General features: G+C 37.3%; 2 protein-coding genes and 2 pseudogenes across 5 annotated transcripts; 2 read left to right on the top strand and 2 right to left on the bottom strand.

Annotated features, from left to right (window-relative positions):
* Positions 1-23,881: 23,881 nt before the first annotated feature.
* LOC131821858 (RNA-binding motif protein, X chromosome-like) lies at positions 23,882-25,913 on the bottom strand. Its single transcript, XM_059158202.1, is given in 3 exon segments — positions 23,882-25,042; positions 25,045-25,752; positions 25,755-25,913. Coding segments are annotated over 3 exon segments (1,185 nt in total). The 5' UTR covers positions 25,792-25,913; the 3' UTR covers positions 23,882-24,602.
* Positions 25,914-60,269: 34,356 nt separating this feature from the next.
* ABCB7 (ATP binding cassette subfamily B member 7) lies at positions 60,270-216,159 on the top strand. Of its 4 annotated transcripts, XM_059156560.1 has the most exons (17): positions 60,270-60,490; positions 149,451-149,528; positions 151,673-151,759; positions 160,982-161,101; positions 173,836-173,968; positions 174,826-175,094; positions 175,712-175,800; positions 175,893-175,980; positions 178,440-178,614; positions 179,534-179,691; positions 180,252-180,415; positions 180,577-180,706; positions 184,273-184,444; positions 187,536-187,639; positions 191,308-191,415; positions 211,338-211,446; positions 214,882-215,016. In XM_059156560.1, exons 1-17 carry the CDS (start codon positions 60,323-60,325, stop codon positions 214,884-214,886), a joined length of 2,157 nt encoding a protein of 718 aa, XP_059012543.1. In that variant the 5' UTR covers positions 60,270-60,322; the 3' UTR covers positions 214,887-215,016. The 4 variants fall into 4 exon arrangements, with proteins under 4 accessions (XP_059012543.1, XP_059012541.1, XP_059012542.1 ...); XM_059156558.1 differs by lacking the exon at positions 211,338-211,446 and having other exon boundaries at positions 60,273-60,490; positions 214,882-216,159; XM_059156559.1 differs by lacking the exons at positions 149,451-149,528; positions 211,338-211,446 and having other exon boundaries at positions 60,273-60,490; positions 214,882-216,159.
* Positions 211,493-213,623, top strand: LOC131820803 (actin-related protein 2/3 complex subunit 3-like; annotated as a pseudogene).
* Positions 216,160-221,098: 4,939 nt separating the features above from the next.
* On the bottom strand, positions 221,099-222,328 carry LOC131820983 (large ribosomal subunit protein uL3-like; annotated as a pseudogene).
* Positions 222,329-263,906: the final 41,578 nt, after the last annotated feature.

Genomic DNA, 263,906 nt, shown 5'->3' with positions numbered 1-263,906 from the left:
TTTAGACTTTGTGTGTTGGCCGAGAGATTATACTTCAAAAAACGGCATCTTCACTTAGCTTGTCTGTGTAACCAAAAGGAAACGTAAAAAGCGAAAAGCTGCCGAAGAGCCCGCCTTCTACTAGACTGTTCTACAAACTGCAGCTTCCCAAGTGTGCTTGACCATTAGAGTTTTCCTTATCTTTATTCCTTGGGACCTACATTGAACTGTTACTATGGGGATTCCGACAGTATATCAGATCCACGACCACTTTGTTTATTGTAAGTACGTGGAAAGACACTTTTTTGAATCTTTTGGATAAGAAGGTCCAGGCAGCACTACTTCTCAACACCAGTGTGTATTAGAACAACTGGAGAGCTTGTTAAAAATACAGGTTCTCATGGCCTGCCTTTGAGATTCTGATCCAGTAGATCTGAGAAAGGATCAAAGAATCCTTGTTTTTAACAAGCAACCCAGCAATTATGATCTTTTTTTAAAAAGAGCACACTGGGGGCTCCTGGGTGGCTCAGTGGGTTAAAGCCTCGCCTTCGGCTCAGGTTTTGATCCCAGCATCCTGGGATCGAGCCCCACATCTGGGCTTTTTGCTCAGCGGGGAGCCTGCTTTCTCCTCTCTCTCTGCGTGCCTCTCTGCCTACTTGTGATCTCTGTCTGTTAAATAAATAAAATCTTTTATAAAAAAAGCACGCTGTAAGAAAATAATTTACAGGCTTCCTTTTTAAAGAGCTATAATGTGAAAGTCAGACACCTGCTAATTCTGCTAAAGAAAACTATTGAGCGACATTTAACAAGTCCCTTTCCCTTTCTGGACTTGCCTCTCCCCATCTATAAATGAGATGCATTAACTATTTGACTCCTAAATGTTCTTCCAATTTTGACATTCTGTAATTCTATTTTGCCTCCCAAAAAACCAATTCTTAAAATTCCCTTTTCCACAGAGTCACATAAGCCACTTACGAGAGATCAGAGTAACATTAGTAACAGATAACAACACTATCCAGGCCTTTCCTTGGTGGGACTTGAGCCTTGATCTGGCACTCTGTTTCCAATTTTTTGTTTATTGTTTTGGTATTCATATTAATGGTATTTTTATCCCTTTGTTTCACTCCTATTTTCTCTGCTTTGTTCCTGACTCTCTAGGTCAGTACACTATTAGCTGTAATTATAGAGAGTTTAAATTTGATTGGATGAAAGGCATTGCAGCCTAAAACTGTAATCCAGTCACTTTTGAAAGCTTATGTATTTGTCCACCTAGCACTGCATATAGTTCAAAGGGCCTCTGGGTTTAAAGACAAATCTGGCGGGGCACCTGGGTGGCTCAGTGGATTAAAGCCTCTGCCCTTGGCTCGGGTCATGATCCCAGGGTCCTGGGATCAAGCCCTGCATCCAGGTCTCTGTTCAGCAGGCAGCCTGCTTCCTCCTTTCTCTCTGCCTGCTTCTCTGCCTACTTGTGATCTCTGTCTGTCAAATAAATAAATAAAATCTTTTTTAAAAAAAAGACAAATCTGGCTACTTTGCCAATGGATGCTCTAAAGGAAAACACTGCAGTACAGTATTGTTTCACTATCAGTAATTTAAATGAACTAATGAATCTAAAATGGTATCGTGAGATATTCCAGGACTAAAACTGTACTGTAGTCATTTTTGTCTAGTTTTTTATCAGGCAAATGGCTTGTTCTCAAGGCCACAGAATATGAGTTAAGACTGTACTTAACTCATGTTGCTAGTATGTCTTCTGTTGCTAGTGTGTCTTCTGTTTTCACTCTTATAGGAAATATCCATACATACACTTACCTATGTTAACCAGTAATCATTAGAAAATCTATGTATGTAGTTATTTAAGAAGCTATTAAAGCACAATTCACTAATGAGTAGATAATGACACCTAAAGTTTGGTACTTTGTAATTTAGGAAACACTTTTATACACTCTCTCACTTAATTTTAAAAAAAAAAAAAAAGCTGGAGGTTTACCAAGCCCCATTTAGAGATCTTATCTGTGCGATTCTTTATCTTCAAGTGACTTGTCCAAAGTCACAATCCCAAAAGTAGCAGACCAAGACAGAAACCCCAGTCTTTTGACTTCAGATGCAACCTTCTTCACACATACTGATAGAACCATGAAATCATTCGGTTAACAAATACTAGCTGAGCCCTTAACTATTTGCCAGGAATGTTGCTATGTGCTGGAACAGATAGAAAAATGAGTGATGATCTTAAAATTCTCCATGGTGGTAGAGGTCAGGGATAGTATGGATCTTTGAAAACCAAAGGACAAAATTAAGCAGCATGGAAACCTAAACCAAAAATGCTAATAACAGAATTGACAAATTTGAATTTAGCTCTCTTGCTCACTTTTTTAATGAACGCATGAAGCCAAATAAAGCAAAAGCTGGAAAATTCTCCTGTAGTATTTGAGATGACTGTAAACTTCATTTTAGATTGTGAGCTCCAAATTTGATATATCCCAAAAAATTATGGGAATCAACAAACCAATTGCTTGTGTCAATAGAAATCCTTTACGTACATCTACATAGTACTTTTAGAAAGCACTTTATATAGAAGTTATCTCATTCAACATTGTGGAGTAGTGAGGCTCAGTATTATAATTTCTGTTTTACAGGTGAGAAAATTAAGACTTAGGAAACTAATTTATAGTTACATCATGAGTAGTAGAGTTGGAAGAAGGCAAAAGAGAATTCATATTAATATAATCTCTATTTTCTATGCAGTATGTTTTAGTTAACCTCATTTAAATCTTTCAATAACCTTAGACGGAAGGCTGTATTTGTTATCTATTTGTTATCTGATATTTACTGATAACAAAACAAATGTATTGAGATTAACGACTCTGTCACACAGGTAGAAAGTGCAGGAGCAGAGATTTTTTTTTAAAGATTTTATTTATTTGTTGGAGAAAGAGAGAGAGAAAGTACGCACAAGCCAGGGGAGCGGCAGGCAGAGGGAGACTCAGGCTCTCTGCTGAGCAAGGAGCCTGATGCAGTACTCGAGCCCAGGATCCTGAGCCAAAGGCAGACACTCAAATGACTGAGCCACCTGGGTGCCCCAGGAGCAGAGATTTGAACGAAAAGTCAATTTGACTGTTCCTATAACGCAGGTCCTCAAATTTGTCCAAGTTATCTTCCTCTACTATAGACCAAGATTATGCTTGTACTAGATAGTATCTCACCTGAAATACCAGATTAAACCTATGAACCAAAAACTGTACTATATGACTGAGCTGGGGGATCCTGATATAATTATGTTAATACATAGTTCTCAGATGAACTCTTTGACAATCCCTTTGTGCCCTAAGCTCCAAGAATTCTTTAATTCAATTGACTTTGGTCATGCTTAAGCTATTGCATTATTTTCCTTTTTTAAAAAGATTTTATTTATTTGACAGAGAGATAGAGAGAGCACAGGTAGGCAGAATGGCAGGCAGAGGGGAGAGGGAGAAGCAGACTCCCGGCTGAGCCAGAAGCCCTATACAGGGTTTGATCCCGGGACACTGAGATCATGACCTGAGCCAAAGGCAACTGCTTAACTAACTGAGCCATCCAGCTGCCCCTGCATTGTTATTTTAAATGTCTTATGAACAAAAATTTTAATTAAAAGATTAGCCAGTGTTCTGAACAAATACTGTGGTTTGTTTCTCTCCAAATAGCTACAACTTTTAGATGTATGCCTTGGTTCTATGGCTTCCAGTAGTCTCAAAATCTCTATTTGGATATCTTTTTTTTTTGTAATTTACTCCTCCTCCTTTCAAAATTTTTGAATCACTTTTAAAATACATATTTACCTGATGATTCACAGACCTGTACCCCTGGGGCAAATAATACATTATATGTTAATAAAATAATTTTAAAAAGAGTACTTAGTACTCTAATTTGGAATAATAAGAAAGTACATATTTACAGCCTTTTGCAGTTAGTTTACTTGTTAAGTACAAAGACCCTCCTGTGGAGCTTTAAACAATTTCTGGTAAGGTGTATGGGGCAGGGCAGGCATATCTTTTATAAAGAATTATTCCCTGTTCTAAGAAAGAAAATACCTTGTATAAGAGGTATAAAATAGAACTTGTTAATATGATGTATTAATAACTGAGGTGTCTTGTTTTTTTAAGTTTTTTTTTTTGAGAGAGAGAGGAGAGGGAACATGAGCAAGTGGTGGGGGTCTGCAGGGGAGGAGAAGCAGACTCCTGCCTGAGCAGGAAGCCTGAAGTGAGGCTCCATCCCAGTTCCCTGGGATCATGATCAGAACCAAAGGCAGATGCTTCACCGACTGAGCAATCTAGGCACCTCCTGAGGTGTCTTTTTTTGTGTTTTGTTGATTTTTTATATTGTATACTTTGAAATGTTTCTATTTTTCTTTTGTGTAAATTCTAAAGGTATTTTTTTCTAGTTACCTTGGGACTTATATAACACATTTTCTAACAGTATAGTTTAAATTGATAACAACTTTAATTTTAATCACATATAAAAATTCTACACTTTAACTTCTCCTGTCCCACTTTAAGTTATTGTCACAACTTACATTTATTCCTATTACGTATCATTAAACATGTTTTACTTATAGTTATTTATAATAATCTTCTTTTTTTAAGTAAGATCTATGCCCAGTGTGGGGTTGAACTCATGATCCTGATATCAAGAGTCACATGCTCTACTGACTGAGCCAGCCCGGCACTTCTATAATAATTTTCTTTTAACTTTTATATTTGAATTTAAATTTATTTACTCACCACCATTATACTAATGCAGTGTTCTTTCCTTTGTCTATATATTTACCTTTACCAACGAGTTCCATATTTTTTTACTAGTGTTGAGTAGCTGCTTAGTGTCCCTTTGTTTCAACTTGAAGAACTCCCTTCAGCATTTCTTAAAAAGCAGGTCAAGTGGTGATTAAGTCCCTCAGATTTTGTTTGTATGGTCTTTATCTCTCTTTCATTTTTTTCCTTCCAAGTTTGTATTTAAATTCCAGTTAATAACATACAGTGTAATACTAGTTTCAAGTGTCAGATTCAGTGATGCATCATTTACATACAACACCCATTGCTCATCACAAGTGCCCTCCTGAATAGCCATCACATTTAACACATCCCCCCACCCATCTCCCCTCTGGCAGCATTCAGTTTGTTTCCAAGAGCTAATGCGTTCCTCTCTCTATTTCCCCCCGTGTGTATCTGTTTTGTTTCTTAACTTCCACATATGAGTGAAATCCCGTTATTGGTCTTAATTTGACTGACTGATTCTGCTTAGCAGAATATTCTCTAGATCTATCCACATTGTTACAAATGACAAGATTTCATTCTTTTTTGTGGCTGAGTAATAGTCCATTGAATATATATATCACTCCTTCTTTATCCGTTCATTAGGCCATGGACACTGGGACTCCTTCCATAATTTCCCTGTTGTTGATGATGCTGCTATAAACATAAGGGTGCATGTATCCCTTCAAATCAGTACTTCTGTGTCCTTTGGGTAAAATACATAGGAGTGCAACTGCTGGATCTTAGGGAGGCTACATATTTAACTTTTTGAGGAACCCCCATGCTGTTTTCCAGAGTGACTGCACCAGTCTACATTCCCATCAACAGTGTAAGAGGGCTCCCCTTTCTCTGAATCATTGCCAACGTCTGTTGTTTCCTGACTTGTCAGTTTTAGCCGTTCTGACAGGTGTGGGGTGATACCTCATTGTAGTCCTGATTTGTATTTCCCTGGTGATGAGTGATGTTGTGCATCTTTTCATGTGTCCATTGGCTATCTGGATGTCATCTTCAGAAAAATGTCTATTCATGTCTTCTACCCATTTTTTTTAAACTGGATTATTTGGGTTTGGGGTGTTGAGTTTTATAAGTTCTTTATATATTTTGGATGCTAACCCTTTATCAGATATGTCATTACAAATATCTTCTCCCATTCCACTGGTTGTCTTTTAGTTTTGTTGATTGTTTCCTTCACTGTGCAAAAGTTTTTTTATCTTGATGAAGTCCCAATACTTTATTTCTGTTTTTATTTCCCTTGCCTCAGGAATGTTGGTAATGAGAAGGTGCAACAGCTGATGTCAAAGTGGTTACTACCTGTGTTCTCCTCTATATTTTGATTATTTCCATCTCACATTTATATCTTTCATCCATTTTGAATTGATTTTTGTGTATGGTGTGAGAAAGTGGTCTGGTTTCAGACTTCTGCATGTTGTTCCCCAGTTTTCCCAAAACCATTATGTGAAGAGATAGTCTTTTACCCCTGAATATTCTTTCCTGCTTTGTTGAAGATTAGTTGACAATATAGTTGTGGATCCATTGCTGGATTTTATATTCTCTTCTGTTGACCTATGTATCTATTACTGTGACAGTATCATACTGTTTGGATCATTACAGCTGAAGGAGCAGGAGGCTGGCTGAGGACAAAGCAAAAGCTGGCGCCTTGCACCCCCCCTTCACCCGCTCCCCTCCGTATGTGTGGCATTCCTCAGGCACCCCTGACTGCCATAAAATGATAAATGGTTAACTTGCTGAGATTGCGATCCTGCAAGACAGGAGTCTCCCTTGGTTTGCAAGTGTCCTTGAGATTTACAAAGAAGTTACCTTATCAATAGCCCAATTTCCAGGGACACAGGACTCAGTTCCTCAAGCCCTAATGTCACCCTCCCCTCCATGAAAAACGGAAGGAGGCGGAGGTAGAAGGAAAAGTAAATAAAGTTAAATTTCTTTTAAACCTAAATCTCATTAACAAGGATGCTTGATAGCAGGAATGTAACATTCCACCAGGAGACTCCCAATTGTCTTTACTTGGTAGTAACCAGGCCTTCAATATCCTGATAGTGCTTTTTTCTGCATGCGTGGGCTAACCGGCCAGTTCTGCTTCTGTAAGATTGCTTTGTCTGATTTCACGCGGGGTCCCTTGACCCAATTCACTGACGCCAAGTATGCCTGTTCAAACTGTCAATCAATCAGCTCAGCCCCACCCGAAACTTGTTTGTACCTGTCTATAAAAACCCTGCACCAACCCAGCTCTGGACCTCTCGGCGTTATCGGCAACGAGCGGCGCAGAGGTCCAGGTTCGAACCTGCAATAAACGACCCTTGCTGATTGGCTTTGACTCACGTCTCTGGTGGTTTTTTAAGGTGGGGGTAATATTCAATTGGCATTTCACAGCTTTGTAATAAAACTTTAAGTCTGGAATCATGATGGCTCCAGGTTTGCTTTTCTTCTTCAAAATTGCTTTGGCTATTTAGGGTCTTTCGTGGTTCCATACAAATTATAAGATTGTTTGTGCTAGCTCTATGAAAAATGCTGTTGGTATTTTGATAGCAATTGCATTGAATACCTTTAGTAAGTAGTATAGACATTTTAACAATGTTTATTTTTTCCAACCCATGAACATGGAATGTCTTTCCATTACTTTGTGTCATCTTCAGTTTATTTCATCAGTGTTTTCTAGTTTCAAGAGTACAGATCTTTTGCCTCTTTGGTTAAGTTTATTCCTAGATATCTTATGGTTTTGCTTCAGTTGTAAATGGGATGGATTCCTTGATTTCTTATTCTGCTGCTTCTTTATTGGTATATAGAAATACAACAGATTTCTGCACGTTGATTTTGTATCCTATGACTTGACTGAATTTGTGTATCAGTTCTAGCAATTTTTTGGTGGAGTCTCTTGGGTTTTCTACATAGAGTGCCATGTTATCTGCAAACAGTGAAAATTTCACTTCTTTCTTGCCAATTTGGATGCCTTCTATTTCATTTTGTTTTCTGTTTGCTGAGGCTAGGATTTCCAGTACTATGTTAAAATAACAAAGGTCAGAGTGATCATCCCTGTCTTGTTCCTGACTATAGAGGAAAAACTCTCAGTTTTTCTCCATTGAGGATGATATTAGCTGTGGGTTTTTTGTATGTGACCTTTATGATTCTTCTATTCCTAAATGGTGGAGGGTTTTTATCATAAATGGATGTTGTACTTTATCAAATATTATTTCCAAATTGATTGAAAGGATCATATGGTTCTTATCCTTTCTTTTATTAATGTGGTGTATCACATTCATTGATCTGTAAATATTGAATCATCCTTGCAATTCAGGAATAAATCCCTCCTGATCATGGTGAAAGATTCTATTAATGTACTGTTGCATTCAATTTGCTAGTATTTTATTGAGAATTTTGTATCCACGTTCATCAGGGATATTGGTGTGTAGTTCTCTTTCTTAGCGAAGTCTTGTCTGGTTTTGGAATCAGGGTAATGCTGGCCTTGTAGAATGAGTTTGGAAGTTTTCCTTCCATTTCTATTTTTTTGGAATAGTTTAAGAAGAATAGGTATTATCTCTTCTTTAAATGCTTGGTAGAATTCCCCTGGGAAGCCATCTTGCCCTGGACTTTGGTTTGTTAGGAGACATTTGATTACTGATTCAATTTCTTTGGTGCTTATGGGTCTGTTCAAATTTTCTATTTCTTCTTGTTTCAGTTTTGGTAGTTTATATGTTTCTAGGAATTATTTCATTTCTTTTAGATTCCCCTATTTGTTCACATACGATTTTTCATAATATTCTCTTATATTGTTTGTATTTCCATATTGTTGCTTATGATTTTTTCCTCTCTCATTTGTGATTTGATGATTAGGTCATTTCTCTTTTCTTTTTGATAAGTATGGCCAGGAATTTATCAATGCTATTAATTTTTTTAAGAACCAGCTCATGATTTCATTGATCTGTTATATTGGGGTGTTTTTTTTTGTTTATATCATTTATTTCTAGTCCAATCTTTCTTATTTCCCTTCTTCTGATGGCTTTGGACTTCATTTGTTGTTCTTTGTCTATCTCCTTTAGGCTTAAGTTTACATTTCTTCTTTGAGATTTTTCTTGCTTCTTGAGGTAGGCCTGAATTTGTGGTCTTTCTACATTTTTTCTTGTGGTTGACTTCAAGCTTCCTAGATTTGTGGTTGGAAAAGATGTATGGTATGAACTCAATCTTTTTATATTTGTTGATGCCTGATTTGTGACCTTGTATGGGACCTATTCTGGAGAATGTCCCATGTGCACTTGAGAGGAACGTGTATTCTGCTCCTTTAGGATGAAATATTCTGAATATATCTGTTAAGTCCATCTGGTCCATTTGTCATGCAAAGCCATTGTTTCCTTGTTGATTTTCTGCTTAGGTGATCTGTCCATTGCTGTAAGTGGGGTGTTAAAGTTCCTTACTATTATTGTATTATTATCAATAATATGTTTGTTAGTATGTGTTCCTTTATGTTTGTTATTAAGTGTTACTAAGGATGCTCCCCTTTGGGGTGCATAAACATTAACAATTATTAGATCTTCTTATTGGATGGACCCCTTTACTATGATAGAGAGCCCTTCTTCATCTCTTGTTACAGTCTTTGGATTAAAATCTATTTTGTGTGATAGAAGTATTGCTACTCTGGCTTTCTTTTGACTTCCATACGCATGGTAAACTTTTCTCCATCCCCTCACTTTTAATCTGCAGGTGTCATAAGGTCTAAAATGAGTCCTTGTAGGCAGCAGATAGATGGATCTCATTTTTATCCATTCTGACACCTTATGTCTTTTGATTGAAGCATTCAGTCCATTTGCATTCAGAGTAATCTCTGTTACAGATGAATTTAGTGCCATTTTATTACTTGTTTTGTCATTGTTTCTGGAGATTTTCTGTGTTCCTTTCTAGTCTTTGTGTTCCTTCTAGTCTTTAGTCCATTCTAGTCTTCTAGTCTAGTTACTTTCTAGTTCCTTTCTAGTCTTTCTAGTCTATTTCCTTTTCTACTCCTTTCTAGACTAGACTTAGTCTCTAGTCTAGTTCCTTTCTGGTTCCTTTCTAGTCTAGTCTAGTCTAATCTTTTGGTCTTTCCCACTCAAAAAGTTCCCTTTGATATTTCTTTCAGGGCTAGTTGAGTGGTCACAAACTCCTTTAGTGTTTGTCTGGAAAACTCTTTATCTCTCCTATTCTGAATGACAGCCTTGTTGGATAGAGTATTCTTGACTGCATATTTTTCCCATTCAGTACATTGAATATATCATGCCACTCTCTTCTGGCCTGCCAGGTTTTTGTGGAGAGATCTGCTGCTAATCATGTTCATCTTCCCCTGTAAGTTAGGGACTTCGTTTGTCTTGCTGCTTTTAGGATTTTTTTTTCTTTATCTCTATATATTGCAAATTTAACTGCAATACCTCTTGGGTGTTGGCCTGCTTTTGTTGATTTTGATGAGATTTCTCTGTGCCTCCTGGATTTGGAAGTCTGTTTCCTTCCCCAGATTGGGGAATTTCTCAGTTATAATTTCCTCAAATAAAGCTTTTCTCCCTTTTCTCTCTTCTTCTTCTTCTCCTTATGGGATTCCTATTATAAGAATCTTACTGTATTTCATGAGTCACTCTGTTCGCTAAGCCTACTTTCCAGATTCAACATTTTTCTTCCCCTCCTCCTTTCAGTTTCATCATTTTCCATAATTGCATCTTCTGTATCACTTATTAATTCCCCTGTTTCTTCCATCTTTGAGATCATTACATTCAGTTTTTATCTTACTCATTGTATTTTTTTTTTCATTTTTGGCCTGATTGGTTATAAGCTTTTTCATCTCTGTAGTAAGGGTATCCCTGATGTCTTCAATCTTTTTCTCAAGCACAACTAGTATCCTTAAGATTGTTGCTTTAAGTTCTGGCTCAAGTGTATTACCTATATCTGTTTCCATTAGATCCTTGGCCCTGACCATTTTTTTGTTCTTTCTGATCAATTCCTCCATCTTGACATTTGGTTTAAGTCTCTGTCTTCTCTGTGTTAGGAAAACCTATATGTTTCCTGCTCCTGAGAGTTGCCTGTCTGAAGCAGTGCAGTGCACTTTGGGCTTTATCTCACCCAGCAAGCTGTTTTAAAACTCACAACTTTAGGGACCTAGTAAGTCAGGCACCTATGCTGGTCTTCTGGGTAGGGTTTTGCCATACTGGAACTGATACAGGTTTGACCCAGAGGGCAGTCTTACTAGATTGCAGGACCATGGGATTTGAAGCAAAGCACACTAAAGAGCTAGTATTCATTTTAGCCAGCCTCAGCAGGTGTCTCTTCACCTATGCTGATGTGTGGGGAGGGATATGGCACCCTCCAGCACTTTCCTCCCTGGAGGAGCAATGCCACCACACTCAGATGTACTCCAAAAAGAGAACAGTCTCCCCCAACAATATGTCATAAGCAAATATCACACCACACCCTCTGCCCTCTCCCCTATCCCCCAGCTATCCTGGGATACCCTCTCCAGGAATACTGTAGTGCCCTCTAGGCTCTATACCAACCGTGCTGTAGACTTGTAAAACTCTAGTCTTTGAGCTCTGCTGTTTGTAAAAACTCAAGACAACCAGACCTTTCACTTTTCCCAGTCAATGGCTTTGGGAAGATGTTCTTGTGTGATCTTCTCTCTCTCCAAATACAAGCTGTATTTTAAAAAGGAATTCTCAAAACTCAATGACAAGAAAATAAACAACCCAACTAAGAGTGGTACAAGACTTTAGACACTTCACAGAAAAGGATGTATTGATTGCAAATAATCATATAACAGATTCAACATCATTAGTTATGAGGGAAATGCAAATTAATGCCATAATGATATACTCTAATACAATTATTAAAATCATATACAAATATATAAATATAAATATACTGACTATACCACATGCTGGCCAGAATGCAGAACAACTGGATCTTTCATATATTACTGTTTCAGAATGTAAAATTATGCAGCAATTCTGAAAAAATCAGTTTGAAAAGGCAGGTTTGTTAACATATATACAAACTATTGCTATGTACACATATGCCCTAAAGAAATGGATGCCTGTATTTCCATAAAAATTTCTACCCATATACCTATTATAGCTCTACTTATAATTGCCCCCAAGACTGGACCAAAAATATCCTTAAATTGGTTAATGAATAAACAAACAGTGGTATACCCATTCATTGGAATACCATTTAGCAATAAAAAGGAGTACCTATTATCTTATATAACAATTTGGTTGAATCTGCAAGGCACTTTTACAGAAAAATGGCATTTTTTACAGAAAAATTGGTTTGGAAAACATTTCCTAACCAATTTTATGATGCCAGCATTACCCTGATACCAAAACCAGACACAGTGAGAACAAACAAAAACACCAAACCTTAAAGACCGATGTCCCTCATGAATATAGATGCAAAAAGATCTTTTTTTTTTAATTTTTTTCAATTTATTTCTTTTCAGAAAAACAGTATTCATTATTTTTTCACCACACCCAGTGCTCCATGCAATCCGTGCCCTCTATAATACCCACCACCTGGTACCCCAACCTCCGACCCCCCCCCCGCCACTTCAAACCCCTCAGATTGTTTTTCAGAGTCCATAGTCTCTCATGATTCACCTCCCCTTCCAATTTACCCCAACTCCCTTCTCCTCTCTAACACCCCTTGTCCTCCATGATATTTGTTATGCTCCACAAATAAGTGCAACCATATGATAATTGACTCTCTCTGCTTCACTTATTTCACTCAGCATAATCTCTTGCAGTCCAGTCCATGTTGCTACAAAAGTTGGGTATTCATCCTTTCTGCTGGAGGCATAATACTCCATAGTGTATATGGACCATATCTTCCTTATCCATTCGTCCGTTGAAGGGCATCTTGGTTCTTTCCATAGTTTGGCAACCGTGGCCATTGCTGCTATAAACATTGGGGTACAGATGGCCCTTCTTTTCACGACATCTGTATCTTTGGGGTAAATACCCAGGAGTGCAATGGCCCGGTCATAGGGAAGTTCTATTTTTAATTTCTTGAGGAATCTCCACACTGTTCTCCAAAGAGGCTGCACCAACTTGCATTCCCACCAACAGTGGAAGAGGGTTCCCCTTTTTCCACATCCTCTCCAACACATGTTGTTCCCTGTTTTGTTAATTTTGGCCATTCTAAGTGCTGTAAGGTGATATCTCAATGTGGTTTTAATTTGAATCTCCCTGATGGCTAGTGATGATGAACATTTTTTCATGTGTCTGATAGCCATTTCTATGTCTTCATTGGAGAAGTGTCTGTTCATATCTTCTGCCCATTTTTTGATATGTTTGCTTGCTTCGTGTGTGTTGAGTTTGAGGAGTTCATTATAGATCCTGGATATCAACCTTTTGCCTGTACTGTCATTTGCAAATATCTTCTACCATTCCGTGGGCTGCCTCTTTGTTTTTTTGACTTTTTCCTTTGCTGTGCAGAAGCTTTTGATTTTGATGAAGTCCCAAAAGTTTATTTTCACTTTTGTTTCCTTTGCCTTTGGAGACGTATCTTGAAAGAAGTTGCTGTGGCTGATATTGAAGAGATTACTGCCTATGTTCTCCTCTAGGATTCTGATGGATTCCTGTCTCACGTTGAGGTCTTTTATCCATTATGAGTTTATCTTTGTGTACGGTGTAAGAGAATAGTCGAGTTTCATTCTTACTTATAGCTGTCCAGTTACAGCATGACCAAGGAAGGTCTTTTTCTAGGAATTCAAGGCTGCTTCAATATTTCAAAATCAATCAATGTAATTCATCATATTAAGATCTTACAGAAGAATTATGTAATATTATAATTTAATGTAGAAAAAACATTTGGCCAAATCCAACACTCATTTAAGATAAAAATTCCCCACTCTAGGAATAGAAGGTAACCTCCTCAACCCAATTAAGGGAATCTGTAAAAAGCCTACATCTAACATTATATTTAGTGGTGAAAAACTGATTATTTTCCCCCAATATTAAATAGAAAACAAGTGTGTTTTCTCTCATCTCTTCCATCCAGTGCAGGAATGGAATTCCTACTCTGTGCATTAAGGCTAAAATAAAGGAAATTTAAAACATACAAATTTCAAAGGAGGAAATACAACTGCACTCATTGGCATATGACATGCTTTTCTTTTTAGAAAATCTCAAAGAATCTACTGGGGAAAAAAACCTCCTAGAACTAGTAAGTGAGCATAGCAAAGTTGCAAAACATATGGTCAATGTACAAAAATCAATAATATTTCCACATACTTGCAATGAACAATTGTAACCTGAAATTTAAAACACCGTAGTATTTATAATAGCTTCATTAACAAATTAAATATTAAGCATAAGTCTAACAGAGACCCAAATAAGAGATTAATGATATTAGTTTTTTATTATAGGATGGAAAGCTGAATAGAACAGTATCCCATATATTATAGAATTTGAAATTTAGTAGGGGACAAATATATGTTTTCAAATAGGTACTGGGTAGTTTTTGACTAATGTCACAAGTAAGGTATTATCAAGGGTTTGTATGAACTTTGAAGAGGAAGAGATTGTACCAAAATAGATTAGGAACCAGAAATTTCATTGCACCTGGAAGGATGGGCAGGATTCAGGTAGATGGAGGGGCAGAAATTGTGATAGGAAGAAGGAATGTTATAAACTCAATACATAAATGGGAAAATTCATATTTTATGTGGGGGAATAGTAAGTAGGTCTTACAGAAGCATGAAGTTCTAGTAAGGAGTTCTAAAATATAAACTAGAAAGATAGCTTTGTGGAGATTTAATGTGCTTCGAATATCAGCTTGTACAATTTGGATTGCATTCAGTTTAGAATAGAGAACCAATCAAAAAAAGCATGTGTTTATAATTGTACTCTTACCAAAGTAACAGGAAATAATGTAAATATGCTAAGAGGAAATTCTAGGCTTGCATGGGTAGTAGGCATTTGTAGAAGAGTTGCCTAGATAAGAGGTTTATAGTGTAGTTGTTACAGTGTCTGTCTCTATGGAAATAGGAGTTGGGGACTCAGCTTGCCAGGGTATTAATACACTACATTTAGAAATTATAAACCCAGAGATAAGCATTTAACTGATGAAAAACCAGAGGGCAAAGCTGGGTGAAGCAGGCATGGAGAGAGAAACTCACTGAAGCAAATTTGGAGAGTTAGTTTGATCTAAGAAACAGAGCGGTAGATAGGTGAACAAATGGGCAAAACAGTCATGAATTGGAGCAGAAAGGGAGCAGTGGTCAGGCAAGATAAGCTTGCCTGAGAGCCAAAAAATCTTTTATAACTGAATTCCAATGTATGTGGACATACTCATATCCTGTAACTCACCCCAAAACATTACACATTTCAGACATAGGATTCTGTTCAACATCCCCAATCTCATCATTCATTTCAGGCCTTCATGCATTTGCACATGCATTTTCCAGCTTCCCTTAATGTTTGTCCCTCCTTCAGCCATCTTTTTCATCCCTTTTTCACCTGGCATACACTCCTCCTTTAAAGCCTAGTTCAAATGTCAAATCCTTGGTGAAGGTTTAGGCACAGTTAGAGGCCCCCTTCCTTGTTCAAATCTCTGCTAAAGCATGTTGCATTGTAGCTATCTTCCTCCTCTCATTAAACCTTGACCTCTTTATGAACTGAGATTCTATCTTATCTATTCTGTATCCATAGTACTTGATATAATGCCTGGAACATAGTATGTAGGAAATTGAATTAATTAATCAATTAACTAGTTCATTTTTAAGAAACCATGGGCTTTAATCTGCCTTATTTGAAAGGGGTCTTACTCTAGTCATTGATATTAACTCTCACTATGGAAGTTCCCCTGGCAGTGGAGTATGTTATACTCTGTAATCACATTGACTATGAATCATATTGGTTGGTGAAAAATACCAGTGTCTCTAATTTATCAGTTGTAGGGATCAGATAAGAAATATTTATTTCTTTACTTTGTTGCTCTGGTGAACTCTCAGAAAGTTTAGTTGAAAAATCAGTGGTGGGTTATTTGTAGAAAAACAGTAACTCTGAACTGGTGTACATAGTTATGGGCATTCAGTTCCCAGGGCTTCATTTTAGTTCTGTAACTGTTCCATACAGGTCCTTGAGATAACTATGTTGACGTAGGAATTCCAAATGATCCAAACCACGAATAACTTCTTTCTTTAATCAGAGATATGGGTGACTACAGTGGTAATGATTACCACAGATGCTGAGCTTGGCAGGATAATTCCCTGAAGTCTACATGGAGGTTGTGGCATGAGTCTTAGGGGCCAGGAAATATTCAGGATAAAAGTGATATTGCATGGAATGGTATCTTCTGCATTGCAGAGGAAAGATTTGTTTTTAATATAAAACCATACATTGGAAGAGATATTCATTTTTGAAGGTTTTTGAGTAATACTTAGGGACTAGTTTAGATATAAATTTTAATGTATTCTGTCTGACCATCTGAGAACAATCTACTGAGGTTAAATTTCACCTAGAGGGGAAGAAATAGAGATTTTCAAAATAGAATTAGTAGATGGTGACCTTGGCCTATAAGGACCTGATTCCAAAGCCAGTGGAGAGTTTGAGAGACATTTTTTTTTAAAGATTTTATTTATTTATTTGACAGAGAGAAATCACAAGTAGATGGAGAGGTAGGCAGAGAGAGAGGGAAGCAGGCTCCCCGCCGAGCAGAGAGCCTGACGCGGGACTCGATCCCAGGACCCTGAGACCATGACCTGAGCCGAAGGCAGTGGCTTAACCCACTGAGCCACCCAGACGCCCCTTGAGAGACATTTTTGAAAGCTATTAGTGGTGTCTTATAAACTTATGGTTAAGGTATTGAGCACCACAAAAAAGGGAGTCTTATTACAAAATAGAGTTCTCAATAAAGCCCTAGATATTATGGCATAAGAGGTTGAAGTTTAACCAAAGAGTTTTTGAAAGGCCTTTCTGCCTTCTAGTTGATTCCTCTACCAAAGAGTCCATTTCATTTGCCTCTAAATGGATTCCATATTAATTATATTGGAAAAGCTGAAGCCAGGGTTTCATAGCATAGACATGGAATGTAGATTTGTTTCCTGAGGGTGAAATATAAGAAGTGCAGAGGTATGACTTCAGTATTGTATTAGGTCAAGTGCAGAAACAGAAAATGTGTCTACATATGCAAGAGTCTTTGTTATATAAGGAAGATAATCTTATGTTCTTATGTTCTTACATTAGTCTTATATTCAACAGTTCTTTGTTGCAGCCCTAAGTTTATGAAATAACTTATTCCAAAGCATAAAAATTATAACAAATAAATATGAAGATTCAGGTCTTCATTATTTCTGCTGAGAAGTTAGCTGTTAATCTTATTGGAGTTTTCCTATAAGTGACAGGTGGTTTTCCTCTTGCTGATTTCAAGATTTTCTCTTTGTCTTTAATTTTTAGCATTTTTACTATGATATATCTGTTTGTGGGTTTTGTTCAATTTCTCCTACTTAGAATTTGTTGAGTTTTCTGGATGTGTGGATTATTGTTTTTTTTCTTTTTAGTAAATTTGAATTTTCAGCCATTCTTTAAATATTTTTCCTTCTGTCTCTCCTCTCCTTGCATTCTCATTATGTGTATATCGGTGTGCTTAATGGTGTCCCATGCTACTCTGAGGTTCTGTTCCTTTTTCTTCTTTTTTTCTCTTTCTGTTGTTCAGCATGCACAGTCTCTATCAACATCTCTTCAAGTTCATTAATTCCTTTTTTCTTCTAGTTTGAATGTACTGTTGAACCTTTATAATGATTATAAATTTTCAGTTATTGCACTTTCAACCTCAGAATTTTTATTTGGTTCTTTAAAGAAATTTTCTTTTTTAAAAGACCTGAACCAGAGGCAGACACTTAACTGACTGAGCCACCCAGGTGTCCCAGAAATTTTCTCTTTATTGACATTCTCTGTTTGATGGAACACAATCACCATATTCTTCTTTATTTAATCAAATTTTAGTTCAGATCAGGCAACCTTACTCATCTTTACATATCTGCTACCTAGCACAGACCCTGAAACTTAATGAGGATGTAATAGCTTGCAATAAATTTATGTTGAGCAAATAAAAAATAATTAGTTTGGTTCTGCGCATATGTTTATAATGGCTATTTATAGCTCTTATCTGTTTAATCTAATATCTGGTCACTCTCACAGGCAGCTTTTGTTGCCCTTTTTCCCCTCTAATGTTTAGGTCATATTTTCCTTTTTTTTTCCTTTCTTTTTTTAGTACATGCCTTATAACTTTTTTTGTTAGAAAATGGACATTTTAGATAGTATATTGTAGCAACTCTGGGTACTGTTACCCCTTCCCTGACTTATTACTGTTATTTCCTTATTTCCTTGTTTAGAGACTGGCTGAGTTGTTTTTAGTGAAGTATGATTCCTCCTCCAGACTCCACAGTGTTAAGTCTCTGATTGTGCTCCTTAAGAGAACACAGCTTTGGGTACATCACAGTCATCTTAGGATAACAGTAGTTCAGTAGAGTTCTCAGCCACTTATTCCCTGACCACATCCAGCTGTTATGCTTCTATTGTTTACAACAATGCCTGTGGCATCAATTCTACCACAAACTAATTTAATCAAATTGTGGCTTTTTTTAAGGAACAGTTTCTGAGGTCAGGGTTTGATTTTTTTTTTTTCTTAAACCCAGAAGAGCTCCTACAAGCTGTTTTATTCCCCACTTCTCTCCAGCATACTTGCCAGCCTATATTCTATACTGTATATTCATCAGATCCACACATTTCCTCCCAAATCCCCTTACTACAATCTCTGCTTTTTTGGAGAGCATTCTTAGGTTTAAACATCTGCATGCTCTGTTGCAAATGAAGTCAATTCCTTTGGGAAAAGACTGAGAACTGTTTTACAGCCTGCTTCTGCTCCTCTCTGCCCAAGACAAAATCTCTGAGCTGGGGCTGTGAAGCCAGTCGTGAGGACAATGTGGAGATTCTCTGAGTGACACACTCACTCGAGGAGCTGATGCTCAGTGGATGGGTGTCAGTAGTCTGACAGTAGTTAGCTTACCTCTCTTGATGTCAGAGGAAGAGCTGTCAGAGCTCCAGAACTCTGTGCCATACCCATGCCCAAGCTAGAGCTTCTATTTAATGATGAATATTATACAGAAGGGACTCCCTACCTCTTGACTACAGTTGTCTAAGACTTGGCCCTAACAATTGGTAGGTGGAGGAAGGATGGGAAATCCTACTTCTGAGGAAAATGCCTTCCAGTTAGGAACTGGGGTGAGAGGGAGTCATGTATTCTCAGCTGCAGCAGTGTGGAGTGAAGTGCCCAGTTTGCTGAGCTGGGAAGTGGAGAGAGAAAAAGCCGTCCTGATTCACACCACAAACTCTTGCCTTTGTTTCTTAATTTTGAAGATTTTCTTGGTTAGACATTTATTTGCTGTTTGCTCTTAGGAACATTTCCAGAGGCTTAAACATTTTTTAAAATAATTTTTACTGGAGAGCAGGTTAGCAGAGCAGCTCACACTGTCATGCCACAAGTAAAATTTTCAGAGTTTTGACTAAACCTCTTCCTTTCTTTTTCTGTCTATATCCACTCCCTTGATTTCACGCAGTCTCATGGCTTTAAATATCAACTATACATTGATGACTCTCAAATTTACATCTCCTGCAATAGTCTTTTCCTCTAAATTTGTTTCATATATCCAACTTCCTAGCTAATATCTCCACTTGGATATCTAATAGGCATCTCAAACTTAACATGTCCAAAATTGAACTATTGATGTGTGTCTCATCCTAAAACCTGCTTTTTCACAGCCTTCACTGTCTTAATAAATACAAATTCTTATCTCCCTTTTGCTCTAGTCAGAAATCTTGGAGTCATTCTTTTTTTTTTTTTCCTTAAAGATTTTTATTTATTTATTTATTTATTTGGCAGAGATCACAAGTAGGCAAAGAGGCAGGTGGCAGGGGAGGGGGCAGCAGGTTCCCTGCTGAGCAGAAAGCCTGAAGTGGGGCTTGATCTCAGGACCCTGGGATCATGACCTGAGCCAAAGGCAGAGGCTTAACCCCCTGAACCACCTAGGTGCCCCTCTTGGAGTCATTCTTGACTTCTTTCTTTCTCAATCCACATCCAATCTACTGGCTAATATCATAGGCTTTATTCCTTTTTATTTTTATTACCATATAATGTATTTATTTGTTTTAGGGGTACAGGTCTGTGATTCATCAGTCTTATACAAATTACAGTCCTCACCATAGCACATACCCTCCCCAATGTCCATCACCAAGCCACCCCATCCCTCCCACCCCCCTCCACTCCAGCAATGCTTAGTATCCTGAGATTAAGAGTCTCTTATGGTTTGTCACCCTCTTTGGTTTTATCTTCTTTCATTTTTTCCCTCTCTTCCCCTATGATTCTCTGTTTTTTTTTTCTCTTAAATTTCACCTATCAGTGAGATCATATATAATTTTCTTTCTCTGATTGACTTATTTCACTTAAGATAATACCCTCTAGTTCCATTCATTTCATTGGAAATGGCAAGATTTCATTTTTTGATAGCTGTGTAATATTCCACTGTCTGTGTGTGTGTGTGTGTGTGTGTGTATCCATTCATCTGTGCTCTTTCCATAGTGTGGCTATTGTAGACATTGCTGCTATAAACATTGGGGTGCATGTGCCCCTTTGGATCATTATGTTAGTATCTTTGAGGTAAAAACCCAGTAGTGCAATTTCTGGGTCATAGGGTAGCTTTACTTTCAATTTTTTTAGGGACTTCTAAACTGTTTTCCAGAGTGGCTGTGCCAGCTTGCATTCCCACCAACAGTGGAGGAAGTTTCCCCTTTCTCTGCCTCCTCACCAATATCTGTCATTTGCTGCACTGTTGATTTTAGCCATTCTGACTGGTGTGAGGTGGTATCTCACTGTGGTTTTAATTTGTATTTCCCTGATGCCAAGTGATGTGGAGTACTTTTCATGTGTCTGTTGGCCATTTTATATGTGTTCTTTGGAGAAATGTCTGTTCATGTCTTCTGCCCATTTGTTGATTGGATTATTTGCCCTTTGGGTGTTCAGTTTGATAAGTTCTTTATAGATTTTGGATACTAGCCCTTTATCTGGTATGTCATTTGCAAATATCTTCTCCCATTCTGTCAGTTGTCTTTTGGCTTTGTTGACTGTTTCCTTTCATGTGCAAAATCTTTTGATCTTGATGAAGTCTCAAGATTTCATTTTTGCCCTTGCTTCCCTTGCCTTTGGTGATGTCTTAGGAAGAAGTTGCTGCAGCTGAGGTTGAAGAGGTAGCTGTCTGTGTTCTCCTCTAGGATTTTGATGGATTTCTGTCTCACATTGAGGTCTTTCATCCATTTTGAGTCTATTTTTGTGTGTTGTGTAAGGAAGTGGTCCAGTTTCATTCTTCTACATGTGGCTGTCCAATTTTCCCAACACCATTTGTTGAAGACACTGTCTTTTTTCCACTGGACATTCTTTCCTACTTTGTTGAAGATTATTTGACCATGGAGTTGAGGGTCCACTGCTGGGCTCTGTATTCTGTTCCATTGATCTATATGTCTCTTATTGTGCCAGTACCATACTGTCTTGATGATTGCAGCTTTGTAATACAGCTTGAAGTCCAAAATTGTGATGCCACCAGCTTTGGTTTTCTTTTTTAACATTCCTCTGGAATCTTGGGGGCTTTTCTGGTTACATACAAATTTTAGGATTATTTGTTCCATTTCTGTGGAAAAAGTTGCCATTTTGATAGGGATTGTATTAAATGTGTAGATTGCTTTAGGCAGCATAGACATTTTCACAATATTTGTTCTGCCAATCCATGAGCATGGAACTTTTTTACATTTCACTGTGTCTTCCTCAATTTCTTTCATGAGTATTTTACAGTTTTCTGAGTGCAGATTCTTTGCCTGTTTGGTTAGATTTGTTCCTAAGTATCTTATGGCTTTGGGTGCAATTGTAAATGGGATCAACTCCTTAATTTCTCTTTCTTCTGTCTTGTTGGTGTATAGAAATGCAACTGATTTCTGTGCATTGCTTTTATATCCTTTCACTTTACTGAATTCCTTTATGAGTTCTAGCAGTTTTGGGGTAGAGTCTTTTGGGTTTTCCACATAAGTATTATTATATCATCTGCATAGGCTTTATTCATAACATATTTCATGATTTGCCCTCTTCTCAAACCCTCCAGCCAGGTCCAAGCTACTATTTATCTCTTCCCTGGATTGTTGCAGTACCTTCCTAATTGGTCTCATTTAATCTAGACTTCATATGGTTCTTCTCCTTTCTATCTCCTAACATGCCAGAGTGATCCTGTTAAAACTTAAATCATCACATCACGTCTCTGCTTAAAACCATCTGATATCTTCTCAACTCAGAGAAAAAGTTTATGCTCTTACAATGGCCAAAAAGGCTCCGTAAGATCTGCATATCCCATTCTCAGTTTACTCTGACCTCATCTGAGATTACTGCTGCCCCTCACTCTGCTCCATACTTACTCTCCTCTTTAACACACCGACTTCACTTGCACCTTGGAATCTTTGCACTTGTTATTCCCTCTGCCAGGAACACTTCTCTTAGTTATTTACATAGATTCCTTCCTTTTCACCTTCAAGTCTTTGTTCTTAAAACTCAGGAGGGCTTTCATGGGACACCTGGATGGCTCAGTCACTTAAGCATCTGCCTTCAACTCAGGTCATGATCTCAGGGTTCTGGGATTGAGTCCCACATCTAGCTCCTTGCTCAGCAGGGAGCCTGCTTCTCTCTCTGCCTGCCACTCCTCCTGCTTGTACTCTCTCTCTCTCTCTGACAAATAAATAAACATCTTTTAAAAATTGCTGTCATTACTCCTTGTCCCCCTTCCCTGCTTGCCACCATCCAACATAATGTATATTTCAATTATTTATTTTATATATTGTCTGTCTCTCTGCTAATAGGTTGTAACACTCATGAAAACAGGAATATTTTTGTTTACCACCCAACACATAAGAATAGTGTCTGACACAAAATTTATTCTAAATAAATATTTAGAATATTTATGAATGAATGAATAGATTTCAATGGAGAGAGGGAGTATAAGGGAACTTTCTTGGATGGGAAAATGAGATATAAGAAGTGAAGTCATGAGACCTTATTTGCCTCACAAATTGATCACAAGCCATCTTTGGGTATTGCTGTGTGTTGAATGCTTGGATTTTCCCATAATTCATATGTTAATGTCCTAATCCCCAATGTGGTGGTATTAGGAGGTGGGGCCTTTGGGAGATAATTGTCATGAGAGTGGAGCCCTTATAAATGGGATTAGTGCCCTTACATGAAGAAATATGAGAGAGATGATATCTCCTATCCCTGCCATATGAGGACACAGTAAGAAGGCAGACATCTTCAAACCAAGAAGACGGCTCTCACCAGAACCCACCCATGCCAGCACTTTGATATTGGACTTTCAGCCTCTAGAACTGCAGGAAATAAATGTATGGTCTTTGAACCACCCAGTCTGTGGATCTTGTTATAGCAGCCCAAACTAACTGGGGAAGACATGTATGTGAGCTCAGATGTGCCTCAGTGCCCAGTACTACTTCTCTTCCACCCATAATCCAGTCAAGTCATTAGGTATTTGATCTGTAAATCATGACTTGGACCATGGCATTGCTTCTCAATGGCCATGGGCCCAGTACCCTCTCACAAGACCTAGACACACTGGTGGATTTACCGTCCTTTCCATATTCTGCTAACTATTGTAGTCACATGACTTTGAACACACAGACACACAGTGTCTGTTTCTATGTGTATAGTTAAGGGGAAAATGATGAGAGTGTTGAGGGTGGTGTTTGAAATATAACTATTGTAGTCCTGGAGTCAGAGCCATAGTTCAGCCCCAGTCATTACTTTGCTCAGAACTTCAGTATCCCACTCAAGGATCTTCCACAGATACACCATTGTGAAAATACCTTATTAATATAATGAGATTTTCAAGGGACTCTGAAGCCCTATTTCCATATTTAATAAATGAAGAATCTGGGCCCCAGAAAGGGGAAGAAACTTGCTCAACTTCCTATAAATAAAAAATAAGAGAAACTAAAATCCTTTCCTCTTGCCTCCTTGTCTGATGTTCTTTTAAGCAGTAGGTGTTAAATTCCTTTTTTTTTTTTTTTTTTTTGTTTTGGCCAAACTTTTTATTTAGTATTCTGTAGTTGCTTAACACACACTTAAGTGGTCTTATTGGGGGGAGGGAAAAGGGGAGGTTCTTGTAGATTCCCAAGGAAATGTCAGAAAGGCAAAATATGGCCAGCATTATCCATTTGGTTTTTTGGGTTTACTGGGTGAATAGCACTTTCCTTCCATAAGCATCTGATCTCAGGTTTTTCATACGGAGAACATTGAGATTTCAGTTTGAAGACCCTCTGAAATCCTACGAGTAGCATACCCCGACCACCCTCTAACAGCTAGCTTGTTTGTATAGGCAGAAGGATTCACCTCTCCATTTTAGATGGCTAGATGTTTGTGGAAGGTCTTAGAATTGCCTTGCCTCACTTACTGGGAAAAATCTGATATAGGAAGTGGCCTTTAGGGACACTTTTAACTTGAAAAATTACAATACTAGTACACAAGTCAAGTCTTAACACATTTAACATTTGCTTATTGAAAGCAATGTCATAAAGTCAAATAAGATTAAACAGGTTTTACTTTTTTTCCCTCACAAGAACATAAAAATTATGGAAGGGGAACTTAAACAGGAAATTAAAAATAAGGTAACACAGTTTTTCCTTTTAGTAGTCCTTGGGTAGTTATGACAGAAAAGGTTCCACTTTTTTGTTTGTTTCTTTGAACAGGGATTTTGGTCCAAAGTTTTGTTTGTTTTTAGTATCTGCTTCTGCATCCCCCTCTATCAGATCGGCTTCCTCGGCCACCACCTCTTGGTGCTCCGCGGCTTGAACTGCTGTAGGAATCACGTGGAGGAGGGTACCCCCTTTCCATAGAAGGGGGAAGCCCTCTTTCTTGTCTGCCAAACCGATCACGACCACTTGAGTAGAGATCACTTCGGCTGCTTGAGTAACTGTCTCGACTTCCACCATATCCGTCACGTGAGCTGCTGTAACCATCATAGCGACTGCTTCCACCATAAGATGGCGGGGGCCCTCGTGTAGGTGGAGCACTACGTGAGTTACCATAACTCTCATATGAATCTCTGTAGGAGCCTCCACTTGGATGATCTGAATAGTCACGATCACGACCATAGCCATCTCTATCACTATAGCCTCTTGACGAGTAGTCATCACGTGAACTGGAATGACCATAACACGGTAAGTATAATCTCTCGGCGGTGGTGCATAATCTCTTGTATCACGAGAATTTGGGTAATCTCTGCTTGAATAGCTGTCTTTAGTGGAGTATCCATCATCTCTTGGGGACAAATAAACATCTCTACGAGAGGGCAGGGGTTCCCTTCGAGGTGGGCCTCCATAACTATCTCTTCCACGTGACGCAGGAGCTCTTCCTCCCATTCCACTGCTGCTGCGAACTGGTCCTGAAGGGGGAGATCTTTTAGGAGGAGGACCACCACTTCGTGGTGCTTGAGTAACTGCACTTCGTGGTGGTGGTCCTCTTTTTACTGGAAGTGGTCGCCTGGAAGAACTCATGTTAAAATTCATGGAATAGCCACCATCATCCATGTGCCCTCCACGTGAGGGAGGTCCCCTGGTTCCTCCACTTCCTCCTCTTCCGCCTCTAAGAGCTCTTGGAGGACCTCTGCTTCTTGGAGGTGGCGGTGGTCCACGTCTACCACTTTCAAATGATGGCTTAGTGGCTTGTTCTACTTTGATGGCTTTTCCATCGAAGGACTTTCCATTCGTGTCTCTGGCTGCATCCTTAGCATCTGCTGGGCTCTCAAAGGTGACAACAGCAAATCCTCTTGATTTGCTGGTTTCACGATCTTTCATCAATAGAACTTCCACTATTCGTCCATATTTGCCAAATACTGCTTCAAGGGCTTTTTCATTTGTTTCTGTACACCAATGAAAAGCTTTCCTGGGCGATCTGCTTCAACCATTTTTTCCCCCTGGTGAGAGTCGGAGGGGTGACAACGGTTTCAAGCTCCTACGAGCTTGCCGGCAGGGGCTTCGTAGCAGCTCAGCACGAGGGAGTGCCGCCGGATCCGAGAACGGAAGAGGGAAGCCCTGTTAAATTCCTTCTTATGGGATGCTCCAGTTGCATAGAACTTTAACAGTCAACAGAAGCATGGTAACAGAAGCTGAATGCAATGCATACATGCTACCAGGGTGTTTTATCTCAGCAATAATTAATGGATATGTCAGGACTTTTGCAAGCAGGTGCATATTAATTTATAGACTTCTAACTTCCTTTTAATTAATCAGAGTCAGAGCACATTTAATTAATATTGTCAGTCTAATTCACTGATAACCAGGTTTGATATTGCAATTTGCAAGGTAGGAGTTTAATCAGCTACGGCATTGCTTCTTTCCTTTTAATTTTTTTTTTTGACAGTTTGAAGTATCAAGTTCACATGGACACTTTGATAGTGGGGTTATTTGGAATTATATTTCTTTCTGTCATAGGTTAGATGCCTTTGTAAACAAGCTCCAAAGTCAATATTTGTGTACAATAAGTTTAACAGGGAGTGCACTTGAGAATAACATTTGAGAAGGAATAAAGGAAGTAGGATTGTAGAGGAAGAAATTACAATAGAAGACTCAGCCAACTTCTTGAGGAAGTCTGAGGTTGGGAGGTCTTTCAGAGATGTTTCAAAGTAAAGCAAGAGGGCTGAATCTTTGTACCCTACAGGGAGTTATCAATAGATGCAGGCTATCCTGGAGAGGAGAAGTGGGATGTGTGGTATTGAGTTGGGCAGATCCCTTTGCACAGGACATTTACTGGAGAGGGAATAAGTTGTGAGGCTGAACAGGCAACATTCTATGCAGCTGCAGGAATGAGTAGTTTGGTTCTTCATGGGGGGTAGGGATGGAACACCACAGTATTATGTACTACATTTTCCTTCCTTTAGATTTGGTACTCTCCCACTCCCCCATATTATCACCTCCAAATGGTTTCTTTCATTCATTCCTTGTCTAACTCTTTGCACCACTAACTCTTTAGCAGGGTTGGGCAGAATTGAACTCTTTCTCTTTGGTTCTGAAATATGGCTTTGGTTCATTACTTAAGATCTGCAGGTAGGGGGTTCCCTGGGTGGCTCAATCAGTTGAATCTGCCTTCTGCTCAGGTCATGACCCCAGATCCTGGGATTGAGCCCCACATTAGCTCCCTGCTCAGCAGGGAGTCTGCTTCTCCTTCTCTCTCTGCTCTTCCCCCCAGCTTGTTCTCTCTCTCTCTCTCTTTCTCAAATAAATAAGTAATTTAAAGAAAAAGATCTGCAGGGAGGAGGAAGTGAGAGAGACTGACTAGCAGCCAGAAGCCAGGAACCATAATACTCCTGTTCTTTTTAAAAATTTTATTTTGACTCAAACACTTAACATAAAATCTATCCTTTTAAAAAATTTAAGTGTATAATACACTATTATTGACTATGGGCACAGTGTTATACAACAGATCTCTGATGCATAGTCATCTTACTTAACTCAAAATTGATGCCTGTTGATTAATATTTTCCAATTTCCCCTTGAATCTCAGTCCACAGTAACTACCATCCCCATTTTTTTATTTTATGAATTTGACTACCATACAAGTGGAATTACACAGTATTTGTCTTTCTGTGTCTGGCTTATTTCATTTAGCATAATGCCCTCAAGTTGTATCCATATTTTCACATATTGCAGAATTTCCTTCTTTTTTTAAAAGCTGAATAACACTTCAGAGTGTGTGTGTGTTTGTGTGTGTGTATGTAATCACACTTTCTTTATCCATTCATTTCATCCATCAATAGACACAGGTTGTTTCCATATCTTGGCTACTATAACTAATACTACAATGAACATGGGAGTGTTGTTATCAATTTGGGATCCTGATTTTAATTATTTTAGATATATACCCAGGGTGGGGTAGCTGAATTATATAGTAGTTCTATTTTGAATTTATTCAGGAACATCCATACTGTTTTCAATAGTGGCTATACCATTATTCATTCCCACCAACAGTGTGCAAGAGTTCCACTTTCTCCACATCCTCATCAACACTTTTTTTTTTCTTTTTGTTTATAATAGCCATACTGGCAAGTGAGAGATTACTGCTCGTGGTTTTGATTTGCATTTCCTGATGATTAGTGCCAATGATTACTTTTTCATGCACCTGCTGACCATTTATAGTCTTTTCTTTTAAGTACAAACAATTTTTATTGATCAGTTATACCTCAATGAAGCGGAAAAAATGCAGATTCTGATTGGATAGGTTTTGCAGTTGGCCCAGAGTTCTGCATTTCTGAGAAGTGCCCATGTCCTCTCAATGGAGCTGGCTGGCCAACTCTGCCTTGAGTAGCAAGCTTCTAAGTGGCCTTCCTGTGTCTAATTTATCCTCTTCCAAAACATCCTTCATGTTGCATTTGGATTAATTTCTCTGAAGTTGAATTTTATGAAATGTGACCCTAGAGTTTTCTATAGCAGAACCAGATCCTGTTTCAGACCTGATTCGTCATAACTTCTTACAGTGACAACCCCAAATCTGCTTTTTTTCAATTTAATTTTATTTTTTTCAGTGTTCCAAAAGTCATTGTTTGTGCACCACACCCAGTGCTCCATGCAATACGTGCCTTCCACAATACCCACCACCAGGCTCACCCAACCCACCACTCCCTCCCTCAAAAACCTTCAGTTTGTCTCTGAGAGTCCACAGTCTCTCATGGTTCATCTCCTCCTCCAGTTTTCCCCAACTCACTTCTCCTCTCCATCTCCCAATGTCTTCCATGTTATTCCTTATGCTCCACAAGTAAGTGAAACCATATGACAATTGACTCTCTTTGCTTGACTTATTACACTCAGCATAATCTCTTCCAGTCCCGTCCATGTAATACAAAAGTTGGGTATTCATCCTTTCTGACAGAGGCATAATACTCCATTGTATATATGGGCCATATCTTCTTTATCCATTTATCTGTTGAAGGGCCTCTTGGTTTTTTCCACAGTTTGGCGACTGTGGCCATTGCTGCTATGAACATTGGGGTACAGATGGCCCTTCTTTTCACTACATCTGTATCTTTGGGATAAATATCCAGTAGTGCAATTGCAGGGTCATAAGGTAGCTCTATTTTTAATTTCTTAAGGAATCTCCACACTGTTTTCCAAAATGGCTGCACCAACTTGCATTGCCACCAACAGTGTAAGAAGGTTCCCTTTTCTCCACATACTCTCCAACATTTGTTGTTTACTGTCTTACTGATTTTGGCCGTTCTATTTGTAGTCTTTTTTGGAGAAATATCTATTTAAGTTCATTGCCCATTTTTAAATTGTGTTACAGTTTTTGTTGTTGTTACTAAGTTGTAGTAATTCCTTACATATTTTGGAGATTGAGTCCTTATCAGCTATATGGTTCATAAATGTTTTCTTCTATTCCATAGATTGCCTTCATTCTGCTGATTGTTTCCTTTGTTGTGCAGAAGCTTTTTAATTTGATGTAGCCTGAAATATTTTTTGCTTTTGTTGCCTGTGCTTTTGGTGTCATATCCATGAAATAACTGCCAAAACCAATGTCATGAAGATTTTCCTCTATTTTTCCTTCCGAGAGTTTTACAGTTTCGGGTCTTACATTTAAGCTTTTAATCCATTTTGAGCTGACTTTTTTTTTAAGATTTTATTTATTTACTTGACAGACAGAGATCACAAGTAGGCAGAGTGGCAGGCAGAGAGAGAGAGAGATGAGAGGAAGCAGGCTCTCTGCTGAGCAGAGAGCCCGATGCAGGGCTGGATTCCAGGACCATGGGATCATGACCTAAGCTGAAGGCAGAGACTTAACCCACTGAGCCATCCTGGTGCCCCTTTGAGCTGACTTTTATGCATGATGTAAGATAAGTGTCCAATTTCACTCTGCTACATGTAGATATCTAGTTTTCCCAACAGCATTTGTCAAAGAGACCACCCCATGGTGTATTCTTTGCATCCTTGACAAATATTTGCAGACATATAAGTGTGAGTTTATTTCTGTGTAGTTAACATACAGTGCAATATTGGTTTCTGGAGCAGAATTCAGTGATTTGTGACTTACAGACAACACTCAGTGCCCATCATAAATGCCGTCCTTAATACCTACCACCCATCTAGCCCATCCCCCACCCACCTCTCTCCATCAACCCTCAATTTGTTCTATATCATCAAAAGTGTCTTATTCCTTGTTTCTCTCTCTCCTTTTTTTCTTTCCCTCATTTTCATAGGTTCATCTGTTTTGTTTCTTAAATTCCACATGAGCAAGATCATATGGTACTTGTCTTTCTCTGACTAACTTATTTCATTTAGCATAATACACTGTAGCCCCATCCACATCATTCCAAAAGGCAAGATTTCATTTTTTTGGTGGCTGAGTAATATTCCATTGTATGTATATACCACAACTTCTTTATCCATTCACCACTCCATGAACATTGGGACTCTCTCCATAGTTTGGCTATTGTTGATAATGCTGCTATAAACATTGGAATGTATGTATCCATTTGAATCTGTATTTTTGTGTCCTTTGGGTAGATACCTGGGAGTGCAATTGCTGCATTCTAGGGTAGTTCTATTTTTAAATTTTTGAGGAACCTCCATACTGTTCTCCAGAGTGGCTGCACCACTTTGCATTCTTGCCAACAGTACAAGAGGTTTCCCATTTATCTGCATCCTCACCGACACCCGTTTTTTCCGTTATTATTTTTAGCCATTCTGACAGGTATGAGGTGGTATCTTATTGTAGATTTCATTTGTAGTTCCTGATGATGAGTGACGTTAAACATCTTTTCATGTGTCTATTAGCTATCTGGATATCTTCTTTGGAAAAATATCTATGAATGTCTTCTGCCCATTTTTTAACTGGATTATTTGTGTTTTGATTGTGGAGTTTTGTAAGTTCTTTACAGATTTTGGTTACTAACCTTTTATCAGATATGTCATTTGCAAATATGTTCTCTCCCTCCATAGGCTGCCTTTTAGTTTTGTTGATTGCTTCCTTTTCTGTGTGGAAGATTTTTTCTTGATGTAGCCCCAACAGTTCATTTTTGCTTTTGTTTTCCTTGCCTGTGGTGCCATGTCTAGTAAGAAGCTGTTATGGCCGAGGTAAAAGGTTTCTGCCTGTGTTCTCCTCTAGGAATTTGATGGTTTCATGTCTCACATTTTGGTCTTTCATCCATTTTGAATTTGTTTTTGTGTATGGTACAATAAAATGGTCCAATTTCATTCTACATGTGGCTGTCCAGTTTTCCCAACACCATGATTTGAAGAGATTGTCTTTTTTCCATTGGATAGTCTTTCCTGCTTTGTCAAGTATTAGCTGACCAGATAGTTGTGGTTCCAATTCTGCATTGTCTATTCTGTTTCACTGATTTGTGTGTATATTTTTCTGCCCATACCATACTATCTTGATGACTACAGCTTTGTGCTATAGCTTGAAATATGCAGTCATGATGCCTCCATTTCTTTTCTTTTTTAGAATTTCTTTGGCTATTTAGGGTTTTTGTGGTTTTATACAAATTTTGGAATTGTTCTAGCTTTGTGAAAAATGCTCGTGGTATTTTGATAGAGATTGCATTAAATGTGTTGATCTATGAGTCTGTATTTGTGCCAGTACCATACTGTTTTGATTACTGCAGCTTTGTGGTATATCTTGATAATCTGGGATTGTGATATCTCCAGCTTTGTTTTTCTTTCTCAAGATTGCTTTGGCTATTCAGGGTCTTCTACTAAAATATAAATTTTAGGATTATTTGTCCTAGTTCTGTGAAAAAATGTTTTTGGCATTTTTGATAGGAATTTCATTAAATCTGTATATTGCTTTAGATAGCGTGGACAGTTTAACAATATTAAATCTTCCAATTCATTAGCATGGAATAACTTTCCATTTGTTTGTGTCATCTTCAATTTTTTTCAATCAGTATTTTATGGTTTTCAGAGAACCAGTGTTTCACCTCCATGGTTAAGTTTATTCCTAGATATTTTATTCTCTTTGGTGCAGTTGTAAATGGGTTTACTTTCTTAATTTCTCTTTCTGCTACTTAATTATTAGTGTATAGCAATGCAATAGATTTTTGTACATTAATTTTGTATTCTGTGACTTTACTGTATCCATTTATCAGTTCTAGTAATTTTAGGATGGAGTCTTTCAGGTTTTCTATATACAGTATCACATTATCTGTAGATAGGACAGTTTTACTTCTTCCTTACCAATCTGGATGCCTTTTATTTCCTTTTTTGTCAGAATGTTTTGCTTGGATTTGCTTGGATTTGTTTTGCAATATCATGTTGAATGAAAATGGTGTGAGTGGACATTCTTATTTCACTCCTGATCTTAGGGAAAAAGCTCTCAGTTTTTCACCATTGAGTATAATGTTAGCTGTGAGTTTTTCATATATGGCTTTTATCATGTTGTGGTATGTTCCCTTTAAACCTACTTTGTTGAGAGTTTATCATGAATAGTTGTTGTATTTTGTCAAATGCCTTTTCTGTGTCCTTGGAGATATCCACTTTATAAGTATCGGTATGGCTAAAATAAAAAGGACAAGAAAATAACAAGTGTTGATATGGATGTGGAAACAAAGGAACCCTTGAGCATTCTTGGTGGGAATGCAAATTGGTAAAGCCAGTGTGGAAAACAATATAGAGGTTCCTCCAAAAATTAAATTAGTAGAATTACTGTATGATTTATTAATTCCACCACTGAGTATTTACCCAAGGAAAATGAAAACAGTAATTTGAAAAGTTATATGCACCCCTATGTTGATTGCAACATCATTTACAATAACCAAATTGTGAAAGCACCCCATGTGTCCATCCATAGATAAATGGATAAAGAAGATGTTGTATACACACACACACACACACACACACACACGCAGGAATATTACTCAGCCATAAAAAGAATAAAATCTTGCCATTTGCATTAGCAGGGATAGATTTAGAGAGTAAAATGTTAAGTGAAATAAGTCAGTCAGAGAAAGACAAATACCATATGATTTCACTCATATGTGGAATTTAAGAAACAGAAAAATAAACATGAAAAAAAGAGAAAATAAAGGACAGACTCACCTACAGAGAACAATCTGATAGTTACCAGAGGGGAGGTGGATGAGAAGATGGGTGAAATAGGTGATGGGGTTTATCATGATGAGCAATGAGTAATGTATAGAATTGTTGAGTCACTGTATTGTACACCTAAAACTAAGATAACACTGTATGTTATCTATATTGGAATAGAAAAATTTAACCCCAAACTAAGAGTTAAACACAGAAATGATGTTCTTGGTTGGCCTATCTTCCCCCTTTTCTCTTTCTCTGCAAACTGGCCTCTATATGAAGTTCTTCAATATCTACAACATATTCCACAAACTCAAGCACTTAATTTTTACTCAATGTGTTCAATAACAATTTGTTGAGCACCTACTATTTTGCTGGGTTTATTACCATTGTTACAGCCTACACAGCATAAGAGGATTTTAGATATGACCAAGTCTAACTTATTCCTTTTGCAGATTTTGCATGTTGTGTTCTCTAACCCTGTGTGCTCTATGTGCTTGTTTTTCTCAATTCTTACTCTTTTTAAAATCCATCTTTACTACAATGGGAGAGAATAAGTATAAACGGCTTTAATTAAATCATATTTATAGAAGGGGGGACAAGATGGTGGGGGAGTAGGAGGAGGTGCCTTTTCAGCTGGTACCCCAAAGTGAGCTGATTACCTAGCAAAAAACTCCATTCACCCATGAAATCAGCCTGAGATCAGAATCATACACGTCTGGATCTCTACAGGGGCAGAAGACGCCACTGGGCAGGTAAAGCGGAGTGGGAACGGTGGACTGATATCGGAAGATAAACAAAAGGGGGAGGGAGCCACCAGAGGCGACCTGTTGGAAAGTAATATCCCAATATGAGCGAGAGTGCCCTGCGTCTGGGGACCAGTATTAACTTGGAGACTGGTTGCAAGCACTCCAAAAGAGCAAAGGATCTCAGGGGGAAATTGTGGGAATCGGGGCGGCTAGGGACAGGGGCTTAAAGTCCCCAGTCCCAGGACAGCCTCCCCGGCACTGAGGCAGAGAGAGTGCGGCGGAGAAATTAGGTCTTGGTCCCTAAGCCGCCAGCACGCCCAAGAATGCCTGGGTTCTGGCTCCTGGGAGGGGCTGGGAACCACGTAGGTCGGAAGACCGCGAGAGCCCTACTACAAAGCCTGAGATACGCGCGCACGTCCCTCATGCTCCCCTGAGACAGTCACAAAGGCCCGGCCAGCGCTCTTTGACCCGCGCCATTGTTTCAGAGCCTAAGCCGCGTGCCCCAAACTCTCCCCTGACAGAGGTGCGCAAAATCCCAGCCTGGTGCTCTCGGACCTGCGCCCCGTTCTCAGTGCCTGAGATGTGCGCGCGACCCATAGCCGCCCCTGAAAGAGGTGCGTACAAGCTGGGCACTCTTAGACCCAGCAAGACCAGGCACTCCCAGCCCAGGCCAGCGGGAAAATCTCAGTGTGCAATTGCTGCTTGGAACCTCTCTGGTGGTCCGGAGCTCCAAGACAGCTGCCACTGCCTTGGCTTTGGGTACAACAAGCAAAAGATCCTGCGTCCCCAGAGTCTGCAACTTGGAACCTGCTCTGCCAGTGGCCAAGGGGGAACTTATTTTGGCTCTGCACCCAGACTGAGGCCTCTCTCTGAGAGGGAGATCAGGGTGTGATTAGTATTCCTCTAAAACTACAAAAACCATCAAAGGCGGTCAAGGTGAGAGAAAAAAAAGTGAACAAACATAAAAACCGCCAGAGAACAAAAGCCTGAAAAAAACAAGTTTCCTCAGAGCCGACCCCCTTGAGGGGGGCGGGAGGACTTAACTCAGGAAACTTCATTGACTGACAACCCACGTGGCAGGCCCCTCCCCCAGAAAACAAACCAAGAAAGAAAAAAAAGAGAGAGAGAGAAAAAAAGGACTACAAGAGAACAGCCACTACTTCATAGGAAAAGGTTTACTGTTCACTCGTTCCCACTATTCTGGTTCATTTTTTTTTTTTTTTTTTTACACATAGGTAATTCTTTTAACCTATTTACCATCACAGCAAGCTGTACAGTACATCAAATTCCATAATACCCTTCTAACCTGAACTTTTTCATACATACACCTATGTTTTTCTTTTGCATTTTTATTTTTTGAATTCCTTTTTTAAAATTTTAGTTTAGTTTAGTCTAGTTTATTCCTTTTTATTTTTATCCTCTAATATTCATATAGAGTTAAACTTCAAAGTAATCCCCTTTCCCCAATCAATACTACCCCTATAAGTAAACCAATTTTTAATCCCCTTTATCTTAGGAAAGTTGAGTCCTTTAACAAAGATATCAAGATACATCCAGGAAGAATCAAAACAAACTTCCTCGCACACACTGAGAATTTATAAAAACTCTCCCAACTTCTTCTTCCACCAGTGTTTCTGTGTTTTTGTGATTGTCCTGATACCATATAAATCTTACACGTGGGGTTCTTTTTGATGAGGTTCTTCCTTTATTTGCATATATATTTTTTTCTCTTGTCATATACTTGTATCAGCCTTCTTGTCTCTTTTTGTTGTCTACTTCATAAATCTTACCTTGGGGCCCATCTGGGATGATCCTTCTCTTTCATCTTCCCTTTCTTTCCTGTCTCTCTCTCTCTCTTCTTTTTCTTTCTTTTCTTTCTTTTTTTTTTTTTCATTTTCTTTTCTTTTGACTCTCGTTTGGGTGGGGAATCCTGATTGCTCAAAAGTGTTCCAGGGTGCACCTTGACTGCACCACAGTTGATACATCCAGCTACATCTGTTTAGTCATCTCCCACCAAATGACTAGGAGGAGGAATGCCCAAAAGAAGAAAAATACAGAGGATGGACCTGCAACAGAGCTAACAGCTATCAACATAGACAGTAGGTCGGAAAGAGAATTCAGGCTAACCATTATCCAGGCAATAGCTAGGTTGGAGAAAGCCATGGATGACCAAATGGAATTCATTAGGGCCGAACTGAAAGCGACCAGACAGGATGTTCACAATGTTAGGGCAGAGCTTAAAGCTACCAGGGAGGAGGTTCACAATGCTCTCAATCAGTTCCAATCTAATCTAAACTCTCTCAAAGCTAGGGTAACTGAGACAGAAGATAGAATTAGTGATCTGGAGGACAAACAGATGGAGAGAAAGGATCAGGAGGAAGCCTGGAACAAACAGCTTAGAAACCATGAAAACAGAATCAGGGAAATAAATGATGCCATGAAGTGTTCCAACGTCAGAATTATTGGAATCCCTGAAGGGGAGGAGAAAGAAAGAAGTCTAGAATATATAGTGGAACGAGACCTTCATGAAAATTTTCCCAATCTCGCGAATGGAACCAGCGTTCATGTAATAGAGGCTGAACGGTCTCCACCCAAGATTATACATTCCAAAAAAACATCACGACACCTGATAGTCAAATTGAGGAATCATAATTATAGGTATAATCTCTTGAAAGCTGCCAGGGCAAAGAGGCTCCTTACTTACAGAGGGAAGCCCATCAGAATAACGTCAGACCTGTCCACAGAGACCTGGCAAGCCAGAAGAGGCTGGAAAGATATATTCAGGGCACTAAATGAGAAGAACATGCAGCCAAGAATACTTTATCCAGCAAGACTGACATTCAAAATGGATGGAGAGATAAAGAGTTTTCAAGACAGGCAAAGCTTAAAAGACTATGCAACCACCAAGCCGACACTGCAGGAAATATTAAGGGGGGTTCTATAAAAGAGGAAAAATCCCAAGAATAGCATTGAACAGAAATATAGAGACAGTCTACAGAAAGAAAGGCTTCAAAGGTAACTCGATGGCAATAAAAACGTATCTATCAATAATCACTCTCAATGTGAAGGGCCTAAATGCGCCCATAAAATGGCACAGGGTTGCAGATTGGATAAAACGACAGGACTCATCCATATGTTGTCTACAAGAGACCCATTTTGAACCTAGAGATACACGCAGACTGAAAGTGAAGGGATGGAGAAGCATCTTTCATGCCAATGGGCCTCAAAAGAAGGCTGGGGTAGCGATTCTCATATCAGATAAATTAGACTTTAAACTAAAGACTGTAGTCAGAGATACAGAAGGACACTAAATAATCCTTAAAGGGACTATCCACCAAGATGATCTAACAATTGTAAATATCTATGCTCCCAATATGGGAGCAGCCAATTACTTAAGAAAACTGTTAATCAAGATAAAGAGTCATATTGATATGAATACGCTAATCGTAGGAGATCTTAACACGCCTCTCTCAGAAATAGACAGATCATCGAAACAGAAAATCAGTAAAGAAACAAGAGCATTGAATGACACATTGGACCAGATAGACCTCATAGATATATACAGAACATTCCACACTAAGACAGCAGAATACTCATTCTTCTCAAGTGCAACGGAACCTTCTCCAGAATAGACAACATACTGGGTCACAAATCAGGACTCAACCGATACCAAAAGACTGAGATTATTCCCTGCATATTCTCAGATCACAATGCTTTGAAACTGAAGCTCAATCACAAGAAAAAGTTCAGAAGGAACTCAAACACCTGGAAGCTAAAGACTACCTTGCTTAAGAAGCTTGGATCAACCAGGAGATCAAAGAGGAACTGAAAGAATTCATGGAAACAAATGAGAATGAAGACACTTCTGTCCACAACCTATGGGATACAGCAAAGGCGGTTGTAAGGGGGAAATACATAGCCATCCAAGCCTCCCTCAAAAAAACTAGAAAAATTCAGAATACACCAGCTGTCTCTAAACCTTAAGGAACTGGAGAATCAACAACAAATCAAACCAACTCCAAACATAAGAAGGGAAATCATCAAGATTAAAGCTGAGATCAATGAGGTAGAAACCAAAGATACAGTAGAACGTATCAATGAAACTAGAAGCTGGTTTTTTGAAAGAATCAATAAGATCGATAAACCATTGGCCACACTAATCCAAAAGAAAAGAGAGAAAGCCCCAGTGCATATAATTTTGAATGAAAAGGGAGAGATCACAACGAACACCAAGGAAGGAGAAACAATCATCAGAAGTTATTATCAACAGTTATATGCCAATAAGCTTAGCAATCTAGATGAAATGGATGCATTCCTGGAAAAATATAAACTCCCAAAATTGAACCAGGATGAAATAAACAACCTGAATAGACTGATATCTAATAACGAGATTGAAGCAGTGATCTAAAACCTCCCAAAAAACAAGAGCCCAGGACCTGACCGATTCCCTGGGGAATTCTATCAAAGAAATAACACCTATTCTCCTGAAGCTGTTTCAAAAAATTGAAGCAGAAGGAAAACTTGCTGACTCTTTCTATGAAGCCAGCATTACCCTGATCCCCAAACCAGGCAAAGACCCTACCAAAAGGAGAATTTCAGACCAATATCACTGATGAATATGGATGCTAAGATTCTCAACAAGATCCTAGCCAACAGGATCCAACAGCACATTAAAAAGATTATCCACCATGATCAGGTGGGATTCATCCCTAGGCTACAAGGATGGTTCAACATTCTCAAATCAATCAATGTGATACAACAAATTAATATGAGAAGAGAGAAGAACCACATGGTCCTCTCAATTGGTGCAGAAAAAGCATTTGACAAAATCCAGCATCCGTTCCTGATTAAAACACTTCAAAGTATAGGGATGGAGGGAACATTCCTGAACTTCATCAAATCTAACTATGAAAGACCCACAGCAAATATCATCCTCAATGGGAAAAAGCTTGCAGCCTTCCCGTTGAGATCAGGAAGAAGACACGGATGCCCACTTTCACCACTCTTGTACAACATAGTATTAGACGTCCTAGCAACAGCAATCAGACAACAAAGAGAAATAAAAGGTATCCAAATTGGCACTGAAGAAGTCAAACTGTCTCTCTTCGCAGATGACATGGTTCTTTATATGGAAAACCCAAAAGACTCCAACCCAAACTACTAGAACTCATACAGCAATTCAGCAACGTGACTGGATACAAAGTCAATGTGCAGAAATCAGTGGCTTTCTTATACACTAACAATGAAAATACAGAAAGGGCAATTAGAAAATCGATTCCATTTACTATAGCACCAAGAACGATAAGATACCTGGGAATAAACCTAACCAAAGAGGTAAAGGATCTGTACTTGAACAACTACAGAACACTCATGAAAGAAATTGAAGAAGACACAAAGAGATGGAAGACCATTCCATGCTCTTGGATCGGAAGAATAAACATTGTTAAAATGTCTATACTGCCTAGAGCAGTCTATACTTTTAATTTCATTCCGATCAAAACTCCATCGGTATTTTTCAAAGAGCTGGAGCAAATAATCCAAAAATTTGTATGGAATCAGAAGAGACCCTGAATTACTAAGGAGATGTTGAAAAACAAAAATAAAGCTGGGGGCATCATGTTACCTGATTTCAAGCTTTATTACAAAGCTGTGATCACCAAGACAGCATGGTACTGGCATAAAAACAGACACATAGACCAGAGTAGAGAGCCCAGATATGGACCCTCAACAATATGGTCAAATAATCTTCGACAAAACAGGAAAAAATATGCAGTGGAAAGAAGGCAGTCTCTTCAATAAATGGTGCTGGGAAAACTGGACAGCTATAAGTAAGAATGAAACTCGACCATTCTCTTACACCGTACACAAAGATAAACTCATAATGGATAAAAGACCTCAACGTGAGACAGGAATCCATCAGAATCCTAGAGGAGAACATAGGCAGTAATCTCTTCAATATCAGCCACAGCAACTTCTTTCAAGATACGTCTCCAAAGGCAAAGGAAACAAAAGTGAAAATAAACTTTTGGGACTTCATCAAAATCAAAAGCTTCTGCACAGCAAAGGAAAAAGTCAAAAAAACAAAGAGGCAGCCCACGGAATGGTAGAAGATATTTGCAAATGACAGTACAGGCAAAAGGTTGATATCCAGGATCTATAATGAACTCCTCAAACTCAACACACACGAAGCAAGCAAACATATCAAAAAATGGGCAGAAGATATGAACAGACACTTCTCCAATGAAGACAGAAATGGCTATCAGACACATGAAAAAATGTTCATCATCACTAGCCATCAGGGAGATTCAAATTAAAACCACATTGAGATATCACCTTACAGCACTTAGAATGGCCAAAATTAACAAAACAGGAAACAACATGTGTTGGAGAGGATGTGGAAAAAGGGGAACCCTCTTCCACTGTTGGTGGGAATGCAAGTTGGTGCAGCCTCTTTGGAGAACAGTGTGGAGATTCCTCAAGAAATTAAAAATAGAACTTCCCTATGACTGGGCCATTGCACTCCTGGGTATTTACCCCAAAGATACAGATGTCGTGAAAAGAAGGGCCATCTGTACCCCAATGTTTATAGCAGCAATGGCCACAGTCGCCAAACTATGGAAAGAACCAAGATGCCCTTCAACGGACGAATGGATAAGGAAGATGTGGTCCATATACACTATGGAGTATTATGCCTCCATCAGAAAAAATGAATACCCAACTTTTGTAGCAACATGGACGGGACTGCAAGAGATTATGCTGAGTGAAATAAGTCCAGCAGAGAGAGTCAATTATCATATGGTTTCACTTATTTGTGGAGCATAACAAATATCATGGAGGAGAAGGGGTCTTAGAGAGGAGAAGGGAGTTGGGGTAAATTGGAAGGGGAGGTGAATCATGAGAGACTATGGACTCTGAAAAACAACTGAGGGGTTTGAAGTGGCCGGAGGGTGGGAGGTTGGGGTACCAGGTGGTGGGTATTATAGAGGGCACGGATTGCATGGAGCACTGGGTGTGGTGAAAAAATAATGAATACTGTTTTTCTGAAAATAAATAAATTAATTAAAAATAAAAAGGAATACAGTCCATCCTTTGGACATGACCTAAGCAAAAGTTTTTAATCTCTTTCTCAACAGTTAAAATACAAGTTAGAAAATTTGTTGGCAGTTTATTTTATTGGACGATACCAGATATATATCATCTCTTGATGCATTCCCAACACACAGACATCAAGGGATCAGGCACACAGAAGTACAATGAACAGAATGTCTACTAGACAGGACCAAAACCTCAGGAGTGTCCCAGTGAACAGTGCTGACTGTGAAGAGCTGCCGATTTGTTGTATTTACGTCATATAGAAACCTACCATGTAGTTAGTACTTGAAAATCAACAAACCCAGACTTTAAAAATGCCACAGACTATTGAAAGCCTAATTCTGTCTTTTGAGAATTATCAACACCTATTACTATGCCTTATTCTTCAATGAGTGTGTTTTAAATTCTGGATAACGTTTTTAGAAACATAATTGGTTGTTCAGCTTAATACTAGAAGTCTAATATAGTTCATCCTCAGCCTTCTTAAAGAAACAAGAAAGTGAGGTTCATAATTAGGGCTGCCTTTTGGGAGGAGAAAGCTAAGTGTTGCTATTGCCAAATGATATTTTTGACAATGTGAGGAAACACAAGGACCACTAATCCATTTTTGTTTGTTTTAAGGTGTGAAAGATTGACTTAGTTCCTTTTGGCACACTCTTGATTGTAGAGGATATATGGTGTCAGCATCAACAAATCACAGAGATACAAGGAACTCTAGATTATGACAATAACAATGGTTTATCCTGATTCTGCAGAACAGCTTTTTAAAAGATATCTGTGGACCCAGCAGGTAGGGGTGGAGGGCTCAGAGCAGCACATTTCAGATAGAAATTCTCCACAGGTTGAAATGCCAAAAACCTAAAACCTATTGTGCTGCCTCCCATATTTTATTACATTTTAGCAGAGCTCTCCCTATTAAATCCAGAGACTGAGTATTACACATGCACCTCCCCTGGTTGTGCTGCTCCCTCACCAGATGATCCTGGGCTCCCCGTGGGCCAGGTCAGAGCAGGTAAGATCTGTCAACACCCCTGTTCCACAGGCTGTTCATAGTCTTAGACCAGCCCTACAGTCACAGTGGTACTGGAAGGACAAAAGAGGAATGGCTTTTTCCCCAGTGTGGAAACAGGGAGGGGAAAGTAGGTTGCAAGCAAAATGTGAATCAGTGTGATAAAAGACACCTGTGTCAGCAGGGCCTTTATGGAACAGTTTGATCTTTTAATGGCTTTATGGAGATACAATTCACAGATCATAAAATTAACCTATTTAAGGTATACAATTCAATACTATTTTGTTTTTGCTTATTTTTTTTATTCAACACGTGCTTACTTTTTATTTATTTTTATTTTCCCAGTGTTCCCAGATTCACTGTTTATGCATTTTAGTTTATTTATAGAGCTGTGCAGCCATAATCAATTTTAGAATAGTTTATCACCCCAGTAAGGAAACCATATTCCCATTAGCATCCACTCCACCATTTACCCCTAAACTTCCCAGTTCTATGCAAAATCTGCATTCCATCTTTCTAAATGTCCTTATTCTGGGCATTTGACATAAATAGAACCATATAACGTATGTTCTTTGGGATTTTTTCACTTAGCATAACGTTTTCAAGGCCCAACCATATTGTGTTATGTATCAATACTTCATATCTTTTTATAGACAAATAATATTCTATTGTATGGATATGAATATTTTGTTTATCCTATCATCAGTTCATGGACATATGACACTCATGGACTTTTTTGGCTACTTTGGCTATTAGAAATAGATTAAAATCTAATAAATGCTGTAAATGCTGCTATGGACATTCATGTACATGATTTTGTGTGACACATGTCTTCATTCACAATTTGGTCTTCAATCTATTTTTTTTATCAGAGGCAAGTTTCTAAGATGATTCTCAATACCTCCATGTATTTGTAGTCTTTCCAGATTTTTTCTTGTGGTCGACTTCAAGTTTTGTGCCATTGTAGCTGGAAAAGATGCATGGTATAATCTCAGTCTTGTTGTACTTGTTAAGGCATGATTTGTCACCTAGTATGGGACCTATTCTGGAGAATGTCCCATGTGCACTTGAGAGAAATGTGTATTCTTCTGCTCCTTTAGGATGAAATTACTACCCCATACTTTACATGCCCTATATAATCACTTCCCTTTGAGTGTGAGCAGAATTTGTGAATATAATGGTATATCACTCTCTTGATTTGGGTAGGTTTTATGACAAAGGTGAGGGAAACTGCAAATGTATTAAGGTCCTTAATAAATTGACTTTAAATTAATCAAAAGGGAGATTATTCGGAGTGAGCCTCACTTAACCAAGCAAACCCTTTATAAGAGGATCCAGGCTTTTCCTAAAAGAAAGATTCAAAGTAAAAGGATATCCAAGGTTACAAACACTGCAAGAAATATTAAAGGGAGGAGAAAGACGAAAAGTGACAAAGACTAGAAAGGAACACAGAAAATCTCCAGAAACAATGACAAAACAAGTAATAAAATGGCACTAAATTCATCTGTAACAGGGATTACTCTGAATGCAAATGGACTGAATGCTTCAATCAAAATACATAAGGTGTCAGAATGGATAAAAACGAGATCCATCTCTCTGCTGCCTACAAGAGACTCATTTTAGACCTAATGACACCTGCAGATGAAAAGTGAGGGGATGGAGAAAAGTTTACCATGCGTATGGAAGTCAAAAGAAAGCCGGAGTAGCAATACTTTTATCACACAAACTAGATTTTAATCCAAAGACTGTAACAAGAGATGAAGAAAGGCACTCTATCATAGTAAAGGGGTCCATCCAATAAGAAGATTTAATAATTGTTAATGTTTATGCACCCCAAAGGGGAGCATCCTTAGTAACACTTAACAACAAACATAAAGGAACACATACTAACAAACATATTATTGATAATAATACAATAATAATAAGGGACTTTAACACCCCACTTACAGCAATGGACAGATAATCTACGCAGAAAATCAACAAGGAAACAATGGCTTTGCATGACAACTGGACCAGATGGACTTAACAGATATATTCAGAATATTTCATCCTAAAGGAGCAGAATACACGTTTCTCTCAAGTGCACATGGGACATTCTCCAGAATAGGTCTCATACTAGGTGACAAATCATGCCTTAACAAGTACAAAAAGACTGAGATTATACCATGCATCTTTTCCAGCTACAATGGCACAAAACTTGAAGTCGACCACGAGAAAAAATCTGGAAAGACTACAAATACATGGAGGTTAAACACAATGAGTGGGTCAACCAGGAAATCAAAGAGGAAATTAAAAAAATGCATGGGGACAGATGAAAATGAAAACACGATGACCCAAAACTTTTGGGATACGGTAAAAGCAGTCCCAGGAGGAAAGTATATAGCAAAACAGGCCTACCTCAAGAAGCAAGAAAAGTCTCAAATAAAAAAATCTAGCCTTACTCCAAAAGGAGTAAGCAAAATAACAATAAATGAAACCTAAATCCAGCAAAGGAAGGGAAAATAATAAAGATTAGAGCAGAAATAAATGATACAGAAAGAAAAAAGAAAGAAAGAAAGAAAGAACAAAACCCAACAGAACAAATCAAAGACCAGGTGGTAGTTCTTTAAAACATTAATAATGTTGGTAAACCTCTAGCAAGATTTGTCAAAAAGAAAAATGACCCAAATAAATAAAATCAGAAATGAAGGAGCTCACAACCACACCACAGAAAAATAAACAAGTACAAGAGAATATTATGAAAAATTATATGCCAACAAACTGGGCAATCTGGGAGAAGTGGATAAATTCCTAGAAAATATAAACTATCAAAACTGCAACAGAAAGGAATAGAAAACTTGGACCAACCCATAATCTGCAAAAACAAATGAATCAGGAATCAAAAAAAATCTCCATAAAAGTCCATGGCCAGATGGCTTCCCAGGGGAATTATACCATACATTTACAGAACAGTTAATACCTATTCTTAAACTATTCCAAGAAATAGAAAAGGAAGGGAAACTTCCAGACTCATTCAATGAGGCCCACATTACCCTGATTCCAAAACCAGACAATGACTCCACTAAAACAACAACAACAACAACAAACTATAGGCCAATATCCCTGAAGAACATGGTTGCAAAAATTCTCAATAAAATACTAGTGAACCGGGCATGTGGCTGGCTCAGTGGGTTAAAGCCTCTGCCTTTGGCTCAGGTCATGATCTCAGGGTCCTGGGATTGAGCTGCGCATTGGGCTCCCCACTCAGTGGGGAGCCTGCTTCCTTCTCTCTCTCTCTGTGCCTGCCTCTCTGCCTACTTGTGATCTCTGTCAAATAAATAAAATCTTTAAAAAAAAATACTAGCAAATCAAGTCCAACAATACATTAAAGGAATCATTCACGAAGATCAAGTGGAATTTATTCCTGGGCTGCAGGTTTGGTTAACATGTATTAATAAAAGAAAAGAACCACATTATTCTTCCAATAGATGCAGAAAAAGCATTTGACAATGTACAACACTATTTCGTGACAAAAGCACTCTACAAAGTAGAGTTATGGGGACATATCTCAATATCATGAATGCCAAATACAAAAGACCCACAGCTAATACCATACTCAATGGGGAAACAACTGAGAGCGTCTCCTCTATAGTCAGGAATAAGAGAGAGATGTCCACTTTCACCACTTTTATTTAACATAGTGCTCAAAGTCCTAGTCTCAGCCATTGGACAACAGAAGGAAATAAAAAACATCCAGATCTGGAAAGAAGATGTCAAGCTCTCACTATTTGCAGATGACATCATACTTTATGTAGAAAACCTGAAAGACTCCACCCAAAAATTACTAGAACTGATATATGAGTTCAGTAGTCACAGAATACAAAATCAATGTAGAGAAATCTGTTGCATTTCTCTACACCAGTAATGAATCAGCAGAAAGAGAAATCAAGGAATTGATCCTATTTACAATTGCAGCAAAACCCGTAAGATACCTGAAAATAAACCTAACCAAAGAGATAAAAGATCTTTATTCTGAAAACTAAAAAACACTGATGAAGTAAATTGAAGATGACACAAAGGAAGGGAAAAACATTACATGCTCATGGATTGGAAAAACAAATAGTGTTAAAATGTCTATACTACCGAAAGTCATCTACGCATTCAATGCAATCCCTTTCAAAGTACCACCAGCATTTTTCACAGAGCTAGAACAAACAGTTCTAAAATTTGTATGGAACTACAAAAGACCCCTAATAGCCAAAGCAATCTTGAAAAAGAAAAGCAGAGCTAGAGGCATCACAATTCCAGACTTCAAGTTATATTACAGAGCTGTAGTCATCAAGACAATTAGAATGTCACAAAAACAAACACATGGGCAAATAGAACAGAATAGAAAACCCAGAAATGGACCCATAATTATATGGTCAACTAATTTTCACCAAAGCAGCAACAATATCCAATGGTTAAAGACAGTCTCTTCAACTAATAGTGTTGGAAAAACTGGAGAGCAATAGAAAAAGAATGAAACTGGATCACTTTGTTATACCATACACAAAAATGAATCAAAATGGATGAAAGACCTAAATTTGAGACAGGAAACCATCAAAATCCTAGAGGAGAACACAGGCAGTAACCTCTTTGACATTGACTATAGCAACTTCTTAGTAGTTATGTCTTCTGAGGCAAGGGAAACAAAAGCAAAAATAAACTATTGGGACTTTATAAAAATAAAAATCTTTTCTGCATAGAGAAGGAAACAATCAACAAAACTAAATGACAACATTTTGAATGTGAAAAGATATTTGCAAATGATATAGCTGATAAAAGGTTAGTATCCAAAATATATAAAGATACTATAAAACTCAACACTAAGGAAACAAATAATCCAGTTGCAAAATGGGGAGAATACATGAATAGACATTTTTCCAAAAAAAGACATCCAGATGGCTAACAGACACATGAGAAGATGCTCAACATCACTCATCATCAGGGAAATATAAATCAAAACTAAATGAGATATTACTTCACACCAATTAGAATGGCTTAATTTAACAACCCAGGGCATAACAGGTGTTGGCAAGGATGTGGAGAATGGGGATCTCTTTTATACAGTTGGTGAGAAAGCAAACCGGTGCAGCCACAATAGAGAACATTATGGAGATTCTTCAAAAGGTTAAATATAGAACTACCCTGTGATCCAGCAATTGCATTCCTAGGTGTTTACACAAAGGATACAAAAATACTGATGTGAAGAGAAACAGGCATCCTGATGCTTATGGCAACATTATCAACTATAGCCAAAGTATGGAATGAGCCCCAATATCCATTGACTGATGAATGGATGAAGAAGATGTAGTTTACATACACAATGGAATATAACTGAGCCATCAAAAGAATGAAATCTTGCCACTTGAAACGTGGATGAAGCTAGAGAGTAAAATCCTAAGTGAAATCAGAGTAAGACAAACACCATATAATTTCACCCATGTGTGCAATTTTAGAAATATAACAAATGAACATAAGGAAAAAGATAGGAGCAAAGCACAAAACAGACTGAAGTCTTAGAAATCTGTGTTTCTTGGAGGGATGTGAGCATGGGGATGGGTTCAATAGGTGATGGGTATGGAAGAGAGCAGTGGTGATGAGCACTGGGTGTCGTATGTAAGTGATGAATCACTAAATTCTACACCTGATACTAATACTACATTGTATGTTAACTAACTGAATTTAAATAAAAATTTTGGGGAAAATAATCCTTTACATGAGTTAAAAAAATTTAAACTATCAGAAAACTATAATTAAAACACTACATTATATAGTAATAAGGAGCATGAACTTTTGAATCAGACGCTCTGGATTTGGATACAAGCTCTACCACTTCCAAGCTGTGTATCCTTGAGCAATCCCTAAGCTTCCTTTCCCTCATTTGAAAAGTAAGTGTTATATTAGCACCTGCTCTGTATGGGCTTTAAAGAGTACAGAATTAGATGATATGAGTTAAAGCACCCAGTTCAGTGCTTAGAAAAAAATGCTCTATAAACATTCCCCTCAAAAGAAGGGGGGGGAAAGTGATAAGTGTAACTTTATTATTTCAACTACTTATTTTATACTGTATTCTTTTGAAATCCTAATAGTGATAAATGTGGATATGTGTGAGTGTGTGTATACATATATATAAAGAAACTATAAAACTGTAAAACATATTATTGATCATTTTTTATTTGAATGCAAATGCAGGAGCATCTTTTCATGTATCTGTTAGCCATCTGGATGTCTTCTTTGGAAAAATGTCTATTCATGTCTTCTGCACATTTTGTAACTGGATTACTTGCTTTTTGTGTGTTGAGTTTAATATTTTCAATTATATTGGTGAGAATGCAAACTGGCACTGTCACTGTGGAGAATATTATGGAGGTTCCTCCAAAAGTTAAATATAGCACTACCCTATAATCCAGCAATTTTTACTTGAAAAAATCATCATACATACATACATACTCCAAATACATAGACAAGTGGGATAAAAATTACAAAAACAACAACAACAAATTACAACACCCTCCCCGCCTAGTTTTGAGATTGCGTGGTCAAGTATGAAGTCCAACAAAGAAACTCTCTAGGGTCTTAAACAAAGAGGAAACTCAAAGCCAGAAAAGTAAATAGCATTGAAGCCACATGACCCATAGAAGAATCAGATATAGATGTAAGACAAAATCTGGGGTATATTTTTAAAAGATTTTATTTGTTTATCTGAGAAAGAGAGAGAGCAAGTGAGCAAGCAAGGGCAATGGCAGAGAAGTAGGGAGAAGGACAAGAAGGCTCACTGCTGAGCATGGAGCCCAACACAGGGCTTGATCCCACAACCCTGAGATCATGACCTGATTTGAAATCAAGAGTTGGAGGTTTAAATGGCTGTGCCACCCAGGTACCCCTTTTTCTTTTCTTTTTAAAATTAAGATATAAAGTAAAATCATCATTTTGGTGTATAGTTCAAGTTTTAATACATGCATGTAGTAGTTGTAGTCAAACCCTTCCTCCATCTCCATTTGGATGAAGTTTTAATACCCTGCTGAAATGGGTGGTAAGTTACATACCCAGTTTTTGTAGTAAGCTGGAATTGGGCTTCCTGAAATAAGAAATACTCCAAGAACTCTGACTGGTGGCCTACAAATGTGTACTTATAAACAGTAAACCCATCCTCAGCTGTGGGGTCTCCATGAAAGAAATGCACTGGAAAACAAAAGCTAAAAAACAAAGACTTGTCCCAAACTGGAAAATTCTACAGGGATGCTACAGAAGCGAACACGAACTGTTCCACAGTGACACCTCTACAACTTAGCATATATGCAGAACTCATGGGGAAGACAACTCTCTCTAAAAAAGAGATCATAACAAAAAATGACAAAGAAGGAATCTCACTACCATAACCAAAACCAAATAAAACAACCCAGAATATGTAAAAACAGGAAAATTTTGTCCCAAAGGAAATCTAATTGAATAATATATTGACTTACAACCTGACAATCACTTGAAGTATTATACAGAAATTAGAATGAAATAAAAATATTTTCAGGCATCCCAAGTCTCAAAGTTTACTACACATTGAACTTCAGTAAAGGGACCACAAAGGATGCATTCTAACAAGCCTGAATTGAAACCAGTTAAAGAGTGTGATGTAATTAAGCACTGTTGAGCAAAGAAATCAGTAAATAATGTTGAAAAATTCAAGTACATACTGACTGTGAAAAATATCATGACAATAATTAGTTTGAACAAGTTTATAGAATTCAATTCTAAACTACTACAACATGGAAGATAGAAAGGGAAAGGTGAGAACACTAACATTCTTGTCATTTTGGGAAGAAGGCTAGACATGTTAACTTTATATTGTTAGAAAAATGTTTAGTAACATATATCTTTAAAATTGTGTGATGTTGAGCGCCTGGGGGCCTCAGTGGGTTAAGCGTCTGCCTTCGGCTCAGGTCATAATCTCAGGGTCCTGGGATTGAGCCCTGCATCAGACTCTCTGCTCAGCAGGGAGCCTGCTTCCCTGCTCTCTCTGCCTACTTATGATCTCTCTATCAAATAAATAAAATCTTTTTTAAAAATTGTGTAATCTATGAACAAATATAAATAACAAACATAACTTCCAAACTGGTAGGGGGAAAAGCTCAATCAGTTTATCTGAAGGAAGAAAAGAAGGGAAAAAGTAGTAAACAAAAACGATAGCAAAATAAAATACAAAATAATATAATAGAAAGAATCCCAAATTAGTTATAATTAATATATAAATGTAAATTAACCATAAATGTCTATTAAAGGAGACTCTCAGATCGGATATAAAAACAAAATCTAGGTATATGTTGCTTACAGAAGACAAACTAAAACAGAATCATACAAAAAGCTAACAATAATGGGGTAAAAAAAAAGATACACTAGGCAAAGATATGGCAATATTTATATCAAACAAAAGAGAATTCATGGTGAAAATCATTAATATAAATAAAAAGGAAATGACTTAATTTTTTATCAGCCACCAATAAAGTGTAACAATTATGAACTTGTATGCATCTCATAATCTCAGTTTGATTATAAAGCAATCGTTGAGCAAATTATAAAAAGAGATTGACTTTCTTAATGGGACATTTTAACACAGATGTAACAAGGCACATGAATAAGCAGTACATATTTAGAAAATCTGACAATTAAAAAATTTTTATCTTCTCTACAGGATACTAATTATTTTTGTTGACTTCCTACTTAACAGCCTTATATAAATCTCTTGGTTTTTTTTTTTAAAGATTTTATTTATTTATTTGACAGAGAGAGATCACAAGTAGGCAGAGAGGCAGGCAGAGAGAGAGGAGGAAGCAGGCTCCCCGCTGAGCAGAGAGCCTGATGCGGGACTCGATCCCAGGACCCTGAGATCATGACCTGAGCCGAAGGCAGCGGCTTAACCCACTGAGCCACCCAGGCACCCTAAATCTCTTGTTTTAATTAGCTTATATAAGGATCTTCTTCTCTGGAAAATGATATAATCTATAATTTACTACTATTTTCTCTCTTTCAATCCTTGTATATCTTCTTGCATTGACCATTACCACCCAATACAAAGTCAAATAGTAGTTGTGTAAGTGGGTATCTTTGACATATTCCCATCTTTAAGGAGAACACTACAAATGTGTCCACATTAAGTAAAATGTTTGAAATAGATTTTTGTATGGTGGCAAATTGTTTTTTATCAGTTTAGAGAAGATCCTTTCTATTCCTAGTTAACTGAGAGTTTCTTTTTCAAGATTTTTATTTACTTACTATTTATTTAAGATTTTATTTATTTATTTGAGAGAATGAGCAAGAAAATGAGCAAGGGAGAAAAAGTAGGGTTAACTGCAGAGGGAGTGGGAGAATGCAGGCTCCCTGCTCAGCGGGAGGGAATGACATGGAATGTCATGTCATTCAGCCACAAAAAGAATGAAATCTTGTCATTTGCAACAACATGTTTAGAGCTAGAGTGTATAAAACTGAGTGAAGGAAGTCAGTCATAAAAGCCAAATACCATATGATGTCATTCATATGGAATTTAAGAAACAAATGAGCAAAGGGAAAAAAATGAGAGAGACCAATCGAGAAACATTCTTTAACTATACAGAACAGGTGGTTACTTGAGGAGAGGTAGGTGGGGGAGTGGGTGAAATAGGTAATGGGGATTAAAGAGTACACTTATTATGATGAGCACTGAGTAATGTATAGAATTGTTGAATCACTATATTGTATACCTGAAGCTAATGTAACACTGTATATTCATTATACTGGAGTTAAAACAAAATCTTAAAAAATAGAGCCTCTAATACTTAGGACACAAGGAAAAGCTTATATAAATATGTAACTTTAAAGCAATTAATTAAAATTGCCCTAGAATTAACTAGGAACTGGGTTATAAGAAGTGTTTAATGAGATAGAAACACATGAGTGCAGGGGAACCCTCCTACACTGTTGGTGGGAATGCAAGCTGGTGGAGCCACTCTGGAAAACAGCATGGAGGTTCCTTAAAATGTTGAAAATAGAACTGCCCTATGACCCAGCAATTGCACTATTGGGTATTTACCCTAAAGATACAAACGTAGTGATCCAAAGGGGCACATGCACCCGAATGTTTATAGCAGCAATGTCCACAATAGCCAAACTATGGAAAGAACCTAGATGTCCATCAACAGATGAATGGATCAAGAAGAGGTGGTCTATATACACAATGGAATACTATGAAGCCATCAAAAGAAATGAAATCTTGCCATTTGCGACAACATGGATGGAACTAGAGTGTATCATGCTTAGCAAAATAAGTCAAGCAGAGAAAGACAACTATCATATGATCTCCCTGATATGAGGAAGTGGTGATGCAACATGGGGGCTTAAGTAGGTAGGAGAAGAATCAATGAAACAAGATGGGATTGGGAGGGAGACAAACCATAATCGACTCTTAATCTCACAAAACAAACTGAGGGTTGCTGGGGGGAGGGGGTTTGGGAGAAGGGGGTGGGATTATGGACATTGGGGAGGGTATGTGCTTTGGTGAGTGCTGTGAAGTGTGTAAACCTGGTGATTCACAGACCTGTACCCCTGGGGATAAAAATATATGTTTATAAAAAATTAAAAAATTAAAAAAAAATAAACACATGAGTGGTGATCAAGAAAGTGAAGAGACAAAATAGTGACTCCATAACTAGTGGCCTATGGTGGATCTAGAAGGAAAAAAGGGTTGTCAGACATTGAGGGAGATCTAATACCAATTTCTGCCATTTTTCCTTAAATTCTAAAGGAAATCACTGAAATATATGATATCCTCTGTGGGGCAGAGTGAAATCAAGAAACATATTAAGAGGCTTTAACTAAAATTGAATTTGAGGGTTGCCCTGGGTGGCTCAGTTGGTTAAACATCCGACTCCTGATTTCAGCTCAGGTCATGAGATCAACTCTTGCGTTAGGCTCTGTGTGGAGTCTGCTTGGGTTTTTCTCTACTTCTCCTTCACCCCCTTTCCCCACTCATGTGTTCTCTCTCTTTATCAAATAAATCTTTAAAAATAATAAAATTAAATTTGAAGCTAATAAATATGAGAGTTATAAAGAAAACCAACTGGGTTTGGGGAGTTCTTTAAAAGTAGACTATTTGGTATGAAGCAACAATCCTCATTGGCCTGTTGAGGAAGAGACAGAAAGGTAGTGTACATATACTGAACTTTGAGAGCTGATTCTATAACTATTTATGTTCCATGGAGAAGCTGAAGAAAAAACATTTGAGGGTGAAGGTTATGGTCCCTTTGGGTTTGGGGTATGGGTATTTGAAATACCCAAAGGAGCAAATTTGACAGAATCATGAAATAAACTAAGAAATTGTTTGATCATAGTGAAAAATGTCAACTGGCCTTCTGTGATTATTGTTCAGTAAAGCAGATGAAATTTATTAAGGATTCAAAAATTTTAATAATACAATAAACAAGTTTGACCTGATTAAAGTATATTGCACTATACTGAACCTAAGCTTTACATATGAAACTAAAATAAATTAATCTCAAAGAAAGTTTTAACAAATATGAAACATTTTAATCAATTAAATCTGATGCCTAGTAAGGAATAATACTTTTGAAAAGGTACATTAAATAATTTAAAAATTTTACAAAGTGGGAAATATTTCTAATGAATAATTAGAATTTTTTAGACAGGGGAAAAAAGATAACTGCAAATTCTCATACTAGAGGAGAAAATGCCTGACAGTATGTATGCTAGATGTCAAACTCTGGAATTTATAAAAATAAACATTTGAGCAATGTAGCTAATATATAATAATAAAATGTAATAAAATTTAGAACTGATATTAAATGTAATATAATAAAAATAATGGAATTAATAATAAAATAGTATTAGTGCAATGTTGAGAAAAAATGTTTAGACACTTAAACAATAGTAAGAATAAATAGTATAAACTAAAATCTTGAATGAGTGTCGAATTTTGTTGAATACATTTTCTGAATTACATATTTTTATGTTGTAAAATTGTGTAGTTTTTAAAAATTTTAAAATTTTATTATGTTACCCTAATCATCATTCAGTACATCATTAGTTTTTGATGTAGTGTTCCATAATTCATTGTTTGTGTATAACACCTAGTGCTCTGTGCAATACGTGCATGCCCTCCTTAATACCCATCACTGGGCTAACCCATCCCCCCACCCTCTTCCCCTCTGAAACCCTCAATTTGTTTCCTATAGTCCATGGTCTCTCATGGTTCATCTCCCCCTCTGATTCCCCCCTCTTTGTTTTTCCCTTTCTTCTCCTAATCTCCTCCATACTATTCCTCATGTTCCACATATAAGTGAAACCATCTGATAATTGTCTTTCTCTGCTTGTCTTACTTCACTTGGCCTAATCCCCTCCAGTTCCATCCAGGTCAATGCAAATGGTGGTATTCGTCCTTTCTGATGGCTGAGTAATATTCCATTGTATGTATGGACCACATCTTCCTTTTTTTTTAAATTTATTTTTTATTTTCAGCATAACAGTATTCATTATTTTTGCACCACACCCAGTGCTCCATGCAATCTGTGCCCTCTATAATACCCACCACCTGGTACCCCGACCTCCCACCCCCCCCCCCCGCCCCTTCAAAACCCTCAGATTGTTTTTCAGAGTCCATAGTCTCTCATGATTCACCTCCCCTTCCAATTTTCGCCAACTCCCTTCTCCTCTCTAACACCCCTTGTCCTCCATGTTATTTGTTATGCTCCACAAATAAGTGAAACCATATGATAATTGACTCTCTCTGCTTGACTGATTTCACTCAGCATAATCTCTTCCAGTCCCGTCCATGTTGCTACAAAAGTTGGGTATTTGTCCTTTCTGATGGAGGCATAACACTTCATAGTGTATATGGAACATTTTCCTTACCCATTCATCCATTGAAGGGCATCTTGGTTCTTTCCACAGTTTGGCGACCGTGGCCATTGCTGCTATAAACATTGGGGTACAGATGGCCCTTCTTTTCACTACATCTGTATCTTTGGGGGTAAATACCCAGGCGTGCAATTGCTGGGTCATAGGTTAGCTCTATTTTTAACTTTTTGAGGATCATCCATATTGTTTTCCAAAGTGGCTGCACCAACTTGCATTCCCACCAATGGTGTAAGAATGTTCTCCTTTCTCCACATTCTCTCCAACATTTGTTGTTTGTTGCCTTGTCAATCAATTTTTGCCATTCTAACTGGTGTAAGGTGGTATCTCAATGTGGTTTTGATTTGAATTTCCCTGATGGCTAATGATGATGAACATTTTTTCATGTGTCTGTTAGCCATTTGTATTTCTTCATTGGGGAAGTGTCTTTTCATGTCTTCTGCCCACTTTTTGACTTGATTATTTATTTTTTGGGTATTGAGTTTGAGAAATTCTTTATAGATCGTAGATACCAGCCCTTTATCTGTAGTGTCATTTGCAAATATCTTCTCCCATTCCTTGGGTTGCCTCTTTGTTTTGTTGACTGTTTCCTTTGCTGTGCAGAAGCTTTTGATTTTGATGAAGTCCCAACAGTTCATTTTCCTTTTGTTTCCCTTTTCTTTGGAGACATGTCTTGAAAGAAGTTGCTGTGGCTGATGTCAAAGAAATTACTGCCTTGTTCTTCTCTAGGATTTTGATGGATTCCTATCTCACATTGAGGTCATTCATCCATTTTGAGTTTTTCTTTGTGTGTGGTGTAGTAGAATGGTCGAGTTTCATTCTTCTATGTATAGCTGTCCAATTTTCCCAGCACCATTTATTGAAGAGATTGTCTTTTTTTCCATTGGATATTCTTTCCTGCTTTGTCAAAAATTAGTTGACTGTGGAGTTGAGGGTCCATATCTGGGCTCTCTATTCTGTTCCATTGATCTATGTGTCTATTTTTGTGCCAGTACCAAGCTGTCTTGGTGATCACAGCTTTATAACATGTTTCTTCTATATGATATTTTCTCTTTAAAATTTGTCTATTATATAAATAATTTTAATGTAAGGGACATATAGGTAAACTACTCCCAGCAGCTAAAGAATACATATTAGTATATATACATATATTCAGCCATCTTTGCATTTCTGGGATAAAACCTACTTGGTCTTGATGCATTTTTTTAAAGATTTTGATTTATTTGAGAGTGAGAAAGAGAGAGTGAGAATGAGCATGAGCAGGGGGGGATGCAGGGAGAGAGAGAAGCAGATTCCCACTGAGCTGGAAGCCAGATGAGGGGCTTGATCCTGGGATCCTGGGATCATGACCTGAGAGGCAGATACTTAACCGACTGAGCCACCTAGGCACCATTTGATGTATTTTTTTAAAAATTTATTTATTTTAGAGAGAGAGAGAGAGAGAGAATAATTGGGAGGGGCAGAGGGAGCAGGAGGTAGAGTGAGAGAGTCTCAAGTGGACTCTGCACTCAGTGTGGAGCTTGATATGTGGCTTAATCCCATGACCCTGAGATCATGACCTGAGCTGAAACCAAGAGTTGGATGCCCAGCTGACAGCATGACCCAGGCGCCCCGATGTATTTTTTATACATCAGTTCTGGATTGAGTTCACTATTTTATTTTTCTAGTTTTTCATTTATGTCCATAAGTAAGATTGACATATAATTTTCTTGTATAATTCTTGTCCATGTTTGGTATGGAGCTTGTATTAGCCTCATAAAATATATAGGACATTCAGATTATTGCAGTGGTTTAATTAAGTTTATTTATTCCCTCCTCTTTTCAAACTCCACCAAAATAATATAAAAAATTAACAGAAATACACCTACAAGGACAGAATATAGGATTAGAGAGGGGTAATACAGGGGCCTTTGCTGAAGTATTTTTAAGATCTAAAGCAAATACAATAAAATGTTAAGCTATGACTAAGCTGGGTTGTAGGTATATGGGTATCCATTATCTTTTCCTTCATAATTTTTAGTTATGAGGAAATATTTATTAATGATAAAATTAAACAAAAAATAAAGAAGTTAGTTTCAGAAAGTTATATGTGCTCTATAAGTACTTCTCAAATTTTGATGTGCATATGAATAACCTAAGGAATTTTATTAAAATTCAGGTACCAAATCCTTGGGTCTGGAATCATTAGGTCCTGAGTTTCTGCATATCTTATAAGCTCCCAAGTGATGTCAATGCCGGTGGTCCATGGACCACTCTTTGAGTAGCAAGATTTTAAGGGAAATTAAACAAGGCAATGTGATAGAGAGTGGCAGGGACAGGAAATAGTTTCTTTAATGAAGGTACTCTTGAACAGCTTCTCTGAACAGTGATATTTGAGTCATTAAAAAGTCTCTAGGAAGGATGTTCTAAGTAGTGCAAAAAGTAAGTACAAAAGCAGTCAGGTGGAAATAACTTCTGGCATTTTCCAGAAACTGAAAAGGCCACTGTGGCCTTCTTCTTTTTCTTTTTTTAAAGATTTTATTTATTTATTCGACAGAGAGAGATCACAAGTAGGCAGAGAGGTAGGCAAAGAGAGAGAGGAGGAAGCAGGCTTCCCACCAAGGAGAGAGCCCAATGCGGGGTTCGATCCCAGGACCCTGGGATCGTGACCTAAGCCGAAGGCAGAATCTTTAACCCTCTGAGCCACCCAGGTGCCCCCCCCCAATGTGGCCTTCTTGAAGGACTTAAGTGTTTGTTCCACAATTCACGTGTAATTAAGTGAAAATATCACATATTTGGAGTCATAAAAACTAGGTTTGGTTTTCATCCCATTAGCTCTGGGACCTCTGTCAAGCCACATAAATATGTATGTTTCTTCATAAATATGTGAATATATTTTTAAAAACTTTATTTATTTATTTGACAGAGAGAGGGAGAACAAGCGGGGAGGGGTGTGGGAGAGGAGATGCAGACTCCCTGCTGACCAGGAAGCCCGATGTGGGGCTTGATCCCAGGATCCTGGGATCAGGACCTGAGCTGAAGGCAGATGCCTAATGGACTGAGTCACCCAGGCACACCTAAATATGTAAATGTTAATGAATAATGCATACTCTCCAGTGTTGATGTGGGAATTAAATACGATAAGGTATTAAAAAGCACTTTGTAAATTGCAAAATGCTGTACACATATGAGTACAATTATTGCATAATTAAAGTGCTGTCATGTGATCTGAGTCTGCAACAGCTATTTATAGTGGCTTTTATTTTGTGCTCCTATGTTTCTTTTATTATTTTAGACACATGTCAAGTTGCTATAGTCCAACTTGGCCTGTCTGTTGCTGCAGTTCTCTAACAGCACACTACTCTCACTATGCTTCATGTTCTATTTCTGGGTGCACTGGAAATTTTCTTTGACTCATTTGGCTCCTGTTTAACCTACTTTAGCTCATCACAGAGTAACTACTTGGATATTTCAGTGTGATTCACATTTCCTAATCAGAATAGTTGACTTATAGTCAATACTATTTCAGTAAAAACATGTTGACTCCATTCAAAGAGTTGATCCATGCCAATAATGCCTTTAGATAATTCTAACGAAACTTCTCAAGAATCCTGAGAAATCCTCTATAGGGTTAGGTGTTTCAGAATTCTGAGGTCTTAACTCATTTAAAATCTTACAATTCTATATGGCCCCTACAGATTTTCAATAATCGTGTCTTTGAGTATAGAAAACATCTTTAGTGTAAAGAACAGTGGAATAGGAGCCAGGATACCTCTGTTATAATTCTGACTCTAATACTACATGGCCCTGGTCTTTTTTATCTATTAGGAATGAGGAATACCCCCCCCCCCAAATTATTGTTAAGAATGAGCAAAATAATGTGTGAGTGTTTCTGCAAGTATAAAAATTCAAAATATTATTTTGCCACCTTAAATGTAACAATCTCTCACAAAATATAATGGTACATAGATTAGTATATATATATATTTTAAAATTAGAGCATTATTGGACAATGCTTTACCTGGATAGAAAGATTCAGTGGCAACACAATTATTTGCCTGTCTTATGTAAAAAGTTTGAATACGCGGCTGTGAATATAAAATTGCAACTGCATCACAGCCTATAGGGTTTTAAACAATGCTGAGAGATGCAGTCTTCCAGAAAACTGGAAGCATTTAAATATTTTGTTCAATGACAGTAGTGATGTAGGAAAAGACATTAGGGTTTGATGCCAATGGCCAAAAAGTAATTCTAGAGACATTGTTGGTACAAGGTGATTTTATTAAAGCACGGGGACAGGACCCATGGGCAGAAAGAGCTGTACCGGGGTAATGAGGACTGGCCCATTATATACTTTCAAGTTGGAAGGGAGTTAGGGATAGTGTAAGCCTCCAAGGTATTTTGGAAACAAGATTTCCAGGATCCAGAGGGGGCTAGCTATTGTTGGAAAGGTCTTTTATTACTGTTTAGTAAAAACTCAGTCACCAGACTCTACAGATGTGTATCTGTGGGTTATATGCTTGAAGCATGATTGCCAACATATATTTGGGGGTGGTGGGGGTAGAGATAAAGGAAGTTTCCAAAGGAATTTTTATATGTTAAAGCAGACTTACAGGATCTTGGGGGTGGGCAGTTCAGATGCCTCTTGCCCTAGCAAAGTATTAACAGGGATGCCACTGAGTTTCTAGAGGAATTTCACTCTGCCTGTTTCAAGGATTTGTTAATGGGTTGTTGATAGTAAGGAAATTTAATAATTTTCTTCTGCCTTTGTTTCTCACATCAGCGAGAAAAGAATAAAAACCTGGGTCCTGTCCCTGTGCTTTGATAAAATCACCTTGTACCAACGATGTCTCTAGAATTACTTTTTGGCCGTTGGCATCAAACTCCAATGTCTTTTCCTACATCACTACTGTCATCAATAAAAACTATGGGCTTCTCTACATACATCTTCATTTTACTATCTGTCAGCCAATCTAGCTGCTTTGCAATAATTCGGGATGCTGCAGAAATCAAATGGAAGAGCTAGAAAGTGAGGCAAATTAGCAAAGATATGTGTGTGTTTGTGCGTGTGTGTGTAAAGACCAACAGACCAAAGGAAAAGTGCCCCCAAGGTTTGCGCAAAAGTTAACTATCAGCCTGAAACTCAACCATCAGCCTGAAACCCAGTGTATCTCACGGTTCATTAAGTCTCCACCCTGGGTAAATTAATATCTATAGTTCAATCTACCCTAAGAGTTAGTGCTAAGGAGAGTGAAGAATATGCAAAGGGAGGATGGAGTGAAGCGTTGCACTGAGTTGGAAGCCGTAAGAGAAAAGTGGAATGCTTGGACAAGATAGGGTTGGCAGATTTAGCAGTATTTGGGACATAATTATACTAAAAAAATGATTCGTTTATTTCAAGTGCAAATTTAAGTGCGCATCCTGTATTTTATGTGGCAAATCTAGGAAAACAGAGAAAGACAACGTTATTCTTACATTACCGATTGCGTAAAACCCTCAAAGAACCTCCCTGGAAGATAAAAGGGGTGGAGCCCAAGCGTCTGACTCTCCGCTAAGTTATTTCCGGTCTGGGGCCCTGAGAAAAAGAGAGGGAGGTGAGAGATTAAGGTTGCTGAGTTGGGTCCGCCAGCGTCCCACAATCCTTTGCCCTCGGTTCCTCTTTCCTCGCTCAAGATGGCGCTGCTCGCGATACAATCTTCACGCTGGGCAGCCGCCGGGGCCGCTTTCGAAAAACGCCGGCATGCCGTGTTTCTGATCCGACATCTAGTCTCTGTCCGTGGCGCAGGTTCTCAGTGGAGATCACGGCAGCTCGGCGTTTCGGGAACCGCTCGAATTTCCCAGGTGAGATGCCATCACATGGTAGAGTAGGGTGAAGGACAAAGGGACCTACAGGGAAAAGTTTGCCCTCGTGGCCTTGGGTCAGAGAGAACTCCAAGAGGAAAGGTTGTCAGTGCTAACTCGGAAGTGAAGGAAATTGGGGTTAGTAATTTGAGGAAAGGGTGAAGAAAACCTTTTTGGCATAGCCCACGGGAATGAAACGGAAGGTTTTGGTCAGAGGGCACCTAAGCGCTAGTGACTCTCGCAGGATTTACATTTTTTTTTCTTCTGAGTTTAAGAGATGTGGTAGACAGGATTCCCAGATTGCTTATCCTTCTAAATGTAAGGAAAACTGAGCTGCTTCCCAGAGTTAGTAATGGAATTTGTGACCAGTATGCCCATGGTTCAGATTTTACTCATTTGGTTGAAAGTAGCAGTTAGGGGAACACTGTAAGATGACAGCAAAGCTACGTGTAAACAAGAGGCAAATTGATTTGGCAGCAGTTAACTCTCCGCTGACAGTGGTTCCTGATAAGCCGAAACTGTAACTGTCTTTCTCTCCAAAACATTGACCGCCTTAAATTCATATGTAAACACAATTGTCCTTTGATCTGAGAAGAGTGTTCTGTTCTTTGGAAATCATAAAGCTGGTTATCTTTAATGTAGTTTTTGTGATAGTGCCTCTTAATATCTGTCTGTTGTTATCCCTCACTCAGCAGTTTCAAATAAATTATTTGTACTTTAGTGTATCATTCATTTACTATATGTTGGCAAAAAGTTTAATTCCCATTCAGTGATACTTGTTCATCAGTATCACTGAAGTATTTTCAGTTTTGTATGGGAAGCACCCTCATAAATTTTGATTCTGCGTGAACATATATTTAATATCTACTGTGTACATAGGGCTACGCTCAATAATGGAGGTACCAAGAGAAACATAAATTAATGCCTACAAGATTGATCAATTTAGTTAGGGAGAGGCAATCTATGCATTATAAGGATAACTAAAAAACAGTGTAGGTTAAATATCAAATGAACAGTATAAACAATAAGAACAATAAACATATAGAGGAAATGGTGGTAATTAAGGACCAGATCACAGAGAGGATCTCATGCTGGTGATAGAAATGGGGAGAACATTTTAAGCAGGGAGACTATTGAATGACACTAGGCATGTGGAGTGCTGGAGAAATTGTATCTATTTTTTCTTCCAGTAATTACTGAACACCTTTACAGCAGTGAACAGAATAAAATACAGGCCAGCTCTTAAAGAGTTTAAAATCTAGTAAGGGAAAAAGGTAAATAAACAGGCAAATATAATTCAGTAGTGCAATGATGGGGAGGGTAGAGAGTACTGGAAGAGTGTATGGGAAAGGCATCAAGTCTAATTTTGAGGTGGGAAAAATGCCTTGAATAACTGATATCTAAACTAAGCCAAGACCTTAAAAATGAAGAGAAATTAGCTAAAGAGGGAATAGTGTGTGCAGAGGCCCACAGGGAAGAGAGAACATGGACTTTTTGTAGAACTACATATAGTTTTAGGTTACTGAGGAGTTTAGGATAAAAGTGGCACCTTAGGCTAGGGGAGCAATCCAGATCATTTTAATAAAGTTTTAAAAACACTTTATAGTTGAAACTTTGGAACACATGATTTCTTGGGAACCATTCTTGTTCTGTAGTCCTCTAAAAAGTCTGATGAAGTTAAGATAAAATTTGTAGGACTTTGTCAGGCCGGGAGGGTGAGGGGGCTGGAGAAGTTACTGTATTTTCAGAAGAAGTAATGGAAATAAAAAATTAGCCTTCTCTGTTTTCATGAACACTGTCCCCAAAACTTTCTTCCTTATTGTCTTTGTACATTTTACCATTCCTTTTGGTTACCATTTCCAAAGTGAAAAACAAGGGAAAGATGTTACTTTTGTTTTCTACTTCTTAAAGGCATGGAACTCTTGCCATAATTAAAAAAAAAGATTTAATGGAAAGATGAAGGAATGGTTATAAGGCTTTTAGCAGAACCTGATATAGCCTAAGGCATCTTCATATAGTGATCTGTGATTAAGATTACAAAATAGAGGCTTCTGGTAGTGTAGTCAGTTGAGCATTTGACTTTTGGTTTTTGCTCAGGTCATGATCACCGGGTCCAGAGACTGAGCCCTGCTTTGGACTCTGTTTGGCATCTGCTTGGGTTTCTATCTGCCTCTCCCTCTGCCCTTCCCCTCTCAAATAAAGAAATAAATATTTAAGGAAAGATTACAAAATAAATATTAATATATTTTTAGGATAGTCGTTAGTAAATAGCATAATATTTTAGAGCTGAAAAGAACCTTAGTGCAGTGTTAATGAAATCATGTTAATAGTTTGGATAAGCACTTTTAAAATATGAAATTCAGTGGAATAAGAAAGAAAATATCAGTGCTTTATACATATTAGGGGAAGTAATGCTTTAGGTAACTGTTGTTTATATGTGTATATATACACTCCTGCATGTATGTGATTACTGGGATGTATTATAAAATGTGTTTTTCATACAGGGATGATACTCTAGAACTAAGCTGTGCAGTATGGTAGTCACTAGCTTCGTGTGGCTGTTTAAATTTAAATTAAATTAAAAATGTAATTCCTTGGTTGCATTAGCTGCATTTCAAGGGCTAAAATGGCACATAGGTATGGGACATTTCCATCATTGCAGAAAGTTCTGTTCAGTGTTACTTTAGAGAAGATCATATCTAGCCTTTGGATTTTACAGATGAGGTAACTAAATCCTAGTATAGATAAATGACAGTCTTTAAGGCCACTCATTCATTTATGGCCTTCTGTGTGTCAGGTTATTTATATGAAGGTAAATAAGATTCTGGCAGACATTAAGCATACAATAAATGTTGAATTGTAAAGATATACTTTTTAAAGATTCTATTTATTTGAGAGAGAGAGTGAGGGAGGAGGGTCCCGCTGAGCTGGGAGCCCATCACAGAGACTCCAGGATCATGACCTGAGCTGAAGGAAGATGCTTAATAGACTGAACCACTCATGTGCCCTGTAAATATACTTCTACTGGAGCACTGTTAATAGAGGGAAATAACCTTAAACATAAAAGTTTTTTAAATTAAAATGGTTAGTATGATAAGATTTAAATTGTAATGATTTATTATGCAGTTGCCTCTTTACTACATTAGTTAATATTAAAAAGACATGAATTTTGAGTGATACAATTTTTTCATCAATATTTATGTGGTAGAAACTGAGGTATCATACAGTTAGTCCACAGCACTTTTTATCTAAGTTTAAAAAATTCTTAATTCTTGATCCTGACACTGATCATATATTTTTCTTCTTTTGTTCTTTTAAAACATCTTTTTTGAGATTAATTCACATACTGTATAATTCACCCATTTAAAGTGTGCAATTCAGTAGAGTGTGAAGTGTTCTCTAATTTTTGGTTTTGATTCGTGTTTCCCTGTTGACAAAAGACACTGAACATCTATCCATGTGCTTATTGGCCATTTAAATCTCTTTTTGAGGAATGTCTCTTCAGATCTTTTGCCCATTTTTTAATTGGGTCTTTTTATTATTGAGATGTCAGAGTTCTTTATATATTACAGATTCAGGTTCTTTATCGTACATGTGATTTGCAAATATTTTCTCCCATTCTGTGAGTTATCTTTTGACTTCCTCGATAATGTCCTTTGAAGCGCAAAAGCTTTTCATTTTGATAAAGTCAAATTTATCTGTTTTTTTTCTTTTGTTGGTCATACTTTTTTGTGTTATAGCTAAGAATCCATTGCCAAATCTGAGGTCATGAAGATTTACTATGTTTTCTTCTAAGAATTTTATAATGTAATCCTAGTGAGATATAGAAACATCGCTCTTGTTTAGTTCTAGTTGCATTTCCCCACTTTGTTTTAATATATATTACACTTAAAAATGTTACAGTCCTAACAATATGGATATATAATTTATGACTTTAAAAGAAGCTGAAAGAAGAAAGGAAGGCAAGTAAATATTTATGTTGTTACACTAGCCTTTGTATTTATCATTTCTAGTTCTCTTCGTTTCTTCTCTTGTTTGATTTACCATCTTGAGTCATTTTCTTATCCCACTATAGCTGTGCTCCCACCTATCTCCTGTGTGATATTATTGGCAAGTATATTGCATCTCTATATGTCATAGGCTCAACAATTAATTTTATCCATACTATTTTATACAGTTGCTTTTTAAATTGGTTCAAAGAAGAAGCTAAAAAAACTGTGCATTTATACATTCTGGTGCTCTTTGTTTTGGAGTGTGTGTGTGTGTGTGTGTGTATGTACATGTGTGCATGCATATTTGGGCTATAGTCTGAGATCACTTGTTTTCAGCCTAAAGAACTTCTTTTAGTATTTCTTGTAAGGCGTGTGTAAACACATTTTCCCAGTTTTCGTTTATCTGCAAATGTTTTTGTTTTGTCTTCATTTTTGAACAGTATATTTTCTGGATATAGGATTCTTGCTTGACAATTTTTTTTTGAGTGCTTTGAATATTATCCAACTGCCTTCCGGACTACACATTGTTTTGCTAAGAAATCAGCTGTTAATCTTATTGGGGTCCTCTTGTAGGGAAGGAGTCTTTTTTCCTCTTGCTACTTTCAAGATGTTCCCCTTGTTTTGGCTTTTAATGTTTTTACTATAATGTGTCTGTGGATCTCTTTATATGTTTCTTCCTTGGAGTTTGTTGCACTTTCTGGATGTGTAAGTTGCATTTTAATATGTAAGTTCTTTTTAATAAGCTTTGGAAATTTTCAGCCATTATTTCATCAAGTAGTTTTTCTTTCCCTTTATCGTTCTCCTTTTCTTCTGAAACAGTCATTATCCATATGTTCGTTTGCTTAATAATGGCCCTCATTTCTCTGAAGCTGTGTTCATTTTTCTTCAGTCTTTTTTTTATCTTTGTTCTTCATATTGGATAATCCCTATTGTTCTGTCTTCAAGTTTACTAATTATTTCTTCTGCCAATTCACATCTGCTGTCAGTCCCCTCTAGTGAATAGTTCATTTTAGTTACTATAACTTTCAACTCTAGAATTTCCATTTAGTTTCATTAAAATAATTCTTACTTGTTTATTGATATTCTCTATGTAATGTTACATTGTCATCACACCTTTTATTTCTTTAACATGGTTTCCTTGAGTCTTTGGACATATTTATAATGATTACTTTGAAGGCTTTTTCTTTGCAGTCTGACATTTGGTCAAAACCACAGGCAGTTTCTCTTGCCTGCTTTTTCCCAGGGTATAGGTTATACTTCCTTGTTTCTTTGCATGTCTTGCAATTTTTTGGGAAACTGGACATTTTAGATAATGTAGTAACGTGGGGTACCAGTCCCCTTCTTCCCAGAGCTTGTTATTGTTATTTACTTGATTTTATATTTTGTTAAGGACTAGCTGGACTATTTTAGTGATGTCTTTCTTCACTCTCCTCCTTGCTGCCTACTTTGCCTCTAATGTTGCTCCTTAAGGGGTGTAACCTTGAGTATGTCCATAGTTACCTTGGGATGACAGTGGTTTTGCTGGGGATTTCTGTCTCTTTCCCAGTTATGTTCCATTAGTTGCTGGCAGATTGTACTGCTGTTTTCAAAAGTGCCCTGGGGCAAAAATTGTTCCACAGACTAAATCAATCAAATTGGTGTTGCTTTGAAGTGATAGTTCCTGAGGACAACGTTTGAGACTTTATCTGATTCCAGGCGGGCTCTTCCAAGCTACCTGCCTTCTTGCTTTTCTGGTTCTCGGGCAAACCAGCTGACCCACAGTTTAGCTTCTGTGGCTGATGATTCCATCAGTTTTTTTCCCACTTGGCCTTTCACAAGAAACCTCCACTGTTTTTGAGAGCAAACTGAGGCATGGACTTCTCCACATTAAGTCAATTCCTGTGGGAAGAGATGAGGAGCTATATGTTTTAGGGTCTTCTCCTGCCAAGCAGAAATCTGCCAGCCACGGGTCTGAAGCTGGGGGTGGGGACAGTGGTGGCCTCTCTCTGAGTGATACTCCCACCTTAGGAGTTGAGTGCTAGTGGGGAGTAAGAGGAGTTCTTTTTGGCATGCTTCTCCTGATATGGAACCAGCCTCTTAGAAGTCAGGGTTAGGGCGATTGGGCCTTCAACAATCAAGTATTTTCAGTGGCACCACACTCAAGGTGAAGCTTTGTCCCTTCTGTGGGGATATGTGGAAGAAGGGAGCCCCTCCTTCTTGACCACATTAGCCCAGAAGCTAGTTTCAGCAGTAGGTCACTGGGGGAAAGATGAGAGAAATGCTGATGTCCTGTCATTCCCAGGAAGATAGTCTTCTGACTTGGAGCTCATGTTATTTCATTTTGCTGTATGCCCCAGGACCATTTCTAGGGGTGGTAAATGGTGGTCCTTTTGTAACTTGCCGGTTTTGCTGAGAAATGGGTCTAAGGAGATCTTATGTTGTATGCTAGAAGTGAAACTCTCTTCATTTGATTCTGACTGGCTTGTGTTCTTTGGTTTATACTCCATGCAGCAGAATGGTCTGTCCTTTCTGTTTGATTTTTAGAAGATATTCCCATTGAGGACTATCTGCCATACCTTTTACTTTAGTGTAGTTACCTTGTGTATTCTATTTAGTAGTTCTTTTGGATAGGTACTTTTTTTTTTTCATTTGTCGGTTCACATTTCATTTGTTTTCATCATGGACAAAGGATGAGAGCTTTAATATTTCCCGGTAGTAAATTTCCCCTTCTTGCAGTCCCACTGCTCACTGGCTGCTGCTAAGAGACTTTACTTCTGGCCTTCCTATTAATTGAAGTAGATTATAACAACAGTAGTGAAACAATCCTCCTACTTTGCTTTTTAGAGATCCTGGTTTTAAGATACAGGTTTTATATTATAAGATGCATATCAAGAAATGACAGTGATTACTGAGAAGACATAAAATGTAACCAGAAAATCAAGAACAGAACTTAAGAGGAGAAAATTAAGGGTACTTTTAAGGGGATGTTGCGTGGAACTTAAAAGAGGGCGAGAGGTGATTCAGTGACATTTAAAGTACCTGAAGGGCATTTTTTTTAAATTAAAGGTTTTCCTTCTAGTAGTTCAGTGATACCTGAATTTACCTGGAATATTAGTTTATAAAAAGAGACATAGACTTCAGTTGTAAGAAGAGGGATTTAATGTGCATATAAAAAAGAATTTCTTAAATTAATAATCTTTTTATTGGAAGAGCAAGGAAGACTTTAACCTAAGGGGCAGAATGAATAACCATTAATTATAATTTAGATATCTTCTTGAAGATAGAACTGACTTAAATTTATATCATTCAGGATCAAAACTGACTTTAATAGGGGTGATTTGGCAGAAAGAACATTGGTAAACAGAAGAGTTGGATTCTAGTCTTAACTTTGGTGTTAGGAGAACTAGAACAAATCATTAAACAATAATTTGCAGTCATTAGAAGAATATAAGTTATTAAGAAACAATGGCCTAGTTTTGAGAAAAGAAAGACCTACCAAACCAGTTCAGTTCTTCATATGAGAGAATGATAAGGTACTTAGAAGCATAGTCTGTCTTGATTTCAGTAAGGCTTTCAGTTATTTTCCTCTATATCATTCTCACCCAATAAGCCAGGAAGGAATGATGTTGTATAATGTTAAGAGGTCTGGAGGTAGTAGTATAGTAGTAAGTAAATCTTACTGGAGAAAATACAGATAATTTGAAGGATTTTGATTTATAAGTATTAAAGAAGATGAACAACTGATATACGAAGGACATAGCATGATATAGTGGAATGAACATTGTCATCAGGACACCTGCCTACCTGAGCTCTATTTCTACTCTTGATTATCTTGGACAGATCACTTGTTCCTTTGGACTTGGTTTCTCTAAAATAAGATTCAGCTACTTGATCTCTAAAGTTTGTCAATTCTTTAGTTTCCTGACTCTAATCTTCTGGGAGTAATCCTTTGTATAAGTAGAACCTCTATGTTACGAGCCTAGTTTATTACTATTACAGGAGCAACATAGGCTACATTTAAATTCATGTAGGTTTTTAATGGAGCAGATTTATATGGTTCTGCCTCTTATAGTACTTGTTGATCTAAGAACAGGAGTAGAAAAAATGAGATTGGTGATGAGTTCAGTATTTGCTAGTGTTGGGGAGATAGAATTAGAGGGGAAGAGTGAGCTAGGTTCTAAAATTATCTGTGAAGATAGAAACAGGTTCTAAGGAGGTAGTGGAGAATGGCAGCAGTGCTGTAAAAGTTGTAAATAAAGATGAAGCATACCTGGACTGTAAATGATAAAGAATGGAAGTATAAAGGTCTTAGTCTGAAGTGGCACTGGGAATTGAGAAGAGGAATTCAGGGTGCCTGGGTGGCTCAGTGGGTTGGGCCTCTGCCTTCGGCTTAGGTCATTATCTCAGGGTCCTGAGATCGAGCCCTGCATTGGGCTCTCTGCTCAGTGGAAAGCCTGCTTCCCCCTCTCTCTATACTTGCCTTTCTGCCTACTTGTGATCTCTGTCAAATAAATAAATAAAATCCTTTGAGAAAAGGAGAAGAATAATTCAGAGGATCCCTTATTTGAAAATAGTCAAATAACTAACATTCTTTAAGTCATTGACATAGTTATTTGAATTGGCTATTAAGACTAAAAGGAGGGGGAAGAAAAGTGAAGATTATTTCTAAATTTTCTTTTAGAATACTAGGCCCTTCAAGAATCTGGTAAAAGCCATGAACCTTCTCCCTAGGAAAATGGGCATACACACATACTTCATTCTGCTTGGCAATCCGAGAATCCCTGATAAATATAGTATTTCAGGCTGGGGTTCTCTAATGGAGTTCCTGAGTATCCAGTGGTGGAGTAAAGGGCACTTGTCATTGGGCAGTGGGGGTAGAAGTGGAAGGGAAACTTATTTTGCTTGTATTAAAATTTTGATTAAATGGAAAATATAGTAATACACTGATACTCAGTGTTTATCTGAAAGTTTCCGGTTTTTCAAATAGGAGTATGTTCTTCCCATGTTATAAAGTAGAGTTTAAAATAGAAGCGAAGTTGCCTGTTCTGTATATGAACCTTATAGTTTTCCCTCTTTATTTTATTTATAAATTTCCCTTTTTAATTGTACAAAACTGCATCTAATAAAAGCATGAGAAAAATAACCCACAACTTGCCTCTTAAGTAATTTTCCATTTCCCCCTTGAGTTGTAGTTGTTATATGGTTGTAATTTTTACAATGCTGAGATAATTTTAAATTGGTTCTTTTTATTTATAAGCATTATTTTTCTTTGTTCTCAGTGTTTATGAAAATTAGGTCTTTTAATTATTTAATATTTTAGTAGGTATATTTAGTTGTGTGCAAAAGGAGACATTTTTGTTCTTTTGGTTTTCTTCCTTTTCCAGAATTTGTCTACCTAAAGTCCTCATTTATGCTCTCAAGACACCCTTGTAGATTTTAGTACTAGTGAGTAAATATACTTTTCAAGTCTGTTATATTATTATGTCATTTTATCTTCACAGTAACTCTGTGAGGTGGGTGTACATTTCATTGCAATAACTGCAACCTGTCCTGTCCTTTTCATTCTCTCAATTTCTGTTATAGTTTTAGGCCCTTGTAACTTTATGCATGACTTCCTCATTGCTTACAGTTATTTACTACCCTTCCAATCCATCCCATACAACACCTCAAGATTGTTTTTCCTAAAGAACAACTCTAGTTAAGTGTCACTCTTTACTTATGGACTCCAGTGTTCTCTGTATCTTAGCCTAGTCTTCAAAGCCCTTAAGGATCCCCCACATAACTAGCTTGCTAGACACATTGTTAAATATTTTCCTATAAATACCCTGCTTTTCCAGTTACTCTGGATTGCTCCCTGTTCCTTGGACCTTGTGTTTTTCTGTTTTCCTTCATTTATGCCATACTCTCTGTTTGAAATGCCCTCTCTCTAACTCCTCCCAGTTTTTCAGAACTTAGCTCAAGGGCCAGTTTATTCTATAGAACCATTTGTTCTTTTTTTAAAGATTTTTAAAATTTATTTGGGGGCAGGAGAGGGAGAAAGAATCTTAAGTAGACTCCACACTGAGTGCAGAGTCTGACTTGGGGCTCGATCTCATGACCCTGATAGGACGACCTGAGCCATAACCAAGAGTCAGACACTAAACCAACTTGGCCACCCAGCTGCCCCAACAACCATTCTTTATAAGCTTGAAAGACATTGATTTCTTCCTCTTTTGAACTCCTGTAACATCTTCTTCTACAAGTAGTTATCATATGTGTCCTGTTAAAGAGATAAGATTTTAGATGCTTAAAAGGCAGATACATTCCAATCATCTCTTTTATCTTCTACAGAGCCAGGAATGGTCTTTTTCATGTAGTAGGCAATCAGAAAATATTTGTGAAATGAATGATTAAACCCTATAACCAAAATAACAACTAAATTTAACATAAAAATAAATAATATTTGTTTTGTTGCTACACATTTGGAATCAAAGCCTCACTTTCTACATAAAATGTTTATTTCAGCAAAATCATAATCAGACTATGGAGTTACTAAGTTTGAGGATAATCTCTTTTTGAGGGAGAGAGAGAGAATGCACTAAAGTCATGGGTAGAAGAAGATAGAAGAATCCCAAGCAGGCTCCACGAGCTCAGTACAAAGCCCCATGCAGGACTCGATCTCATGACTCTGAGATCATGACCTAAGTCGAAATCAAGAGTTGGACGCTTAACCGACTGAGCAACCCAGGCACTCTTGAGGATAACCTCTTAAGTTCATCCATTACATTTCTGTCATTAGGTGGTACTGTGGTAGGGTAGCACTGAATATCAGTTTTTAGTTTGATAACCAAAGCACACATGTTTTTTTATTGCAAAATTTTGGGTTACTTTATTAGTAGGCATCTTTTGCTAAGAAAAAAATAACTCAAGGGACACCTAAGGTGCTCAGTCATTTGAACATCCAACTCCCTGTTTCAACTCAGGTCGTGATCTCAGGGTTGTGAGATTGAGCCCTGTGTCACCCTCCACACTTAGCACAGAATCTGCTTGAGGTTCTGTCTCTCCCTCCCCCCAACTTCACACGTGCTCTCTCTTTCTCTCTCTAAAATGAATAAATAAGTCTTTAAAAAGAGTGACTTACAAGGTGAAGTTCTTTAAAGAATAAGGTAGGGTGCCTGGGTGGCTCAGTGGGTTAAAGCCTCTGCCTTTAGCTCAGATCATGATCCCAGGGTCCTGGGATCGAGTCCTGTGTCAGGCTCCTTACGCAGCAGGGAGCCTGCTTCTCCCTCTCCCTCTGCCTGCTACTCCGCCTGCTCATGCTTGCTCACTCTCTGTCAAATAAGTAAATAAAATTTTTTTAAAAAAGAATAAGATAAAAAATTTTACTCTTTCTAGAAATTTTAAATTTTTTTTAAAAGATTTTATTTATTTATTTGACAGACAGAGATCACAAGTAGGCAGAGAAGCAGGTAGAGAGAGAGGGGGAAGCAGGTTCCCTGCTGCGCAGAGAGCCCAGTGCGATCCGAGGACCCTGGGATAATGACCTGAGTTGAAGGCAGAGGCTTTAACCCATTGAGCCACCCAGGCGCCCCACTCTTTCTAGAAATTTTAACTGCAGGTTATATTTTGGCTCATTTGGTAGTTTTCCAATTAAATTTTCTTTTCCACATCCAGAAGGCAAAGAGATGTTAGAGTGGAGAAACTGCATCCTATAGGGGTATTTTCTTAGATATTGACATTTTAGGAAAGTAGGTTTTTAAACTGCTATCATGCTTTTCAAAGCATAATAAGGAAGTGAAGTTAAGGTTTCTGTTTTGGTTTATTTATCAAATTATTTTTATTGATCTTGAGTAACTTATATTATGACGTCATTGTAATATAGTCATGTTTTTCACTGTGTGAATATTCGCCACGTATGAACTTCATCTACTCTTAACTATGTTGATTTAACAGCTCTGTGTGTGTACATGAATGTTAGTTTTCTAGGGCTTCCATAACAAAGTACCACAGCATGGGTGACTTAAACAACAAATTTTCTCACAGTTCTGGAGGTTAGAATTATGAGATCAGGGTGTTGGTAGGGTTGATTTCTTCTGTGATCTCTCTCTTTGACTTGCAGATGATTGGCTTCTCTGCTTTGACACAGTCTTTCCTCTGTGCTTGTCTGTGTTTTAATTTCTACTAAATACACCAGGGAGATTAGGGCCTACTCTAATGACCTCATTTAACATTAATTACCTCTTTAAAGGCCTGATCATCAAATATAGTCACATTTGAGGTTTTTTGGAGTTAGGATTTAAACAAGAAATTTTGGGAGAGAAAAAGTTCAGTCCATAACTCTGTGTGTGTGTGTGTGTGTCTTTGTGTCCGTCCACATGCTCACAAATACATAGGAAAGTGGAAGGATAAACTTAAACAAAGCTCTGAAGAGCGGATGGGTAGGGAAGCTAAAAGACAGTAAAAAGGACCTTTCACTTGATATTATAGATACATTGTTTGTTATGCTTGTATTTATTTACTCATTTATTACAGAGTGCAAGAGAGAGAGTGCACACGCATGCACATGACCCGATGGGGAGGGTTAAAGGGAGAGGGAGCCCTGATATAGGGCTTGAGCTCAGTCCCTGAGATAATGACCTGAGCTGAAATCAAGTTGGATACTTAACCAACTGAGCCACCCAGACATCCTGATGTGCTTGTTGTTAAAATGAAAAAATCTTACATGTAAACTTTTCAATTGATGATCTGACCTTGTTTGTTTTATTTTTTCTTTCAAGATTTTATTTAAATTCAAATTACTCAATACATAATGTAATATTAGTTTCAGGAGGAGAAGCCAGTGATTCATTGCGTACATAAAATACCTGGAGCTCATCCATCACAAGTGCCTTTCTTAATGCCCTTTGACCTGATCCCCCCCCACTACCTCCCCTCCAGCAACCCCCAGTTTGTTCTATGTAGTTAAGAGTCTCTTATAGTTTCCCTCCTTCTCTGTTTTTATCTTATTTTTCCTTTCTTTCCTCTATGTTCTTCTGTTTTGTTTCTTAAATTCCACATGAGTGAAATCATACAGTATTTGTCTTTCTCTCAGTGACTTATTTCGCTTAGCATAATACACTCTAGTTCCATTCTTTTTCATTGCAAATGGCAAGATTTCATTGTTTTTGATAGCTCAGTAATATTCCATTGTGTGTATATACCACATCTTCTTTATCCATTCATAAGCTGATGAGCATTTGGACTCTTTCCATACTTTGGCTATTGTTGATAGGGCTCCTATAAGCATTGGGGAGCATGTGCCCCTTCAGGTCAGTATTTTATAGCCTTTGGATAAATACCCAGTAGTACAATTGCTGGATCATAGGGTATTTCTCTTTTTAACTTTTTGAGGAACCACTGTACTGTTTTCCAGAATGGCTTCATCAGTTTGCATTCCCACCAACGGTGTAAGAGGGTTCCCTTTTCTTTGCATCCTCACAAAATCTGTCATTTCCTAGGTTGTTGACTTTAGCCATTCTGACTGGTGCGAGGTGGTACCTCATTGTGGTTTTTGATTTATATTTCCCTGATGATGAATGATGTTGAGCATTTTTTTGTGTGTCTGTTTTGGAGAAATGTCTATTCATGTCTTCTGCTCATTTCTTGACTGGATTATTATTTTTTTGGGGGGGTTTGAGTTATAATAAGTTCTTTATAGATTTTGGATTTTAGCCCTTTATCTAATATGTCATTTGCAAATACCTTTGCCCATTCTGTCAGTTGTTTTTTAGTTTTGTTGGTTGTTTCCTTTACTGTGCAGAAGCTTTTCATTGTCATGTAGTCCCAATAGTTCATTTTTGCTTTTGTGTCTCTTGCATTTGGAGGCATTTCTATTAAGTAAGAAGTTGCTACCACCAAGATCAAAGAGGTTGCTGCCTATGTTCTTCTCTAGGATTTTAATGTTTTCCTGTCTCACATTTAGGTCTTTCATCCATTCTAGTCTATTTCTGTGTATGGTGTAAGAAAGTGATCCAGTTTCATTCTTCTGCATGTTGCTGTCCAATTTTCCCAGTATGATTTGTTGAAGAGACCATCTTTTTTCCATTGGATATTCTTTCCTGCTTTGTTGAAGATGAGTTGATCATATAGTAGTGGGTCCATTTATGGGTTCTCTGTTCTGTTCCAGTCACTGGTGTGTCTATTTTTGTGACAATATCATACTGTCTTGATGATTACAGCTTTGTAATGCAAGCTTGAAGACTAGAATTGTGATACCTCCAGCTTTGGTTTTTTTTTCAACATTACTTTGGCTATTTAGGTCTTTCTTGGTTCCATACAAATTTTAGAATTGTTTGTTCTTGCTCTGTGAAAAATACTGGTGTAATTTGATCAGGATTGCATTTTATTTGTAGATTGCTTTGGATAGTATAGACATTTTAAGAATATTTGGAATATTTTTGTTTTTTTGTGTCTTCCTCTATTTCTTTTGTAAGTGGTCTGTAGTTTTCAGTTTTCTTACCTCTTTGGTAAGGTTTATTCCTAAGTAGTTTACAGTTTTTGGTGCAGTTGTAAATGGGATTGATTACTTGATTCCTCTTTCTACTGCTTCATTATTGGTGTAGAGAAATGCAACAGATTTCTGTATGTTGATTTTATATCCTGTGACTTTGCTGAATTCAGGTATCAGCACCAGCAGTTTTTTTTGTTGTTTTGTTTTTGTTTTTTTATTTTGGTGGCATCTCTCAGGTTTTCTGCACAGAGTATCAAGTCATCTGTTAAGAGTGAAAGTTTGAGGGGTGCCTGGTGGCTCAATGGGTTAAGCCACTACCTTTGACTCAGGTCATGATCTCAGGGTACTGGGATCGAGCCCCGTATCAGGCTCTCTGCCCAGTATGGAAACTGCTTTCCGCTCTCTCTCTGCCTGCCTCTCTGTCTACTTGTGATCTCTCTCTCTCTCTCAAATAAATAAATAAAATCTTAAAAAAAAAAAGAGTGAAAGTTTGGGGGCAGCCGAGTGGCTCAGTTGTTAGGCGTCTGCCTTCAGCTTGGATGGTGATCCCAGGGTCCAGGGATCAAGTCCCACACTGGGCTTCCTGCTCAGCAGGGAGCCTGGTTCTCCCTCTCCCACTCCTCCCTGCTTGTGTTACCTCTCTGGCTGTCTCTCTCTGGCAAATAATAAAGAAAATAACAAAAAAAGTGAAAGTTTGACTTCTTCTTTGCAGATTTGGATGCCTTTTATTTCTTTGTGTTGTCTGATTGCTGAGGCTAGGACTTCCAAATATGTGGGACAGCAGTGGTGAGAGTGGACATCCCTGTCTTGTCCTGACCTTAGGAGAAAAGCTCTCGGTTTTTACCCCCTTGAGGATGATTTTAGCTGTGGGTCTTTCATATATGGCCTTTATGATGTTGGGGTGTGTTCCTTCTATCCCTACCTGGTGGAGGGTTTTTATCAAGAAAGGAGGCTGTACTTTGTCATATGCTTTTTCTGAATCGATTAAAGGATTGTATGGTTCCTGTTCTTTATTTTATTAATGTGGTGTATCACATTAATTGATTTGTGGAAGTTGAACCACCCCCTGAAGCCCAGGAATAAATCCCACTTGATTGTGAAGAATAATCCTTTTTTTTAAAATTTTTTAAGACTTTATTTATTTATTTGACAGAGAGAGATCACAAGTAGGCAGAGAGGCAGGCAGAGAGAGAGAGAGAAGGAAGCAGGCTCCCCGCTGAGCAGAGAGCCGAATGCGGGACTCGATCCCAGGACCCGAGATCATGACCCGAGCCGAAGGCAGCGGCCCAACCCATCGAGCCACCCAGGTGCCCAAGAATAATCCTTTTAATGTACTGTTAGATCCTATTAGCTAGTTAGTATCTTGGTGAGAATTTTTATATCCATGTTCATCAGGGATATTGGTCTATACTTTTCTTTTTTGGTGGAGTCTTTACCTGATTTTGGGATCAAGGCAATGCTGGCCCGTGGAATGTGTTTGTAAGTTTTGCTTCAATTTCTATTTTTTGAAATAGCTTCAGAAGAATAGTTGTGAATTTTTCTTTAAATGTTTGGTAAAATTCCCCTGGGAAGCCATCTGGCCCTGGACTCTTGTTTGTTGGGAGATTTTTTATGACTTATTCAATTTCTTTGCTGGTTATAGGTCTGTTCAGATTTTCTATTTCATCCTGTTTCAGTTTTGGTAGTTTATTTCTTTCTAGGAATTTAGCTGTTTCTTCCAGATTGCCTAAGTTGTTGGCATATAATTGCTCATAATATTTTCTTTTAATTGTTTGTATTTCTTCACTGTTGATTGTAATCTCTTTTCTTTCTTTCATGACTTTATGTATTTGGGTCCTTTTTTTCCCTTTTGATAAGGCTGGCTAGGGGTTTATCTATCTTATTAATTATTTCAAAGAACCAGCTACTAGTTTTGTTGATATAGTTTTAAAAAAAATTTCTGTATCATTTTTTTTCTCCTTTGATTTTTATTATTTCCAACCCTCTGCTGGACTTAGCTTTTATTTGCTGTTCTTTTTCAAGCTCTTTTAGGTGTAAGGTTAGCTTATGCATTTGAGACTTTTCTTTCTCGAGGAATTTCTGTATAGCTATATACCTCATCCTTATGACCACATTTGCTACATCCCAAAGCTTTTGGACTGCTGTGTTTACATTTTCACTTGTTTCCTTGTATTTTTAATTTCTTCTCTCATTTCCTGGTTGACCTATCCATTCTTTTAGTAGGATGTTCTTTAACCTCCATGTATTTGCATTCTTCCAAAATTTTTTTCTTGTGGTTGACGTCAAGCTTCATAGTCTTGTGGTCTGTAAATATGCATGGTGATCACAGTCTTTTTGTATCTGTTGAGACTGGTTTGTGACCCATTATGTGATGTTTTCTGGATAATGTTCCATGTTTCTTCAAAAAGAATGTGTATTCTCCTGCTTTAGGATGAAATGCTCTAAAAGTATCTGTTAAGTCCATCGGGTCCAGTGTGTCATTTAAAGCCATTGTTTGCTTGTTGATCTTCGGCCATTGCTGTGAATGGGGTGTTAAAAGTCCCTTACTATTGTATTATTATCAATGAGTTTCTTTAAGTTTTTTAGTAATTTAATTTATATATTTGGGTGCTCCCAGGTTGAGGCATAAATATTTACAGTTCTTAGGTCTTCCTATTGGAAGACCCTTTTATTATGATAATAGTGTCCTTCTTCTCTTATTACTGTGTTTGGTTTAAAAATTATTTTTTCTGATAACAAGGATGGCTACTCCAGCTTTCTTTTGATGTCCATTAACATGATAAATGGCTCTCTACCCCCTCACTTTGTTTCTGGAGGTGTCTTTAGGTTCAAAATGAGTGTTTTCTAAGCATGTTGATAGGTATTGTTTTTTTTTTTAATCCCTTCTAATACCCTGTGTCTTTGCATTGTGTCATTGAGTCCATTTATATTCAGAGTAATTATTGGTAGATATGAATTATTGGCCATTGTATTAGCTGTAAAATCACTGTTCCTGTTTCTCTGTTCCTTACTAGTCTTTATTGCTTTTGGTCTCTCTTTGCTGTTCAAAGGATCCCCTTTAGTATTTCTATTTTTAATTTTTGTTTTTAAATTTTTAAATAAACATATAATGTGTTTTTATCTCCAGGGGTACAGGTCTGTGACTTGCCAGGTTTACACATTTCACAGTACTCATCATAGCACATACCCTCCCCAATGTCCATATCCCCACCACCCTATCCCGACTCCACTCCCCCCAGAAACCCTCAGTCTGTTTTTTGAGATTGAATCTTTTATGGTTTGTCTCCCTCCCAATCCCATCTTCTTTCATTTATTATTTTCCTACCCCCCAAGCCCCCCATGTTGCCTTTCCACTTCCTCATATCAGGGAGATCATAGGATAGTTGTCTTTCTCCGACTTACTCACTTTGCTAAGCATAATACCCTCTAGTTCCATCCACGTTATCACAAATGGCAAGATTTCATTTCTTTTGATGGCTGCATAATATTCCATTGTATATATATATACCACCTCTTCTTTATTCATTCCTCTGTTGATGGACTTCTAGGTTCTTTCCATAGTTTGGCTATTGTGGACATTGCTGCCATAAATATTCGGGTGCACGTGCCCCTTTGGAGCACCACGTTTGTATCTTTAGGATATATACCCAGCAATGCAATCGCTGGATCATAGGGTAGCTCTATTTTCAGGTTTTCGAGGAACCTCCACACTGTTTTCCAGAGTGGTTGCACCAGCTTGCATTCCCACCAGCAGTGTAGGAGGGTTCCCTTTTCTCTGCATCCTCGCCAGCATCTGTCATTTCCTGACTTGTTAATTTTAGCCATTCTGACTAGTGTGAGGTGGAATCTTATTGTGGTTTTGATTTGTATTTCCCTGATGCCGAGAGACGTGGAAAATTTTTTAATGTGTCTGTTGGCCATGTGGATGTCTTCTTTGCAGAAATGTCTGTTCATATCCTCTGCCCATTTCTTGATTGGATTACCCCATTAGTATTTCTTGCAGGACTGGTTTAGTGTTCATGAACTCATTTAGGTTTTGCTTATCTTGGAAACTCTCTCTTTGCTCTTCTGAATGACACCATTTCTGACTATAGTATTCTTGGCTGCATTTTTCCCCCCTTTGAGCATGTTGAACATGCTCAACATGCTCGTGCTACTGCTTTCTGCCCTGCTAACTTTCTGTCTATAGGTTTGCTACTAATCTTATGTGTCTAGCATTTTGGGTTAAGAACCTTTTGTCCCTAGTAGCCACTTTCAGAATTCTATGTATTTTGCAGGTTTTGCTCTGATATGACTTAGTGTTTTTATAGGTCACAAAATTCTTTAACATTTCAGTTCTTTTTCCTATTTTATGTGTTATTTTTCATGAAGACCCCAAAAATAAAGGCTTCCTGTTGCTTAGTGGTATGCTGCCTGGTACAGTAGACATTAGCCCCATGTAGGTACTTAAATTTCAATTAAAATTAGTTAAAAATTAAATAAACTTAGTAACTTAGTCACACTAGACATATTTTAAGTGCTCAAAAGCCACATGTGACTGAATGGTTATTGTATTTGACCACACAGATATAGAACATTTCTGTTATCATAGAAAGTTCTGTTGGACACGGCTGACCAGAAAATAACTTTATGTAGGTGATTGTATTATCAGATTTGTTTTAGGAATATTATTCTGGCTACCGTTTGAAGGATAGTTGGAAAATAAGTTGTAATTGGTGATATGGACATCATTTGGGAGGATATTGAAGTATAGGAGAGAAGTTGTAAGTGCCTGTACTGCCTGTCATGAGAAAGCATTATCAGGATTTTCCACCAATCATTCTTATATCATGACATGATTTTGAAATATTTTTAAATATGATGAAAGGTTCTGAGGAAGAGGAGTAACATTTTGTCTTAGCTACTTTCCTCAGTCTCAGGATCTTTAAGCTAAAAATGGGCTTGTGAAGTGTAAAGGGCTTAAATTTTGCCATTACAATTTTAGTTAATGCTTCTGTAGAAAACACTATCTCTTGTAATTAGTTTTGTTGGGACTGCCTATAGAACTCATGTGGGTAAGCTACTATCACTTCTATTTCGAATTCCTCTCAAGCAGTCCAGTGACATCCTAACTAATTAGTGACAGAATTGACACTGCAACCCAAGGCTTTTCATTCATCTCTTTCCCTTTCATCTTATCAGCTCTATTTTCACAACTCAAATGGATGCATTTTTCCTCTTATTTGAGATTTATCTAGAATAAATCCTTAGATAAAACTAGATAAAACTATCTTTTAAATGAATTATTTTTTTAAAGATTTTATTTATTTTTGAGAGAGCATGCATGGGAGCATGAATGCGGTGAGGGGCAGAGGGAGTATCAGACTGCCTGCTGAGCAGGGAGCCCAATGCAGGGCTCAATCCCAGGACCCTGGGATCATGACCTGAGATGAAGGCAGACATTTAACCAGCTGAGCCACCAAGGCACCCTTATATGAATTCTTATATATCATTAGCTTAGAGTATTGTAGTACATGCAAAAGTAGCAAAATTATACCACACTAATGTTTGTAGATTTTAGGACCACTTAACACAGCTCTACATTTACAGAAAAGAATATGCTACCATTGTTAGGGTCCGTGATCAAAGGAGAGAGACTGATACAAAGCGAAGGTCAAGCAAAGCTTTATTTCGCGCCAAGCATCAAGAATCAAACTGATGGGTCAGGGCCGTCTCTTGCAAAGAGGCGACCCCTCCCTGCCTCACAGACTAACTTTTATAGAGTAAAGGCCATGTGGTTGAGCCTGGCTACACACAGGTGGCCAATGAGATTACAGTCCACAGAGAAAACTGCATAGTCATGTTAGGTCACACACAGGCGGCCAGTTGAATTACAGTTCACCCTAGTAGATATATGTGTGTCCCACTGATTGGATGTCTCTACCTGGCCTGACCTGCCCTTGTATCTGGGCTTTGCTACCTGGGACTGGTAGCTAGGGAGACAGTATGCACTATGCACACCCCACTGATTGGCTGTCTCTACCTGGCCTGTCCTACCCTGTATCTGGGCTTTGCAAGTAAGTTCCTCTGGGAGGGGCAGGGTCAATCTAAGTTTACTGCATAGACAACAAAATGGCTCCCTCTGATTAAGTAGGCCCTTACAACCATCATCTTCAGACAGTCCTTTAACAAACACACTGGAGCTACAACCATGAGTGAGGCATAAGTCTTTGCTCTCCAGGAAATCACAGTTTAGAGTAGAAAACAGGTAGCCAACTATTCAAATAAGATATGGTAAATGTTTTCATAGGGGTAATTGCAGGATTATATGGGAGCCCAGAGGTGGAGAACCATCTTCAGCCTGGAGAGGTGAGGGAAGACTTTCCACAGGATTTATAGATGAGTACTGAAGGACTTGTAGGTAGATATTCACTTGATGGATGAATGAGGAAAAAGGGACATTTTAGGCAAAAATATTAAATGACATGTTTTCTTTGGAAAAGCTGTAGTTTGGAGGGTGGATTGGAGGTGGACAAAATTGGAAGTAGAGAGACATTTAGTTTGGATGGAATGTTTAGAGGGTTTAATGGTATGGTGTTTATTCATGCAAATGTACAGTGAATAAAGGAATGTGTCAGTAAATCAAAGGGTATTGGGGAATATTCAGATATTGCATCTGATGATTCTTCATGCATTGCATGAAGCAAGGATTCCAAAACGTTGCCATACATTAGAATCACATGGGTGGCTTTTTAAACTCTCAGTATACATTTTAATTCTTTACACCTATTGTAACCGTTGGCGTTGAGAGCTGAAAATCAGCAGTCTTTATTTTTAAATTTTTACATTTTTTACACTTAATTTTTTAAGTTTTTATTTTAATTTCTGTTAGTTTACCTACACTATTATATTAAATTTTTTTAAACATTATGTACATTACGGTGTACATTATGGTCATTCAGCACTTCCATACAACACCTGGTGCTCATCAAAACAATTGCAATCCTTAATCCCCATCACGTATTTAACCCATCCCCCAACACCTCTCCCCTCTGCTAACCATCAGACTGTTCTCTTGCTTTGTCTCATTTCTTCCCCCTTGGCTTGTTTTGTTTTTTAAATTTGACATATGAGTGAAATCATATGGTATTTGTTTTTTTTCTGACTTATTTTGCTTAGCATTATACACTCTAGCTCCATCTGTGTCATTGCAGATGGCAAGATTTCATTTTTTTATGGCTGAGTAATAGTCTGTTACATGTGTATACCACTGCTTCCATATCTTGGCTGTTGTAAATAATGCTTCTATAAACATAGAGGTACATGTATCCCTTTGAATTAGTGTTCTTGTGTTCTTTAGGTAAATACCCAGCAGTGTGATTGCTCGATCATAACATAGTTGTGTTTTTAACTTTATGAAAAACCTCCATATTGTTTTCCACAGTGGTTGTACCAGTTTGCATTCCCACCAGCAGTGAATAAGTATTCCATTTTCTCCACATCCTCACCATTGCCTTTTGTTTATTGTGTTGTTGATTTTAGCCATTCTGAAAGGTGTGCAGTGATATCTCCTTTTGGTTTTGATTTGGATTTTCTTGATGATGAGTGATTTTTTCATCTTCCGTTTCTTTGGATTTGAATTTTGCATTTTTTGATTTGGATTTTCTTGATGATGAGTGATCTTTTCATCTTTTCCATTTCTTTGTGTGGTCTTGGGTTTTTTCATAATTGTTCTACAGTTTTCACAGTACAGGTCTTTATATAGTTTTCACAGTACGGGTCTTTTACCTCCTTGGTTAGTTTTATTACTAGGTATCTTATTATTTTTGTGGCAGTTGTAAATGGGATTGATTCCTCAGTTTCTGTGTATGCCCTTTCATTATGGATGTATAGAAATACAACAGATTTCTGTAGATTGATTTTGTATCCTGTGACTTTACTGAATTCATATTATCAGTTGTAGCAGTTTTTTGGTGGAGTCTCTAGGATTTTGTATAAATGATATTTAGTCATCTGCAAATACTGAAAGTTTTACTTCTTCCTTAACAGTTTGGATTCCTTTTATTTTGTTGTCTGATTGCTGTGGCTCAGACTTCCAGTAATGTGTTGAATAAGAGTAGTGAGAATGGACATCCTTGTCTTGTTCCTAACCTGAGAGGAAAAGCTCTCAATTTTTCCCCATTGAGAATAATGTTGGCTGTGGGTACTTCATATGTGACCTTTGTTATGTGGAGGTATGTTCTATCTCACCCTGCTATGTTGACGGTTCTTATTATGAATGGATGTTGTACTTTTGTCAAATGCTTTTTCTGCATCAGTTGATTGATCATATGGTCTTTATCCTTTACCTTATTGATATAATGTCTCACACTGATGATTTGTGAATGTTGAACCCCCTCCACTTACATCCCGGGAGTAAATCCGATTTGACCTTGGTGAATGAATTTTTTAATGTACTGGGTTTGCTGGTATCTTATGGAGAAATTTTTGCATGTGTTTATCAGGGATATTGGCCTCAAGTTTTCTTTTTTAGTGGAGTCTTACCTAGTTTTTATATAAGCATAATGCTGACCTTATAGAATGAATTTGGAAGTTTTTCTTCCTTTTTTATTTTTTTGGAATAGTTTGTGAAGAATAGGTATTCTTTTTTAAATGTTTGGTGGAATTTGCCTGTGAAACTGTTTGGCCCTGGACTTTTGTTTTTTGATTACTAACTCAACTTATGTGCTGGTTTTTGGTGTGTTCAAATTTTCTTCTGTCTTTAGTTTCACTTTCAGTAGTTTATATGTTATAGGAATTTATTTCTTTTAGGTTAGCTAGTTTGTTGGCATATACTTATTCATAATATTCTCTTATGATTTTATTACTGTAGTATTGGTTGTTATTTATCCTCTCTCATCTGTGATTTTATTTGAGTCCTTTCTCTTTTTTCTTCAAGTTTGTCTAGAGGTTTATCTTTTTTTTTCTTCTTTTTCTAAGAAACAGCTCCTGGTTTTATTTATCTGTTCTATTGTGAGTTTGTTTTTTAGTTTCGTTATCATTTATTTTTGTTCTCTTTTATTTATTATTTCCACCCTTCTGCTGTTTTTAGGTTTTGGTTGTTCTTTTTCTAGCTCCTTTAGGTGCAAGTTTAGGCTGTTTATTTGAAATTTTTCTTGTTTCTTTTAGTAGAATTGTACTGGAATAAACTTTCCTCTTAGAACTGCTTTTGCTACATTCCAGAGGTTTTGTATTGTTGTGTTTTCCTTTTCATTTGTTACCATGTATTTTTAACTTTCTTCATTGATTTCTTGGTTGACCCATCACTGTTTAGTAGCATGTTATTTAACCTCCATGTATTTGGTCTTTCTAGATTTTTTATTGTGGTTGATTTCAGATTTCATAGTTGTGGTCAGAAAACATGTGCAGTATGATTTTGATCTTCTGAATTCTTGAGATTTGTTCTGTGGGCTATCATGTGATCTGTTCTAGAGAATGTTCCCTGTGCACCTGAACAGAATGTTTGTTTTGCTGTCTTAGGTTGGAATGTTGTGAATGTATCTGCTAAGTCCATCTTTTCCAGTGTGTTATTCCAAGCCATTGTTTCCTTGTTGATGTTCTATTCAGGGGTGCCTGGGTGACTCGGTTGGGCATCTGACTCTTGGTATTGGCTCAGGTCATGATTTTATGAGTCACAAGATTGAGCCCTGCATCAGGTTCCATGCTCAGTGAGAGTCTGCTTGGATATTTTATCCCTCTACCCCTTCTTCCACTCTTTCTCACTCTCTTTCTCCCAGATAAATGATAAATCTTTAAAAGGAAAGGTGTTCTTTTCATATTGTCTGTTCATTGATGTAAGTGGGGTGTTAAATTTCTCTACTGTTACTATCAGTTAGATCTTTTATGTTTGTTATTAACTGTTTTTATGGATTTGGGTGCTCCTGTGTTGGGTACATAAATGTCTACAGTTGTTATACTTTCTTGTTGGATTGTTCCCTTTATTATCAAGTGATGCCTTTCTTGCTTTGGTTCTTGTTACAACTGATGAATAGATAAAGACGTGGTATGTACACACACACACACACATACACACAGGACTATTACTCAGCCATAAAAAAGAATAAAATCTTATCATTTGCAGCAGGTGGGTGGAGCTAGAGAGTATTATCTTAAGCAAAATATCTCAGAGAAAGACAAATAGTATATGATTTCACTCATATGTGGAATTTCAGGAAAAAAAATCAGATGAACATAAGTGAAAAAAAAGAGAGAGTCAAACCATACAACAGACTCTTAACTATAGAGAACAAACTGAAGGTTGCTGTAGGGGAGGAAGGCAGGGGCATAGGTTAAATGGGTGATGGGTATTAAGGAGAGTAGTTGTGATATGCACTGGGTGTTGTATGTAAGTGATAAATCACTAAATTCTACACCTGAAACTGATGTTACACTATATATTAACTATCTGGAACTTAAGAACTTGGGGAAAAAAACTATTCTGGGAAGCCTAATAAAAATTTTAAGTTGCTATGCAGTAAAAATGAATGAATGAATGAATGAATGAATGAGTAAGTGAATGAATGAGTGAAATAATGTGTCTGTTTTGTCAGACTACTCCAGCGTTTTTTTCTATCCATTTTCATAATAGATGTTTCTCTGTCCTTTCAGTTTCAATCTGCAAATGGCTGTAGGTCTAAAATTGGTATCTTTAGTAGGCATATAGATGGGTCCTGTTTTTTAATCCATTCTTCCACCCTGTGTCTTTTGATTTGATCATTCAGTCCATTTACATTCAAAGTAATCATTGGTAGATACTTACTTATTGCCATTTTATTACTATTTTCATCATTGTTTCTGAAAATATTCTTCTCATCTTTTCTTGTTTTTCATTTTTTGCTGATTTCCTTTAGTGATTTATTTGGATTTCTTTCTCTTTATTCTTTGCATATTTATTAGTGGGTTTTGATATATGGATACCATTAGGTTTGTATATAACCTTTTTTGCATTTCAGAGTTCTATATTAAGTTAATGGTTGCTTATGTTTGAACTATTCTTTTTTCCTCTTGTCCCCACATTTTTGGTATGTATTATATTTTATATCCTTTATTGTGAGTTCCTTGCATATTTATTTTTACTGCTTTTGTTTTTACTTCCTTTGTACTATCACTTTTGGTGTTTCCTTTCCACTCAAAGAGTCCTTTTTAGTATTTCTTGCATAGCTGGTTTAGTGATCACAAATTGCTTTAGTGTTGGTCTGGGAAACTTGATCTCCCCTTCTATTCTGAATGATATCCTTGCTGGATAGAGTATTCTTGGCTGATTTTTCCCATTCAGCACTTTGAATATATCATGACACTCTTTTCTGACTTGCAGTGTTTCTATTCAAAAATATACTGCTAGTAGTCTCTTGCTTTTCCCTTGTGAGTTACTGACATCTTTTCCTTGCAGCTTTGAAGATTTTGGTTTTAATCATTCTGTTTTGCCAACTTAATTACAATATCTCTTGGTTTGGGTCTCCTTTTGTTGATTTTGTTGGGGTTTCTCATCCTTTTGCATCTGGATATCTGTTTCATTTCCCATATTAGGGAAGTTTTCAGCTATTATTTCTTCGAATACATTTTCCCTCTTTTTTTTTTCTGTTCTGGGAGTTCTATAATATGAATGTTATTATGTTTGATGGAGTCAGAAATTCACATTCTGGTTTTGTTTTGTCTGATTTTTTCTTTTTTGTTCTTTTTGATTGCTTTCTTTTAGTTTGTCTTCTAAGTCACTAATTTGTTTCTCTGCTTCCATCTTGCTGTTAATTACATCAAGTGTGTTTCTCATTTCATTTATCATGCCCTTTATCTGTCCTCTGTTATTTCTTGTTTTTTTTTTCCTCTGTTATTTCTTATCTGTGTCTCATTCATGTCTTCTATTCTCTTCTCAAGTCTAGTGAGTATCCTGATCATTGCTTCAAATTCTCTATCAGGCCTGTTACTTGTATCTGTTTTGCTTAGTTCTCTGACTGTCCATTGCCCTGTTGTTTTATTTGGGATAAATTTCACTGTCTCAACATTTTGGTTGCCTCTCTGCGTCTGTTGCTATGTAGTAAAAAACTCAGCTTGTCTTCTGCTATTAAAAGTAGTGATTATATGAGGAAGAGGTCTTGGTGTCACTTGCAGAACCTGGCACTTGGGGAGGGTATCCTTTGCGTGTGGTTTATATCCTGGTGTTGTACCTGCATCATTTTTATTTTTTATGTGCACTGACTCTCTGCCTTTTGTGTTCTCGGCTTCCTCTCTGTGGTGTTAGTGGGACCCAAACAGCCCTACTTTTAGGATGCATGCCTGCCAGGAAACTTGGGATTGGGGCCACAGTGTTACCAAATCTGCTCTGGTCCACTAGTCATTTCCCAGATTCCCTGAAATGCTATGGTATTTGGGCAACTGGGGACATGAGGCTGGGTGTGGGGCATGATGGTTCCTAGGGGCACAAGGTTGGGCATGGTGAGGTGAATGGGTACAGCACTCAACAAGTGCTGTGCACCTGGTGGCTGGGCTTTAACAAAATTTGCTCTGAGCCTACGCTTGAGGTTAGCAGGCTTGGAGTGGGTCAGTAGTCAGAAGAACTTGTGGGTGGGACCCACTGCTAGCAGGTTAGGTAGCAAGAGTCTGTGAAGCTCTTGTCTCCTTCAGGTGTCTGTATTAATGCTGGGGGGCAGTGGAGGAAAACGGCACATGCCAACCTCCTCATTTTGGGGGTTAATGCCCAATGCACACTGAAATTAGTTTCCACAGATCTGTCTCCTGTTTGCCTGCAGCACTGTGGAAATTGGTCTTTTTATATTATCTATTATCTCTCCTCCCAGGCTGCTTTTTTTTTTTTAAGATTTTATTTATTTATTTGACAGAGAGAGATCACCAGTAGTCAGATAGGCAGGCAGAGAGAGAGGGGGAAGCAGGCTCCTGCTGAGCAGAGAGCCCGATGTGGGACCCGATCCCAGGACCCTGAGATCATGACCTGAGCCAAAGGCAGCCGCTTAACCTGCTGAGCCAGCCAGGTGCCCCCAGGCTGCTGTCTCTTTTAGGACAGTGACCCAGCTATCACTTGCCCTTCTGGTTTGGAGTGCTGAGTTAGCTGACCTCTAAAGTTCCAGGGGCCGAGATCATTTGGTTTTACAAACTCACAGAATTCAGCCCCTCTGTTTTTGTTTTTTTTTTTTAATTAAATTTATTTATTTATTTTCAGAAAAACAGTATTCATTATTTTTTCACCACACCCAGTGCTCCATGCAATCCGTGCCCTCTATAATACCTACCACCTGGTACCCCAACCTCCCAGCCCCTCTGGTTTTAAAGCCAAATACTGTGGAGGTTAGTCTTCCCAGTATGAGTTTGCTGGTGCATAGTCCCATTTCTCTGTCTTCTCTGTGTGCACGGCTCCCTCCCTCTGTTCTTCTGACCTTCATAATGTTTCACATGCAGCATCTTTTCTGTGTGTAGTTGCGGAGATTGTTCTGCCAGTCTTTGAATCACTTTATGGTTCATTTCCTTGGATGTAAATGATATATACTTGAAAATGTGGGACAGAGTGAACTCAGGGTCTTCCTACTCTGCCTTCTTCCCACATTCCTACCCAGCTGATAGTATGAGTTGTTGTATTGGTTTTATAATTGCTGCAATTATATTGCACCACTGTGGTTTTTCTGGGATGAATCCCACCTGGTCATGATGTATAATACTTTTAAAATGTTTCTTAATTCAGTTTGTTAGTTGTTTGTTAAGGCTTTTACATCTATAATAAGGAATTTTGGTGTGTAGTTTTTTCTATTCTTTTAAAAATATTTTATTTATTTATTTGACAGACAGCGATCACAAGTAGGCAGAGAGGCAGGCAGGGAGAGAGAGAGAGGAGGAAGCAGGCTCCCTGCTGAGCAGAGAGCCCGACGTGGGGCTCGATCCCAGGACCCTGAGATCATGACCTGAGCCGAAGGCAGAGGCTTTAACCCACTAAGCCACCCAGGCGCCCCGGTGTGTAGTTTTTTCTAATGTCTTTTTCTGGCTTTAATATCCAGGTAATGGAGCTTCATGGAATTGGATAGGAAGTATTCACTCAAGATTTAAGTTATTTTTTTCTTTAAATACTTGTAGAAGTCACAGTGAAGCCATATGATCTTAGACTTTTTATTGGGATTCTTTCATTACTGATTTAGTGTCTTTATTTGTTAGGGGTCTGTTCACAGATTTTCTATTTCTTGAAGTAACTTGACTTTAGTAATATATATTTTAATAGGAATTTGTTCTTATTATCTAGTTTATCTTATTTGTTAACATATGGTTTTTTATCCTTGTTATTTCTGTAAGATCGATAATAATGTTTCCTCTTTCATTTTTTATTTTAATTGTGTGCATCTTTTTCTTTTTTTTCATTGTCATTCTAACTAAAAGTTTGTTTCTTTTGTTGATACTTTCAAGAGAATGAACTTTTAAAAATTTTTACTTAGTTAACATACAGTGCAATATTGATTTCTGGAGTAGAATTCAGAGATTGATCACCTACATTCAGCACTCAAGTGCCCTACTTAATACCCTTCATCCATCTGTCCTATACCCCCTCCAGCCTCCCTCCATCAGCCCTCAATTTGTTCTCTATTGTTAAGAGTCTATTATGGTCATTGGGGAGGGTATGTGTTGTAATGAACACTGGGTATTATATAAGATTAATGACACAGACCTGTGCCCCTGAAGCAAATAATACATTATGTTAATTAGCTGAATTTAAATTAAAAAAATAAAAACCTCAAATAAGTAAAAAAAAAAAAGACTCTCTTATGGTTTATTTCCCTTTCACTCTTACCCCTTTCCCATATGTTCTTCTGTTTTCTTTATTAAATTTCACATGGTATTTGTCTTTCTTGGACTTACTTATTTCATTTAGCATAATACATTATAGCTCCATCTGTAGAGTTGACAGCAAGATTTCTTTTTTTTTTTTATCTCTGAGTCATATTCCATTGTTTATATATGTACTACAACTTCTTTATCCATTCATCAGTTAATGAACATTGGGGTTCTCTCCATAGTTTGGCTATTCTTGATAATGCTAATATATAAACATCGGGGTGCATGTATACCTTTGAATCTGTATTTTTTTTTAAAGATTTTATTTATTTGTCAGGGAGAAGGAGAGAGAGCAAGCACAGGCAGACAGAATGGCAGGCAGAGGCAGAGGGAGAAGCAGGCTCCCTGCCGAGCAAGGAACCCGACGTGGGACTCTATCCCAGGATGCTGGGATCATGACCTGAGCTGAAGGCAGCTGCTTAACCAACTGAGCCACCCAGGCGTCCCTGAATCTGTATTTTTGTATCATTTGGGTAAATACCTAGTAGCGCAATTGCAGACCATATGGTAGTTCTATTTTTAACTTTTTGAGGAACCTCCATACTGTTTTCCAGAGTAGCCGCTTTGCGTTCTTATCAACAGTGGGAGAGAGTTCCCCTTTCTCTGCATCCTTGCCAACACCTGCTGTTTCTTTTGTTATTAATTTTAGGCATCTAATAAGGTAATACCTCATTGTAGTTTTGATTTGTATTTCCCTGGTGATGAGTGATTTTGAGCATTTTTTCATGTGTCTGTTTTGCCATCTGGATATCTTCTTTGGAAAAGTGTCTGTTCACATTTTCTGCCCATTTCTTAACTGGATTTGTTTTTTGGGTCTTGAGTTTGATAAGTTCTTTATAGATTTGGGGTGCTAACCTTTTATCAGATTTTTCATTTGAAAATATATTCTCTCCCTCCATAAGCTGCCTTTTAGTTTTGTTGATTGCTTTCTTTGCTATGCAGAAGCTTTTTATCTTGATGAAGTCCTAATAGTTCATTTATTTTGTTTCCCTTGCCTTCGCCAAAATGTCTAATAAGAAGTTGCTACAGCTGAGGTCAAAGAGGTTGCTGCCTCTGTTCCTTAGGATTTTGGTGGTTCCTTGTCTTATATTTAGGTCTTTCATCCATTTTTAATTTACCCTTGTGTATGGTGTAACAGAGTGGTCCAGTTTCATTCTTCTGCATGTTGTTGTCCAGTTTTCTTAACACCATTTGTTGAAGAGACTGTCTTTTTTCCATTGGATATACTTTCCTGCTTTATTAAAAATTAGTTGACCATATGGTAGTGGTTCCAATTCTCAGTTCTCTGTTCTGTTCCATTGATGTATGTGTGTACTTTTATGCCACTACCATACTGTCTTGATGACTATGGCTTTGTAATATAGCTTGAAATCCAGAATCATGATGCCTCAGGTTTTTTTTTCTTTTTTTTTTCTTTTCAGCATTGCTTTGGCTATTTGGGGTCTTTTGTGGTTCCATACAAATTTTAGAATTGTTTGTTCTAGCTCTGTGAAAAATGCTGGTGGTATTTTGATAGGCATTGGATTACATGTGTGGATTACATTGGTAATATAGATATTTTAACCATATATGTTCTTCCAGTCCATGAGCTTGGGATGTTTTTCCATTTTTCCTTTGTGTGCTCTTCAATTTCTTTTATAAGTGTTTTATACTGTTCAGAGTAAATATCTTTTACTTTTTTAAGTTAGGTTTATTGCTAGGTATCTTACTATTTTTGGTACAGTTGTAAATGGGATCAGTTCTTGATTTCTCTTTCTGCTGCTTCATTATTGGTATAGAGAAGTGCAACAGATTTCTGCACATTGCTTTTATATCCTGGAACTTTGCCTGATTCATGTATTAGTTGTGGCAATTTGTTGGAGTCTTTTAGGTTTTCTACATAGTGTCATGTTATCTGCAAATAGTGAAAGTTTGACTATTTCCTTGCCATTTTGGATGCCTTTTTATTTTTTTGTGTTGTCTGATTGCTGATCCTAAGGCCGCTATTAGTGTGTTAAATAGTAATGGTGAGAGGGGACATCCCTGTCTTGTTCCTGACTGTAGGGTAAAGCCTCTCAGTTTTTCCCCAATGAGGATATGAGCTGTGAGTCTTCCATACATGGCCTTTATGATCTTGAGGTATGTTCCACATATCCATCTACTTGTTGAGGTTCCATGTATTTGAGGTCTTTCCAAATTTTTTCTTCTGTTTGACTTCAGGTTTCAATGTTGTGGTCTAAAGATATGCATGGTATGAGATCTGTCTTTTTGTATATGTTGAGAGCTGATTTGTGACCCAGTATGCAATCTGTTCTGGAGAATGCTCCATGTACATTCACAAAGAATGTGTACTGTGTTGCTTTACAATGAAATGTTCTGAATTTATCTGTTAAGTCCATCTGGTCTAGTGTGTCATTTAATGCCATTGTTTCCTTGTTGATTTTCTGTTTATATGATGTGTCTATTGTTCTAAGTGGGGTGTTAAAGTTCCCTACTATTATTGTATTATTATCAATAAGTTTCTTTATTATTTATGGATTTATATATTTGGGTACTACCAAATTAGGTGTATAAATATTTGGAGTTGTTAGTTCGTCTTGATGTATAGACTTCTTAATTATATATTATACCCTTCTTCATTTCTTGTTGCTGTCTTTGTTTTAAAGTCTGGTTTAGCTGATATATGGATGGCTACTCCAGCTTTCTTTTGATGTCCATTTGCATGATAGATAGTTCTCCATTCACTCACTTTCAACTTTCATATGCTTTAGGTCTAAAACATGTCTCTTGTAAAGAAAGCATGTAGATCTTTTTTTCCTATATATTCTGATACCCTATGTCTTTTGATTGGAGCATTTAGCCTGTTTACATTCAGAGTGATTATTGAAAGATAAGAATTTCAATAATTGTCATTGTGTTATCTTAGAGTGGGTATTTCTGATGATGTTCTCTGGTCCTTTCTAATCTTTCTTGCTTTCGTCCTTTTTCCCCCGCTCACAGAATTTTCTTGCAGGGATGGTTTAGTGGTCACAAACTTTAGTTTTTGTTTGTCTGGGAAACACTTTATCTCCCCTATTCTAAATGACAGCCTTGCTGGATAAGGAATTCTTTGTTGTGTATTTTTCCGATTCAGCAATTTGAATGTATCCTTCCATTCTCTTCTGGCTTACCAAGTTTCTGTGGAGAGATCTGCTGTTGATCTGTCTTCCCTTTTAGGTTAAGGGTTTTTTTTTTCCCCTTAGTGCTTTCAGGATCCTTTACTTGTCTGTGTATTTTGTGAATTTTATTATGATATGCCTTGGTGATCATTGATTTTTCTTTAATTTAATGGGAGTTCTCTGTGCTTCATGGATTTTAATGGCAGTATCCTTCCCCAGATTAGGGGAATTTTCAGGTACACTTTGTTCAAATAAACCTGCCCCTTTTTCTCTCTCTTCATCTTCTGGGACTCCTATGATACAGACGTTATTCTGTTTTAATAAGTTGTTGAAGGGGCGCCTGGGTGGCTCAGTCATTAAGCAGTTGCCTTCGGCTCAGGTCATGATCCCAGAGTCCTGGGATCGAGCCCCACATTGGACTCTCCACTCATCAGGAGGCCTGCTTCTTCCTCTCCCATTCCCCCTGCTTTTGTTCCTTCTCTTGCTGTTTCTCTGTCAAATAATAAATAAAACCTTAAAAAAAGATAATTTCAATGATTGAAGTCCCTAAGTCTCCCTTTGTGATCCATTACCATTGTTTCTCTCTTCTTTTCAGCTTCATTATTTTCCATAATTTTATCTTCTGTATCACTGATTTGTTTCTCTGCTTCATCCATTTTCATTTTTGTGGCCTCCATTTGGGCTTGCATCTCAGTTATAGCAATTTTAATTTTGGCCTGATTAGATTTTAGTTCTTTTATCTCTGCAGCAAGGGAGTCTCTAGTGTCTTCTGTGCTTTTCCAAAGCCCACATAGTATCCATATAATTACTTTAAATTCTGTTTCAGATATCTTACTTGTATCTGCATTGATTAAATCTCTGGCCATCATGTCTTCCTGTTTCTTTTGGGGTGAATTCCTTTGTCTTGTCATTTTGGAGAAAAGAAATTTTAAAAAAGCAACTTTTGTAGCAACATGGACGAGACTGGAATAGATTATGCTGAGTGAAATAAGTCAAGCAGAGAGAGTCAATTATCATATGGTTTCACTTATTTGTGGAGCATAACAAATATCATGGAGGACAAGGGGTGTTAGAGAGGAGAAGGGAGTTGGGGTAAATTGGAAGGGGAGGTGAATCATGAGAGACTATGGACTCTGAAAAACAATCTGAGGGGTTTGAAGTGGTGGGGGTGTGGGAGGTTGAGGTACCAGGTGGTGGGTATAGAGGGCACGGATTGCATGGAGCACTGGGTGTGGTGAAAAAATAATGAATACTGTTTTTCTGAAAATAAATTTAAAAAATTAAAAAAATAAAACAAAAAAAAGTAAGAATAGTAATTTTTTTAAAAAAGAAAATAAGATAAAATAGAATTCATTAAAGGAAACTAGATCCTAGGTGTTTTGGTGTGCTTGTTATGGAAACCTTGTTACAAAAAAGGTAGAAAGAAAAGAAAAAGAAACAAAGAAAAGCAACAAATTCAAATAATAAAAAACGTTATTTGTGTTTAAAAAAGGAAACAAAAAAAAAGCAGACAAAAACAAAAAAAACCAGAAAAGGAAACAAATATCAAACAACAACAAAATACCCAGAAGAAATTAAATCCTGTTTCTCGTAGAGCTGAAGCTTTGTAGCACTGTGTAATCAGCAGACTTGGTGTGGATAAGGGGATTGTGCTGGTTTTTTTTAGGGGAGGGACCTGTTGGTCGGATTCTCAGGTCGGATTCCTTTAGTAGAGTTGTGCCTTCATGGCAGGGGGACAGGGCATGCTAGGTATAGTGGCCTGTTACTTGCTTGGCAATATTTAGCTCATTCAGGTTGTTACAGGGAGAGAAAGGTTTAACAGTGTTATCTTGTCTCTGAAGTGGGAAAATCGGCAGCACACCTCTTTAATGAGCCCTCAGAGACATGTAAACAGTGACCTCTCCTGCATTCCTGGATTCTGTCTGATCCGTGCCTTCACCCTGTCTGTTTTGGAGCTGTCTGCCTGACGAATGGCATAGCCCTCCTATGCTTTTGTTTTGTTTTGTTTTTTGTCAGGCGGAACTGTGTTTCAAAACCCACTTAGTGACCCCTGAGGTGCAGATCTGCACTGATGCTCTCGGGGAGGGTTTCCCTGCGTTGTGGCCAGTGCTGGCTTGTAGCAAAAGACAGTGGATGGATGGTGCTGCAGTTCAGATTCATGGTGAATTGTAACATACAACCAGTTGCAGGTTTTGTAGACCCCAGCCAGGTCTTTTTCCCTATATTGGTGGGCAGGGCAGCTCAGTGTCACCCACAGGGTCCTTTGCCTTTGCCTACAGAGAGGTCATATCACCACTCCCAAATGCCCTCAAGATGTTCCTGGTGCTGGCTTGTCCCGGAAGATATTTGGGAGACCATGCAGCCCTTTGGTGTTTATGGAAATTGTAACACACCCTGTGCCTGGGTTTGTAGTCCTCAGCTGGAGTCTTTGTTCCTGTACTGGTGGGCAGGAAAGCTGAATGTCCCCACAGGGTCTTTTGCCCTCAGAGATGCCATAACACCTCTCCCAAATGCATTTCAAGCAGAGGAACCACTTCTCCCCATCTGACCTTGGGGATCTGGAGGCTGCTGGGGCTTAGCTCTGCTCCCCCATTGGAGCATCACTTAGGTTCGCAGGTGCGAACCTGGGTATGTCACAAACTTCTGAAACTTCAGAATATGCACTTTGCTGTTTATAGAAAACTAGCAGTATTGTAACCTTCTTTTCTTCTGTCAGTTGATTTGAGCAGTAGTTTTCTTGTATAGTCGTCTGCATGAGTTTTCATTTTTTTCTCCCATACTTTGTCTCTCTCTCCTCTCTTGCTACTCCGTCTTCGGTCAGTGCTCCCTCACCTGGGGAGTACCCACCACTCTTCTCCTACGTATCAACTTTCCACAGTGCCACTTTCAACACGTGGTTTTTCTGGTTTATAGAAGTGCAGCATTATTCATTAAGACTTCTGATTGATTTCTTGGGTATTTAGAATGATTTAATATTTATCTAGCTGTGTTCAAGTGAGGAGTCAGACTTACAGTCACCTTACTCTGGATGAAGTTTTACTTTCATTGCTGTCTTGTTCTTTTTTCCTTCTTTATCTTCTATTATATCTTTATTGTTTCCTTTCTTCTACTGTGTTTGAATTTAGTTTACTCTTCCTTTCCAGCTTAAGGTGTAAAGTTAGGTTATTTATTGTAAATATGTCTTTGTTTTTCACGTAGGCTTTTAGTGCTATAATTTTCCCTCTGAACACTGCTTTCATTGCATCCCATATGTTCTGATATGTTGGTTTCGTTTTAAAATTTGAGTCATTTTTTTTTATAGTTAAATGTATATAACATTTTCCACTCCCACCATTTTGAGGTGTACAGCTCTGTAGCATTAAGTATATTCATCTTATTGTGCAGTGATCACTATCATCTCTCTCCATAACTTTTTATCTTTCCCAACTGATACTCTGTACCCGTTAAATACTACTTAATTCTCTTCCCTTCTTTTTCTTGTCTCTGGCAGATACCATTTGACTTTCTGTCTCTATAAATTTGATTATTCTAGGTACTTCATATAAGTGGAATCATAAAATATTTATATTGTCTTTTTTGTGATAGTATTTTTACTTAGAATAATGTTATCAGGGTTCATCCATGTAGCATGTGTCTGAATTTGTTTCCTTTTTAAGGCTGTATAGTATTCCATTTTATGCATTTACTGCATTTTGTGGATGATGTGAAATAATGTGAATGTGGATGTACAAGTGTCCGAGTTCCTGCTTTGAATTATTTTGATTATATACCCCCAAAGTGGTACATCTAGATCATATGGTAATCCTGTTTTTAATATTTTGAGGAACCGCTGTTGTGTTTTTCACAATGACTACACCATTTACATCCTCACCAGCAGAGCACAAGAGTCAGTTTCTTATTATTCCTGACAACACTGGTTATTTTCTGTTTGTGGGTTTTTTTGTGTGTGTGTGTGTGTTGTTTTAATCATAGCCATCCTAAAGAGTGTGAAGTGGTATCTCATTGTGATTTTGATATGCAGTCCTCGCACGATTCATACATAATTCATAATGTTGAGCATCTCTTCATAAGGTTATTGTCCGTTTTTATGTCTTCTTTGCGGAAATGTATATTGAAATCTTTTCACTCAATTTTTGAGCTTTTCTTTGTTGTTGCCTGCTATAGGAGTTTATAGTGATATAAATGCTTATCAGATACATGATGTGTAAATATTTTCTCCCCTTCCATGGATTGCCTGTTACTCTATTGACAGTATCCTTTTATATGCAAATTTTGAATTGCGATGAAATGCGTAGTTTGTCTCTTTTTCTTTTGTTGCCTGTGTGTTTGGTGTCACATTTAGGAAATCATTGCTTAATCCAATGTGATAAAACCTCCCATTATAATTTCTCCTAAGAGCTTTATAATTTTGGTTGTTATATTTAGGTCTTTGGTCCATTTAAGTTTATTTTTGTATTTGGTATTAGGTAAGGGTCCAGCTTCATTTCTTAAATGTGGACATTTACTTTTGCCATCATAATTTGTTGAAGAGACTGCCCTTTCCCCATTGTATGAATGGTTTTGACACTATTGTCAAAGATCATATGACTATAGATACATAGCTTTATTTCTGGGCCATCTTATGTTCCATTGGTCTATATGTTTATTTTTATGATAGCACCATACTATTTTGGTTATTGAAGCTTTGTAACATATTTTGAAATCAGGAAATATGATACTTCTAGTCTTGTTCTTCTTGCTAAAGATTGCCTTGACTCTTCAGGGCCTTTTGTGGTTCCTTATGAACTCCAGGATTTTATTCTGTGAAAAATGCCATTGGAATTTTAATAGGAATTGCACTGACTCTATAGAAGATTTTGGGTGGTATGGGCATTTTAATAGTATTGGTTTTTCTGAACCATGAACATGATGTCTTTCCATTCATGTCTTCTTTGATTTTTTTCATCAATATTTTAAAGTTTTTAGTATGTAAATTTTTACATATTTGGATCAGTTTATTTGTATTTTAATTTTTTTGTTCCAATTGTGAATTATTTTCTTAATTAACTACTTGGATAGTTTGATTTTTATTTATGGAAGCATGACTGATTTTTGTGTATTGACTTTGCATCCTGCAACTTTACTCAGTTTGTTTTTTCTAACAGTATTTTTGTTGACCTTTTAGGGTTTTCTATATATCTGATCTTGTCATCTGTAAACAAAGATGATTTTATTTTTTCCTTTCTGATTTGGTTGCCTAATATTATTTCTTTTTCTTGTTTAATTACTCTGGCTAGGACTCCTAGTACTGTGTTGAGAAGAAGTGGCCAGAGTGGGAATCCTTGCCTTGTATTGAATCTTAAAGGGAAAGCTTTCAGTTTTTCTCCATTGGGTGTGATGTTAGCTGTGAGCTTTTCATATATGGCTTTGTTATGTTAAGTTTCTCCTATGTTTATTTTGTTGAGAAGTTTAATTGTGAGTAGTTGCTGAACTTTGTTAAATTTTTTTTCTGCTTCTACTAAGATGATCATTCTTTTCCCTTCATTTGGTTAATGTGGTCTATCACATTGATTGATTTACTTATACTGAACCATGCTTGTGTCACAGGGATAAATCCCACTTGGTCGAGGTGTATAATCTTTTTACTGTGCTGTTGAATTTGGTTTACTAGTATTTTATTGAGGAATTTTACATCTGTATTCACCAGGAATATTGGCCTGTAGTTTTCTTTCCTTGTAGTATCTTTGGTTTTGGTATCAGTATGATGCTGGCCTCATAGAATAGGTTTGGAAATACTCCTTCAGCTAGTTTTTGGACGAGTTTAAGGATTAGTATGAATTCTTTGCATGCTTGTAAAGTTTATCGTTGTAGCCATCTTGTCTTGGGCTTTTCTTTGTGGGAAGTTTTTGATTCAATAATCAAATTCTATCTCTTATTTGTCATTTCTTTTTAACTTGGTATTGGTATTTTGTATGTTTCTAGGAATTTAGCCATTTTTTCTAGGCTTTTGTTTTCTGACAGTTCCCAATAGTCTCTTTTATGTTCCTTTTTATTTGTGAAGGAAATGTAGTATTGTCTATTTTTCTCTTTTTTAGCAAGATTTTATTTATTTATTTAACGGATATATAGAGAGAATACAAATAGGCAAAGTGGCAGGCAGAGGGGGAGGGAGAAGCAGGCTCCCCATCGAGCAAGGAGCCAGATACGGGGCTTGATTCCAGGACCCTGGGATCATAACCTGAGTTGAAGATAGATGCTCAACCAACTGAGCCACCCAGGCGCTCCTGTTTTTCTTATCTTATTTGAGTCTTTTTTCCCCCCTTATTCTAGCCAAGGGTTTTTTAATTTTGTTTTCAAAAAATTAACTGTTTGTTGGGTTTTTTTTTTCCTCTGCTTCACAATGCTCTATTTGTTTCATTTATGTTCTAGTCATTCCACTGTCTTCAGGTTGGTTTGTTCTTCTTTATCTACCTTGAGGTGTAAAGTAAGGTTGTTTGTTTGAGACTCAGTTCAGGCTGCTCTAACAAAATATCATACATTGGTGGCTTATAAACACCAGACTTTATTTTTCATAGTTCTGAAGCCTGGAAGGTCCAAGATCAAGGTGTTAGGAGATTCAGTGTCTCACCTTCTGGCCCACCTTCTGGTTCATAGATGACTGTGCTCTTCCTTATATGGTGGAATAGCCTAAGGATTGCTCTCATATCTCCTTCATATATGGGAACTAATCCCATTAATGAGGCTGTACTTTCATGACCTAGTCATCTTTTATTTTTATTTTTTTAAAAGATTTTATTTATTTGACAGACAGAGATCACAAGTAGGCAGACAGGCAGGCAGAGAGAGAGAGAGGAGGAAGCAGGCTCCCCGCAGAGCGGAGAGCCCGATGTGGGACTCGATCCCAGGACCCTGAGATCATGACTCGAGTCGAAGGCAGTGGCTTAACCCACTGAGCCACCCAGGCGCCCCGACCTAGTCATCTTTTAAAGGCCCTACCTGCAAATATCATTGTATTGTGGATTAGGGTTTTTTTTTTAAAGATTTTATTTATTCATTTGATAGAGAACACAAACAGCACAGCAGACAGAGCAAGAGGGAGAAGCAGCCTTCCCTTGAGCAGGGAGCTTGATCCCAGGATGCTGGGATCATGAGCTGAGCCAAAGGCAGACACTTAACCAAGTGAACCACCCAGGTGCCCTTGGAGTAGGGTTTTTTTTTTTTTTTAAAGATTTTATTTATTTATTTGACAGAGAGAGATCACAAGTAAGCAGAGAGGCAGGCAGAGAGACAGAAGAAGAAGCAGGCTCCCCGCTGAACAGAGAGCCTGATGCGGGGCTCGATCCCAGGACCCCGGGATCATGACCTGAGCCAAAGGCAGAGGCTCAACCCACTGAGCCACCCAGGCGCCCCTTTGGAGTAGGTTTTAACATGCATTTGGGTAGGGGGCACAAAAATGCACTCTGTTGCAGAGATCTTCTCTCTTTTTTAATGTTAGGTAAACACTATTAGTCTATATGTTTATTTTTATGATAGGACCATACTTTATGCAACTTTATAGTTGCATCTAACTACTGCTTTTGTTGCGTTGTGTTTTCCTATTTGTTTCAAGGTACTTTCTTTTAAAGCTTTATTTATGTATTGGGGGGACAACTGCACACATGAGTGGGGGGAGGGACAGAGGGAGAGAATCTTCAAGCAGACTCCCTGCTGGGTACAGAGCTGGATAAGGGGCTCCATCTCCTGACCTATGAGATGATGACCTCAGCCAAAACCAAGAGTTGGATGCTTAACTGACTGAGCCCTCCAGGTGCCCCATCTCAGAATGCTTTTTATTTTTTCTTTCCCTGTTTCTTTCCCTCCTTCCTTCCTACCTACCTTCCTTCCTTCCCCACCCTCCTTCTTTTCGCTTCCTTTCCTTCCTTCCTTCCTCTTTTTTTCTTTCTTTCTTTGTAATTGGCATTGTTATGTTAGTTTCAGGTGTATAACATAGAAATCAGCAAGTTTATACATTATGCTCTGTTCATCACAAGTATAGTTACCATTTGTCACAGTACATTGGTATTACAATATCATTGAGTATATTCCTTATGCTGTGTCTTTTATTTTCATGATTTATGCAATACATAACTGGCAGTCTATGTCTCCCACTTCTCTTTACCTCCATCCCCTCTGGAAACCATCAGTTTATTCACTGTATTTATGGGTCTGATTCTGGTTTTGTTTGCTTATTTGTTTGTTGTTCTTTTTTTTGATCCCACTTATGAGTAAAATCATATGATATTTATCTTTCTCTGTCCGACTTGCTTAGCATAGTACCTTCTGGGCCCATCCATGTTGTCTCATGTTGCCCAATGTCATCCTTTATTATGGCCCTGTAATAATATGGTGTGTGTGTGTGTGTGTGTGGTTTTTTTTTTACAGGTAATTTTTTATTTTATTTTATTTTTATAAATACAACAGGTATTTACAGAGAACTCTACAGACGAAGCTCTTCCATGCTGTTCAAAGAAGGCCTTAAGTTAGGAAAACACTTTATGCAAGATCATTCCTAGGTTTGGATTGCCACTAATAATTCAGAGCGACAACGGAGATGCATTTGTGGCAAAAGTCACATAAGCAGTGTCCAAAGCCTTGGGCATTAATGGAAATTAAACTCCTTCCTGAAGACCCAAATAAACTGGAAAAACAGAATAAATGAACATCAAAAAAATGCTGGTTGGACCAGCAAGCCTCTGGTCCAGAGAAGTCCGTGGACAAGTACAAAAGAAATCCGTGGACAAGTACAATAATTTGTTGGTTATAACAGACCTCCCCTAAGGCCCTAGATAAAATAGCATAAGAACAACAAACCAAAGTACAAAAATCCTGGTAACATAGACTATTGGGTTTCAACTTGGAGCTAAAGTTTTCTTTCTTTTTTTTTTTTAATATTTTATTAATTTGACACAGAGAGAGAAATCACAAGTAAGCAGAGAGGCAGGCAGAGAGAGGGGAGAAAGCAGGTTTCTTGCGGAGCAGAGAGCCCGACGTGGGGCTCTATCCCAAGACCCTGGGATCATGACCTGAGCTGAAGGCAGAGGCTTTAACCCACTGAGCCACCCAGGTGCCCCGCAGCTAAAGTTTTCTAAATGAATGCAAAGAGTTTCCATTCCTTTAATTCTGCTCTTTGCCCCATTTTTTTGTTTATTTGTTTTTTGTTTTTTCTTTGTATTTTTCCTTAAATTAATTTATTTATTTTCAGAAGAACAGTATTCATTATTTTTTCACCACACCCAGTGCTCCATGCAATCCGTGCCCACTATAATACCCAGCACCTGGTACCCCAACCTTCCACCCCCCCCACACCTTCAAACCCCTCAGATTGTTTTTCAGAGTCCATAGTCTCTCATGATTCACCTCCCCTTCCAATTTACCCCAACTCCCTTCTGCTCATTAATACCCCTTGTCCTCCATGCTTTTTGTTATGCTCCACAAATCAGTGAAACCATATGATAGTTGACTCTCTCTGCTTCACTTATTTCACTCAGCATGATCTCTTCCAGTCCTGTCCATGTTTCTACAAAAGTTGGGTATTCATCCTTTCTGATGGAGGCATAATACTCCATAGTGTATATGGACCACATCTTCCTTATTCAGCGTCCGTTGAAGGACATCTTGGTTCTTTCCATAGTTTGGTGACCGTGGCCATTGCTGCTATAAACATTGGGGTACAGATGGCCCTTCTTTTCACGACATCTGTATTTTTGGGGTAAATGCCCAAGAGTTCAATTGCAGGGTCATAGGAAGTTCTATTTTTAATTTCTTTTTTTTAAAAAATATTTTATTTATTTATTTGACAGACAGATTACAAGTAGGCAGAGAGGCAGTCAGAGAGAAGAGGAAGCAGGCTCCCCGCTGAGCAGAGAGCCCGACGCGGGGCTTGATCCCAGGACCCTGGGATCACGACCCGAGCTGAAGGCAGAGGCTTTAACTCACTGAGCCACCCAGGCGCCCCTATTTTTAATTTCTTGAGGAATCTCCACACTGTTCTCCAAAGAGGCTGCACCAACTTGCATTCCCACCAACAGTGGAAGAGGGTTCCCCTTTCTCCACATCCTCTCCAACACATGTTGTTTCCTGTTTTGTTAATTTTGGCCATTCTAACTGGAGTAAGGTGATATCTCGATGTGGTTTTAATTTGAATCTCCCTGAGGGCTAGTGATGATGAACATTTTTTCCTGTATCTGATAGCCATTTGTATGTCTTCATTGGAAAAGTGTCTGTTCATATCTTCTGCCCATTTTTTGATATGTTTGCCTGTTTCGTGTGTGTTTAGTTTGAGGAGCTCATTATAGATCCTGGATATCAACCTTTTGTCTGTACTGTCATTTGCAAATATCTTCTCCCATTCCGTGGGTTGCCTCTTTGTTTTTTTGACTGTTTCCTTTGCTGTGCAGAAGCTTTTGATGAAGTCCCAAAAGTTTATTTTCGCTTTTGTTTCCTTTGCCTTTGGAGACATAACTTGAAAGAAGTTGCTGTGGCTATACCACATTTTCTTATTCAGTTATCTATTGATGGACACTTAGGTTGCTTCGGTATCTTGGCTAATATAAATAAAGCTGCTATTAACATAGGAGTGTATTAATCTTTTCAGATTAATGGTTTCATTTGCACTGTGTAAATGCCCAGTAGTAGAATTATTGGGTCAAATGGTATATATAGTTAATTTTTTGAAAAACCTCCATATTGTATTCCACAGTGGCTGTACCAACTCACTTTTCCATCAGCAAACAGTTCAGTTTTCTCCACATCCTCATCAGCACTTATTTCTTCTATTCTTGGTTATATTTTTTTATTATTATTTTTTAAAATTTTTTATTTTTTATAAACATATATTTTTATCCCCAGGGGTACAGGTCTGTGAATCGCCAGGTTTACACACTTCACAGCACTCACCAAAGCACATACCCTCCCCAATGTCCATAACTCCACCCCCCTTCTCCCAACCCCCCTCCCCCCAGCAACCCTCAGTTTGTTTTGTGAGATTAAGAGTCACTTATGGTTTGTCTCCCTCCCAATCCCATCTTGTTCCATTGATTCTTCTCCTACCCACTTAAGCCGCCATGTTGCATCACCAGTTCCTCATATCAGGGAGATCATATGATAGTTGTCTTTCTCTGCTTGACTTATTTCGCTAAGCATGATACGCTCTAGTTCCATCCATGTTGTCGCAAATGGCAAGATTTCATTTCTTTTGATGGCTGCATAGTATTCCATTGTGTATATAGACCACATCTTCTTGATCCATTCATCTGTTGATGGACATCTAGGTTCTTTCCATAGTTTGGCTATTGTGGATATTGCTGCTATAAACATTCGGGTGCACGTACCCCTTCAGAGCACCACGTTTTTATCTTTAGGGTAAATATCCAGTAGTGCTATTGCTGGGTCATAGGGCAGTTCTATTTTCAACATTTTGAGGAGTGGTTGCTGTTTTCCAGAGGGGTTGCACCCGCTTGCATTCCCACCAACAGTGTAGGAAGGTTCCCCTTTCTCTGCATCCTCGCTAGCATCTGTCATTTCCTGATTTGTTGATTTTAGCCATTCTGACTGGTGTAAGGTAATATCTCATTGTGGTTTTGATTTCTATTTCCCTGATGCCGAGTGATATGGAGCACTTTTTCATGTGTCTGTTGGCCATCTGGATGTCTTCTTTGCAGAAATGTCTGTTCATGTCCTCTGCCCCTTTCTTGATTGGATTATTTATTCTTTAGGTGTTGAGTTTGCTTAGTTCTTTATAGATTCTGGACATTAGGCCTTTATCTGATCTGTCCTTTGCAAATACCTTCTCCCATTCTGTCAGTTGTCCTTTGATTTTGTTAACTGTTTCCTTTGCTGTGCAAAAGCTTGTGATCTTGATAAAATCCCAATAGTTCATTTTTGCCCTTGTTTCCCTCGCCTTTGGCGATGTTCCTAGGAAGATGTTGCTGCGGCTGAGGTCGAAGAGGTTGCTACCTGTGTTCTCCTCAAGGATTTTGATGGATTGCATTCTCACATTGAGGTCCTTCATCCATTTTAAGTCTATTTTTGTGTGTGGTGTTAGGAAATGGCCCAATTTCATTTTTCTGCATGTGGCTGTCCAATTTTCCCAATACCATTTATTGAAGAGGCTGTATTTTTTCCATTGGACATTCTTTCCTGCTTTGTCGAAGATTAGTTGGCTGTAGAGTTGAGGGTCTATTTCTGGGCTCTCTATTCTGTTCCATTGATCTATGTGTCTGTTTTTGTGCCAGTACCATGATGTCTTGATGATGACAGCTTTGTAATAGAGCTTGAAGTCCGGAATTGTGAAGCCACCAACTTTGGCTTTCTTTTTCAATATTCTTTTGGCTATTCGAGGTCTTTCTGGTTCCATATAAATTTTAGAATTATTTGTTCCATTTCTTTAAAAAGATGGATGGTACTTTGATAGGAATTGCATTAAATGTGTAGATTGGTTTAGGTAGCATAGACATTTTCACTGTATTTATTCTTCCAATCCAGGAGCATGGAACATTTTTCCATTTCTTTGTGTCTTCCTCAATTTCTTTCATGAGTACTTTACAGTTTTCTGAGTATAGATTCTGTGCCTCTTTGGTTAGGTTTATTTCTAGGTATCTTATGGTTTGGGGTACAATTGTAAATGGGATTGACTCCTTAATTTTTCTTTCTTCTGTCTTGTTGTTGGTGTAGAGAAATGCAGCTGATTTCTGTGCATTGATTTTATATCCCGACACTTTACTGAATTCCTGTACAATTTCTAGCAGTTATGGAGTGAAGTCTTTTGAATTTTCCACATATAGGATCATATCATTTGTGGAAAGTGATAGTTTGACTTCTTTGCTGATTTGGATGCCTTTATTCTCCTTTTGTTGTCTGATTTCTGAGGCTAGGACTTCTAGTACTATGTTGAATAGCAGTGGTGATAATGGACATCCCTGCCGTGTTCCTGACCTTAGCGGAAAAGCTTTCAGTTTTTCCCCATTGAGAATAATATTTGCGGTGGGTTTTTCATATTTGGCTTTGATGATATTGAGGTATGTGCCCTCTATCCCTAGACTTTGAAGAGTTTTTATCAGGAAGGGATGCTGTACTTTGTTAAATGCTTTTTCAGCATGTATTGAGAGTATCATATGGTTTTTGTCCTTTCTTTTATTGATGTGTTGTATCACATTGACTGATTTGCGGATGTTGAACCAACCTTGCAGCTATCGAATAAATCCCACTTGGTCATGGTGAATAATCCTTTTAATGTACTGTTGAACCCTATTGGCTAGTATTTTGGTGAGAATTTTTGCATCTGTGTTCATCAAGGATATTGGTCCATAGTTCTCTTTTTTTGATGGGATCTTTGTCTGGTTTTGGGATCAAGGTGATGCTGGTCTCATAAAATGAGTTTGGAAGTTTTCCTTCCATTTCTATTTTTTTGGAACAGTTTCAGGAAAATAGGAATTAGTTCTTTTTTAAATGTTTGGTAGAATTCCCACGGGAAGACATCTGGCCCTGGGCTTTTGTTTGTTTGGAGATTTTTAATGACTGTTTCAATCTCCTTACCAGTTATGGGTCTGTTCCGGCTTTCTGTTTCTTCCTGGTTCAGTTGTGGTAGTTTATATGTTTCTAGGAATGCATCTATTTCTTCCAGATTGTTAAATTTGTTGGCGTAGAGTTACTCATAGTATGTTCTTATAATAGTTTGTATTTCTTTGGTGTTAGTTGTGATCTCTACTCTTTCATTCATGATTTTATTTATTTGGGTCCTTTCTCTTTTCTTTTTGATAAGTCTGGGCACGGGTTTATCAATTTTATTAATTCTTTGAAAGAACCAGCTCCTAGTTTTGTTGATTTGCTCTATTGTTTTTTTGGTTTCTATTTCATTGATTTCTGCTCTGATTTTTATGATTTCTCTTCTCCTGCTGGGCTTAGGGTTTCTTTCTTGTTCTTTCTCCAGCTCCTTTAGGTGTAGGGTTGGGTTGTGTACCTGAGACCTTTCTTGTTTCTTGAGAATCGCTTGTACCGCTATATATTTTCCTCTCAGGACTGCCTTTGTTGCGTCCCACAGATTTTGAACCATTGTATTTTCATTATCATTTGTTTCCATGATTTTTTTCAATTTTTCTTTAATTTCCTGGTTGACCCATTCATTCTTTAGAAGGATGCTGTTAGTCTCCATGTATTTGGGTTCTTTCCAAACTTCCTCTTGTGGTTGAGTTCTAGCTTCAGAGCATTGTGGTCTGAAAATATGCAGGGAATGATCCCAATCTTTTGATACCGGTTGAGTCCTGATTTAGGACCGAGGATGTGATCTATTCTGGAGAATGTTCCATGTGCACTGGAGAATAATGTGTATTCTGCTGCTTTGGGAGGAAATGTTCTGAATATATCTGTGATGTCCATCTGGTCCAGTATGTCGTTTAAGGCCTTTATTTCCTTGCTGATCTTTTGCTTGGATGATCTGTCCATTTCAGTGAGGGGAGTGTTAAAGTCCCCTACTATTATTGTATTACTGTTGATGTGTTTCTTTGATTTTGTTGTTAATTGGTTTATATAGTTGGCTGCTCCCACGTTTGGGGCATAGATATTTAAAATTGTTAGATCTTCTTGTTGGACAGTCCCTTTGAGTATGATATAGTATCCCTCCTCATCTCTTATTATAGTCTTTGGCTTAAAATCTAATTGATCTGTTATAAGGATTGCCACTCCTGCTTTCTTCTGATGTCCATTAGGTAAATTCTTCCCCCCCCCCTCACTTTAAATCTGGATGTGTCTTCGGGCTTAAAATGAGTTTCTTGGAGGCAACATAGAGATGGGTTTTGTTTTTTTCTCCATTCTGATTCCCTGTGTCTTTTGATTGGGGCATTTAGCCCATTAACATTCAGGGTAACCATTGGGACATATGAATTTAGTGCCATTGTATTGTCTGTAAGGTGCCTGTTACTGTATATTGTCTCTGTTCCTTACTCTTCTATTACTTCTAGGCTCTCTGTTTGCTTAGAGGACCCCTTTCAATATTTCCTATGGAGCTGGTTTGGTGTTTGCAAATTCTTTCAGTTTTTGTTTGTCCTGGAAGCTTTTAATCTCTCCTCCTATTTTCAATGATACACCAGGTGGATATAGTATTCTTGGTTGCATGTTTTTCTCGTTTAGTGCTCTGAAAATATCATGCCAGCTCTTTCTGGCCTGCTAGGTCTCTGTGGATAAGTCAGCTGCCAATCTAATATTTTTACCTTGTATGTTACAGACTTCTTTTTCTGGGCTGCTTTCATGATTTTCTCTTTGTCATTAAGACTTGTAAATTTTACTATTAGGTGACGGGGTGTGGGCCTATTCTTAATGATTTTGAGGGGCGTTCTCTAAACCTCCTTAATTTTGATGCTCGTTCCCTTTGCCATATTGGGGAAATTCTCCCCAATAATTCTCTTCATTATACCTTCTGCTCCCCTCTCTCTTTCTTCTTTTTCTGGAATCCCAATTATTCTAATGTTGTTTCGTCTTATGGTGTCACTTATCTCTCGAATTCTCCCCTCATGGTCCAGTGGCTATTTGTCCCTCTTTTGCTCATCTTCTTCATTCTCTGTCATTTGGTCTTCTATATCACGAATTCTTTCTTCTGCCTCATTTATCCTAGCAGTGAGAGCCTTCATTTTTGATTGCACCTCATTAATAGCTTTTTTGATTTCAACTTGGTCAGATTTTAGTTCTTTTATTTCTCCAGAAGGTGCTTTTATAGCTCCCGAGAGGGTTTCTCTAATATCTTCCATGCCTTTTTCGAGCCTGGCTAGAATCTTGAGAATTGTCATTCTGAAGTCTAGATCTGACATATTACCAATGTCTGTATTGATTAGGTCCCTAGCCTTCGGTACTGCCTCTTGTTTTTTTTTTTTTTTTTTTGTGGTGAATTTTTCCGCCTTGTCATTTTGTCCAGATAAGAGTATATGAAGGAGCAAGGAATACTAAAAGGGTGGCAACAACCCCAGGAAAATATGCTTTAACCAAATCAGAAGAGATCCCAAATCATGAGCGGGGAGAAAGGGGATAAAAAGAGGTTCAAAAAGAAAGAAAGAAAAAAAAAAGAAAAGAATTTTAAAAAAGAATAAAGCAAAATATAAAAAGAAAAAGTATATATATTAGATAAACTAGTTAAAAAACGTTTAAAAAAGGGTAAAAGTTAAAAAAAATTTTAGCAGAAGAAGAGAAAGAAAAATGAAAAAGAAAACAATTAAATTAACTGCAATACTAAAAAAATCACAGGGAGAAAGCCATGAGTTCCATGCTTTGCTTTCTCCTCCTCTGGAATACTGCTGCTCTCCTTGGTATTGAAACTGCACTCCTAGGTAGGTGAACATGGTCCTGGCTGGATTTCTTGTTGATCTTCTGGGGGAAGGGCCTGGTGTAGTGATTCTCAAGTGTCTTTGCCCCAGGCGGAATTGCACCGCCCTTTCCAGGGGCCTGGCTGAGTAATCCGCTCGGGTTTGCTTTCAGAAGGTTTTGTTCCCTGAGCACTTTCCCTAAAATTCTGGAGGACGGAAATACAAACGGCAGCCTCCTGGTCTCCGGCCTGGAGGAGCCGAGAGCCCGGGGCCCCATTCCTCAGTGTGTCCTCAGAGAACAGCGCCCAGTTACTCCCGTCTGCCTGACTTCCGGCAGTGCTCCGAACTCACCGAGCCTGCTACTGCTTCAAGCAACCCCGAGCTGTGATCTTACTGTCGGCTCTGTCTCTGTAGCCGGTCTTCCCGTTCCAATACCTGCAAGCTCTGCTACACTCAGACACCCCCGATCCTTCTATGACCCTGCGGGACCTGAGGCCACGTGGGCTTCGCCACGGTTTAGCCTCTGGAGCGATGTCCCTCAGCGGAACAGACTTTTAAAAGTCCTGATTTTGTGCTCCGTTGCTCCGCCGCTTGCCGTGAGCCGGCCCCTTCCCCCAGGGTCTATCTTCCTGTCGCTTTGGATTCACTTCTCCGCAGGTCCTCCCTTTCAGAAAGTGGTTGTTTTTCTGTTTCCACAATTGCTGTTCTTCTTCTCTTCGATCTGTTGATGGATTTTCAGGTGTTTGCAATCTTTAGTTAAGTTAGCTAGCTGATCTCCTGCTAGCTGATCTAGTTTCAGCCTGCTACTTCTCTGCCATCTTCGTATCTCTATCTTGATTTTAGCCATTCCACTGTATGTGGGGTGATTTCTCATTGTGATTTTGATTTGCATTTCTGTTATGATTAATGATATTGAGTACATTTTCATGCACCTATTATCCACTTCTCTGGAGAAATGTCTGTTTAGTTACTCTGTGTGTTTTGAAATTGCAGCATTTGTTATTTTGGTACTTAATTACATGCGTTCCAGATACACATTTTAGATACCAGCCCCTTATGAGTTATATGGTTTGCAAGTAATTTCTCCCATTCCATAGGTTGCATTTTCTCTATGTTGATTGTTTTCTTTGATGTGCAGAAGTTTTATAGTTTTAAGTACTCTTATTTGTGTATTTTTACTCTTCTTGCCTGTGCTTTTGATGTCACATCCAAGAAAACTTTCAGATCCAATGTCACTATGTTTTCCTGTTGACGTCTTACAAATTATAGGGAAGATATGAGATATTTTATATTTAGGTATTTTATTTTGAGTTGATTTTTGTGTATGGTATTACGTAAGAGTCCAACTTTAGTAATTTGTTATTATTATTATATATTTTATTATTATTATATACCCTTATTATTTAAGAGACTGTACTCTCTAGTTGTTCGGTCTTTGCACTCATAGAAGACCATTTTAACATATGGGCAAGATAATATTTCTGGACTCTCTGTTCTCTTTTCTTGATTTATATGTTTGTTGTTATGCCATTCCCAGATGTTTTATTTACTGTTGCACTGTGATGTGTTTTGAAGTCCATAATCGTGAGGACTCCAACTTTTTCCCGTCAAGATTGTTGTGGCTTTTCAGGGACTCTTGAGATTCCATATGAATTTTTGGACTTTTTTTCTATTTCTGCAAAAAAAATGATACTGAGATTTTGATTAGAATCACATTGATTGTATAAATTGCTATGGGTAATATGTGAGTGTTTTAGAAGTACTGAATCTTCCAATCCATGATTATAGGGTATCTTATCATTTATTTGTGTCTTTTTTCTATTGGCAGTATTTTATAATTTTTCGAGTAGAAGTCATTTGACCTCTTAATTAGGTTTATTTCTAATTACTATACTACTTATGATACTGTTATAAAGGGATTATTGTTATAATCTTCATATTTAGTTTATAGAGATATATCTGTTTTTCATTTTTATTTTGCATTGTGTAACTTAGCTGAAGTTTTTTTAATGTGTTAATAGTTTTTTCTTTTTTTTTTTTTTAGGAATCTGTAGGATTTTCTTACATGAGATTATGTCATAGGTGAATAGAGATAATTTTACTTCTTACCCATTTTGGATGCCCTTCCTTCTTTTCTCCCCCACCCCTTATTTTGCTCTAATTACTGTAGCTAGGATGTCCACTATCATATTGACTAGAAATGGTGAAAGTGAATGCCTTGTCTTGCTCTGGATCTTAAAAAATTCAGGCTTTCCCTGTTACATATGATGTTAGCTGTTTTTTTTTTTTCCTTTATGAACTTTATTATGTTGAGGTTGTTTCCCTCTTTTCCTCGTTTCTAGTGTTTCATCATGAAAGGTTATTGAATATTATCACATGCTTTTTCTGTCTCAAATAATATGATAATGTGGGTTTTTAAAAAAAGATATTTATTTATTTGTTTGACACAGAGAGAGAGCACTAGTAGGCAGAGAGTCAGGTAGAGAGGGGGAAGCAGGCTCTCCGTTGAGCAGAGAGCCCAATGCGGGACTTGATCCCAGGACCCTGAGATGAGACCATGACCTGAGCAGAAGGCAGAGGCTTAACCCACTGAGCCACCCAGGCACCCCGATAATGTGGTTTTTATCCTTTATTCCATTAATGTGGTGTATATTACATTAATTTTTAGATGTTGAACTATCCTTGGTCATGGTGAATACTCATGTTAATGTGCTATTGAATTAGATTTCTTGATATGTTGTTTAACATATTTGCATCCATATTTCTTAGGGAATATTCCTCTATTTTTAGTGTCTTTGTCTTTGTCTTTGTCTATTCCTCTTTTTTAGTGTCTTTGTCTGCTTTTGTTTACAGGGTATAAATTTCAAAATGTTTTCTTCTCTTTGGCATTTTGAAGAGTTTAAGGAGGATTGATAAACTTTTAAAATACGTGGTACAATGCTCACATGAAGCCATCTCATCCTGGGCTTTTCTTCCTATTTTTGGAGAGAGATTTTTTACTTATTCAGTCTACTTAGTTACAGGTCTATTAATATTTTTTATCTTTTTTTTATCATTCAGTCTTGATAGGTTTGTATGTTTATAAGAATTTATCCATTCTTGTAGGTTATTGGATTTGTTGGCATATTGTTTTAAATAATATTCTTTTGTAATCCTTTTTATTTCTGTGCCATCAGTTGTAATGTACTCTTGTTCATTCCTGATATTAATTGAGTCATTTTTTCCTACCAGTCTACCTAAGGGTTTTTCAGGTTTGTTAATGTTTTTTAGACTCCAGCTCAATTTCTTTTTCTCTATTGTTTTACTCTTCTTAGTTTTTAAATCTCTGCTCCAGTATTTATTTCCATACTTTTATTAATCTTGGTGGCAGTTATTCTCTTTACAGTTCTTTGGGATATAAAGTTAGGTGGATGATTTGAGTCCTTTCTTCTTTTTTAATATTAGTGCTTATAGCTACAATTTTTTTTAGTCCTGATTTTGTTGTATTTCTTTACCTTTCATATGTTGTGCTTTTGTTTTATTTCTCTCAAGATATGCTCTAATTTCCCTTCTAATTTCTTCTTTGAGCCATTGGTTAACAGTATATAGTATATATGGTTTAATTTCCTCATTTTGTGGATTTTCATTTTTCTTCTGTTGATTGCTACTTTCATTCCATTTTGATGGTAAAAAAGCATTTCATAAAAGTTAAGTCTTCTTAAGTTTGTTGTGCTTTGTGATCACGCATGTGGTCTATCTTGGGTAATGTTCCATGTACACTTCGAAAGACTATGTATTTCACTTTTGTTGGGTGGAGTGTTCCATATTATTGCTCTATAGTGTTGTTTAAATCTTTTGTTTCCTTACTGATTTTCTGTCTGGTTGATTTGGATTCACCCATTTACCAATGTATAAGATCTTCATTGTACCTCTTAGTACAATTGCTAGTATGTATGGTAGCTCTAATTTTAACTTTTTGAGGAATCTCTATACTGTTTTTCAGAGTATCTGTACCAGTTTTCATTCTCACCAACAGTTGGAGAGTATTCATTTCTTTTTCTCTGAATCCTTGCCAACATCTGTTGTTTCCTGTATTGTTAATTTTAGCCATTCTGACTGGTGTGAGGTGGTATATCGTAATTTTGATTTGTATTTCCCTCATGATGAGTGATGTTGAAGATCTTTTCATATGTCTTTTAGCCATCTGGATGTTTTCTTTGGAAATACTTCTATTCATGTCTTCTGTCCATTTCTTAACTGTATTTCTTGTTTTTTGGGTATTGAGTTTTATAATTTCTTTTTTTAAAAGATTTTATTTATTTATTTGACAGATATCACAAGTAGGCAGAGACGCAGGCAGAGAGAGAGAGGAGGAAGCAGGCTCCCTGCTGAGCAGAAAGCCCGATGTGGGGCTCGATCCCAGGACTCTGCGATCATGACTGGAGCCAAAGGCAGAGGCTTTAACCCACTGAGCCACCCAGGCGCCCCGAGTTTTATAATGTCTTTATATATTTTGGATACGAACCCTTTATCAAGTATATCATTTGTAAATATCTTCTCCTCTTCCATAGGTTGGCTTTTAGTTTTGTTGATCGTTTCTTTTAGTGTGCAGAAGTTTTGTACCTTGAAGAAGCACCAGTAGTTCACTTTTTCTTTTGTTTCCTTTGCCTCCAGAGGCATGTCTAGTAAGAAGTTTCTATAGTTGAGGTCAAAAGTTTGCTGCCTGTGTTCTCTAGGATTTTGATGGTTTCCGCTCTCACATTTAGGTCTTTAATCCATTTTGAATTTATTTTTGTATATGGAAGGAAAGTGGTTCAGTTTTTCATTCTTCTGCAATTGCTGTCCAGTTTTCTCAATGCCAATTGTTGAAGAGACTGTCTTTTTTTTCATTGGATATTCTTTCCTGCTTTGTTAAAGACTACTGGGCCATATAATTTTGGGTCCATTTCTGGATTTTCTTTTCTGTTCTGTTGCTTTGTGTGTCTTTTTTTTTTTTTTTTTTGTGCCTGTACCACATTTTCTTGATAACTGCAGCTTTATAATATAGCTCAAAGTCTGGAATTGTGATGCCTCCAGCTTTGCTTTTTTTTTTTTTTTCTTTTCTTTTCAAGGTTACTTTGGCAATTCAGCATCTTTTATCGTTCCATACAAATTTTAGGATTGTTTGTTCCACCTCTAAAAATTGCTACTGGTATTTTGATAGGGATGGCATTAAGTGTGTATTATGCTTTCGGTACCAAACACACTTTACTTGTATTTATTCTTCCAATCTCTGAGCATAGACTAGCTCTGTATTTCGTTGTGTCTTCAATTCTTTTATAAGTATTCTGTAGTTTTCAGTGAATAGATCTTTTGCCTCTTTGGTTAGGTTTGTCCTAGGTATCTTATGGTTTTGGGTGCTATTGTACATCACATCAATTCTTTGATTTCTCTTTCTGCTGCTTCATTTTGGTGGAGTCTTTTTGCTTTTCTACATTGAGTTTCATGTCATCTGTGAATAGCGAAAGTTTTACATCTTCCTTGCAGATTTGCATGCTTTTTTAAATTTCTTCTTCTTGTCTGATTGCTGAGGCTAGGATTTCCAGTACTGTGTTAAATAAGAGTGGTGAGAATGGACATCCCTATCTTATTCCTGACCACAGAGGAAAAGCTCTGTTATTCCCCACTGAGGTAGATACTAGCTGTGGGTCTTGCATATATGGCTTTTATGATGTTGAAGTATGTTCCATCTATACCTTCTTTGTTGAGGGTTTTTATCAAGAATGGATAGTCAACTGTTAATTCTTTCCTGCATCTGTTGAGGGGATCATATGGTTTCTTCATGTTTCAGTCTTTGTAGTTTATATGATTCTAGGAATTTATCCATTTTTTTCCAGATTGCCCAATTTGTTGGCACATAATTTCTCATAATATACTTTTATATTTGTATTTTTGTGTTGTTGTGATCTCTCCTCTCTCATTTATAATTTTATTTATTTGGGTCCTTTCCCTTCTTTTTCATAAGCCTGGCTAGAGTTTATCCATTTTAATAATTTTTTCAAGGAACCATCTCCTCGTTCCAGTGATATGTTCTCTTGGTTTTTTTTTTTCTTCAGTTTCTTTATTAATTATTCCTGCTCAAATCTTTATTATTTCCTTTGTTCTGCAGGCTTTAGGCTTCATTTATTGTTCTTTTCCTAGGTCCTTTAGATATAAGGTTAGGTTTTTGAGATTTTTCTTATTTATTTATTTATTTTTAAGATTTTATTTATTTGACAGAGAGAGAAATCACAAGTAGGCAGAGAGGCAGGCAGAGAGAGAGAGAGAGAGAGAGAGGAGGAAGCAGGCTCCCCGCAGAGCAGAGAGCCCGATGTGGGGCTTGATCCCAGGACCCTGGGATCATGATCTGAGCCGAAGGCAGAGGCTCTAACCCACTGAGCCACCCAGGCACCCCAGATTTTTCTTATTTCTTAAGGTAGATCTGTATTGTGTTAAATATTTATATATATCTCTTAGGGCTGGCTTTGGATCATTGTGTTTTCATTTTAAATTATTTGTATACTTCTTCTTTTCCCTTGATTTCCTTATTGACCCATTCATTGTTTAGTACCATGTTGCTTAACCTCCATGTATTTGTGGTCTTTCCAATTTTTTTCTTGTATTATGGTATGCATGGTATGGTTTGAGTCTGTTTTTACTTGTTGAAGCCGGATGTATGACCCATTATATGATTTATTCTGGAAAAGTGCTATGTGCTCTTGAAAAGAAAGTGTATTCTTCTGTTTTAGGATTAAATGGTCTGAACATATCTGTTAAGTCCATCTGGTCCATTGTGTCATTCAATGCCATTGTTCCCTTCTTGATTTTCTGTGTAGATGATTTGTCTTCTTGATGTAATTAAAGTGTTAAAGTCTCCTACAATTATTGTATTATTATTAATCAGTTCCTTTATGTTATTTTTAGTAAGTGATATATACATTTGTGTGTTTCCATTTTGGGGACATAAGCCTTGTTGGATAGACCCCTTTATTATGAAATAGTGCCCTCCCTCATTTCTTGTTAGTCTTTGGTTTAAAATTTTGTTTGTCTGATGTAGGTATTCCTACTCTGGTTCTTTTGATGTCCTTTAGAATGATAAATGTTTTTCCATTCTATCACTTTTAGTCTGCAAGTGATTTTAGGTCTAAAATGAGTCTCTTGTATGCAGCATATAGATGAGTCTTGCCTTTTAATCCATTCTTATACTCTGTTTTTTGACTGGTACATTTAGTCTATTTATATTTAGTAATTATTTTTTTTAAAGATTTTATTTATTTATTTGACAGAGAGAGATCACAAGTAGGCAGAGAGGCAGGCAGAGAGAGAGAGGAGGAAGCAGGCTCCCTGCTGAGCAGAGAGCCCGATGCGGGACTCGATCCCAGGACCCTGAGATCATGACCTGAGCTGAAGGCAGCGGCTTAACCCACTGAGCTACCCAGGCGCCTCTTGAGTAATTATTTTTAGATATGAATTTATTTCCTTTTTTTTTTTACTAGTTTTGTCATTGTTTCTGGAGATTTTCTCTGTTCCATTCTAGTTTTTCTTGCTTTTGGTGTTTTTTCCCACATAAAGGGTCCCATTTAATATATCCTGTAGGACTGGCTTAGTGGTTGCAAAATCTTGTAGATTTTGTTTGTCTGGGAAACTCTTATTTCTTCTTCTATTCTATATGATAGCCTTGCTGGATAAAGTATTCCTGACTGAAGATTTTTCCCACTCAGTGCCTTGAATATATCATGCCACTCACTTCTGGCCTGCCAATTTTTGTGGATAGGTATGTTGCTAACCTTATTTGTCTTACCTTGTAAGTTAAGGATTTCTCTTTCCTTGCTACTTTAAGGATTTTTTCCCCTTATCTCTGCATTTTGCATATTTCACTACAATATGTCAGTGTTGGCCTGCTTTGATTGATTTTGACTGGAGTCTGTGCCTCTTGGATTTCGATGTCTGTTTCCTTCCCCAAATTAGGAATGTTTTAAGCTATAATTGGTCAAATAAACCTTCTGCTCTTTTTTACCTCTCTTCTTCTTCTGGGACTATGATACGCATATTATTATGCTTAATGGACTCACTGAGTTCCTTAAATCTATAGTCATGATCCAATATTAATTTGTATCTCTATGATTTCATTATTTTCCTTACTTTTGTCTTTTATATCAGTTATTTTTTCTCTGCTTCTCCCATCCTTGTGGTTATTATAACCAGTCAGTTTCATGTCTCAGTTATAGCATTTTTTAATTTTGATCTGAGTGGTTTTTCGGTCTTTTTATCCCTACTGTGTGGGACTTCTATTTTTTCCTCAAGCCCAGTTAGTATCCCTATGTTTGTTGCTTTAAATTTTGGATCAGGCATGTTACTTATTTTTGTTTCGATTAGATCCCTGGTTGTGTCCTTTTCTTGTTCTTTCTTTTGGCTTGAATCCCTCTGTCTTTGCATTTTGTCTTTGTCTCTGTCTTCTGTGTGTTAGGAAATCCTGCTGTTTCCTGCCCCTGAGAGTAATGATTCTAGGAAGAAGAGATCTTATAATGCCCAGGGCTTGGGTCTTCAGGGAGTGATTCTGGTGTATGCCTTGTGCAGTTTGCTTCTGTGTTTTGGCTGCTTTTTCTTTCAGGTCATTGTTCTGCAGAGTTTCTCCTTGCCTGTGGGGAAGTGTTTGGACCTTTTCAAGAGTATGGTGAATTTTAACTAGGTGTGCTCTGGTCTGCTTGTTAAAGGAGGCCATTTCCTGTTTCCATTAGAGCTGAAGCTTTGCTGCATTCTACTGTCAGACTTGGTGCATATGGGGGGTTTGTGCTGGTCTTCTGCAGGGAGGAGACCCTGCTCTGGTTCTTAGGCACACTTGCCTTAGTACAGAAGCACCTGCAGAGCACAGGATGGTGAGCCTTGGTGTAAGTTACTAGGGCCTTCACTGTTGGTGCTGTTCTGCTTAGTGAAGTCAGTCTGAGCTGAAATTTGGAGGAGAAAAATGGTGCTAGTCCTCGTCCTCCTGCTAAGAGAGGGGAGTTCTCACTGCTGCTGTCCGAGAAGGCCTCACAGAAGAGTGAACAATCTCCCCTTGTGAGTTGCAGGCATCCCTCAGATCCCCACCTTCAGTCTGCTTATGCCTGGGACATCTGCCTGCCCAGCAGTGAAATGTACTTATGTTTTATTTTAGTAATGCCAGCTGAGTTTCAAAACTCCAAACTTTAGGAAACTGGCACAGCTTGGACCCATGCTGGTCCTCTGTGGGTGGGTGTTACAGCAGTAGGACTGGTGCTGGATTGTCTCAGAAGGATAGGTACACCAATGCATAGGAGCTTGGAGTTTATATATAGTAGAATGGTGGAAAAAGGCATCGTCCAAGTTTGCTGACCTCACCAGGTGTTTCTGCTCCCATGCTAAGGAATCAGATAGCTCAGTGGCTCACTGGTTCTTTGTCCCCTGACTGGTAATGCCACCTCCCCAGATGCATTCCAGCAAAGGTTAACTGTTTCTCCTAGTGTGTCCCAGGGGTTCCTCAGATTGTGCCATGCACTCCTGGGCCTCTGCTCTCCTTCTCCACAGAAGCACTGCTGTATCTGCTAGGCTCTACACTGACTGTGGTGTGGACTTCTAAAACTCCAGTTTTTTAGTTCCACTGTTTGCAAAAACTCACAATAATTAGCCCCTCTCCTTTTCTCAGTCAGTAGTTTTGGGGAAGTGTCTTCCTTGTGTGATCCCATGTGTGCTGCTCTCTATCTCTCTTCTGTGATCAGGGCTCCTTCCCCTCTCCAGCACTTACAGTCATCTATTCCCCCAAATCATGTCTCCACACTCTTACCTTCCAGGATGTGCCCTGTTCTCAATCTCTATTTGTACAGTTTTTTCTCTCAGTTCTCAGATTGATTTCTTGTGTGTTCAGAATGATTTGATATTTATCTGATTGTGTTTAAGGCACAAGTCAAGCATAGTATCCTCCTATACTCCACCATCCTGAGCCCCATTCTGCTTTTATTCTGTTTAATTTCACTGTGTTTCTGTACCATTTTTGTCCCTCATATCTTGCCTTTCTGAGGTTTAATTGATTATTTTGGCATCTCATAGTGATACACTTCTCATTTCATTGTGTGTGTGTGTGTGTGTGTGTGTGTGTATTTAAAAATTAGTGTTTACTATAGGGATTCCAACTTACTGAAATTTATAACAATCAATTTTGAATTGATTCTGGTTTAACTTCAATAATATAAAGAAAATGCTGCTTCTAGACCTCAATGTGAGACAGGAATCCATCAGAATAATAGTAACCTCTTCAACATCGGTCACAGCAACTTCTTTCAAGATATGTCTCTAAAGGCAAAGAAAACAAAAGCAAAAATGAATTCTTGAGACTTCATCCAGATCAAAAGCTTCTGCACAGCAAAGGAAACAGTCAACAAAACAAAGAGGCAACCCACAGAATGGGAGAAGATATTTGCAAATGACAGTACAGACAAAAGGCTGATATCCAGGATCTATAAAGAACTCCTCAAACTCAACACACAGAGAACAGATTATCATGTCAAAAAATGGGCAGAAGCCATGAACAGACACTTCTCCAATGAAGACATACAAATGGCTATCAGACACATGAAAAAATGTTCATCATCACTAGTCATCAGGGAGATTCAGATCAAAACCAGATTGAAATACCACCTTACACCAGTTAGAATGGCCAAAATTAACAAGACAGTAAACAATGTGTGTTGGAGAGGGTGTGTGTTGGAGAGGATGTGGAGAAAGGGGAACCACTGTTGGTGGGAATGCACCTTGGTACAGCCACTTTGGAAAACATTGAAGAGATTGCTTAGGAAATTAGAAATAGAGCTTCCCTATAATCCCGCAATTGCAGTACTGGGTATTTACCCCAAAGATACAGATGTAGTGAAAAGAAGGGCCGTCTGTACCCCAATGTTCATAGCAGCAGTGGCTACAGTTGCCAAACTATGGAAAGAACCAAGATGCCCTTCAATGGACAAATGCATAAGGAAGATGTGGTCCATATACACTATGGAGTATTATGCCTCCGTCAGAAAGATGAATACCCAACTTTTGTAGCAACATGGACGGGACTAAAAGAGATTATGATGAGTGAAATAAGTCAAGCAGAGAGAATCAAATATCACATGGTTTCACTTACTTGTGGAGCATAAGGAATAACACAGAGGACATGGGGAGCTGGAGAGGAGAAGGGAGTTGGGGGAAATTGGAGGGGGAGATGAACCATGAGAGACTGTGGATTCTGAAAAATAATCTGAGGGTTTTGGAGGGGCAGGGGGTGGGAGGTTGGGTGAGCCTGGTGGTGATTATTATGGAGGGCACACACTGGGTGTTCCATGCAATATGTCAGAGAAGGACAAATATGTGATTTCACTCATATGTGGCATTTAAGAAGCAAAACAAATGAACAAAGAATCAAAAGGAAGCAAACAGCAACAACAACAGAGTATGACTCTTACATTCGTAGAACAAATTGGTGGTTGCCAGAGGGGAGGTGGTTTGGGACATAGGTTAAATATGTAAATGGGATTAAGACTGTAGGTATCTCGAGGAGCAGTAAGTAATGCATAGAACAGTTTCATTCTTTTAAGATTTTGTTAATTTGTCAGAGAGAGAAGCAGATTCCCTGCTGGGCAAGAAGTCCAAAGCAGGACTCAGTTCCAGGACCCAGGGATCATGATCTGAGCCAAAGGCAGCTGCTTAACTGACCGAGCCACCCAAGTGTCCCAGATTGTTCAATTTTTATATTGTGCACCTAAGGCTGATATAACATTGTATGCTAATTATGCTTCAATTATACATTTATATCTTGACAAAAAATAAGTCATGGGGTAGGGCATAAGGAATATAATTAATGGTATTGGAATAGCATCGTATGATGAGTGATGATAGCTACACTTGTGGTGAGCGCAGCATAACATACAGACTTGCAGGAGTCATTGTTGTACACCAGAAAGTAGGTTGGCACATATGATAGAACACTGAATAGCAAGTGAGAACATTGTTTTAGAGCTAGTGTGATTTTAAAGTGATAAGTCATAGGACACACTATCTTTATTATATATTTAATTTTATTAAATTGGCTGAGAACATGAAGAATTACATTATTTATCTGTCTTTTAGTAAGTTTACTTATAATTTTTGATTTATTTAGTTCTGAAACTACATAAGAACTTCATTTAAGAGTTTTACTTTATAAAATAAAATTGTGAATAATGGACAGATTTCAGTAATAGTCATATGGGAAGGACAGATATTATATTCTATCAAATTTTCATTTATGTAAGCTTTATTTACTTTTGGGTGACATTTGAATTTGTACTTAACTAATGTTTTAATTGCCAGCAAAGGCAGTTGCTTTTTAAGTACACAAAGCAATTACATATGAGTCATAGTGTCATCGGATGTTAGCATTTAAATAGATTCTGGGGGTGAAATACTCTATTTTCCTAATTTACAAATGAGAAACTGAAGCATGATATGTCCAGTAGCAAAGAGATGCTGAATGAATCACAGAGCCAAGATCTCCTAACTTCTGGTACATTGTTTGTCCTGGTACATTTTTTAAAAAATTCAGTTCATTTCAGATTACTTTTATTTTGTATAATTAATCCTTGCTCAGTACTTCCTGGGATTTTGATAGAACTATTGATAGAGGAAAATTCATAGAGAAATCTGGGTATTGATGAAGCTGTCTTTCTCTTTTTTCCGTTGCACTTCTATATCATCAGGACTTTCAAAACTAACTGAAAAGTTAAGCCAATTTTGAATGAGAGTTGCTAGTAACACAAATTGAATTACCTCAAATTCACGATTTGTTCTCTTAACTTTATTTGGAAATTACTCATAGAAAGACTATATTGAATGCCAGGAAGTGTGGTAGATTGAGGGTCACAGCAGGAAATAGACATGGGCCTTATATTTGTGAACAAAATGGAAATGATGCAAATACAAACATTAAATAATGACAGAAAATTTAAATGCGAATTTGGAAATGTAACAAGTGCTATACTCAGAGATGTGTGCCGCCATGATATTCTTTGTTATGTATACTTTGACCTAATCAGAGAAGTTAAGGAAGGCTTTCCTGATATAGTCATGCCTAAGCTGGGTTCTGAAGAATGAATAGGATATAAGTAGGCAAAGAAAGAAAAGGAAGAGAGTTCTAGGCTGAGGGAAACACATGTCTAAAAGCTCTCTGGTGATAAGTGTGGGAGCATGTGAGAAGCTTCTGTAGGGTACACCTGGAGGGATGGGTTGCAACCTAATTCTGGGTCATATTTAGGACGCCAATAATATTAATCATCATAACAACTTATTCTTAGGTACTTAAAAGGTAGTCAGGTATTTCAAGAAGCTGTGTTGGAAGGCAGTAGGAGTAGGGGAAATATTACATTCTTTAAAAACTCAAGTAATTCTGATAGATAATATCAGGACAAATTTCTACACATAAGCTTTTAATCTAGATGTGTATGATTGTACATACTAATAAAATAGTCCTAAATTCTTTCATGCATTGTGAAGATGCCCTTAGTTTATAGGAAATATGTTGGGATTCTCATAGTCAACAATATACAGATACACATTCAGAATAAACTTAAGGTAGACTATTTAAGACGCTTATGACCAAAGCTCATAATCATTACTGAAGATCATAGAAGAAGCACATCATATGCCTGCCCCTAGCCAGGCTTCAGGTCATTTTCAGAGTTAGGTGAACTGACATGCCTGCTATCTTAGTGTCACTGTGGGATAAGGTGAGCTCAGGATCTGCCTACTCTGCCAACATCCCAGAAAGGTATGAAGCCTGAAGTTCTATATCAAGGAGACAGCACGGTCAGGTCTCTGGACATCTTTACACATTGTATGAGCCTTATCATGGATTTATAAATATTTTTATGTTTATCTCTTATGTCATGCTTGAAGTAAAACGTGGAGTTACAATCCAGAAATATGATGCTGTTGACTTTAGTATTTACTAAGAAAATTTGTATAATTAGAGAAAATGCTAGAATACTCAGTATTATATGAATGTTGATTCTCCTTAAATTAATAAATAGCTGTAGGTATATTCCAGTCAAAATTTCTACAGGATTTTTTGAGAAGGCCTCCACAAAAGCTTTTCTGGAACCATAAACTGATGAGAAAAGCCATGAAGATTTTGGTGAATAAAAGTACTGCAGGTATTTTTGGGGGAGGAACTTATTCTGCCAGATACTACACTATATAAGTTAAGCAGTGATATTAGTGTATGAGTAGACAGGAAGATTAGTGAGACCAGATATCAAATTTGAAACAGACCTACATATATACTTAGTATTTGCAAGTTCTTTCAATCTCAAATTAGTAGGAGAAAAAAGACTTAGCTTTTTACCGAATACCATAGGCAAAATAAACTGGAAATGTATTAATGATTAAATATTATAAATTATACCTTAAATCAATTAAAATATATAACATGGCCATTTATCTACTCTCAGGCTAAGAGTGGCATTTCTAAAGTATGAGAGAATGGCATAAACAAATAAAATGTACAAATGTGATGCTGTGAATATACATATTCTTTGTCAAAGATGATATAACAAACCAATTTTTGTAACATAAGAAGCCAGTGTTAGAGGTGATACATATAATGAACTCATACAAATAAGTTTTTTAAAATACAAAAATGTAATTAAAGGTAGGCAAAGAGGTCCAAAACCTATGGGATACAGCAAAGGCAGTCCTAAGGGGGAAATACATAGTCATCCAAGCCTCCCTCAAAAAAATTGAAAAATGCAGAACACACCAGCTGTCTCTACACCTTAAAGAACTGGAGAATCAACAACTAATCAAGCCAACTCCACACATAAGGGAAATAATCAAGAATAGAGCAGAGATAGAAACTAGAGATACAGTAGAATGCATCAATGAAACCAGAAGCTGGTTTTTTGAAAGAATCAATAAGATCGATAAACCACTGGCTGAACTAATCCAAAGGAAAAGAGAGAAGGCCCAAATTAATAAAATTATGAATGAAAAGGTAGAGATCACAACTAACACCAAGGAAATAGAAGCAGTTGTCAGAAGTTATTATCAACAGTTATATGCCAATAAGTTAAGCAACCTAGATGAAATGGATGCATTCCTGGAAAACTATAAACTTCCAAAATTGAACCAGGAAGAAATCGACAACCTGAATAGACCAATATCTAGTAATGAGATTGAACGTGATCAAAAGTAATGTGATCAAAAGCCTCCCAAAAAACAAGAGCCCAGGACCTGACGGATTCCCTGGGGAATTCTACCAAACTTTCAAGGAAGAAATAACACCTGCTCTCCTGAAGCTGTTTCAGAAAATTGAAGCAGAAGGCAAACATCCAGACTCTTTTTATGAAGCCAGCATTACCCTGATCCCCAAACCAGGCAAAGACCCCACCAAAAAGGAGAATTTCAGACCAATATCCCTAATGAATATGGCTGGTAAGATTCTCAACAAGGTCCTAGCAAACAGGATCCAATAGCACATTAACAAGATTATCCACCATGACCAGGTGGGATTCATCCCTGGATTTCAAGGATGGTTCAACATTTGCAAATCAATCAATGTGATAGAACAAATCAATAAAAGAAGAGAGAAGAACCCCATGGTCCTCTCAATTGATGCAGAAAAAGCATTTGACAAAATCCAGTATCCGTTCCTGATTAAAATGCTTCAAAGTATAGGGATAGAGGGAACATTCCTGAACTTCATAAAGTCTATCTATGAAAAACCCATAGCAAATATCATCCTCAATGGGAAAAAGCTTGCAGCCTTCCCATTGAGATCAGGAACATTACAAGGATGCCCACTCTCCTCAGTCTTGTTCAACATAGTATTAGAAGTTTTAGCAACAGCAGTCAGACAACAAAGGAATTAAAAGGTATTCAAATTGACAATGAAGAAGTCAAACTCTCTCTTCGCAGATGACAGGATAGTTTATATGGAAAACCCAAAAGACTCCACCCCCAAACTACTAGAACTCATACAGCAGTTCAGTAATGTGGCAGGCTACAAAGTCAATATGCAGAAACCAGTTGCTTTCTTATACACTAACAATGAAAATATAGAAAGGAAAGTTAGAGAATTGATTCCATTTACTATAGCACTAAGAACCATAAGATACTTGGGAATAAACCTAACCAAAGAGGTAAAGGATCTGTACTCAAGGAACTACAGAACACTCATGAAAGAAATTGAGGAAGACACAAAAAGATGGAAGACCATTCCATGCTCATGGATCAGAAGAATAAATATTGTTAAAATGTCTATACTGTCTAGAGCAATCTGTACTTTCAATGCCATCCTGATCAAAATTACACGGGCATTTTTCAAAGAGCTGGAGCAAACAATCCTAACATTTGTATGGAATCAGAAGAGACCCCGAATTGCTAAGGAAATGTTGAAAAAGAAAAACGAAACTGGCAGCATCATGTTGCCGGATTATAAGCTTTACCACAAAGCTGTTGTAAGGGCCTATTTTGCAGGAGCGATTCCATCTGGTTAAACAGTGATTTTGTTGTTTATGCAGTAAAACTTAAACTGACCCTGACCAACCCGCAGGGGACTTACTTAAAAGCAAGTCCGGGAAACCAGTCCCAGGTAACAAAGCCCAAATACAAGGGCGGGTCAGGTGGAGACATCCAATCAGTGGGGCGTGCATACTGTCTCCCTAACTACCAAGGAGTGTGGGCCCCGCCTTTTGGGCGCCACTTTGACCAAGGTGATAGGCTAGTTCAAGTAGCTGCTATGGGGTGAATTGTAATTCAATTGGCGATCCGTGTGTGACCCAGCATGACTGTGCAGCTTTCTCTGTGTGTTACAATCTCACTGGCCACCTGTGTGTGGCCAGGCTCAACCAAATGGCCTTTGTTCTATAAAAGTTAGTCTGTAAGGCAGGGAGGGGAACCCTCTCTGTAAGAATCGGCCCCAAACGGTTGGTTTGATTCTTGACGCTTGTCGCGAAATAAAGCTCTGCTTGACTTTCGCTTTTTATCAGTCTCGCTCCTTTGATTATGGACCTAACACTGTGATCACCAAGACAGCATGGTACTGGCATAAAAACAAAGCAGGAAAGAATATACAGTGGAAAAAGACAGTCTCTTCAGTAAGTGGTACTGGGAAAATCAGACAGCTATATGTAGAAGAATGAAACTTGACCATTCTCTTACACCATATACAAAGATAAACTCAAAATGCATAAAAGACCTCAATGTGGGGCACCTGGGTGGCTCAGTGGGTTAAAGCCTCTGCCTTCGGCTCAGGTCATGATCTCACCGTCCTGGGATCGAGTCCCGCATCAGGCTCTCTGCTCAGCAGGGAGCCTGCTTCCCTCCCTCTCTCTCTGCCTGCCTCTCTGCTTACTTGTGATCTCTGTCTGTCAAATAAGTAAATAAAATCTTAAAAAAAAAAAGACCTCAATGTGAGTCAGGATTCCATCAGAAACTTACAGGAGAACATAGGCAGTAACCTCTTCGATATCAGCCACAGCAAGTTCTTTCAAGATATATCTCCCAAGGCAAAGGTAACAAAAGCAAAAATGAATTTTTGGGACTTCATCAAGATCCAAAGCTTCTGCACAGCAAAGGGAACAGTCAACAAAACAAAGAGGCAACCCACGGAATGGGAGAAGATATTTGCAAATGACAGTACAGACAAAAGGCTGATATCCAGGATCTATAAAGAATTTCTCAAACTCAACATACATAAAATAGATTATCATGTCTAAAAATGGGCAGAGCTTCCCTGTGACCCCACAATTGCACTACTGGGAATTTACCCCAGAGATACAGATGTAGTGAAAAGAAGGACCATCTGTACCCCAGTGTTCATAGCAGCAATGGCCACAGTCGCCAAACTGTGGAAAGAACCAAGATGCCCTTCAACAGATGAATGGATAAGGAAGATGTGGTCCATATACACTATGGAGTATTATGCCTCTATCTGAAAGGATGAATATCCAACTTTTTGTAGCAACATGGACGGGACTGGGCTGAGTGCAATAAATCAAGCAGAGAGAGTCAATTATCATATGGTTCACTTATTTGCAGAGCATAAGGAATAACACTGAGGACAGGGGGAGATGGAAAGGAGAAGGGAGTTGGAAATTGGAGGGGGAGATGAACTATGAGAGACTATGGACTCTGAAAAACAATCTGAGGTTTTTGGAAGGGTGGGGAATGGAAGGTTGGGTGATCCTGGTGGTGGGTATTTTGGAGGGCACATATTGCGTGGAGCACTGGATGTAGTGTATAAACAATGAATTCTGTTACACTGAAAAGAAATTAAAAAAATAATAAAAAGCTAGGCAAAGAGGTAAAAAGACCATTCATAGAAAAAAATAGATGAGTAATCAATAAGTGTATGAAAAGATAATCAAATTCAATATAAAAGGACAGGAAGCAAAAACAGCCCACAAAAGAATATGAGTTCTAAACAACAGTTGAATCTTTTACATTCTGCTCAGTTGAGAATAGTAAAAACAGATGCAGCATTCCTATAGTGAAATTATTCTTAGTGCTACTGGCAATATAGGGTGGCACAGCATTTCTGGAGGGCAGTTTGCCATGTGGATCAAAAACCGTAACAAATGTTTATGTTTGGGGAGATGTCTACAAAATTGTAGAGTAGGTGATATTAGCTTTCTGACCCACAGCAAAAGTAACAATTTGACAGTTGAATATGATAAAAATAGCCCTGGAGCAGGGAGCTCCAGAGTCTAATGAAAAAGTATGGGAATGCAAAGAAACAAGAAATAAATGGAGAACAACAGTGCAGGAAGGATTGCTGGGGAGATGGGCATCATAGCTGAGACGTCTAGAAAAGCTGGGAACAAAGAAAGGTTAGGAGACCTCAGTATCAGCCATGTGGTACTGAGCCCCAATGGCCTGCTCTGCTGAGGACCTCAACAGCTTCTGCAACAGCCTCAGCCTCCCTTTGTAACTTCCACAGCTGATGTTCTCAGAATTTTTTTCTGTATAGACCTCAGTGACCTCTGCTGAAGACACTGGCAGTTTTTACCACTGAGGTCACCAACAGCTGTCACACCATGGACCCTCTCACCCAGAGAGTGAGATACTGATATCCTTCCAACCATGAAGGAGCAGCTGTTGCACTGCCAGCCTCCTGACCATATAAGTCATGTCCTGTACCTCAGAACTCTGACCATTCTGCCTGTGCTTGTGCTCCAGACCTTGGCTCTTTGGCTGCAAATTAATAAATTGATATATACATCAACAGAATGAAGGATAAAATCATACAATCATGTTGATAGATGCAGAAAAAACATTTGTCAAAATTTGACATCCTTTCATGATTTAAAAAGCTTTCAAAAAATTAGGTGTAAAAGGAAAATATCTCAACATAATAAAAGCCATCTATGACAACCCCACAGTTAACATCATATTCAATAGTGAACAGCTAAAAGGTTTTCCTCTAAGATCTGTAGCAAGACAGGGCTCCCACTCTTATCATTTTTAAGTTCAACATAGTACTAGAAGCCCTAGCCAGAAACATTTGACAAAATAATGAAACATTATGTTGAAATCAGTAGTATTTCTCCCATTTTTTTTCTTGACACCCTTCTCAAAAATCAGTTGACAGTAAATGTATTGGTTCATTTCAGTACTCTCAGTATTGTTCCATTTATCTGTATTTCTGTGTCTATGCCAGTACCATCTTTAAATGACCATAGTTTCATAGTAAGTTTTGATTTAAGAAATGCACTTTAATTTTATTCTTCAGGGACATCTATTATTCATATGGCGATCATCTTTTCCTTTCTCCAATTATATCACATTTTCTTGAATCCTTATTTGTCTTATATATTTTTAAAACAGATTCTGCTTTGTTAAGACAATGTTGAGTTTATTTACCCTTGTGTATTTGCTTTTGTATTCCTTCCGATTTGGGCTTTATTTCTAAAATGTGCTTTTTTACTTTTGTTTCTAATTATTGTTGGAATTCTCTCATTGTTTCTCAATGTACCCAATTTTGCTTTATGTTCTTTTATTTATAGTCTTTCTCTTAAAATCTGTAGCTTATTTAAAGATATTTTATACTTAACGATCTTGTTTTATAAGGATATGTTGCGCTTTCCTTGTCTGTGGTATCATTCTGTTTGTTATTTTTTTTTTAAAGATTTTGTTTATTTATTTGACAGACAAGTAGGAAGGGTAAGGCAGAGACAGAGAGAGGAGGAAGCAGGCTCCCCGCTGATCAGAGAGCCCAGTGCGACCCTGGGATCAGACCTGAGCAGAAGGCAGAGGCTTTAATCCACTGAGCCACCCAGGCATCTCTGTTATTTTTTAATACCAAGTTTGAATGGGGTTTGGTCTTGATAGTTTTCTCTTGCTCATTTTTATGTAAATTATTTTGCCCAAGTTTTTCAAAGGAAGCTTGGTTCAGCTAGCTTTTCTAACTTCACAGAGCTCCCTTTTTTGTTGTTTTCAGTGATATCCTCTCTCTTCCCCTTTCTTTCCTATGGGCCTTCTTATCCTTCATTTCTGTTGTCCTTATATCATGCCCAATTTTAATTCTAATTCCAACAGTTTTTCCTCATTGTGTCTTGAAAGGGAGCCTTTGTTAGTCAGTTTTGGGGACTCAGTGGGGTTAAGACTGCTCCAGCTGTTTCAGAATTTCTTATCCTTGACACCTGCCATTCCGCTACTGGCATGGACAAAAGGCCTTCCAGTTCCTAATGTGGCCACTAGGTTTTCCAGTGAATACTATATGGGTATTCTGCTGGTTTCAGGTTTGCATATGGCCTCTGCTTATTACCACAGAATTGCTGATAAACCATGCAGATCATGTGGCTCTGGTGGTCTCTCTCCTGTACTTGTATTTTGAGGTTCAATGGAATTTCTTATGTCCAAATTTTGTTACAAATATTGTATATAAGTTCTGTTGTTGGTTTTGTGTATTTTGTCTGTAATGTGAGAATTCAAGAATATGAAAATATTTTGCTTCCACTGCTCTGCCATCTCCCTATCATGTTTAATAATTTTTTATTGTGGTTAAAAAAAAACACAAATTAACATATTATCCTCTTAAATTTTTAGTGTACAGTACAATATTATAAACTGTAAGCAAAGGGAAATCTCTAGGACTTTTTGACCTTCTATAACTGAACCTTTACATTTATTGAAAAACAACTTATTTCTTCCACCCCACCAGCTCCTGGCACCCACCATTCCACTTTCTGCTTCTGAGTTTGACTGCTTTAGTTACCTCAGTGGAATCATGTAGTATTTGTCCCTCTGTAAGTGGCTTATTTTACTTAGCATGTTCTCCTTCAGGGTAATCCAGGTTGCTACCTATGACAAGATGTCCTTTTTAAGGTTGAAAAACATTCCATTGTGAGTATACATCACATTTTCTTTACTCATCCACTGATACCCATCAGTGATTGCTTCCACACTTTGGCTATTGTGAGCAATGCTTAAGTCAGTATGAGAGCACAAACATTTCTTGAAGATTTTGATTTCACTTTGGTTTGGGTAAATACCCAGGTCTGGGATTGGCAGCTTATATGGTAGTTCTATTTTTAACTTATCAGGAATGTCCTTACTGTTTTCCATAGCAGCTGTACCATTTCACATTTCTACCAACAGTGCACAGGGTTCCAAACTTCCCACCTCTTCACCAGCATTTGTTTTTTTTCATAATGACCATCCTAACAGTTACAAAGTAATATCTCACTGAAGTTTTGATTTATATTTTTATTTAAGTATTGCCATATTTGTTAATTGTGTTGTCTTGTACTTCATTTGTCCTGCCTTTCATTTCTTCTTTTGTGTTAATTCATAGATTTTTTTAGTGACATTCTTTGATTCCTTTTAATTTTCTTTTGTATATCTTTTGCAGGTATCTTTTTGTGGTTATTGTGGGGCTTTCCTAAAACATCTTACGTTCATAATATATTATATGCTAACAACTTAATTTTTGATCACTTACGAAAAATGCTATAGTTTTAATCTCCTGCATACACTTGATATTATTGATATCAGAATTACACCTTTTTATAATGTATGTCCCTTAAGTATTTTTAGTTGTAGTTACTGTTTATGATTTTATCTTTTAACCCTATAATAGAAAAAAGTTATTTTTTACCACTTTTGGGTTATTATAGTTCGCATTCTTTTTATATCTCCTTTTACCAGCTAGCTTCATGCTTTCATATGCTTTTGTGTTACTGTTTAGAGTCCTTTCTTTTCAATTTAAGGAACTCCCCCTTTACCCTCTCTTATAAGGCAGTTCTGGTGTTTGATAAACCCTGTCAGCTTTTGCTTATCTGAAAGTCTTTATCTACTTTTTGAAGGTCGTTTTTGCTGGATATAGTATTCTTGGTTAGCAGGGGTTTTTTTTTTTTTGTCCTTTGAATATGTCATCCTTTTCTTTTATTTTGTCTCCTTGTTGCTGCTTTTACACCTTGCACCAGGCATCTGCAACTAGTATATGCCTTTATATGCTTATAGCAAGCAATGACACTGAAGGGTGCTCCAGTCTGAAGAGAGTTGTGATGGGAATGGAATAGGTTAAGCCCCTAAGCCAAGTATTCAGGAAGCTGCCAGACAAGTCAAAATACACAACCATATTTCTTTGAGCACAAAGCCCATATTTTTCCCTTCTGGTACTAGAAAGCCATACCAAAAACGGGAGGTGCTATCCATCCCCATGGCTGCCTCTGATATGGGGACCTGGGGATGGTGGGTGAGTCTGCACAAATACCAACACTTTCTACTGAAATTTAGTGACTTCTTCATTATACACTGGTTTTTATAAGTTTTTAAATTAGATTCCAGAGTTCTAAAAAAGTTGTTTCTATCAATTTTTGATAGCTTAATCATTGCTTCAGTGGAGGTATGTATTTTTGAATTTCCATACTCGAACTTTGGTGATATCACTCTTTATTTTTAATATCACAGTTGAATAGATCTTTTTTTGATCTTTAAAAATTTATTTATGTGTGTGTGTGAGAGAGAGCACGCATGAAAAGGGGGGAGGGTCAGAGGGAGAGGAAGAAGCAGACTCTTAGGAGGACTTGATCCCAGAACCCTGGGATCATGACCCGAGCCGAAGGCAGGCGCTTAACAGACTGAGCCACCCAGGCTCCCTGCACTGATGCTTTTACCAAAAACATCACATGTGTTTTATTAACAATAGAAAAACTAACCTATACATTTTAAGGTTATGAATCAGGAAGATAACAGTAAACTTATTAGGTCCAGTACATCATAGATATTGTTAGTATTGATAATGTTAAGGATGTATATCTCTAGTCCACTACTTACTGGCTATGTGAATTTGGGCAGAGCAGCCTCACTGAGCCTCAGTATCTAGTCTATAAAATGGGAATAATAATAGTAGATACTTTATAGCATTGTAGTGAGAGTGATATGAGATAGTGTAGCAGTGGATAGAAAACCAGCCAAATAGTGACTGCTTAGTGAATGGTTCTTACTAAAAATGATTATAGCTGTTTCTAATCCACATTGTTTGTAATACAAAAAATACTTTGGCAAACCAAGAGCAGAATGAAAATATGAAAAGTAGATAAAATACTAACTGCCCTGGCCTTCAGTGAATCTGTTCTGTTGTGGGCTGAGCAGCTCCAAAGATAAACTAAAATTGAGGTGTTTTTTTGGGTGGGTGATATTGGGAAGGTGATCAAGATATATCTTATCGTTGCATTTGTATTTTTGTGATATGCCTGCATCTGTTAGCTTTAGATTATAAACTCTTAAAGTATCAGGATCATGCATTTAAAGTTTTTGTTGTATACTATATGTAAGATAATAGCCTTTTGGTATTCAGCAGTGAATACAATTTAAGAAGGTTGATATGGCAGTTTAGAGCAAGGTTTGTTTACTCTTGAAACAATGTAGAATGACTTTAAGTCTTTTTGGTGCTTCTTTTTAAGGCATTTAGAAGAAAGTACAACTAATGCTTCTAAGAGAGCTGCCAGTTTTCTTCCTGGAGTTATGTGAAAATAAGTGTTCTAGTCCTTGTGTGAATTATGGTTACCTTATGGAATTTTCAAAGTGCAGTTGTACTAGAAATTAGCTTTCAGCATGCTGGAAAGAGACTTGATATGGATAAGCTGAAAGGAATATAAAATTTACAAAACCAAATGCTTTATTTAAAATGCCTTTTCCATCTAGTGCTTAACAGGAACTCATTAAGGATCATTTATGGGCCCTGGAGTCGAGTTTGTGTTTATATCAATATTCTCTTACTCTGTACTTCATAAGCAAAGCTTATGCCACATACTTCCTACCAAAAGACTGCCTATTACTAGATAACTGTTGGGATGCTTATTAAGAAAACCAAGGTATTTTGGATATGATATGCATAGTGAGTCTTGCAGAGTAACCAAGTAAATGAATAGCCTATCTTGTATGAGTTTAGTATAATTTTCCAGGTAACTGACTTACCAGCAGCAATCTGATACAACCATATGAAGCATTAAACAGAAATGAGCATTTATAGAAAAAAATAACTAAATAAAGTGGCAGGTCTGCTATTGATTCAGATTGTCCAGCTATGGAACTTAAAGTTAAGAAATGTGCTTGAGAGTTCTCTCTGAAGTCCATATTAGTGAACATAAAGACTGAAAGTTATAACTGTAAAGTAGGAAAAAAATAGGTCTAATTCCACTTTCTCAGTTTCTTTCACATTATCTCATCATTCCAGCTATAGTGTAGAATATGTGGTAACATCTCCATTTTGTGCACAAGTATAGTAAGGCTAGGAATGTTAAAAGACTAAGAGATTCATCCCAATTTCCTTAAGTTCTTGGGTTCTAATAAGCCAACTCGATGAAATAATTACTAAACATGTCTAAAATGTATCCTTAGTCAATTACCCTAACAGTAAAGTTCTCTTTAGGTGTCCCCTAATTTCATGATTTTAAAGGAATTGGTTCTAAGGTTTTTTCCTTGATTTAGAATTCTGTCATTGATGCTTATTGCCTTGAATTTGGCAAATTTATTTTTCCTTTTTACTTTATTAACAGCATGGAATCTCACACCACTTAGCTGAAATGTATGAAGCAGTGACCAGGTTTCATGATGACAGAAATGTCAAATAAGGTTGTTATATGAACAAAACAATGTTTAAACTTACTTCACAAAAATTGCCTAAAAAAACCTAAAAACTCTAGAGAGTTTTTATGCTATGTGCTAAATAGGTCTTGCTGCTAGTGTTAAGCCCCAAGAGATGTGAAAATTTGGTTGAGGAAGAGGAGAATTTTGTGGATATTGTTTGTTCATGAGTTGGTTTTCTGTGATGGTGATGGTAGTGTTTTTTTGGTGGATGTGTTTTCATTTGCTTTGCTATGACATTCACAGAATCTTTGGAGGCTGCTGGGATTTTAGAAGTCATCTAGAGCAAGAATCGGCAATATATGACCCTTGAGACAAATCCAGTATGCCACCTATTATTAGAAGGCTTGAATTGCTGTGCTAAGAATTTTTTTTATATTTGGTACCAGCTGGGAAAACCATCTAATGGAGAATAATATGCATATATTTATTAACATAACATGTATTATTTCCTTCAGGGGTACAGGTCTGTGAATCATCAGTCTTACACAATTCATAGCACTCACCATAGCACATACCCTCATCAGTCTTACACAATTCATAGCACTCACCATAGCACATACCCTCTCCAGTGTCCATCACCCAGCCATCCTATCCCACTCTCCTCAACCCCCAGGAACCCTCAGTTTGTTTCCTGAGAGGAAGAGTATCTTACGGTTTTTCTCCCTCCCTAGTCCCATCTTGTTTCATTTTTTCCCTCCCTACCCCCGACTCCTCACCCTACCTCTCAAGTTCTTCATATCAGAGAGACTGTATGGTAATTGTCTTTCTCTGATTGACCTGTTTTGCTTAGCATAATACCCTCCAGTTCCATCCACATCATTGCAAATGGTAAGATTTGGGGGGTTTTGATGGTTGCATAGTATTCCATTGTATATGTATACACCACATCTTTATCCATTCATCTGTTGATGGACATCTAGGTTTTTTCCATAGTTTGACTATGGTGGACATTGCTGCTATAAACATTTGGGTGCATGTACTCCTTCGGATCACTACATTTATATCTTTAGGGTGAATACCCAGTAGTGTGATTGCTGGGTCATAGGGTAGCTCTATTTTTAACTTTTTGAGGAACCTCCATACTATTTTGCAGAGCTCCTATACCAGCTTGCATTCCTACCAACAGTGTAGGAGGGTTCTCCTTTCTCTGCATCCTTGCCAACATCTGTCATTTCTAGACTGGTTAATTTTGGCCATTCTGACTGGTGCAAGGTGGTATCTCGCTGTAGTTTTGATTTGTATTTCCCTGATGCCAAGTTAGGTGGAGCATTTTCATGTGTGTCTATTTGCCATTTGTGTTTTCTTTGGAGAAATGTCTATTCTTGTCTTCTTCCCATTTCTTGATTGGATTATTTGTCCTTTGGGTGTTGAGCTTGATAAGTTCTTTAAAGATTTTGAATATTAGCCCTTGATCTGATATTTAATTTGCAAATATCTTCTTCCATTCTGTCAGTTGTCTTTTGGTTTTGTTGACTGTTTTCTTTGCTGTGTAAAATCTTTTGATCTTGATGAAGTCCAAGGAGTTCATTTTTGCCCTTGCTTCCCTGGCCTTTGGTGATGTCTTAGGAAGAAGTTGCTGCGGCAGAGGTTGAAGAGGTTGCTGCCTGTGTTCTCCTCTAGGATTTTGATAGATTCCTGTCTCATATTGAGGTCTTTCATCCATTTTGAGTCTAATTTTGTGTATTGTGTAAGGAAATGGTCCAGTTTCATTCTTCTACATGTGGCTGTCCAATTTTCCCAACACCATTTGTTGAAGACACTCTTTTTTCCACTGGACATTCTTTCCTACTTTGTCGAAGATTATTTGACCATGGAGTTGAGGGTCCATTGCTGGGCTCTGTATTCTGTTCCATTGATCTATGTGTCTTTTATTGTGCCAGTACCATACTGTCTTGATGATAGCAGCTTTGTAATAGAGCTTGAAGTCAGGAAGTGCGATGATTCCAACTTTGGGGTTTTTTTTTTTGTTGTTATTTCCAACATTCCTCTGACTTTTTGGAGTCTTTCCTGGTTCCATTTAAATTTAGGATTGTTCCATTTCTTTGAAAAAAATGATGGTGTTTTGATAGGGATTGCATTAAGTGTGTAGATTGCTTTAGGTAGCATAGGCATTTTCACAGTATTTGTTGTTCCAATCCATGAACATGGAACGTTTTTCCATTTCAATGTGTCTTCCTCAATTTTTTTCATGAGTACTTCATAGTTTTCTTAGTACAGATTCTTTCCCTCTTCGGTTAGCTTTATTTGTAGATATCTTATGGTTTGGGGTGTAGTTGTAAATGGGATCAATTCCTTAATTTGCCTTTATTCTGTCTTGCTGTTGGTGTATAGAAATGCAGCCAATTTCTGTGCATTAATTTTATATCCTGACACTTTACTGAATTCCTGTATGAGTTCTGGCAGTTTTAGAGTGGAATCTTTTGGGTTTTCCACATAAAGTATCATGTCATCTACAAAGAGTGAGAGTTTGACTTCTTCTTTGCCAATTCGGATGCCTTTTATTTCTTTTTCTTGTTTCATTGCTGAGGCTAGGATTTCTAGTGCTATGTTGAATAGCAGTGGTGATAGTGGACATCCCTGCTTTATTGCTGACCTTAGAGGGAAAACTCTGTTTTTCCCCATTGAGAATGATATTGGCTGTGGGATTTTCATAGATGGCTTTAATGATATTGAAGTATGTACCCTCTGTACCTACACTGTGAACAGTTTTGAACAAGAAAGGATGCTCTACTTTGTCAAATGCTTTTTTAGCATCTATTGTTCTTTCTTTTATTAATGTATTGTGTCATATTGATTGGTTTGTGGATGTTGACCCAACCTTGCAGCCCAGGAATAAATCCCACTTGGTCATGGTGAATAATCCTTTTAATGTACAATTGGATCCTGTTGCCTAGTATTTTGGTGAGAATTTTACCATGTTCATCAGGGATATTCGTCTGTAATTCTCCTTTTTGATGGGGTCTTTGTCTGGTTTGGGGGCCAAGGTAATGCTGGCCTCATAAAATGAGATTGGAAGGTTTTCCTTCCATTTTATTTTTTGGAACAGTTTGAGGAGAATAGGTATTAATTCTTCTTTAAATGTTTGGTAGAATTCCCCTGGAGAGCCGTCTGACCCTGGGCTCTTCTTTTTTTAGAAGATTTTTGATTACTGCTTTTATCTCACTGGTTATGAGTCTGTTCAGGTTTTCTATTTCTTTCTGGTTCAGTTTTGATAGTTTGTATGTCTCAAGGAATTCATACATTTCTTCCAGATTGTTAAATTTGCTGGTGTATAGTTGCTCATAATATGTTCTTTCAGTTGTATTTCTTTGGTATTGGTCATGATCTCTCTTCTTTCACTCATGACTTTATTAATTTGGGTCCTTTCTCTTTTCTTTTTCTTGAGTCTTGCCAGGGGTTTATCCATCTTACTCTTTCAGAGAACCAGCTCCTACTTTCATTGATCTATTCTACCATTCTTTTGGTTTCTATCTCATTGACTTCTGCTCTGATCTTTATTATTTCTCTTCTTCGGGGTTAGGATTTCTCTGCTGTTCTTTCTCCAGCTCCTTTAGGTGTAGGGTCAGGTTGTATACTTGAGACCTTTCTCGTTTCTTGAGAAAGGCTTGTATTGCTGTATACTTTCCCCTTAGGTCCGCCTTTGCTGCATCTCAATGATTTTGAACAGTTGTGCTTTCATTTTCATTTGTTCCCGTGAATTTTTAAAAATTCTTCTTTAATTTCTTGGTTGATCCATTCATTCTTAGGAGGCTCTTCAGCCTCCATGTATTTGAGTTCTTTCCAACCTTCCTCTTGTTGTTGAGTTTCAAAGCACTGTGGTCTGAAAATATGCAGGGAATGATCTCAGTCTTTTTGTACCAGTTTACTGATTGTTGACCCAGAATTATTTTGGAGAACATTCCATGTGCATTAGAGAAGAATGTGTATTCTTTTGCTTTGGGATGGAATGTTCTAAATATATCTGTGATGTCCATATGGTCTAGTGTGTGATATAAAGCCTTTATTTCCTTGTTGATGTTTCACTTAGATATTCTCTCCATTTCAGTCAGAGGGTGTTAAAGTCCCCTATTATTGTATTATTGTCAATGTGTTTCTTTTATTTTGTTACTAATTGGTTTATATAGTTGGCTGCTCCCATGTTAGGGGCATAGACATTTAAAATTGTTAGCTTTTCTTCTTGGACAGAGCCTTTAAGTATGATATAGTGCCCTTCCTCATCTCTTACTATAGTCTTTGGCTTAACATCTAGCTTATCTGATATAAAGTTTGCCACCACAGCTTTCTTTTGATGTCCATTAGCATGGTAAATTGTTTTTCACACCCCCACTTTAAATATGGAGGTGTCTTTGGGTCTACAATGAGTTTCTTGCAGAGAGCGTATTGATGGGGCTTGTTTCTTTATCCATTCTGATACCCTGTGTCTTTTGGTTGGGGCATTTAGCCTATTTACATTCAGGGTAACTATTGAGAGATAGGAATTTAGTGCCATTGTATTGCCTATAAGGTAACTATTACAGCATATTGTCTCTGTTCCTTTCTGGCCTGTTAATTTTAGGCTCTCTCTTTGCTTAGAGAACTCCTTTAAATATGTCCTGTAGGGCTGGTTTGTTGTTTGCAAATTCTTTCAATTTTTGTTTATCCTGGAAGCTTTAGTGATGATTCTTTAGTCTTTCAAATTTAAATTTTTTAAATTTGGTTTTTCTTACTCTATTTTTTTTATGGGGGGGTTTGGTTTAATTTTTAGTTACAAATGTGTTCTTTTCTTTGATTTTTTTTTGCTATAAATCTTTTCTTTGATTTGGTCTTTTCTTTTTTTTTTTTAAATTTTTTATTTTTTATAAACATATATTTTTATCCCAAGGGGTACAGGTCTGTGAATCACCAAGTTTACACACTTCACAGCAGTCACCATAACACATACCCTCCCCAATGTCCATAGCCCCCCCTCCCGACCCTCCTCCCCCAGCAACCCTAAGTTTGTTTTGTGAGATTGAGTCAAACCATAAGTGACTCTTAATTAATTAAGAGCCTTAATTAATTATGATTAATTAAAATGGAGAGTCTTAATTAAGATTAAAAGTAATTAATTAAGATTAAGAGTCACTTATGGTTTGTCTCCCTCCCAATCCCATCTTGTTTCATTTATTCTTCTCCTAACCCCTTAACCCCCAATGTTGCATCTCCACTTCCTCATATCAGGGAGATCATATGATAGTTGTCTTTCTCCGATTGACGTATTTCGCTAAGCATGATACCCGCTCGTTCCATCCATGTCGTCACAAATGGCAAGATTTCATTTCTTTTGATGGCTGCATAGAATTCCATTGTGTATATATACCATGTCTTCTTTATCCATTCATCTGTTGATGGACATCTGGGTTTTTTCCATAGTTTGGTTATTGTGGACATTGCTGCTATAAACATTCGGGTGCACTACGTTTGTATCTTTAGGGTAAATACGCAGTAGTACAATTGCTGGGTCATAGGGTAGTTCTATTTTCAACATTTTGAGGAACCTCCATGCTGTTTTCCAGAGTGGTTGCACCAACGTGCTTTCCGACCAGTAGTGTAGGAGGGTTCCCCTTTCTCCGTATCCTCGCCAGCATCTGTCATTTCCGGATTTGTTAATTTTAGTCATTCTGACTGGTGTGAGGTGATATCTCATTGTGGTTTTGATTTGTATTTCCCTGATGCCGAGTGATGTGGAGCACTTTTTCATGTGTCTGTTGGCCATCTGGATGTCTTCTTTGCAGAAATGTCTGTTCATGTCCTCTGCCCATTTCTTGATTGGATTATTTGTTCTTTGGGTGTTGAGTTTGCTAAGTTCTTTATAGATTTTGGACACTAGCCCTTTACCTGATATGTCGTTTGCAAATATCTTCTCCCATTCTGTCAGTTGTCTTTTGGTTTTGTTAACTGTTTCCTTTGCTGTGCAAAAGCTTTTGATCTTGATGAAATCCCATTAGTTCATTTTTCCCTCACTTCCCTTGCCTTTGGCGATGTTCCTAGGAAGATGTTGCTGTGGCTGAGGTCAGAGAGGTTGCTTTCTGTGTTCTCAAGGATTTGGATGGATTCCTTTCTCACATTGAGGTCCTTCATCCATTTTGAGTCTGTTTTCATGTGTGGTGTAAGGAAATGGTCCAATTTCATTTTTCTGCATATGGCTGTCCAATTTTCCCAACAACATTTTTTAAAGACACTGTCCTTTTTCCATTGGACATTCTTTCTGGCTTTTGTGAAGATTATTTGACCATGGAGTTAAGGGTCCATTGCTGGGCTCTCTATTCTGTTCCATTGATCTATGTGTCTGTTTTTGTGCCAGTACCACGCTATCTTGATGATGACAGCTTTGTAATAGAGCTTGAAGTCCGGAATTGTGATGCCACCAACTTTGGCTTTCATTTTCAATATTCCTTTGGCTATTCAAGGTCTTTTTTGGTTCCATATAAATTTTAGAATTATTTGTTCCATTTCTTTGGAAAAAATGCATGGTATTTTGATAGGAATTGCATTAAATGTGTAGATTGCTTTAGGTAGCAATTGCATTAAATGTGTATACTGCTTTGTGACATTTTCACAATATTTGTTCTTCCAATTTAGGAGCATGGAACATTTTTCCTTTTCTTTGTGTCTTCCTCAATTTCTTTCATGAATATGTTATAGTTTTCTGAGTATAGATTCTTTGCCTCTTTGGTTACGTTTATTCCTAGGTATCTTATAGTTTTGGGTGCAATTGTAAATGGGATTGACTTCTTAATTTCTCTTTCTTCTGTCTTGTTGTTGGTGTAGAGAAATGCAGCTGATTTCTGTGCATTGATTTTATATCCTGACACTTTACTGAATTCCTGTATAAGTTCTAGCAGTTTTGGAGTGGAGTCTTTTGGGTTTTCCACATATAGGATCATATCATCTGCGAAGAGTGATAGTTTGAATTCTTCTTTGCCGATTGGGATGACTTTAATTTCCTTTTGTTGTCTAATTGCTGAGGCTAGGACTTCTAGTACGATGTTGAATAGCAGTGGTGGTAATAGACATCCCTGCCGTGTTCCTGACCTTAGCGGAGAAGCTTTCAGTTTTTCTCCATTGAGAATGATATTTGTGGTGGGTTTTTTGTAGATGGCTTTGATAATATTGAGGTATGTGCCCTCACTTCCTAAACTTTGAGGAGTTTTTATCAGGAAGGGATGCTGTACTTTGTCAAGTGCTTTTTCAGCATCTATTGAGGGTACCATATGGTTCTTGTTCTTTCTTTCATTAATGTGTTGTGTCACATTGGTTGATTTGCAGATGTTGAAGAAACCTCGCAGCCCTGGAATAAATCCCACTTGGTCGTGGTGAATGATCCTTTTAATGTACTGTTGAATGCATCTGTGTTCATCAAAGATATTGGTCTGTAGTTCTCTTTTTTGATGGGATCCTTGTCTGGTTTTGGGATCAAGGTGATGCTGGCTTCATAAAATGAGTTTGGAAGTTTTCCTTCCATTTCTATTTTTTGGAACAGTTTCAGGAGAATAGGAATTAGTTCTTCTTTAAATGTTTGGTAGAATTCCCCTGGGAAGCCGTTTGGCCCTGGGCTTTTGTTGGAGATTTTTGATGACTGTTTCAATCTCCTTACTGGTTATGGGTCTGTTCCGATTTTCTGTTTCTTCCTGGTTCACTTGTGGTAGTTTATATGTCTCTCGAAAGGTATCCATTTCGTCCAGATTGTCGAATTTGTTGGCGTAGAGTTGCTCATAGTATGTTCTTATAATTGTTTGTATTTCTTTGGTGTTAGTTGTGATCTCTCCTCTTTCATTCATGATTTTATTTATTTGGGTCCTTTCTCTTTTCTTTTTTTAAGTCTGGCTAGGGGTTTATCAATCTTATTAATTCTTTCAAAGAACCAACTCCTTGTTTCGTTGATATGTTCTATTGTTTTTTTGGTATCTATTTCATTGATTTCTGCTCCGATCTTTATGATTTCTCTTCTCCTGCTGGGTTTAGGGTTTCTTTCTTGTTCTTTCTCCAGCTCCTTTAGGTGTAGGGTTCGGTTGTGTACTTGAGACCTTTCTTATTTCTTGAGAAAGGCTTGTACTGCTATATATATTCTTCTCAGAACTGCCTTTGCTGTGTACCACAGATTTTGAACCGTTGTGTTTTCATTATCATTTGTTTCCATGATTTTTTTCAATTCCTCTTTAATTTCCCGGTTGACCCATTAATTATTTAGAAGGATGTTGTTTAGTCTCCATGTATTTGGGTTCTTTCCAAACTTCCTCTTGTGATTGTGTTCTGGCTTCAGAGCATTGTGGTCTGAAAATATGCAGGGAATGATCCCAATCTTTTGATACCGGTTGAGGCCTGATTTAGGACCGAGGATGTGATCTATTCTGCAGAATGTTCCATGTGCACTAGAGAAGAATGTGTATTCTGTTGCTTTGGGAAGAAATGTTCTGAATATATCTGTGATGTCCATCTGGTCCAGTGTGTCATTTAAGGCCTTTATTTCCTTGTTGATCTTTTGCTTAGATGATCTGTCCATTTCAGTGAGGGGAGTGTTAAAGTTCCTTACTATTATTGTATTATTGTTGATGTTTTTCTTTGATATTGTTATTAATTGGTTTATATAGTTGGCTGCTCCCACGTTAGAGACATAGATATTTAAAATTTTTATATCTTGTTGGACAGATCCTTTGATTATGATATAGTGTCCTTCCTCATCTCTTATTATAGTTTGGCTTAAAATCTAATTGATCTAATATGAGGATTGCCTCCCCAGCTTTCTTCTGATGTCCATTAGCATGGTAAATTGTTTTCCACCCCCTCACTTTAAATCTGGAGGTGTCTTCGGGTCTAAATTGAGTTTCTTTTAGGCAACATACAGATTTTTTTTTTAATCCATTCCGATATCCTGTGTCTTTTGATTGGGCCATTTAGCCCATTAACATTCAGCGTAACTATTGAGAGATATGAATTTCCTGTCATTGTATTGACTGTAAGGTGACTATTATAATATATTGTCTCTGTTCCTTTCTGATCTACTACTTTTAGGCTGTCTCTTTGCTCAGAGGACCCCTTTCAATATTTCCTGTAGAGCTGGTTTGGTGTTTCCAAATTCTTTCAGCTTTTGTTTGTCCTGGAATTTTTTTTATCTCTTCTTCTATTTTCAATGATAGCCTAGCTGGATATAGTATTTTTGGCTGTATGTTTTTCTCGTTTAGTGCTCTGAATATACCATGCCAGCTCTTTCTGGCCTGCCCGGTCTCTGTGGATAAATCTGCTGCCAGTCTAATATTTTTTCCATTGTATGTTACAGACTTCTTTTTGTGGGCGTCTTTCAGGATTTTCTCTTTGTCACTGAGACTTGTAAATTTTATTATTAGGTGACGGCGTGTGGACCTATTCTTGTTGATGTTGAGCGGGGTACTCTGCACCTCCTGGATTTTGATGCGTGTTCCCTTTGCCATATTAGGGAAATTCTCTCCAATAAGCCTTCTGCCTCCCCCCCTTTCTTCTTCTAGATTCCCAGTTATTCTAATATTGTTTCGTCTTATGGTGTCACTTATCTCTCGAATTCTTCCCTTGTGTTCCAGTTGCTGTTCATCCCTCTTTTGCTTAGCTTCTTTATTCTCTGTCATTTGGTCTTCTATATCGCCAATTCTTTCTTCTGCCTCATTTATCCTAGCAGTGAGAGCCTCTATTTTTGCTTTCACCTCATTAATAGCTTTTTTGATTTCAACTTGGTTAGATTTTAGTTTTTTTATTCTTCCAGAAGGGGCTTTTATACCTCCCGAGAGGATTTCTCTAATATCTTCCATGCCTTTTTCGAGCCCATCTAGAACCTTAAGAATTGTCATTCTGAACTCCAAATCTGACATGTTACCAACATCTTTATTGATTAAGTCCCTAGCCTTCGGTACTGCCTCTTGTTCTTTTTTTTTGGGGGGGGGGTGAATTTTTCTGCCTTGTCATTTTGTCCCTGTACGAGTATATGAAGGAGCAAGGAAAATAGTAAAAGCATGGCAAAGACCCCAGGAAAATACATTTTAACCAAATCAGAAGAGATCCCAAAGCGTGGGGGGAGAAAGGGGATAAAAGAGGTTCAGAAAAAAATAAAAATAAGAATAAATAATTAAAAAAAAGGGATAAAGAAAAAATATAAAAAAGAAATATAAATATATATATTAGATAATAAAAAACATTGAATTAGAAAAGGGTAAAAGTTAAAAAAAAACTTAATCGAAGAAGAAAAAAAAATTGAAAAAAAAATTAAACTAACTACAAGACTAAAAAATCATGGAGAGAAAGCCATGAGTTCTGTGTTTTGCCTTCTCCTCCTCTGGAATTCCGCTGCTCTCCTTGGTATTGAACCTGCACTCCTTGGTAGCAGAACTTGGTCCTGGTTGGATTTCTTATTGATTTTCTGGGGGAGGGGCCTGTTGTAGTGATTCTCAAGTGTCTTTGCTCCAGGCAGAATTGCACTGCCCTTACCAGGGGCCGGGCTGAGGATTTGCTTTCTGGAGCTTTTGTTCCATGAATGCTTTCCGTAGTGTTCTGGTGGAGAGGAATGAAAATGGCGTCCTCCCAGTCTCTGTCCCGGAGTAGCCAAGAGCTCCGGGCCCCACTCTTCAGTGTTCCCTCAGAGAATAGCACCCAATTAATCCCGTCTCCCTGGCCTCCGGCTGCGCTGAGGGCTCACTCCTCTCCTTGGCTCTGTCTCTGTTTCCAGTTTCCCTGTTCTAATACCTGCAAGCTCTGTGACACTCAGACACCCCCAGTCCTTCTGTGAACCTGCAGGACCTGAGGCCACACTGATCCAACGTGGGCTTCACCCCGGTTTAGCCTCTGGAGTGATGTCCCTCAGTGGAACAGACTTTTAAAAGTCCCGATTTAGTGCTCCCTTGCTGTGTTGCTCCGCCACTTGCTGGGAGCCGGCCCCTCTCCCCGCAGTCTATCTTCTTGTCACTTTGGAGTCAATTCTCTGTCAGTCCTACCTTTCATAAAGTAGTTTATTTTCTGTTTCTAGATTTGCTGTTCTTCTCTTCAATCTCCCGTTTGATTTGTAGGTGTTTGCTATCTTTAGATAATCTATCTAGCTGATCTCCTGCTACCTGATTTAGTCTCAGCCTGCTACTTCTCCTCCATCTTGACTCCTCCTCTTATCCTATTTTTAAAACTCTTCCTCTTTCCCATTGTAACTTTTTAAACAATTTCATCAATGCCTTTTAAATAATCTTTTTAAATCTTCATTGTTATACTCATATTCCACCCCTTCAATGTACTTAACCTTACATATGTATAGGTTTTACTTTCTTTAAAATTTTGGGATACATTTTCTTCTAACAGATCAAAATATACCCTAAATCAAGGGCATGGCTTTGTTCTATTCTCCAGCCTGATCACATTCTTTCCCCATTTTTTGATCTTTTTTTAACCAACTTCTTACTGTGTCAATTCCTTTTTTAGAACCTTTCTTAATTTTCATCTTTACAGTCCTATTCCATCCCTTCATTTTGTTTACCCTTTTATTTGTATATGTGGAAGTTTTTCTTTCTTTAAAAATGTTTGGAGGCAGATCCCTCTAAGAGACCAAAATACACATAAAATCAAGTGGATGGTTCTATTCTTTTCATGTCTATTGTAAATATAGGTACAGATATAGATAAAGATAATAAAATCAAGAGGCAGTAGTGACTGGTAGGAACCTAATGAACACATACGTTAATTAGATGTCGGAACAGAAGTTCAGAATGATGATTTTCAGGGTGCTATAAGGGCTCTGAAAAAACATAGAAGATACTGGAGAATCCCTTTCTTGAGAAATAAAAAAACTAAAATCTAACCAAGTTGAAATAAGAACCTATTAATGAGGTGCAATCAAAATTGGAGGTTCTTACTGCTAGGAAAAATGAGGCAAAAGAGAGAATTAGTGGTATATAAGACAAAATGACGGAAAATAAAGAACCTGAGAAAAAGAGAGATAAGCAATTACTGGATCACAAAGGAAGAATTTGAGAGATAAGTGATATCATAAGACGAAATGATATTAGAATAATTTGGATCCCAGAAGAAGAAGAAAGGTGGGGAGAAGGCACATTCGAGCAAATTATAGCAGAGAATTTCCCTAATTTGGTGACAATAAGAAACATCAATATCCAGGAGGCACAGACACCCACTTCTACCCCTTACTTACCCTTATGACATTTCTTTAAGGAAAGCTTCTTCAGGGGTGCCTGGGTGGCTCAGTGGATTAAAGCCTCTGCCTTTGGCTTGGGTCATGATCCCAGGTCCTGGGATCGAGCCCCAAATCGGGCTCTCTGCTCCGCAGGGGGCCTGCTTCCTCCTCTCTCTCCGCCTGCTTCTCTGCTTACTTGTGATCTCTGTCTGTCAAATAAATTAATAAAATCTTTTAAAAAATGACACACTAGACCATAAGGACATCCGAGATACATTCAGAATATTCCATCCCAAAGCAACTCCTAGAAAAGCAGTCAATCACTCCTATCTCCCTGGTCTCCCATTGCACTCTGTGCTCATCCAGCCTGTGACCAAGCATTTCTATCTCTGAGCACGGCCTTGTTTGGAGTCTCCAAACCCAGCAGATTCTTGCAGTGCATTCCTGTGTCACTCCTGGAGGAGGAAGAAGTGTTTCTCCCAATATCTGCCACTTGTGGTGTCCTTGCATGAAGAGCAGTGTTTCATCGGTGCCTCAGATCACGGTTTACATTAACCCCAAGCTAAGAACCCACTTCTTGACTCCGTTTCTATAGCTGGCTTTTCCACTCTGATACCTGGGAGCTCTGCCTCAGACACACACCCCTGGTCTTTTTCTGACCCTGTGGGTCCTGAGACCACACTGTCCCTGTGAGAGCTACACTTCCTTGCTTAGCCTCTGGAGCAATGTCCCTCTGTGGAGCAGACATCTATAAGTTCCAGTTTTGTGCTTCGTTGATCTACTCCTTGCCAGGAGCTGGCCTCTCTGTACCGTGGTTTGTCTTCCCGTACATCACCTCACATTCACTTTTCCACATGTCCTACCTTCCAGAAACTGGTTGCTTTTCTGTTTCTAGAATTGCTGCTCTTCTTCTCTTTGATTTCATGTTGAGTTTGTAGGTGTTCAGAATGGTTTCATAACTAACTAGCTGAACTCCTAGGACCCGATGATATTTAGGTCTCCTGCTCCTCCACCATCTTGCTCCTCCCTCTCTTTCTTTCTGATTCAGTGTTTGAAGGTTATATGTTTCTAGGACTTTATCTGTTCTTGTTTCCCAAGGTTTTCATACTATTCTCTTGTGATCCTGTATTTCTGTGGTGTCAGTTATTTCTCCTTAAGTTCTGATTTTGTTTATTTGAGTCATTTCTCTTTTTTTCTTGATGAGTCTGTCCTAGGGTTCATCATTTTTTTTTTTATCTTATAGAAGCAGTTCCTGGTTTCATTGATATGTTCTATTTTTTTTTTTTATAGTCTATTTTGCTTTGGGCTTTGCGTAGTTTTCTTTTTATAACTCCTTTAGGTTGATTTTTTTAGATTTTTCTTGGTTCTTGAAGTAGGCCTCTATTGCTATAAGCTTTCCTCTTAGCACAGCTTTTTTCCTCTCAAAGATTTTATACTCTTGTGTATTCATTTTTCTTTATCTCCATGTGTTTTTTTTTATTTCTCTTTGATTTCTTAGTTGACCCATTCCTTGTTTAGTACCATGTTATTTAGCCTCCATGTGTTTGTATTCTTTTCAAATTGTTCTTCTAACTAATTCCTCCTCGTTCATACCATTATGGTCAGAAAACATGCATGATAATGACTTCAGTCTTTTAGAATTTGTCAAGAGTTGTTTTGTGGCCTAGGTGTGATCTGTCCTGAAAATATTCCATGAGCATTTAAAACGAATGTGTATTGTGCTATTTTTGGATGGAATTTTGTGTATATATTACGTATATCATGTGGGATATTCCATAAGGCTATCAGCTGATTTCTCTTTGGAAATATTGCAGTTAATAAGAAAGTGGCATGCTGTATTTAAAGTGCTGAAAGGAAAAAATCTGCAGCCAAGAATACTTTACCCAGCAAGGTTATTACTCAGGATAGAAGAAGAGATAAAGTGTTTCCCAGATAAACAAAAATTGAAGGAATTCATAACCTTTACACTTACCTTTAAGGAAAAGTAATGCGAACTCTTTAATTGGAAAGAGAAGACCACAGTCAGGAGTAAGAACATTATGAAAGCAAAAAATTTTACAAGTAAATGCAAACATAAAATAAAAATAGCAGATTAATAACTTATAGAACCAGTATGGAGGTTAAATATAAGAATATTCAAGTCAGTTATATATTCAAAAATTAAAGGAATGACAAAAGGATGTAAAGTATGATATCATACACATAAAATGTGGAGATGGTAAAAAGTTGAGTACTTTTAGAATGGGTTTGATCTTAAGTGACTACAAACTGAATGTAGACTGCTACACACTTTAGATGTTATATATGAGCTTAATGGTAACCACAATTACCAAACCTGTAGTAGATACACAAAAAATAAAAAGAATCCAAGCATAACATATTTAAGTATAAATAAAGTGAATGCTTCAATTAAAAGACATAGGCTGACTGAATTGACAAAATTGCAAGACTCATCTGTATGCTTCCTGTAAGAGACTCCTTTCAGACATAAAGACATATGTGGATTAATAGTGAAGGTATGGAAAAACATTTATCATGCAAATGAAGTGAAAGGAAAGCTTGGGTAGCCATACTTATAATGGACAAAGTACTCTTTAAAACAAAGACTGTAACAAGATACAAAGTAGAACACTATGAACTGCTAAAGGGAACAATCCAGGTTGAGAATATAACAATTATAAATATGCACCCATCATGGAAGCATCTAAATGTATAAAGCAACTATTAAAAGACATAAAGGAAGAAATTGGTAGTAATACAGTAATAGTAAAGAACATCAACACCCCACTTACATCAGTCAATAGATCAACCAGTCAGAAGGTCAAGAAGGAAATAGTCGCCTTCAGTGACCAGATTGACCTAACAGTTGTATACAGGAGAATATAGGAAGTCTTTTTTTTTTTAGGGGAAATCTTTTAATATTAATTGTTTATTCTGAAAAATTTTCCTCCTTTTTTTCTCCTCCACAGATCCCAGAGTCATTAAGACATACTATATGGCAGAGACTGGGAAAAGGCAACTCAAGACAGATATTAGATGTTACCAGGGTAAGATTGAGCAGATACTTCCACATATAACTCAAAAAAATTGCAAGCCCTTTGAGCACTTTAAAATTTATACTACATATTTTATGTTTCTCATTTTTTTCTAAATACTTTTTATTTTTTCTAAATACTGAAAGATGAATGAGAAATTGTGTTCTTGTTAGTAGAAGCAGGGATAGATATCTTGATTGTTTTTCTACTGGAGAACTCTGTCAGACTCTTTTGAGATCAGTGCCAGCTACAGTAACATTTTTAGAATGCTTTTATAAATGTAATGGCAGTTTATTGACACTTAAATTTTCCCCAGTAATTTGTATGTGATATATGGAATATTTGCTGTAAGCTTTTCAAGTAAGTGAGTTCCTTTACCTTTGAAGATGTTCGGATGGCAGAGAGTATCAAGGGACTCTAAGCTTATTAGAGCCTCATACTTAGTTTATTTGTTGATAAGGGTTATTTTTCATTGTTAATGTAAGTAAAAGACAACTTAAAAATTTCTTAGTGCTCTAAAATTATACAGGCAATTCTCCAAGATAGAAAAGAGCTAGAAAATTAGAAGATAGCCTAAACCCTGAGTACTTCCTTTATTATTTCTTTTTGATTAGCAGTTATTTGCCATTACAAGGTATAAGACATTGTTCTAATTTATGCAGAGGCTGTAAAAGTGAATTACATTTTAATCTTTTGCTTTGTCAAAGACCTCATTATCTTGTGTGGTATTCATCAGACCCCTTGATATAATTTGTTGCTTAGTCTTTCTGAAAAAAATGTTGCAAGAAGATATTGTCAGACTAAAACTCATATTTTGATGTTTTCCCTTTAAAAATGCTTTAAGATTGTTGATCCAAGAATCAGTAAACCATTTATGGCAATTGTTTTTTTGTTCTCAACTGGCGTGAATAAGAATACACTTTTGCCTTTTGTGATTCCATTTTCATGGCTTGGCCCAAAGCTCATGCTATTATGATTTGGCATTGATACACATTTGTGTTTGTAAAGAGCTTGCCTTTCATTAATTCATTAACTATTATTATGGCTGCTGAAGAAGAATTACTATATGCATTTTTTCATTAAGTATGTTTTAATTGAGGAAAACCTTTAAATATTAGCAGGCTTCAATTTTGAGCCTAATCTTTACTTTTATTATTAAAATATTAACTATTTTATTTTCTCAAATGACTATTTTATTTTCTCCAGTAAAACTTTTATGTTTATCTAGTCTAAGAATCAGTCTTAAGACCTTTCTTTTTTTTTTTAAGATTTTATTTATTTATTTGATAGATCACAGTAGGCAGAGAGGCAGGCAGGAAGAGAGAAGGGAGGAAGCAGGCTCCCCGCTGAGCTGGGGCTTGATCCCAGGACCCTGAGACCATGACCCGAGCCGAAGGCAGAGGCTTTTACACACTGAACAACCCAGGCGCCCCCTTAAGACCTTTCTTAAAAGTAGGCAAGATGTTTGTATATTTTCAAGGCTAGTTGGGAGATTTATAGATAGCTCTGTTCTATGAGCTAATTCATTAAGCACTGAAATCTACTCTGCTCATGTGCAAGATACTGGTATAGGCAATGGGAAATACAAGAATAAAAGAGACTGTCTTTAATTTCAAAAAATTTACCATGTAATAAAGACAAAACATGTATGCATATTACTGTAGCCTATGACAGACAGACAGGAAGTATTAAAAATACTTGTACAGAAACACACAGAAGCAAGAATAAGGAAAAGAATCAGCTATGTAAAATGAATAATAAAGCAAAAAATGTATACATATATAAAGCAAGTAGAATATAATTAGTTAATTGTATGACACATTTTGCTTGCTAGTGATAGAATAATGGATTACATAGTACTATAATAGCAAATGACAGTAAGAAGGCTGGTATAAATCAAGTAGAAGTGTAGTAAGTTTTCAAATATTTCAAAAGCTATTTAGAGAAAGTAACTTCTGTATGAGTATTAGTTATATTTCAACATTCTTTGTGTAAGTGTATCCGTAAGCTAATTGTGAAGGTGTTTTGCTTTGTTATGCTAAGCTAGAGGTTATGCCTATGAATTTGTATGGGACATTAGATAAAGCTAAGTCAGAGTTTTAAAGATCCGAAATTCTGTAATAGCTGATGAACAACTTGGTATTATCTTCAACTAGGGTCTCCAGGCTTGGCCACTGATAGAAAAGAGGACATGTTGGCATGGTCATGCAGGAGGAGGACTCCACACAGACCCAAAAGAAGGGGTAAGAGTGAATAACAAGTAAATGGAAATTCTTATACATGATTATGCTTGCATAGAACACACACACACACATTCAAGATTATTATGTTCTGGAATATTTTGATTGACTCATATAACTATAGGTTTTCTAATACAGAACCTTATGAATTGACCATGGTTATAGGGATGACATTCTCTTGGGCTTAAACAAAAAAATTACATGATTTTCTAAAAACAAAAAACAGTTATCAACCTAAACATTTTAGTTCTTTATTTAAAATAGCATTGGTTGAGGTTATTTTTTATATAATCCAATCATATAAATAAATAGGTAAATTAGACTTAGCACTTAAAAGCAATTTGTGTGTGTGTGTGTGTTTTGAGGTTAACATTTCCCCTTCTCTACACTAAGTTTAGAAAGATCCTAGAATGCCTGGTGGCTTCCTGATAAATCCTCCATTTACCTCATCCATTTATTTAATTATCCATATTATTTTTTAAAAATTTTATTTTAAACCAGTGAGTTAACACAGTGTTTCAAGTGTACAATATAGTGATTCAGTGCTTCACATATATCACCCTGTGCTCATCACAACAAGTGCATTCTTTAATCCCCATCACCTATTCAACCCATTTCCCCAACCATCTACCCTCTGGTAACCATCAGTTCTTTATAATTAAGAGTCTATTTCTTACTTTCTCTCTCTCCCTCCTATTTTTTCCCTTTTCTTGTTTTATTTCTTAAATTTAATATGACTGGAATCATGTGGGTATTTGTCTTTCTCTGATTTATTTCACTTAGGATTATACTCTCCAGCTCTGTCCATGTCAATGCAAATGGCAAGATTTCATTTTTATGGCTTAATAATATTCCACATTGTGTGTGTGTGTGTGTGTGTGTGTACACACACATACATACATACATATCACATCTTCTTTATTTGTCACTTGATGGACACTTGTGCTACTTCTATATCTCGGCTGTTCTAAATAATACTGTTGTAAGCATGGGTGCATATATCCTTTTGAGTTAGTGTGCTTATTATATTCCTTGTGCAAATAGCCAGTTGTGAGATTGCCAGATGGCAAAGTAGTTCTATTTTTAACTTTTTGAGGAACCTCCATACTGTTTTCCACAGTGGGCTGCACCACTTTTGTATTCTTAACACTACTAATAAAAATTAATAATGCTGCTCAGAAGGTATTTAAATCACCTGTTTACCCAGTTTCTGTAGGGAAAGGGATTGTGAAAAAAGAGTGACAGTTTCAGTATTTGGAAGCTCTTGTTTAAAAGAGACGAATTAAGAAATTACTTGTTTTAGTGCTTGCTTCGGCACGCATATATAAGAAATTATTTGTTTTATAGTAGAATCTTCAGATTTTTGAAGAATTTTGGTGCTCTACTGCTGTTTAAACTTTTTTATTGTCCTGTTTTTGAAAAATCATATATTAGTAAATTTAGTTCATTCTGTGCTCATTATAAAATGAGTAATGAAGAACTTAAAATAAGGATGACTTTCCAGACTTTGCTTGACATACTTTTTTTATTTTAGCAACAGATCCTTATTGGATATAGTCAGAAGCTAGTAGTATTAAAAGAAAGATTAGCACTTACAAGCAGTCAGAGAACTTTGGTACAAATCTTGATATAATCAAAAGTAGTAGAACAGCAATGTGGAATTTTTAAAAATTGGAGGTTTAGGAAGATAATGGAATAATGAATTTCCAGGCTTGTTAAGATGAGTGGACACTTAGACAAATGGACAAGAATTCCTGGATGACTTGGAGAGGCTGTTTTTGTTTGTTTGTGTGTGTTTTTTTCTTTTCTTTTTTTTTTCAGAGAGAGTGAGCACAGGCAGGCAGAGTGGCAGGCAGAGGCAGAGGGAGAAGTAGGCTTCCTGCTGAGCAAGGAGCCCGATGTGGGACTCCATCCCAGGACGCTGGGATCATGACCTGAGCCGAAGGCAGCCGCTTAACCAACTGAGCCACCCAGGCATCCCGAGGCTGTTTTCTAGCTCTGATTTTATTCATCATCATGCAGCCTTATGATCTTTATTTGATTTTCCCAGTTGATTTCTCTTTGGGATAGGGGACTAACTGGCCATTGTGAATATCAGTCAGCTTGTAATATTTTTTATTATGCTATTAAATTGACTTATGGGTACCGATGCATCTCATATGTACCATAAGCTAGTTTTAGGGCCTTTTCACTGCTAGATAAACTCTTTATTTGTGGTATTAGACCAACAGAGTGTAGAAAAGAAACCTTAAGGTATAGAGAAAGTAACAATAATAGTAAAGTTTTTCCTGACAATATATCTTTCATCTCCCATCCATAAATATACTATATACTTATATCCCCAATAATATTGGAAAATTTTTCAGTTACTCTTGAGTTTTCCATTAGACATCTGTTCAACTTGCTTGTCTTTTGACCTAGTTTTTATCAAACCACTGTTATTTCTAACAATATTGAAGTAGTGGTTGAATTTATTCCTTTAATTGTACTTAGCTATCTTTAGCCTGGAGTGAAACAACAATTCTCTTCTCTGGACAGTTTCCACTGTCCATGTGGGTTACTTACAAATTATCTGCTGCTAAATTGGTTCTTTTGGGAGAAAACATTCAGTCTGTAATGCACATTTATACAAAACAAATTGAACCCGAAGTTTTTAGTATATATTTTGTTTTTCCTCACCACAGATTTTGCCCCCAAAGTAGTTTTTATTAACTAGTCCCTTGATCTAAGATTAGAAAATTTCTTGCTATTAGAATTCAAGAGTGTCTTTTTTTTTAAGTAATCTCTGCACCCACTATGGGGCTCAAACTTGTGACCCCAAGATCAAGAGTCACATGCTCTACTGAGCCAGGCAGGCGCCCCTCAATTCAGGAATATCTTTTTTTAAAAGATTTTTTTTTAAATATTTATTTGGCAGAGAGAGAGAACACAAGCAAGAGAGAGCGGCAGGCAGAGGAAGAAGAAGACTTCCCACTGAGCAGGGAGTCCGATGTAGGGCTTGATCCTAGAACCCTGGGATCACGACCTTGAGCCAAAGGCAGACACTTAACCGACTGAGCCACCCAGGTATCCTACAGGAATGTCTTTTAAACTAGAATTCTTAGGTATATTCCATATCAGTTAAAGAAAAAGTGATTCTGTTACCTTTATCAAATGATCGTTTTCTTTTTTCATACTCTTTTATTTTCTTATCAGAACCCAGTGAGCTGTACACCCTTGGAAGCAGTGGACTCTTGGTGGAAAAAATTGTTCTTGCTTGACAACCTTTTCTGCTGAAAGATACAAAATTACTGACCTGAGAAACAAAACACGTATTTAGCTTATTAATATGCAGTTTTCTTCAATATCTTAAAATTCTACCAAGTGAGCTGCTCCAGAGGTGCTTTGATTTTTTTTTTGTCCTTTTTGTGCACTATCCACATAGTTACTAGTTATAGGTATTCACTTACAGCACTTATGGCTGTTGGAGACTACATCTCTCTCTCGGGTCATACTGTTGCGTTCAGTACTACTGCATATGAACAGTGCAGTTTGTGGCTTTCCACTTATACCCAGTTGGGTCAGAGGCTTCCCATTTTATTTATGCATTTGTTTTTGGCCCACCGTGCTGTGATTGTGCTGTTTCAGCTCCCTGTATATAAGTAGATATTCCTTTATTATTTCTTTTACCTGCCCGGCCTCATAAGGCTTATGAAACTACATATTATTACTTAATAAGCAAATAATTTAAAACCTGTCAGAAGTTATGATGACTTAATAAATCAAGTAATAAGTATATCTCCTGAATATAAGTAATAATTTGTCCTCCTGTGTTTAAGAATAGATAAATTAATTTATTAATTGAATAAATACTTATTGAGCATTATTTCTGATACCAGGTTTCTTTTTGTGGCACCTGCTTTTTTTTTCTGTCGGCCCACCTTATTTTCACTTTCATCTCCTCTTTGACTGCTCTCTGATATTATCAAAAGATAACAATTTGTTACCATACAGAGGTATAGGGAGCCTATTTGAATTCTTTCCTGTATTACCTTTGTGTTTTCTTTCTGAATCCAATTGATTTCCTTTATTATGGCAAGCTAATTCCAGTATATATTTGAGACTTTTGTAAAAATGTTTATTCCTCATACTAACATAGTACTAGTTTTAATAGGGCTTAAAATGTCAGTTCACAGTTTAAATTTGAAGTTATTTAGCTATAGCAAGAAGGTCTTATTGTATTTATTGTTAGCAAAGAGGAAGATAGATTCACTTCTACTTTTATAAGCCCTTTAATGATATTTCTGTAACATTCAAATTTTGTTATCATGATACATCATCATAGTTCATTTTTTTAAAAGATTTTATTTATTTATTTGACAGAGAGAGATCACAAGTAGGCAGAGAGGCAGGCAGAGAGAGACGGAGAAGTAGGCTCCCTACGGAGCAGAGAGCCCGATGCAGGGCTCAATCCCAGGACCTTGAGATCATGCCCTGAGCCGAAGGCAGAGGCTTAAACCACTAAGCCACCCAGGCGCCCCCATAGTTCATAAGTGAAGGAATTTCATGTTTCCTTTTTACATGTAGGTGAGGCTTAAATAAAAATTAATGACATCAAAAATTATGATATGATCGCTTCAGGGATTTTGACCCCTGAGACGGAACTTCCTTTCCTTAAATCATTGTTTTTTTTTCCCTATAGTACTCCTTACACAGTATGTTTTCAGAAAAGCCAGTTTCTTATCATCCTCCTTAACCATTTCTTGTATTTTCCACCCTTTCTTTAAGAATGTGATCTTAAAGGGGTATCTATGCTGAAAATCTAAAATGAAAAGTCGGTTGAAATGAAGGTGGTTTTGATTTCGGTCTCAAGCTCATGGCTTTAGATAACCCTTTTGTCTTTTGGGATTACCATTGTCTGTCCAGTGTATGAGTTGTGGGTATCCACAGTATGATGATTCTGGTGATTTTAAAAGATATTTTGTGTTTTCAGGATCTGTATTGAGACCTCCAGTATTATTTTACTCTTGTGCAGCAAGAATGAGTTGGTTTGAAATTCTATAAAAGTGGGCCTCAGCCTCTAATAATATGCCTTTTTGATTTGAGCTCAACTTAAAAAAAGATACTTTTCAAACTTTTTAGTGTAGCTAATGTAAAACTGAAGTCATATACTTTATAGCTGAATGGATTCATAATGCATGATTACACAACTTCAGAACCCATTTTGTTAAATGAAATGGTGACATTTTATGCACTATTAAGCCAACTAGAATAATTTTCTTGCTCTTAGCCATAACTTCTGTATCCTTATTGAAAAAATTTGGGGTTTATTGTAGAAGGTTTTGATAGGAGAGAATGTTTAGAAAGATATGTAGAAACAGGGCCTTTTTGTCATTATTCCATCAAGAAAAACAAGACAGATAAAATTTGTGAAATGGGAAAATGGTTGAAATGCTTCAATTTGTGTTGTAATGCATTAAGTTATATTTATTTAGTAATAGTTTGATTGGAAAAAGTGAATTTTAAAATTATAGCCTTATTCCCATTTTTAGAAATACCTTACTGGTTATGAGAGCATATATGAGTATTTGTGTGTATGAAATAAAACATTAACAACTGTACTTTTGGCATTTCATGTTTTTGCCACCTTATATCTTTAAAGCAGCCAGGATGTAGTCCTGTATTTAGTACAATATGAACAGTTTTATTTATTTTATTGCTCTTTACTCAGTAAACTGAGACTTAAGCTAGAAAAATAGTTTGCTGAGCTTTGGGGGCAATAACCATAATATAAATCTACCCTAGGTTTCTTATATCTTGACAGTTTCCTCCATTCCTTGCTGTATAAATCTGCATGAAATTGTGTAACTTTACTCTCTCAAGGTGAACTAGATTTTTTCTTATATATGAACTACAGAAAATACAAGCAAGCAAAAAGAATGTAAAAAATTATCAATGATTCCATCTATTCACAGCTACTTATTTTAACACTTTTGGGTGTATTGCTTTCAGACCCATTTATTTGCATGTGTAAACTCATACACACATCACTTTTTTTAACATGAAAAATAAGTTTTGTACTCTGCTTTTTTCACTTTAGATGTTTCTGTGTCACTACATATATTTCTGAATGGCTATACTTTGTTGTATACATTCACTGTAAGTTGTTTTTACATTTCTCCATTATTGATCATTTAGGCTGTTTCCAAATTTTTCCTGTTGATACAGCATGTGAATAAAGATCCTATAACTAAATTTTTCATTCCTTTATTCAGTGGATACTTGTTGAGTGTACCTACTGTGTGTTAGCCACTGTATTGATATTGGGTTAAATGGTACAACAAAGTTACCACTCACGGAATTCTAACAGGAGAGCAGATAATTAATCAAATAATCACATTTCTGCATATGTAGTTTATAATCGAATTGGATGCTTTGAAAGGAGGAATACTCTCCTGTGAAATACAGCCAAGGATCCTGACTGGGGTTAGGGAAGACTTCATTGAAGAAATGCTGCCTGAGCTGACAGTTAACTATTTGGAAGACGTTGGAGAGTGAGTTGGTGTTGTACAGAAAGAGATTATTCCAGACAGAATGAAAGGCATAATGTAAATGCCCTATGGCAGGAGGGTTTATAGCATATTTGAGGCACTAAAAGAAAAGAAAGCTAGTATGGCATGGACACTGAAAAGTGGTATAAAACATCACTAGAGATGTAGTCAGGGATCAAGCCAAGCAGAGCCTCACAAGTAGTGTTACGGACTTTGATCTTCATTTTAAGAGTGGTAGGATTCAATGGAAGGTTTTAAACTATGATAATATCTGATTGCAGGGTTTACTAATTGAACAGGGAGCAGAGTGGATACAGAGAAATCATTTAGGAGGGTGTTGCAAGTATTTTAGGTGAGAGGTGACAATAGCTTTGATTAGGTTGATAGTGAAAATAGATTCAAGAAATTTTTATGAGGTAAAATTGATTCAGTTTGGCTCATATTCTTAAGTATTTTTTAAAGTATAAGTTTCCAGAAATGGAGTTCTTGACACAAAGGGCAAATTATTTTAAAAGTTGATGGTAGATACCAAAATGCTTTCTAGATAGATTGTTTGAGTTTACTTTCCCATTAACTGTGTTAGAATGCCCATTTCAGTGCAACTTCACCATCAATGAGGATTAACTTTTTGGTTTTTTTTAATACCTATTTCAGAAAGTATGTAGATAATTCAATTTTTTGAATGGAGATTATTGGTAGTTTTGGAATGTGTATGTACTAATTTTATTTTGACTTTACCAAGTATGGTTTTGATTCTTAATATTTTGCCTCTAAAAGCTGAAACTAAAACAAAAAGATTTCATGGGCATGTTGCGTCCAAAACTTGAGAGAAAGAAAAATGTAAGATGATTTAGGTCAGATTAAACGTGACTGGCAAATTGTGTGTTTGTTGAAATTTTTAATAATCCAACCTCTGTGCTTTATAATTAATACCAAGACTCCTACTTTCCTAAACATTGCATTAGAACTCTACGTTATCGTGAGTTTTGATTGAGGGCGCCAAAGTATTTTAAATAAACATATTGATAAAGAGACCAAAAGTATATAAAGATTTTGACCACAAAGATAGAAATATTGAAATGTTGATTACATTTTGTGTAATGTACTGATAGCTTAATAGATGGGAAATAAATGTATAGTACATGTCCTCTTGCTCTTACTGAATAATTCTTTGACAATATGAGAATGGCTGTAGCTGGAAGTAAAAAATTAAGGGATATAAGTCACTTTTAAAAAGCATTTTATATAGTTTCTTTTTCTCCAGGATAGTTTGAGCTTGAAAGATACTGACCTTAGATTCAGAATAAAAATGATTGCAAATATCTTTTCCCATATCATTTTGGTTTTTTCAAAAGCTTTTTATTTTTGTGTAGTAATTTTGCTTTTGTTACCTTGCCAGAAGAGACATCTAGGAAAACGTTTCTGTGGCTAATGTCAAAGAAATTACTGCTGATGTTTTCTTGTAGGAACTTTATGGTTTCCTGTCTCACATTTAGGTCTTTTATCCATTTTGAATTTATTTTTGTGTATGGTATAAGCAATTCAGTTTCATTCTTTTGTATGTAACTGTCCCAATTTTCCCAGCACCATGTGTTGAAGAGACTATCTTTTCCCCCCATTGTATATTCTTGCCTTCTTTGTCTTAGATTAATCCACCATAGAAGTATGGGTTTATTTCTGGACCTCTGTTTTCTTCCATTGATTTATGTGTCTGTTTTTGTGCCAGTACCATACTATTTTAATTACTACAGCTTTGTAGTGTATCTTGAAATCTGGGATTATGATAACCTCCAGTTTTGGTCTTTTATATTTTTTTAGTTTTTATTTTAATTCCAGTTAGTTATCATGCAGTGTAATATTAGTTCCAAGTGTATAATATAGTGATTCAGCAATTGCACGTATCACGCAGTGCTCATCATGACGGGTGCTTTCCCCGATACCCATCACATCTTTCATCCATCTCCCTACTCCCTTCCCCACTGGTAACCATTAGTTTTTTTTTTTTCTAATTAAAAGAGTCTGTTTCTCTCTCTCTCTCTCTTTTATTACTTTTTTTACTCATATTTTTTTTTGTTTCTTAAATTCCACATGAGTAAAATCATGTGGTATTAGTCTCTCTCTGACTGACATACTTCACTTTCATTACACCCTCTAGCTCCATCAGTGTTATTTCAGATGGCAAGATTTCATTCTCTTTATGACCGAGTAATATTCCATTGTGTGTGTGTGTATACACACATACATATATATATATGCTACTACTTCTTTATCCATTTATTAATCAGTGGACAGTTGGGCTGTTTCCATAATTTGGCTATTATAAAGACTGCTTTTATAAACATAGGGGTGCATATATCCCTTTGAATTAGTGTTTTTGTATTCTTTGCGTAAATACCCAGTAGTGTGATTACTGGATCATAGGGTTCTTCTTCCTTTTCATGATTGCTTTGGCTATTCAGGGTCCTTTGTGATTCTATACGTATTTTAGGATTATTTGTTCTAGTTCTGTGAAAAACATTATTGGTATTTTGATAGGGATTGCATTAACTGTATATTAATTATACTTAAATAAAAAAAGTTAAGTTTATAATGTTTGCAAATTTTTCTCAAATATGTACATAATTCTGCATTATTAAAATACAGTTATATTTGAAATGACATGTTTCTTACTTCTTTGTTTTCTCTCTCTCAACAGTTAAAAGATGTTGATACTCGGAAAATCATGAAAGCAATGGTTTCTTATGTGTGGCCCAAAGACAGGCCAGATCTACGAGCTAGAGTTGGCATTTCCTTGGGATTTTTGGGTGGTGCAAAGGTAAGAATAGGAGAAATTATGCATTGTTTGTTGCGTAACTAAGAAATTGTATGGCATTTTCTAATAATGAAACTTGAGCTGATAAAAGCTACTTTGGAGGGAGCATTATTAACTTTAAGGACCCTTATTTACATAACTCTTTTATGCAGTCAGAAATTATATGGTAATGCCCAGTTTATCTGTGGATCAGATTTAAGAGCCTCAACTTAATGGAATTCACTCCTGAAACCAGTGTAAGATACAGGATCATTAGTTGTAACAAAGCATTAAGAACTTTATAAAACAATCTCCTCAGAACCCTGTTGGCTCTTTCTTAATGCATATTTCTCATAAGCTTGGTTTTCAGCTCCCAGTAAATTGAGAAGAGAATAAAGACACATTTAGGCACACTGATAGCATAAGTGGTAAGCAACAATGTGAAGAGAAAAAAAAAAAAACAAAAAACAGGAAGACTTAAAAAAAAAATGCCCACCAAAGCTGGCCGTATTCATTTATTTATTTATTTAATAGACATATAATGTATTTTTAGCCCCGGGGTACAGGTCTGTGAATCACCAGGTTTACACACTTCACAGCACTCACCCTAGCACATACTCTCCCCAATGTTCATAACCCCACCACCCTCTTCTGGCCCTCCCTCCCCCCAGCAACCCTCAGTTTGTTTTGTGAGATTGAGAGTTTCTTATGGTTTGTCTCACTCCTGATCCCATCTTTGTTTTCATTTTCCTACCCCCCAAACCCCCCCATGTTGCATCTCCACTTCCTCATATCAGGGAGATCATATGATAGTTGTCTTTCTCCGACTGACTCACTTCGCTAAGCATGATACCCTCTAGTTCCATCCACGTTGCCGCAAATGGCAAGATTTTGTTTCTTTTGATGGCTGCACACACACACACACACCCATACACATACTCTTCTTTATCCATTCATCCGTTGATGGACATCTAGGTTCTTTCCATAGTTTGGCTATTGTGGACATTGCTGCTATAAACATTCGGGTGCACGTGCCCCTTTGGATCACTACGTTTGTATCTTTAGGGTAAATACCCAATAGTGCAATTGCTGGGTCATAGGGCAGTTCTATTTTCAACATTTTGAGGAACCTCCATGCTGTTTTCCAGAGTGGTTGCACTAGCTTCTAGCACCACTTTTTGAAAAGACTGTTTTCCCCCTACTTGGTTGCCTCTACTCCTTTGTTAAACATCAGTTGAATATATTCGTGTATATTTTTCTATTTCTGGACTCTGTTCTGTTCTGTTGGTCTATTTATTCTTTTGCCAGCACCACACTGTCTTGACTATTGCAGCTTTATGGTAAGTCTTGCAGTCAAGTAGTGTCAGCCCTCTGACAGTGGTTTTCCAATATTGTGTTTGATATTCTGGGTCTTTTGTTTTTCTCTATAATGCTTAGAATTGGTTTGTCCATATCTACCAAATAGCTGGGATTTTGATTGGGACTACATTGAATATTTAGAGCAAGTTTACGAACAACTGACATCTTGACAATATTGAGTCATTCCATCCATGAACATGGAATCTGTTCATTAAGTTCCTTTTTGATTTCTTTCATCAGAGTATTATAGTTTTCCTCATATAGATCTTGAACATGCTTTGTTAGATTTATACCTAATTATATCATTTTGGGTACAAATTTAGGTGGTCTTAATTTTTTATTTCAAATCATGTATTGTTCACTGGAGATAAATAGGAAAGCAGTTGACTTTTGTATATTAACCTCATATCCTGGTAAGCTTGCTAGAGTTGCTTATTAGTTTCAGGAGGGGTTTTTTTTGTTGTTGGTTGTTGTCACTTCTTCAGGATTTTCTACATAGCTAATCATATCATCTGCAAAAATAGTTTTATTTCTTCTTTCCTAACATGTGTGTCTTGTCTTTCCTTTTCTTATTGCATTACCTAGGACTTCCAGTACCATGTTGAACAAGAGCGATAAGAGAGGGCATTTTGCTTTGTTCCCAGATTTAGGGGTAAAGCATCTAGTTTCTCATCATTTAATATGTTGTTAGCTACAGGGTTTTGTTGTAGGTGTCTTTAATCTCGTTGAAGAAGTTTCTTTCTTGTTTTATTTTTTTTATTGTTATGTTAGTCATTGGTTTTTGATGTAGTGTTCCAAGATTCATTGTTTGCATATAACACCCACTGCTCCATGCAATATATGCCCTCCTTAATAGCCATCACTAGGCTAACCCATCCCCCTCTCCCCTCTAAAACCCTGTTTGTTTCTTGGAATCCATATTCTCATGGTTTGTCTACCCATCTGATTCCCCCCGGATAATTGGCTTTCCTGCTTGACTTATTTCACTGAGCATAATCTCCTCCAGTTCCATCCATGTTGATGCAAAGCTGATGCATCCTCTCTGATGGCTGAGTGATATTCCATTGTATATATGGACCACATCTTTATCCATTCATCTGTTGAAGGGCATCTCAGCTCTTTCCACAGTTTGGCTATTGTGGATGTTGCTGCTATGAACATTGGGGTGCTTAGGGCCCTTCTTTTCACTACATCTTTTCATTTTTGGGGTAAATACCCAGTAGTATAATTGCTAGGTCATAGAGTAGCTCTATTTTTAATTTTTTGAGGAATTTCCACACTGTTTTCCAAAGTGCTGTACCACCTTGCATTCCCACCAGTAGTGTAAGAGGGTTCCTCTTTCTCCACATCCTCTCCAACATTTGTTTCTTGCCTTTTCAATTTTTGCCATTCTGACTGGAATAAGGTGGTATCTCAATGTGGTTTTGACTTGAATTTCCCTGATGGCTAGTGGTGGTGAACATTTTTTCATGTGTCTGACACTACAGGCAAAGAGCTGATATCCAAGATCTATAAAGAAGTTTCTTTCTATTTTGTTCCCAGTTTGCTGAGAGTTTTTTTTTTTTTTTATCATGAATAGGTATTGGATTTTGTCTAGTGGTTTTTTCCCTCTATTGATATCATGGGATATTTTTTCTTTAGTCTGTTGATGGGATGGATTACATTAATTGATTTTCTAATATTGAACTAGCTATGCATACCTGGAGTGAATTCCACTTGGTCATGTTATATATTTATTTTTATATAATATTGGATTTGATTTGGTAATATTTTGGTGAGAATTTTTTATCTGTAATCATGAGAGATAGTGGTCTAGAGTTTTCCTTTCTTATAATGTCTGCCTGGTTTTGGTATTAGTGTAGTGTTGGCCTCCTACAATGAGTTCAAAAATTTTCCTTCTGTCTCTCTTTTCTGGAAGGAATAGTATTTACAGATTGAATATATTGTCTACTTTTCTTTTCTTCTTGTTTTGCCTTGCTAATAATATCTCCCTTTAGTGCTCTTGTCCATTATGTTCTTTCTCTTCTTCTGATCTTTTTGAGACTCGAGAGATGAACAAAATTCTCTTTTACCTCTTCATGTATATTGGGCCCTTCTTGGCCGCACTAGTTATAGAGTCCTTAATTATCAGAGACTGCTGTGAAAGGGATTAATTTTTGAGAAATTTAGGTATTAAAAGGGTCTGGAAGAATTGCGTTCTTCAGATGACTTAGACAATACTTTCATGACCAAGAAGGGAAAAGTCACTTTAAAATCTAGAATTTGAGAACCTCAGCAAACTGATCATATGGACCAGTAAATTTGGCATCATATAGATACAGCATACTTTTGGTTGTCCTTGATGGTGATTGTACTTTTTCCTTAATTCCATTATATAATTTAATGTCCCAAGCTGTGCATTTCCAAGTTAAATTTAAACAGATTCAATTCCTTAATTATATACCAGTCCTAAAAATTCAAGAATTTAGATTATTTATATATGTGATATAAACTTTTGATCTAGGAAAGAAAAAAAAATTGTGTAGTAAGTCCTTTTATTTCTCTTGTGCTTATATTAATGGGCACATTGCAGTTATAGATGAAACATAACTTCTGTCCCATGATTATAATCCAGTGAAAACAGTTTCTTAATTTTTAGAAAACAACAGTGGGATTAAATTCCATACTGAGTCATTTTTGATTGAAATACATCAACATCTAGCCTTATTTTTAGACCTCTCCAGCCTCTAGGAAGCCAAGTCTGGTGTGGCCTGAGACACTGGCTTTATTTTTTAAATTTTGCTTTTAATATACATGCAGTAATGTGTACTCTTATGATTTTTAATACATGAATATATTCATGTAATCACTGCCATAGTCAGGATACAAAAATGTGCTACTATTGTGTAACCCCTTTGTGGATATATCCTCTTCAGACCCCTACCTGCTGGATACTACTGATTTGCCTTCTATCATTATAATTTTGTCATTTTGAGAATACCATATAAATAGAATCATGCAGTATATAATTGTTTGAGCTGGCTCTTCTCACACAACATAATGTCTTTGTCATTCATCCAATTCATTAAGTCTATCAATAGTTCATTTTTCTTTTTATTGCTGAGGTGCTGTAGTATGGATGTACTCTATTTACCTACTGGTAGACATTTGGTTTCTTTCCACCTTTTGGCAATTATAACTAGAGTGACTGTAAGCACTTACATATGGGTGTTTGTATGAACCTGAGTTTTCATTTCTCTAGGATAAATATCTAAGAGTGGAATTTCTAGGTTATGGTTGGTGTATTTTTAACTCTATAAGAAACCACTGGACTGTTTTACAGAATGGTTATTTTTGTCTTCCTAACAGCAGTGATGAGAGTTCCAGTTGCTTTACTTCTTTGCCAACACATGATATTGTCAAGCATTTAGTGATGTCTCGTGGTTTCAATATATGTTTTCCTAATGGCTAATTATATTGAATATCCTTGCATATGCTTAGTTGCCAGCCACCTATGCACTTTGGTGAAGTGTCTGTTCAAGTTTTGTCCATTTTTAGTTAGGCTTTTGTTTTTACTATTCAGTGAGTTATTTATACATTCTGGATATGAGACCTTTCTCAGATATGTAATTTGCAAAAATTTTCTCCCATCTGTAGCTTTTTAAAAAATTCCCGTAATAGTGTTTTATATAGAACAAGAGTTTTTAATTTTGATGGGTTCCAGTTTATTATTTTTTTCCTTTATGGATTATGTTTTAGTTATTATGTCTAAGAACTTTTTGCCTAACTCAAGGTCATTATGATTTTCTCCTGAGTTTTCTTCTAAAAGTTATATATTCATCTTTTACATTTATGTTTATGCTCCATTTTGAGTTAATTACTGTATCCAGTGTAGTTGGAGGTTCATTGTTTTGTCCATTTGTTCTTAACATAAACACTATACTCTCCTATTTGAATTTCCTTTGTATCCTATTGCTGTTGTAAAAACTTTTCACACTTGATAGCTTAAAACCACACATATATATTATTTTGTAAAGTTCAGAAGTCCAAAATTAGGTCTCCTGGGTCAGAATAAAAGCATTTGTCAGGGCTGTGTTCCCTCTAGAGGCTCTTGGGGGAAAAACCCATTTCCTTGCCTTTTCTATTGGCATGCCTTGACTTGTGGCTGCCCCCCCTCCATTTTAAAGCCTGCAGCATCTTCATTCTCTCTGACTCTAACTTATGTCCTCTATAGTCATGTCTTTTGTCTTGACTTTGGATCCCCTCCCACCTCCCTCTTATTATAAGATTTATAAGAACCCTTTTGATTACACTTGGCCCACCTAGGTAATTCACAATACTCTTCCCAGCTCATATTCTTTAGTTTAATCACGTGCAAAGTTTGTTTTGCTATGTAAGGTATCATCTTCCCAGGTTCTGGAGATTAGTACCTTAGCACATGGAGATTTTAGGGAGCCATTATTCTCTCTACGTGTGTGTGTGTGTGTGTGTGTGTGTCTCTTTTTCTGGACTTTGTTCTTGTCTGTTGATCTATATGTGTCTGTCTGTCCATTCATCCACACCACCTTGACTTTATTGAGATAGATAATTTGATTCTTTCAAAGTTTTTCTTTTTAAAATTTTTTTGACTGTTCTAGTTTCTTTGTCCATTAATTTTAGAATGATCTTGTCTATAGCTACAAAGAAGCCATATAGGATTTTTAAATGGATTTTTATTAAATCTCTAGAGCAACTGGGAGAATTGACATCCCTGCTACATTGAGTGTTCCAGTCAGTGAACATAGAATATCTCTTCACTTACTTAGGTCTTGTTTATTTCATCTGCACTTGTAGCTTTATCATATAGACACTGAACATGTTTGATTAGACCATTGGTTTCCAACCAGGGGTGACTTTGCCTTTCAGGGGACATTTGGCACTATCTGGAGACATTTTTGATGGTTACAGTTGGGGATGAGGGTGCCACTAGCGTATAGTAGGTAGACATTAAGGACACTGCTAAACATCCTAAAATGTACAGAATGTCTCTTCTCATAAGAAAGAATTATCTAAGACAGAATGTAGTGCTGAAGGTTGAGAAATCGTGGGTTAGGTTTGTACTTCAAGATTTCTTTGGTGGAGGGTTATTTTAATTTTTTAAAAGATTTTATTTATTTATTTGAAAGTGAGAGAGTACGAACAGGGGGAGGGGCAGAGGGAGAGGAAGCAGCAGACTCCCCCCTGAGCAGGGAGCCTGATGTGGAACTCAGTCTCAGGATCCTAGGATCATGACCTGAACTGAGGGCAGATGCTTAACTGACTGAGCCACCCAGGCACTGGGGTATTGTAGTTTTTTAAAATGTTGGTTCATTACTATATTGATATATTAATAATTATTTGCTTATATTGGTTATAATTTGTTGATCATTATATTTATAATTATTGAGAAATTTGGAGTTTGGCCTACCATTTTATTATTTGTTTTGTGCCAGTTTCATCTTTCATTACTCCATTTCATCTTTCCTTTCATCTTTTGTGTTATTTAAGCATGTTTTACTATCCCATTTTACTTTATCTATTGTGCCTTTTAATCTATGTACTCCTATAATTTTTTTGTAGTTGCTCTAGGAATTACAATATTGATACTGAACTTCTCATAGCTTCCTTAGAATCAGTATTTTACCATGTCAAGTGAAATGTAAAAGTATTACTACTCTTTAAGTCCCTTTACCTTCCCATTTATATTTATAGGTTATCTTGTGTATTACATCTGTATACAGTGAAAACTCCATCAGTCAATGATTTAACTTTTGCTTTTGTCCATCAAACATATTTTAAAGAACTTAAGAGAATAGGCTACTATATTTGCACAGATATTTACTATTTCTGTTGTTTTTCCTTCATTTCTGACGTTCCACGTTTCCATCTGCTACCATTTCCCATGTGTATGAAGAGTTTCCTTTAGAAGTTCTTTTAGAGGAGGTCTGCTAGTGACTAATTTTTAGTTTTCCTTAACCTGAAAGGGTCTTGATATTCCTTTCATTTCTGAAGGCTAATTTTGCTGATTACAGGATTCTAAATTGACAGTTCATTACTTTTACCACTTGAAAACTGTGCCACTTCCTGCTGGCCTCCCTGGAAATCTGGTTTCTTTAAATTGTTTTCCCCTTATACATAATGTATTGTTTCTATCTGGCTGCTTTTAAGATTTTTAAATTTGTCTTTAGCTTTTGGAATGCTAATTATAATGTGTCTTTATGTGAATTTTTTTGGGTTTTCCCTAATCAGGGGTTACTTATCTTCTTGAATCTGTAAGTTTATGTCTTTTGCCAGATTTAGTGAATTTTTAGTCATTATTTATTGAAATACTCTTTCCAGCCTCAGATTTTCTCTTCTTATCTTCTGAGACTCTAAAGAGGAGTGATAGATCTTTATTTTATAGTCCCATAGATCCCAGAGTCTTGTGCCCTCTCCCCCCTTTTTAGTGTTTTCTCTCTGTTGTTCATATTCAATAAATTTTATTGTTCTGTTTTCAAGTTGACTGATTTCTTTCCTTTGTCCTCTCCATTCTTCATAGAGCCCATACATTCAGATTTTTTTTTAATCAGTCATTATATTTTTTTGGTTCTGGATTTTTCGTTTGGTTCTTTATGTCCTCTTTATCTGCTGAGACATTGTATTTTTTGTTGTTTGAAACATGTTCATAAATGCTCCTTGAAGCACTTTTGTTCTGAAAACCTCATCAGGTATTTCTAACATTTGTGTGTGTTGATTGTATTCTTTTATTTCAAGTTGATGTCTTAGTAGTCCTTGGTATACTGAGTGACTTTTTATTGGAACTATGGATATTTTGAGTATTATGGTATGAGACTCTGGCTTTTTAAAAAATCTTTTGTTTAGCAGACATCCTATGATACTGTTCCAGTGGGGATGGGCTGCTGCCTCATTACTTCAGGTGGGGTTAAAAGTCTAGGTTCTCACCTTGGTCTCCATTGACTCCTAAAGCAAGGGACTCCTCATGGCTGCTAGATGGGGTAGGAGTTTAGGCTCCTCAACAGGATAAAAGACAAGCTACACACCATTAGAAAATATTTGCGAATTACAGACCCAATGAAGGCCTCTATATCTAGAAAATATAGAGAGAACTCTTAAACTCAATATAAAACAACAAAAGCAAAAAACCAGTCTAGTTACAACATTTGCAAAACACACGAACAGATATTTAACTAAAGAGGATATATGGGTGGAAAATCAGAATATGAAAAGAATATGAAATATGAAAACATCATTGCTGTTAGGGAAACCCAAATTTAAACTACAAGATATCACTATACACTTACTAAAATAGTTTCAAAATAAAAGGATGCCAGGTGGCTTAGTCTGTTGAGCATCTGACTCTAGATCTCAGCTCAGGTCTTGGACTCAGGGACATGATTCAGGCTCCCCATTGTGGAGCCTGCTTAAAAAATTGGCTTCAAAATAAAAAAAATAGTAATGATATCAAATGTTGGTGAGGATGCTGAGGAATTGGATCACTCATACTTTACTGGTGGTGGGAATATAAAATGGTATAGCCACTCAGAAAGAGTATGGCAGTTTCCTAAAAAGTTCAGTATAGACTTACCATATGATTTTTAAATTACCCATGGGAATTTATCCCAGAGAAGTGAAAACTTATGACCACCTGTATGAAAGTTTCTACAGCATCTTTTTATTTATAGTCCAAAACTACAAACAACCAAAATGTCATTTAGGGATGAATAAACTTGGTGCATCTGTGGAATAGTACTTAGCTATAAAAAATGAGCTATTGAGGGGTACCTGCGTGATACAGCTGGTTAAACATCAGACTCTTGGTTTCAGCTTAGGTCATGATATGAGGGTCATTGCTCCATGCTTGGCACAGAGTCTGCTAAAGACTCTCTCTCTCCCTCTGTCCCTCCCCTCCGTACATGTGCATACTTTTTCCCTCTCTCAAATAAATAAATCTTTAAAAATAAGCTGTTGATACATGCATCATCCTTGATGAACCCTGAGTGAAGAAAAAGGTCAGTCTCAAAAGATTATGAACTATATGATTCCATATTTTTTATATATATATATATATATATATATATATATATATATATATATATTATAAAATTCTCAAAATGACTAAACTATAGAGTTAAAGCACAGATTAGTGGTTGCCAGAGGACAGGGATTTAGGTATGGGGCAAGGTGGGATGGGAGTGATTATAAAGAGGTAGCATAAGAGATTTCTTGTTGTGATGGAGTAGTTCTGTATCTTGACTGTGGTGATGGTTACATGGATCTAAAGATGGGATAAAATGGCATAGGACCATATAGGCAATACATAGAAACCACACACATACATGAATACATATTTAAGTATGATAAAAATTAAATTAGTTCTGTAGTCTGGTTAATAGTAATGTGCCAGTGTACATTTTTGGTCTTGATATTCAACTACAGCTATATAAGATGTCATCATTAGGAGACACTGAGTGAAGGGTTATGAGTCTCTTTGTACTACTTTTGCAACTTCCTGTGAGTCTGTAATTATTTCATAAGAAAAGGTTTTTTTTTTTTTTTTTTAATTCACATTTCTCTGAGGTGGCTTAAGTGTAGTTCTTGTGAAAACAGAATATTAGGTAAAACCAATATTTGCCACCCCCTATGCTCAAAGTACCACAAGGCCACTGCAGCCAACATACATATACTAATAAAAACATCTACACATAATATACTCCTTTCTATTTCTTTGGTATTTTAAAATTTCTTTCCTTTCTAAAATTACTTTTTTGGGGGAAAACTGGAAGTAATCAGTAGTTATATTAGAGGTAGTACATGTTCTTAGAAATGTGCTAACTTCCTTTTTTCTGTCAATTAAAATACAGGGAAGATGATAATTTACATTCTTTATACATTTATAAGGATGGTCCCAAATTTGACCAGACCCAAACACATTTCCAAGAAAGTAAAATAACACAACTTTCTTGATGATACATTATTTTTAGTCACTACTCACTCTGGCTGCGACAAAGATACAATGGGCTGTAAGTTATGAGAATTGTGTGCTAGCTATAGCTATCACTTTTTCTCCTGCTCAGGAAATTCTATTAGAATGCAAGTGAGGGGATGTGGTCTTATTATACAGAAACACTGGAATCTGCTCAAATTTTTAAAAATTATTTATGTCATACTTTATGCTGGTTACAATAACACATTTGAGAGCATCTACTTTAGAGTACAAATGAAGTAGAATAATATGATCCCTTGCTTTATGAGCTGCTAATATGGCAATGGTATTCTAGAAAAAATTCTGAATTTCAAGTTAGTCTTGGATTTTAATCCTAGCTCTGCTGCTTATCAGACAGGTCATTAAACCTCATGGAACCTAAGTTTCCTCAATTACAGGGCTGTCCATTGAATGGAATTATGTCATTCAGTTCTCACCTTTGTGAAAGATACCTAGTACCATACGTGTCTCTGATAGCTGTTCACAAAATGTTTGTTTTGCCACAAAAGTTTTGTAAACTGAGGTTGAGAAGCCAGTATATGCATGAACATTGCACCTGGAAAGCAAATGATAAATATATAGTAAAAAGGACAAATACTGAGGTATATAAACTGTGAAAAAAAAGGAGTTTGCAAATGAAAAGTGTCAAATGGGTTGCAGGTTTCAGAGAAGGCATCATGATGGGAATGGTATTCAGAGTGGGTTTTAAAAAATGGAAAGGAAGAAAGATAAATCAGGCAGGCAGACCATTTCAAGCAGAAGCAAGAGCTTGAGGTTATATGATTATATAGAAATCAAAATTGAGAAATTTATCATACTTCAAACTTGCTATTCTATTAGATTATATTTTAGAAGTTAGAAAAAATGTTAAGCAATTTTTCCCGAAGTGTTACATTCTTAAACGTGGTCCAATATCTGCTGCATATTTTAATGGTATTGTTGAACCTACTTGGTTGCTAGGACACTTGTATACTTTACTTTGAAATCTTGATTGGTAAGATTTACATAGCTCCTGTCAGCTGTCAGCTAAACTTAGGCTTGTTGACAATATTTTTTATGTTTAACAAAGATGAATGATATAATAATGGGATTAACAAGAGCTGGGATTTCATTGTTTTTGTTAAGCCTTACAGACTTGCTTTCAGGGCACCTGGGTGGCTAAATCTGTTAATCTGCTGCCTTTGACTCAGGTCATGATCTCAGGGTCCTGGGATTGAGCATCACTTTGGGTTCCCTGCTCAGCAGGGAGTCTGCTTCTCCATCTCTCTCTCTCAAATAAATAAAAATTTAAAAAAAGAATTGCTTTCATATGTTATTGATATACATGAACTTAATTTCTTTAAAGCTTTGGCATTCTGATCAGTTTTCTGTTCTTAAGTGATAGTTGATGTTTTTGATACTATAACCTTGCAGAAAATGTGAAATGTGCCTTGAATATATGAAAGCAGTATACCCATAATTTTCATATTTTCTGGTGTATTCTCTTAGACAAATAGGTTGGTTTTTGAAAGCTTATTTTGGTATATAGTGAGTTTTGTTTAGTATTGGAGCAAAGGAATCTTCTTAAATTTTTATTACTGAGTTATAGTTGACATATGATGTCAAAATTAGTTTCAGGTATACAGCAAAGTGATCCAGCAATTCTGTACATTACTCAGCGCTCACCACAAAAATGCAGTCACCATACAACATTATTACAGTGTTATTGACTCTGTTTCTTATGCCATACTTTTTGTCTCCATGACTCACTTATCTTAAAACCAAAAGTTTGTACTTCTTCATTTCCTTCACCTCCTCTCTGACCAAAGGAATCTTTTTGTGGGGCAAATAGATCTACGATTTTTGTGTTTTTTCCCAAGTAGTCAGTCAGCCACAGATACTTGTAATTTATCTACTTTTGAAATACATTTTCACTAAATATTTTAGTTTTACTGTTATTTTGGTGAACAAATAATTTTATGTATTTGATTGGATATCTACTAAATACAAAGCATAGTAGTACAGAACAAGTGTAGGATTATGATACAGATCATCAAGGATCTAGTAAGAAAGAAAAATATTTACATAAATGATGATAAGACAGTTTGCCTTAAGTGTCATAAGCTCTGTAGCAATTTCAGATAATGGAGAGAGCATTTTGAGTAGATAATCAGGGATTATTTCATGGAGGCATGATCATTTGACTAATGCTTGTTGCTTTTAAATGAATATTAACATGGCAGTCAGTGTGAGGTAGAAATTCTGAAATGACAGCTCTCCACTGCCAAAGATTTTATCTTTATAAACTGGGAAAATCATTTCATTACTAATAAATGATTAATATCTAAACATTCCCATAAATACTAACTTAAGGTAAATATTTTTATTTTTAGAGAGTACATTTATTTATGATGGTTAATTGTTGCTTTTATATTTTTAGGCCATGAATATTGTGGTCCCCTTCATGTTTAAATATGCTGTAGACAGCCTCAACCAGATGTCGGGAAACATGTTGAACCTGAGTGATGCACCAAATACAGTTGCAACCATGGCAACGGCAGTTCTGATTGGCTGTATGTGTGATTCTTTGATCTGTCTACAGGTGTTGACTTTCTTCAAGAGGGTTTCATCATATTTGAGAAGATGACCTTTTCACCACAAATACATTTAGCATTTTGGACGTTTATCATTTTATGTGAGATATTTGAAATGTGGTTTTTAAAAATTCTTTTTATGGTATACTTTCTAAAAATTCTCTAACAGCCTAATTTTTCAAGTTCTAGAAAAAAATAACATGAAATAAGACATTGAAATCATAACAATGATAGTCTATCAAATAACCTTTTCAATAATTCTTTCTAGTCATTTTCTTGCTGTTGTTAATTATTTAATGGGAAATAGCTAAATAATGATATGCATACATTAATGTCTTTTTGAATTATATTCAATAACCATGACACAAATTTACCATTTGTAAAGAACAGAACATGTTGCTTTGTTCCCTCATGCATTAGGAAGGACACTTTGTGAGACTCAGGAGATTTGAATAGGGACATGCTTTAATCAAGGCACTTGATTTTTTAGGATCTCGATTTTATCATTTGTTATTTGGGGGAACTGAAGTAGATTAGAATTTGTCCACAATAAGGCCAGATAGACGTCTCTTTATTAAAAGTGTTTAGTTGGAAAAAATCTTACAACATCTGGAATTTATAGAGGGAAATAACAATGAAAGGGATCCATAGTGGTAGAAAGATTGGTAGTCACTAGGTTAGGTGCTTTCTTTCTAGGTTTCTTTTACTTTAAGTATTCTGTGATGTATTCATTTATTGTATAAACACTTTCTTACTTACTATATACTTAACATTTTATACCTATGATTCTAACGTTTATATAACCCAGTTTTTTTTTCTTTTGAATGTATTGTTAGATGGTGTATCAAGAGCTGGAGCTGCCTTTTTTAATGAAGTTCGAAATGCAGTATTTGGCAAGGTGGCCCAAAATTCAATCCGAAGAATAGCCAGAAATGTCTTTCTCCATCTGCACAACCTGGATCTGGCTTTCCACCTGAGTAGACAGACAGGAGCTTTATCAAAGGCTATTGACAGAGGGACAAGGGGTATCAGTTTTGTCCTGAGTGCTTTAGTATTTAATCTCCTTCCCATCATGTTTGAGGTGACTCTTGTCAGTGGTATTTTGGTAAGACATTTTTCATAATAAGCTTTTATCTTACATTCTCATTAGTGGCTATTTAGTATTTGAAGGTGGTGTGCTATTGAATATTCATGGTTTGAAAGCAAAATTCCATTGTATGAGAGGAGTTATGCAGTTAATTTAATTATTTGCCACAAGCTTCAAGAGACTGTCCAAAATCTTTATCATGTTGTTATTGTAAAGAGCTGGTCAGTTCAACACATCCATCAGTTGTTTAATTAGTGCTTGTAATTGTTTTGGCAGAGATATTTGTGTATGACTTTGGACTGGTATGCTCAGATTACCTCGATTGTTCACCATTTATAATCTAAGCAATTTCATATTTTATAATTTAAACTGTATATATACTCTTTATTCCTCTTAAGGCTTATTGGGTTATTTTTCATCAGCATTTGACTGTAGTATCAATGTGGCAAGTGTTTAGCTTTCTTCCCTTGCTACCTAGGGTAGCTTTTCTAAGGTATTTGATTCCTAACACATTTATTTATACAACTTCCCATCAGCATGTTTTTATTAAAATCTTTTGACTGATATTTGCTGTTGTAGATTATAAACTATTTGGCAAGAACAATGACTGTAAATTCTTCTTTTGGCTTCTCCAGTATTATAGATGTGGTGCCCAGTTTGCATTGGTAACCCTCGGGACTCTTGGTGCATACACAGCATTCACAGTTGCTGTTACACGGTGGAGGTAAAGTATTTCCCAGGAGCCAGTCAAGGTTCAGAAATTAGCTATGCTATTATAATAAAAATTTCATGCCTATGCACATCTTTGTCTTACAGAACTAGATTTAGAATAGAAATGAACAAAGCGGATAATGATGCAGGTAACGCTGCCATAGACTCGCTGCTGAATTATGAAACTGTGAAGGTAATATGTTTAATTATACTTTCCTCTGCCTTCCACATTGCACAAAGATTTGTTCTGCCATTTAATGGAATAGGTGCTGTTAAGTTAGAGTTTTAGATGAGGATAGGATCTCCAGTTATGACAGAGTAATTGGACTTTGTTATTTTTCCTTATTTGGAAATTGTCTTCTCTTTATGCCTCCATTTTTGTCTGGCAGCATCAGAATTTTACCTTCTGAATTAATTTATAAGTGAGAAAAGTATAGGTAGCACCCTTGATTCAGAATGAACACTAAGCTAGTCAAACAGACATGTAAGTTCTTGACTTTCTATCCCTCAGAGAACCTAACATACTGCTTTCCATTATTCTTTCATTTATATGTTCATTTTTCCATTTAACAAATATTACTGAATGCTTTTTATGTCCAAAGCCCTACACTTGGTCTTGTGATGGGGGAGGGTGGTAAAAAATTATTAATATTTAACCCTTGCCCTCCCGCCCTCCCAGATTTAACTCCATTAACTGGGAGAGTTAAAGTAAGTATGCAGGTAACTATATAAGAAGGTGTAATGGCGGTAGGGGCAATGAGAACTGTCATTTCGGTCTCAAGGGATCAGGGGAAGGCTTTGTGAAGGAAATGCCATTAACAGCTTTTTCTTAGGGATGCCTAGGTGGCTCAGTGGATTAAGCCTCTGCCTTTGGCTCAGGTCATGGTCCCAAGGCCCTAGGATCGAGCCCCACATTGGGCTCTCTGCTCAGCAGGGAGCCTGCTTCCCCCTCTCTCTCTGCCTGCCTCTCTGCTTACTTGTGATTTCTCTCTCTATGTCAAATAAATAAATAAAATCTTTAAAAAACCGCTTTTAAAAAAATCTTTTTTTTTTTAAAGTAATCTCTACACCATTGTGAGGCTTGAACTCAAAACCTCATGATCAAGAGTCATCTGCTCCACCGAGAGCCTGCCAGGCATCCCCATTGACAGCTGTTTTAGATCTGGATTTAAGTTAACCAGGCATTGGGGCACCTGGGTGGGTTAAGCCTCTGCCTTCTGCTCAGGTCATGATCTTGGTCCTGGGATCAAGCCCCGCATTGGGCTCTCCGCTCAGCGGGGAGCCGGTTTCTCCCTCTCTCTGTGCCTGCCTCTCTGCCTACTTGTGATCTCTCTCTCTATCAAATAAAAGAATAAAATCTTCAAAGAAAATTAACCAGACATTCATCAGAATGAGATCAATTTCATGGACTTTTCAAATACAGTTCATTGTGGAGAACTATAGGAGTACCATAGTCCAGTGTATTGAAAGTCATTTTTTAAAATGGAGTGTGCGGTATAAAATTGTATCCATACATGAGGTCTTTTTTTTTTTTTTTTTTTTTAGTTTTTAAAAAGATTTATTATTTTATTTTATTTTTATTTTATTTTATTTTATTTTATTTTATTTTATTTTATTTTTTCAATGTTCCAAGATTCATTGTTTATGCACCACACCCAGTGCTCCATGTACTACATGCCCTCCTTAATACCCACCACCAAGCTCACCCATCTCCCCACCCACATCCCTTCCAAAACCCTCAGTTTCTTTCTCAGAGTCCACAGTCTCTCATGGTTCGTCTCCCCCTCCGATTTCCCCCAATTCACTTTTCCTTTCCATCTCCTAATGTCTTCCATTTATTCCTTATGTTCCACAAGTAAGTGAAACCATATGATAATTGACTCACTCTGCTTGACTTATTTCACTCAGCATAATCTCCTCCAGTTTCGTCCATGTTGATACAAAAGTTGGGTATTCATCCTTTCTGATGGAGGCGTAATATTCCATTGTATATATGAACCATATCTTCTTTATCCATTTGTCTGTTGAAGAGCATCTTGGCTCTCTACACAGTTTGGTGACTGTGGCCATTGCTGCTATGAACACTGGGGTACAGATGGCCCTTCTTTTCACTACATCTGTATTTTTGGGGTAAATACCCAGTAGTGTAATTGCAGGGTCATAGGGACCTGGTCTATCATAGGGTCTATTTCTAATTTCTTAAGGAATCTCCACACTGTTTTCCCAAGTAGCTTCACCAACTTGCATTCCCACCAACAGCGTAAGGGGGTTCCCCTTTCTCCACATACTCTCCAACACATGTTGTTTACTATCTTGTTGATTTTGGCCATTCTAACTGGTGTAAGGTGGTATCTCAACGTGGTTTTGATTTGAATCTCCCAATGGCTAATGATGAAGAACATTTTTTCTTGTGTCTGTTAGCCATTTGTATGTCTTCATTGGAGAAGTGTCTGTTCATGTCTTCTGCCCATTTTTTAATGTGATTATCTGTTTTATGTGTGTTGAGTTTGAGGAGTTCTTTATAGATCTTGGATATAAGCCCTTTATCTGTAGTGTCATTTGCAAATATCTTCTCCCACCCCATGGATTGCCTTTAAGAGAATAAATTCTATTTGTACTTGCATATAATTACTATTTTTGTTTGTTTTGTAGTATTTTAATAATGAAAACTATGAAGCACAAAGATATGATAGATTTCTGAAGACATATGAAACTGCTTCATTGAAAAGTACCTCTACTCTGGCTATGCTGAACTTTGGTCAAAGTGCTATTTTCAGTGTTGGTTTAACAACTATTATGGTGCTCGCCAGTCAGGGAATTGTGGCAGGTAATGGATCTGCAGTGTTCACATTAAAGATACTTTACTTAACCTTTATAAATAAAGATTAATGAAAGAAATGTATATATTAGTCTTACTATAAAGCATGTTCAATAAGGTGCTTTAACATCCTTGGAGTGCTTTCCTTTTTGTATCAGAATGTGTTTTCTTAATTGTATGGTAATGTTTTTTAACTTCCTTTTGTTTGACACTGTAAGTTTAGCACTAGCTCCCTCATTAATTAGGACTACTGTTTATACATTTTGTGGGGCTACATACTGATTGTTTCAGGAGTAACTTCTTTTTTTAGCATTTAATATTTCTAATTTCCGTTTCTCTGTGGACCCGGAAAGCAGTGTAATTAATTTAGTGTTTAGTACAAAGGATTACAATTACAATTACTAGTTACATTTTAATTAGACCGATTGATTTGTAAAACATTTCAAAAGTAAATAATGTCTCTGCCTCCTTTCTATAACCTGCCCACTCAGGATTTGTTCATTCAGTGTGTCTTTAATACATGGTTTATCATTCCCAGTCATATACTCATTTGCTCCAATTTTTTAATATATATTTTATAAAAATTTCTATTTCACATTACAAAGTAACTTGCTAGTGTCTTAGGAAGAAAGGAAAGATTTCTAGCCATCCATTTCTATCTTCCCTTAAACCATTCCTTTTTTTAAAAAATATTATGTATAGTGTATGGGTAAGCAATTCCCATTCTACTTACATCAAGTTCCCTATATTCCTGAATCTTGGATTAAAATGTTTTGAAATTTGAGTAGGCCTTACAAGTTGCTAGTTATATGCATTTTTGAAGTATATTCCAGAATAATAGAATGTAAATTTTCTGTCTTAAGCTGGAAAAGTTTATAACCTCTAAAACACCGTTGTTTTTTTTTTCTTCTGCTAACTACATATTAAGGTACCCTTACTGTTGGAGATCTAGTAATGGTGAATGGACTGCTTTTTCAACTTTCATTACCCCTTAACTTTTTGGGGACTGTATATAGAGAAACTAGACAAGCACTCATAGATATGAACACCTTGTTTACTCTACTCAAGGTAGACAGTCGAATTAAAGTAAGTAATCTATTCAGTACTTTTTTAAAAGCATGTGAATATCATCCCATTAATAGAATTGTTCTAAGGGAATATTTACATCACCATGTTAGTGAACTATTCATTTTTTGTAGGAATTGGAGCTATCATGTGTATTAAGAGGTTATTAGAGCTTTACTTTGATGTTTAGAAACCTTACAGTGTTAGCAAATGTTATACCTAAAACCTGTGAACCTTGTTAACTTGAATTATTTGTACTTGCACTTGATTTACTTCTGCTAAAAACGATATAAAATGTGTGATTGCCTTTCCTCACATCCTCAACTTCCTTACACCCGTGCCCACCATCTTCCTACCTGCTCTCCAAAATTGCTCAAAAACCAAAGCATTTAAGAATTTCTGACCTTAGTGCAGAGTAAAAAAACAAATCTTTAAAAGCATGCTTGGAAGTAGTCTAGCTCTACTTACAAACCTTTTCTTCCCCCATTATTTCCATTCTTCTCTTTGTGAAATAGAAAATTGTCTTCATGGCTGTACTCTACATGGTGTCTAAAGTGGCTTTTTTTTCTCTTCCCTACTAGGACAAAGCAATGGCATCTCCCATTCAGATCACACCACAGACAGCTTCGGTGGCCTTTGATAATGTGCATTTTGAATATATTGAAGGACAGAAAGTCCTTAGTGGAATATCTTTTGAAGTTCCTGCAGGAAAGAAAGTAGCCATTGTAGGAGGTAGTGGGTCAGGGTGGGTAATTCAGTTATTTATAAAATCCTACATCATTGGTTAATGATTCTCAATATAATTTTTTTTTTTACTTTATCATAATAAAATAATTACAGTTGTTTAGAACAGGGGTTACCTAATGTTAATAATATTACATAGCCTTTCCTTGTCTCCAATTTCAGAAAAAGCACAATAGTACGGCTGTTGTTTCGCTTCTATGAGCCTCAAAAGGGTAACATTTACCTTGCTGGTCAAAATATACAAGATGTGAGCCTGGAAAGCCTTCGGAGGGCAGTGGGAGTGGTGCCTCAGGTATTTAAAAAAAAAAAAAAAAGAAAAAACCTATTTGGGGAAAGATTTATTGGGTTGGTAGATCTTTTATTAGAATAATTTGAATTCAAAGAGTCAATATAGGGGCGCCTGGATGACTCAGTTGGTTAAGCATCTGACTCTTGATTTTGGCTCAAGTCATGATCTCAGGGATTATGAGATCGAGCCCCATGTTGGCCTCTGTGCTGGGCATAGAGCTTGCTTGGGCTTATCTCTTTCCCTCTCCATCTGTCCCTCCCCACTCTGCTTGTGGGCTGGCTCTCTCTCTCTCCGCCCCCCAAATAAAAGGAAAAAAAAGGTCAATATATGCTAATTAAGTAGGAAGCAGTAGGGCCTACAGTTTAAATTCTGTTACCAAAAATATTTTAAAAATATGAATGGAAAATCTGCATGATGGAAAGATTTTTTTAAGTCTTAGAAATATAGCATAATAAAAAGGAAAGAGCCCAGACTAAAGACAAACAGATCTGGATTCTAACCCCAGCTCTAACCCTTGTAAGTTCTATGGTCTTGGTCCTCAGTTTCCTTATCTTTAAAATAAGGATAATAACCATTTGTCTTTTAGGATAGAGTTATTATGAATTAGAGATGATATACTATAAAACACCAAGCACAATGTCCGTCACATAATTATTCAGTAAATGAAAACTATTACTGTGATTTTGAACAGTTTTTGACATAGTGAAGCAATTTGGCTATCTGCTTCCATGTTCGTATGCCTTGTCTTTGTACCAACTTGTCCTGTTTGTGTCTGACCTGTAGTAAGTAGTTAATAAGTATTTGTTGAACGACTTTAAGGAGAAAAATAAATTTAGAGCAAAATCTGAGAAGACAACAGGGATGCCTTATAGAATGTGAGTTTTTCTTATGCTAAAAGCGAATGGAGAGACCTGGGAACAAGATGCAGCCTAGAATCTGAATTAAGTTGAGACAACTGTAAGAAAGGGATCAGACAGGGATATGTAACTTCTAAAAGGTCCTCAAATGAATTGACACTCTGCACTGTCCTCCCTCTTTCACTGAGAATCTCAAATATTAGTGTGCATGATTTGCCTAGGGAGATTATTGAAATTCCAACTCTTTCACGGACCTTAGTTCTGGCTTAGGAGGGCTGTGTGGGGCCCAGGAACCTGCATTTTTGAATATGCGTCCTAGATGATTCTGATAATAAGTGATCCATAGAGTCTGTGTTGAGAAACATTGACCTAAACTGTATATCAAGTGAATTGAATTCTAGGCTCTGTGTGCTTAGGGCTCGGTGTCCTCATCCATCCAGCTAGATTACTGCCATTCTCTTAGGGTATATAACAGTTGCCCTTGACCTTTTGAAAAATAAAACATTTTATTCACAAGGAAAAATATACATGGTTAAAAAATGAAAGAAAAGATGCTGATCCTCACTGGAAGGCTTACTAGTCCAAATTAAATCAACAGTGTAATAACATTTTTCACCTGCCAGCAAGGATTTTAGAATTCATAACATCCAGTTTGGCCATGGCTGTGTAAAATGGCCAGTCTGTTGTTTGGCCAGTGGAAGTATACAGCTTTCCTGACAAGCAACTTGGCAATTTGTACCAATAGCCAGAAAAATACTGATGCCATTTATTCCAGTAATTCTGCCTTTAGGAAGTTTTAAGGAAATAAACAGAGAAGTGAACAGATATTTATATGCAGAGATGTTCATTACACCATTATTTATAATAGCAGAAGTTGAAATTCACAGTGTGACTACCCAACAATAAGTAAATGGTTAAATTTATCACTATAGGATCAAATGTCATACAGCCATTTATAAATATGCTGCTTATAAATAATATTATCATAAAAAATACTCAAATACAAAGTTTCTTAAAAAGAGGATACCAAGCAAAATACAAAATCCCAATTTTATAATACTAAATGAATATATATAACTAGAGAAGAAAAGAGAAAATAAACCAAAATGGTGATAGTAGTTATTGATACATGGTAGCATTATGGATTATTTAATAAATTTTTATTTTGCCATATTTTTTGTATTTTCAAAGGTTTCAGTTAGTATTTGTTAGCTCTTTTTTGAATATAAAATATTTAAAGGTAAGTATTTTCTCTTTATAGAACTTTAAACTTAGTGGGTTTAAGTACCATTTCAAAATGAGAACATTTTATATCAGTAGTTGGTATAAAATGATTAAAATACTATTTGAAGTAATATCTCAAACTGGGGCTGATTGTTTTGTTAAAGAAGATCTTAATTATCTTGGTTAATGTGAACTAATGAGCCATTTTATTTCATCTTACTGTTGACTTCCAACCATTTGGAGACTAAAAGGAAAGTGGGAGGTTGATGTTCACTTTAAGTACATTAGCTTTAGTGTGCTATATCAGAATAAAATGAAATATCAATGAATGCTTGTAGTAACCTTTCTCCAAAAGATATCTATAGTTTATAAATCCTTTGTTTTCTGTGTCCAAGTAAAAAACTTGTTTCTGTGTCCCAGTTTAAAAGCTTCTGAGAAACATATATTCAACCTCATTAGTAATTAGGGAAGTGCTAATTTAAACAGCACGTTTTACCCCCAAAAGTAGCAACAACTGAAACTTAATTAATACGCAGTGTTGTTGAATATATAGGGATCAATTCCCTTAATATACTATGGGTTGGAGTATGTATACTGTTGGACCATTTTGGAAGATGGGCAATACTATCAAAGGATAAATGTATGCTTAACCTTTTTTAAAAGATTTCATTCAATTTACAGGTGACAGCACAAGAAGGAGAGGACTCTGGGAAGGGGGAGAGGGAGAAGCAGACTCCCTACTGATCAGGGAGCCAGATGTATGCTTACTTTTTAACTCATCAGTCTGTTTCTAGGGGTCGTTTTTACAGAAATACTCAAGTGTAAAAAGTCCTATATACAATATTTTATTCCAACATTGTTTGTAGTAGCAAAAATTTGGAAACCACATTAATGTCTATCAGTAGAGAAATAAATAAATACATTGTTAGTATCATACAACTGTTAAAAAAGTGAGGTAGAGGGGATGCCTGGTGGCTCAGATGGCTAAGCTTCTGCCTTATGTTCTCCAGGTTCTGGGATCGAGCCCCATGTCAGGCTCCCAGCTCTCTGCTTCTCTCTCTCCCTCTGCCTCTGCCCCTGCTTATGCTCTCTCTGTTTCTTTCTTTCTTTCTCTCTCTCTCTCTCAAATGAACAAATAAAATCTTAAAAAAAAAAGTGAGGTAGGATTCTGTTACTGAAGTGAGCAGTTTCCAGCATATGTTAAGTGAAAAAAGCAATTTATAAAATAACATGTATGTATGGTATGATCTCACTATGTTGAAGAAAAAAGTATGTGGCACATAAATTCATCAAAAAAGTCTGGACTGATAACTCAACAAATTGTTCATGGTGATTAGAGCTCGTAAAGGAAATGGGATTGCAGGAATGAAGGGGGTGATAAAGGAGTTACCATGTTTTACTCTTTATGCCTTTGTGTCTTTACTAAGTTGTTTGAATTTGTTGTAATGAATATACATATATATGTACGTATATATAAATCTGCTTCAGGATGCTGTCCTCTTCCACAATACCATTTACTACAACCTTTTATATGGAAACATCCATGCTTCACCTGAGGAGGTGTACGCGGTGGCAAAATTAGCTGGACTCCATGATGCAATTCTTCGAATGCCACATGGATATGACACACAAGTAGGGGAACGAGGACTCAAACTATCAGGTAATCAGATTTTAGATCTACTCCTGCTTGTGTACTCCCATCAGACTTGAATTTGTCAGAGCCATTTTCTTGAAAATGAATGACAGAGTACACACCTAGTGCTCATCTATTCACTTTCAATAAGGTCCCAGTCTCAGCCATCACTGTAAATAATTCAACATGTTGGAAACAACTGTTCTCAATCATGCAGGTCTCTTTTTTTCTTTCACTTGCAGCTGCAAACTGTAAATGCTTAATAGTAAATTGCTAATACATCCTCAGGTCAGCATTAATGTATCATCCATAATTGTAATATTAAAGGAAAGCCAATATCATTGCTCACCTGAGAAAGTAGTAGGAGTAGGGAAAAGTAATTTGATAATAAATAGTATATCTCATCATAATTTCCTAGATCATTATGGGATGTTTTCAATACTTTAGACTTCCTTATACTTGATGTACTTAACTGCTATACTTTTATTAAAGCCAGTTTCGTTTTCATGTCCTTGTTGGTTCAGTGGTCAAGTAAACTTGGGGGCTTGTACATTTCTATATAAGTGTTTAATTATGAGATTGCTATGATTAATAATTTTCCTGTAATGACTAAATTTTTTGGAGGATCCACAAAAAAGCTTTTTCACCCAAAATTATTTGAATTCCAAAAGTATGATATCTGTGCCTGAAAGTATTAATGTAACTAATATAAACACACTGTATCCTTTACATTTATTCTAGTTTAATTTAGGGGGGAAATATATAAATTAGGGATGGAGGGGAGACAAAAAGAATAAAGAATACTCTGCATGAATTTAATGAATCCCCATTCGTTTTCATTACAAACCATCTTCATTTATTCACAACATTGATTAGGTGTATATTATGTGCAAACTAACATGCTAAATGCTTTGAGAGTTAATAAGATGATGCATAGATGTACTTGCCATCAGGGAATTTGCATTCCATTAGAAAGTTTTGATCTAAGTTTAGAAAATGTTAAGCAAAGATTGATTTCAAGTTAAGTTGGTCTGTAGTATTTTGATTATCAGCTGGTAGTAGAAGATTCTTGCATCATTCCAGTCCCTGTTTATACTTCACCATTCCTCTTAACAGGAGTAGTTCCCAGCTAACTAGACCACCTCCAGATGATTTGTCCAGTTGGCTAATTTTAAAGACCTCCAAGTTTTCACATAGTATAAACTAGACCTCTCAAAATAAGACTGCCTCAGATAGCTGTGCCACATGCCATTTTCCAATCATTTTTTCCCCTCTCTGCATGCCTTTGGGAGTAGGAATGGCTAAGGAAGTTTTCTTTTTGCCTAATATCCATTGTCCTACAGCTAGACCTCTCTAAATGAGTATTATTTAGCACCTATGCTAGTATTTATGGTAGGAAACAAATATTTCTTCTCCAGTTGCCAAAATTCTATTGATTAGAATTGAAACTGGGTTGGTTTCCACTTGAAATTTGAGAGTCATGTCTAAACTAGGCTTTCCTCTGAGTATCTGCATCTTTTAGGAGGTTTCTGCCACTAATTTGCTAGGTAGGTACGGAGGTAGTGCTGGCATGATGCCTGCTTTGGTAGGAGAATTCTGATCTTATTAAATGGGGAAGAATGTGGATAGTATAAATACAAACTTATTAATATTAGAGATAAGGAGCCCTCTTTTACAAGTTGAAAATAATAATTGCAGAAATAAAACTGAAATATTTGGTGTACCAGGTAGTAAACAGGTGGCGCTTGTTTCCCTAAGAGGTTACTGAAACTGAAAAATACAAGTTTATTTCAGACATTGATAAATTAATGGATAATGGGGGAAAAAAGAAGCCAAAGGGGACATATTCAGCAAAGCATCATCCTCTATACTTTCAGCTATAGTTTATGTATGATTGATGACCTTAGACCTGTAAGAGTCGCAGTGAGGAAAGAACGATTACTTTATTTTCACCGGAGTGTTTTTAGAAACAAATACGGGGGGGCACCTGGGTGGCTCAGTGGATTAAGCCTCTGCCTTCGGCTCAGGTCATGATCTCAGGGTTCTGGGATCGAGCCCCACATCAGACTCTCTGCTCAGAAAGCCTGCTCTCCAGCCCCCACTCTCTGCCTACTTGTGATCTCTCTCTGTCTCTCTCTCTCTGTCAAATAAATAAATTAATTAATTAAAGAAAAATAATTATTAAAAACAAATACAGGCTTGCATATTATGATAGGAAGAGCACTGAACTGGGAGTCAGGTCTAGTCCAGATTCCACTAGAAGTTGCTCTGTGATCGTGGGCAAATCATTAAACCTTTCTGGGCCTCTCTTTCCTTTCGGTTTTAAAATTCTGCTATTCTAGAGACCCATAGCAAATAACTAAGGTGAAATTAGTGGTATCTAGTATACACCTTTAACTTTGAAGAGTACTGTGAAAATAATATCTGTCAAAAGAATCCTTGAGAAGGGAGTTGTTTGGGGAAGTGGGTAACAGGGTGAAGGGTATTAAGGAGGGCATGTGTTGTGACGTGTAATGGGTATTATACATAACTAATGATCATTGGACACTACATCCAAAACTAGTGGCTAACTGAGCATGATAAAAGATATTAATTAATTCTAAAAAAAAAAAGAGCCTCTTGAGAAGAATACTGGCTAGATGGTATATTTTTGTTAAGAAGTAAATGTAAATATTCATAGTTTCATGTCTTCAAGTTGCCAGGTTTCAGATATTATATTTGTTTTTGGCTTTTTTGATTCTCTAATACTGAAATTTTTCTCTCTGTGGTTGCTGTCCATTGGGAAGTGATATAAAATAACATGTAATGAACATATTCTCGGTGTGAGCATATTTTTGGTGAGAGGAGTAATTGTGGAATCAAAGCTATTACCTCTCCTCTTTGTTCTTTTCTCCTGTCACAAAGTCAGGATCCAGAATTACATTTATGTTCCAGGGTATATAGTTTGTCAAAGGATATCATATATGAACTTAGACTCTTCTAACTGAGTAAACTAACAGTGGTCAAAGTAGAGGTACATGTTGAAGGCATTGCTTTGTGGTTATGTTTGGTAGAAATACTAGAAACACAAAGTATGTCTTTATGTTATACTTTCTTAAACTAAATTTTTCTTTACCAGGAGGAGAAAAGCAAAGAGTAGCAATTGCAAGAGCCATTTTGAAGGACCCCCCAGTCATTCTCTATGATGAAGCCACTTCATCATTAGATTCAATTACTGAAGAGGTAAATGATGATGAAAATGCAGAGCTCTTCAATTCTCAATGCTTAACTTTTCTGCTTGGAAGTTTCAGTAAAATGGCTATATTCTTTTATATTTTGAATGAACTTCAGTAGGAGGTACCATAGAGCAAAATATCTGGCCCTTTGTCCCCATATGGCAAGTGCTGATAATAAGAATGTCAGGTTGCATTCAGTTATCACATTGCTAAGTCCATTTGCAAAAGTGTCTTCTTTTTGAAGCTTATGACTATTCTATTATCCTTACATCTTGCAAAGCTTGTAAGAATTGCCTAATCTGCTGACAGATGAAGAATGTTTTAGTCTTTCTGCTGTTGCTACTTACCACTCATGAAAATAGGTCATGTAAATGATTGTGACACAAGCATACACCAGAAAACCTTTCACTTACCATGGAGCAACTCACTGAAATACAAGTCAGGCACACGCAGCCTGTGGTGCTGGTATAAATTTATATTCATTTCACAAAAATATACTGTGCAGCACCGAGACGTTGTGACACTTGATGTCATGGTACAACTCAGCGACTACGTTAGACTTCATAACAACATCTTTGTATTAAATACAATAGTCTTAATAATAATGATAATTTCATGAATGGATCCCCTTAATCTAGAACTGAAGATAGGCAGATTATCTGTCAGTAACCTCCATTCATCTACATTTTATTTAAATATATAGGAAAAACCCAATGTTGAAGGATAGCCTTAATTTCAGCTTTGCAGCATGTATGGCATAATATTTGCATATGTCGTTAAGTTTCAGGGCATATTTGATCTGCCGTATGTTTAAAATAGCTTAATATCTAAGTGACTTGTTTAGCATAAAGATTCGTTATATTTAAAGGGAATCTTGGGGCGCCTGGGTGGCTCAGTCGGTTAAGTGTCCGACCCTTGATTTTAGCTCAGGTCATGATCTCAGGGTTATGAGGTGGAGTTCGGCATCTGGCTCTGCTATGGGCATGGAGCCTGCTTAAGATTCTCTCTTCCTCTCCTCCTCCTCTGTCCCTTCCAAATAGGAATCTGCTTGCAAGAACTTTATATCTACAATGGTAGTATCCACGTTTACCACAAATTAAAAGTCGTTAACAGTCATTATTTGAGTCAGGGAACTTTATTATATCACAGAGCATAACCCATTAAGAGTTAGTAGACAACCCCCCAAGGGAATGAGTTACCAGCAGATTTAGTAAATTTTAATGGGCCTTTTTAAAAGGTCCATAGCACTTAGTAGAATGTCAGAGCTTAAGTTCTTGAGAATGAGGAAGATGAGTCCCCACAAATATCACAATTTTTCTTAGAATTGGCCCCACATTTGATTTACCATCTGTCTTAGTAAAATATAAGCTCTTCCCTTCCTGGGTAGCCACATCTACTCTTGATAATTTTATTCCTTTAATAAATACAATGTTTAGAAATATCTGCAGGGAGCCATTGGGTATATGCCCAACCCCACATTGCTGTTTCCATCGTGTTAGCTGTACTTAGACCCAGGTTTCCAAGTACAGCTGAATATATATATATAGCTCCTTTACACTTTAAAAGCAGTAAACAAAAATGTGTTTTCCAAACAGATTCTTAAATATAGAAAATAAATTTGTAGTTGTCAGAGGTGAGGTTGGTGGGAGGACAGGTGAAATAAAATGATTAAGAGTATACTGATCCTGATGAGCACTGAGTAATGTATAAAATTATTGAATCATTATATTGTACACCTGAAATTAATATAACATTGTTAATTATACTGTAATAAAAAATGTTTGCCAGAGTTCCCTAAGAAGTCAGAATACTTTTTTTTCCCCATTTCCTTCCTTTTGCTCTTTATTCAATTGGGTATTCAGGGCCAGTGTGTCTCAGAGTCATTCCCTCTGTTTATAATGGGGGAGAGGGGCTGGCCTATTTTTCTGAATCTTGGATATTTTGGAGGGAAAAAAGCATTCTAAAAACTTGCTCTTCAGAATTATTTTGACAAAGATAGTCCTACACCATTTCAGTGTGCCATGCATAGAATGCTTACGTTTGGGAAAGGCCAGAGGTATTGGGAGGAAGCTGTCCTTTCTTCTAGGGCAAGGGGAAAGGGAGCCAGACATTTCGTTCTTAGCTTTATTACAATGTGTGTCTAAATTAATGGCTTTGCTCTCTGTGTAGCCATTTCCATCCTCTTGCTATTTTTCTTTTTTTTTTTTTTTTCGGTGCATTATGATATAAGGGTGTTTGTTCTTTTTAAATTTTATTTTGGTTCCAGTATAGTTAATATAGAGTGTTATATTAGTTTCAGGTGTACAATATAGTGATTCACCAGTTTACATTATTCACTGCTTATCACAACAACTGTACTCCTTAATTCCCATTACCTATTTCACCCATCCTCCTACCCATCTCCCCTCTGGTAACCACTCATTTCTTTTCTATACTTAAGAGTCATTTCTTGATTTGTCTCAGTCTCATTCTTTCTCTCTTTTTTCCTTTGCTTGTTTGTTTTGTTTCTTAAATTACTCTTATGAACGAAATCATATGGCTTTTGGTTTTTTATCTAACATATTTCATTTAGCATTATACTCTTTACCTCCATGCATGTCATTGCAAATGGCAAGATTCCATTCTTTTTTTTAATGACTGTGTTATTTTCCATTGTATAAATAAACACTTTCTAATAAATTTTTAAAATGGGCAGAGAACATAAACTGACATTTCTCCAAAGAATACATTCGAATGGCAGACAGACACATGAAAAGATGCTCAGTATCACTTATCATTGGGGAAATGCAAATCAGAACTACAATGAGATCTCACCTCCTACCTGTCAGAATGGCTAAAATCAAAAACACAAGAAACAACAGGTGTTGGCAAGGATGTTAAAAGGAACATTGGTGCCCTGTTGATGGAAATGCAAACTGGTGTAGCCACTCCGGAGAACAGTATGGAGGTTCTTCAGGAAGTTAAAAATAGAATTAGTGTACGATCTAGTGATTGTGCTACTGGGTATTTACCCCCCAAAAATACAAAAACATGAATTCAAAGTAATACATGCAACCTGTGTTTATAGCAGCATTATTTACAATAGCCAAGATATGGAAGTAGCCCAGCTCTCCATCAATTGATGATGGATAAAGAAATCAGAATACTTTTGAAAAGGAAGTTTGCTCAAGTTACCGTACATGGTTGTCTTTATTGCCCATCTGTCCTCTGAGTTTGAACTAATTAAAAGCACATGTTCCTGTACCCTTTGAATCTCCTTTCTACTGATCTGAAATTTTCTACATCCTATTGCTTGAGTCCTATCACATTTTATTTTTATTCTCATTGGCCAGATAACATCATACCCAGCTATGTTCCTAATATCATTGGATTCATCATTGTTATTTGTTCATTTTTAAGTATAGAAATATCCACCCTCTCCAGGTCTTTCTAATTTAAAGAAATGTTGCCTATCTAAAAGATAATTTTTTCCATGATAATGTGGCATATTTGCCTTCCCTTTTTGATCAGTTTTCTCCTTTTAGTAATTATTAGAATAGGTCAAATATTTGGTAGTGATATAAAGTTTATATAATAAAAAATTCATTGGCATTTTATATGTTCCTTTAAGAAATGTATGGTTATTTTAATGTACATTTACCTAATCTTTTTTTCCTACTCTTGTCAAACTTACAGACTATTCTTAGTGCCATGAAGGATGCAGTCAAACATAGAACTTCTATTTTTATTGCACACAGATTGTCAACAGTGGTTGATGCAGATGAAATCATTGTCTTGGATCAGGTAAGAGATTTAACTTTAAAGTTTAGTATGGGGGGATTTGGGGGAAGATGGTGGAGCAAGAGGATCCTGAGCTCACCTGATCCCACAGACACATCCAGATAATCACAGCAGTGCAACTAACACGAAAACACCCTGGCAGAACAGACTTTGCAGTTTATTGCAGACAGGAGGCCACCTGAAAAGCGTAGGAGGGGCAGACACAGTCTGGAACCAGAATCCCATTGAGACTAACCACAAATGGAAGGAACACCACAAGCATGGAAAAGGGAGAGGAGCAGACTCCACACCAGGCACCTTAGGCAGTGGGGGAACTACATTGGAAAGACAGGTCCCCAAAACATTAGGCTTTAAAATGGGGCTTAACTTTATGAGTTTTTACAATCAGTGAGACTTAATGCCAGGTGCTTTAAAAATCAGCTAACTTAGCTGTGGGAGGCCCACAAGGCAATTGGAAACTGAGGCTTGGGCCTTAAAGAGCCAGCAAAACCAAAAAAACCCCACCAGGGTAGAGATTATTATGAGATTTCCCTAAGAATGGAAGAGATAGTGGGCAACCATTTTGCTTCCCCCACCCCCAGCCTAGATAGCCAGACAGTTGCAGGAATCAAGAGGAACACTCTATCACCTATCTTGCCAACACCACATCCGGCATTCTGGGGGATGCACCCCACTTAGCAACCATCCCTCCAAAGCAGTTTCTGCCAAGACACACACTGCAAGCAGCCCTGGCAGGGACCTGCACCACTCCAAAGAGCCTTCTGTCCTGGGGAGAGAAGATAACCACATACAGCAGTGCAACTGCAGCAATGGCAGACAGACTGGGCAGGCATCTGGTCTGACAGTTGGCCCTACCCACCATCAAAAGCCTCTCAAGAAAAGGCAGGAAGAGCACCCTGAAGGTTGATGCTACTGCCACCATAACAGACAGACTGGGGGCAGGCATCTGGTTTGACTACAGGCACCACCCACTAATCAAAGTCTCTAAGGGGGCAACAGAGGGAAAGGACCCTGCAATTTGGTGTGACTGCAACCCATTCAGAGGGGCTGAGAGCACACATCTGGTCTGGCTGCTCACACTACTAGATTATAAGCCCACAGTGGCCCCAGACACTTCCCCTAACAGCACAGAGAGCAAACCCTGCCTGGTACACCCAGAACATGAAAAGTGGACAATGCATCTAATGACTTAAGGTAAGCACAGCTTACCACAGTAGTAGGGTACACACAACCCACTAGGAGATACCCCTGAAGCTCCTGGTTCTGGTGAACAGTGGACATGCTACAGAATACCACAAGACCTCTTCTTTATAAGGCCACTACTTTCAAGATCAGGAGACTTAGCGGACTTTTCTCATACATAGAAACAAACACAAAGAGTTAGACAAAATGAGGAGACAGACAAATATGTCCTGGATGAGAGAGAATGGGACAGAAGTAAATCAGGAGAACTAATTAAAACAGAGATGAACAATATTGCCTGATAAAGAATTCAAATGAATGATCTTAAATATACTCACTAGGCTAGACAGAAAAGTAGAGAATCTCAATGAACCTTTAGTAAAGAGATAGAAAAAATAAAAAAGAACCAGTGAGAGATGAACTTAATGACTGAAATTAAAAATACACTGGATGGGGGGCATCTGGGTGTCTCAGTCAGTTAAGTATCTGCCTTCAGCTCAGGTCATGATCCCAGCATCCTGAGATCAAGCCCTGCATTAGGCTTCCTGATCAGCAGAGAGCCTGCTTCTCCCTCTCCCTTTGCTGCTCTCCTTGCTTGCATGCTCTCTGTCTCTCTCTGTCAGATAAATAAAATCTTAAAAAAAAAAAAAAAAAACTACACTAGAGAGACTCTGGCAGATTAGAGGAGACAGAAGAATGGATCAGTGAGCTAGAAGACAGAGTAATGAAATCAAGCTGAACAACAAAAAGAAAAAGAATAATAAAAAATGAGACTAGATTAAGGGAACTCAGGGACATCAGTAAGGATCATAACAGTCACATTATAGCAATCCCAGGAGGAGGAGAGAGAAGGGTGAAGAAAATTTGTTTGAAGAAATAATAGCTGAAAACTAAAGTAAACCGACATCTGGATTCTGGAGGCACACAGAACCCAAAACAAAATCAACCCAAGGAGGTTCATACCAAGACACATAATAACCAAAAATGGCAAAAAGTAGTGATAAAGAGAGAACGTTAAAAGCAGCAAGAGAAAATAGTTACATACAAGGGAAACCCCATAAGGCTTTTTACATGATATTTCAGCAGAATCTTTATTTAGGCCAGAAGGGGGTGGCATGGTATATTCAGACTACTGACAGAAAAATAACCTGGAACCAAGAATATTCTGCCCAGTAAGACTATCTTCAGAATACAAGGAGAGAGAGTTTTCCAGGCAAATAAAAGTTTAGGGAGTTCATTACCATGAAAACAGCCTTCAAGAAAAATTAAAGGGAATCCTTTGGAAAGAAAAGGCCATAATTAAGAGTAAGAAAATTATGAAAGGAAAAAATGTCACAGGTAAATGTAAACATATAATTAAAGTAGTGTATTAATCACTTATAAAACAAGTATGGAGATTAAAGCAGAAAAACAATAAAATAAATTATATCTGTAAAAGTAATCAAGAGGGTGCCTGGGTGGCTCAGTTGGTTAACTGACTGCTTTCAGCTCAGGTCATGATCCTGGAGTCCCAGATCGAGTCCCACATCAGTCTCCCTGCTCAGCGGGGAGTCTGCTACTCTCTCTGACCCTCCCCCTTCTCATGCTTTCTCTCTCAAATAAATAAATAAATAAATCTTTAAGAAAAGCAATCAGGAGAGTCACAAAATTAAAGGATATAAAGTATAATACCACATACATAAAATGTCAGGGAAGTAAAATTTTTCTACTTTAAAAATGGCTTCAAACTTAACTATCAACCTCCATAGACTGCTATATGCATAAAATATTACATGTGAACCTAATGGTAATCACAAATCAAAAACCTGTGGTAGATACACAAAAAGCAAAGAGAAAGCAATCCAAGCATTAACACTGAAGAAAGCCATCAAATCACAAGAGAAAAGGGAAGATGGAGGAAAAAAAGAACTATAAAAACAACCATAAAACAAGTTACAAAATGGCAATAATTACATACCTGTCATTAATTACTTTGAATGTCAGTGGACTAAATGCTCCAGTTAAAACACATGGGAGGAGTAAAAACACAGAATGACTGAATGGATAAAAATTGCAAGCTCCATCTAAGTGCTACCCACATGAGACTCAGTTCAAGACCTGAAGACACATGGAGATTGAAAGGAAGGACATATTTACCATGTGAATGGAAGTGAAAAGAAAGCCAGGAGAGCAATACTTTCATTGCACAAAACACACTTTAAAACAAAGATTGTAACAAGAAACAAGGACACTACATGATGATAAAAGGGAAAAATCCAGCAAGAAGATAAAATAATTGCAAATATTTGTGTACCCAACATAGGAGCACTCCAAAACATGAATCATGTGTTAAGAGACATAAAAGAAGAAATTAACACAGTAATAATAACTGACTTTAACACCTCTCTTACATTAATGGGTATATCATCTATACAGAAAATAAAGGAAAGAGTGACTTTGAATGACATACTGGACCAGATGAAATTAACATCCTATTTATTGAACATTCTATCAAAAAACAGCAGAATGCACTTATTTTCAAGTGCACGTAGAGCATTCTCCAGAATAGATCTCATATTAGGGCACAAAACAAGTCTCTGAATTTAAGAAAATAAAACCACAGCAAGCATCTTTCCAAAACAAAAAGATACAAAACTAAAAAGCAGTTGTGAATGAGAAAAATAAGGGAAAGAACTACAAACACTTGAAAGCTTAGCAGCATGCTACTAAACAACCAATGGCTCAACAAAGAATCAAAGAAAAAATAAAAATAATACATGGAGACAAATGAAAATGAAAACACAGTGTTTCTAATTCATTAAGATGCAGCAAAAGTGTTCCAAGCTGGAAGATTATACCAGTATAGGCCTGTCTCAAGAAAGAATAAAAATCTGGAATAAACAACCTAATCTTAATAAAAATACCTAGGGATAAACTTAAGGAGATGAAAGTTCTGTACTATGGAAACTATAAAATATTGATGAAGGAAATCGAAGATGACACAAATAGATATTTCTTGTTCAGGAGTTAGAAGAATTAAGATTGGTGAAGGGTCTGTACTACCCAAAGCAGTCTATAGAGCTTCAGTGTAATCCCTATCAAAATACCAACACCATGTTCCTAGAACTGTAAAAATAATTTTATGGAACCACAAAAGACCTCAAATAGCTAAAGCAATCCAAAAAAGAACAAAGCAGGATATATTAAAATCCCTGATTTCAAGATATATTACAAAGTTGTGGTTGTCTGGTACAAAACTAGACACAAAGGTCAGTGGAAGAGAATAGAGAGTCTAAAAATGAACCCACGCTTACATGGCCAGTTAATCTATGACAGAGGAGGCAAGAATATACAAGGAGGAAAGAGTCTCTTCAACAAATGGTGCTGGGAAAACTGAACAGGTACATGTAAATGAATGAAACCAGACCACTTTCTTACTCTATACACAAAAATAAACTCAGAATGGATTAAAGACCTAAATGTGAGACCTGAAACTGTAAAAATTCCTAGAAGAAAACATAGGCAATAATTTTTTTGACATTGGCTATAGAAACTTTTTTTAGCTAAGTCTTTTCAGGCAAGAGAGACAAAGGCAAAATTAGACTGTTGTGAGTACACCAAACTAAAACACTTTTTCATAATGACAGAAACCATCAACAGAATTACAAGGCAACCTACTGAATGGGAGAAGATATTTGTAAAATGATATATTTGATAAGGGCTAAATAACCAAAAGATATAAAGAACTTATACTACTCAACACCCTCAAAAACCCAAATAATCTGATTTTTAAAATGGGCAGAGGACTTGAATAGACATTTTTCCAGAGAAGCTGTATAGATGGCCAACAAACACGTAAAAAGATGCTCACCATAACTAATCATCAGGGAAATGCAAATTAAAACACAATGAGATATCACTTTATACCTTTCAGAATGGCTAAAATCAGACACACAAGAAATAAGAAATATTGACAATGATACAGAGAAAGAGGAACCCTCATGCACCATTGCTGGGAATGTAAATTGGTGCAGCCACTGTGGAAAACAATGTGGAGGTTCTTCAAAAATTTGAAAATAGGGGCGCCTGGGTGGCTCAGTGGGTTAAAGCCTCTGCCTTCGGCTCAGGTCATCAAGCCCCACATCGGGCTCTCTGCTTGGCGGGGAGCCTGCTTCCCCTTCTCTCTCTGCCTACTTGTGATCTCTGTCTGTCAAATAAATAAATAAAATCTTTAAAAACAATTGAAAATAGGTAATTCCAATACTGGGTATTTACCCAAAGAAAATGAGATTACTAACTTGAAAAGATATATGCACCCCTGTGTTTATTGCAGCAATAATTACAATAGCCAAAATATGGAAACTTCTCACCTGTCAATCCATAGAGATTGGATAAAGAAGACTATTACCTGGCTATAAAAAAAATGAAATCTTGCCATTTGTAGCAATATGCATGAACCTTGAGGATATAGTGATGAGTGATATCAGTCAGAGAAAGATGAGTAACATACTATTTCACTCATGTGTGGAATTTAAGAAACAATCCAAATGAACAAAGAAAAACGGACACAAAAAATAGACCCTTTAAATATAGAAAACAAACTGGTGGTCTTCAGAGGTGTGGTGTGGGGGTATGGGTGAAATAGATTAAGGGGAATAAGAGTACACTTGATGAGCACTGAAAAATGTATAGAATTATTGAATAATTATATTTTAAACCTGAAACTAATAGAACATTAGATCTTAGTTGCAGTTCAATTTAAAAAAAAGTTTAGTACATGAAGAACATTGAAAATTGTCACAAACACAAATAACTTAAATATTGTTTCTAAAGAAAAATGCAGAATTTGTGTTCTTTAAATAAGAGTGAATCCTGATAGGACTCCCATTTTTACTCCTTTTGACAGGAAAACAAAGGCATTTTTCTTCCAAGAAGAAATAAACCATTAACTCACTTTTCATCGAAGTATTAAAAGCAAACTTGTATCAGGAAAGCATTAAAGCCTCATATAATAGAATCAGATTTTAGGGAGTATATACATAAAATATTTTTTTGCGTTCAGTTTTGCTCTGCACAGAATCATTGCTCATTATCATTTTTGTATTTTGTATTTTTATTTTTTCTAATATCTGCACATACCCTTGATGTCTAAAAGAAAATTACCATAAAATAGTCACTTGCAAACATGATTACTTTTATTTTTTTCCTCCTGGGGAAAGTAAGAAAATGGGTAGCCTGCTTTATCCCTTCTGAGGGCTTTACTATTAAGAGCGTACTACTTTCTAAATGTTCTGATCAACTTAGAATACCACTGTAGTGATTGGTAATTTTCCTTTTCTCTACTCTTTATAAGAATGTATTTTCCCACATCCTAGTACTTGGTTATTTCTCACACTGTTCAGTTTTTCACCTTCCATTCAGCCTTTTCTATTATTATGTTTCCCTTCTAATAAATAAACCTTCAATTCTTTATCATTTTGAAAGCCTGAATACTAGATGTTGAGAGAGGAAAAGCATTCTCATGTACTTTCTATATTGAGTTATCGAGAGAATTTTTCACACCACTAAAATTTCATATAAGCTGTTGATTTTTCTGTGGTGTGTATGTATATATATATTTTTAGATATGTACATGTATATCGTTATATAGTCTTACCTGTGTGTACTTGAGTAACCCTAGGTTTTTTGTTGTTTTTTTTTTCTCAAGTCCTTACATTCAGTAGAAAACAAACTAATTTTTTCAGTATGCTTATATACCAGAATGCCTTAAATGTGAAATGCTGTAAATACACTTTATTATCCAATTGATATTCAAAAGAGGGCAGTTGGGTGTTGTATGTATGGGTTGAGTCACTAAATTCTGCTCCCGAAACTAACATTATACTATCTGTTAACTAACTGGAATTTAAATAAAAACTTGGAGGAAAGAAATTAAAAAGAAAGAATCTGAAATAAAATTTGCTGTTGGTGCTTTTTTACTAACCTTTCCATTGTATGCAGGCATGCAGATAGGCTTTTCTTATAAAGTGGTAAAGGTACTTGAACAAGCTTGAGCTTTCTTGTCTCATACTTTGAGGTTGACAGTATCTACAGTTATATTACAACATTGCCAGTTGAAGTTTGGATTATAATTGGAACTATAATTAATATATTAATGATTATAGCACATGTATCTAAAATATCTTAGTATTTATAATTTGATCATTCTGTATTTGCTTGATTATGAAAATCAGAGACTTTCATTTTCTAGTGAAATGTATATAACCTCATGTATTCTGTCAACAGTGCCTTGTAGTATAATGTTACATCTACATAAGAAATAGAATTCTCAAGGCCCCTCCTTAACCCCACAGCCTGGTAATTACTGCTTCCCAGCCTTGGCAAGAGGCGGCAGGTTGACTTGTCAGGAAATTGAGTCATAGAGGCTCTAGACAGAAAATTGTCTAGCACGTGAACAAAGATGGGGAAGGTTAACTGGAAATCAAAGCACACCAAAAAAAGACCATAGACCCTCTTATGCCACTGGCTCCATAACCATTTCTTTATTTCTAATATCACTACTCCTTCCTTCATCAGGAGATAATTGAAGAAGTCTCTGCAGAAGACACATGTAGCCCCAGGGGGGAAAAAAAAGCTATTTGTATTTGGAGACCCCAGCAAGATGACCATGTATCCATATGATCATTCTTCAGTGAAATCCCACAGTTGAAAATCCCATTCCCATGCACATAGTTTCTAGTCAGTTTTCTAATGCTCCATTACTAAGTATCAATGGATAATAAAGGAAGACCTCTTAAACAAGCAGAAAAAAAGGAATTCGGTAGAAAATATAGACAATGAAAAGAGCATAAAGCAACTTAAATAATTAATATCGCCACAGGTCATGGAAAATAAAGCATTTCTAAAATAAGGACAGATGCTGTTAAGAGAAAAAAGTAAAGGGAGCTTTATATGGCATGATTTCTAGATATGTTGTTAAATGAAAGAAAGAACAGTTCAGAATCTGTTGTATGCTGCTATTTGCAAGGAGGATGGGGGGAAAAGGAATATGTGATATTTACTTATTTCTGTGGGAAAAAAAACCTCAGAGTTTGTACCTCTTAATCCACTTTACTTTGCCCATTCTCTCATCCACCTTTCCTTTGGCAAATAACATTTTGTTCTTTAATTAAGAGGTACAGACTTCCACTTTTAAATAAGTCGTGGATATTGAAAGTACAGCATAAGTAATATAGTCAATAATATTATAATAATGCCTTATGGTGACAGATGGTGACTACATTACCGAGGCCAGCACTGAATAATGTATACAGTTGTCTAATCACTGTGTCATACACCTGGAAGTATTAAAACATTCTATGCCAATTATATTTCAATAAAAAATTATAAAAAAAGAAATAGCCTAAGTTGAGCTGGAAAGAATTTAATATTTGATGATTCACAGTCTTTGGCTCAGAGGTATGATCGTGGATATTAATTATTACTATACTAAGGCAATACAGAACAGTGTTTAATAGTTTGATTAACATAAAATAGACTAAAACCTTTCTTTTTTGGGTTTCAATGCCAAATAAAAAGAACTCTTAGTAAAAGAAAAAGCAACAACAACAAACTCAGGAAGCATAAACTAGAAACTAAAGAAATTGACTGTTTATGGAGTGGAGATAGAAAGAGGTAAAAGGGATAGGAAAGGGAGCATGATTTTCCTGATTATACTTTTTTATATATTTTTTCAGTCTTTCAAGTTTTTAAATTCCAGTTAACATCGAGTGTGATATTAGTTTCAGGGGTAGAATTTAGTGATTCATCACAGCACCCAGTGCTTATCACAAGTGCCCTCCTTAATACTCATCACCCATTTAACCTATCTCCCCACCCACATCCCCTCCAGCATCTCTCAGTTTGTTCTCTGTAGTTAAGAGTCTGTTTTATGATTTCTCTTCTCCCCCCATGTTCATCTATTTTCTGTCTTAAATTCTACATATGAGTGAAATCATATGGTATTTATCTTTCTTTGACTTATCTCACTTAGCATAATACTCTCTAGCTCCATCCACATCCTTGCAGATGGAAGGATTTATTTTTGATGGCTGAGTAATATTCCGGTGTGTGTGCATATGTGTGCATGCATATGCACATATGTATACTACATCTTCATAATCCATTCAGTAGTCAGTGGGCATTTGGGCTCTTTTCCTAGTTTGGCTATTGGTGATAAAACAGCTTTAAACATTAGGGTACATGTATGCCTTTGAATCTGTATTTTTGTATCCTTTCAGTAAGTACCTACAAGTAGAATTGCTGGATTGTAAGGTAGTTCTCTTTTCAACTTTTTGAGGAACCTTCCTACTGTTTTTGAGAATGACTGAACCAGTTTGCATTCCCACCAATAGTGTAAGAGGGTTCCCCTTTCTCCACATCCTTTCCAACGCCTATTGTTTCTTGTGTTGATTTTAGCAATCCTAATATGTGTGAGATGGTATATCGTCATGGTTTTGATTTGTATTTCCCTGATGATGAGAGATGTTGAGCACCTTTTCATGTTCCTGGTAGCCGTGTGGGTATCTTCTTTGGAAAAATGTCTATTCACGTCTTCTGCCCATTTTTTAACTGGATTATTTGGTTTTCTGGGTGTTGAGTTTAATAAATTCTTTATAGATTTTTGATACTAACCCTTTATCGGATATGTCATTTGCAAATACCTTCTCCCATTTTGGAGGTTGCCTTTTAGTCTTGCCAGTTGTTTTCCTTCACTGTGCAGAAACTTTTTATCTTGAAAAGTCCCGATAGTTTATTTATTTATTTTTTAACATATAATGTATTATTTGTTTCAGGGGTACAGGTCTATGATTCATCAGTCTTAAAATACACAGTGCTTATTACAACACATACCCCCCAATGTCCATCACCCAGTTACGTTATTCCCCTACCCCCGCACCCCTCCAGCAAATCTCAGTTTGTCTCCTAAGATTAATGGTTTGTCTCCCTCTTTGGTTGTATCTTGTTTTATTTTTTCTTCTCTTCCCCTATGATCCTCTGTTTTGTTTTCTAAAGTCCACAAACCAGTGAGATCATACAATAATTGTCTTTCTCTGATTGACCTGTTTTGCTTAGCATAATACCCTCTAGTTCCAACTATGTCATTGCAAATGGCAAGACTTCATTTTTTTTGATGACTGAGTAATGTTCCTGTGTGTGTGTGTGTGTGTGTGTGTACACACAGTGGATATATTTATCCATTAATATATTGATGGACATCTGGGCTCTTTCCCTAGTTTGGCTATTGTGGACATTGCTGCTATAAACATCGGGGTGCTGATGCCCCTTCAAATCACTGTGTTTGTATCCTTTGGATAAATACCTGGCCATGCAGTTCCTGGGTTGTAGGGTAGCTCTGCTTTCAACTTTTGAGGAACTTCCATACCGTTTTCCAAAGTGGCTGCACCAGCTTGCATTCCCAACAGTGTAGGAGGGTTCTCCTTTCTCTGCATCCTCCCCAATATCTTTCATTTCCTGACTTGTTAATTTTAGCCATTCTGGCTGGTGTGAGGTGGTATTCATGGTTTTGGTTTGTATTTCCCTGATGCCAAGTGATGTTGAGCACTTTTTCATGGGTCTTTTGGCCATTTGGGTGTCTTTGGAAAAATGTCTATTCATGTCTTCTGCCCATTTTTGGACTGGATTATTTGTTTTTTAGGTGTTGAGTTTCATACAGTCTTTAGAGATTTTGGATACTAGCCCTTTATATGATATGTCATTTGCAAACATCTTCTCCCATTCTCTTCGTTGTCTTTTGGTTTTGTCAACTGTTTGCTTTGCTGTGGAGAAACTTTTTATCTTGATGAAATCCCAATAGTTCATTTTTGCCTTTGTTTCCTGTGCTTTTGGAGGTGTGTCTAGAAAGAAGTTGCTGTGACCAACATCACAGAAGTTGCTGCCTGTGTTCTTCTCTAGGATTTTGATTAATTCCTGTCTCATGTTTAGGTCTTTCATCCATTTTGAGTCAATGTTTGTGTATGGTGTAAAGAAATGGTCCAGTTTCATTCTTTTGCATCTGTCTGTCCAGTTTTCCCAACACCATTTGTGGAAGAGACTGCCTTTTTTCCGTTGGATGTTCTTTCCTGCTTTGTTGAAGATAAGTTGACCACAGAGTTGAGGGTCCGTTTCTGGGTTCTTGTTCTGTTCCATTGATCTATACATCTGTTTCTGTGCTAGTACCATACTGTCTTGATGATTACAGCTTTGTAATAGAGCTTGAAGTCCAGAATTGTGATGCTACCAGCTTTGGTTTTCTTTTTCAACATTTCTTTGGTGCTTCAGGGTCTTTTGTTTCATACAGATTTTAGGATTATTAGTTCTAGTTCTGTGAAAAAAGTTGATGGTATTTTAATAGGGATTGCATTGAATTTGTGTATTGCTCTAGATAGTATAGACATTTTAACAATATTTGTTCTTCCAATTCATGAGCATGAATGGTTTTCCATTTCTTTATGTTTTCCTCAATTTCTTTCTTGAGTACTCTGTAGTTTTCTGAGTACAGATCCTTTGCCTCTTTGATTAGATTTATTCCTAGGTATCTTATGGTTCTGGGTGCAACTATAAATAGCATCAACTCCTTAATTTCTTTTTCTTTAATCACATTGTTAGTGTATAGAAATGCAACTGATTTCTGTGCGTTGCTTTTATATCCTGCCACTTTACTGAATGTGCCAACAAATTAGGCAATCTGGAAGAAATGGATGCGTTCCTAGAGACATATAAACTACCAAAACTGAACCAGGAAGAAATAGAAAGCCTGAATAGACCCATAACCAGGAAAGAAATTGAAGCAGTAATCAAAAATCTCCCATCCAAAAAAAAAAAAAAAAAAAAATCTTCCAACAAACAAGAGCCCAGTGCCAGAAGGCTTCCAGGGGAATTCTACCAAACATTTAAAGAGGAATTAATAGCTATTCTCCTGAAACTGACAGAATAGAAATGGAAGGAAAACTTTACAAATTCATTTTATGAGGACAGCATTACCTTGATCCCAAAACGAGACAAAGACTCCACCAAAAAGGAGAATTACAGACCGATGTCCCTGATGGTCATGGATGCAAAAATTTTCACCAGAATAATAGCCAGTAAGATCTAACAGTACATTAAAAGGATTATTCACCAGGATGAAGTGGGATTTGTTTCTGGACTGCAAGGGTACTTCCGCATCCACAAATCAATCAGTGTGATATACTACATAAATAAAAGAACTTTATGATACTCTCAATAGATATTGAAAAGCATTTGACAAAGTACAGCATCCTTTCTTGATTAAAACTATCCACAGTGTAGGAATAGAGAGAACATACCTCAGTATCATAAAAGCCATCTATGAAAAATCCACAGCAAATATCATTCTCGGTGGGGAAAAACTGAGAGTTTTTCTCCTAAGGTCAGGAACACAGCAGGGATGTCCACTATCACCACTGCTGGTTAGCATAGTACTAGAAGTCCTAGCCTCAGCAGACAGACAACACAAAGAGATAAAAGGCATCTGAATTGGCAAAGAAGTCAAACTCTCACTCTCCACAGATGACCTGATACTTTATGTGAAAAACCCAAAAGACTCCACCCCAAAATTGCTAGAACTCATATGGGAATTCAGTAAAGTGGTAGGAAAAGTCCTGATAAATTCATTATTGCTTTTGTTTGCCTTGCTTCTTAAGACATACCAAGTAAGAAGATATGCTATGGCTGATGTCATAGAGGCTATTGCCTGTTTTCTTCTCTGGGATTTTGATGGTTTCCTGTCTCACAGTTAGGCATTTCATCCATTTTGAGTTTATTTTTGTTTATGATGTAAGGAAGTGTACAGTTTCATTCTTTTGTATGTTTCTGTCCAGAAACATACAAAACATGCATTTGACCATGTATTTTGGGGTCCATTTCTGGGTTCTCTGTTCTGTTCCATTCATCTGTGTGTCTGTTTTTGTACCAGTACTATACCATCCAGATTACTACAGACAACTTGAAGTCCAGAATTGTGATGCCTCTAGCTTTTGTCCCATACAAATTTTAAGATTCTTTGTTCTAGCTCTGTGAAAAATGCTGTTTGTATTTTGATAAAGATTGCGTTAAATGTATAGATTGCTTTCAGTAGTATAGTCATTTGAACAACACTTGTTCTTCCAATTCATGTGCATGGAATGTTTTCCCCTTTCTTTGTGTCATCTTCAGTTTCTTTCATCAGTGTTTTCTAAGTTTTCATAATACAGATCTTTTACCTCTTTGGTTAGGTTTCTTCCTAGGTGTCTTAACAGTTTTTGTACAGTTGTAAATGGGATTGATTTCTTGGTTTTTCTTTCTGCTGCTTCATTATAGGTTTATAGAAATGCAACAGATTTCTGTATGTTGATTCTGTATCCTGCAACTGGACAGAATGCATGTATGAGTTCCAGCAATTTTTTGGTGGAGTCTTTCGGATTTTTTTTAAGATAATTTTTTATTTATTTGACAGAGAGAGTGGGGGGGTGTCACAAGTAGGCAGAGAGGCAGGCAGAGAGAGAGAGGGAAACAGGCTCCCCGCCAAGCAGAGAGCCCGACGCAGGGCTCGATCCCAGGACCCTGGGATCATGACCCGAGCCCAAGGCAGAGGCTTTAACCCACTGAGCCACCCAGGCGCCCCTCTTTCGGATTTTCTATATAGAGTATCCTGTCATCTGCAAATAGTGAAAGTTTGACTTCTTCTTTGCTGATTTGGATACATTTTTATTTGTTTTTGTTATCTGTTTGCTGAGGTGAGGACTTCTAATACTGTGTTAAATGAAAGTGGTGAGAGTAAACATCCCTTTTTCCTGATGCTAGATGAAAAGCACTCCGTTTTTCCCCATTGAGGATGATAATAGCTGTGGTCTTTCATATATGGCCTTTATAGTATCAAGGTATGTTCCCTCTGTCCCTCGGTTTTTGAGGGTTTTTAATCAAGAATGGATGCTGTATGTTTTCAAATGTTTTTTTCTGCATCTATCGAGAGGATCATATGGTTCTTACCCTCTTTTATTAATGTGGTGTATCGCATTGATTTATTTGAAAATATTGAACCACTCCTGTTGCGCAGGAATAAATCCCAATTGATCGTGGTGATTGATTCTTTTTCTGTACTGTTGTATTCAATTTGATAGTATTTTGTTGAGAATTTTTACATCCATAGCCATCAGAGATATTCGCCTGTAGTTCTCTTTCTTAGTGGAGTCTTTGATTTGGGGAATCAGAATAATGTGGGCCTCATTGAATGAGTTTAGAAGTTTTCCTTCCATTTCTATTTAAGAAAAATAGGTATTAACTCTTCTTTAAAGATTTAATAGAATTCCCACGTGAAGCCATATGGCCCTGGACTTTTGTTTGTTGGTAGATTTTTTTATTACTGATTCAGTTTCTTCACTGGTTATGTCTGTTCAAGGTTTTTGTTTCTTCCTGTTTCAGTTTTGGTAGTTTATATGTGTCTAGCAATTTATCCATTTCTTCCAGATTACTCAGTTTGTTGACATATAATTTTTCATAATATTATTTTATTTGTATTTTTGTATTATTATTTGAGCTCTCCTCTATTTTAATTTTTTGGAGCCACCTTCTTTTTTATAAGTCTGGCCAGGGGGTTATCAATTTTATTAATTTTTTCAGAGAACCAGCTCCTGGTTTCATTGTTCTATTCTCCTGTGTTTTTGATTTCTATATTATTTATTTCTAGTCTAATCTTATTTCACTTCTGCTAGTGTTAGCCTTCATTTGTTGTTCTTTTTCCTTTGTTTCATTTTTTAAATTTAAATTCAATTAGCCAAAATCATTAGTTTTTGATGTAATGTTCAATGATTCATTAGTTGCATATAACACCCAGTGCTCATCGTTGTTCTTTTTCTAGCTCCTTTATGTGTAAGGTTATGTTGCGTATTCGAGATTTTTCTATTTGAGTTAGGCCTGTATTTCTGTATACTCCCTCTTATGACTGTTTTTGAAACATCCCAAATATTAAGGGCTGTCATGTTTTCATTTTCATTTGTTTCTGTGTTTTTTCCTAATTTACTTTCTGATTGATTTATTGTTTAGTAGCATGTTATTTACCTTCCATGTATTTGTGGTTTTTCTCAAATTTTATCTTGTGGTTGATTTCAGGGTCATAGCATTGTGGTCAGAAAGTATGCATGGTATGATTTCATTCTTTTTGTACTTGTTGAGGCTTGATTTTTGACCAGTATGTGATCTGTTCTGGAGACTGTCCCATGTGTATTTGAAAAGAATATGTATTCTGCTTAAGATGAAATTCTTTTCTGAATCAATCTCTCTCTCTCTCCATATATATATATATATATATATATATATATATATATATATATATATATGTTATTGTGTTATGTTGGTCACCATAAAATACATCAGTAGTTTTTGATGCAGTGTTCCAAGATTCATTGTTTATGTGCAACACCCAGTGCTCCATGCAATATGTGCCCTTCTTAATACCCACCACCAGGTTTCCCCCACCCCACTCCCCTCAAAAAGCCTCAGATTGTTTCACCCTCCATAGCCCCTCATGGTTCATCTCCCTCTGATTTGCCCCAATTCACTTTTCCTTTCCTTTGCCTGATGTCCTCCATGTTATTCCTTATGTTCCACAAGTAAGTGAAACCATATGGATCTCTCTTAAATCCATCTAATCTAGTATATCATTCAAAGCCAGTTTTTTTAAAAAGATTTTGTTTATTTATTTGACAGACAGAGATCACAAGTAGGTAGAGAGGCAGGCAGAGAGAGAGAGGAGGAGGAAGCAGGCCCCTTGCTGAGCAGAGAGCCCGATGCGGGGCTCGATCCCAGGACCCTGGGATCATGACCTGAGCCAAAGGCAGAGGCTTTAACCCACTGAGCCACCCAGGCGCCCCAAAGCCATTGTTTTCTTACTGATTTTCTGTTTAGATGATCTTCACTTGATATAAGCGTGCCCTACTGTTTTTTGTATTATTATCAATGAGTTCTTTTATTTTTTTATTAAATTTTTTATTTATTTGAATTCTCCCAAGGTGGGGGAGATCTTCTTAATTGGGTAGACTCCCTTTTTATTATATAATGCCCTTCTCCATCTTTTCTTACAGTCTTTGTTTCAAAGTCTAGTTTGTCTGTTATAAGTATTGCTATTCTGGCTTTTTTTGATGTCCGTTTGCATGGTAAATATTTCTCCATCCCCTCACTTTGAATCTGCAGGTCTCTTTAGGTCTAAAATGAGTCTCTTGTAGGCAGCATATAGGTGGGTCTTGTTTTGTTTTGTTTTGTTTTAATCCCATCTGATACCGTACATCTTCTGATTGGAGCATTTAGTCCATTTACATTACAGTAATTATTGTTAGATATGAATTTAGTACCATTTTATTACTTGTTTTGTCATTGTTCCTGACAGTTTTCTGTGTTACTTTCAAGTCTTTGTCAGTTTTGGTCTTTCCCACTCAAAGAGTCCCCTTTAATATTTCTTGTAGGGCTGGTTTAGTGGTCACGAAATCCTTTACTGTCTGGGAAACTCTCTCTCTCTCTTTCTATTCTGAATGACAGCCTTGCTGGATAGAGTATTCTTGCTTGGGTATTTTTCCTTCAGCCCATTGAATATATCATGCCTCTCTCTTCCAGGCCGCTAAGTTTTTATGGACAGGTCTGCTGCTAATATAGTTTGTCTTCCCTCTTAAGTTACGTATTCCTTTTGTCTGGCTACTTTTAGGATTTTTTCTGTGTCTCTGTTTGTTTTGTTTTTTAACTTTAACTACAGTATGCTCTGATGTTGGCATGCTTTTTTGTTGATTTTGATGGGAGTTCTCTGTGTCTTCTGGACTTGGAAGTCTGTTTCTTTCCCTAGATTAGGTAATTTTTCAGCTCTGGTTTCCTCGAATTAACCTTCTCTCCCCTTTTTCCTCTTCTTCTGGGACTCCTGTGATACAAATGTAATTACTTTTCGAGGAGTCACTGAGTTCTTATACGTCTGCTCGCGAGGTCCTAGATGTTCCCCCTTTTTATCAGCTTCCTTATTTTCTGTAATTGTATCTTCATTGTCACTTATTCATTTCTTTTCTTCTTCCATGTGGTCATTGCACCCAGTCAGTTTTTAATCTGTTACTGCATTTTTCATTTTGTCACGATTGTTTTTAAGCTCTTGTCTCTCTGTGGTATGGATCTTCCTGATGTCGTCTATGCTTTTCTCAAGCCCAGATAATATCCTTAATGACTGTTGCTTTAATTTCTCAGGCCTGTTATTTATATGTATTTTGTTTAGATCCCTGGCCATGACCTTGTTCTTTCTTTTGTGATGAATTCCTGTCTTGGCATTTTGTCTAGGTATCTGTATTCTTCTCTGTGTTAGGAAAGCCTGTTGTGGTGTTTCCTGCTCTTGAGATGTAATGGTGTTATGAAGAAGAGGTCATATAATGTCTAGGGCCTGTCACTTCAGGAAGTGTCTCTGATGTCTGCTGTGTGCACTCTGCTGCTGTGATATGGCTGTTGTACCCCTCAGATCAGTGCTCTATAGAGTTTCTCCTTGCCTGCAGTGAGTAGTGTCTGGACCTTGGCCAGAGTGTGGCAAGTTTTAACTAGTTATGTTCTTGTCTGCTTGTTTAAAAAGACCTGGTGCCATTTCCACTAGAGCTGAAGCTTTGCAGAAGTCTGTGGTCAGTAGACATGATGCCTGTGGGGGTTTGTGCTGGTCTCCTGGGGGAGGAGCCTGCTGTACTGGTTCTCAGGCACACTTGCCTGAGATGAGCAATACCAGTAGAGTGCAGAGGAGCAGGGTTGATGTAAGCAATTAAGCAGCCTGTGTTGATACTCTTCTATTTACTGAAGTGAGTTTATGCTGAAGGCTAGTGGAGGGAAGTGGCACCAGCCAGTTCTTTTTTCCCTTGAGAGGGGAGTTCGTGCTTACTTAATGTCAGGGAAGCACTCCCAGAGGAATGAATAAACTCCCTTCATACACCCTAAGTGTTTATTAGATCATTGTTTCCTCAGTGTCGGTGTCTGGGTTGCTTGCCTTCCTGTTGCAGAACAGTGTGAACTTTAGCTCTTCCCCAGTCAGGCTGGCTGAGTTTTAAAATTCTAATCTTGAGAGACCTGATGTACTGGGGACCTGTTCTGGTCTGAGGGTGGTGTAGGTTTGACCCAGAAGGGCAATCTCACCAGAGCCCAGAAGTGTGCAGTTTGGAGCAGAGCTCACTAAGCAGCCATTGTCTGACTTTGCTGTCCTCACCAGGTGTCTCTGTACCTATTCTTAGGGTTGGGGGACAGAAATGCTGCCCACTGACTCCTTTGTCCCCAGAGAGGCAATGACATCTCCCTCAAAAGCACTCCAGGAAAGGGGATCCACCTCTCGCAGTGAATGTCAGGAAATCCTCAGATCATGCCATCCGACCTCGGTTTACCTTCCTGCCTTCTTCAGGAGAACTTCAGCACCCTCAGGATTCTCTGTCAGCTGTGCCAGGAAAAAACCCATAGAACTCATCCCCTTATTTTCTCAGTTAATGAGTTTGGGAAGTATTTTCATTGTGTGATCCCCTCTGCATTCCTTTCTCTCTCACCTCCCTCTGCAACCTGGGCTCCTTCCTCTCTGCAGCACCAATTATCTATTTCTCTCCCAAACCAGGTCTCTGCATCTCTTATTTTCCACAATGTAGCCTCTTCTCCCTCTAATTGTGCGATTTGTTCTGTCAGTCCTCAAATTGATTTCTTGGCTATTCAGAATGAGTTGATATTTATCCAGCTGTGTTTGAGGGATGTAGCAAGCCTGCGGTCTCTTACTCTGCCATCTTAGCTCCTTTTTTTGTATTATTTTTACTTTTGAACCATGGTAATGTTTTTATATATTTAAATTTTTGAATCTCAGCAAGGACAGAGAAAAGCAAAAAGTGATTACAAAGAGAAGTGGAACTAACTGCATAACAAATTGATAATAAACATGCAAAAGAAAAGCAATCCAAGTGACTGTTGAACACATTACTCTGATTATTACCATTAGTGGAATATAAGGTCAAAAGTAAATAAAAATTTGAAACTAATTTTGTTATAATTAGTAGTATGGAAGGAGCCTATTCAAAATTCGTTTTTGTATATTTTAAGAATGCGCATATGAGTAAACATATTAATGTTGTTGTAAAACAGTACTCTTGGGAGAAGAAAGATAAAAATGGAATGTGGGAAGAAGAGGGGCAACCTTGTGATGTTATACTGGAACAGAATTATCAGAAGATGATAAAGAAGTTCCTAACTTTTCACTGAAAAGACCTAGAAGCAGTGAAATCCCAGTGGTAATAAGTATAACTAGCACATAGATCTTGAGCACTAAATACTGTTCCTCACTAAAAGGAACCAAAATTCTTTGAATAAATGACTATTGCAGTATCTGGAGTGAGAAAACTAATGAATACCTATCACAAAGACACAAAAACCATTTTGTGTGGGCTCCCACTGGCCCAATGTGGGATAATTCGAACATCAAAAAAAAAAAAAAATGATACTTGGGGCGCCTGGGTGGCTCAGTGGGTTAAGCCGCTGCCTTCGGCTCAGGTCATGATCTCGGGGTCCTGGGATCGAGTCCCGCATCGGGCTCTCTGCTCGGCAGGGAGCCTGCTTCTCTCTCTCTCTCTGCCTGCTTCTCCATCTACTTGTGATTTCTCTCTGTCAAATAAATAAATAAAATCTTAAAAAAAAATGATACTTATGAATTAACGCATGTTCAGTAAAAACAACTAACCTATAATTTCACAACAATACAGAAGTATGGGGAAAGGTCTTCTTTAAGAAGCATGCCAACTATCACTTGTAGAAGGAATGATAAATTTAGAAAATCACATTTTGCAACTACCATTGTAATAATGACTACAGGTAAGCATCATCATTGATTGCTAAAACCCTATGGTGAAAAAAAATATTGGGGAATGGATTATTTATACAGTTTGAAAATGTAACCCATAGATTAATTTCAAAGAGAAAAAGTACCTTTAAAATAGAGAAATTTCTCCTCGTCTTGCTTGAAACCGGGGCGCCGCCAGGATGCCGGCTTACCACTCATCTCTTATGGATCTGGACACCAAACTCATTGGAAATGTGGCACTGTTGCCTATCAGAAGTCAGTTCAAAGGACCTGCCTCTAGAGAGACAAAAGATACAGATATTGTGGGTGAAGCCATCTATTACTTCAAGGCCAATGTCTTCTTCAAAAACGATGAGATTAAGAATGAAGCTGATAGAACCTTGATATATATAACTCTCTACATTTCTGAGTGCCTAAAGAAACTCCAAAAGTGCAGTTCCAAAAGCCAAGGTGAAAAAGAAATGTATACGCTGGGCATCACTAATTTTCCCATTCCTGGAGAGCCTGGTTTTCCATGATTTATTTTATTTATTTATTTATTTCCATGCAATTTATGCCAAACCGGCAAACAGGAAGATGAGGTGATGAGGGCCTACTTACAGCGGTTGAGACAAGAGACTGGACTGAGACTTTGTGGGAAAGTTTTTGACCTTCATAATGATAAACCTAGCAAGTGGTGGACTTGCTTTGTGAAGAAGAGATAGTTCATGAACAAGAGTCTTTTAGGACTTGGACAGTGAAAAGAGCCTGGGCAGACATTTTCCATAGCCATGAGCAGCATTTTACAGCAAGATGTACACAGTTATTTGCTTTTATTTGATAAAGTTTTATACAGAAGAGAGAAGAGAGCGAAGTGAAGAGAAGTATCTTCACTCAAAGAGCTCTTTATCAAGAATTTGGTTGGGGGAGGGAAGAATGGGTTGTTGAAGGGTGATTGGAACTTTCTGTAGTATTAAGCTGGTGCTTAATAAAAATTAAGTAAGAATTTTAAAAAATAGAGAAATCTGGTACACTCCCTTAACCAAAGGATCAAACTTAATATTGTTAATTGTGGAGTAAATTGATGTTGTGTACTTCCTGAACTGATGCAGGGGGCCACATCATCACCTGTATTGTATTTCTACCAAAAATGTTTAGCCTGGATCTAAAATCAGGAGCACTAAACAAAAACAACTTAAATGGCATTCTTTAAAAAACACACCTGGGTATTGTAGAAATGTCAGTGTCATACACACCCCACATACTCGAAAACTTATAAATTCAATGTATTGATCCTAATTGGATTCTGGTGGAAAAATATGTAAATAAAGGATATATTATTGGGACAGCAGGTGAAATTTGACTATGGACTATATGTTCGATAAATTTCTATAAATATTTGTATTCTATTCTATAAATATTTATATTCTAGTCAATATGAAAATATTCTTGTTTTTAGGAGATACATGCTAATGAAATATTTAGGAGCGAAATGTAATGATGTTTGCAACTCATTCTCAAATGAATTAGCAAAAAATAGTGTAAATTTAGATGATGAAGTGAGAAAAAGCAAATGTGGCAGTTGCTAAACTGGGAGAAGCATGAGTTTCCATATTAAAAGGGCCTACCAAGTATCCAGCACAATGAATGGAAAAGAAAACCCACACACGCCAGAACACATACCATAAAATTTTAGAATTGAGGATAAATAAAACAGCCTTAAAAGTTGTGAGAGGATTGTCTCAAAGCGGTGATCGTCATGGGGGATTGAACTAATAGATCCCCTAATACAATTGATTATGAGAAAAATAGTATTTAAACAGTCTTTATAATTCTGGAAGAAAGTTTTGAGAGAATTACCAATAGTGACATAGAAAACTAAGAAAACAAAAAAAAATGTGGCAGTTACTAAGTCCAGGAAGAACAAAAATTTTACAAGAAAAAATATATAAAATTCTAGTATCTTACTTGACTCAGCAGGTAATGCTTTACATGGTCATAATAAGGTAAACACTGAATATTAACTTAAACAACACTTGTGCTATAACCAATTTTATTAGAAGAGTGTAAAAATTAAACAGTGGTGGGGTAATAAAGGAGTGCTGAATTTCATAATATATGTATATATTCATATATGTATTTTTAAATACCAGAAGAAATAGCTATGAATTTGTGGATAGGAAGGAGATAGGTATGAAGGAGGAGACAAAAGACTTTTTTGCTATAAGCTTTTTTTTTTTTTAAAGATTTTATTTATTATTTATTTGACAGAGAGAGAAATCACAAGTAGGCGGAGAGTCAGGCAGAGAGAGAGAGAGAAGCAGGCTCCCGCTGAGCAAAGAGCCCGATGCGGGGCTCGATCCCAGGACACTGAGATCATGACCTGAGCCGAAGGCAGCGGCTTAATCCACTGAGCCACCCAGGCGCCCCTGCTATAAGCTTTTAATCTTACTTTTTAAGATACATACATTTGTGCTTTAATATAAATAAAAGTAATTTAAAATATATTTTATACATTTTTACTATAGGATAATTATTTGTGATTTATTTCATTGGTGTTTCCACAAAAATAATTTTATTTTTTCTAGAAACTTTTGATGAAGTTTTCACTGAGGATTTTGTTTTTGACAATGGTAAATAGAAAAATATAAACCATGTAATCCAAGGGGAGTTTTGTGCCAATGAAGTGATCCACACATACCTAGGTTGAGAACTATGTTCTTCATAATCCAGAGGAATTTAAATAGCTGAGCAAAATAGTTCTTTTTTAAACTGCCTAGCTAGCAATGAAAGAGGAGTCTTAAATTAACCACTCAGATGTGGAACAAATTTTAGTTGTTTTGCTTAAGGGTATATTTGTAAAGGTCCTATAACTGGGAGTACCAGTAAAAGTGACAAAACTCCTTTTGTCTCTCACCATGTTTAACAGTAGCTGTCAGAGGCAAATTAATTGTAGATAGGAGCTTGGAATCTATACCAAATCTGTAATGTTAAGTTTAATATCCATTGTTAACAAAAATAGCTACTGGAAGAGATAAGCTTTTCATGGAGAAATCTTTTATTTTAAAGTATACATAAGGATTTCAGGGTATTTAAGTCCCTGTTACAAATCACAGTGCTTTTGATTAAATATTTACCAATTATAATCACCTTTAAAATTTTTCACCTTCCTTTTCTGCCCTTCAAAATTAAAAATAAAACATTAAAATTTCATTTCTTTTAAGTTAAATGGTTTACAGTATATGGGATTTCATAGATTTTTGTTTGTTCACTACAGTAATACCTTAATAGTGAAGAAAGCATCCTTACCTCAATTTTTCCTACTTGTGCTATGGATAAAGAATTGGGAGAGGTATTTTAATGAACGGAAATCCTTCAAAATCCTTAGTTAGAAATTATTATGTATTTTCAGTTATTATGCTAGTTATATGACCTTTTTCTATGTTTCTCTTGCTTTTGCTTTTTAGGGTAAGATAGCTGAACGTGGTACCCACCATGGTTTGCTTGCAAACCCTGGCAGTATCTATTCAGAAATGTGGCATACACAAAGTAGCCGTGTGCAGAACCATAATAACCCCACATGGGATGCAAAGAAAGAAAATATGTCCAAAGAGGAGGAAAGGAAGAAACTACAAGAAGAAATTGTCAACAGTGTGAAAGGCTGTGGAAACTGTTCCTGCTAAGTTGCATGAGACTTTTTTTTTTGACACATTTGCACTGAAGCAGAATTGTTTTATTAAAAAAAATCATACATTCCCATTTTCTATAATCCTTTTTAGATAAGATTTGTTTGAAAAGAAATTTGAGTTTTACATCTTTCACAATATTTAATGTGACATATGCATTTAGCTCCAAATTACCTTCTTGTTAGTGCCTTAGTTATGCCTAAAGCATGTTTTTTGTTACTATTTCACTTTGCCCCATTTCCGTTTTGGGGGGCCTGATAGCCATTTGATATCCATATTCAGATGAATTACATTGGATTCCAAATTTTAATAGTTTTTTATTTTAAGTCTCCTTTATGCTCACAGTTTAGATGAAAAGTATCCATTACTTTTTTTTTTTTCTTTTTAAAAGAGGACAGTGTAGGTTCATTGTTTCTCCTCTTCCCTCCCCGCTGACATACTTCAAAGATAGATACCTATACCTTCATTTTTTAAAGTCTGCCACTGTATAGTTTTTGGAGGAAAAACCTTAATTCTCATGTATGTATGTAGAATGTTCTTCATCATTAACCAGCATCTCTAGCAGTGGGAATTTTAATTTTTCATCAGGATGAGTTATTGCTCTTGTTTGGGACCAAAATTTATGCCTTTCTCTTTAACACTTAAAACCCTGATGTAATTTGACAGTTGTCGTACTGGGAATGATCTAAAAAGCTTAGAAAGTTAATTGCCCTTCTATTTCCATCTTAACTATACTGCTTTTGCTGTCTGAAGCTATATGAAGAAAAAACTAAATGGAATGTATGCATACACAGATATGTGTGTGTGCACATGCTCACAATTGTATATAGAGCAACAACCACTTAAAGATTATTAATGACCTTGAGGTAAATAGGAGAAAGTTATGTATATGTACTCTAGATGATTGGGACTTTAATCAGTGACATGTCAGAATTTATTACAAGATCTTCCCTTCCTTCTTCAGTAATTTAATGAGTTCCTTTAAATGTGACTTAACAAGGAAGAGCCCAAACAAAATGATCAAGTTTTACCTGTTAATAAAATGTTGGTATATGTTCACTTAGAAGCTCCTCTCTTTTCCAATTTAAATAGCTTCTTTTCTTTCTGAAAAAGCTATTTTCTTTTCATATGATTAGAGATGGTCTCAAGACCATTGGATCACGTGGTCATTAGCCAGTATTTTCAGCTACTAAAAACTTGAATAACCTAAAAAACAGTTATTGTTAGGGCCATTAAGTAAGTCTTAAATATTTTCTCTTAACTTCATCATATTAAGATGGTTCCATACAGTGAAATAATGAACAAAAGGAAAGCTTCCTAGGATGACTCACTCAGAAGAAAATGTCAAGAAAAGTGGCATTTATTATAACAATAATTTTATATTACAATATTACATATTCACATAAAGGTGTATAAAGTATAAAGTTTTTAAATCAATATTGCAACGTAATTTTTTAATAGATTGGGATGAATAAGCTACAGTTTTAGAATATGGGCTCTGAAAATGGAGTAAGATGATGGGGTTTTATTTCTTATATCCCTGTATTTTTAAAATCGCATATTTCCTTCCTAAAGGGAATCCCAATTTGCAAAAATTGAAACGAGTAATTTGGGATCAGAAAAACTGATGCCTTCCTTAGGGTTTTTAACATAAAAATATCATATCTTGGTGAATGGATAGGTTCATTTGGAAGTTTTTTTCAGCAGTTCAAATGTGAGGGTTAACTATGAGAATCAAAAAGAGGCCTAGGCATGTGGACAAACTCAAAGTATACATTTACTTTAACTCTAAAGGGATGTGCACCTTTTATAAACCTTATGATAAGTATTTTGCCTTTTCCCTTAGATGTTGACGAAGATCAGTTTGTACAAACGGTTAGTATAAAAATAAGTTTTAAGGGGCACCTCCATGGCTCAGTCTGTTAAGTGTTCAACTCTTGCTTTCAGGTCATGATCTCAGGGTCATGGGATCAAGCCCTGCGTTGGGCACTGAGTTGGGCATTGAACTGCTTAAGATTCTCTCTCTCCCACCGTGCCCCCCACACAGATAGATAGATAGATAGATAGATAATTTTGCTTTCAGGATAAGGTATTTAAAGATTATATGAATTTTTGTTTCTGGGTCACTTTGTCCATGTTGTCATCTTGCTGTCATCCTTCCTAACTGCTGGATGTATCAGTGAGTAGCAGCTTTTGCCAGTGCATATTTATAATTCATATATACCTTCTACCTTTATCATAGGATGTTCTGTTGTAGAGTAATAATTGAAAGCTTTTAAATATATTTGCATTGGCAGCTTTCTTAAATTATAAAAAGTCCCTTTCCCCCTGCTTTGAGTATATAGATTTTGAATGTAAACTATATAGTAAAGGACATACTAAATCAAATACGCTAGTTAAAACTATTTAGTTAAGACAAAAACAGCTCAGCAATGGAGTTTCTTTATTAGTTTTATTGTTATAGCAATTTGTATAGATAATCATTACTAAATAAACAATATATCTTTGTGACTAGAAATGGGTGGCCCATTGAAGCAACTTTTTTCTGCAGTGCATAGGGAGAACTGATATTTTGTCATTCACACACTCAGAGTAAGTATGAATAATTAATAGACACCCTGGGGTGTGGCCTTAGAGCCTTATGCTGAAGGTAAAAACTTGGAATTGTCACAGAGAGAAAGTAATTATTTGCAGATTTCATAATATAAGTAAAATGGTAGTAAATTATAGTGCTTTAACTTAGCATTAAGCTGTTATATTTTTGATGACCAGTCAGTGAAAGGCAACTTTCCGTTGCCCCAAGTTTTTCAGTTCTAATGATTAGGAAGGAAACCTTTGGGGTGAGAAATTTTTTTTACTGCAAAGCATGCAAAACTAGTATTTTGATTAAGTAAAATTAGAATTAATTGTTCTAATTAAAAACAAGTTGGAACAGTTTTGGCTTAAAAAGGCAGTGGATTGTTTTCTTATTTCTTGTTCTCACACAGCTGCAGAGCATTTTTCACTGATTACCTTCTATTCTCATTTCTACTTTATAAAAGCATAGGGTATTTAGAGTTGCAATATAGAGGCCTTTAATGTAATTTCCTCATTCGGAAACCGAATTTCAGGAGAAATCACTGGTTTTGCGAGAGACCAAGTTGGAATGAAAACCCTGGCTCTTGACACCTACTCCATTTCTCTTTTTGCTGGACATTTCCACTAAGAAGCTAAATTTAAAAATGTATTGAAGGCTGAGATTTCCAGAATGTTGAAGTGAGCAGCTCAGTAGACCTTCTCTGCAGCAAAACAACTTAACTGTTAGAAATTATTTTTTAAAAACAATAATTTAAAAATCTCTAGAAATTATGCAAAGGTCATATGTCAATTGGAAAAACATTGATTCAAGAAAACCTATTAAATATCAGTAAGAATAGCAAGAGTCTGGCATCTGAAGAATCAACTGCATAACCTCTACCATACCAGGTCTGTGTTACAGAAGCTTGACCTTGGGTATTCTATTTAGGCAGGTGTGGTAAAGATGCTGGGAGGAGCTAGGGCTCCTCCCCCCAGCTCCCACTCCAGGGCTGTGATTTCATCCTGGCAGGGGTAGCTGCCTGCATTTTTTACCCCCCAACTCTGTGTTGAAGAAATTTATTCCTCACAGGCACAGCCAAGAGGACTGATGATACCTTCACCATCCAGCCTCCATTCTTTGAGTGGAAGCAAACTATTCTGTGTGCAGGGTGAGAATACTGAGGCCCTGATTTTTCCACACTAGCTTACACAAAGTTTGGACGTTTCACTCAAGGAGAGGATAACTCAGAATACCAGGGACTGACACCATGGCCCAGTGTCCACTTAGGGAGTGGTGTTTTCACTCTTCGCCCCTTGCCCCCACACCCCCAGCTTTGGTTCAGTGGTGCACAGGTCCTTTCTTAGTGCGAAGGTATGCGATGAGAACAAAGAATTCCACCTCTCTGCCTGGGGATTCCACCTCTCTGCCTGGGGGACTGACTTCATTTGAAACAGCATGGAGAACTCTATCCCTAAGGACATTGTCAAAAACAATGGGGATCTTGGTGGAGAGCAATTAGGAGGAGCTGGTGCTAGCAAAGCAGCAGAGCAGCCAGAATTTTAGTAAAGAGAAACCAAAAGGGAACCAGAAAGAGCCTTCCTGGGAGCAAAGTCAACTCAGGATTGAAGAGATTTGCGTGTGCTAGGCTGCACCTAATCAGGACAATTAGAGCAGAACATGGGACAGACTGAAAAGCATTTCCCAGTATATGTAGACCCATCAATACAGAGCAAACACTTTGTTGGCAAAAGGAACTTGACCAAACACTGAACAATAAGTTGTTCTCATCTAGAGGTGACTATTAGGAACACAGGCTTAAAAACAAAATCACACTCCTCCTTGGCAGTCTAGAAGACTGTGTTATATGTCTAAAACTGTGCCCTCCCAGAAAAGAGAAGGATCCTCCCAGTTACCAGTCCCTGGCTGAACATGGGTCAAAAGAAAACTGCCTGACAACAGCCTCCAAGTACATTCACATCCAATGGTAAAAGGTAAAAATCTTAGCAATAAGTGCATTATGCCCACCCAGAGATAACCCTTAGGTGGCTAGACTAAAAGAGATAATATCAGGCTGCATACTGCGGGGGAAATAACCAAGTAAATGCTGATCCCTTATAGGAGGAGGATCATTATCCAGAGTTGCTATAAGATACTATAATAAAAAGTCTGCTTTATAATAAAAGATTATAAGAAATGCAAAGAAACAGGAATGTGCCATGCACACACAGGAAAAACAGGCAGTAAATACTGCTTAAAGGGGCCCAGGTGGTAGCTATAGCATATAAAGATTTATTAATAAAGAAATAGAAATTACTTTTAAAGACCCAAATGGAAATCCTGAAGTTGAGAAGTACAGTAACTGAAATGAGAAATCTACTAGAGAAACTCAATAGTGTATTTGAGCTGGCCAAAGAAAATCCACTAAGTTGAAGATGTATCAGTAGAGATTATTCAATCTGAGGAACAGAGATAAAAAATGAAAAATGTCTTCAAGAGAAATGTGGGGCACCATTAAAAATTCAACATATTCAAAATGTAAGTAGCCAAGGAGAGGAAAGGAGCAGAAAAAATACTCAAAGAGATGAACGGGAGCATCTAAATTTGACAAGAAATACTACACATCAACAAAGCTTAACGCCAATTAAGAAAAACACAGATGTTCAAAGCTAAAGATAAGGCGAAAATTATAAAAGCTGTAAGAGATAAATGACTCCTCACATACCAGGAAACTCCCATATGATTAACAGGTGAGGTTTCTCATAAACAGTGGAAGCCAGAAGACAGAGGGATTGCATATGCAAATTGCTGAAATTAAAAATCAAGGGACACCTGGGTTGAGCGTCTGCCTTTGGCTCAGTTCATGATCCCAGGGTGTTGGGATCGGATCCCACAACGGGCTCCCTGCCTGCCACTCCCCATCGTTGTGTTTGTGCACTCTCTGACAAATAAGTGAAACCTTTAAAAAATATTTAAAAATAAGTATCACTCAGGGTGCCTGGGTGGCTCAGTGGGTTAAAGCCTCTGCCTTCAGCTCAGGTCATGATCCCAGGGTCCTGGGATTGAGCCCTGCATCGGGCTCTCTGCTCAGCAGGGAGCCTGCTTCCTCCTCTCTCCCTGCCTCTCTGCCTACTTACGATCTCTGTCTGAAAATAAAGTAAATTAAAAAAATCTTAAATAAGTATCACTCAAGAATATTATATCCAAAACTATCACTCGAAACTGAAGGTGAAATAAAGATGTTATCATTTAAGTAAAAAGAAAACACATGGCTAATAAATCTGTATTACAAGAAATACAAAGGCAAAGGCAAAGATCAGGTGACACCAGATAGTAATTCAAATCCATACACACACACACCCCAGAGCACCAGTATAGATACATCCGAGTCACTCATGTAGATAATTAGTAAAAGACAGTATAATTGCATGTTTCTTCTTTCTTTTAGAAGAATTTGTTTCTCCCCTGGAAGATAATGTTTATTGAAATCCCAGCAGTTGTGCAAGCTGCTCTTGACATTAAGCAGCTGCTTCTTCCAGTTTGTTCTTTCATAAGTAGTCCCATGAATGTTTCCTTATCCTTCACAGTCTGGAATCAGCCATGGTCAAACTTAGAGGTGATGTCAATGAACTTAAGGTTAATCTCCAGGGCCCGTCATTTGATCTGCACGGTTAACAACTTGTGGAGAGTAAGCACTTGCTTCTTGGTTATCATCACATGGCCTTTCTGCATGACAAAGTCATTGGACACTTCATCATAGTGGACAAAGCCAACATGGAGGGTTGATGCTCTTGTCAGATCAAAATCAGTGGAAACATTGTTCTTGGTAAGTTTGCCATCCTTGATGAGGTAGCCCTGGCCAACCTTGTAGATCTTCTTGTTGATCTCAGTGCAGTGATGGTAGACTTTTTGCCCAGCCCATTGCACGGAGAAGGCCACTTGGGCAGGATGCTATACCCCAATACAGCCCACCTTGCACAGTTCCTGGTGGGTCTTGCAGGGTAGCTTCTTGGTGTGCCAGTGGCTGGTGACACTAATGACATCTATCATCTCATCCTGCCCAAACACTAGGTTCATAAGAACCTACTGTTCCAGGTTCTCATGGGCCTATTCCAGCTTCTCAGTCACTGTGCATCTAGTCTCCTGGATCTCCATGAGGTGGGCTTTCTTCTGGCATAGAGGAAGCAGGGGCATCTGGGTGTGGGCGATGACACAGATGATTTGCCTGTACTTCTTCATGCTGTTGAGGTCCTTCTCTAGCTGCTGCTTGCCAGTCATCATCCTGCCACTTGCAGTATTTGGTTGAAAGTCTTAGACTGATGCCAATTCTTATAGAAGTGCCCTTTAACTCATCATGAATGTGCTCAGCAAAGATGGTCTTAAACACAGAGACCTTGAGTGGTTTCTTCATAGCCCATCATGTCCACAACTACCGTGGATGGTACCTCCACAATGGTCACGTCTTCCACAATTTCCTTCTTTTTCACCTGGATTCTGGCCTGTTGACCCCTCACACAACGTGAGTCATGCCAGCACTGTAGATGAGGAAAGCTGTGAGGTGAATAGAGTCATCCTTGGGGATGCAAGTCAACTTCCATGGTGCCAGTCACTGTGTTTCTGGGGCGAGAAGCCCAGGGACCCATGCCTGGGAAGGGAGAGTTTCCTATGAGACATTCTGCCACCAAATGCTGTCAGTAGAGTAAGAAAATTTTAAAACTTCACTTAAGTTGACTTAGAAAACAACCACATGAATCAATGTGTATTCTTTCATTGGGAGTAGAAACAGAGATATCTTGGATTAATGAAAATAATTCTTGGAAATGAAACCAGATGATATTCAGAATCCACAAGAACAAACTATGGACTCTGAAAAACAACCTGAGGGTTTTGAAGGGGCGGGGAGTGGGAGGTTGGGGGAACCAGATGGTGGGTATTAGAGAGGGCACGGATTGTATGGAGCAGTGGGTGCGGTGCAAAAACAATGAATACTGTTACACTGAAAAGAAAAAAAAAAGAATATCTGATAGGCATGCTATGAATCATATATTAAATTGTGTTCTGACTTAAATTTAAAGCATTAGCTTAAACAATTCTCTATGGAAAATAGTATCTTGAAAAAAAGAACAAATGAAGAGAGATAAAATTGTATGTATGATGATTAATATAACAAATTCTATGAATATACTTATCCTTCTCTTCGATGTTTTGAAAGATATAAGATCATATAAACAAATAATTTTAACTATGTATTGTTGAGTTTGATACTATACACACACACACAAATGTAACATATATAAATGTAATACATATAACAATAGTACAAAAAGGTGGTATGGAAAGGAGCTATATAGGACTAACGGTTATATACTTCTTTGGAACTAATCAGTGGAAATGCAAAGTGAATTCTGAGAAGTTTGGATGTATATTTTAAGACCTAGAACAACCACTAAGAAAGTAACTGTAAGAAATATACTTAAAATATTAAAGGGATCAGGATGGTACGCTGGAACATATCCACTTAATACAAGAAAAAGGCAATAAAGTGAGAATAGAAAAAAAGACATGAGGCATATAGAAATAGTTAAAGTAGAAGATGTATCAATATTAAATATGAATTAAATCAAAAGGCAGAGACTGTCAGATTGAATTACAAAAATCAAGATCCTCTGCAAAGAGTGATAGTTTCTTTCTCTTAGCTGATTCAGATGCCTTTTATTTCTTTTTGTTGTCTGATTGCTGAGGCTAGGACTTCTAGTACAATGTTGAATAGTAGTAGTGATGGTGGACATCCCTGCCATGTTCCTGACCTTAGGGGAAATGATCTCAGTTTTTCCCCATTGAGAATGATATTCGCTGTGGATTTTTCATAGATAGCCTCATTGTCCAAAGTCATCTGGACAATGCCTTTGAGATATATACATTCTGTCCCTACACTTTGAAGAGTTTTGATCAAGGTGCCTTTGAGATATATACCCTCTGTCCCTTTGAGATATGCCTTTGAGATATATACCTTCTGTCCCTACACTTTGAAGAGTTTTGATCAAGAAAGTATGCTGTACTTTGTCAAATGCTTTTTCAGCATCTATTGAGAGTATCATATGGTTCTTGTTCTTTAAATGTATTGTATCACATTGATTGATTTGCGGATGTTGAACCAACCTTGCAGCCCAGGAATAAATCCCACTTGGTCACGGTGAATAATCCTTTTAATGTAATGTTGGATCCTATTGGCTAGTATTTTGGTGAGAATTTTTGCTTCTGTGTTCATCAAGTATATTGGTCTGTAATTCTCTTTTTTGGTGGGGCCTTTGGTTATGGGGTCAAGGTAATGTTGGCCTCATAAAATGAGTTTGGAAAGTTTTCCTTCCATTTCTATTTTTTGGAACAGTTTGAGGAGAATAGGTATTAATTCTTCTTTAAATGATTGGTAGAAATCCCCTGGGAAGCCGTCTGGACCTGGGCTCTTGTTTGTTGGGAGATTTTTGATGACTGCTTCAATTTCCTTACTGGTTATGGGTCTGTTTAGGTTTTCTATTTCTTCCTGGTTCAGTTTTGATAGTTCATAAGTCTCTAGGAATTAGGAATGCCTCCATTTCTTTCAGATTGTGAAATTTGCTGGCGTATAGTTGCTCATAATATGTTCTTATAATTGTGTGTATTTCTTAGTGTTGGTTCTGATTTCTCCTCTTTCATTCATGATTTTATTTATTTGGGTCCTTTCTCTTTTCTTTTTGTAAGTCTGGCCAGGGGTTTATCAATCTTATTCTTTAAAAGAATCAGATCCTCGTTTCATTGATCTGTTCTTTTGGTTTCTTTTTCATTGATTTCTGCTCTGATCTTTTGGTTTCTATTTCATTGATTTCTTGTTCTTTTGGTTTCTTTTTCATTGATTTCTGCTCTGATCTTTATTATTTCTCTTCTCTTGCTGGGTTTAGGCTTTCTTTGCTGTTTGCTCTCCAGCTCCTGTAGTTGTAGGGTTAGGTTTTGTACTTGAGACCTTTCTTGTTTCTTGAGAAAGGCTTGTATCACTATATACTTTCCCCTCAGGACTGACTTTTCTGTGTCCCACAGATTTTGAACCATTGTGTTTTCATTTTCGTTTGTTTCCATGAATTTTTTCAATTCTTCTTTAATTTCCTTGTTGACCCATTCATTCCTTGGTAGGATGCTCTTTAGCCTCCATGTATTTGAGTTCTTTCCAACTTTCCACTTGTGATTGAGGTCTAGTTTCAGAGCATTGTGGTCTGAAAATATGTAGGGAATGATCCCAATCTTTTGGTACTGATTGAGACCTGATGTGTGACCCAGGATGTGACCTATTCTGGAGAATGTTCCATGTGCACTAGAGCAGAATGTGTATTTTGTTGTTTTAGAGTGGAATGTTCTGAACAGATCTGTGATGTCCATCTGGTCCAGTGTGTTATTTAAGGCCTTTATTTCCTTGTTGATCTTTTGCTTGGATAATTTGTCCGTTTCAGTGAGGGGTGTGTTAAAGTCCCCTACTATTACTGTGTTATTGTCAATGTGTTTCCTTGATTTTGTTATTAGTTGGTTTATATAGTTGGCTCTTTCCATGTAGGGCATAGATATTTAAAATTGTTAGATATTCTTGTTGGACAGGCCTTTAAAGTATGATATAGTGTCCTTCCTCATCTCTTATTATAATTTTGGCTTAAAATCAAATTTATCTGCTATAAGGATTGCCACCACAGCTTTCTTTTGATGTCCATTAGCATGGTAAATTGTTTTCCACCCCCTCACTTTAAGTCTGGAGGTGTCTTTGGGTCTAAAATGAGTTTCTTGTAGACAGCATATTGATTTTTTTTTTATCCATTCTTATACCTTGTGTCTTTTGATCGGGGCATTAAACCCATTTACATTCAGGGTAACTATTGAAAGATATGAATTTAATGCCATTGTATTGCCTGTAAGGTGACTGTTACTGTATATTGTCCCTGTTTCTTTCTGGTCTACTACATTTAGACTCTCTCTTTGCTTAGAGGACCCCTTTCAATATTTCCTGTAGGGCTGGTTCTTTTAATTTTTGTTTGTCCTGAAAGCTTTTTATATCTCCTTCTACGATACTTTATGTGGAAAACCGAAAAGACTAGAACTCATAACAGGAATCCAGTAAAGTGGCAGGATATAAAATCAGTGCACAGAAATTAGTTGCATTTCAATACACCAAGAAAAGACAGAAAAGAGACAGAAGAAAGAGAAATTAAGGAGTCAATCCCATTTACAATTGCACCCAAAACCATAAGATACCTAGGAATAAACCTAACCAAAGAGGCAAAGAATCTGTACTCAGAAAACTATAAAGTACTCATGAAAGAAATTAAGGAAGACACAAAGAAATGGAAAAACATACCATGGTCATGGATTGCAAGAACAAGTACTGTGAAAATGTCTATGCTACCTAAAGCAATCTACACATTTAATGCAATCCCTATCCAAATACCATCAATTTTCTTCAAAGAAATGGAACAAATAATCCTAAAATTTGTATGGAACTGGAAAAGACCCCAAATAGCTAGAAGAATGTTGAAAAAGAAAGCCAAAGTTGGTAGCATCACAACTCCAGACTTCAAGCTCTATTACAAAGCTGTAATCATCAAGACTGTAAGGTCCTAGCACAAAAACAGACACATAGATCAGTGGAACACAATAGAGAGCCCAGAAATAGACCCTCAACTCTATGGTCAAATAATTTTTGACAAAGCAGGAAACACTGTCCAATGGAAAAAAGACAGTCTCCTCCACAAATGGTGGGAAAATTGGACAGCCACATGCAAAAGAATGAAACTGGACCACATCCTTACACCAGGTAAAAAGAGACTGAAAATGGATGAAAGACCTCATCCATCAAAATTTTTGAGGAGAACACAGGCAGCAACCTCTTCGACCTCAGCCACAGCAACTTCTTCCTAGAAACATCACCAAAGGCAAGGGAAGCAAGCGCAAAATGAACTCTTGGAACTTCATCAAATCAAAAGCTTTTTTGCACATCAAAGGAAACAGTGAACAAAACCACAAGACAACTGACAGAATCGGAGAAACTATTCGCAAATGACATATCAGATAAAGGGCTAGTATCCAAAATCTATAAAGAACTTATCAAAATCAATACCCAAAGAACAAATAGTCCAATCAAGAAAGGAGCAGAAGATATGAACAGACATTTCTGCAACGACATCTAAATGGCCAACAGACACATAAAAATTGCTCAATGTCACTTGGCATCAGGGAAATACAAATCAAAACCACAATGAGATACCACCTCACACCAGCCAGAATGGCTGAAATTAACAAGTCAGGAAATGACAGATGTTAGAGAGGATGCAGAGATAGGGGAACCCTCCTACTCTGTTGGTGGGAAGGCAAGCTGGTGCAGCCACTCTGGAAAACAGCATGGAGGTTCCTCAAAATGTTGAAAACAGAGCTACCCTATGACCCAGCAATCACACTACTGGTTATTTACCCAAAAGATACAATTGTAGTGATCCGAAGGGGCATATGCACCTGAAAGTTTATAGCAGCAGTGTCCACAATAGCCAAACTATGGAAAGAACCTAGATGTTCATCAACAGATGAATGGATAAAGAAGATGTGGTACATACAATGGAATACTATGCAGCCATCAAAAGAAATGAAATCTTGCCATTTGCAACAATGTGGATGGAAATAGAGGGTATTATGCTTAGCGAAATAAGTCAATCAGAGAAAGACAATTATATGATCTCCCTGATATGAGGAATTTGAGAGGCAGAGTGGGGGAAAAAAATGAAACAAGATGGAATCAGGAAGGAGACAAACTATAGGAGACTCTTAATCTCACAAAACAAACTGAGGGTTGCTGTGGGGGAGTGGGTGTGTGGAGAGGGTGGTTGGGTTATGGACATTGGGGAGGGTATATGATATGGTGAGTGCTGTGAAGTTTGTAAGCCTAACGATTTACAGACCTGTACCCCTGGGGCAATAATACATTATATGTTAATAAAAATAATTAATGAAAATATATTTTAAAAATTCAGATCCAACTTGATCCAACAGGTATTGTGTCTATAGGTGAACCACTTCATATTCAAAGATATAAATAGGTTGAAAATAAAAGATAGGAAGGGTGCCTGAGTGGCTCAATTGGTTAGCGTCTAACACTTGGTTTTAGCTTAGGTCATGATCTCATGGGTTGTGAGATTGAGCCCCATATTGGGCTCCATATTCAGCGTGGAGTCTGCTTAAAGATTATTTCCCTTTGCCCCTCTCCTCACTTTATCAAATAAATAAATAAATCTTTTTTTAATGAATGAGAAATAGGGACCTGGGTGACTCAGTGGGTGAAGCTTCTGCCTTCAGCTCAGGTCATGATCCCAGGGTTCTGGGATTGAGCCCCGCATCAGGCTCTCTTCTCCACAGCGAGCCTGCTTCCTCTTCTCTCTCTCTATGCCTGCCTCTCTGCCTACTTGTGATCTCTGTCAAATAAGAAAAATCTTTTAAAAATAAAGGGGAGGTGAACCATGAAAGACTATGGACTCTGAAAAACAATCTGAGGGGTTTTAAGTGGTGGTGGGGTGGAAGGTTGGGGGAACCAGGTGGTGGGTATTAGAGAGGGCACGGATTGCATGGAGCACTGGGTGTGGTACAAAAACAATGAATACTGTTCTGCTGAAAATAAATAAAAAATAAAAAAAAATTTTAAAAAGAATGAGAAATATATATATGTGTGTGTATATATATATATCTATAGGTACATATATGTATATTCTCCAAGAAAGAACTGTAAGAGAGTTGAAGTACTTGTACTAATATTACAGAAAATAAACTTTAAAACAAATAAATGCTACTAGAGATAAAAATGGATATTTCATAATGATTAGAAATTCAATCTATGAGGAAGATATGACAATTTTAAACATATATACACCTAAGAACCTATCTAAATACATGAAACAAAAACTGACAGAATTGAAGGGAGAAATAGACAATTTAACAACAATAGTGGAAAATCTCAAGGCCTCTTTCAATAATGGTTAGAACAACTAGCCAGAAGATCAAGGGAATAGAAGACTTAAACAGAATACACTTTTTGCCAAAGTGCACATGGAACATTCTTCAGGATAGATTAAATGCTAGGCCAAAAAAAAGTGTGTTGATAAATTTTAAAAGATTGAAATCATATAAAACATGTTCTCTGGCCATAATAAAAATATTAAAAGTCAATAATAGGGGAACAAAATATGAGTACTTCAGAAGGGAATTATGTCACTTTAAATATGGATCAAAGAGGAAATCACAAGGGGAAACTATGGAGATGAATGAAGATGGAAAAACACAAATGTATGGGATGCAGTTAAAGCTGTCATTCAAGGGAATTTTGTAACTATAAATGCTTATATTTTAAGGCAAGGAATATCTCAAATCACTAACCTAAACTTCTGCCTTAGGGAAATAAAAAAGTGCAAACTGAACCAAAAGCTAGCAGAAAGAAAATTTAGAGCATAAGTCAGTGAAATAGAGAATACAAAATCAGTAGAAAAAATTAACAAAGCCACAAGTTGGTTCTTTGGAAAGATTAAAAAAACTGAATTTTTAAAAAATATTTTATTTATTTATTTGACAGACTGATCAAAAGTAGGCAGAGAAGCAGGCAGAGAGAGAGGGGAGGAAGCAGGCTCCCTGCTGAGCAGAAAGCCTGATGTGGGGCTTGATCCCAGGACCCTGAGATCATGACCTGAGCTGAAGGCAGAGGATTTAACCCACTGAGCCACCCAGGCGCCCCCAAAACTAAATTTTTTAAACTAGGTTGATGAGTAACAAAATACTGAAGACTCAAATTGGTGGGAAAAAAAGAATGAAAGGATATCACTGCCAATTTTACAGGTAAAAACAAACTAAAAATATGAACAGGGAGGGGAGGCATAATGGTGGAAGAGTAGGGGACCTTGTTTCAACTGGATTTAACCACATAGTTATCAAATCTGAACACCCATGAATTCAACTAGAGATGAAAGAAAAGAATATTTGGAACTCTACAAGTAGAAAAGGGACCACTTTTTGCAAGGTAGGATATGAAGAGGAGTGTTTTTGAGGAGATATATCAGAAGATAAATGGGCGGAGGAATTTGGTGCACCATGATTGGGCAGCTGCTCTCCATGCCAGGACCATACAAAGTGCAGAAGCACATCCTTCCCCTGGGAGGATAGGGGTGCGTGCACACCACAGGAGTCTGCAGAGTTTGGCACATGCAGAAGTGAAGACCATTTATCCCTGATGATTTACTAAAGAGAGGGGAGTGAGATCTTTCTACTCTGATCCTGAAGATTGGGCATGGCCATTTTTATTTTGATGCTCTAAAGAGGCGCAGAAAACCTTCAGGGATCAGAAGACACACAGAGCAACTTAAAACAGCTTACACTGAGCCCAGTCCTCCGGCAAGGGGTAGTGCAACTCTGCCCAGGCAAAGACACCTGAGAATCAGTGCAGCAGGCCCCTCCCTCAGAAGACCAACTGGAAGAACAGGTAAATAGCAAGTTTACAGACCATACAGGACTGTAAAACTCCAGTGCTAGGGAAAAATATTATGTAGAATTTAAGGTTTTTTTTTTTTTTTTCTCATGATTTCCTTATCCTTCAGTTTAAAATTTCCCATTTCTTTTTTTCTTTTTTCCCTTTCCAACTAGGTTCTTATTTTATCAACTCTTTGTTTTTAAGTCCTTTTTTAGCTTTTATTTTTTAAATTTACATTTTATAGATATATTCTTCACTTTTTTTTAAAGATTTTATTTATTTATTTTACAGAGATCACAAGTAGACAGAGAGGCAGGCAGAGAGAGAGGAGGAAGCAGGCTCCCTGCTGAGCAGAGAGCCCGATGTGGGGCTCGATCCCAGGACCCTGGGATCATGATCTGAGCCGAAGGCAGAGGCTTTAACCCACTGAGCCACCCAGGCACCCCTATTCTTCACTTTTGTCTTCCTTTCACTATATTGAATTTTCTCTGTGTGTGTGTGTGTGTGTGTGTGTGTGTGTGTGTGTGTAATTTGCTTTCTTTGTTTTGGGGATTTATTGTCTTCTAAAACACAGACCAAAATACATTCAGGACCAAGTTGATCATCCTGTTTTTTCCACCCTGTAAGATTATATTCTCTCCCCCCACATTTTTTTCCCTTTTTCTTCCCTTTTTCTTTTTCTTTTCTGATTTCTGACCTCTTTGGATTTGTCTAGTGTATATTTTGCTTGGGTTGTGGTTGATTTTTTTGATAGTGCTCACTTCTTCATCCATTCTTCTCTGGGCAGAATGACTAGAAGGAGAAATTCACAACAAAAGAAAGAACCAGAGGTAATACTCTGCCACAGAGCTAATCAATATGAATATAAAATGTCAGAACTAGAATTCAGGATAACAATTATCAAGTTACTAGCTGGACTTGAAAAAAGCATAAAAAACATTAGAGAATCACTTCATGCAAAAATGTGGTCTAATCAGGCCCAAATAAAAAATGCTCCAATTGAGATGCAGTCTAAATTGGATTCTCTAACAGCTAGGGTAAATGAGGCTGAAAAGAGTCAGTGACATAGAAGACAAGTTAAAGGAAAGTAAGGAGGCTGAGGAGAAGAGAGAAAAAACAAGTAGTGGACCATGAGGGGAGGCTTCAAGAAATCAGTGATGCCGTAAAACAAATTATATCAGAATTGTTGGGATGTCAAAGGAGAAGAAAAAGAGACAGGGCCAGAAGGTATATTTGAGCAAATTGTAGCTGAAATCTTCCTTAATCTGGGGCGGGAAATAGGCATTCATGGCCCAGAGACAGAGAAGACCCTTCCCAAAATCAATAAAAAATAGATCAACAACCAAACATGTAATAGTGAAGCCTGCAAATTTCAGAGATAAAGAGAAAATTCTGAAAGCAGCTTCAAACAGTAAGTTCCTAACCTACAGGGATAGGAATATTAGACTGGCATCAGACCTATCCACAGAACCTGGAAGTCCAGAAAATGCTGGCATAATATACTCGGGGTACTAAATGAGAAAAACATGCAGCCAAGAATACTTTAACCAGCAAAGCTGTTATTCAGAATAGAAAGAGAGATAAAGAGCTTCCAGGACAGACAGAAACTAAAAGACTATGTGACCGCCAAGCCAGTCCTGCAAGAAATATTAAAGGGGATTCTGTAAGCAAAGAGAGAGCCCAAGAGTAAGATAAACCAGAAAGGAACAGAGACAATCTACAGGAATGGAGACTTTACAGGTAATATAATGGCACCAAATTAATTTCTTTCTATAGTTACTCTGAATGTAAATGGGCTACATGCTCCAATAAAAAGACACAGAATATCAGATTTGATTAAAAAAAAAAAAAAGCAAGGCCCACCCCTATGCTGTGTACAAGAGACTCATGTTAGATTTAAAGACACCTCCACACTAAAACTGAGGGGGTGGAAAACCATTTTTCATGGTAATGGACTTCAAAAGAAAGCTGAGGTAGCAATCCTCATATCAGACAAACTAGATTTTAAACCAAAGACTATAGTATGAGTTGAAGAGGGACACAATGTCATACTTAAAGGGTCTACCCAGCAAGAAGATCAAACAATTATAAATACTTCTGCTTCTAATTTGGTAGCAGCCAATTATATAAACCAATTAATAATCATATTAAACACATTGATAATAATACAGTAATATTAGGGGAGTTCAATACCACACAAACAGCAATGGACAGATCATCTAAACAGAAGATCAACAAGGAAATGAGGGCATTTAATGAGACATTGGACCAGATGGACTTCACAGATGTTTACAGAGCATTCTATGCTAAAGCAACAGAATGCACATTCTCGAGTGCACATGGAACTTTCCCTAGAATAGACTACAATAGATTACAAATAAAGTCTCAAACAACACCAAAAGATTAGGATTATTCCCTGCATATTTTCAGACCACAACGCTTTGAAACTTGAACTCAATCACAAGAGGAAATCTGGAAGGTATTAAAACACTTGGAGATTAAAGAGCATACTATTAAAGAATGAATGAGTTAAGCAGGAAATTAACACAGATTAAAAACTTTGTTTAAGTTTTAAAGATTAAAAACAAAAATGTAAAACTTCATGGAAACTAATTAAAATAAGAACACAACTGTTCAAAACCTTTGGGACACAGCAAAGGTGATCCTAAGAGGGAAGGATATTGCAATACCAGCCTCTCAAATAATTAGAAAAATCCCAAATGCACAAACTAACCTCATACCTAAAGGACCTGGAGAAGGAACAGGAAGTAGAGTCTAAACCACAAAGAAGAGAAATAACCAAGATTAGAGCAGAAATCAATGAAATAGAAATGAGAAGAACAGTAGGACAGATAAATGAAATTAGAATCAGTTTCCTTGAAAGAATTAATAAGATTGATAAACCCCTGGCCAGACTTATCAAAAAGAAAAGAGAGAGAATAAAAACATGAATGAAAGAGATCACAACCACCACCAAAGAAATACAATTTAAAGAACATTTTATAAGCAACTAAATGCCAAAAACTAGGCAATCTGGAACAAATGGATGCATTTCCTGTAAATTATAAAGTACCAAGACTGAAACAGGAAGAAATAGAAAATATGAACAGAACCAGCAAGGAAATTGAAACAGTAATCAAAAACTTCCCCCTCAAAACCCCTAAGAGTTCAGGCCAGGCCACATGGCTTCCAAAAGGAATTCTATGAAATGTTTAAAGAAGAAATAATGCCTATTCTACTGAACCTATTTCAAAAAGTCAAAATGGAAGGAAAACTTCCAAAATTACTCTATGAGGCCAGTGTTACCTTGATCCCCAAACTGGACAAAGACCCCATCAAAAAGGAGAATTACAGACCAGTATCACTGCTGAACATGGATACCAAAATTATCACCAAGATACTAGCCAAAGGATCCAACGGTACCTTGAAAAAAACTATTCACCATGACCAAGTGGGATTTATTGCTGGGCTGCAAGGGTGAGTCAACATTTGCAAATTACTAAATGTGTGATACAGTACATTAATAAAAGAAAGGACAAGAGCCATATGATCCTCTCAACTGATGTAGAAAAAGCATTTGACAAAATACAACATCTTTCTTGATTAAAACTCTCCACAGTGTAGGGAAATACCTCAATATCATAAAAGCCATCTATAAAAAATCCACAGCGAATATGATTCTTAATGGAGAAAAACTGAGAGCTTTTCCCCTAAGGTCAGGAACACAACAGCAGTGCCGATTGGCACCACTGTTGTTCAACATAGTATTAGAAGCCCTAGCCTCAGCAGTCAGACAACAAAAAGAAATAAAGTCATTCAAAATGGCAAAGAAGAAGTCAAATTCTCATTCTTTATAGATGTCATGATATTCTATGCTATTCTATATTCAATATTCTATGATATTCTAATTGCTAGATCTGATACATTCAGCATCATGGCAGGATATAAAATCAATGCACAGAAATCAGTTGCATTTCTATACACTAACAAAGAGAAAGAAGAAAGAGAAATTAAGGCATTGATCCCATTTACAGTTGCACCCAAACCCATAAGATTCCTAGGAATAAACCTAACCAAGGACACAAAGGATGTGTACTCTGAAAACTATAGAACACTTATGAAAGGAATTGAGCAAGACACAAAGGAATGGAAAAACATTCCATGCTCACGGATTGGAAGAATAAATATTGTTAAAATCTCTATGCTACAGAAGCAATCTACACATTCAAGACAATATCTATCAAAATATCATTGATATTTTCCACAAAGCTGGAACAAATAATCCTAAAATTTGTATGGAACCAGAAAAGGCACTGAATAGCCAGAGTAAGGTTGAAAAACCAAACCTGGTGGCATCACAATGCCAGAATTCAAAGTATATTACAAAGCTATAATCATCAAGACATTATGGTATGGGTACAATTGTGGACACAGAGATCAATAGAACAGAACAGAGAACCTAGAAATGGATCCTCAACTCTAGGGGCAACTAATCTTCAACAAAGCTGGAAAGAAAATCCAATGGAAAAAGACAGTCTCTTCAGTATATTGTGCTGGGAAATTTGAATAGCCACATGTAGAAGAATGAAAGTGTACCATTTTCTTACACCATACACAAAGATAAGCTCAAAATAGATGACAGACCTCAATGTGAGACAGTAATCTATCAAAATCCCAGAGGAGAACACAGGCAGCAACCTCAGCCACAGCAACTTCTTGCTAGATACCTTTCCAATGACAAGGGAGACAAAAGCAAAAGTGAACTACTGGGACTTCAAGATAAAAAGCTTCTTTACAGCAAAAGAAACAGTCTACAAAATTAAAAGGCAACCTGTGGAATGGGAGAAGATAGCTGAAGATGATATAACAGATAAAGAGCTTATATCCAAGATCTATAAAGAAATTCTCAAACTCAACTACCCCCCCAAAATAATCCAGTCAAGAAATGACCTGAAGACATAAACAGACACTTCTCCAAAGAAGACATACAAATGGTTAACAGATACATGAAAAAATGTTCAAAATCACTAGCCATCAGGGAAATACATATAAAAACCACAATGAGATACTGCCTTATACCAGTTAGAATAGCTAAAATTAACAAGACATGAAACAGCAAATATTGATGAGGATGTGGAAAAAGGGGAACCCTCGTACACTGTTGGTGGGCATGCAAGCTGGTACAACCACTCTGGAAAACAGTATGGAGGTTCCTCAAGATGTTAATAATAGAGCTATCCTATGACTCAGGAACTGAACTACTAGGTATTTACCCCAAAGATACAGATGTAGTGAAAAGAAGCAGCACCTGCACCCCAATGTTCATAGCAGCAATGTCTGCAATAGCCAAACTGGAAGGAGCTGAGACATCCTTCAACAGATGAATGGATAAAGAAGATGTGGTACATATGTACAATGGAATATTAGCCATCAGAAAGGATAAATATCTAAAATTTACATTGACATGGATGGAACCAGAAGGGATTATGCTAAGTGAATTAAGTCAAGCAGAGAAAGACACTTATCATATGGTTTCACTCATATGTGGAACATAAGGAATACTATGGAGGACCACAGGGGAAGGTCAGGAAAACTGAATGGGAAGAAATCAGAGAGGGAGACAAGCCACATGAAACTCATGACTCCAGGAAACAGACTGAGGGTTATGGAAGAGAGAGGGGTGAGGGGATGTGTAACTGGGTGATGGCTATGAAGATGGCATGTGTTGTGATGTGCACTGGGTGTTAAACACACGTAATGAATCATTGAACACTACATGAAAAACTAATGATGTACTGTATGTTGGTTAATTGAATAGAATAATAAATAAACATATAAGTAAATAAATAATAAAGTAAATATTTTTAAAAAGTGAAAAGACACTTAGAGTGTGAGAAAATATTTTCCAATAATATATCTGATAAGAAACTGTATCCAGAATATATAAATAAAATTACAACTCAATAACAAAAATCCTAATAACCCAATTAAAAATGGGTGGAAGATCTGAATAAAATTTTCCAGAGAAGATGTACAAATATCCAATAAGCATATGAAAAGTTGCTCAACATCATTTGCCATTAGGGACGTGCAAATCAAAACTAGAGGGAGATACCACTTCACACTCACCAGATGAGTATAATTAATAAGACAAAATAGGATTGTTTACAAGGATGTGGAGAAATTCGAACCTTCCTACAGTGCTAGTAGGAATGTAAAATGGTGCAGTTATTTGGAAAACAGTCTGATAGTTCCTCAAAGCACCACTCCTAGATAGGAGCCCATTCATAATAGCCCAAATATGTAATAACCTAAATGCCCAACAACTGATGAATGGACAAATAAAATATTTTATATCCTGGATATATCATGGAATATCATGGCAATAAAAATGAAGAATGAAGTACTAATCCATGTTACATATGTATTACATATGGATCCCATATTGTGTGCTTCCACTTTAGAACATGCAAATCTATAGAGACAGAAGGTAGAATAAGCTGCCTAGGGATGTGACTGTGTTTTGGAGGAATGAAAAGTTACTGTTAATGGGCACAAAGTTAAGAATATTGACTATAGTCTGTGTTGTCCTGAGGCTCATGACAAAATATGTCTTTTGTACATATGCTGTGTTAACCTTAAAAAATAAAACTGTCCATTATTCTATCAGTAAAAGATGGGTTTATTCAGAAATAGCAGAGAATTCCAATCTAAGGAAAGCATGCTATGACAAAACCGTGGGAAAATCCACCAAAGGAGAAGAATGCTCTTTTATAGAGGAAAGTGAGAAGTTGGGAAGGCTGTTTGTAAACAAAAAAGTTTCTTGGAGAAAATTGGGAGTTCCAGGTATAGTGGCTGAGATGTTGCTGGGGGAGGAGGATACTTTCCTTCCTCCTGCTGGGGTAGTAAGGTAATGTCCATGGGGCAAGGTCTATTTCAGGGTCTATTCCTATACTCTGCAATGACTATGAGTGGTAGAGTGTGATAGCTCCCCATGTTGAACCTCCCAATTCCATTTCCTTTTATTAATTTTCACCTTTCCCCCTTTTTTAAATTAAATTTATTTATTTTCAGAAAAACAGTTTTCGTTATTTTTTCACCACACCCAGTGCTCCACGAATCCGTGCCCTCTATAATACCCACAACTTGTCACCCCAACCTCCCAAACCCCCACCACTTCAAACCCCTTAGATTGTTTTTCAGAGTCCATAGTCTCTCATGATTCACCTCCCCTTCCAATTTACCTCAACTCCCTTCTCCTCTCTACCACCCTTGTCCTCCATAATATTTGTTATGCTCCACAAATAAGTGAAACCATATGATAATTAGCTCTCTCTGCTTGACTTATTTCACTCAGCATAATCTCTTCCAGTCCCGTCCATGTTGCTACAAAAGTTGGGTATTCATCCTTTCTGATGGAGGCATAATATTCCATAGTATATATGGACCACATCTTCCTTATCCATTTGTCCATTGAAGGGAATCTTGGTTCTTTCCATAGTTTGGTGACCGTGGCCATTGCTGCTATAAACAGATGGCCTTTATTTTCACTACATCTGTATCTTTGGGGTAGATACCCAGGAGTGCAATTTCAGGGTCATAGGGAAGTTCTATTTTTAATTTCTTGAGGAATCTCCACACTGTTCTCCAAAGAGGCTGCACCAACTTGCATTCCCACCAACAGTGGAAGAGGGTTCCCCTTTCTCCACATCCTCTCCAACACATGTTGTTTCCTGTCTTGTTAATTTTGGCCATTCTAACTGGTGTAAGGTGATATCTCAATGTGGTTTTAATTTGAATCTCCCTGAGGGCTAGTGATGATGAACATTTTTTCATGTGTCTGATAGCCATTTGTATGTCTTCATTGGAGAAGTGTCTGTTCATATCTTCTGCCCATTTTTTGATATGATTGTCTGTTTTGTGTGTGTTGAGTTTGAGGAGTTCTTTATAGACCTGGATATCAACCTTTTGTCTGAACTGTCATTTGTAAATATCTTCTCCCATTCCGTGGGTTGCCTCTTTGTTTTTTGACTGTTTCCTTTGCTGTGCAGAAGCTTTTGATTTTGATGAAGTCCCAAAAGTTTATATTTGCTTTTCTTTCCTTTGCCTTTGGAGACATATCTTGAAAGAAGTTGCTGTGGCTGATATCGAAGAGGTTACTGCCTATGTTCTCCTCTAGGATTGTGATGGATTCCTGTCTCACCATTGAGGTCTTTTATCCATTTTGAGTTTATCTTTGTCTACAGTGTAAAAGAATGGTCGAGTTTCATTCTTCTACATATAGCTGTCCAGTTCTCCCAGCACCAGTTATTGAAGAGACTGTCTTTTTTCCACTGTATATTTTTTCCTGTTTTGTCGAAGATTAATTGACCATAGAGTTGAGGGTCCATATCAGGGCTCTCTACTCTGTTCCGCTGGTCTATGTGTCTGTTTTTATGCCAGTAACATGCTGTCTTGGTGATAACAGCTTTGTAGTAAAGCTTGAAATCAGGTAAAGTGATGCCCCAGCTTTATTTTTGTTTTTCAACATTTCCTTAGCGATTCAGGGTCTCTTCTGATTCCATACAAATTTTTGGATTATTTGCTCCAGCTCTTTGAAGAAGACTGGTGGAATTTTGATCGGAATGGCATTAAAATTATATATTGCTCTAGGCAGTATAGACATTTTAACAATGTTTATTCTTCTGATCCAAGAGCATGGAATGGTCTTCCATCTTTTTGTGTCTTCTTCAATTTCTTTCAGGAGTGTTCTGTAGTTCCTCAAGTACAGATCCTTTACCTCTTTGGTTAGGTTTATTCCCAGGTATCTTATGGTTCTTGGTGCTATAGTAAATGGAATCGATTCTCTACTTTACCTTTCTGTATTTCATTGTTAGTGTATAAGAAAGCCACTGATTTCTGCACATTGACTTTGTATCCAGTCACGTTGCTGAATTGCTGTATGAGTTCTAGTAGTTTGGGGGTGGAGTCTTTTGGGTTTTCCATATAAAGAATCATGTCATCTGCGAAGAGAGAGAGTTTGACTTCTTCATTACCAATTTGGATACCTTTTATTTCTCTTTGTTGTCTGATTGCTGTTTCTAGGACTTCTAATACGATGTTGAGCAAGAGTGGTGAAAGTGGGCATCTGTGTCTTGTTCCTGATCTCAACGGGAAAGCTGCAAGCTTTTTCCCATTGAGGGTGATATTTGCTGTGGGTCTTTCATAGATAGATTTGATGAGGTTCAGGAATGTTCCCTCTATCCCTATACTTTGAAGTGTTTTAATCAAGAACGGATGCTGGATTTTGTCAAATGCTTTTTCTGCATCAATTGAGAGGACCATATGGTTCTTCTCTCTTCTCATATTAATTTGTTGTATCACATTGATTGATTTGCGAATGTTGAACCATCCTTGTAGCCCAGGGATGAATCCCACCTGATCATGGTGGATAATCTTTTTAATGTGCTGTTGGATCCTCTTGGCTAGGATCTTGTTGAGTATCTTAGCATCCATATTCATCAGTGATATTGGTCTGAAATTCTCCTTTTGGTAGGGTCTTTGCCTGGTTTGGGGATCAGGGTAATGCTGGCTTCATAGAAAGAGTCTGGAAGTTTTCCTTCTGCTTCAATTTTTTGAAACAGCTTCAATAGAATAGGTGTTATTTCTTCTTTGAAAGTTTGGTAGAATTCCCCAGGGAATCTGTCAGGTCCTGGGCTTTTGTTTTTTGGGAGGTTTTTGATCACTGCTTCAATCTCATTATTAGATATCGGTCTGTTCAGGTTGTTGATCTCTTCCTGGTTCAATTTTGGTAGTTTATAGTTTTCCAGGAATGCATCCATTTCATCTAGGTTGCTAAGCTTATTGGCATATAACTGTTGATAATAACTTCTGATGATTGTTTCTCCTTCCTTGGTGTTCGTTGTGATCTCTCCCTTTTCATTCATAATTTCATGAATTTGGGCTTTCTCTCCTTTTTTTTTTTTGGATTAGTGTTGCCAATGGTTTATCGATCTTACTGATTCTTTCAAAAAAACCAGCTTCTAGTTTCATTGATACGTTCTACTCTGTCTCTGGTTTCTACCTCATTGATCTCAGCTCTAATCTTGATGATTTCCCTTCTTATGTGTGGAGTTGGTTTGATTTGTTGTTGATACTCCAGTTCTTTAAGGTGTAGAGACAGCTGGTGAATTCTGGATTTTTCAATTTTTTTTGAGGGAGGCTTGGATGGCTATGTATTTCCCCCTTACAACCGCCTTTGCTGTATCCCATAGGTTTTGGACCCAAGTATCTTCATTCTCATTGGTTTCCGTGAATTGTTTCAGTTCTTCTTTGATCTCCTGGTTGATCCAAACATTCTTAAGCACGGTGGTCTTTAGCTTCCAGGTGTTTGAGTTCCTTCTGAACTTTTCCTTGTGATTGAGCTTCAGTTTCAAAGCATTGTGATCTGAGAATATGCAGGGAATAATTTCAGTCTTTTGGTATCGGTTGAGTCCTGATTTGTGACCCAGTATGTGGGAACGTTTGAGAAGGTTCCATGTGCACTTGAGAAGAATGAGTATTCTGTTGTTTTAGGGTGGAATGTTCTGTATATATCTATGAGGTCCATATGGTCCAATGTGTCATTCAATGCTCTTGTTTCTTTATTGATTTTCTGCTTCGATGTTCTGTCTGTTTCTGAGAGAGGCATGTTGAGATCTCCTACGATTAGTGTATTCATATCAATATGACTCTTTATCTTGATTAACAGTTTTCTTAAGTAATTGGCTGCTCCCATATTGGGAGCATAGATATTTACAATTGTTAGATCATCTTGGTGGATAGTCCCTTCAAGGATTATGTAGTGTCCTTCTGTATCTCTGACTACAGTTTTTAGTTTAAAATCTAATTTATCTGATATGAGAATCACTACCCCAGCCTTCTTTTGAGGCCCATTGGCATGAAAGATGCTTCTGCATCCCTTCACTTTCAGTCTGCGTGTATCTTTAGGTTCAAAATGGGTCTCCTGTAGACAACATATGGATGGGTCTTGTCGTTTTATCCAATCTGCAACCCTGTGCCATTTTATGGGCGCATTTAGGCCCTTCACATTGAGAGTGATTATTGATAGATATGTTTTTATTGCCATTGAGTTAGCTTTGAAGTCTTTCTTTCTGTAGACTGTCTCTATATTTCTGTTCAATGCTATTCTTGGGATTTTTCCTCTTTTATAGAACCCCCCTTAATATTTCCTGCAGTGTTGGCTTGGTGGTTGCATAGTCTTTTAAGCCTTGCCGGTCTTGGAAACTCTTTATCTCTCCATCCATTTTGAATGTCAGTCTTGCTGGATAAAGTATTCTTGGCTGCATGTTCTTCTCATTCAGTGCCCTGAATATATCTTTCCAGCCTCTTCTGGCTTGCCAGGTCTCTGTGGACAGGTCTGACGTTATTCTGATGGGCTTCCCTCTGTAAGTAAGGAGCCTCTTTGCCCTGGCAGCTTTCAAGAGATTATACCTACAATTATAATTCCTCAATTTGACTATCAGGTGTCATGATGTTTTTTTGGAATGTATAATCTTGGGTGGAGACCGTTCAGCCTCTAGTACATGATCGCTGGTTCCATTCGTGAGATTGGGAAAATTTTCATGAAGGACTTGTTCCACTATATCTTTTAGACTTCTTTCTTTCTCCTTCCCTTCAGCGATTCCAATAATTCTGATGTTGGAATGCTTTATGGCATCATTTATTTCCCTGATTCTGTTTTCGTGGTTTCTAAGCTGTTTGTTCCAGGCTTCTTCCTGATCCTTTCTCTCTGTTTGTTTTCCAGATCACTAATTCTATCTGCTGTCTCAGTTACCCTAGCTTTGAGAGAGTTTAGATTAGATTGGAACTGATTGAGAGCATTGTGAACCTCCTCCCTGGTAGCTTTAAGCTCTGCCCTAACATTGCCAACATCCTGTCTGGTCGCTTTCAGTTCGGCCCTAATCAATTCTGTTTGGTCATCCATGGCTTTCTCCAACCTAGCTATTGCCTGGATAATGGTTAACCTGAATTCTCTTTCCAACATATTGTCTATGTTGATAGCCATTAGCTCTGTTGCAGAAGGTCCATCCTCTGTATTTTTCTTCTTTTGGGCATTTGTCCTCCTAGTCATTTTGGTGGGAGATGACTGAACAGATGTAGCTGGATGTGTCAACTGTAGTGCAGTGAAGGTGCACCGTGGAACACTTCTGAGCAATCAGGATTCCTCACCCAAATGAGAGACAAAAGAAAAGAAAAAAATAAAACGAAAAAAAAAGAAAAAAAAAGAAAAGAAGAAAGAAAAAGTGAGAGAGAGAGAGACAGGAAAGAAAGAGAAGATGAAAAAGAAGGTTCAGCCCAGAGGGGCCCCAAGGTAAGATTTATGAGGCAGACAAACAAAAAGAGATAAAAAGACAGATACAAGTATATGACAAGAGAATATATATATATATATATATATATATATATATATGCAAATAAAGAAAGAACCTCATCAAAAAGAACCCCAAGTGTAAAATTTATATGCTATCAGGACAAACACAAAAAACACAGAAACACAGGTGGAAGAAGATGGGAGAGTTCTTATAAATTCTCAGTGTGTGCGAGGAAGGTTGTTTTGATTCTTCCTGGATGTATCTTGATATCTTTGTTAAGGACTCAACTTTCCTAAGATAAAGGGGATTGAAAATTGGTTTACCTATAGGGGTAGTATTGATTGGGGAAATGGGATTACTTTGAAGTTTAACTCTATGTGAATATTAGAGGATAAAAATAAAAAGCAATAAACTAGACTAAACTAAAGTAAAATTTTAAAAAAGGAATTCAAAAAAATAAAAATGCAAAAGAAAAACATAGGTGTATGTATCAAAAAGTTCAGGTTAGAAAGGTATTATGGAATTTGATGTACTGTACAGCTCGCTGTGATGGTAAAAAGGTTAAAAAATTACCTATGTGTAAAAAAAAAAATGAACTGGAATAGTGGGAATGAGTGAACAATACAGGCATTCCTAGGAAATAGTGGTTGTTCTCTTGTAGTCCTTTTTTTCTTTTTTTTTTTTTTCTTGGTTTGTTTTCTGGGGGAGGGGCCTGCCACGTGAGTTGTCAGTCAATGATGTTTCCTGAGTTAAGTCCTCCCACCCCCCTCAAGGGGGTGGGCTCTGAGGAAACTGGTTTTTTTTCAGGCTTTTGTTCTCTGGCGGTTTTTATGCTCGTTCACTTTTTTTTTTCTCTCACCTTGACCGCCTTTGATGGTTTTTGTAGTTTTAGAGGAAAAGAAACCACACCCTGATCTCCCTCTCAGAGAGAAGCCTCAGTCTGGGTGCAGAGCCTAAATAAGTTCCCCCTTGGCTGCTGGCAGAGCAGGTTCCAAGTTGCAGACCCTGGGGGCGCAGGATCTTTTGCTTGTACCCAAAGCCAAGGCAGCGTCAGCTGTCTGGGAGCTCCTGATCCCCAGAGAGGTCCCAAGCAGTGATCGCACACTGAGATTTTGCCGCTGGCCAGGGCTGGGAGTGCCCGGCTTGCGCGCACCTCTTTCAGAGGCGGCTATGGGTTGCGCGCACGTCTCAGGCACTGAGAAAGGGGCGCAAGTCGGTAAGCACCAGACTGGGCTTTTGCGCACCTCTGTCAGGGGAGCGTTTGGGGCGCGCGGCTTAGGCTTTGAAACAATGGCGTGGGTCAAAGAGCGCCGGCCAGGCCTTTGTAACTCAGGGGAGCATGAGGGATGTGCGCACATATCTCAAGCTTTGTGGTAGGGCTTGCGCGTTCTGCCGACTGGTGTGGCTCCCATCCCCTCACAGGAGCCAGAACCCACGCATTCTGCATTCTCGGGCGCACTGGCAGCTTAGGGACCAAGAGCTGGTTTCTCCGCCGCACTCTCTCTGCCTCAGCGCCGGGGAGGCTGTCCTGGGACCAGGGACTTAAGTCCCTGTCCTTAGCCGCCCCGATTCTCACAATTTCCCCCCCGTGATTTTTTGCTCTTTTGGAGTGCTTTCAACCAGTCTCCAAGTTAATGCTGGTCCCCAGACGCAGGGCACTCTCGCTCGTATTGGGGTATTACTTTCCAACCGGTAGACTCTGGTGGCTCCCTCCTCCTTGTGTTTATCTTCCGATATCAGTCACCGTTCCCACTCCGCTTTACCTGCCCACTGGTGTCTTCTGCCCCTGTAGAGATCCAGACGTGTATAATTCTAATCTCAGGCTGATTTCATGGGTGCTCAGAGTTCTTTGGTAGGTAATCAGCTCACTTTGGGGTACTGGCTGAAAAGGCGCTTCCTCCTACTCCCCCGGCATCTTGTCCCCCCCCCCCCCCACCACTACAGCTTTCTAATATAACTTGAAGTCTGGATCTGTGGTGTCTTTAACTTTGTTTTTCTTTTTCAAGGTCGCTTTGGTTATTTGGGGTCTTTTGTGGTTCCATATAAATTTTAGGATTCTTTGAACTCTGAAAAATGTTGGTGGTATTTTGATAGGGCTTGCCTTAAATGTGTAGATTGCTTTGGGAAGTATAGCCACTTTAACAGTATTGGTTCTTCCAATCCCTGAGAAGGGATTGCATTTCCATTTCTTTGTGCCATTTTCAATTTTTTTCAGCAGTATTTTACAGTTTTCAGATATAGATCTTCTGCCTCCTGAGGGCTGATTAGGTTTATTCCTAGGTATCTTACATTATTTGGTGCAATTATAAAGGGAACTGATTCCTTGATTTCTCTTTCTGCTGCTTCATTATTGGCACATAGAAATGCAGCAGATTTCTCTATACTGATCTTATGCATCATGACTTGACTGACTTTGTGTATCAGTTCTAGCAATTTTTTTAGTGGAGTCTTTCAAGTTTTCTATATAGAGTATTATGTCATCTGCAAATAGGGTGACTTTGAATTCTTCCTTGCTGAGTTGGATGTCTTTTATTTCTTTTTGTTGTCTGATTGCTGAGCCTAGAACTTTCAGTACGATGTTGAATAAAAGTGATGAGAGTGGATATCCATGTCTTTTTTCTGACTCTATAGGTAAAGGTCTCAGTTTTTCCCCATGAGGATGATTTTGGCTATGTGTTTTTCATACACGGCCTTTATGATGTTGAGGTGTGTTCTCTCTAGCCTTACTCTGTTGAGGGTTTTTAACATGAATTGATGTACTTCATCAAATGCATTTTCTGCATCCATTGACAGGATTATATGGTTCTTATCCTTTATCATATTAATGTGATGTGTAATGTTAATTGATTTGTGGGTATTGGATGACCCTTGCAACCCAGGAATAAATCCCACTTGAACTTGATGAATGATGTTTTAATGTATTGTTTAATTTGGTTTGCTTGCATTTTGTTGAGGACTTTTGTATCTATGTTCATCAGCTATACTGACATATACTTCTCTTTCTTAGTGGAATATTTTCTGATTTTGGTATTAGGGTAATGCTGGCCTCATAGAATGAATTTTGAAGTTTTCCTTCCAATTATTTTTTTTAGTATTTTGAGAAGAATAGGAATATTAATTTTCCTTTAAATATTGGTAGAATTTTCTTGTGAATGGTCCTGGAATTTTATGTGTTGGGAGTTTTTTGATTACTGATATAATTTCATTGCTGGTTATCAGTCTTCAAGTTTCCCATTTCTTCTTGTTTCAGTTTTGGTAATTGATATGGTTCTAGGAATATGTCCATTTCCTCTAGGTTGTACAGTTTGTTAACATATTGGGTTTTTTTCTTTCAAGATTTTATTTAAATTCAATTTTAGCTCACAGACAGCATATTATTAGTTTCAGGGATAGAATTAATGATTCATCAGTTGCGTACATCACCCAGTGCTCATCACATCATGTGCCCTCCTTAATGCCCACCACCCTGTTACCCCATCTCCCCACCTCCCTTTCTGCACACCTCAGTTTGTTTCACAGAGTCAAGAGTCTCTCATGATTTGTCTGCCTCTCTGATTTCTTCCCATTCAGTTTTTCCGACATTCCCCTATGATCCTCTGCGGTATTTTTTATATTCCACATATGAATGAAACCCTATGATAATTGCCTTTTCTAATTGACTTATTTCACTTAGCATAATACTCTCCATTTCCATATATATCAATGTAAATTGTAGGTATTCATCCTTTGTGATGACTGAGTAATATATATATGAACTGCATCTTCTTTATCCATACATCTGTTGAAGGACATCTCAACTCCTTCCATTATTTGGCTATTGTGGACATTGCTGCTATGAACATTGGGGTACATATGCTCCTTCTGTTCACTACATCTGTATCTTTAGGGCAAATAGTAGTTCAATTGCTGCATCATATAGTAGCTCCCTTTTTAGTATCCTGAGGAACCTCCATACTGTTTTCCAGACTGGCTGTACCAGCTTGCATTCCCACCAACAGTGTAAGAGGGTTCCCGTTCTCCACAACCACTCCAACATTTGTTGTTTCCTGTCTTGTTAATTTAGCCATTCTTTTTTTTTTAATTTTTTATTTTTTATAAACATATATTTTTATCCCCAGGGGTACAGGTCTGTGAATCACCAGGTTTACACAACTCACAGCACTCACCAAAGCACATACCCTCCCCAATGTCCATAATCCCACCCCCTTCTCCCAAACCCCCTCCCCCCAGCAACCATCAGTTTGTTTTGTGAGATTAAGAGTCACTTATGGTTTGTCTCCCTCCCAATCCCATCTTGTTTCATTGATTCTTCTCCTACCCACTTAAGCCCCCATGTTGCATCACCACTTCCTCATATCAGGGAGATCATATGATAGTTGTCTTTCTCTGCTTGACTTATTTCGCTAAGCATGATATGCTCTAGTTCCATCCATGTTGTGGCAAATGGCAAGATTTCATTTCTTTTGATGGCTGCATAGTATTCCATTGTGTATATATACCACATCTTCTTGATCCATCCATTTGTTGATGGACATCTAGGTTCTTTCCATAGTTTGGCTATTGTGGACATTGCTGCTATAAATATTCGGGTGCATGTGCCCCTTTGGATCACTACGTTTGATTCTTTAGGGTAAATACCCAATAGTGCAATTGCTGGGTCATAGGGCAGTTCTATTTTCAACATTTTGAGGAACCTCCATGCTGTTTTCCAGAGTGGCTGCACAAGTTTGCATTCCCACCAACAGTGTAGGAGGGTTCCCCTTTCTCCGCATCCTCGCCAGCATCTGTCATTTCCTGACTTGTTGATTTTAGCCATTCTGACTGGTGTGAGGTGATATCGCATTGTGGTTTTGATTTGTATTTCCCTGATGCCGAGTGATATGGAGCACTTTTTCATGTGTCTGTTGGCCATCTGGATGTCTTCTTTGCAGAAATGTCTGTTCATGTCCTCTGCCCATTTCTTGATTGGATTATTTGTTCTTTGGGTGTTGAGTTTGCTAAGTTCTTTATAGATTCTGGACACTAGACCTTTATCTGATATGTCATTTGCAAATATCTTCTCCCATTCTGTCAGTTGTCTTTTGATTTTGTTAACTGTTTCCTTTGCTGTGCGAAAGCTTTTGATCTTGATGAAATCCCAATAGTTCATTTTTGCCCTTGCTTCCCTTGCCTTTGGCGTTGTTCCTAGGAAGATGTTGCTGTGGCTGAGGTCGATGAGGTTGCTGCCTGTGTTCTCCTCAAGGATTTTGATGGATTCCTTTCTTACATTGAGGTCCTTCATCCATTTTGAGTCTAACTTTGTGTGTGGTGTGAGGAAATGGTCCAATTTCATTTTTCTGCATGTGGCTGTCCAATTTTCCCAGCACCATTTATTGAAGAGGCTAATTTAGCCATTCTAACTGGTGTAAGGTTTTGATTTTTATTTCCCTGATGCCCAGTGATGTGGAGCATTTTTTCATGTATCTGATGGCCATTTGTATGTCTTCTCTGGTGAAATGTCCATTCATGTCTTCTGCCCATTTCTTGACTGGATTATTTGTTGTTTGGGTGTTGAGCTTGAGAAGTTTTTTGTTTTTTTTTTTAAAAGATTTTATTTATTTATTTGACAAACAGAGATCACAAGTAGGCAGAGAGGCAGGTGGGGTGGTGGTGGTGGTGGAGCATATTCTCCGCTGAGCAGAGAGCCTGATGTGGGACTCGATCCAAGGACCCTGAGATCACAACCCAAGCTGAAGGCAGAGGCTTAACCCACTGAGTCACCCAGGCGCCTGGAGAAGTTCTTTATAGATCTTGGACCTGATATGTCATTTGCAAATATCTTCTCCCATTCCATAGGTTACCTTTTAGTTTTGTTGACTGTTTCCTTTACTGTGCAGAAGCTTTTGTCTTGATTAATCCGCAATAGTTTATTTTTGGTTTTATTTCTGTTGCATCCAGAGACAAGTCTAACAGGAAGCTGCTGCAGCCAATGTCAATAAAATTGCTGCCTGTGTTCTCCTCTAGGATTTTGATGGTTTCCTGTCTCACATTTAGGTCTTTCAACCATTTTGAGTTTATTTTTGTATATGGTGTAAGAAAGCAGTCCAGTTTCATTCATCTGCATGTGGATGACCAATTTTCCCAATGCCATTTGTGAAGAGACTGTCTTTTTTTTCTATTGGATGTTCTTTCCTACTGTGTCAAAGATTAGTTGACCATAGAGTTGAGGATCCATTTCTGGATTCTCTATTATTTTCCATTTCCCTATTTGTCAGATTTTGTGCTAGTACACAGTCTTAATGATTATGGCTTTGTAATACAGCATGAAGTCTGGCATTGTGATGCCCCAAGCTTTGGTTTGCTTTTCCAACATTCCTCATTCATAGTCTTTTCTGGTTCCATACAAATTTTAGGATTATTTTTCCAGCTCTTCAAAAAATGCTGGTAGTATTTTGATAGGGATTGCACTGAATGTGTAGATTGCTCTGGGTAGCAGAGACATTTTAACAGTATTCATTCTTCCAATTCTGGAGCATGGAATGTTTTTCCATTTCTTTGTGTCTTCCTTTGCTGCATCCGGAAGGTTTTGAACTGTCATGTCTTAAACTCATTTGTTTCAAAGTAATTTTTAAATTCTTTTTTATATTATTTTATTTATTTTCAGCATAACAGTATTCATTATTTTTGCACCACGCCCAGTGCTCCATGCAATCCATACCCTCTATAATACACACCACCTGGTACCCCAACCTCCCCACCCCCGCCACTTCAAACCCCTCAGTTTGTTTTTCAGAGACCATAGTCTCTCATGATTCAGCTCCCCTTCCAATTTACCCCAATTCCCTTCTCCTCACTAACTCCCCATGTCCTCCATGCTATTTGTTATGCTCCACAAATAAGTGAAACCATATGATAACTGACTCTCTCTGCTTGACTTATTTCACTCAGCATAATCTCTTCGAGTCCCGTCCTTGTTGCTACAAAAGTTGGGTATTCATCCTTTCTGATGGAGACATAATACTCCATAGTGTATATGGACCACATCTTCCTTATCCATTCGACCGTTGAAGGGCATCTTGGTTCTTTCCACAGTTTGGCGACCGTGGCCATTGCTGCTATAAACATTGGGGTACAGATGGCCCTTCTTTCACGACATCTGTATCTTTGGGGTAAATACCCAGGAGTGCAATGGCAGGGTCATAGGGAAGTTCTATTTTTAATTTCTTGAGGAATCTCCACACTGTTATCCAAAGAGGCTGCACCAACTTGCATTCCCACCAATAGTGTAAGAGGGTTCCCCTTTCTCCACATCCCCTCCAACACATGTTGTTTCCTTCCTTGCTAATTATGGCCATTCTAACTGGTTTAAGGTGATATCTCAATGTGGTTTTATTTTGAATCTCCCTGAGGGCTAGTGATGATGAACGTTTTTCATGTGTCTGATACCCATTTGTATGTCTTCATGGAGTAGTGTCTGTTCATATCTTCTGCCCATTTTTTTATATAATTGCCTGTTTTGTGTGGGTTGAGTTTGAGGAGTTCACTATAGATCCTGGATATCAACCTTTTGTCTGTACTGTCATTTGCAAATATCTTCTTCCATTTCGTGGGTTGCCTCTTTGTTTTTTTGACTGTTTGCAGTGCAGAAGCTTTTGATTTTTTAATTTAATTAATTAATTAATTTTCAGAAAACCAATATTCATTATTTTTTCACCACACCCAGTGCTCCATGCAATCCGTGCCCTCTATAATACCCACCACCTGGTACCCCAACCTCCCACACCCCCGCCACTTCAAACCCCTCAGTTGTTTCTCAGAGTCCATAGTCTCTCATGATTCAGCTTCCCTTCCAATTTACCCCAACTCCCTTCTCCTCTCTAACACCCCTTGTCCTCCATGCTATTTGTTATGCTCCACAAATAAGTGAAACCATATGATAACTGCCTCTCTCTGCTTGAGTTATTTCACTCAGCATAATCTCTTCCAGTCCCATCCATGTTGCTACAAAAGTTGGGTATTCATCCTTTCTGCTGGAGGCATAATACTCCATAGTGTATATGGACCACATCTTCCTTATCCATTCGTCCATTGAAGGGCATCTTGGTTCTTTCCATAGTTTGGCGATCGTGGCCATTGCTGCTATAAACATTGGGGTACAGATGACCCTTCTTTTCACAACATCTGTATCTTTGGGGTAGATACCCAAGAGTGCAATGGCAGGGTCATAGGGAAGTTCTATTTTTAATTTCTTGAGGAATCTCCACACTGTTCTCCAAAGAGGCTGCACCAACTTGCATTCGCACCAACAGTGTAAGAGGGTTCCCCTTTCTCCACATCCTCTCCAACACATGTTGTTTCCTGTTTTGTTAATTTTGGCCATTCTAACTGGTGTAAGGTGATATCTCAATGTGGTTTTCTTTTGAATCTCCCTGAGGGCTAGTGATGATGAACATTTTTTTCATGTGTCTGATAGCCATTTGTATGTCTTCATTGGAAAAGTATCTGTTCATATCTTCTGCCAATTTTTTGATATGTTTGCCTGTTTTGTGTGTGTTGAGTTTGAGGAGATCATTATAGATCCTGGATATCAACCTTTTGTCTGTACTGTCATTTGCAAATATCATCTCCCATTCCATGGGTTGCCTCTTTGTTTTTTTGACTGTTTCCTTTGCAGTGCAGAAGCTTCTGATTTTGATGAAGTCCCAAAAGTTTATTTTCGCTTTTGTTTCCTTTGCCTTTGGAGACATATTTTGAAAGAAGTTGCTGTGGTTGATATCAAAGAGGTTACTGCCTATGTTCTCCTCTAGGATTCTGATGGATTCCTGTCTCTCGTTGAGGTCTTTTATCCATTTTGAGTTTATCTTTGTGTACGGTGTAAGAGAATGGTTGAGTTTCATTCTTCTACATATAGCTGTCCAGTTTTCCCAGCACCAGTTATTGAAGAGACTGTCTTTTTTCCACTGTATATTTTTTCCTGTTTTGTCGAGGATTAATTGTCTATAGAGTTGAGGGTCCATATCTGGGCTCTCTACTCTGTTCCACTGGTCTATGTGTCTGTTTTTCTGCCAGTAACATGCTGTCTTGGTGATCACAGCTTTGTAGTAAAGCTTGAAATCAGGTAACGTGATGCCCCGTTTTGTTTTTCAACATTTCCTTAGCAATTCGGGGGCTCTTCTGATTCCATACAAATTTTTGGATTATTTGCTCCAGCTCTTTGAAGAATACCGGTGGAATTTTGATCGGAATGGCATTAAAAGTATAGATTGCTCTAGCCAGTAGAGACATTTTAACAATGTTTATTCTTCTGATCCAAGAGCATGGAATGGTCTTCCATCTTTTTGTGTCTTCTTCAATTTCTTTCATGAGTGTTCTGTAGTTCCTCAAGTACAGATCCTTTACCTCTTTGGTTAGGTTTATTCCCAGGTATCTTATGGTTCTTGGTGCTATAGTAAATGGAATCGATTCTCTAATTTCCCCTTCTGCATTTTCATTGTTAGTGTATAAGAAAGCCACTGATTTCTGTACATTGACTTTGTATCCTGCCACGTTGCTGAATTGCTGTATGAGTTCTAGTAGTTTGGGGGTGGAGTCTTTTGGGTTTTCCATATAAAGAATCATGTCATCTGCGAAGAGAGAGAGTTTGACTTCTTCATTGCCAATTTGGATACCTTTTATTTCTCTTTGTTTTCTGATTGCTGTTGCTAGGACTTCTAATACTATGTTGAACAAGAGTGGTGAAAGTGGGTATCCTTGTCTTGTTCCTGATCTCAATGGGAAGGCTGCAAGCTTTTTCCCATTGAGGATGATATTTGCTGTGGGTCTTTCATAGATAGATTTGATGAGGTTCAGGAATGTTCCCTCCATCCCTATACTTTGAAGCGTTTTAATCAGAAACGGATGCTGGATTTTGTCAAATACTTTTTCTGCATCGATTGAGAGAACCATGTTGTTCTTCTCTCTTCTCATATTAATTTGTTGTTTCACATTGATTGATTTGCGAATGTTGAACCATCCTTGTAGCCCAACGATGAATCCCACCTGATCATGGTGGATAATCTTTTTAATGTGCTGTTGATTTTGATTTTGATGAAGTCCCAAAAGTTTATTTTCACTTTTGTTTCCTTTGCCTTTGGAGACATATCTTGAAAGAAGTTGCTGTGGCTGATATCGAAGAGGTTACTGCCTATGTTCTCCTCCAGGATTCTGATGGATTCCTGTCTCACGTTGAGGTCACTTATCCATTTTGAGTTAATCTTTGTGTACGGTGTAAGAGATTAGTTGATTTTCATTCTTCTACATATAGCTTCCTAGTTTTCCCAGCACCATTTATTGAAGAGACTGTCTTTTTTCCACTGTATATTTTTTCCTGTTTTTCGAAGATTATTTGACCATAGAGTTGAGGGTCCATATCTGGGCTCTCTACTTTGTTCCACTGGTCTATGTGTCTTTTTTTATGCCAGTAACATGCTGTCTTGGTGATCACAGCTTTGTAGTAAAGCTTGAAATCAGGTAACGTGATGCCCCCTGTTTTATTTTTGTTTTTCAACATTTCCTTAGCAATTCAGGGTCTCTTCTTATTCCATACAAATTTTAGGATTATTTGCTCCAGCTCTTTGATGAATACCGGTGTAATTTTGATCGGAATAGCATTAAAAGTATATATTGCTCTAGGCAGTATAGACATTTTAACAATGTTTATTCTTCCGATCCAAGAGCATGGAATGGTCTTCCATCTTTTTGTGTCTTCAATTTCTTTCATGAGTGTTCTGTAGTTCCTCAAGTACAGATCCTTCACCTCTTTGGTTAGGTTTATTCCCAGGTATCTTATGGTTCTTGGTGCTAGTAAATGGAATTGATTCTCTAATTTCCCTTTCTCATCACTAGCCAAATTTCTTGAAAGAATTTGCTGTGGCTGATATCGAAGAGATTACTGCCTATGTTCTCCTCTAGGATTCTGATGGATTCCTGTCTCACGTTGAGGTCTTTTACCCATTTTGAGTTTATCTTTGTGTACGGTATAAGAGAATGGTCGAGTTTCATTCTTCTACATATAGCTGTCCTGTTTACCCAGCACCATTTATTGAAAAGACTGTCTTCTTTAATTTCATGGTTGACCCATTAATTCTTTATTTTTTAACTTTTATTGTGTTATGATAGTTACCATAAAATACATCATTACTTTTTGATGCAGTGTTTATGAACAACACCTAGTGCTCCATGCAATATGTGCCCTCCTTAATTTCAACCACAATTCATTCTTTAAAAAGGATGTTGTTTAACCCCCATGTATTTGTGGTCCTTCCAATTTTATTCTTGTGAGTGACTTCAAGTTTCATAGCATTGTGGTCTGAAATGATGCATGGTATGATCTCAATCTTTTTGTACCAGTTCAGTCCTTATTTGTGACCTTGTATGTGGTCTGTTCTGGAGAATATTCCATGTGCACTTAAAAATCATTTATATTCTGCAGCTTTAAGTTGATATGCTCTGAATATATCTGTTAAAACCATATGTCCAGTTTGTCATTGAATACCTTTGTTTCCTTATTGATATTCTGCTTAGATCATCTGTCTGTTGCTGTGAGTGTGGTGATAAAGGCTATACTATCATTGTATTATTATCAATGATTTCCTTTTTTAAAAAAGATTTTATTTATTTATTTGATAGAGAACATAATTAGGTAGAGCAGCAAGCAGAAGGAGAGAGAAAAGCAGGCTCTCTGCTGAGAAGGGAGCCTGATGTGGGACTCGATCCCAGGACCCTGGGATCATTATCCAATCTGAAGACAGCTGCTTAACCAACTGAGCTACCCAGGCACCCTCAGTGTGTTTCATTAATTTTGTTATTCATTGGCTTATATAATTGTCTGCTCCAAAGTTAGGATCCCAAATATTTATAATTGTTAGATCTTCTTGTTGAATAGAATGCTTTATTATGATATAGTGTCCTTCTTCGTCTCTATCACACTCTTTGGCTTAAAATCTAATTTGTCTGATATAAAGATGGCTACTCTAGCATACTTTTGATGTCCATTACCGTGATAAATTTTTCTGTACCCCCTTACTTTCAATTTGGATATGCCTTTGGTCCTAAAACGACTCTTGTAAGCAGCATATCAATGACCATTTTTAAAAAATCCATTCTGATACCCTTATATATTTTGATTGGAGCATTTAGTCCATTTACATTCAGATTGGTAATTGAAAGAGGGGTGCCTCATTGGCTCAGTTGGTTAAGCGTTTGCCTTCAGCTCAGGTCCTGATTTCAGGGTCCTTTGATTGAGCCCCACATCAGGCTCCCTGCTCAATGGGGAGCCTGTTTCTCCCTCTTCTTTGCCTGTTGCTTCCTCTAGTTATGCTCTCTCTGTCAAATAAATAAATAATTTTAAAAGTGCTCCTAAAAAAAGATCAATCATCGAAAGATATGAGTTTAGTGCCATTGTATTACCTGTAATGTCACTGTTTCTGTAGATTGTCTCTGTTCCTTTCCCATCTTTGTTACTTTGGGGCCCTCCCTGTCTGCTCAAAGGACTCCCTTTGATATTCTTGCACGACTTATTTACTGTTCACAAATTCATTTAGTTTTTGCTTGTCCTGGAAACTCTTTATCTCTATTTTGTGTGACAGCATTTCTGCATAAAATATTATTGGCTGCATATTTTTACCACCTAACAATTGAATATATCATTCCAGTCCTTTCTGGTCTGCCAGGTCTCTGTGTACAGGTCTGCTGCCAACCTACCTACCCCTGTAGGATAGGGATCTCTTGTTGTGAGTTGGTTTCCACAATTTTCCCTTTATCTTTGTAATTTTTAAGCTTCATTATAATATATTGAGGTATTGACCTGGTTTTGTTAATTTTGAGGGGGAGGTTCTCTCTGCCTCCTGGACTTGAATGTCAGTTTTCTTCCCTAGATTAGGGAAGTTCTGAGCTACATTTTGTTCAAATAAATCCTTTGCTCTTTTTCCCCCTCTTCTCTCTCTGGAACTCCTATAATAGAGATAGTATTTTGCTTTATTGCATTGCTGCTTTCCCAAATTCTACCTTCATGATCTAATAGTTTTGTTTCCCTCTTCTTTTTAGCTTCCTTATTTTGCATAATTTTATCTGCTGTATCATTGTGTCACTCTTCTGCTTTGTTCATCCTCATTTTTATGGCCTCTAATTGGAACTGCATCTCCATAAAAGCATTCTTAATTTTGACCTGACTAGATTTTAGTTCTTTTACCTCTACAATAAGGGATTCTCTAGTGTCTTCTATGCTTTTTTCCAAGCCCAGATATTATCTTTATAATTTTTGTTTAAATTTCTAGTTCAGACATCTTACTTATATCCATATTGATTAAAACTGTGGCAGTGAGTACTACCTCCTGTTCTTTCTTTCAGGGTGATTTTCTCCATCTTGTCATTTTGTCCAGAAAAGAAAAGAAGAAAGAAAGAGAAAAGAACATAAAAAACAAAAACAAGAATAAAAACAACAAAAAGAAAAAAAACTAAATCCTGCATGTGTTTTCTTCTACTTCTTAAAAGAAAATAGATTCCAAAATAAGAAAGAAAAACATATATATCTATATTTATCCATGTATCTATATAAAATAAAATACAATGAAAGGAAATAAAAATACATAAAAGATATATAAAATTAAAAATGAATTAAAAGGAATTTAAAAAATAAGAAAATAACAAAAAATTATACTAAGAGACTAAAGGATAAAAATACAAAGAATGCCATATACAGTTTTTCCTAAGAGCTGCAGCATTTTAGGCTTCTCTGATCAGTAAACTTGATGATAGCTAGTTATCTGTGCTGGTCTTCTGGGGGAGGGGACTGTTGCCCTAATTCACAGGTGGACATGTCCTGGTGGAAATTGTCCTCCAGCAGGTGGAGGCAAGTCTTGGTATAAGCAGCTCCAGACTCCATTAGGTGTAACTGTTTTGCTCCCTGAAGGCTTTCAGCACTGATGGGTAGGATGAATATAGCTATGCCCACTCTCTAGCCTGTAGTGGAAAATTCACACCTCCAGTATTCAGTGAGCTCTCAGTCAACCACTGTTGTCTCCCCAGTTTCTATCAGAACTCTGCATTCACCTGGCCTGTGAGGGAGTGCTTTTATCTCAGCCATGTGACTGAGTTCCAAAACTTCAAATTTTACAAACTCCTGCAGCAAGGACCCACGTTGTTTCTTCTGGGGGTGTAGAAGGGTCTTATCATTCTTCTGCCTTTTACTGGACCTCTCCCAGTAAAGTGGTCCTCAACAGAGTAGCAGTTTGTAGTTTATGGAAACACAGAGCAGAAAGCCAGCACCGAGATTTGCTGTTCTCCCCTGGCTTCTATGCTTCTATGACTGGAAATTCTGCCATACTCAGGCATCACCTATTGTTCTTGGGATTCCAGGGATCCTGAGACCAGGCTGTCACAGCAGGGATTCTGCCCCACTATGATGCCTGAGTAGCTTTAAGCCAGGCATTTCCGCCGCTGCAGCAGACTTCTGAAAGTTCCCATTTTGCACTCTGCTGCTTATAATACTTCACAGTAGCCTCCTTAATCAGGTTCCCTTCTCTCTGCTGTATCCTCAGCTATATCACAAGTTTCTGCATCTCCTATCTTCCAAATGGTGGTACTTTTCTATTGATAGAGACTTGCAGCATTTGTTTTGTTAGAACTCCAATTGATTTCTTAGGTGTTCAGAATGATTTGATAACTATCTAATTGTATTTGAGGAACAAGACAAACCTAGGGTCCCTCTTATTTCCTACATCCCCCATTAATAGTCTTGCTGGGATGGTTTAGTGACCATTGTTTCCTTTAGTTTTGTTCTTTAGTTTTTGATTGTCTGGGAAATGATCTCTACTACTCTGAATGATAGCATTGCTGGTTAGAGTATTCTTGGTTGCAAATTTTTCCCACTTAGTACTTTGAATATATCATGCCACTCCCTTCTGGCTTTCCTAGGTTTTGTTGAGAAACCTCCAGCTAGCCTTGTGGATTTTCCCTTGTAAGTAAATGACTACTTTTCTCTTTCTGTGTTTAAGGATTTTTCCTTATTCACTATATTTTGCAAATTTAATTACACTATATGCTGGTGTTTGTGGGAATTCACAGTGCTTGGATAGATAAAATCTGACTTGTATATGCCTTCCTGGATGAAACTGACTTAAAAGCAAAGGAACATGCCATGAACGATGGGACTTCTTTGAAGTTTCTTGGCTGAAAGTGGCCAGATTCTTACCGCAGCTCAGGTTCTCATCTAGGGAGTATATGTTTAAATTTTGAAGAAAAACATGCACCTCTGGGGCCCTTGGGTGGCTTGGTGGGTTAGGCCTTTGCCTTCCACTCAGGTCATGATCTCAGGGTCCTGGGATCAAGCCCCACACCGGGATCTCTGCTCAGCAGGGAGCCTGCTTCCCCCTCTCTCTCTGTTTGCCTCTCTGCCTACTTATGATCTCTCCCTCTGTGAAATAAATAAATAAAATCTTTAAAAAAAAAAAAAACCAAACAGGCACCTCTGCTGGTCATGAACGTCACAAACTCCTTGCTTTTTATGCATTTCACAAGCGCTGCTTGCCCTTATCACACACTGCTCCATATATTACTGTCCTGATCATTAAAATTACACATTCCTTCTTGTTTTGCTCTTGCACTCGGTGTATTGATAAAACTCATAATAAAAGCTGAGACAAAACTTGGCTCAGAGCCTTTCGCCACTAGACTATCTGGTCCCCAAGCCCCCTCCTCTTATCCTACCAAGGTGTCTGGAGTAATCTTTTCATTCACTGTCTCAGGGTTTGCTGGGTAAACCTGACAGGTGCTGACCTGCTCTTGTTGATTTTTATGGGAGTTCTCTGTGCCTCCTGCGTCAGGATGTATGTTTCCTCCCCTAGATTATGGAAGTTTTCAGCTATTATTTTTTCAAATGAATTTTCTAACTCCTGTTCTCTCTTATTCTGGGATTCTTATAACACAAATATTACATTTGATGGAGTCACTGAGTTCCTGAAGTATGTTCTCCTTTTGCATAATTCTTCTTTCTCTCTTTCATTCACCTTCATTGCTTTGCATTACTTTGTCTTCTATGTCATTAATTCATTCCACTGCTTCTTCCAGTCTGCTGTTCATAGCATCCAGCACAATTCTAATCTCATTTATTGAATTCCATCTTTGATTGATTCTTTTTAACATTTTATCATTGTGGTAAGGGTCACATTGAAGTCTTCTATTTTTGTCTGTAGCCCAGTGAGTTTTCTTATGATGCTTTAAATTCTCCATCAGGCATATTACTTATATCTGCTTTGGTAGATCTCTGGCCTTGGTCTTACCTTTTTTTTTTTTTTTTAAGACTTTATTTATTTATTTGTCACAGAGAGAGAGAGTGCACCAGCAGTTAGAGTGGCAGTCATGGGCAGGGAGAGAAGGAGGCTCCCCACCGAGTAAGGAACCTGATGTGGGACTTGATCAAGGACCCTGGATCATGACCTGAGCCAAAGGTAGACGCTTAACTGACTGAGCCACCCAGGCATCTCACCTTGCTCTTTTATTTGGGATAAATTCCTCTGTATTTGCATTTGTCTAAGCCTCTGTTTTCTTCTCTGTGTTAGAAAAGCCAATTATGTCCCCTGCTTCTGAAAGTAATATCCTTGTGAAGAGGTCATGTAGTGTCCTGTTCCTAGTGCTTCAGGGAGTAACTCTGGTGTGCACTGCCTGTACTCTGATGTTTTGTTCTTCTTGCTCTATCATTTATTCCAGTCACCTGCAGAGGCTCTCCTTGCCTGCAGTGGGCAGTTTACTTCTTGGCCTAAATGTGGTGAGTTTGAACTAGGCATGCTCTGGTCTGCTTTAGAAATGAGACCTGTCACCACCTCCACCAGAACTGAGGCCCTGCAAAACTCTCTGGTTGGGAGATGTGGTATGGGAAGGGGTTTGTTCTGGTCTTCTGGGGGAGAGCCCTAACATGCTGAGAATGAGGCAAGCATAACTGGCAAGGACAGTTCCCCCAGAGCACAACAGGGTGGGGCTTGCTGTGAGCATGTTAGGCAGCCAATGTCCATACTGCACTGCTTCCCACAGGTGGCTCTGTGTTTAATGTGAGGGGTGGGGGAGGGAAATGTCACCCATCAGCTCCTTTGTTTCTGGAGAGGTATGTCCATGAATGCTACTTCTCAGGTATGTGCTCTGAGAATAGTGAATAATCTCCCCACAGTGTGGCTCAGGAGCTCTTCAGATTGCTGTTTCAACACTGTTTGCCACTGGATTTTTTGCCTGCCATCTCACTAGCAACAGCACAGCACCCTCTATGCTCTATCCCAGTGAAACCCACTGACCTTTAAAACTTCAGACTTTCAGCCCTGTTGGTTGCAAGACTTCAAGAAATTATGCCCCTCTCATTTCCTAAGCCAATGGCTTTAGGGAAATGTTCTCCTTGTGCATTCCCCTGTGTTCTCCTCTCTGTCACCCTTCTCCACTACTATGGCTCCCTCCCATCCATAGCACTTTCAATCCATTTCTTCCCTAAACCTCATTTCTGAACTTTTAACCTTCTCTCATGTGGCTTCTTTTCTTCTTTAGTTGTGAAGTTTGCTCTATCAGCCTTTAGGTCAATTTCTAGGGTATTTAGGATGACTTAGGAGCTTTCAAGTTGTCTTCATAGGATGAGGCAAGCCTAGGGTCCTCCTGCTCTGCAGCTATCTTCATGCCTCAGAGATTTTCTTTTTTGATGCAGTCATTTACAGCAACAAGTTTCCCTCTTAGCACTGCTTTTAATACATCTCACGAATTTGGGTATATTTTTGTTTTCATTCATTGAAAAATACTGTCCAAGTTCCCTTGTAATTTCTACTTTATTTTATTTTTTTTTAAAAATTTTTATTTGTTTATTTGACAGACAGAGATCACAAGTAGGCAGACAGGCAAGCAGTGGGGGGGTAAGGGGGGAGGGAAGTAGGCTCCCCACTGAGCAGAGAGCCCGATGCAGGGCTTGATCCCAGGACCCTGGAACCATGACCCAAGCCAAAGGCAGAGGCTTTAACCCACTGAGCCACCCAGGCACCCCTGTAATTTCTACTTTAATCCATTGGCTAATACTGTGCTGTTTAATATATACCCATTTGTGAATTTTTCAATTTTCTTTCTCTTATTTCTTTTTAGTTTTATTCTATTGTGGTTGGGAAACACACTTTGTACAGTTTCACTCTTTTATTTTATTTTATTATTATTTTTTTAATATAATTTTTTATTTTTTATAAACATATATTTTTATCCCCAGGGGTACAGGTCTGTGAATCACCAGGTTTACACACTTCACAGCACTCACCAAAACACATACCCTCCCCAATGTCCATAATACCACCCCCTTCTCCCAAACCCCCTCCCCCCAGCAACCATCAGTTTGTTTTGTGAGATTAAGAGTCACTTATGGTTTGTCTCCCTCCCAATCCCATCTTCTTTCATTTATTCTTCTTGTACCCACTTAAGCCCCCATGTTGCATCACCACTTCCTCATATCAGGGAGATCATATGATAGTTGTCTTTCTCCGCTTGACTTATTTCGCTAAGCATGATACGCTCTAGTTCCATCCATGTTGTGGCAAATGGCAAGATTTCATTTCTTTTGATGGCTGCATAGTATTCCATTGTGTATATATACCACCTCTTCTTGATCCATTCATCTGTTGATGGACATCTAGGTTCTTTCCATAGTTTGGCTATTGTGGACATTGCTGCTAAAAACATTCGAGTACACGTGCCCCTTTGGATCACTATGTTTGTATCTTTAGGGTAAATACCCAATAGTGCAATTGCTGGGTCATAGGGCAGTTCTATTTTCAACATTTTGAGGAACCTCCATGCTGTTTTCCAGAGTGGCTGCACCAGCTTGCATTCCCACCAACAGTGTAGGAGGGTTCCCCTTTCTCCGCATCCTCGCCAGCATCTGTCATTTCCTGACTTGTTGATTTTAGCCATTCTGACTGGTGTGAGGTGATATCTCATTGTGGTTTTGATTTGTATTTCCCTGATGCCGAGTGATATGGAGCACTTTTTCATGTGTCTGTTGGCCATCTGGATGTCTTCTTTGCAGAAATGTCTGTTCATGTCCTCTGCCCATTTCTTGATTGGATTATTTGTTCTTTGGGTGTTGAGTTTGCTAAGTTCTTTATAGATTTTGGACACTAGTCCTTTATCTGATATGTCGTTTGCAAATATCTTCTCCCATTCTGTCAGTTGTCTTTTGATTTTGTTAACTGTTTCCTTTGCTGTGCAAAAGCTTTTGATCTTGATGAAATCCCAATAGTTCATTTTTGCCCTTGCTTCCCTTGCCTTTGGCGTTGTTCCTAGGAAGATGTTGCTGCGGCTGAGGTCGAAGAGGTTGCTGCCTGTGTTCTCCTCAAGGATTTGGATGGATTCCTTTCGCACATTGAGGTCCTTCATCCATTTTGAGTCTATTTTCGTGTGTGGTGTAAGGAAATGGTCCAATTTCATTTTTCTGCATGTGGCTGTCCAATTTTCCCAGCACCATTTATTGAAGAGGCTGTCTTTTTTCCATTGGACATTCTTTCCTGCTTTGTCGAAGATTAGTTGACCATAGAGTTGAGAGTCTATTTCTGGGCTCTCTATTCTGTTCCATTGATCTATGTGTCTGTTTTTGTGCCAGTACCATGCTGTCTTGATGATGACAGCTTTGTAATAGAGCTTGAAGTCCGGAATTGTGATGCCACCAACGTTGGCTTTCTTTTTCAATATCCCTTTAGCTATTCGAGGTCTTTTCTGGTTCCATATAAATTTTAGAATTATTTGTTTCATTTCTTTGAAAAAGATGGATGGTACTTTGATAGGAATTGCATTAAATGTGTAGATTGCTTTAGGTAGCATAGACATTTTCACAATATTTATTCTTCCAATCCAGGAGCATGGAACATTTTTCCATTTCTTTGTGTCTTCCTCAATTTCTTTCATGAGTACTTTATAGTTTTCTGAGTATAGATTCTGTGTCTCTTTGGTTAGGTTTATTCCTAGGTATCTTATGGTTTTGGATGCAATTGTAAATGGGATTGACTCCTTAATATCTCTTTCTTCTGTCTTGCTGTTGGTGTAGAGAAATGCAACTGATTTCTGTGCATTGATTTTATATCCTGACACTTTACTGAATTCCTGTATAAGTTCTAGCAGTTTTGGAGTGGAGTCTTTTGGGTTTTCCACATATAGTATCATATCATCTGCGAAGAGAATGAATGGGTCAACCGGGAAATTAAAGAAGAATTGAAAAAAATCACGGAAACAAATGATAATGAAAATACAACGGTTCAAAATCTGTGGGACACAACAAAGGCAGTCCTGAGAGGAAAATATATAGCGGTACAAGCCTTTCTCAAGAAACAAGAAAGGTCTCAGGTACACAATCTAACCCTACACCTAAAGGAGCTGGAGAAAGAACAAGAAAGAAACCCTAAGCCTAGCAGGAGAAGAGAAATCATAAAGATCAGAGCAGAAATCAATGAAATAGAAACCAAAAAAACAATAGAACAAATCAACGAAAGTAGGAGCTGGTTCTTTGAAAGAATTAATAAAATTGATAAACCCCTGGCCAGACTTATCAAAAAGAAAAGAGAAAGGACCCAAATAAATAAAATCATGAATGAAAGAGGAGAGATCACAACTAACACCAAAGAAATACAAACTATTATAAGAACATACTATGAGCAACTCTACGGCAATAAATTTAACAATCTGGAAGAAATGGATGCATTCCTAGAAACATATAAACTACCACAACTGAACCAGGAAGAAATAGAAAGCCTGAACATACCCATAACCAGTAAGGAGATTGAAACAGTCATTAAAAATCTCCAAACAAACAAAAGCCCAGGGCCAGACGGCTTCCCGGGAGAATTCTACCAAACATTTAAAGAAGAACTAATTCCTATTCTCCTAAAACTGTTCCAAAAAATAGAAATGGAAGGAAAACTTCCAAACTCATTTTATGAGGCCAGCATCACCTTGATCCCAAAACCAGACAAGGATCCCACCAAAAAAGAGAGCTATAGACCAATATCCTTGATGAACACAGATGCGAAAATACTCAACAAAATACTAGCCAATAGGATTCAACAGTACATTAAAAAGATTATTCACCACGACCAAGTGGGATTTATTCCAGGGCTGCAAGGTTGGTTCAACATCCTCAAATCAGTCAATGTGATACAACACATCAATAAAAGTAAGAACAAGAACCATATGATACTCTCAATAGATGCTGAAAAAGCATTTGACAAAGTACAGCATCCCTTCCTGATCAAAACTCTTCAAAGTGTAGGGATAGAGGGCACATACCTCAATATCATCAAAGCCATCTATGAAAAACCCACCGCAAATATCATTCTCAATGGAGAAAAACTGAAAGCTTTTCTGTTAAGGTCAGGAA

This window comes from Mustela lutreola, chromosome X (genome assembly GCF_030435805.1).
Source record: "Mustela lutreola isolate mMusLut2 chromosome X, mMusLut2.pri, whole genome shotgun sequence".
NCBI classification, from domain to species: Eukaryota; Metazoa; Chordata; class Mammalia; order Carnivora; family Mustelidae; genus Mustela; species Mustela lutreola.
The sequence above is the reverse complement of the archived record's forward strand: the minus strand, read 5'-3'. Positions and strand labels throughout refer to the sequence as shown.

What these genes read in the sequence shown, in the direction of transcription:
- ABCB7 (XM_059156558.1), top strand. Translation starts at nt 60,323, where the DNA reads ATGGCGCTGCTCGCGATACAATCTTCACGCTGGGCAGCCGCCGGGGCC. An exon ending in AGATATTAGATGTTACCAGG is followed by an intron (nt 149,529 to 151,672) that starts GTAAGATTGAGC and finishes ATCTTCAACTAG; the next exon opens with GGTCTCCAGGCTTGGCCACT. An exon ending in AGGTAGACAGTCGAATTAAA is followed by an intron (nt 179,692 to 180,251) that starts GTAAGTAATCTA and finishes CTTCCCTACTAG; the next exon opens with GACAAAGCAATGGCATCTCC.